Source organism: Tyto alba, unplaced genomic scaffold (genome assembly GCF_018691265.1).
Source record: "Tyto alba isolate M040663 unplaced genomic scaffold, T.alba_DEE_v4.0 Super-Scaffold_32, whole genome shotgun sequence".
Taxonomy (NCBI): Eukaryota; Metazoa; Chordata; class Aves; order Strigiformes; family Tytonidae; genus Tyto; species Tyto alba.
The window spans coordinates 8305615-8574228 of NW_024881307.1; the positions used below are offsets into that span (position 1 = coordinate 8305615).

A 268614-nucleotide genomic window follows, 5' to 3' on the forward strand; every position below is an offset into this window, starting at 1 on the left:
GCACGGCGTCCTGCGTGGGAGTGGGAGCTGAATCCCGGCACGGCCGGCGCTGGAGCCGCGAGGCTGGGTCTGTCGGGCAAAGCCTGGTGCCGAGAATCGCGGCACCTCTGCCCCGCGGGGTGGTGAAGCACCGCCCGGTAAAGGGAGCGCAGCACAGCCCCTCACCTTGATTTGCTCTTAATTTCCCTCTCGCTTTTCGCCACCAGCCGTAACAGCCGACCGCCAAAGAGACGTGGATTCGACCTTCCCCGTTCATCCCTGCCCAGCCGACCGACAGCAAGAGCAGCTAAAGCCGGGGCCGGACCTTCCGGGCCCGTTCTGCCGCACCAGAAAGACAAAACTAGCAAAGGCTGGTAGTAAGAGTTGCTTTACCCAAAGCAGAACTTCACCTTCCCGAGAAGGTGCTGGTGCTATTGGTTTGAGGTCTAACTAACTAACTGCACTTTTGCTTCCTTATTTCCTGTAATTTATAAGCTAATGTTTTCCTCACTTCATCCATGGTTCTACCCACCAGTTCTCCTTCTTTGTTCCTCCAAACAATCAAACAGAGAAGCTTCCTATTTTTCCCTTAAAGTACCAGTTGCAATATCTGTGCACAGGTTTTTACCATTGTCATTTTTCTCCTACGGACAGAAGTGACATTTTTAATACATCAGTTATAATCAAGTGCTACAGAGTTAACCTTTTTAATACCTCTCCTAGTTTGTTTTGGTTTTTTTTTGTTTGTTTGTTTGTGGTTTTTTTTGGGTTTTTTTTTTTTTTGGTTGGTTGCTTGGTTGTTTTTTTGTTTTGTTTTGTTTTGTTTTTTTGCCTTTTTTTTTTTTTTTTTAAAAAAAAAAAAACGAACAACCAAATGGTTTGCAAATAAAGCGACTGATTGGTGTTACTGGTGACACAACCTGCACTTTCCCTTCCCAGCTTGCAGTCCCCTTGCCTGCCCGCGTTGGCACACGGGTCAGCAGATCCTCCTTTGCCACCTGGTTCTTTCTAACGTAACTCTAAAAATCCAGTAGAGCTGAGAGTGCCTTGGCACGAGCCTGGAAGTTGTTCGCTCTTGGGAACTCAAGAAACAAGCTGTTATCATACAAGCACAGACTGGTTTGGGCTGGAAGGGACCTTAAAGCCCCCCCAGTGCCCCCCCCTGCCCCGGGCAGGGCCCCCTTCCCCCAGCCCAGGGGGCTCCCAGCCCCGTCCAACCTGGCCTTGAACCCTTCCAGGGAGGGGGCAGCCACAGCTGCTCTGGGCACCCTGGGCCAGAGCCTCACCATCCTCGTGGTAAAAAATTTCTTCCTTAGATCTAGTCTAAATCTTCCCTCTTTCCATTTAAAACCATCACCCCTCGTCCTACCCCCACCCCCTGATCCAGAGTGTCCCCCCCCCCCCCTTTCCTGTCCCCCCTTTAAGCCCTGGGAGGCCGCTCGAAGGGCTCCCCCGAGCCTTCTCTTCTCCAGGCTGAACCCCCCCAACTCTCTCAGCCCGGCCCCCCAGGGGAGCTGCTCCAGCCCCCCCAGCATCTCCGTGGCTCCTCTGGCCCCGCTCGAGCAGCTCCGTGTCCTTCTGCTGTTGGGGGCCCCCGAGCTGGCCCCAGCACTGCAGGGGGGCCCCACCAAAACCCCCATCAGCACCTTCCTTCCCTGCAAAGCTTTCCTCAGAGACAGACTGGTAAGAGTTTGCTTCTGGCGAACCAAACCCTCCCCGGAGTCTGCATTTCCTCTACCTGACCCTGCCAGTTTCCCGGTTACTGCCCCACACGGGGCTGTGATGCGCTGAGGATTCACGTCAAGAGCAGTCAGCCACCCTCCAAATCCCTGTGTGAAACGGGGTTAAGCTTTCGCCGCAGTGCTCCGCGTTTGGTGGAGAGGGTTTCTTTTTTTCAATGAATCCCAAAGATCTATTCCAAATAGCATTTACTTCTATGCATGCGTTTTCTTATTCATTCAATTTTAACAGGTTTTTGGAGACAAAACCATGGTGCATTTCCAATTTAGCACGCGAGGAACGCATGGATTTTGTACAGCGCTTGTACATGGAACACAAGCAAGGCAATTGACTGCTGACGGTCACACTCCACAGCTCTGACAGAGTCTCTTTGAGCCAGGAGCAGCTTGCGTGGCTGGCCTCAAAGCAAGTCGTCAAGGGAAAATACTGAGGGGCCGGCGGGGCCGGGGGACCTGCAGCAGCCGCTCAGCATGTTGCATCATGCAGGGGAGCCCTGGGAGCCTTCCGGGCAGGCTCACCGTCCTCCACCCCACTCCGGGGGACCCACGGCTCAGCCCACGACTCGTGTGGAAATCAAGCCTGTCTCGCACCGGTTAGCATTGCCCTTCAACCGAGTAAAACCAGTCCTGCCCCTTCCGCCTCTCCCCGAGATCACTGGAAAGCGTCGACGGGCAAACAAGCATGGCTCAAGCGTTTTCCTCAGGATTTCAAAAGCAGTTCAGCGCACACTAGACTTCGAAACCCTTACATGGTACAGGTTTTAAGAGAGAGCCGAGTGCCCACCCCCATCTCAAAGCAGTGTCACAGCTAGAAAACCGTGCAGCACCTCCGAAAGCCCAGACTTTCGACACAGGAGGCAAGAAAAGGCAAGTGTGTTCTCAGCTGTAAGTGTATTAGAAAGATAAAAAGAACAACAGAGCAACACAGGTTAATGCATCTTTATTGTAACTGGCTAGCCCAGGTTCCCTTCTACATCTTTGCAGTAATTCTCCACCTTCTCTTCCCCGACAGTTACAGACCCTGGCCTTGCAGCTCGACGCAGCCCCAATTCGCAGCCCCTCACCACGGCACACAGCAACGAACCAGGAGGTGAAGGAGGACAACCAGCTCCGGCCACGCTAGCCCAACCCTGCCTTCAACAGAAAACGGGCAAAAACCCCCCAGGCTCAGAACTCCGAGGAGCTGGCTCGGGTTTCGGTCTGCTGTACCAGCTGCCCGGCGCAGCGCTCCAGCCAAACCCCGACGCCACGGGCCAGGCAACGCACACCTTCGGGGCGCTGCAGCGCGACGGAGCCAACCGTCAGCAGCCCTGCTCGCCCAGGGCAGCCCCGGAGCCCCGGCCGAGCCCTGCGAGGAGCCAGGCACCAAACCCAGCCCTCCCCAGCTGCAGGTAAGCAGGGGCAGCTGGGGACGGGGCCCGTGCAGGAGGGGCTGAGGACGCCTGCAGCTGGAGGGGATGGAAAGGGCTGCAGGGGCACAGCTCAGCGGCCCCGCACGGAGAGGCGGCGGGGTCCAGCGGCTCCTGCTCCTGCCCGCAGAGCACCCGGCCCAGCACCCGCCTCCTCGGCAGCCCCTCACACCCACCCTGCCCACAGCCAACCTCCTCCTCCTCCTCCGCTGGCCCAGAGCTCTGTCTTTTCCGAGTCTCTCCTTCTCAGCAACTCCCCACCCTCCAAAAGCCAGCACTCCCCAACGGGTGATAAACCCCCGGGCAATCCCGGGCTCCCCCCCCGCCCCCAGACTGGGAGCTGGTCCCTGCTCAGCTCAGCTGGGCCGACAGCCCAGGACCGGGTGGCCGGGTGGCAGCGGGCACTTGCCCAACGGCACTTGGCACAGGGCTGCGTGGGGAAGGAGCCCGGCCGGGCAGAGTGTGGGTTAAGCCCCAGGAGCCAGAGTCCCGCCCCAGCCCTGCTCTGAAAGCAGGGCACCCCGAGCAGTTCCCCCCCAAGGAAAGTAAGATCGGCTCACGGCTCAGCTCCTGCTCCCTTCAGTGACGCCCAGCTCCTGGCGCAGGGGCCCGCGGCAATCCTTCCCCTGCAGCTCACGGGGAAGAATGGAGACGGAGGCGCAGGGGAGGGCTGTTGCCGGGCAAAGCGAGCCCCAGGTGGGCAGCCACAATCGCCATCAGCTGCGCGGGGCTCCGCTCCCCCTCCCACAGCTGCTGCGCGTTAAGCTCGTCAGGGCCCGAGGGCCACCGGCCGACGGCTCCGAAACGCCGCGTCGCTCCCGGGGTGCTGAGCTCCCACCGGGCAGCCCCGCAGCGGAGGCACCCCGGCCCGCAAGGCAGCACTGCTGGGGGGGGGGAGGACAGGACTGACCGGGAAAGAGACCTCGCTCGGAGCCGCGACCCGCTCGAACAGCGGAGTGTCCGCAGCTGCGCCCGTACCAGGAGCCACGTGTCGGGGGGCAGCTTCACGGCCGCCAAGTCTCTGGGGCACCGGACAGACAGAAAGGAGGGACAGCGCAGGGCAGGGGGGGGCCGATGCGGCTACTTCTTCTCCCGCTTCTGCTGCCGGTATCTCCTGAAGTGGGTCTGGATGGTGACGGCCGCCTTCTCGGCATCGCCGAAGAACTTGCTCCCGCTGCTGCTGGCATCGGGGGTCCCGGTGCCTGCGGGGACAGCCGAGCTCAGCCTGGCCTCCGCGCACCCCCGGCTCCCCGCGCAGCACCCGCAGACGGGAGGGCTTCCCTCCGCCACGGAGCAGAAAGAGCCTGTAGAGCCCGCGGCATGAAACCACGACCCCCCCCCGGCCCACGGGGGCACCTCCAGGGCAGAGGGAGCTGGAGCTGGGAACAGGAGGCAGAGAGAAGCCCGGGCAGCGCTAAGCCCTCTGTTTACACAGCTTCGCTCCCCGAAGACCTCCGCTTCCCCACGTTTAATCACCAAGTATGATGCTCACTTACTTTCACACACACAAATAAGATTACAAAAAAAGCCCGGCACTGTACAGCAATAAAGCTCTCACGCTGACAAATGGGAGCCCTCCCCACCTCACGCTTAATGTGGCATTAGGGAAGTATTGTGAAATTCAACAGGAACCGAATCAAAGCCACTCAGCAGTGCTCCTTTAAGCCAGTGTGTCACTGCTAAGCACCCCCCGAGCAGCCATCAGAAATCCTGGTGCCAGATGCTGCTGTATAAACTCACCGCTCTCACCTGAACCCATTTTTATTCACATCCTAAAAGAAATTGCAAAGTAAAAAGACACATAAAAAGAGTCCACACTGGGAACCGGCCCCCTCCCACCCTGCTTAACAAGACCCACCGTCAGCTGTAAATCCTGCCCGCTGCAAAACGCAAGCGCTGGCGCTCAAATCCTCTTTGCGCAGCGCTTGACCTCCGCAGGGGAGGCAGGGTCTGAGAGACGAGAGCGAGGAGGGGGAGAGCGGGGCAAATTCCGGGTGGCTCTGCCAGGCCAAGGGGATGAAGGGGGGGGGCTGCTCGGTGGGGGGGGGGGGGCAGTGCCCCACACGGTTCAGCGAGGCGGGTGTCGGGGGCAGAGGGGGGCAGGGATGTGCACACACATGTGTGCCGCTGCCTCTTCAGCCGTGCACCACTGGGGCCTTCGCTCGCCGATAGCCCGGGTTCTAGCGAACCTCTCGCCATCCTGTCCACCCCCCCGCGCCCTCCCGGGGGTGGCAACAAGGGCACCCCCCCCCACGGAGGAGAAGCGACTGAAAATACAGCACAGGCAGCAGGCCGCGGGCTGCAGAGACAGTTAGCTGAGCAGGCTCCCCTCCCACAGCGCTGACTTCCAAAATACCCCTTAATAATGTCAGGGATGGGTTTGCTTTGGGGTTTGTTTTTTGGTTTTTTTTTTTTGGAAGGAGGAGGCCAAGAAGGGCCCGGGTACTGCTATGCCTGCTATTCCGTTGCATCCCATGGCCGCGACCGTAACTTTGTTCTGCTCCTCGGGCAGGGCTGCGTCCCTGCCTGCTCCGTACTCACCTCTCTCCCCAGAAATCGAGTAGATGCTGCTGTGCCGAGAGCTCCTGCCTTTCTAGAATGGTAGGGAACAAAACCACAACAGTTAGCTGTATCTCGGGCAGAGGCGGCGAGAACAGTCCCTTCCAGGCCAGCTGGGAAGCTCCGACAGGGACAGGGCTAGGCTCCCCAAGCCTCCACTACCCTGTTATCCCTTCGGGAAAACTTAAAAACACCCTTGTTCCCTCGAAGAACACAACAGAGCAGCGAGTAATTCAGTTGCGTTTGTGAGAAGTCCTCCAAGGAGGAGCAGAACAGAGCATTCTATCAAAAATCAGGCGAGAGACACGTGCTGGCAGCACCGTGGGACGTCCACTGGCCTGGGCCAGCCTCGCTAGCTCTGCGCTTCAAACCCGCCTGGGACCAGCCCAGCCGGGCTCCCTCCCTCCCTCCGCCCCGCCAGGAAACCGCAGCCCCGGCGGGCCTGCCAGGGGAGCTTTTCATCCCTAAAAACAAGCGTGAATTTGTCTACAAACACTTTTCCTACATTTTTCAGGTTACCCTGCCTCTTGGCATTACTCTTTTCTCCAGCTTTCAAGGGAAAGAGAAAAATCTCTCCCCCTTGCCCAAGCCTTCTGCTCCGAGCAGCCTGCGTTGGGTAACAGATGCTCCCTCGGCGCGGGCGCTGCCGGCTCCGCAGCAAAGAAGCCAGCCCTACCTCGCTGTCCCGGCTGGCGCGGCGGCTCTGCGTCACACACTGGATCTGCCAGGGCAGGGGCTGGTACACGAGGTACGGCAGGGGCTCTTCATGGGACAGGCTGCTCCCGAGCTGGGCACAAAGGATTTGCGGCAGGTAAGAGGGCAGGAGAGAGGCCGAAGAGCAGGAGGACCTGCTCCTCCACACACATCACCGGTGGCCACAAGCCGCGGTGGTGCCCAGCACGTCCTCCAGCTCACGCCGTGGCACTGGGACGGGTCCCTTCCCCCTGCACCCCACGCCACGCAGCAGGGCCAGGCCACGCTGCTGCCTGCTGCCCCGGGACCCTTGGGCACGGGGCTCTGGAAGCCAGAGGCGTGCTCAGCGGGACCAGGAACGACTGCCCGTCCTCAGGGGCTCCCAAGCCACCAGCACGGGCAGCTCGCCGAGGGCGCGCAGAGCTGCCCACCGCTGCGGGGGCCCGCGGCGCAGCCGCAGCGATGCGGGAGCGGGGCGTCCCCAGCCCGTGTTCCCCACCCCTCACGACCTTCCCCGGTAAGGGACACCCGACGGAAAGCCATGAAGCCGACCTGCTGCCGGGCCAGGCCAGACTCACCTGTCCAAACGCTCTCACGGCGAAGAACAGTGCTGTCATCAGGGTGGCCAGCATGGCTGGGGGGTGCGAGGGGCTCCCTCCGTCCCGGGAAGGCAGAGCTCCGGGAGCAGCGCTCCGTGGTCTCCGAGCAGCCAGGGACTGACGCGTCCCTCCCACCGCGGGCTGAGGCCAAGCCCCTTAATGAGCTTACGGCTCGCGTTCATCCCGACAGAGCAATCGCGCGCTGTCCTTTTGCTCTTCTAATCGCCCAGTTTCTCCGACTTACCCGGTACTGGCACCCCAAGAAAGGTAAATCCCCCCCTCTGCGTACACAGGCAGGCCGGTACGCACGGACCCGCGCGCGCGCTGCGCCCCTCAGGCCCGCGAGCCGGGGCAGCCGCCTCCGCCTGGCACTGCTTCTCAGCAGGGCTGCGGCAGAGCCTGGCCCGCCGAGGGGGCTCCCCCAGCCCAGGCAGGACTTGGGACTTCGCAGGTAGGGGACCTGTCCCCCCGAGCGCCTACCTGCCCGGCCCGCGTTGCCGGCGGTTCTTACCGGCCGGCGAAGGCAGGCGAGCGCAGCTCCTGCACAGCAAGGACTGGGGCGAGTCGAGGCTGGGTGGCGGTTTGTGGCTGGCTTTGAAGGACGTGCCTCCCTCAGCCTCCGTTTCTGCTGATCCACACCTTGTTCCCCCCGTGCCTCGGTGGCCCTCCAGCTCCAACAGCCTCCCTCTCCCCAGCACATACAGCCGCAGTCGCTCTCCTTCCTCCCAGCCCCCCCCCGCCACCCCCCAGGCAGACCACAGCCGTGCACAGTAGCATCCCAGCCCCGCCACGCGTCCACCTGCCTCACGCGTCCTCCGACCACACCTGGCTCTTCTGTAGCTCAAGTCACGTAACCATCGCCAGCGTCCCCACCTCAACCTAGCACTCCCAGCGAGCAAGGCACCGTGCAGAAGAGTCAGAGACGGGGAAGTACAGGCCAGTGTTGAGCCCCCCGGCTCCCCATCACTGCTGCCACCGGCCGTGTCACACACCCGCAGTCTCGGCACCACAGAGTCCCCAGCCAGGACACACGTGAAAAAAATCCCGAGCTGGGGAAGGCTGAGGGGTGTCCCAGGGCTGCTGGAAGGAGCTGAGAGGGGCAAAGGAACAAGCACGTCACTGATCCTCCCTGCTTCCCAGCGAGAGCGTTACGCAGCGATCCCACCGGCAGCACCGCCCAGGAAACGTCCCGGCTGCTCCGGAGCCAACGGGGAAACGGGCAGCGACAGCCCCCTCTCACACACCCCACGCTGCCGGGGAGCAGCCCCGGGGTGCAGCCCTGCGCCCCGCCGTTCCCCCCGGGAGAGCTCCGGGCAGCCCCCGAGCACCTTCGCCCGCGCCGCGGGCAGCCCCCCGGCACACAGCCCGTCCTCCAGCCTCCACCGAGAGCTCCCGAGCCAGACAACCGCTGTAACGAGCCCGGCTGACAGGTTTATGAGAAGGGCAGGATACGAGCCCACGGAAAGCTGTCCTGCTGGCTGAAAGCCCGTGAAGAATGGCTTTTGGAGTTTTGTTTTTTACCTTTCTATCTGCCCCTGCATTTGCTACCCAGGCCAGATACTTAATAGAATAATGGTAATAAAGCCACAGTGAGCCGAAGTGGTCTTGGAAATTGCCAGAAATGACCTTGACAAGACAAAATGTGAAACAGCCCAGAGACGAGCGAGGGGAAGACGTGAAAGGTAAGTACAAGCTGGACATCTGGGGCTACAATAGAACATCTCCAGAAAGAAAAACACCCGTAGAGCTACAAGCGTCACCATCATGTAAAACAGGCTCGCGTTGATTTAATTTGCGTACAAAACCAGATAGAGCTGCTACCACAGGGTTTAACAGGAAAAAGGAACGCGTCTCAGAGCGAGTTATTGCTAAGAAAACAGCCACTTCTCCACACTGCTAATACACGCTCCTCCGAACACCGAGACCGGCCTCCGCGGCGTGGCGTCGGGCACAGCACCCAGACAGCTCCCCCGTGCTACAGCCGGAGCCGCGGGGCCCCTTCCGAAACACCCGGCCGGACAGGCTGCCACGTCCCCCACCGGCAGCCGGGAAACGAAAAAAAGCAAAGTCCCCGCAGACAGGGATTGAGGCGATCCGACAGTAGAGAGGAAACCTGCGTTTTGATCCATCCCCTCCTACCCCGGGGCTCCTCGGGACACCCACCGCTCCCTGCGGGCATCCCAGGCCTCCCCATTCGGGCAGAGCTGGTAAGAGCTTGCGAGGATTTCCTCCGCAAGGACACCAGTGGGACGTGCTGTACTGCCCGGGCCTGCAGAAGGACCGCCCTGTGCTCCGTTAGCAACCAGAGGGTGGGAGAACACAGACCTGACCGGAGCACCACGCTTTGTCCTAGGACAAAGGCCGGCCAAGTAGTTAAAAAATACTCTAAGCAAATCAGCAGAAAAATAGATACAGACGTTCTTACGAGTTTGAAAATGATGGCCATCAAAAATATATTTCTATTTCCATGCAAACCTTCCCCTGCCACCCGCACAGCGTGAGCTGTTGCTGTGTTGTGCCAGTACACAGCACTCGGGAGGCAGAGCAGGAGGGGGTTCTGCTTTACCCGGCCGCCCATCATTGGCCACGCTGAGGCACACAGACAGCACGGGGGGGGGGGGGGCAGAGCAGCAGCCGCACCAGCCCCCCCGCATCAGCCGTCTCTAAGGAGAGCGGCTTTGAAGACGATTCCTCACAGAAGGGATCCCACGAAACGCGGACTTCGCCCTCAGACAAAACGGCAAGTGGTTCAGCATTTCTTTAAAGCATAAAATATTTAGAGTCAGCTTGGAGGAAACGCTGACAAAGCCAACCGAACACCACATCTCCCCGCCAGCCCCACGGCTCCCCGCTGGCCAGGGCGGCACCGCCCGCCCCCTCCCAGCTCCGCGCACCCCGGCTCGGGGTACGGCCTCCCCAGCGCCCTGCTGCCCAGGAGCCCGGCAGAAAGGCGAGGCAGGGAGCACTTCTCCAGATCTGCCACGGAAAGCCCCTCCTGGTTCAGTTCCTATCGCTCGCAGCCCAGGGGAGGAGCGTTTCCCCGGCGTCAGAATGCGCCGTTCCCCAACTCTGTCCCCAGACTCTACAGCCATTTCGCTGTTTGCTCTTCCCTGCTCGCACGCACGCCAGAGGCCAGATGACTTGGCCCACCTGCAATCAAGCATTTGCTGGACATCAGTGCGGGCGCATTTCCTGACGCGTTTCCTCTAGCAGAGTCTCAGCTGGACTCGCATCCTCCCCCTTGACCAGTTACTCAAATTCCTCCGTGATTCACAGCTCTGGCTCACGATCGTTGGAATACTAATGAGAACACTGTTGATTTATTGAAGCCCTGCTATTTCACCGCTGGATTAAAGAGTCTATAAAGTATGTTTGGAGACATTAGGGGATTAGAAGAATCCACCTGGGAAGTTCACTTCCTCCTTCCTCCACTCTCCTGAGGAGAGACTTTATTTCAAGGGCACAGCACAAAGACACAGCAGAGATGGCTGGGCATCACTGAAACCCAATGTATCATTAGGGAGACTGCACGGGCCCCCGTCACCATCGCCCACCGGCTCCAAGTCCCACCTTCTAGTAATGGTACACTTTGATTTGCCTGTTTTCATCCAGTCCTAGCTGAAGTAGGCTGGGGCTGCTGGCGGGGGGCTTCTGTGCACCTGGGAAGAGAGGTCTGGCAGCTGGGTGAAGGAAAAGCCCGGCTTACACGAGGAATTAGCACGCATGAGCACAGCCAGCAGACAGGACAGGTACTGAGGGGCAGGAGCCAGCCTGAGCACACGTGTCGCATTCAGCCCGCTGCCCCCCAGCCCAGGGGAATTAGAGGGGGATTAGGGGATTCAGAGGAGCACCGTGCTCAGGCCAGCACACGCTGTCGGAGGCCCGAGGGATTTGCTGCTAATATCGGTGTGTGCGCAGAGGAGATGCTGACAGCCCCAGCATAATGCTCTTACCGCACCCCCCGCTAATAGCACGGAGAGGTCTCGCTCATTCGATCCGGCCACCCGCTACCACGTGCCTCAAAACTGCGCCGGGGGGAGAGCTGCGCCGGGGAGCCCAGCCCTCCCTGCCCGGCCCCGCGGCCGTCCCCGCGCCACGTCCCCGCGCCACGTCCCCCCGTCTCCGGGCGCCCTCGCCCCGGGCTGCTCAGCGGGGACCGCCCGCCGCGCAGTCCCCGAGGCGGCTGGGGCGGCACCGACGGCACCAAACGCAGCCTATGGGACAAAGCCCCCCGCTCCGTTCTGCACTCTCCGGCTCATTTTTTTAAATTCTCGCCCCACCAGCTCCAACTGCTGCGTATCACGGCAGAGCAGGGGCACAGAAGAGCATCGCAGCACAGCCGGGGAAAACGAAGAGACTTTCTCCGTCAAGTCCAGCTCACAGAAGAGCAGAGGGGTCGCTCATGCTCTAACTGCTAAACACCACACTCCTTTGTGGAACCAGACACTAAAATAGAGGCGAAGGCTTCAAAATTGCTGTTCAGTGCTTTGGTGCTCCCGACTCACTCACCTCCCACTGGCTCCTTCTGTTGCAGGAAGCTGGAGTGTAATTAAAGACCCGACCCAGGCGAAGGATACACTTTTGAGTCCCTCTTGAAGTCTTCTAGCCACTTCTTGTTGGTCTCAATCATGCCTTGAATACTCATCTTGTCTGACTCATGGCTCGGGAACTGGGAGTGCTGGAACAGCCGTATTTGATCCCTGTTGCACATGAGAGAGAAAGAGACAGCGCGAGTCAGGGCGGGGGGGGTGGGGAGGAAATTGAAGAGGCCGAGGCAGAAACAAACCCAGAGATGAGCAAGCGATGGGCTGCTACAGCAAGAGCCCCCGTTCACAGAGGCAACCTCCTCTCGGCTCAAAGTCCTCCGCCCGGCCACATGGCAGAGACAAGCTGGGGCCACCGCGCATGCCCAGGCCGCCCCCCCCCCCATCCGCACGGCAGCGGGGGGCTCGGGCCGCAGTCTGTGCTCGCACCGCCCGGCCCGGCGCCAGCACCCCGGGGCCCCGGTCCTGGAGGGAGCTCATCAGCACCCCTGTGTCGAGAGCTTTCCCGTAGAAGCCACAAGGCAGTGCTGAGCACGTGGCACGGGATAACTAATTGCAGCTGGCTTGTCTGCCTGATATGCAGCTTACGATTTTATAATCTACTTCCTCGATACGTGACCTGTAAACCACGGCAGAGAACAAGCAGCGCAATGGCAAAACAACTCAAGGCACAAGAGCCTTACTCTGCAGGTACGTATCCCAGCTTGCTGTCCAGGGACTTGGAACTTCCACTGAGCAACGGGAACCCACCTGGAAAACAGACGGTAAATACAGGCCCCGCCAAACTACTGAGGCTTTACATCTGGGTGCATTTGCTTTCTTGTACGGTGGATGCACAGTCCCTACAAGCTGAGCCACTCGCCAGGGACATAAGGGGCATTAAGGAAATGGAGATGGTGAACCCTGTCTGCAATTCCCAGGAGACGTCGAGTGAAGCGGGGCTTCTCCTCTTTTGCTCCCCTCTTTAGTAACAAGTGCTTTCTGGGGTGTATATGAAAGGCTGAACTGCTCCCGAAGCAGAATGACAAGATCAGCCACACGCTGAGCATCCTGGAACGAGGATCTCATTCTTTATCTCACTGGCCCCCTTCCCATCAGCAGCACCAGCAGATCTGGCCCGACCAGCACTGGAAGGGCGAGACGGTTAGAACGTGCAGGGCTGTGAGATCAAGCGTCGAGGGCAAGCAAGCAGATGGATTGAGGGCAGGAGCCTTACCTGGGAAATATTTGTGCCACTTCTCTGCCAGGATGCTGTCCACTGACTGTCCCGCCGCGAAAGAGCGACTAGAGCTCAGCCCAGTGCTCCAGGCCCACTGGTCCACCAGAGACAGCCCGGCGGGGGCCCCCGGGGAGCCCCCGCCCTGCAGCCCCGCCAAGGAGGCGTAGGTGGAAAGAGGGATGCCGTCGCAGGGCGTCGAGGTGAAGAGCGGAGACTGGCGGTTGCTCAGAGAGCCCAAGATGCCAAGGACCCCGTTCAGTTCGTTAGTGATACGCTGCAGAGATTCTGTCAAGTACTGGATCTTGTCCAGCTGGGGGCCGGGCTGGAAATCGGTTCTCAAATCGACTGGCAGAAGAGAGGGGGAAAAAAAGGGATCGCCGGGAAGGTGAGGGAGACGCGACCCGCTTTCCAATCAAGCCGAGTCCAATCACGCTGTGCCAAGTGGGATACAGAGGCAAAAACCTGCCTTCGCAGCCAGAGGAGACAGACTGACAGCGAGGGTTTGTGCCTTGGAGGCTGCCTGGGCACGAAGCGGAGCAGAACCACGACAGCAAGGACAAGATCCTCCAACGCTGCAAGGAGGGGGCCCGCGCCAGGGCGTGTGCTTCGCCCCCCTCGCTCGCTGTGCCCCCCGCCACACCGCCAGTAACGTGACAGCGATTCCCGTGCGAATGGCAAACGCTCTCCAGAGCTGCCCCCCTCACACCAAAAGCCCCAGTGCTGGACCCCGCCTCTCGGACAAGACCCCGGCCCGGGAAATCACGCCTCGCTTCAGCAGCCTCACCGCACACAGGCCGGGCGGGAGGCAAAGCTCACCACGCCACCAGCCAGGCTGGAGGGCAGACCGACAGGACTGGGCTCTCATCTCACAGTGAGAGAAAACCCTTCAGCTTCACGCGTGCCCACGGTCAGAGCCCAGCCCAGACCGGACAGCTTGCCCGCTTCTTGCCATGGGAAAGCTTTCTTTAAGCTTGAGCCTTGGCTGCATTTCTGCAAGCCACACAACACCCCTGCCTTCCTGGTTGTTCGCGGGGAGCCCTTCTTCCCACCCGCACAACTCCAGTTGCAGGCAACCGAAGGGAAACAAGAAAGCACCAGCAGCAGACAGAGGAAACTGCAGCAGCCTCTCCTGCCAGAGATGCGAGGAAGAGGAAGCCCAGACGCCTGCAGAAGAGCAATACAGCTCTGCAACAGCAGGGAGGGACGAGCTGAGACCAGATTTTACAATCCACTCGAAAAATTAAGGCGGATCTTTAAAAGGCAAGTTCACACGCAGATTCCATCCCTCTTGGCTGCCTCCACAAATCAGATGTTATATACAGAGCAGCCCCGGTCACGGAGGGCAGCCCTGCCTTGGGCACTAATGAGCCCGGGTGAGAACAACAGCAGGTACACCCAGGGGCGAGAGGGAAAGCCAGAACTGGGTCTCAAGCATTACACAGCGGGCCCCGCATGCCAAGCCAGTCGGGCACTTACATCGGGGCTGCTGTAGATTTACGCTGGATGTGCTGTTGGTGTCCTCAGAGTTGCTGAGATCAAAAGTCACCATCTTCTTGCATGCGGCACTCTTCAGTGTATCTTCATCTGAAAGCTGGTCGAAAGAAGGAAAACAACGCAAATGAAGCCTGCTGTTCTGTTCCTGAAACACAAAAGCCACTGGCACGCTGCCGACAGGTCGTCTACGCAGGCTGGACTGCCCAGAGGGGCGTAGGCTGAGGGAAGGCAGAGCCACCTTCAGTCCCCGACAGCAAAATCTGGAAGTCAAGAGACTCCTTGCTCTCCGGGAGAAGCACACGCACGCACTAGGGGCCAGAACTACCAGCCACGTGAATGGACCCTTCTGAGGAGAAGTCAAAGCGTTTTGTGCTTTAAATAAGCCTCAGAACTCGAGCATGGGCTGGGCTCTCTCTTTGCACCCAGGCCAAGTGTTTGACCAGAGGTCTCGTGCTCTTGCATCTGCTGCTGCCCTGCCTAAGGCTGTGTGGTCCCAGGCAGAGCTGAACAGGTTCCGAGGCTTCTCTGGGTCAGAGACTCAGCCCAGCTCGCATGAGGCAGCCTGCCCTTGTTTTCTCTAGGCTGAAATCACACGGCTTTTCCTGGCTGCTTTCTGCACCCACTCTGCAGCCACGGGCTTAGCAGAGAGCCCCGATGTCAGCAGCAGAGAGAAGGCACTGTGTTTGCCATCTCGAGCAAGATACAGGCAGTTAATAAGACATCTAACCATTCCGATGTGAGGTTTCAGTTTATATTGTAGGGTACTCGAGCATATCAGTGTTAACAGCGACTCTGAGCTAACAACCTTCTCACAAGCCAGCGCGCTCAGGAGGTTTGCTCCACCCAAGTCCACCCTGGCCACCAGCAGCCCTGCCCGGCAAGCTGCCACCGTGGAAGGAAGTCTCCAGCCCAAACGCCAGCCCACGTTTGTCCCGTTGGCTGCAGACCCAGGGAATCACGGGGGCCACAGGCCCAGCAGGTTTGCCCTTCTCTCCACCTTTGTGACTAGCCTTCTCTCCCAGCGTTCTCAGCCAGACACACCGTTCTGCTCTCGGAGAACGTGCTTCTAAAATGCACCTGCGCTGGCAAGCACCGGTCTTTGGCCACCAGCTAAACAGCCCTCACGGGGACCAAAAGCCCTGCGGAGGCTCCAGCCTGGGGGAGGAGGCCACGAGCTGTGGGCAGGCCCAAGCAGCAGTGACGCTGGGGTTACCTCCTCCAGCAGCGAGGACTCCAGCTGGCTTAGCTTCTCCTCCTTCCTCTTCAGCAGCACGTGTCCTTTCCGCATAGCCGACTTCATCTTGTCCAACTGCTTCGCTTCCTGCAGTGGATCAGCCACCAAGGAGGAAAATTAAACAAGAATGACGGGAAATAATTGACGTTACTGGTCAGGGTGACTTTCATTATTCCACTTCTACTCAGCAGAGGAATGCATGCTGCTGGAGTAAAAGTGCTCCCAAGACTTTGAGAGCACTGGAAGCGGAGTGCACATAGGGCAGGGCACACGCCTCAAAGGGAGTTCACCCCAAGGAAAAGGAGGTTTCACTTCCAAACCCTGCATCCAACAGGGTCAGCAGCTCTGGTTCTGCAAGCACAAACGCTCTCTATAATCAGGGAAGGAAGCGATGACCTTCCCCGTCTTTGGCTGGCGCAGCAGCAGAGCTGACGAGTACTGAAGAACCCCTTTCCAAGCGAGAGTGACACCCCTGTAGAACTACACCTATGAAGCTGTACCTACCGACGGGATGGGTGCCTGTCACTTCCTTTACGATGAGGAGAAAATGATTTTTGCGTGACGCAGAAATCCCTTCCTCCCCTACCAAACACCTTCTCGGCTTTTAAGGCCCCAAGAGCTCCGACTACCCATGAAGCTCCTGCGGTCTAGCAAGCTCCCGAGCGCTGGCTGCACTGCAGGGCCTGCTTCGGGGAGCCTGCCTCGCCCGAAGCACACGCAGCGGAACAGAACCGCAACTGCTGTGCCGCGCAGAGCTCCGCGAGCCGTGGGCTACGCATGCACGCACAGGCACCTTCGGTCGCTCGCCCGAGGCGCGGTAAGCCTGCTCCTCAGACACCGGTAGTCCTGAAGAGCGAGCTGCATGGGCCTGAGGGGAAGGACGCCGACCCTGCTGCTGGGGTGACACAAGCAGGGACGAACGCCGCGGGCCTGTGAGAGCCGTGCAGGATCCCATTTCCAGGAGGGCTGAGCGGCCGCAGGCGCCCGGTGCTGCAGCTGCGGAGCCAGGAACGGATCCCAGGGCTGCCCGACACCCGAACGCGGGCAGCGCTCAGGGGCTCACCTCCTCCAGGTTCTTGCGCACGCCCTCCAGCAGCTGGGAGCTGTCGGGATCCTGCACCACCTCCTGGGCTTTCTGCATATCCCGGCGCCACTGCTGCTTTGCAGCTTTCAGGGCTGTGTGCCTCTTCCTCATGGAGCGGGTCTGGCGCACCAGGAACTCCTTGGCGTTCCTGATGGAGAGCCCTTCCGCGGAGATGTAGCTCCTGACACTACACAAGAGACAAGCCCGCTCCTGGCTTTCTGTGCCGAGCGTGCCACCCGGCAAACTTCGCGCAGCACCCTCCCCAAAAACGAGCTGCCAGTGCTACGCACGTAAACCCGAGCAAAAACATTTGCTCGTGAAACCAACGCAAAAACGTTTTCCGGAAACAGCTGGCATACAGATACCCACCGATCAAACTGGAAGTCGCTGTCCTCACGGCTCTGAGAGGGTGGGGAAGCAGGCTCTCTGGACGAGTGCTGGGGAGTTGGAACGTTTCAAAAACCAAGAAATGTGTGCGGGGAACAGAACCCCAGGACCCCCAGAGAATCCAATTCGGAGCAAAAGTTCAGAAAGACATCACCGTGGCATTGCCCCGATGTTCTTTACGGGACATTTGAAAAGGGACAGACATTTCTAGCCCGGACTCAACCCCTGCTTTTGACTCCAAGGGCGCTCAAGAAGCCCCCACGCCTTTCCCCCAGAAAGGCTAGACAGAAATCAACAAATACTCCTAAACATAGGGACGTCCCCTGGCAAAGAAAAATGCATCCTTGCATCTCAAATGAGTTCACACAGAAGGAACAGAAGCTGGGATTTCCCAAGGGAGTTACAGCTCTGCTCTCACAAGGCAGACACCTTTACCGTCTGCTTTACTCACAGCTTCAACAGTTTCTCTCAGGTCTTCAACATGGAGCTCAGCTCTCCTTCCTGGAGACTCCACACCTCCTTCTGCCTCCAGCTCTTTCAGAGTCTCCTGTTTGCTCCTGACAGCTGCCTCCAGCTCACTGCCACAAGAACAGGGAACAGTGGCAGCGCTCGATTAGACTGCGGGTCCGTTTAGCCCAGTAACCTGCCTGCAGTGGTGTCACAGTGACCTCCGGTCCCCGGGAGGCAAAGGGCCACAGATGTGCGAGCCACCCCCAGTGCCAGGTCTGCGGCGTGATGTCAAGCACAACCCCTGGCCGGGCAGGGCAACCCAGCAGCCCAGCTATCTTAGGAAAACCTTCTCTCTGCGTTTCAGTGCCCCTCTCAAGGCATCTTATTGACCTCACAAGACAGACGTCGCGAAGACAAACAAACGAGCCTGCCAAGCAGAGGCGAAGGGACAAATTTACACGGCGAGTTATTGATAGATCTGGAAACAGACCCCGGGACCTCCACGCCCTTGACATGCAGTAAAAACCACCCCTGGGATTCTGAAGGACTACGGCCCAACATACAAGCAGCTCAGAGGTGAGGGAGAGGCCCGGGTTAGGTCAGGGAGGTTTCTGTTGGGAGCATAGCACAAATTTTGGGGGGTGTTAGGGGAGATTTCTCACAAACACACCCGATGCGTTTCTGCAGCCTCTGGCTTCGCGTCTGCAGCAAGTCCACCTGGGCCTCCAGCTCAGCTTTCTGGTCCTGGAGCTCTTCCAGAGACCTACGCAGTTGCCGGATGGACTCAAGGAGGCTGGCATGCTCCCTCCTGTTCTCCTCCAGGCGCAGCTGAGAAGCAAAGGCAGCTTCCTAGAAGAAAACCAAAAAATCCCTCGTGGTAGTTTCCGCGACACCAGAATGAAAGGCACACAACCTGCAAGAGCTTGCTACCTGCACGGTTCACGGGAGACCCCAGAGCTCCAAACGCACACACCACACACCAACCCTGGAAGAACAGGACTGCCTCTTCTTTTGGGGAAACAGCCCAGAGCGAACCAAGCTCCCCGCAGGATGGCACTCCGGAAGCAACAGTCTGCCTTTTTAAAGCCACAGTTCTAGTGCATTGCCCCCACCCCCAAAAGAAAAGCAGCACAGCACCTCGCCAGAGCTAAGGCATACATACATCTCTTTCTAGCTCAGTCCGTCTGTCTTCATCCAGCAGCTGCTGCCTTTTCTTTCTCAGAGACTCCTCCTATACACAGATGAGAAAGTCGGTGAGGGTCAGAGCGAGGAGGCCGCTGAGGCTGAGCAGCACTCGAAGTACAGAGGCCAGGCCTAAGTCTCCAGACCATTTCAAAACACCTGAGGATTGTTGTCACTTTTGTTTCCTGCCCCCCACCTCAAGGTCTCCTCCCTTTATTTGACTCCAAGTGAGAAACTGGGAATGGTTACATTCCCGTGGGAACAACCCCCCCTTCCTGCTCAGCTGCGAGAGTATTCAAGGCACACGGCCATTTCCACAGGATCTTGCTGTCGTGAAGCCTCTGGTTGCCTCCAGCACTTCTCCACCTTGTTACCTCCTCGCTGCGGTGCCGCTTGGAAAGGAAGGGCTGAGAGAAGCAAGGTTACCTACAGCCCTTGGCACAGGCTAGGACTTACGGGATCTGGCAGGCCAGAGCATCAGCCAGAGATTTTTGCCAGCTCCACAGGAGCACTTGGAACGCTTTCCTCTCTCTCTGCTGCCCAGGATCCAGAAACACGCCCTTTTCCTGGCAGCAGGGAGAAGAGGAGGCAAACCAGGAAAGGACTGGCTAAAATCCAAAGTGATGCTGAGCAGGACGTGCCACCTTGAAAGGCTTTTATGATCCCCCTGTCTCTCTTACAGCCACTTACTGTCTCCCAAAGCGCTGGGCAAACCCAGAGCACTGACTTCCACTGCCCACATCAGCCACGAGGCTGTACTGCTAGGAATGCTTAGCCAAAGCCAAAGCCTGGCTGAGCCCTTCTGGAAAGTCCCCCCACGAGGGAGCAGCCAGAGGAGTGGCGCAGGCTGGGAAACCTCTGCGAGCCCAGCAGGCCTGGCTCACCTGGCTCAGGAGCTGCACCGATCTGGCTTTGACGTTCTTTGCACGCGTTTCCAGCTCCTCTTCCGAAGCCTGGAGTTTTCTTTCCTGCACGGAGATGCCAAATTAAAGAGAGAACAGCTCAAGTTCCTCAGCCACCAGCCAGAGCTCTGCCACCAAGAGGAACGACAAAAACCGGGAAAGGGTGACCTGCCACTTGCGTCACGCTGGGCTGCAGAGGGTGGCAGGCGCACCGACGTGTCCCCAAGCAGCCAGGTCACAACGACCTGCCAGGCAAAGCGTTCTCCTCACCTTCTCCCTGTGCCTGTGCTGCGCTGCGGCGAGCCGCCCATCCAGCTCTGCCTGCAGAGCTCTCACCTCCGCTTCATGAAGCTGCCGGAGGCGCGCCATCTCACTGCGCAGCCCTTCGAACAGCTCCGCTCTTTGCTTTCTCTCCTGTTTGTTGCAGAGCACAAACCAGAAAAACGAGTGAAGCTCAGGGCTCTCCGGCGAGCCAACACGACCACACGGAACGCACCCTCCGGAAAGCAGCTCCCCAGCAAACGCCACATTCAGCAGATTAAGACCTCTTGCTTGCAGGAGCAACATTGTTAAGGGAATGGCTCAAGAAAGAAAAAAACAGCCCTGAAACTAACGTGTCATCGCACCCTGCTGACTGCACAGGCAGAAATGGAAGGCAGAAGGCTTTCCAGAATGGGCACCTGCAAAAACGCGAACAATCTTCCCTCATCCCAAAGTCCACAAATGCACGTGCAAGTTTCCTGCACAGAGAGTATTTTGAGAGCTTATCCTTACGAACCCAGGCTAAATTCACTTCACATCATGGCAACGATGCCCAGCTCCCCTGGGAGGAGGGAGACAGTTCTAGGAGTGGCTGCAGGTCTGGCAAGCAGCAGTGGCAGCCCAGGTGCAGCCCAAGTGAGCGAGCCACCGGAGCCACCGCCCAGCTTCTCCGCTCTGCCCAGCAGTACCTCCTCCTCACACTGATCCCGAATCCGCGCCAGGACCTCCCGGTGCTCCTCTTTCATCCTCTCCATCTTCCTCTCGTGGTCTTTTTCCACTTCCTGGCGTTTCTCTCTCATAAGCTCGCTGAGCTGCAGGGATGATGTGGCAAGGTGTTTCTCTGAACTGCAGCGCTGCACCCCAAGGGAGCAGAGGGCCTGGCGTTCAGAGTCCCTCGCGCGTGGGATCAGGCCGTGGGCTGGGTAGCTCGCGGCGAGCACCCCGGTGAGGTGAGGTGCTGCGGGGGTGTCCTTCCCCCCGGGGCACACTGTCGCCCCTGGGCAGGGGACGTGGCCTCTTGGACCTCAGCACAAGTCCAAGGAGAGAGGGTGAGGAACCTTCAGCACTCCGGGGTGAACACTTGCCTCGCATTCGTATTCTGCCGCTTGATACGCTTTTTGCTGCACTTTCTGCTCTGCTCTCTGCAAGTCTTCACGCAGCTGAGCCTCCTCGCTCCTCCGTGTCTCTGCTATCTGGGCTTGCAGGCTGGAAATGACCTGCCGTGAAAGCCACCCACAGAGACTTGTCACCCTTCCGACGAGATCCATTTAGTGCCCTCCTACAGAGAGCGAGCAGCACGGCAAAGACCTGTGTGTGCAGTCTCACCGCCCCCTACTTGGAGCGTGTCCAAACACCGAGACAGACCACAACCACGTTTACGAAGCGGTAAAAAAAGGAATGCCACCCTCCGTGGCCACCTTTGGTGACAGTGTGGGGAAAAAAAAACAATTTACATTCTAAGGACGCCACCTTTTACCTTATGATGCTTCTCTTCTGCCGCAGATTTCAGCTGCTGGAGTTCAATCGCAAACTGTTTCTCTAGCTCTTCTGCTGCCTACAGAAACATGAGCAAGACGGTCTGCTGGAAAACCTCTACGCGTGGGGGCACGTTGCACAAGATGCATTTGCAATTAACATCTATCCATAAGCATCAAAAAAGCACAGCGGTAAACCCCTTCCAAACCAGATTACGTACAAGGTGCCTTTACTCTCTACATGCTTCCCCTCCCAGGAGATCTCAACGGATCTCAGTCATGCTCTGCTGGCAGGACCACGAGCTGCCTCCACTCAGGAACTCCCCAGGCTCTCTGGAGGGCCAAAGCAGCAGCCAAAGAGATATTCTCTTGTGACAAAGCGGCTTGGTTTGGCTTGGCAGAGACACACAGCGATCTTTCTCTTCTCTTCAGATGCAACGTGGCCGTTTATTTAATTGTTATTTAATCACCATCGTACTAAAAATTGGGGGAGTGCTCCTCCCCACCTCGATCACGCCTCTAACAGCATGCCTAGCATCTTCCCCTTATGCTTTAGGTGAGTCATTGTTAAAGTACACGCGGGTGTTGTTTAATCTCAACACTTCATCATTACAATGCAAGCCAGGTCAGCACGAACAGCATGGGTCTGACCCTACTTAGCAATAAAGATCTCACCTTCTTCTTTTCCCTGTCTAATCTCTCCTTGAGCTCACTCAGGAATTGTTTCTTCTCTCGTTCCAGCTCAGCCGTCTCTTTCTGCTGAGCTGCCTTCATTTCCAGCTTCATTTTCTCCAAAACAAGCTGCTGCTTCCTCTCCAGGCTCTCCTTCTCCACTAGCTGCTGGGATTCCCATTCCCCTTTCAGTTTCTGCAGTGTGACCTCTTGCTCTGCCCTGGGTTTGCAGTAAGAACAGACAGAAGCAAGTCAGAATTTGGCACTTCACCACTGGAGTCCATTTAGGAGCCAGAGCCGAGAGAGGACACCGCTGTAGGGTAGGACACACAAGCCAGAAGAAACCGAGAACCACAGCACACAGGTTCACGGGTGTGTCAGCTGAGGCCTTGGGAATAAAGAGCAAAGCGGTCGGGCGGGGACCTACCTGTCAATTAAGTGAAAAAGAAAGAACAAAGTGTAAGTTCTGCAGCGTCTGCCCGCTCTGCCTCTTCCAGCTGTTTTCACAGGCCCTGAGAGCCTCCAGACAGAGACACCCGCTCAAACCAAGCTTCGCTGCCGGGTGGGGCGATCCTTGCAGACGCCGTTCCTTTCCTTTGCACGCCCCCGAGCTGCGCCTGCTCCAGCACCACCCCAGCACCTCTCTCAGGACACTTACGTACTCTATGTCTATCTAGCAAAACGTCCTCAGCTCGGAGGCAGCGTGGGTTCTGCCTTCCCCCAGCACGCCGCTGCCCCCCACGCGCAGCAGGCAGGGTACCAGCCACGGAGGCTCGGGAGGGCCACGAGCCCCACTCCGAGTGGCTGCTGGTGGCGCGCAAGGTGCCTCCCTCCCAAGCCAGCAGAGTTTAAGTCCCCAGGGGTGGCAGCAAAACCTCTCACCTTATCTTCTCCTTCTCTGCCTCAGTCTCCGAGGTGATTTTGGCTCGCAGCTTTGAGAGTCTCTCGCTTTCTTCCTTTCGGACACGCAACTCTTCCTCCTCAGCAAGCTTTGCCAAATCTTCTCTTAGAGACCTGAGAGATGAGCAGCCAGAAAAAAAAAAAAAAAAAAAAAAAAAAGCTTCAGGAGGCTTTAATACTTTCAGATCACCTCCAAGGCTTACAGATCAGCTGCTGCTCCCCTAGCTGTGCCTGCCCGAGCGATGCACCCTCAGGGCTCTGGACCATTAATTCTCCTCCATACTTCCCAAACCTGGCTGCTGGCAGGGGAGACGCGGCCCCCCGCGCATCGCCCTTCTGCAGCACATTTTTAAAATGCGCTAGATCATCACAGGTGGCACTTGTGTTGTGGTTTTTTTTTTTTCCCCCAGGTAAATGAAACCAACGCCTATTAAACAAAAGCAGGCTCCCAGCCAAGGTACCTGGATGCATTAGTACATCTGTAAGCTTCGTATTTTCATATGATGCCCTTTTTACTACTGCTTTACTACCGCAGAGACATTTTTCCCTTCATGTGTGGTTTCCCTGTCTTCCTTTGCACCCAAGACAACACTGCCGTACCATTTCATGTCAAGACACCGTTTCTGGTTGGCTTAGTGTGTTAAGAACATAAGTATCAAGGCCACCTGAAATAAAATACAAGCCTTGAGAGAAAAATCCCCCCGGGGAGAGGACAGGGCTCCCCGTGCTGTTCCAGCCCCTGGACTACTATTAGAGCTTCACGCACTGGCTGGGATTCCCACGGACATCCGTGCCCTACGCCTGGAAGCCCTGTTTGGAAGCCCCTCTGTAAAACATGCAGTACCCGAGTTTCAGATAGCTCCTCTGGGGTAGCCTCGTCTCCTCTCACGCTCCAATTTCCAGTCCCGTTACTACCACTTAGCCCAGGAGCTGAACATCTGCCAGGCGGCAAAGCTCCAAGCACTGAACTGGAAACTCTTCCCAGCTTAACCACCAGAGGCAGGTTCAGAGCTCTGAAAGCTGCCCGTGTACCGAATGCGAGCTCGTCCTGCAGGGGATGGAGATGCTCCCGTGTCTGTAGCGGAGCGCGCTGTCCTGAGGCGCGCTGCTCTCCCCGCGCAGCACCGGCAGCAGACCACTAGCCATTTCACCACGTGCGGATCCTCACGCACCGGACCGGCTGCGCCAGGCGAGGAGTCCCGTGCTCCTCCCCCCCCCCCAAAAGCCTTGTTCTTGCCTCCTTTGCCCACAGCTCTGCAAAGCAGCACCACTGCCAAGGTGGTGGCCTGCACCAGCACAGGCGGGTGGCCGCCGGCAACAAAATGGCAGCTAGGAAAGGCTCGGAGGAGCAGTCGGGGAGGGGTGGAGGAGGGAAAGGAAAGTACCTGAGGGATTTTTCTTTCTGCTGATGAAGCTTCTCAGCTTCCTCTTCTTCCTGCTGCCTCATCTCCTCCTGGAATTGCTGAATTTTCTCCTTTTTCGCTTGCAATAAATGCATTTTCTCTTGCTCAAGCTCCAGCTCCAGCTCCTTGGCTATTCCCTCCAGGGATTCTTCACTAGGCCGGTTCAAGGGCTGCTCGCGCTTGACTTCCTTCTCGGGTCGCCTGCCAAAAAGAGCAAGCTCCTTTGGCAAAAGGGTGACAGAAAGCTGGGCAACACGAAAGGAGCAGCGACCTCTCCCCAAACAGTATCAACCCCACTCCAAAGCTCTCGGAGCCACCTCCTCTAGAGGCGTCGCTGCGGACCAAGGGAGAGGAATCCCCCCTGGACCGGGGCCGCTGGCGGGCTGCCGCGGAGCCCTCGGCTCAGCTCGCGGGCGGCGGCGGTGCGGGTGGCTGGCGGGCACGGAGGCAGCAGCCAAGCTCGCCGCAGGAAAGCGCCCTTGGCAGGGCTGTCGGGGAACGCGCGCCACTCGCTCGGGGCCTTGAGCGGCACGTTATCTCGGGTGACGGCTCGGGGACGCCCCCGCGCACTGCCGCTGGGCCCTCTCGTGGGCTCCCGGCGAAGTTATGAATCGGAATTATTAAACCCGGTCCTAGCAGCACGCAGGCCCCGAATGACTTTCATTCTGGCCCACCGGAGCTCACCCTGCGAGGGCAACACGGCCTCCCTTTGTGGAGGATCCAGCAGCTGTGAAACGCCGGCTGGAGCTGCCAGGCGCACAAGCAGATGCACTCGGTACCCGTTTGCAGCCCGGGGATTGGCAGTGCGCTTCTGATGGACCAGGTATTTGTCTGCAATTGCCATCTAAAGCGTGCTGGGAGTTTGCCAGCTCTAGGCAACAGAAAGCCCTCAGCGCTCCAAAAATTCAAACCCAATCTGTTTCTAATTAAGTTTTTTCCGACAGAGAGCAGCCAAGTTATAAGGTCTGAGAGAGGCTGAAGGGGAAGGAGGGGAAAAATGAAGATGAGCCTAGGAAAAAAAATTCTTAAGTCTTTGCTAGTGAAAGCTGGAGCAGGAAGGTCTCACTGTGCTCTGAAACTGCTAGCGTAAGGCAGAGGGACTCCTCTTTTGCCAGGAACCAGGGAAGTAACAGCCCCAGTAATTTAGCCTCGAGTCGAAAGCAAAAAGGTCACTTATGCAGCCATTAGCAAAAAGAACAAGACAGAGGAAAGAACAGTTGGGTTCTGGAAAACTCCTGCTTCACTAGCGCTCCCCCTCAATGCCACACGCCCTGGGCCAACTGCAGAGATGCCTACAGGAGGTGTCATTTGTCAGCCGGCTCTGCAAAGCAACTCGGCCACTTCCACCTCTCCTACCACGTTCCTCCTTTTGCCCCAGTTCTCACTTAAAAAGAGACCCAGCCAGCACACACACATCCACACAACCCGACGCAACTCCTGAGAAGGGAGATGCTGTGCCGCTCTCCGCATCAAGGATTGCCTCTCCACCACTTTGTCCTGAGAGACGCACCGCCTATTTTTTCCAATTGCATCTGCTGATCTGTCGTTTGACACAGAAAGCAGAGTCAGCACAATCACTTCTACTGAGATCTTCTATCGCAGTGCAACTGTGGGTACCTAGCTGCAAAGGCCATCAATTTAGCACAGCAATAGCCTGGCTTTTGCAGGGAACCTCAGCGCTGCCATCCTGCGCTCTGACCTCATTATCTCAAAGCAACCACTGTTCCCAGCCACTGTAGAAGTGGGGCGATTCGCTGGGTCTCTGTTGTTCCCCCGATCTCTGCAAGTGAACTCGGGCGTCCGCGTGAAAGCGTCTGTCGAGGGAGGGTGAACACCCGCAGCCTTGTTAGCGGCACTGGTGAGCAGGAGGCTCTTCCAAGTACAAAGCAAACAGCTCTTTCTCCATCCCACGGAGTCCTGTGCCACAGACCCCAAGGGCTGAGCTGCTGTTCTCACCCTCCCCAGTACAGACTGTTCACTTGGCACTCTCGCCAGCGAAACAGCTGCTTGCATTTGCATACGGAGAGGTTTGAGCTCCGCTGTGCCCACCAAACCGCATCTCCTACCGTGCTGACTTCACACACCAACTTCAAACACCGCAGAGGGGAACAAAAGGACAAAAGCTGTTATGCTTACAACACCAAGAACCAAAAGGAAGCCCTTACGCTTTCTGCAGGGCGGCAAGCTCCTCCAGACCGATTAGGCTATCCAGCGACCCCTCCTCCGGCTCCCGGGCCACGGCCTCCTCCCGACTGAGATTTTGGAAAGCAAAACTCTTCTCTTCTGGTGTTTCACAAGCACTTCGATCCCTCCCGCTTTGCAGCACAAAAGAGGCAACAGAAGACCAGATCAGCACCGGTCAGAGTCTAGTGGCTGCTGCAGGCAGACAGGACAGGGAGAAGATGGGACGTGCGGCTGAGTTAGGTGGGCACCAAGCCACGCCTGCCAACGGCAACCGTTTGCCCAACACGGGGCCACCAAAGGCGCAGCAAAGCTTCAAACCGTTCCCACCACCTCGAGCCGTGCCAGGCTAACAGGCAGCCGAGGATTTCATGGGTGTCAGCCTCAGAATGCTGAGTCCCTTCCCTGAATTATCCCACCCTCTTTCCAGGTCCTGAGAGAACTTCCCCAAGGTATGTCAGCCCCAGTAGCAATACGCACACCGATGCCCGAATTACAGATGGAAATATCGGCAGGCACGTTTACACCTACAGCCGTACTTCATCTTGGAAGTACAGAGAAGAGAGATGAAGCAAGCACGAGCTAGCTTTACAGGCAGAGAGAGAGAGAGGATGCACAGCTGGGAAGCAGGTACAGAGTGATAAGGAGACAATTCCTGCGGGCAGAGCGTGTTTTCGGGGACCTTCACATGAACAGCTCCTCTAAAAACAAGGCTGCAAATCCCCGGTGCACTCAGACAGTCATTAAGACGGACTGCAGCTTCTTCTGTTCGCAAGTTTTCCTGGCACAGGCAATAGCTTCTTGGCTCCCGGTGCCCCAGAGTATATGTAACTGCGCGGAGGCTAAGAGTTTTGACAAGATTCATCTATAAATGCCACACACTGCAGCTCACAGGGGAGGGGCTCCAGGGAGCACGGAGCTCACTGCTCAGCACAGTATTTCAACTGTTTTAAACAAGTTGCCACAAACAGGCTGGAACTAGCTCCCCTAGACAGTCTTGTCCTCACAGTAGCTGAGGGTCTGGACGCCGGCACTGCTCTGGGGGCAACAGCTGGGGCACTCTAGAGCAAGCTGTCCCCATACCAGGCTACAAAATAGCTTAATGCTTACACCTGGTCCACCAGTGACTTGCTCTAGGCCACCTCTACGGAAGGAAGGGGAAGAGAGCTGCTCGCTCTGCGGCTGGACCCTCCTGCCACCAGTAACAGGCACCGGGCTGGCCCTGGGAGCCTTCAGCGACAGGCTCTGCCCAGTGCAGAGCTGGCAGCCCAGCAGGACCAGCACTCACCGAGACTGGGGGGGGGCTCTCAGAACCAGAAAGGTCTGTCATCGGGTGACGGCCAGTGACTAAGTCTTCCATGGTTAAATGCTACAGGGCACAACACACAACATTAAGAGGTTCAGACCATCTCGGCAAGAACCCGACTGTCACAGCCTTGGAGAAAAGTCAAAGAGCTGTAAGGGAAACAGAAGCCAGCACCACATCTGGGGCAGTCACAAGGAAATGAAAGACAGGCAGATTTGCTGCCTACCCAGCCAGAAGCTGAAACGAAGCTGAAATCTGCTGAGACAGTACTAAGGTGGCAGGAGAAGTGAGAGGTTTTGTGGGAAAGACCCTGAGGGAAGCTGCAGCATCTCAGGATGTTCTACAGGGGACACATGTACAAGTTACAGCGACCAGAGCAGCGCAGGGGCGGACAAGACAGGAAAGTCAGCTGGAGCTAGAGCTGTCCATGCCTCTTTGGTTGCTCTGTTTGTACCATACCTCTCAGCCGCTTTTGTTCTTTTGCTTTGCTCTTCCTCTATACTGGCTTTGCTTTGGTCTTTTTCCTCTTCTCCCAGCTCCTGGGCCTGCAGGTAAAAGCAAACAGCGTGGAGTTTGCTGGCTCCTTCACCATCAAAGCCTCTCAGGACCTCGCAGGGCAGCACCGCCCTGGTGCAGCGCCTCGGCACGGAGCCCAAGGACCGCACAGCACCCAGGGGCTGCTCCAGAACACCCGGGGGAATGTGCCACCCTCCTCTCCTGCAGGTAACCAACGGGCTCAAAACGTCCCGGGAACGCCTTGCAGGAACGCTTCCGGCAGCACAACCGAGAGGCCTGGGGGCTCAGCTCTCCGGGTTGTGTCAGGTTCTGGTCTGGGGGTTGCTTTTTCAGTACAGATGAACTCCCTGCCAGCACTAAGCACTTTGCACGCAGGTTTGGTTTGCTTCCTGAAGATCATCTTACGTGCCCAAGTAACACCAAACTCCCTGAAAAGCGTAGGACAAAAATCTCCCAAAAGAGAACTGTCACACATTCACACGGAAGGAAGACAACGGTGCTGGGGCCAGAGAGCAAATTGAGACACGACCTGTGAGCGAAATCACAACAGGACTGAGTCCTGCCTCGCGTCCTGGTTCTCGGGCCCTATACAGCCAGGGCTTTCCGACACTACTGACTGCAGAGCTCACCAGCTTGGGTGCTGCTAGGGCAGCCAGCCCTCTCCGTAACACGCTCTGAGCAGCTTCGGTTGGCTTATTCGTGACATAGTAAATACCTGAACTACGAAGAGCAAATACCCGAATGTGCAAGAGCCAGCTGCTCCTTCTCCCACCTGCCAGCCCCGGGGCAGCTCTGGCCCCGCAGCGGGCACACGCGAACACGCACGGCGCAGTTCACCTGGGGAGGGCAACGTGAGCAAGCAGCAAGGCCTCATCCTCCCTGCTGAGGCCCCCGGCCCCCAGGAGAGCCGCCCATTCATAAATTCTCGGGGACCACAGGAACAGCAGGTGAGCTCAGCCCTCGCCATGCGGGAGCGTACTGTGGAGCAGGGCCAAAATAACACAGAATTAAAACCGCGGTAATTTATGCAAATGTTCAGTGGAGCAAACAGCAGAAGGATTCCCTGCAAGTGCTGTCACCTTCCATCACATCAGCCCGGCCAGAGCTCTCCCAGGCAGCTCCCCCTCCCAGCCTCCCTCCTGCCCCCGTGTAAATAATTACTTCAATTCCCAAGAACCGAGGAACTCGGCAAATGTTTCCTGGCTCGAACCGGGCTCTGCCACCACTGCCTGCGAAAGGAAAGAAGCCGGCCAGACGGAGAACGAGATCTCCCTGGGAAGAGGGATAACCAGGCACAGGGTAACGCTGCTGAGCCCACGTGTGGGGCCACTGCCGCTCCCCTGCCACCCGACACGCCTTCCCGGGAGGGCAGTCCCAGAAATCACCGGCTGCCGGAATCTCTGGACTCCTTTGAGAAGGCGGAGACGGCACCGGCCCGCAGGGAGCAAGGGCTGATTTTCAGCCTTGTCTCTGAAGTTACCGGAGCGCCTTGCCCGTCCTGTTGCCTCAGGACCCCCGGCAGTGCCAGGACTGCAGGCAGCTTCGTTTTCTGCCCTGCTGAAATGCCAGGCTGCGTCCCACGGGGGACACCTCGCACACCCGCCACACAAAGCCAGTCTTGTGGGCACCGGAAAGCGGGACGACAGGGAAGAGGCCGTCTCCTCCCTCTGCACAGCACAGCTCCCGAGGGCCCTCAGCAGGAGGAGGGTCTCCAGCACACATCAGCTTAGCCCGCATGCCTGCTTCCAGCTCCTCCCCACCGTCGCCCTCGGCGCAGCAGCAGGGCCAAAGCGGGATGCCAGCACTTCAGATGCCTGCTAAGTGAAGGGTGAAAGGAGCAGCCTCCCCGCTGCCAGCAGAGAAGCCAGGGCTAGCAGGAAGCAGCCCACACAGCCTCCACGAGCTACCACAGCTCCCGCCAGAACACGCTAACCAAAAACCTCCAACACCGTGCTGCTCACGTAGCTGACAGAGGCGGTCTTCTTTTCAAAAAACCGAGTGTTTTGCCAACGCATGCAAAGCCAGGCAAGCTCATGACGTGGAAGCAAGCACACTCCTGCAACCAGAGTCATTCCAGACAAGCCTCTGTCTACAGACACAAAGGAGCAGCTGCAGTTCTGCAGGGAGCACCATTTCAAATCCACCTCTCTCCTCAAGTCAGGGTTGTAACAAACTCCAAATGTGGCTGCTCCAGCAGGACATTTGTATGCACAGTGCCTGTGCTGCAGCACGAGGGAGAGGGAGAACACAGCAGGCCCATGTTTTGTTTTCCCTTCACATCTGATTATGCTCATTATTAGGCACAAGAGGACAGGTGTATTCTCCAGACACAACCTTACAAACTGGATTGCTCCTCTCTGCGGGACAGGTGGCGAGTTTGCCACTCAGGGTCTCCTCCAGTGCAGCTGATCAACTCACTTACAATCAGAGCAAGGCTGAGTAACCCCAGCTGGAGCCCGGCCCTGAGCCGCGCGGTGCAGCACGCTCCTCCAGCCGAGATGCTGCGGGAGAGGGCTGGCTGAGAGGGCTCAACAGGCACGCGGGGCTGAGGAGGCCAACGCAGCAACACGCCGAGAAGGCAGGGATAAAACCTCGAGATGCACAGCAACCTTCTTCAGGCAGGAATGCCCGAGCAGAGTTACACCCCAGGCTAAGGTGGTAAAGGAAGCACAGACGCACACGTGCGTACATACATACAGTCCTTCATATGCCACCGCCTCACTGAAAGGAGCCTATTTTTCCCCCTACGTGAAAGCGAGCAAGGCAACCAAACGCTTAAAAATAAGCTTCCCTACACCAAAATCTGTCAGAGGGAGCTAACTCCTTTTCTTCCATTTATGCTATCGTGTTCTGTTACACAAATCCTTTCCATCTGCTTAAGAAAAGGACAAATATACTCACAAAAGAAGCAAGTCAAGCAGTCTCCAGCTCCCACTGTTCCCCAGGAAAGCCTTTTATCTACCCTTGCACTGGGGCAGGGAAAGCATACACGTGAGCTTGCATGCACGCACCCCTCACAAGCCACCTCTGCTCAAAGTTTATGCCCTTTTTGCTGCTACCTGCACCTCATCTCTGCAGAAAAACCAAAGCAGTAGTAGCGCTGCTCTAATCCCTGACACTTCTGCTTGCCTCTGCAAAGCCCTTGTGCGGATAGCGTCGCCCTGTTTTCAGCGCACCACAACACAGTATCCTACCCTGCCTGCTCACAGAGTGGTCCCTGCTCACAGCTGTAGCACTCACCTTGCACATGGGGCTGTCCGAAGCAGGAGACAGAACCCCCACATCCAGCACCTGCTCAGAAAGCCGACTGTGGAAGCCCAAGTCCTAAAGAAGAAAGCAGAAAAGGATCAGCGTCTGAGGAGCACGGGCTGGATTTGCTAGAGAACCTGGGACTGGACCAAAACCCTAACACAGCTTGGAATCCCCACTCACCACCCCACTGACAGCAAGCCTTTTGGAGCACTAGCTTTGGACCCATCAGCAAGGTTTACAGGACACAGGAGATGGCTACACCAAGACTCGGGCCCGCGTCCAGGCACAGGTCGTATCTGTCCTGCAGACAGACAGACGGCTCTCTTAGTGGCTCGACCAGCAGCGAGCTGGGTTTTCGCTCTCCTTCCCAGGGAGCGGAGGCACGGGCAGGCAAGGTGGCTTATGCAGAGCTACCTGCCGGGACGCTGGCAGGCGGGGCGCTCAGGAAGTCGGGGCTCCCCACGGGCCTGGCCACCGCGAGGGGGGAGCGCAGAGGCTCCCTTCACCGGTGGTCCCCAGGGAAACTCCCCCCGTGAGGCCAGGGGGACAGCAGTGCCACGCAGGGCGGGCACCGTGGGACAGCTCTGCCACGCTGCCGGCGCGCGCCTCCACGCCACCGACCGCAGCGGGCACGGTGACACACGGTACACCCAAAGCAGATCCTCCCCCCGCCTCCTCTGCTCTCATTTATGATGCTGCTGCAGGTTTCCTGAGTGTTTTCCCGAAAGTCAGCTCCTGCAAGCTGCCCACGAGCTATTCCCTCTCCGAGACAATCCCCCCTCCCGGCAGAGCCTCCGGGGGTCCTCGCACTTGGCGGCAGACGGGGAGCGTGCGTGCGGGCGCACACGTGCCCGCGGGCGAGCGCTACCAAAGGCATTGTCTGAGGCGGCGCACACGGGCTTGTGCTAACACCGATAAATAATGATATTCTCAGCCATTTGCTGGCCATGCTGCCTCTGCTCCCACTGGCAGATGGCAGTGGCAGTTTCCTGTGGAGATGAAGAGATGCTGATGGGCATCTCCGCCCCCCATCTCAGGGCTACCCACCTGCACCTTCTCCCTCCGGGACCTTCAGGAGCCAGGTCTCCTGGCCATACAGATTCCCCTTAGAGAAAACTGCCGAGTCCCTTAAAGCAGAATTTTTACACTGCTTCTCATCTTCTTTTTTGCAATTATCTGAGTACAGTTCCAGCTCCCAGTGACCTACTTTTCCGGAGATATTACCTCACCCACAGACAGAACCTGCTGAGCGCAGGATGACACGGCTGCCCCGTGCCCCAGCCGTAAGGTCGCTGCTTGGCAGGGAAGGAGCCGGGCAGCTGGACCGCAAGAGGTGGGCCCAGCATTCACTGCCTGCCCGCTCCCAGAGGAATGTGAAGCCCACACCCAAGGGACAAAGAGCTTTTAGTGACTCACCATCGGCCGAATCGGGTCACGGTCCGAGCAGTTGGAGACTGGCAAGCCCTCCCCACAGTCGCTGCTCTCGGACGCCTTTGAAACCTGAGAGGAGATACGCATTACGGCCTGGACGTGTCCTACCCCCGCAGCTTCCCCTCAGCACTTCCAACAAGATGACAACCGACACTGGGAAGACAAATCTGGCCCCTCTAGAACACAGGGACGAAGAGGTGAGCGAACACCACAGGAAAAGCAGTGAGACCCACAAGATGAGCATAAAACACCACTTCACAGGAGAGCAGGGGCAGGAGAAGGGACTGGGGAGGGCAGAGAAGTGCTCTTCAGATACCCCTGATGAAAGGCGCTTGCGTACTGCTCCTGCTGCGAGGATCTCGGCAGCTCTGAGAACTCCCAAACCCCCCACACAAAGGGGTAAAGTCCCAGAACAGCACCATGGTCTGGAAAGGACTTCAGAAAGCACACCTTGTCCCACCTGACTGCAGCAAGGGCTCCGATGGTCCCAGCCGCTGTGAAACAGTACAGAGCTGTTCAGTGTGCACACCCACGTAGCCCTGCTGGCTTCAGCAGAGCTACCCAGGCGCTGAAAGCAAGCATGTGGGGAAGCGTTTGTCAAAGCAAAGCTTTCGACTTCAAGCTCTTCGGAACAGAGCATGTTTTCCAGGCTAAGTTTTAGAGCTTATCGTTAAAGACATCACACCTCAACGGAACTAGAAATACCATCAAAATCAGCAGGAAGAAAGCTTGATTGGAAAGAGATGGTTTATCAGAGCTCATATTCTAACGTTTCTGGAAGACACCACGCAAGAGTGGATGGTGTGTGTCTGCCCCGTACCCCAGCTGCAGGGGCCAGGCCAGGAACCCCTCGGCACCTTGCGACAGCGGTGGTTCTCCTGCCAGAGGCTGCGCAACCAAACTCCCCGACTGCACTCAGCTGTTTGCCAGCTCCCCTCCCAGCAAGGGCCAGAAGAGCAGTGGGCAGACTGGAAGGAACTACGCTCGGCAGACTGGAGCTACAGCTCCGGAGCCAGCCCCGAGGCACCGTCCTTCCCCGCTCTAACCTCGCGCCTCCCTGTCGCTTCGTTCCGCAGAGCAGCCAATATCACAGCTGGCAGCTCACTTTACACTTTTGCCCCATCTCTGCATAAGCTGAGAGAAACAACAGAAGGAGAGAAACAAAGCAGCACGGACAGCTGGGCTTGGTGTGAACTTCATTATAAAACCTGCTTGCTTAGTACAGATGGCAGCACTGAAAGCTGAGACTTATTTCTCCTCCAAGACTCGAAACATGCATCACAGTTCAGGGTTTTTGCCTGTCAGTTGCTTTGGACAGCACTTTGTGTGTGCATAAAAGAATGACTTCCTAGCTCCATCCTAAAGATGCCGATCTGGGCATTCAGAGCACTTGTGCCCCCCCCCGCTGACTAGGAGAGCTCTTACGCTGACTTAACAGAAAACGCGTAAGCGCTCCAAGAGCTTTCCTGAATCAGGGCCTCGCAAAGCATCGGCAACAGCCACAGCAGCTTCCACACCAAACCCGAGCCATGCAGGCAGGTCTCTTACTTTGCCAGCATCCAGCCCGCTGTCTGTTTTCAGATCAGCTGCTGCTTCTTCCCTCATTTCCTTCACTACCTCTTCACCAACAGACACGGTGTCGGCGGCGGCAGCCAGGCTTGCCGGCTGATCTGCCTCAGCAGCTTCAGCAGCTGGAGACGCGGCTCGAGGTTGCCCAGGACCGCTGGGCACATCTGTCCCTGCTGCGCTCCTCTCCCCCAGAGACTGTGGCAGCTCATCAGCTGCAGAGACGTCACCTTCCACCTCAGCGTCTTGCTTGCCCAGCAGCTCATTCCCAGCGGACTCCTCCTTGTTCTGGCCAGACAGGCTACTGTCAGCATCTCCAGGAAGGACTTGAACTGGAGTCGGAGGGCACGCAGCGTCAGAATCCAAGGAAGACTCTTGTCCGTCTTGAGCGTGTCTTGATTTTAAAGACTCCTTCTAGGCAGCAAGTCAAACACAATTACAGCTACAACACTCTTTACCCCGCTCTCTGGGAGGACGCAGGGGTCAGAAAGAGCATGGCTTCCCCTATAGCAAGCGGCAAAACGGCAAAGCTTTGGGTGACTTCAAGACCGGTTTGGTTTCTTTTCATACAGTCCCTTTCAAAGACTAGGAACTTCATTAAGATAAGCACACTAATTTCTTGGGCTCAGACTTTTGGAGGTTCCTTTAATCTGTTGTTTTATTCCCATGGTCTCAGTGGATAAGAGTTAGCAGTGGCTGCTGCAAGGCCCGTCCACCCTGGGAGCCCCCTACATGCTCTGCAGTATGCCCATCCATGCTTCCCCACCGGATCTCTTCAGTGAGAGATGTACATTTGCAAGAGACTATTACTGGACATTTAACTTCTGCCTGACGTTCTAAGCAGAGAAGAGTAGGCAGGATGCAATCTTCCCACCTCCCAGCGGGACAGACCGGAGGGCAGGCACCGCTTTAAGCCACCGCTCTGAGCTCAGAACGAGATCATGGCTCGCTAACCCACGAGACTGAGAAACGGCAGAACTCACTGGCCTCGGGGAAAAACCAATCCCGAATTAAACCGTAGTCACCCAAAGGTTCGACCGCCCCTCCCAGCAGTGGGGAGGCCCACAAAACTCACAACAAAAAGTGCGATAGCCAGGAGGAAGCAGGAAAAGGTTCCCTCATCAGCATGCAAACAAAACTGCTCGCACGTCCTACTTTCTCACTGTTTTATTAATGCTGTGGTGTCTTGTCAAACATTAGCTGCATCCTGTGTACAGCATGTACCATACACAGACCGCATATTTTAACGATGTATTTTTATCAAAGTGCAACTGGAATGCTGTCAGCTTTAAACCCGGAGCTGCAGCAAACTGAAAGAACGTCTCCTAGCATGTTATTTGTCTGAGACACCTTCTCGGGGCTGAGCGAGCCATCCACCAGCCTGGAGAGGAGGGCAGAGAAATCTAATCACCGGGTACTTTCCAAAAACCTGCAGTTCAGAGCCTCACCTGCAATTCACCACGTAATAAAGGAAAGCTTATGGCCCCTTTCCCGCTGGGTGCCTGGTTAGCAAAGGTTCACGAGCACGCCGCAGAACCACTAGCCAGCCACACGAGGCTCTGCAAAGGCCTTGGCGACACCTTTGTTCCAGAACCCAGAAAAACGCCTGCAAGTGGCGTTTCTTTGCTGTTACTCCAGTGACAGAGTCCTCATTGTCCTTCCTTTTATGCAGAGATTCGGGTGTCTGGAAAGCCCTGCTCCCTTTTGGACAGGCCTGCTCTAGAGCCTTCCTGAGGACCTCTCTCCAGGAGAGCTGACAGCGCCCAAGAAAAAATAGGCCAAATGAGACCAGTCAGGATGTTTATGCATGAAAATGGTACACAGATATTTGCCTTTGAGGAGCACACACACCGCAACAGAATATAGCGATGTATCCAATGATGCCGTGCACACAAGAAGATTTCTCTCCGGGCAAGTTACCTCAGTTACTAAAATATCCCAGAATGATTCCGTTAGCCAGCAGAATCCAATTTTAAGGACAAATACAGACCAAACTTTTCTTAACATCACACAATCACAAATGCAACTCTCTGGAAGAAAGAACTACGCCAAGCACACAGGTGGAAGAGGAGGGAGGCGTTCCTCATGCGAAAACAGACTATGGACTGTCTATGGATTTCAGAGCTAGAACAAGCCAGTCAGGTTATAATTGGCTTTAGCTGATCTTTCCACAAGCTGTATCACATTTTACCTGCAGCTGAGTGACACTAACTGATGTGAAATTTCCACCGATCAAATCACCACTTCCAGTGATCAGCATAAGCCTGGAGAACAGCACATCAAAACCAACGGGACCAGGTTTTGGAAAGGCATCTGATCCAGAGATGAACAATCGGGATGAACAGCAGCCACCAAGACTGAATCCTGCTCATCTCAGGCAACAGGATGACTGTGTCACCTCTTTGGACTTTAAGGTGCTGAACGTGAGAGATTAAAAGATCACATTCTACATTTAAAAGGGGAAAAGAAGAAAAAAATGTCATACTGCATACAAAATGCCTTTAGAGGCGACGTGCCCCCCTTGCTCCCTGGCTTCGGGCTGTTCTCGGGCACGGAAGCACAGGGAGGGCCTTCGGTTTGCCAGACCTCACCCGGGCAGCTTTTGCCCTCGGTTTTCACGTTTACATCTCTACGTGCGTGTACTACTCAAACCAGCAAAAGCAGCAAACCGAGCAACTATCAGATCCACAGCACAACACTGGAAGCTGCCTACTGCATGCAAAGCCGCCGTGACATCATGCGAGCAGGACCATGACGTCAGAGAGCCGCTCATCACCTCTCTCGGGCTGCCAGCTTCCTCGGCAGGACTCCTCCGGTGCCGGAGATCAGCTTCAGCAGCATCAGCTAGCCGGCCGCCACAGTCTTCCTCCTCTGCTTTGCTGTTCTCCTAATGGGTGGGTAACACATCCACCAGCACAAGTCCTCGCACCGCCTTCCCAAGCTGGCCGGGCCGCCCGCCTGCGACAGGTCACCGCCCTGCCTATCACCCACTGCAGGCGGCCCCCGAGCAGAAAGCTCTCCGGCCGAACAGCTCTCCAGCCTCTGCCCGGGAGCCCGTGGGCCCAGACCCCCAGACATCACCCCGCTTCTGCCCTGCGTGCCTTAGGGCTGCTGCTTTTCCTGCTGGCCAGCTCGGTGAACTCACTGTTCGACCCCTCTTCCCAGCTGAGGACTCCCCACGAGCCGTGGCTCTCCCAGCACAGTCAAGAGCAAGGCTATGAACGCAGCAGCCATTCCTCCCCTTTCACTAGCCACCCCTGCACTACAGCTCTCCGCTCCCTGGGAACCAGCAGCACTGCTTCCTGCACGCACAGCTCTGCAGCAACACACAAGCTGTATTGCACAATGTTTATTTACGGAGACAGCTCCCTTTCGCACATCTCCATCTGGTAAAGAAGCCTCTCATGGTGATTTCCCACCACGCAAAGGACCCCCTCGATGCCCAGCGTTTACCCAGGGACTGACCCGTACAGAAGGCAGGGTGCTAAACCTCCCGGGCACTGCATCAGGGGATCACTTCTGCTCCCACGGGACCCTCTCCCCAGGCACCCGGAGACACCTCCGGACCTCTCCCTCCTCTTGCCCCTTCCAGCAGCGTCCCCAGAGCCTTTTGGATTTTCGAGCAGAGTCTCACACGTCTGCAGCGGCTGCTCCATCACAGGAATTCAGAGAGCGAGCAAGCTGGGTTCAGGTGAGAGCTACCCCCACGAGTGGCCGAGCGAGCCAAGCTCCCAGCAGAGGCCCTCTTTGCCAGCGTACATTCTACCTACCACACAGAAACCTCACACCTCAAGTTCCCCAGCAGCGGACGCGGGGTTCGTTTTCCATGCCTTCTCCCCAGCTCATGTAGTCCTTGCTCCCGAAGAGCCCACTGAGGGGGGCAGCGCTGCTTCCCATCTCTCCTCCCTCCCTCCCTCCCTCCCTCCCTGACGCTCGTGCTGTCTTAGACGCAGCCTCCACTCTCGCCCAGCATCCCTGTGTCTCAGCGAGTCACTAAAACCACGTGCTTATTTTCTTTGAATATAGCCGGTCAGCCCCGAACCACAGGCTACACGAGGCCAGTTTTTTTCATCATTTCACCCCGTTACTGCTTCGATTTCCCGCCCCGTAGGGCTTGCTGTGACAATCCTTTCCTCCTCTCCGCTTTGTAAGGAAGCTGGAGAAGGGCTCGGCCTGCAGGCTGAGGCTTGCTCGTAGAAATGCTTTTCTACTGCCATCTCATGGAACTACAAAAGAATTATTTTCCACTGGGGCGCTAACATCTTATCAAGACTAAGCTATCCCCCGTCTGGGTTAACAGAGCCTGGCCGCTGGGCAGCAATTCCCCCTTTACAACAGATTCCCAAAGCCCTGTGGCAGCACTGAAATGCTAAGACAGCTCTTTGTTCCCGGACACATTAACATTTCAGTGACCACTGGGCCCCCTCAGCCTGCTTGGCGTTTGGGGATGAGAGAGTCGGGCCTTTCTTTTTCACATCCACTTTAGCACGAGCCTTTGCAGTTTCTGCCCAGCACTGTGAATGGATTCGCCAGCAAAGTACTTCACAGCTCAGTTTTTATATGCTGTGAAAAGGATAAGGGAAATACCGTAAGACGCTTTAAAAAGAAATTAATTTGCCTTTCGGATACTGGAACGGAATTTTCCAAGCGCTGAGAAAGGATTAACATCAGTGCAAGCAGGCGGGCCGAATCACCGGAGCCGCTTGCAACGCATCTCCCATCGCGCCCCTGTCACCTTAAGCCTGATCACTGCTAAGAAAGCGCAGGCAGAGCGCGCGCACCCGCACGGAAAGCAACATGTCTGCACAAGGGCCCGCGTGTGCTCAACTCCTTGCTGGCGCTCGGCCTCTGAGCCATGGAATTCAGCAGCAGTGCAACGAAAAAAGGAAACGGGTTTTAAGCTGCCACAGAGAAGTGGCCACGTGCGGTCCACGTGGAAGCTTCCCAGCCTACCGTGGAAGTGAGGGAGCGCGCAGGGATGGCGTTACCAGAGTACATTCCCCTCTCCTCTCCCCAGTGCCACCGTTGTAACTCCAGCTGACAAGCAGCCTTTTCTCCTACACGCACTGAAATGAGCAGCGCTGAACCAATCTGTGCCTCTTCCTCAGCAAGCCTTCCTCCCACAGCAAGCGCCGTGGCACCTCTCGGATCCGAGACTGTCTCCTTCCTGCCGTTCCTTGGGAAAGCTGACTTCCAGCCTGCCTGTCACACCTACGTGGCTTCAGGTTTCTCTGCTTTAGAACGACTCGAAGCTCTGCCCTGTGCAAAGATGCCAGCTCCCCAAATCTCACCTACCAAACGGCAAGCATTCTCCTTCAAGCACACACTTGCCTCCGATACCCACACCTCTGTCCCCTGCGGACCGCCCCTGGCCCCTCACACGCTCCCCCCAGCCCTGCTGCTGCGCCTTCCTCTCCGTCACTCTGCTCCGGGTTGCTCCTGCTCATAACTGACACACACGGCTCGCCCTCCCTGGTGCCGTTCCTGCGCTCTCACTGCCCGGCCCAGGCGGTGCCGCGGCTCCTCTCCTGCCTGCCTCAGCCCCCACCACCTTACCTCGGAGTCAAAGCCGCCTCCCAGGGCGCTGACATCCACGTGCAGGTTTTTGAACAGTCTTGCTGTCCCACGGAGACTCTAGAGGTATTACAAAAAGGAGATGGCCAACACTGAGTTCCGACCTCTGCAGTCCCAGTGGCCACACAGGAGGAACTGGGGGGTCCTGATCAGGGAAATAAGGCAGAGCCACCGTCATACGCCAAGGCAGTATGTCTACAGCCGATTCCTTCTGGAAATACATCGTGGCAGACATTGATTTATAGGAAGAACAATGAGAAAACTGGATTAGATGCCTCTTGGTGACCGAACACGGAAGAAACTCAACACAAATCAAGGTCCAGAGTCAAATGGAACAACCACGGTCAACAAGCTATTACGAGGGGCACACAAGTTTTTCATTCCTTGAGGCTTCGAGCACTATGGTTACCGACACGCATTAAGAGCCAAGGCACACACACTACCTCATTCTCACTTTCTTCCTCCTCGTTTCTCCCTTTATCTAGGGCCGCCGCATTCAAGGAGCTCTGCTCTTGGCACACCAAGCTCAGCAACTTCTTGGCCTGGCCGGTGGGCTTACAGGTCTCTGCAGGCTGTGAGGTGGGAAGGAGAGGGAAATGAGAGGGCAGCCAAAGAGAAAGGGGAGCCACAAACCCACCGCGATGGCGACCAGCAGCGGGGAAGCGGCTGGATTCCGAGAGGGTGCTCGGGATTACGCTGCTACCCTGGGTCTGCTAGAGCCACGTCCAGCTCGGTCAGGACCACAATAAAACTGTGTTTGAAACAAGCAGTGGCATGACTTAAAGGAAAAGGGAAACCTGCACTGAAGGTGTTGATTTGTATGCTGTTTTGCACATATGTTGTTTTGTTTTCACTTAAAAGATTACTTTGTTACCACTTCCTATGTTTGCTTTGACCCAAAGGTCACATTCTATAAACAATCATTCAGCATGACTGTACACCTTAGATTCATCCTAACGTTTTTATTCTCAACGTTGAGTGAAAGTATCATTTATTATATTGCATTATCTGTACTGTATGGCGTGTTTCATTTGGACACAAATCAAAGTTCGACTAAAGCGAACTGAACAGACCTTTTCGCTCCCCCCCACCCCAGGAACTGAAACAATTCTTTCTTTCAATCTGCGAAACATCGCAGAAGAAAGCTCACCACAAATTTAGCACTGGGCTCCCTAGAAATAGCAAAAGAAAAGACATACAGTGCGAGAGAGTAGGGAAGCGGGGTTTTTAACGGACCAAAGCGTTTCTAAGCTGACGAGAGATCACAAATGCAGCCATTTAAGCTCCTGGGTACCACCATGCCCGGGACCTTTGCAGCGGGCTCTCCCGGGCACGGCTCCGGAGAAGACGGGGCCTCACCTGTGTCTCTCCTTTGGCCCCGAGGCTGGAGTCCGCCGAGCTGCCCACGTCCAAGCTCGGCGAGGCGCGAAGGATGCCGGCCGGAGGCGCCGCGAGGCCACGCAGCGGAGCGAGGTTCCCCAGGGGCGCCTGGACGGGTGCGAGCAGGGTGCCTGGGGGCTGGAGCGTGCAGAAGGGCCTGGCTGACCGGAGGGCAGGGGTGCACCGCTTGCGCTCCTGCTTGCGGGAAGGGAGAAAGCGCTCCCCCGTGCAGCCGCGGGCTGCCGGTCCTAAACCCAGCGCCGCTGAAAAGCTGCCTGTGAGACCCCACACCCGGCCCTCCCCAGCACACGTAAGGAGTAGCAGTTTGATTTACTCACGCGTTTTGCCTTCCAAAGGCCCATGTGAATACGGTGGTTGGCTTTACAGCAGTGAGGCGGTTCGGAAAATAAATGGGCACTACTCCAAAACAGAAGCGGGAGAACAACAGCCACGCCAGCTCACCCGCCTGCACCCCCAGGAGAGGCTCTTGCCCAGCATCGCGCCCCCGAGGCAAAGTGGGCAGCTTTGCCTCTGTGTGCCCTGCTACTCCGCACAGTGTGAAACAAGGGGAGCAGAAAGCGCTCTGGAGGCACAGAGCCTCCTACTCTCCACAAGCGGCAACTGCCACCTCTTTCTAGACCGACATCCAGGCTGCTTCCTCTCCACACGCCAGCGGAAAAGTCACCGGCGGCGGAGAGCAGCTCCGCTGCCGCACGCCCATACGAAGCTCCGTAATACCCCTCTCCCTTCCAGAGCCCCAGGAGCCCCCCGACATCCTCCCCTCCCAGCGCCACCTTCACCCAGCAACGTGGCGATTCTCGCGGAGTTCCCCACCCAGGAGTCTCACCCTGTGCTACCCCGAACAGGTTAAGCTAGAAGCGACCTATGCGAGGATTCTCCCGGTAGCGCGCCGTACAGCTTCAGCAGAGCACAGGTGTACTCAGAAAACACGGCTCCTGCGCTCTGCGTCCGCACAAGATTGCGGACTGAAAACAGAGTTCGTTCACTCGCACGCTGAGGGATGCGGAGAGGGAGAGGAACGCGCCCTGATCCTTCCTTCTCCCGCCAAGTCGTTGCCACAGCCATGGTAACAGCATCAATCACACATCCTGGGCTTAACTGATTATTTTCTGCAGATGGCCATTAACTACATGCACGGAGCAGAGGATTTTAGCTGTCCTTCAGCAAAGGCAAACTCACTTGCATCGGGCTAATTAAAACTTTTGGGATAATCTGCAGTTTAACTGATATTTATAGTCATAGTTCTTAGCAGCTCAGTGAGCACTACCACATGCTGGTAATTAGAAACCTGAGCCAGCGATTTGGCAGAGCCGCAGCTGGGTACCAGCAACAGTAGAGCAAAGCAATTCATTAACATTATACACAGTGACCTTTCAGTCAGTTTGTTTTTGTTTTGTTTTTTTTTTTTTTTTCTTCAGACCAGGAGATTTGGTAAGTTCTTATTTAATTGAGGCAATTACTTACGGACAAAGACAAAACAACCTAGAACGTTCTTCCCAGTGAAGGGCAGGATCCTGCCATAGGCAATGGAGGGAACAAGTTTGGGCAAAATAGAGCAAAATGGTCCAGCTATTCACAGAGGAAGGAGAAAGTCACGCTTACAGGTGGGCACATCACACCTGTAAGCTACCTCAGTGTCCTAAACCCACAGCAACAGCAGTCCAGGGACTAAATTGTGCTCAGATAACTCAGTACTACACCCGCCTGCAAAGCAGGGCTCTGTAACCAGTGGGAATAATCGTCCTCTCGCTTGAAAAAACTAATTCATTCAAACTTTTTCCTGTTTTTCTTTCATTTAAGAGGGAGGAGAGTCCATTTCTCAAGGTACCAGACATGGATGCAGGAGAGCCGGCTGTGACTTACGGATTCTGTGTCACCCTAACCAACTCAATCACCTTGGGACGCGAGACCCAGCAAGCAAAATTAAGCTAGCAATAGCTGAATAAGGTATTGCCCCTCAATTTAGGCTGTGGGATCTCCAGGGAAAAGGCTGACTTTGTAGCATGCTTACTACAAAAAGTCCTAGAGCCAAAATGGAAGGTGATTTTGTATTCGATTTGACCATCATCCCACTTGATTTACTGCCCATCACCTGAACTCGGAAGGCACCTCATGTCCTAGCAAAGCTAAAACAAGGTGGGAACTGGGCAGCGTTAGCCATGCAAGGAAGACCACAAACAAATGCTTTTGCAAGCTACCTCCTAAGCTTTAGGGAAACCACCATAACTAAAGCCACACCTGCCTATGTGACCTCCAACGGGAGGATTTTGCTCCTTTGCTCCCGGAAATTAGCTTAGAAGCAAAAGTTCAGGCTCTCAGTTCTGCAGAAATGTTTACAATGGAAGAGCCATCAGACTGGACTTAACTCCTACCTCGTTCCCACCTGCTTCTTCACCAACATCTATTTTGTGGCAACTCCCTGCAGTTTCTCTGGTTTGGGTCTTCTCCCCTTCCGTGTGCTGACAGAGAATGTTGCTCCCTTGGCACTCCACCTGCAAGTCTGCCGGGAACGTCTCGCCCCAGGCTCCGCAAACGTGATCTGTCCTTCCATTGCCTCCCTTCACTTCTCTCTGCACTCCAGCACCACTGAGCTTCTGGGCAGCGCGTCTCCCACAAAAACACGCTGTAGGACTAACGTGCTCAGGTTCCGGCCCGTGGCACAGTTTCACATGCTCGGAGCTCCACTCCCTCCCCGGCTTCTGGGCAGGACTGGGTGCCAGAGCCGAGCATGACCCCAGGAGGGGACGAGGCAGCGGAGGCTCCTCAGCAACGGCGTGCCCATCCTTCTGTCTCCCGGCCTCGCGGTGTGGAGAGAAGCGAGGGCTCACTCCCAGCACCTGGCGGGCACTGTCGTTACGAGATCTGGCTGAATCGCTGCTATCACACTCTGATATCGAACCCCTGCCTTCGTTGTTTCTCCAGCCACCCTTAGCAGATGAAGAAAGATGTTTTGACATAGGACGCGCTGCAGAATGAAGATCCGCCTCGACCCCTCTCTTTGCAGCTACCCCTCGGAAGCAGGGCAGTCGATCCGCGACCTCCCGAGGCCCTGTGGAATGGCTCTCTAGCACACCTTTGCCACTGTCTACTTCTATATCTGCTCTTACTTCCATCAACTCTTCCTGCTTCAAATCCTTGCTCTCAGGTCTGCTGCTGATGGCATTGTTCTTGTACAGACTGATGGCCTGACCCAAAGCCTCACCCCGGACTTCTCTCTTAACTCTACTCTCGGATACCTCGCTGTGGGATCTCGGCTCTTCTCGAGCATGCCGAACATCAACTGTCTCCTGCAAGCTCCAGTCATCTGTGAGACTGGCACAAAAAAGAGCAATTTCATTGTTTCTGCAGTACAAAATTTCTTTTTCTCTGCCTTGCAGTGTGCCTGGATTTCTATCCGCATGCCCCTGCGGCCCTGTAGCATTCCCTCTGACTGCGAAGTGATCATCAGTCTTACGGACACACTCACCCATCACACCTTTCATCTTCCACTTTTCTTTCTGCTCTTCATCCTCAAAGAACAGGATTTTGTCTTCAAAGGCCTCTAGCAGAGCTCTGACTTTCTTCAAGTCTGGTGAATAGGACTCCTCTGACACACACAAAGGTTGAACTGGTGGCCTAACCTCTAAATCGTCAGACTGCAAGTCAGAGGAGTCAAGACAAAGCTTTTCTTGCATTTCTAAAGGCGTATATTGGTCCTGGGGGATGTCTACATCAAAGCTGCTACAAGAGGGGCCTTCTTCTAAACTTTGCTCCGCATCAGGTGAGGTCTGGCACGGTCTGCTCAACTCTGAAACAAGCAGGGGATGCAGTCTGTTCGGCCACGTGCCTGCAAACAGTCTCCTCGAATCACTCACATCTGATGGCCTCTCTTTGCCTCCGCCAAGGCAGCCTTCATCTCTGACCTGGCTATCTGCATCTGTCTCGGGACTCTCCTGCCCAGGGGGCAGAATGGTAGAGGACATTTGACAAAAGGATGCTGAAGGAAGAGTCCCTGGCTGCATTCCCTAAGTAGATAAATATTAGCAAGTAACTAAAACGTACCACTATATATACCCTTATCTAAAGCAGAGATATATACTTATTTCATACCTGATTTACATATAAATAGGCGTGTACATTTTTAAGCACTTGAAATTACACGCGTACATATGAGAGAAAATGCTCAAATGGAAGGCTGGAGGATTTGTGAGTCTGAGGTCTATGCCTGCCTTGAGCGACAACACAAGGCACCGTCTTTCCCCAAGGAGACCGCTCCCATTACCGGCAAACGGAAGGCAGGGGCGATTTGTATATCCCGCTCGGGCTATAAGGGCAATGTGGTTATGCTTGCAGATATCCACAGCAAAGCAGACTAACCTTGCACCTCTACACCAGTGTTCACTGCCTGTGTCTCATAACACATGCGTGGAGACGGCAGGAACACCACTTGCTGGCCTCTCCGAGGAAGGAAATCTTGCGGTACTCCAAGTACCTGCTGCTAAGAATAGCACCAGCAACCTTGGCTCTGCAACAGCATCACAGGCTGTGGCACCCCTACGCCAGGTGTGTGCCTCTAACCCAAAACTTCCCAGGTTTCGTGGGTTTGTGACCCCACCCCTGCCGAACTGTCACCGAGCTCACAAGCTCCTGAAGATCACAGCGCAGGATCACCCTCCAGGTCACAGCCACTCGTTCGTCCTCTGCCCGGCCCTCCCCAGCAGCGCTGCAAGCAGAACCTACTCACAGTGGGTGGCTTCAGCGACTGCTTCTCTTTCTTGTCTTTCTTCTCTTTCTTTTCTTTCTTCTTCTTCTTCTCTTTCTTTTTCAAGCTGCCGCTTGCCATTAGTTTCTCTCGCTCCTGAACAACAAGTTCTCTGTAGTGATCATCACAGGGGTGGTCCCACGTGGACTGGCCGTTAGCAAAGTTGAAGTAATAGATATCACCGGTGATGTCTTGGCTGCAGGGCAAAAGGAGCATGACAAGATGACAGAGCACACACCAGTACAGCTGCCCGTACCATACTGGATCACCGTAAGCTCAGTGAAAAGGAACGTGACGTCTCCGAGAACCCCCAGACGCATCAGGGTGGGGAAGGAGCTCTCCTAGAGATTGCTCACACCCTTATCCAACCTCCCAAACACTCTGTCCCCTTCTTCCACCACCCCAAATGGACTTGAGCTCCCCCGCCCACAGGAACTGCATCTCTTGTGGCATTACCTGCCTCGCCAGCCAGAGCCCTGCTCTGCCACCAACACGGGCGGCACTCAGCAGGGAAGGGCAGGAGAGGCCAGGGCTCGCCCAGGACTCTGCCGACAGAGCTCTCACCAAGGCTTCCACTCGGGTGGTAACGGAGCCACGATGCCTTCCCTGGCCAGCCACAGCAGCTCTGGCTCCTTCTCAGGGTCAATCCCGATCTCCCGTGCAAAGTCCCGGATTTCTGGGAACACAGAAGAGGGATCTGTGGAGATGCTCTACACCAGGCACTGCACAACAAAGCCAACGTCCTCAGCTACAGCAGTGGGCACACTGGGAAATCCTGATCCTGAAACGAAGCTGCTCAAAGCTGCCAGCACGGTCCCATGCGTCAGTGAGCACGTCCCACCAGGCTGGTAAAGCAGAGAGACAGACTGCAAAATGCCATTTATCTCTGCCACCAAAAAGCTCATTTTTCAGCTCCGTCTTCTATGAAACCCCATTTAATCCACCCTCTCCACCCATGCTCTCCCCAACTCCTGTTTTCTTAATACACCTAGAAGGGACTTGCACGCTCGAATCCCCTATCTCGGGCACCAGTTACCTTGCTCGCTGGGAACGTACGTCTCATCGTAACCTTCTTCCAGGATGAGCTGGTCACCAATGCGCACCAACGCTCCTGCCATGGCTCCCTGCACCCAGCCGCGTGAAGGAAGCAACGCCAAACCACAGTGATCAACTGCACTCCGAAATAAAGCTTCCTCATCACCCGGCGCACGGCAGAGCCCCGCGGGAGACCCCGGCGTCGGGGCTGCGGGGGGGTGGGGAACGAGCTGCGCTGCGGCTGCCAAGCGTGGTGCAGGCGGGCAGGGCAAGAGCAAAGGCAGCCAGAGCGGGCGGATTCTGGTGGAGGCAGGAGGACACGGCTAAAAGCGCCGGGCAGCGGGCTGCGGCTCAAGGTGAGTTAACAGCACAAAGGGAGAGGAAGAAAAAATAGGTGATTTCCCAGCATGTCTCCCCACCTCCCCTACAAAAGGCAGAGGCTGCTGGTGCTTAGTTTTGCTTGTGCACTGCCTGGATATGCCATGCAGGGCACGGCCGGGAGCTCTCCACCTCACAGCTCCACACCAGCCCCCGGGGCCCAGGTGGAAGAAGCCGCCCCAGTCACAACGCCCACAGCCCGAGCCACCCCGAAGAGAGGAAAATGTGCGACCGGGCAGAGCTCCCCGCTCTGCTGACAGTGCCCGTTCACTGCACACAGCGAAACCGAGTCAGAGACCGTCCGTCCCCACTGTGCAAACGGGGAGCAGAGATGCAGCAGCACAGAAGCGATAATCAGACACACACCCCACCCCCCCACCCCCCCAGGCTTTCAAGCTTCTACAGAGATGAGCACTTGCTTCGGGCACTTTTGAAACAGGCAAAAAATAAGCTGAAAAGAGGAAGGGAAGAAAGAGAAAGAACGCCAGCAGATTCCCCAGAGCACAGCGGCCCCTGGGCTGAATCAGCACTGCCCAGGGACAAGGCAGCTTCTCACTGCGCCCAGCTCGCCTTGGCCTCTCTCACCTTCCCAGAGGAGATTTCAGAAGCTGTAAAAGGATTCTCATTTAATGCGTCCCACCTCTGGAGCATCGCTTCGCTATTTAACTCAAAGGCCATAGGCAGAAATTTAGCCCTGCCACGGTGAGCCCTGCCTTTAGGCAGCTGTAAATTCATTTCCCCACGCCGAACCTCCCCAGCTGTGGCTCTGTATGGCCACATTTGGCCAGCATTAGCCTCAGGCAGCCCTGTGGGGAGCCCGGCCAGGCGCTGAGCGGGCTCCTTGCAGCTGCACAAACACCAGCACGAGCACTGGGAAGGCTGGGGCCATCCCAGTCCCACTGCTGGAACACACAGCGGAGTGACGAGGTCAGACTCGAGCTACCCCCAAAACGCTCAAGGCACAAAGCGCACCCCTGCTTTCCTCGGGAGACTGGGGGGCTGCAGTGCCGCCCGGGTGCCTAAGCAAGGATAGGGAGGGTCTGAGCAGCATTAATACACCCGGAGCAGCATCACCGCAGCGGAGCCTTCGCTGCCCTCCTCACCTTCCGCTGCCCTCAGCCCGCTCTGTATTTATAACTCTTATGTAAAGTGAGCCTCAGAAGCAGCAGCAATTAATCCTGGCTGTCTCCGGGCAAAGCTAATCTCAGGATGGGCCAAAGCAAAAGAGCATCGCCGTGCTGCGGCCGCTCCCCCTCCCAAGCGCACCCGGTTAAAGCGCCTGGACGTGGGCAACTCGCTCGGGCCCTCCTGCCCTTGTTCTCCTCTGTCACGGCGTGGTGGGAGCCCCTTCCTCACCCCGGGCACTGCTGCTGGGGGACGAGGTTCCTGCTCGCTCCCTGAGGGGCTGCCAGGGGCACTTGTGCGCGCAACGGCAGCGTGAAGGGGCCGCAAGGCTTGCGGGGAGGAGAGAGAGCTCGGCTTAATAGGCGTCAAACTCAAAAAAAAAAAAAAAAAAAAAAAAAAAAAAAAAAGGTTTTGCCACCCATTTTAGGGCTGCAGAGGCACGACAGGCAGGCAGCCTGTTTTGGGGGAGCGCAGCCCCGAGGAGGAGGAGGGGAAGGAGGAGGAGGACGAGGAGGAGGAAAGGGAGGAAGATGAGGAGGAAAGGGGTGGGGGGAGTATGAGGAGGAAAGACGAGGAAAGACGGGGGAGGAGGGCAGACGGGCCAGCTCCCCGCAGCTCCCCCGCCCCGCATGCTCACCCCGCGCCGCGCCGGGGCCCGACCCCGGGGCACCGTCCCTCGCCCAGCTCATCGGGGGCGCTCACCGGGCCGCGCCCGGAGCCGCGGGGGGACCCGCCGCCCGCCCATCGCTCCCACGGAGGCCCACAGGTCCCGCGGGGCCGCGCCGCCGCCGCCGCCGCCGCCGCCACAACTTCCGGGTCGCCGCTGCCCCTAGCAACGGCACGGCCCACCCAAGGCCGCACGCCATTGGCCGCCGGCGACGGCCGCCCGGCGCCCGATTGGCCGGCGGGAGGGCCGGGCTGCGTGACGCCCCCGCCGCGGCGGGGCCTGCCGGGAGCTGTAGTCCGGGCGGGGCGGCGTTGCCATGGCGACGCGGTGGCCCCGGCCCGGCCCGGCCCGGCCCCACCGCCGCGCCCCGTGGCCGCGGGCAGCGCGGGGGGAGCCGCGCCGGGCCGGGCCCGGCCCCCGCTTCCGCCGGCGGGCGGGCTTTCCGGGGCGGGGAGCGCCGCGCCGCCATGCCCGCCGCCCCGCTCGGCCCCGGCGCGGCCGCCCGGCCGAGGCGCGGGGCGCTGCGGGCCCGTTAGGCGCCGTCCCCCCGCCCGCGGGGAGGGGAGGGCTTTCCGGGGCGGGGAGCCGCCCGGTGCGGCGGAGGGCGCGGGCAGGGCTGCGGCGATGGCGGCCGCCTGGCCCTGGCTGCTGCTGTGGCTGGGGGCGGCCGCCCTGCGCGCCCGCCCGGCCCCGCCGCGCATCCGGCTGCCGCTGCGGGGCGGCGCGGCCCTGCCGCCCGCGCCCCGGGAGCGCCGGGCGCCGGGGGAGCCCGAGGCGGCCGGCGGCAGCTTCCTGGAGATGATCGACAACCTGCGGGGCAAGTCCGGGCAGGGCTACTACGTGGAGATGACGGTGGGCAGCCCCCCGCAGAAGGTACGGGGGGTGTGGGGCTCGGCGGTGCCCCCGGGGAGCCGGCCCGGGGCCCCGAGGCTCGGGGGGCTGCGTTTGGGGAGAAAGCTGGCCGCGAGTGCCCGCCCAAGGTGACTCCCGCCTCGCCCGGGTGACACACGGGTGCTGTGAGCGTGGAGCGGGCTGGGCTGCATCCCTCCATCCCTGCCTGCATCCCTCCATCCCTCCCTGCTTCCTTCCATCCCTCCCTCCCTCCCTCTCTCCCTCCCCTGGCTGCCACGCAGGAGCTGGCGCGGTGCGTGGGTGGCGAGGGGGTTGGGGACGTGGCGTGCCCGCCGGCAGCGGGCATCTGCGGCCACGACGGGAGCCCGCGGCCAAACCGCCCGCCTGGCCCCACACGCCGCTCCCGGCCCCGGGTGGATTCTCCACGGATCGCTTTTCTTGGACGGCCTCGCTGGGAAGGGTGCCCCATGGGGCGGGCAGAGAGGGAGCCGCTGCGTCACCGGGCTTTGCTCCCGCTCTGTCTTTTCGTCAGCATCCCTCGTGTCCTGGGAGCTGCCCGGCTCGCCCGCCTGGCACCGTGCGCTGGGGGCAGGATGGGTGCTGAGGGCCGGGGGACGACCCGCTCCTCCCCTCTCTCACGGGTGACGCGGTGGAGGTCCCCGCCGCTGAGCGTGCCCGGCACCCACGCAGACTCTGAAATGCAGGCTGGCTTTTCCCCACGAGCTGGCCGCGTCCCGGGGGCCCAGCACGGCGCGGCACGCGTGGCGGGAGAGAGCGGCGCAAGCGGGACGTGAGCCGCGGGCGGGGGAGCGATGCCACCCAGACCGGGTCTCCCGCGGCCGTTTCACATTGTCGCTGCACGCCTGGGATTTATTCTCTGCTCTGGCAGGGTACGCCTGGGGGAAAAAAAAGGGAGGAGATTATTTCTAAAAATCTAGTTTTACATGCGATTTCGTCATCTCTTGCCCGGGACCTGCCACGTGTCGCGGCTGCCAGATAATTTCCGTGCGAACCACCTGTTTCCAGGCACTCGTGCATTTCGGAGCCCGTCACCCTTTTGGGCAGCATCTCCCAGCCCTGGACTCCTTCCAAGTGCGAACGTGGTGCGTGTGCATGCGTGCTGGAGCAAAATCCCTCCGGGCGTTGTAATGGGATTAAAAGATTCACGTGAAAGAGGATGGCTGTGCATATGCAGGAAATCGGGCAGCGGGGAGCGTATTTATCTGCGGGGGTGCACGCATCCTTCTCAAGGGCTCGCACGCAGCCTGGGCACCCCGCTCTCCCCAGCTGATCCATCTCCCTCCTCACCTTTCCTGCCGCCTTCCCAGTGCTGGCAAGGAAGTTTCTTTATTCTGTTGCGCTTTAGTTTTGGTTCGGCGCCGTGCTGCACTGCGAAGTCACCGTCAGCAGTTAATTGCTCTCGCGCTCCGTGTCCCTTGGCACGTTGGTTACCGCACGCTCGCGCCAGGCTCCCCGGGACCGGCTGAGCCATAAATACCCGGGGAAGAGGAGGGGGGCCGAGCACGGGGAGCCGGTGCTTCGGGGCAGACGCCGCTGCGAGCAGGTTGGGGCTCGCCGCCCTGGGAGCAGCACGCAGCACTAGGGCCTGCATCACATAGAGCCGCTGCTCCTGCCGAGGAGCCCGGAGGGGCTGTCACCTCCAGGAAGCAGCGGACGGCTTGCAGGCAGCGTCCCCACCCCACGTGTCCTGGCCTCGCCGGTTCACATGTCCCGGCCTGAATCGACGGCCGGGCTGAGGCTCGAGGGTGCAGTTCCTCTGTGCCTGGGTTCTCTGCGTGACCCCCGTTGGTGGGACGGAGCCCGTGGGGTGTGGGTCCCCGCCGCCGCGCCCGCTGTCACTTAGGCACGTAGTCCCCGCCGGCCTGGGGGGGAACGGCCAGGGTTGGGGCTCTCTGGCTGCCGAGGGGTTGCGTGCAGGGCCTGGGTAGCGGCGGCTCACCTCGCCTCCCCAGCACGACTGTGAGAGCAAAACCCTTCCCTGCCGCCCGCGTCATCTCCCTGCAGCATCAGCTCGGCAGGTCTATCGCCGGGGAAACCCATCTCCTCTGGGTGCCCGGGGGATCAGCGGAGATGAGCTGTGTGGAGCAGATGGTCCCTACCGAGCGCCTGTACAGAACCACCCTGGGAAGGGCCCGGGTGCAGTGGCACTGGGTTGCCAGGGGAAGGTCAGGCTGCACCGCGCAGCACGCGCCGTGGGCAGGCAAGGGGCACCCAGGACGTGCTGCCTGCAGCCAGCGCCCATCCACGGGCCACGGAAGAAACCCCAGCAGCTGTAGCCCAGCGCTGTTGCGATTAGCACAAGTGTATTAGCTTCCTTCCTCTCCCCTCTGACTCCACAGGTGAAGGGCCGAAGCCCTGGCATGCTGCTGGCCAAGCAGCCCCCCGGGGCCAGGGGTCGGAGCTCACCCCACAGCTCTGCTGGCCCGCAGGGCCAGGAGCCCCGTGGAACCCCACGGAGCCCCGCTCCCACCCCAGCAATCCCCGTTCCGCTCCTGGCTGGGCAGAGGGGACCCTGGCGGGGCTCAGCGGGGGGCAGGACCCGCCGGCGGGAGGTTTGCCAAACCCTGCCCGTGGGCCGGTAATCCAGGGCCCAGGCAGAAAGGAATGGGGAGCAGAGCTCAGCGTATGGATGGCCGATGAGCACACCCAGCAGTCCGCGGTGTACCGTCAATCCTCCCGAGCAGCTTCGCGGCCAAATCGGGTTTCCCAGCAAGGGGAGCCCGGGCGCCCCGTCTCACTGCTGCTCTCTGCTCGTGGGGAGGCAGGCAGCGGGCGCGGGGGCCGCGGCCAGCCTGCGCAGAGAGGAGAGCTCCTGCTCTGTTTGCACGGTGCCGGACAACGTTTGCTTCTTGTGCAACAACACCCTGATGCCGCCGACTCCTGCTCCGCCAGCGTGTCCTCTCGCACGGCGTCTCTGAGCTGTCCCTGGGCATGGCACAGGAGAGGGCCGCTGCTTGGTTCGGGGCTCTGCACCGCTGCCCGGCGTCCCCCCCCCGGGTTCCCCCAGTGCAGCAGGCACCGGGACAGCCCCCCCGCCCTGTCGCTCTGCTGCTGCCCGGGCGAAGGGCCCCTCGTGCCCACGTAGGGCAGGCTGAGCCCTGCCGGTGCCGGGCAGCAGCACGCAGGGCTGTGCCAGGGAGCCCGGAGTGGCCCCGGCTGCCCCCCGTCACCGGTGGGGCTGGTGAAGAGCCCAGCTGCTGGGCAGGGGTGAGCGGGGCACACCCTGGCCCCGGGTCGGGGGGCAGAGCCGGGTTTGCTGCCCGGGCAGGGACCCAGAGCCACAGCTCCCCGGGAAGCACACGGCCCGGCGGCCGCAACGTGCCAGGCGTGGGGCCGGGGAATGTGTCGCTCACCTGTGGTGCCAGCGCTGGGTGGGTGGTACAGCAGGGTCCCACTGGGGTCACGAGCCTCCCCGTCTCTCTTCCTTCTCCAGCTGAATATCCTGGTGGACACGGGGAGCAGTAACTTTGCCGTGGGAGCTGCGCCTCACCCTTTCCTCCGGAGATACTACCAGCGGCAGCTGTGAGTATGCCGGGGGGACACAGAGAGCCCAGCCCGCGTGCCGCAGCCCCGGCCCCGCGGAGGCATGCTGTCCTTCCCACTGGGGTCCCCCAGAGCCTGGCAGGGAGTGGCAGCCCACGCGGCCCCTCGGCCGCCCAGCCTGGGCCTGCTCCTGCCGTCACCCAGCGCGCAGGCACCCGCTCCTCCTCCACACCAGTCTTACTCGGGCTCTTCGATGCCGTTGCAGGTCCAGCACCTACCGCGACCTGCGGAAGGGCGTGTATGTGCCCTACACCCAGGGCAAGTGGGAAGGGGAACTGGGCACCGACCTTGTCACCATCCCCCACGGCCCCAACGTCACCGTCAGAGCCAACATCGCCGCCATCACCGAGTCGGACAAATTCTTCATCAACGGCTCCAACTGGGAAGGGATCCTGGGGCTGGCGTACGCCGAGATCGCCCGGGTGGGTGCTGGCTCGCGCCCGGCCGGGGCCCCGCTCTGCCTGGCCCTGCCAGCAGCCGTGGGCACCCTGTCCCCACCGGGTTCGGTTGCCTCGGCTCTGCTGAGTCCCCTGGGGCCCGGCTTGCAGCGGTGCTGGTGACCTTGAGCCCTGCTCCGACAGCACGCAGCGCCAGGATCCCCAGGGGCACGGTGAGCCCCTGGAGAAGGGAAGGCACTGACACGTCCCTGTCCTGCCTCTGCTTTCTCCTCCCGCCAGCCCGACGACAGCCTGGAGCCTTTCTTTGACTCGCTGGTGAAGCAGACGCGGGTGCCCAACATCTTCTCCCTCCAGCTCTGCGGCGCAGGCTTCTCGCCCAACGAGACGGAGGCCCTGGCATCGGTGGGAGGCAGCATGGTGAGTGCTCTGCCGGCAGCGGGGGGGCCAGAGCTGGCGGCGCGCGGTGGCAGCGCCTTTCTGTCTGCCTCCGCTGCAGATCATCGGCGGCATCGACCGCTCGCTCTATGTGGGTGACATCTGGTACACACCCATCCGGAAGGAGTGGTACTACGAGGTCATCATCGTCAGGCTGGAGGTCAACGGGCAGGACCTCAACATGGACTGCAAAGAGGTGAGGGGGCGGCGGGGGAAGCTGCCCTACGGGGCGCTGCGCTGTCGCGGCAGGCATCCGCCTGCCACCGCAGGGGAGAAGGGCCGGGGACCCGCGCCTGCCTCACTCCCCTTCCCCCCCAGTACAACTACGACAAGAGTATCGTGGACAGCGGGACCACCAACCTCAGGCTGCCCAAGAAGGTGTTCGAGGCAGCGGTGAAGTCCATTAAAACGGCCTCTTCGGTCAGTGAAAGCCATCCCTCGGCCCGGGGCGCGGGCCCGGCGCCAGCGCGGGGCTGCCCGTCCCCAGCCTGCGGCTCCGCTCACCTCCCCCTTCCCTCTGGCAGACGGAGAAGTTCCCGGACGGCTTCTGGCTGGGGGAGCAGCTGGTTTGCTGGCAGGTCGGCACCACCCCCTGGCACATCTTCCCCGTCCTGTCCCTCTACCTGATGGGGGAGGCCACCAACCAGTCCTTCCGGATCACCATCCTGCCCCAGGTGAGCACCAGCCGGGCCAGGGACCCTGCCGGGAGGGAGCTTGGCCCCAGCCCCTTCCCCGACGGCGCCTCTCTCCCCGCAGCAATACCTGCGCCCGGTGGAGGACGTGGCCACCTCTCAGGACGACTGCTACAAGTTCGCCATCTCCCAGTCCTCCACGGGCACCGTCATGGGCGCCGTGATCATGGAGGGCTTCTACGTGGTCTTCGACCGTGCCCGCAAGCGCATCGGCTTCGCCGTCAGTGCCTGCCACGGTGAGAGCTGGGCCCCGGGGGGAGGAGAGGCGGAGGGGAGGGGAGGGGAGGGGAGGGGAGGGGAGGGGAGGGGAGGGGAGGGGAGGGGAGGGGAGGGGAGGGGGAGGGGGGCAGCAGCCGGACCCCTGCCTCCTCCCGCCCGCAGTGCACGACGAGTTCCGGATGGCCGCGGTGGAGGGACCCTACCTGCACTCCAACATGGAGGACTGCGGCTACAACATCCCGCAGACGGACGAGTCCACCCTGATGACCATCGCCTACGTGATGGCAGCCATCTGCGCCCTCTTCATGCTGCCCCTCTGCCTCATGGTGTTCCAGTGGCGCTGCTTCCACTGCCTGCGGCGGGACCACGACGACTTCGCCGATGACATATCCTTGCTGAAGTGACGGCGGAGCGTGGGGGCAGCCCCGGGGGGGGCCGCAGGTGAGGCAGCAGGGCGGGGAGAGGTAGGTCCTTTCTCCGGGGGCTGGAGCGCGGAGGCAGGGCAGCAGCGTGGGGAGCTCAGGCCCTCGGCCCCGGCCCTGGGGGACTCGGTGCCCAGCAGGGCCGGCGGCCCGGGAGCAGCCGTGGGAGCGCCGGGCCTGGGCCGCGTTCATCCGGCACCTCCAGACAGAGCGTGGCGGCGGGGAGGGGGCTGAGAGCGCAGCAACCCCGTCCCGGGGGCTGAGGGTGGCATCTCTGCTCCGGGGCCGGGCTCTCCCCGGCGCTCCTGCCCGGCCTGCCAGGCTCGGCAGCCACGCCGAGGGGCCAGCCCCTGCCCGGCCCCCGGGGCCCCCCAGCCGCCGGCCCCGGCGCTCAGTGCGGGGAGCCGCGCCGCTGTGCCCGGGCGCTGCCGCCGGCTCTTCCTGGGCCGGGCCCCAGCGGTCGCAACCCAGAGCTTTCCCGTCCCCAGCCCCGGGTTTTCGGAGGCGGCGGCGCGGGGCCAGGCTGGGGCTGCCCAGACGGGAGCAGGCGGAGGCAGGGCTTTCCCTCCCGTCCTCCTGCTCCCCCGTACACCGCTCGCTCCTGCCCTCCTCAGCGGCCCTTCCACTGCCGCCAGCCCCGGGGCTGCCCGCGCCCCCCCTGCCCTCCCGGCTGCCTCCCGGGACAGGCAGGAGCAGGCGCCCATCCTCTCCCCGCCCCGCTTTCGCTCGCCACCTCCTTTCCTGGGACGCGAAGCTGCCTCCCCGCCCGGCCAGCGTCAGCGGCGCCTGCACCGAGAAGCCGGTGGCTGCTGCCCTCCCGCCCCGGGAGGGAAGGAAGCGGCGTCCCCACCACCAGCCCGCTACGCACCGAAACCACGTGCCAGGAGGGAGCGAAGCACCCGAGCCCCGGGCCAGCTGCTCCGCGGCCCACCCGTCCCTTCGAAAGCCATAGGGGAGCCCGGCCCCCGCCCGGCCCCCGGCACCGCCGCCCCGTGCGTCCGCGGGTCCGGGCCCCGGCTCCTCGAGGCACCGCGGGGACAGGCGGCGGCCGCGGGGACTGCAGCTTTGGTTATTTTTTAAACACATGGTTGTATTTATTTCCTTTTTTTTTTTTTTTTTCCTTTTTATAATGCGAGTCACTGGTAGTGCAGCTGCGCAGATCAGAGCGTGTATATAGCAGGTCCCACCCCGCACACGGGTGTACGAATAACGGTCGCTTCTCACCTGTACAATATATACATATATCTCTATTTTTAATTCTAGTGCTGAAAGCCACTGTCCCAAACCCAACACGAGGGGGGTTTGCTCCTGTTTTGTTTCAAGGGTTTTGTTTTTGTTTTGTTTTTTTTTTTAAAAATATTTGTAACCCTCTGCTCAGCGCCAGGGCCCCAGCGCTGGGCTGGTTTGGGAGGAGGTGCCGGTGGGCTGCGGGCGGGCGCACGCGGAGTGCGAGCCACTCTCGTCCTCGTCCTGCTCCTACAGCCGAGGGAGGATTTTTCCGGTGTGGAAGGACACCGGCCCCCCGCCCTGCCCCGGGGAGAGGGGGCACTGCTGGCTCACCGTCCCCTGCCCCAGGGTGGGCGCCCCGGAGCTCGCAGGCGGTTGGTAACGCTGCGCTTCCCCGCTCCTCTGCCTCCAGCTTGGGCGGGGAAGTGCTGAGCTTCAAACGCCACCATCCCCTTGTTAAAAGGCGACGCTCCTCCCCGAGCCGAAGCCGGGGGGGACGTGCGGTGCCGGGGCACCGGGTCGGGTGGGAGCGGGGCGAGGGGCTGGAGCGCTGCCGGTCTGCAGGCATCGCCAAGCATAAAGCTCGTTAACTAAAGCCTGCAGGTAAATATTTCTTTGAAAAAGCAGCGAGGGAGCCAGCACGCGAGGCCGGAGGAGGAAACGCACGCAGTGTAGGAGAGGCTGAGCGCTGGGCACCGCCACAGCACCCCTAAGCCGTCCCCCGCCGCTACCAGTGCGCTTGCAAGTAGCGTCCAGTTCCCCCGCCGTGCTCCAAAACCGCCAGCCCCCAGCGATTCTGCTCGGCCCGAGGGCAACGTTCTGCACCCTCCTGCCTGCCCGGGATCCCAGCGACTCCGTTGTGGACCACTGCCTTAAAGCACGCTGGCCAGCCTCTGCCTCTGCGTGCGCGTGGGAGGATTGGGCCTGTGCCCAGCTTCGGGCGTGCTGCGCCCCGGCAGCGCTTGCACCCACCCAGCAGCCCCGAGGCGGAGGTGCCTCCGGCAGCGAAGAATTTGTGCCGCAGGCTGCAAAAGATGGGGGGGGGGTGGGGGGTGGGGGAACAATCCTACCGCGCCAGCGCAAGATTTTAAGTGGTGCTGAGCACCTCGTAATCCCACCGAAATCCATGGAGAGAGGGTTGGCGCGTCAGCCCGTGCTCAAGGAGGAGGGACAGGAGAGGGGGAAGCAGGAACGGCGAGGGGTTGGCTGTCCCGAGGGGGACGGGGAGCGCCCGCCCTCGCTGTGGACCCCAGTGCTCTGTAACCTATTGTCTCTGTAAGAACAATGAATGTTACCACGGTAAATTATTATTACATTAAAAAAAGACCACAAAAGAAACGCTCTTCACCTGCAACCTGCTCATTGCTAAGAGGGGAGCTGCCGGGCGACGGAGGGGGCAGGGGCCGGCTCCGCGCGGCGGCCCAAGGGGAGGGGCTGCTGGGAGCCCTGGAGCTGCTGGGAGGGAAGCGGGAAGAGCTCGTTCCAGCAGCCGCCGGCCTCCCAGCAAGCGGGTCAGGCCGGAGCACTCCGGCGCAGGGAAGCCAGCGAGGCTGCGAGGTAAGGCCTAAGGAGCAGCACCAAATCACTGCATAATATACACACTTTATTTATGAATTTGTATGTATACAGACTTTCTATACACACATTACCTATATAATAAAAATGTACATGTGTATACATGGTCATATAAATATAGAACTGTAGAAATCTTAGAACTGATCCTGTCTATTCACAGCAACTCCTCCCGCGGGGCCTCTTTGTTCGAGTAGCCGTCATTTGAGACTTGGACAAAAGGGGCAAGTGTCATTTGTGTTGTTTTGTGCCCAGAATTTGATGCACTGGAAGAGAGAGAATTAGTCAAGAGCCCCCGGCCCAACTCAGAGGCGCTGCGAACGCGGCGTGGCGTTGCTTTTCCAGAACAGCACCGGCGAGGGCACTCATTTCAAGGGGCACTTGCTTTTAGGCCTTGGAGACAGCCTCCAGCAAAAGGTCGCCATGCGGAGGGAGCCCTCTTCAACCTAGCAGGACCACCAGCCCCTCCTCAATACACGCTCTTCCGTTCCCTCGGCAGCTGCTGGAGGCCCCAGAGCCAGGGGGACGAGGGGTTTGCCTGTGCAGGCAAACTGCAGCCAGCAGCGCGGCCGAGGAAAGCAACCCTCCTCTTCCCAGGAGCTCCCGTGCACAGACCTGGGCGGCGGCGGCAGCTCTCGCCCTCGCCCTGTGTTCTAGGCCCTTCCAGACTCTGCTGCTCCCCGAAGGCAAAAGGCCGGGATCTAACACTCACGGCAACGAGCCCAGGCTCAGGGGCAGGAGCGAGGGCAGCAGGTTCCTAAAGGCACCCCCGAAACGGCCGCTGGGGGGGCCCAGCTAAGAGTGCGGCGAGGGGGGGCAACAGGATGCAGAGAAACTGCTTCTCGCTCGTTCCCTTCTCCCGGCAAGACCGCGGTACAACAGGGACCCGCGGCAGGGAGCCGGCACTAGCGGCCCTGGCGAGGCGCCTCGGAGCAGCACGCAGCGGGGAAGCACTCACCTCCTTGTGCAGCACGTGCGAGCAGGCCATGGGGTGAAGGTCGCCGGGCTGCACAAACTTCTGGCACATCAGACACAGCTTACAGGCAGCCGGGCTCTGCGGCGAGCAGCGAGGGAACAGGAAGGAGACGGGCACGGCGGTCAGACGCCCCGGCTCGCATCACGTACTCCACCCGCCAGCTCCTCGTCCCGCCGGCTGCAGCCAGCGGCCACGGTTCGCCCCACTCCTGCCGCCGCTGGAGCCTCCGACGCCCCTCTTGCGGCCGCTCCCCTCTTCCCCAAGCACAAAGGACCCGGGCCCCTAGCCCTTCCCTTCCACCCCACCAGCCGTGTGAGGAGAGCGCCCCCCGCTTCAGCCAAACAGCCTTACGTGCGACGCTGTTCCAGGGTAAGCCACCTGGGCCGGGGGCAGGAACATGGGCGTGCTGATCTGAGGCAGCGGAGCAGAGAACATGGGGGCCCTGATTCGTCCCAGAGGCTGCAGCGGGGCGGACGAGACCCACGCGAGAAGCCCAGAAGAAAAGGGGAGCCGAGTCACCCCGGGCGGCCTCGGGGAAAACCGCTCCCCAGGTGCCCTCAGCAGAAAGCAGAGCCCCGGGGACACGCGTGCCGCTGCGCCCAAGCGCCCACCCCGCCCTTGCCAGCCGCTCCCCGCCGCTCGCCCACCTGCGCCCCGGCCGCCACCCGCTCCTGCTGCTCCGCCAGCTTGGCTGCCACCAGCTGGTTCAGCTCCTCCATGGTCAGACCCGCCATCGTCCTCCGAGCAGTCTTGATCTGCTGCAGTATGTTGGTGAGCTGGGCCCTGCGTGGAGAGCGGCGCGCTGAGAGCTGCCAGTGAGCCGGCCGCAGCCCGCAGCGCGTGCTCTCACCCGGCCGCCCTCTGAACGCGGCCTCTCTCCCCGAAATACCGGGAGAAGGGCGGGGAAAGCCCAGCGGGGGCGGGAGACGGCGCCCGCCGCAGAGCAGCTCCGCTTCCCCTTACGCCGGCTCAGGTCCCCCACGCAAGCCTTCGCCCTCCGGGAAGCGCGACGCGAGACACTCACTTGTTGCACTGTGGGAACCGAGTCAGCAGCTTCTCCAGCAGCTTTTCCAGCTTATCGGCCGGCTGCGGCCTGTGGAACTCCGGAGTGACGTTCACTCCTCCCAGGCCTGGCGGAGGAGGGATGGAGGCAGCGGGAGTCATGTGGGGGCTGTGCGTGCCCAGAAGCGATGCCACGACGGGGCTGTTCCTTCCCTGGGAAGCCGGCAGCGGTGGGGAAGGCTGGTTGGGCCTGGAGATCGCAGGGTTGAGGAGAGGAAAGGAAAGCGCCCGAGGATCAGCACTCGGCATGACCATGGGAACGGGAACTGGTCCGATGGGAAACGGGAGCCTGGGAGTAAGGGATGGGTTGGGCTGGAATGCCGTCAGCATGAAATCTGTCTGAGAAAGAAAAACGGGAGGAGGAGAAAGGGCTGGTCAGAAAAGGCCCATGCCGGGGCAGAGCCGAGCGCCTCGCTCCCCTGCCAGGCAGGAGCGGGGCCGGACCGCAGGCACCGGCGGCTTTTCTCCACGCTGCCAGGGAAAGAGCCCCTTCCCCTCCCCGCCGGGCCAGCTGGTAAGCCCAGGCAGACACGGGTCAAGCACAGGACCCCAGAAAACGCCGTCCCGCGCCGCACGGGCAGCGCGCGTTCCGGGCCAGCGGGCAGGCTGCGCCCACGGCCCCACGGCAGCTTCCCCGCAGCCAAAGCCCGCGTTTGTCAGGCTGGAGAGGCACTCACTTCTGAGGGCGGCGGCGGCAGCGTCGGGGTTGGGATCTGGGGGAGGCTGCTCAGCTTCGTTCCGTTCCTCACCATCTGAATGTGGTCGTTGAACTGATCCTAGCAGAGGGGAAAGAGAACAGACGCGCTTGCCAAAGCCTCGGCCCCAGGGAGCTTTGGGCACTGCGTGCCTACAACAGGCAGCTGCCCCTGCCTGGGCAGAGCGCGCTCGGCCCCGCATGGCTGCAGGCCCTGAGGCGGACACAGCTGGGTTCCACGGGAGTCAAGAGACGGAAAAAGGACCCGGCGGGAGAAACAGAGTAACTGCCTCTGCGACGAGCCCGACACGCTGCTTTCACGTCCACGGGGCTCGCCCACGCGCAGCAGCCCGAAGGGGCGGGCAGGTCTCTGCAGCTGCTCGCGAAGGCAGCGCAGCCGTGCCGTGCTTTTGGGCACGCGGCTTCGGAAGGGTCCCGGTCCCCAACCCCGGGAGGGCTGAAACCAAGCGCGTGGAGCAGCCGCGACGCCAAGAGCTGCTCGCCGATCGGCTGGGGGCCGTTCGGCAGGAACTTACGCGGACACTTTCCTTGGTCATTCGTATCCTGTTCAGCCTCATCTCCCACTCCTGCTTTGGCCTCATCGTCTCCAGCGTGGGCGGCGCGGACCTGCAAGCACAACTAAACTTTCCCACTTGCAACCGTGCTCTCACCGGCAGCTAAGTGGGAGCTGCTACCGCCCCACAGCCTCCTGCCTGCCCCTGCCCCCGGCAGGGCTCCCCGCCCGCAGCTGGGCGGCAGGAGGGGCTCCCAGCCAGCCAGGAACCCAGCAGCAGGGGAGCACGTGGTGCCACCCGAGCGCGGACAGAGACGTGGACACCGCGCCAGCGCCGCGCGTCCAGCGCTCGGCCTAGGGCACGGCACACCTTCGGCAGCGGAGCAGGGGATAAGCACAGCCCCACGTACCCTCGCTGTGCCACGTTCACGAAGCCCATTATTTAATAAGAAAGCCACAGGAAACCTTGAACTACACTTCAGCCAAACCTCCAGCGCGAGTGGAGGGAGAGGAGGTGGGCACGGAGGAACACTTAGGTTGCCCGGCCATTTCTGAGACCGCACGGACTTACTTGAGGTAGGTGAGGTGTAGCTCTGCTTCTTTTTCTGCTTCTTCTAGTTTCAACACCAGCAGCTCCTTCCGGCTCTCCAGGGACAGGATCTGGCAGAGAGAGGCCCCACACGAGGAGCGCCTTTTGCACTCCCGATTCTTGCTGCCACACCACGACTGCCATCTCGTCCCTGAGCACCATTCTGAGTGCCCCAGGGCACCAGCCCCGGCTGCTGGGTACTGTGCGACACTTGTTTATCCCCTCCCTTGTCCCACCAAGAGGGGGACGTGGCCCCATCCTCAGCTGCTCCTAATTTCACACGATCGTTCTTTACGGACTGGAATCTTACAAAGACTCTCTTCAACAGCTGCTTTGCAGCTACGGAGTCACCTACTAACCTCTGCTTTCCAGGCCCGTTCTGTCTCCTCGAGAATGTTCCTGTTGATTTCATTGTGCTGGTTCTTCAGCTTGTCCAGCTCCATCTCCCATAGCTGCCTGCAGACGGAAACAGAGTAAGTCTGCTGAGGCTCGGGCACCGGAATGGCGTGGAACACGAGAGCCGACAAAGCCCCACAAAACCAATCGGCCCTTGTAGCTCGGAACGGGGTGCAACGGTGGAAGATCACCAGCTTCCCGAGCACGACACCAGCTGCAGTTCCCAAGGCTGCAGGAGCCAGCGTGCCCAGAGCGAGCTGCTCCGGAGCACACAAACAACCCGGGAGCAAAGAGGCCAGGCAGAACAAGGAGAGGGGAATTCCCAGCGGCAAAATTCAGTCCAGCTCCAGGGAAGGGCGCCCGGGTCCGCAGCAGGAAGCAAGCTGGGGCAGCACACAGGACTAAGCCCTTCCGATCCTGGAGAAGCTTAGCGCTGGCCCTTTCCACCTGCATTGTGTGAGCATCTGCGCCTGGACCCGGAGCCCCTCTGCCCAGCTTCAGAAGACCTGAGCATGCTAGAGGGCAGCTGCGGGGAACAGACAGAGAAGCAGGTTTGCCCTAATCCTGGAAAGCTGAAATTCAGTCAGAGTTACAAGCCGAGGCAATCCACCGAGCAGCAGCTCTGTTCTTACGGGATCCTGATGTCACAAGTGCCTGGGAGCCTGCTTGTGCCCGGGATCGAAGGGGATTTAACCCCGAGGCACCGGCCCGCTGGAAGAGGAGCTGAAAGCTTTCGAGCGCGTCACCAGGAGCAGCGTCAGACCGCTCTCCCCAGCCCACCCCAGCAGCAGCCTCACGCCGAGGCAAGCGACGGGAAGGCACAGGGTGTGCAGCAGCTTCATCTGGTGACAGGTAAGAGGCTTACTTTTCATCGGACTGCTCTGCAATCAGAGAAGCAATCTTGTTCTCCTTCTCCTCCTGCTCTTTCAGTAACCTGCAGAAGAGGAAAAGGACAGATGGGGTCGCGCGCTGCCAGGGCACCAGGAACGCCGCAGCTCCCCAGTTTCGAGGACGGGCTGGCACAGCTCCGCGCCCAGCGCAACGGCACGCTCCGAGCGCTGCACCGTGCCCTAACTGGTGCGAACATCCTGCAGAGCAAAAATTCTGCTGTATCATGAGACTGCACAAAGACTGTGGCACGGAACCAGAATGCGCCGCAGGGAGCGGTGCCACTCCGACAGCACGTGCTTTGCAACTCTTGACTCGGGGGGAAACGGGGGCCGAGTGAGGGCTTGGGACCATGGCGAGAGGGGCTTTATCCTGAAACATCACCGAGCCCTCAGCGTGAAAAAAAAAAAAAAACAAAAAACAAACAGATCTCTACAACGTGACAGAACAGCTCTGTAAAAGCGCAAACCCAGCACCCAAAGGAACCCTCAGATCTCCCCCAACAACTCGCGCCCCGCTCGCGTCAGCCCCCCCCGAATCTCGCGCGGCTCTCTGCGCAGAGCACGCGGCCCGTCTGGCCGCAAAGCCCGACAGCAGCCGTCGGCCTTCCGAGCCACTCTGGGGAGGGCACAGCCACGCAGCCCACGGGAACGGGAAATGCTGAGGGGAACAACCCGGAGCGGCCAGCGGGACGCGAGCCCTCGCTCCGCAGGGGGGCCGCCCCCCCCCCCCCCGTGGAAGGGCTCCGCGTCCCGCGAGGCGGCAGCGCGCGGGGCCGAGCTGCGCAGCACCCTCCCCACCGGCTGCCCGCGCACACGCCCAAGCGGCAAAGCGGAAACCGCTGCCCGAGAACTCACGGCGACATCTTCTGCAAAGAGAAGGAGCCCTGCCTGCGGCACAGCCATTCGGAACGGTACAGGTCTGCCCTAAACCGCTCGCCAAAACACTCGCCGGTTCCAAAGTGTTTAAAGCCATCCTCTTTTGCTTTACCAGGCATGCACCAGGGTCGAGCAATACCGCTTCGCCCCCCAAAATAAACGCTTCCTTTTCCATCCTAATACCTTCTGCCTTTCTCACAGAGTTTCTCAATTTCTGCTTTCAGATCCTGCTCTTTCTGCAAGAATTCTTTCTTCTCCTTCTCCATCTTCTTCTTCGTCTCTTCTCGCTTGATCGTAACATCCTGAATCGCTTTCAGGATCTCCTAGAGTAAAAGGAGAGTCGCACAGTTACAGAGCAAGATTCCCAAGCAGCGGTTTTGCTTTTAAATCCCTTATTATGTTAGATTAATCGAGGAGGGATTAGGAGATTACATGCGTCATCGAGATCTTTCTTTTTAGTAGATTCAGACAAGATACATATCGGCTACAATGAGGAAACCCAGGAGACAGCTAAGACGGCCTAAAGCCCTGGTTCTCCTGCCTCTTTAGTGGGATTTCAAGGGGCAGCGAGTTCTGCTCTGCTTTAGACCCAGCCGATGGGCCACAGACAATTCCTTTTGTCTTAGTGTGAGCCACCCTAGGGCCAGCGGCGATTCGTTCATCTAACCTAGCCAGCCTTGAGCAACAGCCGCAGAGATCTAAGGAACCCCAGGGAGATAATTCTCCTCATTTCACACCGGTTTTCAGTTGGGAAAAGCCGCCGTGCACGCCGAAGAGACACTGCAAGGTGCGGGCAGGAGCGGCTGCCTGCTGTGCCCCTCCGCACGAGCCCACCTCAGTCGGGTGAGCGGCAGCACCAACGGGCACCTAAACCCCGCTCCGACCTCCCCAAATACCTGGTGGTTCTTCATCTCTTCTTCCCTCCGCTGCTGGAGCTGCTTGAGCTGCACCTGCAGCTGATTCTCCACCTGCCTCTGTTTGTCCAGCACCTCCTGGTAACGCTCCTTCAGCAAAGCCCTCTCCGACATCATCTTGTCCTGCAGCGGAGAGCGGAAAGTCAGGGAGAACCTTCCCCGCCGTCCCTCCCACTCAGGAGGGCGCAGACACGGCCACAGAAGCTCTGCGGGTGCCACAGTTCCGCAGCCCTTGCCTCAAATCTCAGGCTTTCCCGAGCAGATAAGGCAAAGGGAGGCACTGCCGGCGGCTGCACCTAGCCCTGCGTTCCCTCCCTTACGGAGGAGGGCTCAGGAACTCCGCAGCAAGAGGGAGAAGACCCCGCGGGAAGGGCCCGATCGCGGGGCTTCGATACCCACCAAGTTCTTCTCGATGTCCTGGTCCGTGTTCGCATCCGCGTCGGCCGTCTTGAAGTCCGTCTGCAAAGGGAGGCGGCGGCAGTCAGGGCCCCGCCGCACCGACCAGGCCCGCAGAAACCCCGCCTGCCGCCGACCAACCCCCGCGGCACCCAAAGGAGGGGAAACCCGACCGGTTTCGCGGTACCCCGACCCGCCGCAAACCGGCCGCCGTCTCCCGCAGCCCCACCTGCACCGCGATGGTCTGCGAGGGCCTGGCGGGGGCCGCCTCCGGGTCGGGCTCCTCCGCCGCCCCGCCGCCGCCGCCGCCAAGCCCCGCCGCCTCCCCGCCGCCCGGCCCGGGCTCCGCCGCCAGCAGCGCCGGGGCCGCGCCGGGCTGCTCCGCCTCTCCGCCGGGGCCGGCCTCGCTGGGGCTCTCCGCGGCGGGGAAGGCGCTGCCGCTGCGGGGGAAACAAACAGCTCGGTCAGCGCCTCCGCTCCGGGCCCCGCTCCCGGCGCGGGCCGCGGCCCGCCGGGCCTAACCCACCTGCCGGGCGGCGCGGCGGGACCGGGCTCGCAGAGGCGCGGCGGGGCCGGGGCGGCGGCGGCGGGGCCGTCAGCCTGCGCCTGCTCCAGCGCCATGGGGGGGTACGGGGGGGGGCGGGGGGGCGCCCCGGGGGGGTGCGGCGGGGCCCGGGCCCGGGCCCGGAGCGGAGCCGAACGGAGCGGAGCGGCCCGCGCCCCCGCCCCGCCCGCGGCGCAGAGCGGCGCCCAGCCGCCCGACAGCGCCGCCTGGCGGGGGGGAGGCCGCGCCGCCGCCGCCGCGCCCGGATGTGACGTTGCTGTCAGCGGCCGCGGATATCCGGCGGCGGCGGCGGCCCGGTGAGTGGCGGCGGCGGGGAGGGAAGAACGGGACGGGACGGGACGGGACGGGACGGGGCTCCCGCTCCCCGCCCCGGGGCTCCCGCAGCTTCGTCCTCCCGCGGCGTGAGGCCCGGGCCACGGTTCAGGCAGCGCGGGGTGTGCCCTGGCCCGGGGCCGCCAGCCCGGCAGCGCCTCGGACGCGGCCCGGCCCGGGCGCAACTCCTTGGCCGGGCTTTCCCCGGGAAGGGGATCACGGCGGTGCTGGGGGGGGTCGCGGGGAAGCCCCGGTGCCGGCGTTGCCTTCTGGGAGCCGCGGGACCCCGAGGCGCGGCCGCGGCCCCGTCCCGCGCCGGGAGAGGTTCTCACTGTTTTTCCTTTCCCCGCTGTTCGCAGCCCGCCTGCCCAATGCCGCTATGGAGCGCGGGGCTGGAGGCCGCGCTCTGCCTCCACGCCTGCCTGTGGCTGAGCGCCGCCGGCGTCCCCCCCGCCTCGCCCCGCGGGCCGGCCTGCGGCGGGGGGCTCAGCTGGGCCGTCAGCCTGGACGGGCCCGACGACGAGCTGGAGCAGCGGGCGGAGGAGCTGGCCCGCAGCGCCGGGCTGGTCAACGCTGGCCGCGTCGGCGAGCTCAAGGGCCACTACCTCTTCACCTACCAGCCCGGCGGCCGGGTGGCCGGCCAGCCCGAGGCCGTCAGGAGGTCGGTGGATGCTTTGCTGGCGCAGCACGGCAGCGTGCGGTGGCACTCGGAGCAGAAGCTGCTGAAGCGCTCCAAGCGCAGCCTGCGCTTTAACGATCCCAAATACCCCCAGCAGTGGCACCTGGTGAGTGGGGGTTGTGCCGGCGGGTGTGGGACGCTTTCCCTCCCTGCACCAGGCCGACAGCTCGCCGTGGTACCGGGAGGAGGTGGCGCCTGCCGGGCTGGGGGGGTTTCAGCCGGAGCACGGTGTCAGTGCTGGGCGCTCCGTTCAGCGGCTGCTCGCCCACCGCCTCCAGCCAGCCTTCTGTGACTCCTCCCTGCGTGCCCCGCACGCTGTAGCCAGCACGCCCCAAAGCTCTGGGACCCCCTTTTCCTCACAGCTGACGCCCCCCTCCGCTTTTCCTCCCCCCCCTCGCCGCCCTTTCCGGCGCTTAGAACAACCGCAAGAGCCCCGGGAAGGACATCAACGTCACAGGCGTCTGGGAGCGGAACGTGACGGGGCGCGGCGTGACGGTGGTGGTGGTGGACGACGGCGTGGAGCACACCATCAAAGACATACAGCCCAACTACGTGAGTGCCGGCGCGGCGGCGGGAGGCTGCGAGGGCAGGGTGGGGGCCGGGCAGGGCCTGTCCTGTGCCGTCACCCCGGGCCCGGCTGGGGTGGGCAGCACCAGCGGCAAAGCTTTCCCTGGCACATCGTGCACCCCAGCGGCAGGGTTAGCAGCCCTGGCGCTGCCTGCGGGAGCTGGCCTCCCCCCTGAGCTGCTAAAGCTGCCTCTGCTGGGCCCGCTCCCACAGCAGCAGGGAGCAGTGTTGAGCTGCAGGCCTGTGGGGAAGCAGCCGCTAAGCTCCCGTGACTCCCACGCTTTGGCCTGTGGCGCACGCTCTTCGCTCCTGCTTTTCCCAAAGGGAGGAGAGCAGAGTTCTGAGCTGTGGCCGTGGCTCTTTCCAGAGCCCGGAAGGCAGCTATGACTTGAACTCCAACGATCCCGACCCTATGCCTCACCCTGACGAGGAGAACGGCAACCACCACGGGACCCGCTGCGCCGGGGAGATCGCTGCCGTGCCCAACAACAGCTTCTGCACGGTGGGAGTTGCCTACGGGAGCCGCATCGCGGGTACGTGCGTGCCGCGGCGCCCCGGCGCGCTGCGCTCCTGCCTGCCTCGGCCCCTCTCTGGTCTGTCCGGTGCCGCGGGAGGGGTGGCCCCGAGGCAGCCGCTGCCTTGCTGGGCCGCCGTGGCCTCCACTGCCTCCGGAGCGCTCACACTCCTTCACGGAGGGAGCTGAGAGCTCTGTGCAGGGCAGGATGTGGTGGCAGCACAGCAGGGTCCCGGGCTCCAGCCAGCCTGGGAGGCTGCGGGCAGAGCTGCTCGCCAAGCCCTGCTGGCAGAAGGAAAGATCCTAACCGCGGCGCGGGGCTGAGGGAGGGTTTCATCCTGGGTCGCTCAGGCAGAACCTGGCACCTCTTCGGGGCTCGGGTCTCCGGAGCAGCACAGCGGGGCAGCCTCAGCTCTGCGGGGGGACAGCGGAGCAGTTCTGTCCCAGCAGCCTGGGGCCGCGGCAGGGACAGCCCACGCAGCCCCGTCGGCTCGGCTGCGACAGCGAAAAGCCGCGCGTGCTGTGCCAGGCGAGAGCTGAGGCGGGTGGGCGGGTGCACTGTTTATAAATAGGCCTCGTTGGGATGCATGCCTGCTTTCCGTTTGTAACATCCTTTGCCAGCCTACACCATGAGGCAGAGCGGTAATTATCAATGGTTTGGGTCACTGAAAACTCACTGTGGAGCCCTTCGTGGGCTTTGATGGACAAGTGGCCTCGGCCTCCTGGTCGGAGCACAGTAGTCGGGGTGTCCCCTGTCCCTTGAGCCCTTCCCTCGGCAGTCCCAAAGCGATGGCTCGCTGTTTGGCAGTGTGGAAGGGGAAGCAATTGGTCCCGACAGGGGACCGGCCCTGAAAAGCAGCGGGTTCGTTGGGGGTGGGATGAGAGGAAGCCCCTGGGGAGCTGCGCTCTGGGTCAGGGGGCTGCGGGGCGCACGGGGGTAAGCCCGGGTGCTGTTTGGTTGCACTGTCACCGTCACCAACTTGGTTCTGGCAGTGGGACAGGAGGCCTTGCTGGGCGGAAAGGCCACGTCCAGCGGAGGACGTGGAGCTGCGCGTGAGGGCGCAGCTACAATCCCTCACACAGATCCAGCCCCTGCGGACTGATCTGCAGGGTTGGAGCTCGAGGGGGTCTGGTTCCGTCAGGCCGGGAGCGTGGGCGTCCCCGCTGCGAACCTGCCAAGGCATTTGTTTGCACTCTTACACAGCTTGCCGCAACCAGCTGCGGTCACCCGCCTTGTCCTTTGTCCTGCAGGCATCCGAGTGCTGGACGGGCCCCTCACCGACAGCATGGAGGCCATCGCCTTCAACAAGCACTATCAGATCAACGACATCTACAGCTGCAGGTGAGCCCCGAGGGGACCCCGCACCGCGCCACGCCACGCCGACACCCAGCGAAGGGCCGCGGGCCCCATGCTGCCTGGGGAGGGCTCACGGCTCGTGGCGGAACGTTCCCACCAGGCCCTCGAGGGGGTCTGCGCCCGGGCCCGGAAGGTGCTGCGCTCTGTTACTGCTGCTAAGAGTAACGTCCGTGTTCCTGTGACTGGAGAGCTGGCTGTGCTCGGCGCCTGCGGTCGCGAGGCCTTTCTGCTGCGGGCTGGCTGAGCTGGAGGGGCGCCGTGCCCCCCGCCGTGGTCAGGGAGCCCCGGCTGAGCCGCGTGACCGGGACTGGAATGCGTGAGAAGCTGGTGCTTAAACAAAAATCAAACGTTTTGTCCGTTGGAATCTGACCCGGGGGCACACTACAAACACAACAGCGATATCCCAGCAGCGAGGGGCCAGCCCGATGGATGGGAAAGTACAGCGCCCTCCGATCCCAGTCGCGGTGCTGGGAGTAGCTGGTGGCTGCTTGTAGCTCCCTGGAAGGGAAGAGTTGCTAACTGCGACTCCTGGGGCGGTCACTTCATGGTGTCTCTCTTTGCAGCTGGGGTCCAGATGACGATGGGAAAACTGTGGATGGCCCCCATCAACTGGGAAAGGTAAAAACCAGTCCCAGCAGCACGGGTCACCCCTGGGCTGGCCCTGCAGTGCTTGTGGCTTCTCGCCTGCCTGCGCAGGCGAGGGGGGACGTGGCTGTGGCGCAGCGCACGTTTGTTCGCTTCCCTCGCTGCCAGCAGAGGTGTTGCATGTCGCCGTGCGGCGGGGAGAGGTGACGCTGCTGCGGGAGGGCAGCGTTCCGGCAGGATTAGACGAGCTTTCCAAGGAGAGAGGCCGGTTCCAGCGGGAAAACGCTCTTTCGCCACCTGCGGTGTTATTCTGACAACTTTGGCAACCCGAGGGGCGCTCTCTGCTCGGGAGACTGAGCACCCCCGGTGCTAAGGGCGGCTCTCAAGGCGGGGAGCGCGCCTTCGAACGCGGGCAGTGAATAAGGGGCTGGGGACCACGGCGGGAGGAAGACTCAGAGCTGAGGCTGCTCCGTCCCGCGCCGTCACGGTGTGCTCGCAGCGCCCGAGCTGCGCCTGGCCGGCCTGGGCCTGGCTCTGGCTCCCGCTAGCCAGGGGTCGCGGAGGGGCCCCCGCAGCTGGCACCGCGTTGCTCCTGGGACGTGGCCCTGCTTTATTCCTCTTTGGCTTGGCAGCCTTTTGCTGTACTTCTCTAACCGCGAGACGGCAGTTACTGTGCTGTTCAGAGCGACGCTGACAACTGAGCTAGCGGTTCACGGTGACAAACGGCTTCCAGTTCTGCCAGTTTCTCTATTCTCTCCCTGCATGCACAGACAGCTGTAACAAGCTCTGGGACCCAGAGCCCAAGCAAAGCTTGCTTTACCACAGCAGAGCATCTGGAGGGCTCTCTGGCCAACACTGTACGCTCCTTCACCTGCTGAAGGGCGGGCAGGGGAGGGGGGTTGCCTTCTTGCTTGTCCCTCGGCCGCGTGCCCATCTGTTCTCTGGGCAGGAGCGATGTCTGTGCCTGGTGGCGGGCTGGAAATGTGCTTCGCAGGTGGGGCTGGTGCAGTTCTGTTTCTCGGCGAAGGCAAAACCCAAGCGTACGTGGGGGTTGGGGCCTTGCAGAAGGGCAGCAGTAGCCTCTGTCGGCAGGAAAGCCTTGATGCTGCAGAAGAGCCGGCTCCGGAGTGAGCCCTGCTGAAGTGGGGAGGGCTGGGCCTGCTGCCTTTCCTCTGGAGCTCAAACGCTGGCCAGTCGATGTGATTGCCTGGAAGGTTGCTTTTCCTTCTTCTCTTCTCATTTTTAACGCAGAATCGGCTTCAAATCACAGTGAGCTATAGGTTGGCTGTTCCCAGGCGTGGGCCGCGTCGCTGCCTTCGTAACGCACTCGCTCTGGGATCGCGGTGTCGGGTTGGGGCTGTAATAGGCACAACTCCCTGTCCCTGCCAGCCGGGTGACACGTGGCCCGGAGGGGTTGTGGCTGGCCCCGCTCTCAGCCGCGTACTGGGCCGGGCTGGCTCTCGCAGCATGGACTTTGGTTGCTGGGGGGGGTGGGGGGTGCTGGGACTCATCTTTCCAGCACACCCCGGAGCAGTCTGCGGGGCAAACGCTTCCCCAGCTCGGGCGAGGCGCACGCATCGGTCTGTGCCCTGCTCCCCCCACGGCCACGCGGGCCCGCCGTGGCGGCTGGCAGAACCCCCCCGGGGCTCAGCGCCGCTTCCCTCTCCGCAGGCCGCCCTGCAGCACGGCGTGATAGCGGGTCGCAGGGGCTTTGGGAGCATTTTCGTCGTGGCCAGCGGCAACGGCGGGCAGCACAGCGACAACTGCAACTACGATGGTTACGCCAACTCCATCTATACTGTCACGATAGGTGAGCGCGTGTGGCTTCTGCCTCGGTCCTTCCCAGCCTGGAAAAATGACATCATCCCAAAAGCGTAAAACCTGCGCAGCTGGCAGCCGGCGGGATAGTGGGAATCTGTGGGAAAGCGTCTGTCCTCTGGGAGCGGGCATGGCGGCATGCGGAGGGCTGCTGGGCTTCAGCCCTCAGGCGTACCGTTTTCTTTTGACCTCCAGAGCAAGAGGAGGCCGAAGAAACTCCTGCCTGCGCTCAGGCCTCCGTGTCTGGGGCTGTGACGGGCACGCTGCCTCGCTGGGGGAGTGACCTGAAATACAGCATTCCCATCGTGTGTGTTAGAAAAGAAGCGTCTAATCCACTTTCTTGAGGGCGGAAGCTACGTGAGGGCTAGAAGATCTGTGTAATACTAAGCACAGTGGAAGGTTATTTAGTGTGGCTGCCTTCCCTGTAGATCTTTGAGCCGTGAAAAATAGAGGCTTGGGTCCGGTTTCCCTGCCTGGCTCCTGGCGAGTGAGGAAGCCCAGCTGGCAAGACAGGTTGTTCGGGGCTCGTCACCTCGCGGTTTCAGCAGTTGAAACCAAACAGGCTTCCTGTGTCAACGCTTTTGCTTTTCCCCAGGTGCGGTGGATGAGACGGGCTCCATGCCGTTCTATGCCGAGGAGTGTGCCTCCATGTTGGCCGTGACCTTCAGCGGCGGGGACAAGATGATGAGGAGCATCGTGAGTACCACGCAAGGCACGCGTCTTCCCCGGCGCTCCGCTGGCCGCGGGGCTGGAACAGCCCGGTGCAGAGAAGGGACGAAGCTCTGTCCCTTCTCATTGCCACCCGTCTGCCTTCGCCTGGCAGTTGGGTTCCTCCGTGAGGCAGGGAACGAACGTGCTTTTTATCTAGGTCCTATAGAAATAGTGCTCCAAGAGGGAATTTGCTGTTTCTAGTTGCTCCCCGTGTTGGGAATGTCTGCCAGCCCGTAACTGGTGGTGCGGTGACCCTCCCTCTGCCAGCCCACGGAGTTCCTGGCCCCCAACGCAGATCCTGCCCGTGTCCCATTTGTCACCCCAAGCGCAGGCAAGATGCCAGACCGACAGGGACGGCGACTGCGCTCCCTCACCTCCCTGCCCGGCACCGCTGGGGACTGCGGGCAGACGTCGGGGGCCGCTTGCCCGGCCCCCAGGACATCCCTCCGCACTGTGCCCCCGGGGCGTGCCGGTCCTGGCTCAGCCTCAGGGACAGCCGGCAGAAGATGAGCTTTACCCCAGCAGCGTGTGCCCCTTTGGCACAGCGGGCGGCCTGGAGCGAGACTCCCGTGCTGCTGTGGGCTTTCCTGAGGAGAAAGGGGCAGGGGCGGCTGCGGCTCAGCCCTGCGGGGGCTGCGGCTCGCCCGGCCCAGCCAGCCCCCCCGGCCTCTGCTCCGAAGGGATGCGGGAGCACGGACGAGCACGGAGGGCTGGGAGCAGCATCAGCCTCTTTCAGCTACTTGGCCCCAGCTCCTTCTCTGTTCTGGCATGTGTGCCTCTCCCAGCTGAACTTCTCAGAATATTTTTATCTGCTTTTCCTTTTTTTGCCAAAAAATGACTTCTTGTCAACAAAATGTCCTTTTTGCCGGAGCCAAGCAGCAGGGCTTGTTTTCACCGGCCCCGGGCCTGACCCGGCGTGTTCCTCCCTTGGTGCTGGTGCGCTCGGGGGGCTGTTGGGCCACCCAGCCCGTGGTCGTGTCCTGCGGTGCCGGTGGGGACTGCAGAGCCCAGCCCGCCCTGGGGCAGCTTGGGGTGACTGTCACGGGCTCCCAGGCCTGGCTCTTTGGGGTTGGGTTGTCCCTGGCCTGCCGGGCACCGGGAGGATCTCCCGTCGGGACGGGCAGTTCCCAAAGGCACTTTCCTGGCAAAGCCAGTGGGGCAGCGAAGGCGCAGCGGCCGCTCGGCACCAGGAGTGGGTGGCGGGGGGGGGGGCGGGTCCGGGGGACCCACGGGCGAGGGACGGTGCCCAGGGTGCCCCTGTGAGCAGGGACGTGCGGCAGTGGCTCTGTGCCTGCCAGAGAGAAGCTGAATCCAGGCCTGTCAAACAGGCTTCCCCGCCTGCTGGGAAAACCGGGGGAACCGGGAGAGCCCCTCAGCCATCTGGCTGGGACTCGGCAAGCTCCCCTCGCAAAGCGGAGCCAGGGCAGGAATCCGTGCCTAACCGTGGCACGGCACAATCTGCCTGGAGCGATGGCTCGGCTCGTGGGGCAGGGAAGGCAAAACCCAGAATGGCGCTAATTTTTCCTTTCAGAAATAACTGCAGTTGTCCCAAGCTGGCTTGGAAAATACTGACGCTGGGAAAAAAGGAAACGGCAGCCAAGCAAGGGCTCTGCTGGGCTATCAGCAGGAGTTACAGAGTTTGGGGTTTATGTCTGGCTTCCCCCAGGCCTGGTGCTAGTGCGTTGAGGGTCTCAAACGCCCCTTCATGCCACGTACTGGCCCTGTGGGACACTAAGGCGGGAGCTGGGATTCCATCAGGGAGCCAGGACGAGATGCCGCGCGTAGCCCAGGCACAGCGTGTGCCGGAGAGCCGTCCTGCTGCTTTGCCATACCGCCTTCGCCCCTCTAGCGAGCCCGTGCCACGTTGAAACTCACCCGCCCCTTCTCCTGGAGGATGGTCTGTTCCTAAATGCCCTTTAACTGAGCTTTGGTGCTGCCAGGAGTTAACTTCTCGGCAGCCATCTGCTGGGTTTTTTTCTTCCACCAGACTATAAACTTTGTGTGGTTTCCTTAATGGGAAGAATTTAACGCGGCTTCTGGCACTAGCTGCATTTCCTACTGAAAGTTTATGCTGCTCAGGGTGTTCTTTGGAGGACGTGCAGCGTCCGGGCGCAGGCTGGAGTTGTTAACAGCTGGCAGAACGTTGGAGTCAAGCGTGGAAGGGAACAAAACCTACAGCTTTGGCAGCGCAGGCTGTCTCCCCCATGGGGAGCACAGGGCGACGGGCACGTTTGGTTTGCGGTCAGGTGGCAGAACTTGGGGACCTCCCGACGCCTCTTCAGAGGCTCCGTGTGCTCCACAGCCCCGCGTGGTCCCTCTGCAGAGGCTGTGCCGGCGTGACGCTGGGGTCGGCAGTGAGGATGAGGAAGGTCCCGAGCCGTAACTGCCTTGTGTTTCCCCCGGAGCTGCTCAGTTCAGGCCCATGCCTCTCTCCCTGAAGGAAGCTATCCGCGTTCGTCGCCTCTCGACTGGGATGCGTTGTCCCTGAAAGGAGGGTCTCCCAGCCCTCTGGTCGGTGCGCGGGAGGTTCCCCGTGAGTGGCGGCTCTCAAGCAGCAGCCGCTCGTTCGGTGGGTGTTTTGGTCCTACGGCAGCACGGCTCTGCGCGCGTGTCCAGAGCACCCCGGAGAACATTGGCGGTGTTGGGCCTGGGGGGTGCGTGCCTCTCCCTGCTGCCTTTCTCGGAGCTGTCACCTCCAAAGGCCCCGGGGGGGGGCGTGGGCTGAAATCAGAAGTTTCTCACCGGAGCTGCTCCAGGCGCTGTGGCCGAGCTGGCTGCGAGCAGGGGCGAGGGGAGCGGTGCCTGCCCGGGACCCTGCCGTGCCCTGGCTCTTGCTCCTGTGGGCCGGCGCGGTGCGGAGCTGCCGTTCCCCGGCCTTGGCGAAGCGCCGTGCGGACGGTGGCTGCACAGCTGCTCCCCTGCCCTCGCCCTGGGCAGCAGCAGCAGCAGCCGGAGCCACTCAGCTCGGGGCGTCCCAGCTCGGGGCTGCGCCTCGGCGGGGGAGCTGCAGCGTTGTCCTTCCCACCGCCTTCTGCTTTTTGCTGGGTACCTGCGTCCCGGCCAGGAGCTGTCGGGGAAACGTTTCCAGGTTTTTCAGCAGCGAATCCCTGCCCCAGTGCCCCGCTCTGGTTGTTGTTCTGGTCTTGGCTGGGGGAGGATGACGGGACGGATCTCTGGCTGCCCCTCCTGTCTCCCAGCCTGATCTCGGCAACCGCAGAGAGAAAGAAAGCTCGTGTGCTGCAAATTCCTCCCTCCTGCCTGGGGGGAAGCTGCCCGTGCTGGCAGACTGGACAGGTCAGACGTGATTCATGCAGGCAGGACCATCTCCCCGTGTCTTCACTCCGGATGGGGGGGTCCTTGGGCACCCAGAGAACTTTCTCATTTAGTCTGAAAGCCTTGAACGATGGGGAGCAGGCTCTGGGTGCCGGCCTCAGTGTGCTGCCCCAGCTCACCTTCCCCCACCCGTGTGTCCCTGCGGTCGCAGAGAGGCAGGAGCGTCCCTGGGCTCAGCCGCAGTCCCTCCTTTGCCTCCCGACAGCACAAACCTCTCGGGACGGGGTGCGCGGGCGCGGCATGAGTCTCTGCGGTGCCCTTTAAAGGCCGCCAGGTGCCCCGGCGCGCTGCGAAGCCCAGCTCTGTGGCGCAGCAGTGCTCTCCCCTGCCAGGGCTGGCGTGCTCCGATTCCTGCCCTGTGCCAAACCTCTCCCGGCCCGGAGGCTTTCCCATCTGTTCACCGGGGGCAGATGGCGCTGGGGCAGGCGCGCCGAGCGGAGAAAGAGCAGGGAAAGGTGCTGCTGGCTGCAGAAAGCACCTTGTCATTGCCAGGGCAGCAGGGCCTGGGTTAGCTCCCCTCTCCCTCAGGACAGTCGCCTCGTCCTGAGGCAGAGAAGGTTTTTACTGTCCTCAGCAAATAATAACCAGGCGCCCCTGAGGGCCCTTGGCGCTGGAGGAGAGGGACCCAGGCTGCCGGGGAGAAGAGACCGAGTCAGCAGCTCTCACTCCCAGCTTTCCAAGCCTCCCCTTCACATGTCTGGCCAGCCCGGGGGGTGGGGATCTTCTCCTTCTCATCAGGCCTGTGGTAGAGCATCAGCAATTAGGTGCGCACTGCTGACGGAAATGTGCGAGCAGATCAGCGCTGCGGGGCTGTCCAGACCCCCCCCCCCCCGCAGGCTGTGCCCCACTCTGCGTGCTGTCGGGGTGCTCTCGCGGTACGTGAGGACCCTGGCCCCCGCGTGGGGCACCCGGGCTGCCCTCGCTCGCCAGCCCCCCGCTCTCTGCCAGGAGCACGGCTGCTGGCCCTGCTCCCACCTGTCGTGCTCACTCGTTTCCTAGCTGTGTCCGGGGTGATGATGGGGGGGAGGCTCAGAGCCCCCGTCTCTCGTGCCCTTTGCATAGCGTGGGGGTCACGCTATCCTGCGTCCCCGGGGTTTTGCTGGTGGTTGTGTCGCAGGCTGAGCGTGGGCTGCCGGGGGAGCTGGCGTGGCGAGGGCACAGCTCGGGGACTGGCTGCTCAGTTGCCCGAGTACCTGTCCCAGCCACCCCGGCACGGCGAAGAGCGGCAGTGACAGGAGGCCTCTCTGCTCTTTCTCGGAAGGTGACAACAGACTGGGATTTGCAGAAGGGCACGGGCTGCACGGAGGGCCACACAGGGACGTCCGCTGCCGCTCCGCTCGCAGCCGGCATGATCGCGCTGATGCTGCAGGTGCGGCCATGTCTCACCTGGCGAGACGTCCAGCACATCATTGTCTTCACCGCCACCAAGGTGCGTGGCCTTCTCTCCTCCCTCCCCTCCTCTCCCCTCCCCTCCCCTCCCTCCCTCCCTCCCTCTCTCCTACAGGGATGCTGCAGGATGGCCGAGGTCCTGCTGTGCGCATCCTTGTTTATGTCTTCCTGCCCTGCAATAAATCTCTTGGTTGTCTGGCTCCCAGCAGAGAGATTGCGTTTTCCCCTCGCCCCTCCTTCCTCCCAGGAATGCGGCTGAGGCGTTTTCCTCTGTCGTGATAATAAATGGGGGATTTGCCTCAGGAATGCCTCCCTCTGCCAGCGTACAGGACTTTCAGGGGCTCACGGTGCCGGGGCATGCATCTCTGCAGTGCCGCCGCGCAGTCCGTGCAGTGGGAAAGCGAGGAGCTCTGCCTCTGGCCTTTCCTCGGGCTCCCCAGAGGGTCGGGCTCTTGGGAACAGATGGAACAGAGAGCTTGGCAGCGAGCGCAGCCCCCTCGCTCGGCCCCGACCCCAGCACAGCTTCGCTGCGGAGAGTGGGAGTGGGAACTGGCTGGAGCTGCCCGATTGGGCTCAGGGACGGGGCTTCTTCCCCACCCCTCTGGGGAGCAGGCGGCCGTGTCCAGCTAACGCTGCACTCGCTTTGGCACAGGGCAGTGTTTCCCACCACTGCAAGCCAGCGCTGCCGGAGCAGCACAGCCCGATAAGTGATGGGACCCAGATCTGTCCTGGCCCAGCTCTTGTTGATTTAAAGGACTTGGTTCCTTCTCCCCAAGGGTTCTGCCGTTCCCCAGGCTGTGGCTTGGGCAGCAGGGAGCAGCTGGGATGTTTCAGAGCGCAGGCATTCGTGCCCTTTTGTGCTGTCTGATTTCCTTTCTGAGGAGCTGGGAAGCCCGTTTGTTCTGGGACTTGCTTCAAACAAAGGTCAACCTGTTTCTTTCTAATAAGGCCACGAGGGTTTGATTCCCCACTGTTGCGGGCAATGTCTGAGTCTCCTTCCCTTCGGGCCCGGGTCGGTTTGCTCTGGGTTTGCAGGGCTGCCCGTGCCGCCCAAGGTAACGAGCCTGTCCTGCGTTTCTTTTCAGTACGAGGATCGTCACGCCAAGTGGGACATCAACCAGGCCGGCTTCAGCCACAGCCACCAGCACGGCTTCGGCTTGCTGAACGCCTGGAGGCTGGTGAACGCTGCCAAGGTAGCTGCCCTCCCCGAGGCAGGCATGCCCGCTGCCGGGACGGGTCCTGTGCCGGCAGCGCTGGGGGGTGACACCCTTTTCGTTCGGGGCCAGCGCTTTGGCCATCGCCCTGCCGGCCCTCGCTGTAAGGCTGCTTTTGGTATGAAGTCATGCGGCTTTCGGCAGTGCCTGAAACCTGCCCCCGAGCTGCTGCGCTCTCAGCACTATATATAGCCATGGGCCAGAGCCTTCGCTGGTGGGGGACGCCAGCTCTGATTCATGGCTCGGGGAGTTTCGTCAGCAGCCCCAGCGCCTTCCTCCCCGCGCAGCCGGCTCCCGGGAGCACAGCATGCCCCGGGGAAGCAGCAACTGCCAGCCGGCAGCTCTGGGCTCTGCTGGGGCTGCCGAGGGCGTGCTGTGGCCGGAGGAGGCAGGGGCATCCCCGTCTCTTCCTCCCTGTGCCTCCAGTCGCACGGAGACCGGCGCGCATCCCTTTGCCACGCGGTCCTCGCTCGGGCGCAGGGCACCGCGCGGTTGTGCCGGGCCGCTGCCGCTCGCCAGCAGCACCCCCAGTCCCACAGGGCTTGGAGGCTGCTCTCTCTCCCTGCGGGGCTTTGGGTTCTGCTGCGTTTCCTGCCCTGCTGCGCCTGGGGTTGGAACGGGGCGGCTTCGAGGAGCCCCTCAAAGCCACCCGGGTGGTGGCAGAGACAAACCCAGAGCTGGGGAGCCCCGAGTCCGGATCGGTGCCTCCAGCCCGCTTCCTTCCGCTCCCGGGCCCGAGGGCACCCCTCCGAGCCCCACGGCGCTCGCTGCAGCCCGTGCCTGCTGCCTGGGTCTGCGTGGCCCCGGGCAGCGTCGGGAGAGGCCCCTTGGCCCGGGGCCATGGCCACACGCAGTGCGGGTGCTACGGGCGGGAGCAGCTTGCAGCGGTGGTGGGAGATCGAGAGATGGACGTGCAGGGAGGGTGCAACCTGGTGCTGAAGCCTCTCGCCTTTCCCCTGGCAGATCTGGGAGTCCGTCCCGTACCTCGCCTCATACGTGAGCCCCGCGCTGAAGGAGGGCAGGAGCATCCCGTTACTCCCGCAGGAGCTGGAGGTCTCCTGGAATGGTAAGAGCAGGCGTGCCACGTGAGAGCACGTGCTCGTACTCGCCGAGGCCGGGGATCCAGCCCGTTCCCACTGGCACGGGGCACGACTGGGCACGCTGACAGCCTGGCAGGGCACGCCCTGGGCTGGCTGAGTCCACAAAGGGGTTAAGCGTTGGGCTGCCTGGGCTTTTCCCTCCCTCTGTCTCCCCAGGGGATCTGTGTGGAGTGGTGCGGTCCCCTCCCCGTACCTCCATCCGCAGATTGATGGCTTTGGGGAGCCAGACAGGCATTACAGAGCGTGGCCAGGCTGGGCAGCGGCCAGACCTGCTCCTCTGGCTTTGACCATTTTAGGGAATGCTCCAGCTCCCGACTTGGCCAGCCTCTGTCCACACAAACAAGGCGCTGCTCCGGCTGCTACCAGCGGGAAGGAGAGCTCTGTCCCAAGCCCCTCAGGCTCTCGGGCTGGGCGCAGCAGCTGGCACCGAGGCTGGGCTGCCGGCCCCCCTCCCTGTCCCACCAGAGACGCTGTCCCGGGGGCCTGGCCCTGCACCCCTCGCTGCCCCAGCTGCAGAGGCGCTGGGGGTTGGCAGCCCCCAGAGGCTGTTCCCCAGGCCAGAGGGCCCCTGGCAAGAGCCTGGAGCTCAGCAGGCCGGCACCCCCTCGCAGGTGGCCATGGCCCTCCCCTCCTTGCTGCGGGGGTGCTGGGCTCGTGCTCTGCCTCGCTCCTGTCCCTGCTTTCCTGGGCTGCTTACCACAGGGGGACAGCGGGGTGACACCCTGCTCCAGGGGCTGGCAGCGGGCTTAGCCCCGCTCTGCCTCTGGGGAGAGGGCCGGGAGTCAGGCAGCTCTTTGTGCCCTAAAAGGCCAGCAGAGTTTGGAAGAGGCAAAAGAGGCACTTTGGAGAAGTGCTCGCAGAGGAATGTGTGTCTGGGAGCAGTACTGTCCCCAGGTGCCACGGGAGCGTGCTGGCCGGCCGCCGCAGGCAGGCTGCTCGGTCCTGGGGTGCGCCTGCCTCCCCTCTTAGGAGAGGTTGGGGAGCACCCACCCGCTGCTCGGCCGGGGCTGCCGGGAGGAGCCCTTTCTCACCATCCTTCCCGGTCCCGGCTGAACGTGGGGCGGGGGCAACGGGCAGAGCTGCGGGCAGAGGGCAGCTGGTACGGGGTGCCGCCCGCACCTCCGGTCCGGGAGGACCTGGGAGCCTCCAGCCCACGTCAGGCAGCCCGAGCACGACGCGGGGTGCCTGGGGGGAGTGTGCCAGAGACGCTTTTCCCTCTGCTAGCCAGGGAGGCGCGTGGGAGGAGGCAGAGACCAGCGTGGGTCCCCCCGGGGGGTGGCACAGCAGCCCCCCCTGAGGCCGCCTGGAAGTGGGGACTCCGTCGGGGCCACCAGCCTCGGCAAACCCCGCCTTCCCTTTCGCAGTCACCGCCGCCGACCTGGAGCTCTCCGGCATGAGAACCCTGGAGCACGTGGCGGTCACCGTCACCATAACCCACCCCCGCCGCGGCAACCTGGAGATCAGGCTCCTCTGCCCCAGCGGCATGATGTCCCTGATAGGGACCACCAGGAGCATGGACTCGTAAGGGCCGGGGGGGACGGGGCGCGGAGGCTCCCGCTGCAGGGCGGGACGCCCAGCCCAGCTGGCCCCGAGCAGGAGGGCCGGGGCCCATGTCCAGCCTCCCGGCTCCGGCTACGTTACCCTCTCACGGGTTGTTTCTCCTCACCCTTTGGCAGGGACCCCAATGGCTTTGCCGACTGGACCTTCTCCACGGTCCGGTGCTGGGGCGAGGAAGCCCAGGGCACGTACAGGCTGGTCGTCAGGGACATTGGTGAGTCCAGGGCTCCCTCACGGGGCGGCGGCGGCAGCGGCGGCAGCTCCGTGCCGCGTCCCGGGGAGCGGCGGCGGGTCCGCTCTGCCCAACGGGAGTTCCCCGCTGCTCCAGCCTGCTTCCTCCCCAGGGGACGAGAGCCTGAGGCCTGGGACCTTGAAGCAGTGGCAGCTGACCCTGTACGGCTCCTCCTGGTCCCCAGCAGAGATGAAGGAGCGGCAGAGGTAGGACACCGCCACCCGGTCTGGGTGGGGAGAGGGGAGCTGGAGGGCATGGGGACGTTGTCCCGCCTCTGTGAGCGGCGCTGCAAGGCGCACGGCGGCGTGAGGCTGCAGCCCGGCCGCTGGCCCTGGGTACCCTCGAGGGGAGCCACCGGCTGTCGAAAACGGCTCTGCTGGCTGGCTCTGGCGTGGGAGGGCAGCCCTCCGCACTGGAAGGGGCACTCGGGAGCCGCTGCGGGCGTTTGGGACCCTCACGGGGTGCCCCTGTCCCCCAGGCTGCTGGAGGAAGCCATGAGCGGGCGGTTCCTGAGCAGCGACTTCGCCCTGCCCTGCCCTCCGGGGCTGGAGATCCCCGAGGAGCAGCGCTACACCATCACGGCCAACACCCTCAAGGTGAGCCTGCCCGTGGGCCGGGGAGCCCCGTCTTCTGCGGGGGCGGGGGGGGGACACCGGAGGGCTGGGAACCTGCCCCGCTGGTCTGCCCCACGCTCTGGGGGGGTGGAGGGCTGTGTTTCCTGAGGGATTTCCTCCTCCGCAGACCCTCCTGCTGTTGGGCTGCTTTGCCGTGTTCTGGACTTTCTACTACATGCTGGAGGTTTGCCTGACCAGGAACAACGTGGGGCTCGACCTGACCTGCAACGGCTCCACCGCCTGCAAGTGGTACCAGCAGGGAGGGAAGCACAGAGCCCTGGAGAGCGGCCTGGAGATGGAGTCCGTGCCGCTCTACCGGGAGAAGGACGATGTCGAGGACGTCGAGACGGAGTGTGAGCACCCGGAGCCTGCCCAGGAGGGCGGGGGGGAGGAGGGGTCCTGGACCCCCACGCACCCCAAACCTTCCAGCGGCGGCAGAGCCGTGAGCTTCGCCGAGGCGGCCGCCGCCGGGGCAGGGTACCTGGGCCGGGAGGCGCCGGCCGAGCTGCTCTCGGAGGCCAGGGAGCAGCAGACGTGCTAGCTGGGGCTGGGGCTTTGGGCTGCGTCCCTTCCGCGGCGCGTCCTCCCCGCGCACGGGCAGCACGGGCTGCCCGCGCCGCCGCGGGCCGTGCCGCTGTGTCCTGCGGGAGGTGGTGTTGGGAGGGGCTCAGAAACGAGGAGAAAGAGTGCTGGTGGTGGAAGGGGAGCCTCCCTTCCCCTCGCTCTGGAAAACAAAGCAAGCCTTAAACGCGTTTCTAGCAGAGCCTGCCCCGCCGTGCCACTCAGGGCTTCCCTCCGTGCGTGGAGCACGGCCCCGCGGCGCCGGCACGGGGCAGCCGCGGCGGAGCCGGGCGCAGAGCCGAGCGGCGCGGGGAAGAAGCGTCGCCTTGTCCCTGGTCTCTGCAGGGCGAGAGCCCGGGGCGTGCGGCGGGGCCCCTGGCAGCCGCCTCTGCAGGCAGGGACCCCCCAGCAGTGTCACTTCCCCCCCGGCCGCGCTGGGAGCTGGCCCCTGCCCACCAGTCCGGCCCAGCTCGGGAGCCGTTCTGCCTGTCTCCAGGCAGCGCTTGCTCCCGGTGCCCCGTGCTGTGACCCCGCCGCCTCCCGTCCCGCGGGCAGGCGACCGCTGCTGCGGCTTCGCAGCACAGGGCAGCCCGGCTTCCTCGGCTTGTGCCCGGGGCCCGGGAGGGCCGAGACCCAGGGTGCTGCCCGCTTGGGGCCGGGAAGGGGAGCTTGAGTTGCTCTGGCAGCGGCTCACCGGCGAGCGGGGCTGGCTTGTTCGTGTGTCTTTGGGTTCGTCGGTTTATTTTTTTAAAGCTGGGGTTTGTTTTTTAATCAGCAACGCCCTTTTGTCTAGCTTTCCAAATAAAGTCTGAAAAAACCCTCCTCTCCCCGCCGCCCCCCGCCCTTCTCCGTCACTCCTCTGCCCTCCCTGCACTTTGGCGCTGTGGAGACGGGAGTCGCCCAGCACCTGCCAGTGGGGTCCCGGGCCGGGGCACTGGGTGTGCCGGTGGCCGCCTGCAGCCCCCCCGTGCCCGGCGCGGGGAGGCGAGGGCTGGGCCGGGGCGCTGGGAAGGAGAGCGGAGGAAGGTCGGTGCTGGGCGTGGGGAGGAGAGGGCAGAGAGCCGGCCGGGCCGGGCAAGCCCGAGCCCCAGGTCTGCCCGTCCCAGCTTTGGAGCTGGAAGAAGGAGCAGAGGTGGCTTAGGTGGCCTGAGCAGCTTTTAGGGGGTGGCTTGGGCCCTCCCGGCACCCCCGGCCCGGGGCGACGGGGCGGGCGGGAGGAAACCGCGTCAGGCCGCGCTAGATGAGTAACCTTTTAATTTTGAGAAGAACGAAGTACAAAACCGAGGCCAATTCTCTTTCCTCCCCGTTCGCAAGGGTCTGTGCAGCGGTGGCGCGGGGCTCGTGCGGGGCTGCGGGCAGGGGGGGTGGCCCCGGGGGCCGGGGCGCGCGCCCTTCCCGCCCGCCGTCCCGGGGGGAGCGGCGGGGCACCCACGGGTGCCGGCGGGAGCGGGGCCGGCTGGCGGCGGGGGCGTGCGAGGCCGGAGGGGAGCGGCTGCCCGGGGCGAGCGCGGCGGGCTGCTTTGCGTCGGCTGGCGTTTCCTTTCCAATAAATACCAATCGGTGCGGGGCGGCTGCGGCGCGCCGGGCCGGGGGGAGCGAGGACGGCGGTCCCGGCCGGGGCGGGGGGCGGCGAGGGGGCTGCCTAGCTGATGATCTGCCGGGGCCGGCCGTAGCTCATCCCCGCCTGTGACGCTCCCTTGTTGCTCCCCATCTGTAAGCCGATGACGTTCTTGCCCTCCTTCAGCTGGCTCTCGGTGAACTCCCGCTTGTGCTCCTGCGCTTTCCTGCGGGGGCGGAGGGAGAGGCCGTGCAGCACCCAACCCCCCCCCCCCCGCAGCCCCTTGCTCCCCGGGGGTGCCCCGGCCACCCTCCCTTCCCAGCCGAAAGCTCGGCGTCCCAGGGCCGCGCCCCCCCCCCCCACTTACTTCATGAACCAGTTGGGGTCCCCGTGGTAGTTCCCGTCGTTCTTGGTGACCGCCAGGCTCCCCAGCGCCATCAGCGTTCTCTGCACCGCCGCCATGTCCTTGGCTGCCGAGGGACGGCGCGGCGTGAGGGCGCGCACGGCACGGCAGCCCCGACCCCCCCGCGCCCGGGTGCCCCCCCACCCGCCCGCCCACCCGCACCTTCGAAGAGGTCGACGGTCTGGAACACGTCCGTCTTGACCACACCGTAGTCCTCGGCCGCCTTGAGGAACTGGGCAATCTGCTCCATCTGCTTGAAGACCATGGTGGGGGGCGTGTCGGGGACCTTGACGGGCTTGGCGCCGTCGGGGTACAGGCTGTTCACCAGCCGGCTGAGGACCTGCCGGCAGAGCAGAGGCCGGGCTCGCCGCGCCGCACCGCGCCGTGCCGTGCCGCACCGCGCCCGCCGCGGGGCTCCCCGCCGGGGCTGGCGGGCGCCCGGCCCCCCACTTACGATGCCGTTCTTCAGCCAGACCTGGAAGCCCAGGCGGCCCCGCTCGGGGCGACCCACCGCCGCCCCGCACTGCGCCACGATCCACTCCACCAGCCGGTCCTCCAGCTCGTCGTCGTACTTCTTCTCGATCTTGGACTGCACGTCCCTGCTCATGCCGTACGCCGGGCCCTTGTTCGCCATCTCTGCGGCGGGTGGGAGACCTGGCAGCAGGACGGGGACCGTCAGGCTGCGGAGCTGCTCTCCCCCGGCTCGGGGACCCCACGGACACCCCGGCACCCCGAGGCGCCCGCCTCCCACCTTGGCGCAGCAAGGACATGCCCTCCTCCCGGCTCTTCCCTTGCCACGCAACGGCCCTTCAGCTCCGTCCAGGCATATTTGGAGGTGAGCGCACCGGCCGTGACCCCCGCAGCCTGCCCGGACTGACTGTCCCCGTCCCGGCAGAGGTGCCTTGGTCCCACGCCCCGGCTCCGGCCATGCAGCCGAGCAGCCTCGTCCCCTTCCCCCGCCTGCTCAGCCACCCGCCAGCTCCTGCTCGGCACGAGCATCCCTGGCATGGCCGTGCCCTCCGGCCGGGGCGGCTGCGCTGCCCCACGGCGTTGCCGAGCAGCGGGGTCCGGGTGGCAGGGTGACCACGGCTGTGGCACGGCATGGTGGCCGCGGTGCCGTGGGGTGGCCTCGGCAGGACAGGTCCCGGTGCCGGGGAGGAGCGCGGTGGCGAGGCGGGAGCCGTGCCCGTGCCCTTGTAAGGCAGAGGCGGCAGGTAGCTGGCCACAGGCAGCGCCGGAGGGTGCCAGGGGGGAGCAGCGCTGCCAGGCGGCCGCCAAGCCCTTGGCAGAGTCGGCCTCGCTCCTCCCCGCACAGCTCCCTGCGTGGCATCGAGCCACTGAGCGCCGGGGCTGTGCCCCCTCCGAGCCGCGTGCCCGGTCCCCGCATCCGCGCCCTGCCGCGGGCTCGCTCCCCGATGCACCCCGGCTCTCGCAGGACGGGCTCAGAGACCCGGCACAGCTCGGTGCGGTGGAGAACGCCGGCCCCGCTTGCTGCCGGTGACGCTGGGGTACCCCACGGGCTCTGGGGGTTATGCTGGGGTACCCCACGGGCCCCCCAGGCAGCCTGTGCCCAGACCCCGAGCACCGCCAGGCACGCCCAGCCCTGCCGCTCCGGGCCCCGGCCCAGGGGGGATTGCCCCCAGACCCCAGCCTCTCCGGGCACGGCTCCCTCGGCCTCACGGCCGTGCCGGTGGCCACCGGTTGCCCCCGGACCCGCCAGCCCCCAGCCCGGCCCCCAGCCCTGCCGAGGCACAGGGCCCAAATGGGGCACGTGGGGGCCGGAGCCGTCCCCCTCCGCGCTGCCCTGAGCCCCCTCTGCAGCCGCGCACCCCCGAGGGCAGCGCGGTCCTGCACCCCGGGGAGCTGCCTCCCCTCCGGGGGACCCCGACCCTCTCACCCGGGCAGCAGCGCCGCAACCCAAGGAGCAGCATCCCCGTCCCGGGGAGCGGCGTCACCATCCCAGGCAGAGGGTCCCCACTCCGGGCAGCAGCACCCCGGTGCCAGGGGCTGGCGTCCCCCACCCTGGGCGCCCACCTTGCTGCCCACCCCCCCCCCCCGCCCCCCGCTCCCGCGGCAGGACTTACGAGCGGCTGCTGAGGGAGGCGCGGGGTGATGCTCTGCGCGGGGGCCAGCACACTGCACGGTGACGAGGCCGACCCTGCGCTAAAAGGCCGGCGCCGGGACAGTGATGTCAGCGCAGCCGGCGGGCCAGCCCCCCCCTGCCCTCCCTCCTGGGGTGCGCCAGCCCCGAGGCGCACCGTGACTCTGGCCCCGGCACCATATTTGGGGAAAGACTCCGAAAATCGGCGACTCAGGCCCGTGCCTGAGCATTCCCCGCGTTCCTCCACCCCAGCGGGTTCGGGGGCAGGCAGGAAGCGGGGCCGGGGGCTGATGGAGTAAGTCCTTTTATAGCCAGGCGCTCGCCCGGCCGCCGAGGGGTTCTGCCCTGACTTCATGGCTGGTTTCCCCGTGCGCTCACCGCCGGGGAGCTGGGGCGGCGAGCGGCCGTTCCTGGGGGGCTGCTGCGGGGGCGCGGCCGCCCCGCCGGGGCTGCCTGGGGCCGAGCGGCGAGGCTGCGGGCACCCAGCGTGCCAGGGCACCCCACCGCCGTCCCCCGGGTCCCCCCTGCGCACCAGCCCGCCCCGGGGGGGGGGGGGGGGGGCCAAGGCTCAGCGAGGCACGAGCACCCTGCGCTGGGGTGCCGTGGGGAGCCCCAGGACCCCCGCCGGCCGCGAAGCGGGACGTCCCCGCGCATCCCTGACCCCGCTGCGGCCGGTGGGATGGAGGAGGCGGCGCTGCCGCAGAGCCCGCTGTCCCCAGGGACCCCCCCCTCCGCCCCTCGGGGACCCCCCCCAGCCCCCAGGCAGGCGGTGGGAGGCGCGGGCAAAGTGCAGACACTTTAATGCGAGTCCCTTCCCAGCAGACCCACTCGCCGAAAGCGCTTGGCAGCCTCGGTGGGGGGGGGGGCACACCACAGCCGGCCCCCCCCTGCCACGGACCCACGCACCCCCACCTCCCACCAGTCTCAGGCACTGAGGAGAGACCCACACCCACGTGCTGGGGGGGCCCCGGGGCTGCTGGCACAGCGCTGGCCCCGGCCCGTGGGGGGACACGGAGCAGCACCAGCACCTTTTCCAGTGTCACTTGTCACCGAGGACGGGTGACCCGGCTGCCACCCCTGCCCCAGTTTTGGCTACGACGGGCACACGGCACCTTTTGGGGGGGGGGGGACGGACCCGGCCAACGGGGAGGAGGCACCCCGGGACCCCCGGGCTGCGCGGGGAGGGGGACGGAGCGGCTGGCAGGACCCGCAGCGCGAGCATCCCTCCCCTGTCCCCAACCCCGGGGGCTGCGGCCGGGCGTTTGGCACAGTCCCAGGGCAGCGGGCGGCCGCGGGGCCCTAGAAAACGTAGATTTTGTCCCGCTGGATGCAGTCCAGGTCATCGTCCAGCGTCAGCAGCACCTGCGGAGCGAGGGGAGCGGGGCTGCGGTGAGCCGGGGGGGGCTGTGGTGGGCTGGGGGGGGGGGGGGGGCGGCCAGCGGCCGCCAGAACCCACCAGGAAGGAACCGAACATGGCGATGGAGGAGAGGAAGTGCCAGATGTCGTGGTCGTCGAAGAAGTCGAGCAGGATGCAGTCGCGGTTGTGCTCCCGGGACTCGGCCGGCGTTTTCTGCGGGGGCCAGGGCCAGCCGTCACCGCGCCGGCCCCTGCCCCCCCCCCCCCCCACGCCCCCCGCCCGCCCGCTCACCTGCCAAGTGCTGAGCCCCTGGAAGAAGAAGAAGAGGGCGAAGCCCCAGACCACCGAGGTGCCGATGATGCAGAGCAAGGGGATGAGCTTGATGCGCTCGCCGCTGCGGAGCTGCGGGAGAGGCCGGGCTCAGCGCGCAGGCAGGAGCCGGCAGGGCTGCCCGAGCCCACCCTGACCCCCCCCCGACCCCCCCCCCGGGCCGGGGGCTTCGCCTCCCACCTTCATGATGATGTAGAAGGCGAAGTAGAGCAGGAGGTTGCAGATGCCGATGGCCAGCAGGTAGGAAGCGAAGTCATTGGGGCGGACGATGAGGCCGTAGGCAGCACTGGGGAGGCAGGACCCGGCAGCGGGGTCAGCACAGCCAGGGGGTGTCTCCCCCCCCAGCCCCCCCCGGGCCACGGGCTGGGGGGGCAGCGGGGACGGGCAGCGCCGGGCGGGCTGGGGTCCGGCGTGTGCGCGGCTCCGCACTTACAGCGACCAGTTGATGATGTTTCCCATGACCAAGAGCACCATTCGGTCCTGCAAAGGGTGCCGGGGGATGGGGGGGCTGTGAGGGGCGCAGAGGGGGTGCGGGGGGGGGGGAAGTGGGGCCAGGCGGGGTGTCCGCAGAGCCAGGGGCCCCCCCCCCCGTGCCGCAGTGCTAGCACTCACCACGTACATGGGCCCGCTGCACTGCCGGACGCAGTCCGTGTACAGCACGTGCAGGATCCTGCGCGGGATGCCCGAGTCTGCGGGGAGAGGGGGAGCTCGTGCCGGGGTGGGGGGGGCTGCCACACCCCCCCCGCCCCCCCCCCAAATCAGCGGTGCCCCCCCTCACCCAGCTTCCAGCGCCCCATGTAGTAGAGCTGGGTGCTGAGCAGCAGCGTGGCCACGATGTGGATGACGGAGAAGACGATCCAGAAAGCCGTGTTCCCTTTGCCAAAGACCTGTGGGGCGAGTGTGTGGGGGGGGGAGGCGGGCAGCGGGGGCCACCGGCTGTGTGTGTGTCCCCCTCCAGACCCCCCCCGGCCCACCCCACTCACCACGCCCACGACGGAGAAGAAGATGACGAGGGCCAGGCAGGCGTAGGCACTGTAGGCGCTGGCGTTGATGTCCGGGTGACGCTTCTGATAGAGCTTCAGCATGCAGAGCCCCGCGATCATGTACATGAAGGAGGTGTCTGGGGGGGGGGGCAGCGGTCAGCGGGGCGGGGGGGCGGCCCCAGCGCGGGCAGCGGGGGCTGGGGGGGGGGGGGGGGGGAGCACCCACCGAACTGGAAGTTGGTGTAGTTGGGGCAGACGTGGTAGCAGGCGCTGAGCAGCCCCTCCATCATGAGCGCGGTGCCCATGGCGTAGAAGAGCCCGAAGTGCTTGGGGATGCCGCACTCCTGGGGGGGAGTGGGGGGGAAGTGGGGGGGTCCCGGGCGGCTGGGAGCCCCCGCAGCCCGGCGGCCGCCCGGCCCTTACCACAGCGTGGGCGTCGTTGCGCAGCAGCGCCCGGTTGTAGTTGATCTCCCGCTGGAGGATGATGAGCAGGAAGAGCAAGCCCAGCAGGACGTAGCCCAGGTTGCTGAGGATGTTGTTGAAGGCGCTGCGAGGGGTCAGGCCGGCCGTGGGTACCCCCCCGCCCCTCCCCGGGGCCCCGCCACGGCCCTGCCCCGGCCACGGGGGACCCCCGGCCGCCCGCCGCTGCCCCCCCCCGGCGCCCACCTGAGGTTCCCCAGCGGGTGGGCGCACAGAAAGTTGTAGTAGCAGATGTCCTGGTTGCCGGTGACGTTCACCACCTGCGCGCGTGGGGTGGTCCAGGGATGTCCCCAAAGCGCCCCGGGGTGCCCCCAAGGTGGGGGGGCACGGCCGGGGACCGCAGCCCCCCAGGCGCCCCACTTACCGTCTGGTAGGTGATGACGAGCTGGATGACGGGGAGGGCGTAGAAGACGGCGATGGTGGCGATGTTCCTGGGAGAGGCGGGGGGGGGGTCAGGGGGTCCCGCCCCACCGCTCTGTGCCCCCCAACCCTGCCGCCCCCCACTCACCAAAAGTAGATCTGGTACTTCTTTCGCAGCACCCGCTTGTCCTTGCGGGCCAGGTCGGCCACGCAGAGGTATTGCTGGAAGGAGAGGCAGGCGGAGGGGCTTGCCCCGGCCGGGGGGGGAGCAGCTGCCGGGGACAGGGGGGCACAGGGGACACCCACACACCCACCCCACCCCCCCCCCCCCACACACCTTGGTGCGGATGACGTTCTTGTCATAGTTGATGTCGGCCAGCGTGTCGTAGTCATCCTCCTCGACGGAGCTGAGCGAGTCCAGGCGCGGCCGCCCGGCCACGTTCTCCAGCGTCCGCTCCCCTGCGGCCGAGCCGGGGCCGTCAGCGCAGCCCCCCGGCTGACCCCCCCTCGGCGCCCACCCCCGGGACCCCAATCGCCCCCAATTAACCGCTCGGCCGCCTCCTCGCCAACTCACGCTGGGGACAGGCTCCGGCTCCACGTGGAGCCCGGCGCTGCCTCTGCCCCGGGGCCAGGCGCGGGCTGTGCCGGCGCGGGCCGGCATCGCCCCGTGCCCTCGGCCCCCGGGGCTCTGCGGGGCTGGGGGCAGCGGGGGGGCCGGGGGGCCGAAGCCCTCGCCCTGCCTTTGCTCGTGGAGAGGGGGGCAGGAGCAGGGGTGCTCAGCACCCCGGGCGCAAGCTCGGGGCAGGGCAGATTTCGGCTTGATTGGCCCGTCCCTGCCCGGTACCAGCATCTACCCATGGCAATGCTGAGCGGCCTCATCGGGGCGGACGGCGTGCGCCGCTTGAACTGCTCCTGCCCTTCAAAGGAAAGCCAGAGTCGTTGGAGCCGGAGCGGGGGCTCCCCGGCGCGCGTCCACCCCGCCGGCGCCGATGGAGACCCTGCCGTGGGGACCCTTCCCGGGGGGACGGAGAGGGGCAGAGCCGGGGCGCTGCCGGCAGCGCGGCGCCGTCGGGGCAGCCCGGGCACGCCGGCTCCGTGGGGCTGCGGCCACGGCAGCCGCCGCCCCGGGACTCACCCACGTAGCCGTAGGGGACTTCGGCCGAGCCCACGCTGTCCGTGAGGCCCTCGGCGCTGCCGGACGAGCCGTTCCCTGCAGGGACGGCCAGAGCGGGTGGGCACGGCCGCCTTGCCGAGCGGCGGGACGGCGCGGGCCGGTGTGTGGCACTCACCGAAGGAGCCGTAACCGTAGCTGTCGTAGGGCGTATGGCCCAGGAAGGAGTCGGGGATGCTGCGGGCGTGACCTGCGAGACCGGAGGGTCCCCCTCAGCCGCCGGCAGCCCCCCGCGGCACCCCTGCGCCGGGGCAGCACGGCCGTTCGGCACAGAGCAGCACCCCGCGCCCCTGCCCCGCCGCGGGAGCGAGCTCGCGGCCCAGGACAGCGCAGACACCGGCACCTACCCAGTAGAGATGCTGGGAGTCCCCGGAAAGCCGTGGAGAGAAAGAGAGAGACTGGGTGAGACGCCCAAGCCCCAGCGCAGCCCTGCCAGCCCCAGAGCGGTGAGGCCCGAGCCCCGGGATGTCCCTGTCCCCCCCGAGATCGGGACGCGTCCCCAGGGAGCCAGGCGGGGCTCTGGGGGACACTGGGGAGCTCCCACAGAACCCAGGGCTTTGCCACCGGCTCGAGCAGGCAAAACAACCGGGACCTGGGCAGGCAGACCCCCCCGGCCACACCGCTGCCACCAGCTGCTGCCCGCGGCCCCTCACCCGTGTCCAGGCTGGGCGAGTCCATGGCTGCCAGGAGCCCCTTCCTCCTCTGCTGCCTGCCGAGGGAAGCGGCCGTGAGCTGCACCGTGCCGTGCCGGCAGCCGGCCCTGAGCGCCCCCCCGGGCCCAGCACCCGCCGGGGGGACCGGGCGGCCCGGGGAACTCACCGGCAGCTCTCCCAGCAGGCGATGAGCAGCGTGAGGACGTAGAAGGAGAGGAAGATGCCCAGGCAGAAGAGCACGCTGCTCACGTAGGCCTCCGCTGCGCAGAGCCGGGACAAGCCCTCAGGGGCGGCGGCAGCCCTGGGGACCTGTGCGGGGTCCCCCGCGGAGCCCAGCACCCCCAGCACCCACCCCCCCACCCCCCCCCCCCCCCGGCTTACAGGTTATGGCGGGCGACACCGTCACCTCCAGCAGCTTCTGCCGGTTGTGCTGATCGACGGGCTCATCTGGAAGACGGCGCGGGGCGGGGGGTCAGCCCGCTGTGGGTGCTGCTCCTCACCCCAGCCCTGGCGTGTTCCCGGCACACAACCCGCGGCGGCAGGTCGGTGCCCCCAGCCCCCCCGGCGTACCTGGTGAGGCATCTTCGGAGAGGGGGTAGTAGGGCAGAGCCCCCCCGCACGCTTCATCCTCCGTCTTCACCACCACCACCACGTAGAAGCTGTGGCTGGGGAAATCCTTCTTCTGCGGCCGCCGTCCCCGGGGGGTGAGAGACGGGGGTCAGCGGGGGGTCTCCCCGGGGGGCCGGGGGCTGCCCCGGAGCGATAACCCCCACGCCCACCTGCACCGTGATGGCCGCCTTCTTCGTCATGGTCTGGTACATCCCGATGAAGGCCACGTTGTTGTCCAAGTCGTAGACGGGGCACTGCGGGGGGCGGAGGGGCCGTCAGCCCGCCGGGCGCCACGCGTCGCCCGGACGGGCCGCCCCGGCACCCAGCCCTACCAGGATGTCCTGGATGGAGATGACGGAGCAGGGGAAGGCCATGGCCGAGGTCACCTTCACGATCACCGAGTCCACTCCCTCGGGGAACTCATACTTGAAATACTGCGGGGGGAAAGGGCCCGTCGGTGCGACGGTGGCCACGTTCTCCCTCACCCCGGGCGCAGGCCCCCTGCCACGCCACGCCACGCCACGCCACGCCAGCTCCTCCTCACCTGTGGCTGGGCGGCCGTGGCGTTGAAGCTGAACCGTTCGTCGGTCCTGCGGAGAGCACGGGAAAGGCGAGGGCTGGCGCGGGGAGCCGGCCGGCGGGGAGGGGGGCGCGGGGGGCGCGGGGCTCCCCTCACCGCAGCACGAAGTTCTCCACGCGGGTGACCCGCAGCTGGTAGGAGGCGTTGAGGGAGAGCGTGGAGACGTCCACGTAGAAGTGCTGGGTCTCCACCTCGGCCTTGGTCTGGGGCTGGCAGAGCGTGCGGCTCACCTCCTGGTACGCGTACTTCCGCTGGTTCCTGGGCAGGCAGAGCGCCCGCCGAGCTGCGCCGTGCCCCCAACCCTGCCCGCTGGGACCACCCCCCCCCCCCGCCGGTACTCACAGGCCCCGGAGGATGAGCGGCACCTGGAAGGAGACCACCGCCTCCTTCTGCCTCACCACGAAGAGGACGGGCAGGTCTTTGTGGTCGGAGAGGACGTTCACCGAGACCCGCACCCCCTCTGTCTGCGGGGAGAGCGGGACGGCGAGGTGTTGGCTGGACTTTGCTCGCCCGCCGTGGCAGCGGACACCTCCCCGCCGCCGGGATGGCGGGGTGCCCCCGGCCCCCCCCCCCGAAATCCCCGTGGGGTGGAAGGGGGAGCCCGCGCCGGGCGGCCTGGCTCACCCGGTTCCGCCGGACGCTGTGGTTGAAGGCGTAGATGTTGAGCAGGTCGGCGTCCACCCAGTCGGCGTAGGTGGTGTTGAACTGGGCCTCCTTCTCGGCCACCCGCCGCCGGCCGCGGGGCTGGGGCTCGGCGGGCGGCAGGGCCACCAGCGCCCCGGCCACCAGCGCCCAGGCCAGCGCGGCCGCCCCGGCGCCCGGCATCCCGCCAGCATCCCCGGCCGGCCAAGGTCCACCGGGGCGGGACGGGACGGGACGGACGGGACGGACGGGGCGGACGGGGCGGACGGGGCGGTCAGCCGGGGTGCGCCGGGGCACCCTGCCCCATGGCCAGCCCCGCTGCCGGAGCCGGGGCCGGGGTCCGCAGCCGGGGCCCGGGGCCGGGGGGTCCCGGCGCCGATCGGTCTGTCGGGGCCGCTGTCGGGACTTGGGCTCGCCCCGATCCGCAGGCGGCTGTAAACACGGGCCGGCGGTGACGTCACGCACCGTCACACGTTAAAGGGCCAGGACGGGGAAGTGACGCGGCGGCGGGCGGCGCCGGGATTGGGGGGGGGGGGGGGGGCCGACGCCGCCCGGAGCCCCCCGCCGTGGGGCACCCAGGCCCCATAGGGGACCCCGGGGGGAACCCCCGTCCCGCAGCGGAGCCCCTGTCCCATATGGGACCCCAGAGGGGAACCCTGCCCCTTATGGAAACCCATAGGGGAAGCCCCGTTCCACGGGGGAGCCGCTGCCCCAGGTGGGACCCCGCAGCGAATCCCCCTTGCTCCAGGGGGGAACCCTGACCCCTGTGGAAACCCACAGGGGAGCCCCTGCCCCGTGCAGGACCCCAGAGGGGAGCCCCCACGCTGCAGGGCAGCATCCAGCCCCAGGCTCTGGGCACGTTCAGCTGCCCCCCACCCCAAACCGCACCGCCCCCCCCAAGGTCGCACAGCCCCCATGACGGGACGAGGGCGCATCCCGCCCGCCGAGCCCCCAGCCTGGCCGGGGGGCCGGAGCGAGCGAGGGCTCCCTGCTGCCAGCGGCCTCGCTCACGGGCTTCTCGGGCACGTGGCAGCGACTACCCACCACCCGCTGCCACCAGCACCCCCCAGCACGGCCGGTGCTCGCCCCGGGCTCGGACGGGGCGCTGCGGCCGTTGGCTCTGGACAGACGGGCTGCCGCCGCGACGGGCAGCACGGGAGCCGTGACCGGTGCTGCAGGAGGACCCCCCGCTCCCGCCTGGGCACGGGAATCCTCCCTGGCCAAACGTCCCTACCAGGCCAGTTACGGCACCTCAACCGCGCCGGCACCTTTCCCCTGCCCGCGCTCCCCTCCCCTCTGCAGCACCCTTCATCGCCAGGGGTTGAAGGAACGCGACGTCATTTGAAGTTTTTCCACAGCCCCGCTGCTCCCCGGGGACACGGGAGTGATGCCACGCAGCGTTTCAGCGTGCCTCTCCCCCCAGCACCCCCGGGCCCGCCTGCCGGCGAGCCTCCCGCTTCCAGGCCATCGCATCGCTTTTTATGTGCGTGTGATTGGGAGTTTTGGTTTTAAATCCCCCCCCCCCCGACACAGCTCAGCCCCGCGTCATCTCACAGAAAGCCATTTTCTAGGCTCGAGCTGACGTCCCAGCCCCCTGCCGCCGGTTCCCCTCTGCTCCCTGGGGGACAAACGGAAAGAGACAAGAGCGCTGCTGCTATTGTGCACTTTATTTCTATAGGTCCTCTCAGCGAGGATCCCAAAGCACTTTTCAGACAGTCTGCACGTTGCTTCCAGGTCACGGGCGGTGACGCCGACAGCGGATGGAACGACTTGCTCGGGGACAGACGGCCGCCCATGCAGGAGCTGGAAGCAGAACTCCAACCGACTGCGAAGCTGCTGCTGGAGCGGGCGCGTCGCCCCCGCCGGGGTGACCGTGAGTGGCGCCGCGCGTTCCCCGCTTGTTTCGGGGCGATTCCAAAGAAATCCCCGAGGAATCAAACACAGGCCGGGGGCCCGTCGGGGGCCAAAATACCAGCTCCCCCCCCGTGCGCCGAACCGCGCTCACGTCTTCGGGCACAGGACCTAAGCAAGCGCTGCGCGGTGCGAGGACAGGAGAAGCGAACGCCGCGCGGCCCGCCGGCAGAGCGGGGAGGAGGACAGGTATGAACTGAGGAGCTGCGAGTGCGGGCGGTGGGTAACCCCCAGCCGCCTCCCCGGCCCCGGCAGAGACGAAGCAGAACGAGTCACCGACACAGAGAGGGAAGGGGAGACGCCGGCGCCTGGGCGCGCACACACACACACACACGCTGCGACACGGTGGGGTGAAACAGTGACATTTATATCGAAACACGCACTAACAGAGCGAGCTCTACCGGCCGATGCATTTTTGCCAAAGCAGAATCACAATTTTTGTGTCCCGGGGAAGGTTCGGGGCGGTGAGGGCAGTGCCTCCAGGCAGGCAGGGAGGGCAGCTCCTTCCACACACGGGGCGTATGGTCAGTCCTCCCGTCCCCCCGGCAAGTTTCCAGAGACTCTTTCCGTCCTTTCACATCTTTTTTGTTTTTCTCTCTGCTGCGGTAGACACCAAAGTGGCAACGCTGACACAGGCAGACGGCGGGCTCGGCCAGCGCTGACAAGCACGCCCAGGCTCTCGACGGAGGGGAGAGGCCCCCGGGTTCCCCCCGGCTGGGCAGGGGCAGCCCAGCCCCAACCCCCCGGGACGTCAGTCGCCCGGAGCCGGGACCGAAGCTTTTCCACCCATCTCGCAACGAGGCGCTGGGTTTTTGGTACTAGGGCAGCAAGGAGGGAGAAACCCTGCCCCAAAACCTCACGGCCGAGAGCGGGTTCTTACTCGGCAGCGACAAGCAGAGCAAAAGCCTGGGCCGAGGGGAAGCTGCGCTCGCTCCCTCTAGGCAGTGCCAGCAGCATCGGAGGTGGCAGAGAAGGGCCGTGAGCGCTGAACCGAGCGGAGCGTGGCACCTTAGCAAGCCAAGCCCAGGCAGAGCCGTCCCCGGTCACGTCGCGGGCGGCTCGGGAGCCGGCCAGACCTCTCAGCCCGCTGCCACGCGGGGCTGACTCACCGCGCGGGCGCCGACCTGGGAAGCCAGAGGGTTTTACTGGAGCGTTCGTTCCCGGTCGGCATCTCCTTAACCAAGCGCAGCGACGGCGGGGAGGGAAGCAGGGATGCATAGCTTAAACCAGCACACTGCCTCTTCACACAAGCCTAGAAGCCTGGGAAGCGCCCAGGGAGCAGAGCGTGTTTTAGCCCGTCTCCCTCGGGGGTGCGCGGGGGCTGGGGGAAGTCCCTTCCCCAGGAATCCTCCACCGCGGTGGTTTTTTAACGTCTGATTTTCCACTCGCCCTTGCCCCAGCTACTGCAGCGAGCGCCGGAGCGGGGGTCCCTCCCAGCCCCTCCTGCGAGGCAGCGCGGCCCCGCTCTGCTCCGGGGGCTAGGGCCGCAAGCCCTCCTCTACCGCGGCCCTCCAGAACTCCCTACTCCTGCTCCTGGCAAGTGGAACGCCTCGTCTTTCCTTCATCTGTGTGTAGATCACATATACTGGAAACAAAACACACACTACGCATGCAATCCAGGCAGAAATCCTGCTATGATCAAATCTACAGGAAGAGGGGAATGCAGTGGGACGAGTAAAGTATTCCTTAATGCTAGGTTATAGACTGCATTAAACACCAGCACCCTTTATTATAAAAAAGGGCAGACAGACTATATACAGTACCTACGTACTTCATTGCAGCAGGGCACAGCAAGCCACCTGGACACCTAAAGGCCCCTCACTGGGAACACGGGATGGAGTGCCCGCTGAGAAGCGATCCGTTCCTCCGCGATTTACCCGCCGGGACGAGCACGAGCCACGGCGCGGTGCGGGCGGCACCGCCGAGCTCCAGCCCCCGCAGGTAAGCCGGGGAGGAACAGACTTTGTTTACAAGTATCTGCGAGTACGGTTAGCTCTTCTTCTAGGGCTCTGCCTTTCGGGTCCCAACCGGTTTCCTTCTGAAAACGAGAAGCTTTTGCTTTTAAAGGCAGGGCTGTTTTCATAGGATCGTTAGTAGGCTACAACCAGCCGTAGTAACAAGAAACCCAAACCAAAATCCCCCCGAACTGCAGCCCCTGTAGGGCACCTGCCCCTTCGGCTCCCTCGCCCCGGGGCAAGGAGCGGTGGCCGGGGCAGGAAAAGCTACAGCTTGGCGTCGCTTGTTACTGTGGGAGGCTGCAGTAGCTCAAGCGAAATGTTTGTACAAGTAAAACAGAAGCGATAAAGAAATATACATCTCGGAATCCGTAAAGCTTCAGACTGATTTAGGCCTCGCGGGCAGGGGCTATTCATATGGGTTTCCTTTAGAAAAAAAACGACGTAACAGTCATACTTTAAAAAAAAAAAAAGAAAAAACCCAGAATGACAAACAGCACTGCAAAGAGCCCTGTGGCACAGGCATCTGGGGGGAACGAACCGTCGGTTCTAGAGGAGCGAGGAAGCCACTGCCTTGTGCGGCGTTTACTGGACAATTAAAATCCTAAACTGAGCAACTGTTAAAAGCCAGCGACACCACACACAGGCAGGAGCAGAGAACAGGACAGCCAGCAGGACCTGAACGAGCCCGCCCCGGGGAAAGCTACCTGGGAGGAGAGGGGCCCCAGCTACAGGCACGGTGAAATGAGCCCAAGAACAGGCACCTGGGAGTGTTAACACGCGTTCGGGTAACCACTTGTTTCTTTACATTTCTGAATTGCAGTTTCGTGCTGCTTCAGCAAGGAGGAGTGAGAAAGCAACACGTGTCAGCCCCCCCGGGAAAAAAACCAAGCGAAAAAACCTGTAAAAGGCGGGACCGAGTTTGGAGAAATGCATCTGCTCTGGCTTTTGCAAGCGGAATGTGATTCTTGTGCAGGGGCTGCTGCCCAGAGCACAATCCCTACAGGCAGGAGCGGGGAGGCGGGAGCTGGGCGCGGGCTGCCAGGCGGGCTACGGGGGTTCTAGGACAACCACAGAGCAACAGGATGGGAGAGGGGCACAGAGCGACAGTCCTGTTCTCGGTTTAAATGAGGAATGGTTTAAAAGTAAAACTCTTCTTCAGCTACTCTCCTCCTGCAATAAAACCAACCGAGGCGGCCCTCCTATGTACAAGACCAGTTAAACGTTAGCCTTCCCCCTCAAAACACTAGGTACGAACATCCGGTAACATTCTACAATGGAAAGTGCTTTAAGAAAGAAGGATTCTGTAGTGCCAGTGACAGAACTGATCTGATGGGCTGCGCGATGCTGGGAGCGCTGGCGACTCAGGCCAGGGCAGCTCGTTTCTCCTCGGGGGTCTCCTCCAGCAGCTGCATGATCAGTTCATGGAGGGGTTTGCAGATCTTGGCGTAGCCCCCTCCCGTCAGGTGCAGGAAATCAAACATGTCGTGGTAGGAGATGGTGCCATCCGAGTGCACGAAGCCGACGTCCACGTCCAGGAGCTGGACGTTGGGCAGTTTGGGGAGCGAGGCTTTTAGCAGATGGTTCACCTTGGCGTTCTTCTGCCGCAGCGGGTTTGGCTTCTCTCCACGAGGTAGCAGGCCCTGGCACAAGAAGGAGGCAAAAAAGAGCTTCGTACGACTTTGATGGCATAACACTGCCTGCCTTCCCTTCCGACTCGGGCTGCCTGTCAAGACTGAAGATGTCTGCGACAAGGGCAACTCGTGCCTTGGGTCGCACCTTGTCCGTTCGGTCCTGGTTTGAAATGCAACCGGAGGAGCCAGATGAGCTACGAGCACACCCAGCAAGGCATCGTGCCTTCTTTTTCCTGTTAAACACAGCGGGTCGCGCCCCTTCTACACGCTTTCAGCCGTGTGCCGAATGCCGTCGCCCAGCTTCTCAGAAAGAGAGGCACCAGCGAAGCTGCCGAGACCAAGAGGCCGACCAGCATTTCCAATCCCAGCCCCGCTCTGGGCACCCCGTTTCCCCCCCACGGGCCTTCTTCAGCCGCACTGCTCAGCGGGGGCAGCGGCACCGCCAACGGGAACGACCGGGCCCGTCTCCGGAGGGGCCGACAGGACGCCTTCTGCAGACAGAGCGCCGCGAGCGCGGGGAGGCACGCCCAGAGCAGAAGATAACCACAGCGACTGCCCTCCCCCGTGACGAGCGGGAACTCCCAGCGTGGCGGGGCCCCGGAGCGGCACCCCCCCCCCCCCCCAAGCGCTTTGTTTTCACGGCGCTGCAAGAGACGTACCAGTACAATAACTTTGGCCTGTGGCTGCTGGGTGTTTATCAGGCGCACGATAGCCTCGATTCCACCTGCTACTTCTTCTGCTGTGTTTTCGTGGTTATTTGTTCCAACCCAAACAACAATGACCTACGGGGAGAAGAGATGTTTGCAGCTTTTTCAGAACAAGCTGTAATAGGCTTGCTGACCCTGAAAACTCTGCGTAAACATCGTCTGCCACCAGCGAGCTACACGGAGTCAGGCTTAAGGCTAAAGTCGGACTGCAAGAGCTCTTAGCTGCCAGTCACGCCGACTTCTGAGGAGCAGCTCAGGAGCTTCTGGTGGGGCCCTCCGTGCAGATGAAGAACTGGTGCTCCTGAAGCCTTACTGGACAGCCCAAGGGATGTCCGAGCCCATTCCATCTCGGAGCCTCTTGGCCAACATACCTGCAGGAGCCCACGGCGCCCAAAAAGAGGGTAACGTGCATTTGTACGGCACTGCATCAGCTCCCGAGGGGCAGGGAGAACCAGGCAGCTCCACTTTTTATTTCAGAAGATTGTAACCCGCTAGGTAGCAGGCTGGAACAGCAGCCCCACCGCCTCCCTACCCGGGGTATGCGCTGCCCACCGCCTTCGGCGAAGACGCTCGCGACAGGACTGCGGCCGTAGGCGCAGACGAGAAAGCTGATCTTCACCACGCATCCCCAACGTTCTCGCTGCCTCTTTATCCCACACCTCACCAGCCCTTCCCAGCGGCCACGAATGCATCTGGGGCCCGAGAGACTCGCTGCCAACTGCACGCTAAGCCTAGCTCTGGTAAATCGCAGGCCTGAGCAACACTTTCGCTAGGACTAGACGGCCGCCTCTATTTACGGATGACATCCTCGGATTTGCATGTTCAGCCTTGTGTAGGAGACATCCCGCTCTGTTCCCAAACACCTCAGCACCTGCCGCGCACGCAGCGCCAGCGGTTGCTCGAACAAAAAGGTCTCTCAAGAGTAACGGCTCGCTCGGGCCTGCACCCCTCCGCCCTGACGCCTCTCCTAAGTCAGCACAGGGCTGCCCGCTCGGTTCTCCGCCTGTACCTTCGGTTTAATGTTCTCCAGTTCACCGTTCTTCAGTCTCCACAGAACGTGTCCTGTGGTGTCTCCACCGATCCCAAAATTCAAAGCATGCAGCGGGGAGAAGAGCTCTCGCCATATCTGCAATCAGAAACCAATTCGCCATTTCAGAGCAGCGTCCTGAGCGGCACAGAAAGACACTGCACAGACAAGCGATGATTTCAAGGGCACTGAAAGCAGACGAAGGACTTCCTCTGGAAACTCAGGCCCAGAAAGGGCATTTAAACACAGGACGAGGCTTTACTCGGAGGGCCAGAAGAGACGGAGCTGCTGCTGTTCCGGCCCTCAGTCCTGGCACAAAGCAAGGGGACGTTCTCTCAGGCAGATCTTTGCCCAACCCGTCAGACACAGGGAGTGCTGGATCTGCCGCAGACCACCGTGTCCCCGGCCTCCCTAAGCACAGGCCTTCCGAAGAAGGTGCCTGTGACCTTTTCGTCAGCAGCTAACAAAACTAGAAAAATGGGAAGCAGCTCGTGCAGAAAAAAGCTGCTGAGCTGCTCACACGGCAGAGTGGCAGCACCGTTCTTTGCCCCAACAGAGTTTTAGAGCCAAGCCAGCGCGCCAATGCCTGTAGCGCTCCAGGTGCTAGAGGGTTAAACCTGCTCTGGCCACGCAAGATGTGCCCACAAAGAGTTTGACGGGACTTTGGAACCCGAGATTCAAGGAACTAGCAAGGCATTGTGTACGTGGGTGGAAACGTAGGCCGTCGGTAACGGCCTCGGAGGAGGACTGCAGGGGGCTTGCAGAGATGAGGCGGCAAGGCCGCGCACAAGCGCTGGGAAGTTAGGGAAGCGGGGCAGAATAAACCCCAGGGCGGGGCAGCGAGATCAGCATACAAGAAATTGTCAGCATTATGCGTGCTCATCAATCGCTGGCTTAGAGAGAGAAAGACTCCGCTGCCTACAACCCCACCATCCTCCTTCCTTTAACAGTACCTCATACTGCTGTAGCAACTGCACCATGGAGTCGCCCACGAAGAGCACGTCGGGCTCCTTGTCTTTGCAGTCCAAGACAAACCTGTTATGCTGTCAAAAGAAAGCAGCAAGATAAGCCCGGGCGGGTAGTTCCTCGTCAGTGTCTCCGCTGCAGGACAGAAAGGGACAGTTGCCCAACCCGTTTCTTTCCCCTGCTGCTGACCCGTGCCGGGCCCCCCGACTCCTCTGCCTCATCCCGTGAGCTGCTGGACGCTCCCCCCGCCACGCAAACCCCAGCAGCAATCCCGGATCTGCAGGAGCCGCACCGCGTCTCCTCCACGCGCTGCGCGTGCGCGAGCCGTCAGCCGCCCATTAGATCCCACAATGACAGAAGGGAGAAATCAACGGCGAGTCACCGCAGCCAGTATCCTCTGCCTATCGCTGCCCGCCCGGGAGGACGCGCGGCAGCGAGGGACGGCCGCAGCAGACACTTCACCTCTCCCGCTCCCGCGCCAGGACGCGCGCTGGAAACCGCCGCTTTGCGCTTAACAAAAGGGCTTGGCGATTTCTCTCCCGGTCACCGGGCCAGCTGGAGAGCTTCCTGACACACTTCCACGGGGCAGCTCGCAGGTCGCGCAGCGATGCTCCCTTTGGCTTGGCTTCGCCATGACGAGGCGGGCGCGTCCCGACAGCCCCGCCGGCTTTGGGGTGGTGGAGCTGTCACCGCCTCACGTCCAGAAGGGTGAGTGGCTGGGGTCCCTGCAGCGTTTGCCCAGCAGCCCCCCAGCCGAGGGGACCCAACCTCCCGCCTCTCCCGGCCTCACCTGTGACATCCACCGGTCGTCTCCCTGAACGTCCTCAGCGGCGTGGGGCACTGCTGCCGGGTTTCGGTCCCCCCGGCTCATGCTGTTCCTGCGGAAAGAACGTTTCAGACGAGCTGCCCGGCGGGGGGAAAGGCAGGCCGGCTGGAAAGCGCCGCGCTTCCTGACATTCACGATGGGCGACTCGCGCCTATTCCTACGCGTGCGGGGTTTTCGGCCGGCAACAAAGCCAGGTTTTGCCCTGCGCGCGGCCGCCAGGCTGGCTCTGCAGCGATCGCACCGACAGGCCGGGCGGCGGGGCACGGGAAAGGCGAGGGAAAGCGCATTTCCGAGTGCGTTCGGCGTCACTAACACAATAATCGATGCTCGGAGCCCGCGGATGAGCCCCTGCTAGTCCCAGGACGTCCAGTTTAGGAGGGATGAGCCCCGCGGGTGCGGGGGGGGGGGGCTGCGCCGCGCAGCGGGCCCGATCCCGAGCGATCACCCCCGGGGGGGGGGGCGGCCGGGACCCTCCCACCCCGGGAATCCCCGCCCACCCGCAGGTGCCGACCCTGGGGGCCGGGTTTATAAGGACGGGCGGCTTCCCGCCGCCGCCCCGCTCCCGGGGGAGCCCCTCCTCCTCTTCCGCCGCCGCCGCCACGACGGCGGGCGGGTCTCGGCGCGGCCCCCGCCGCCTCCCCCCCCCGCCTCGGGCGGGCACGGCGGCCGCCCCGGCCCCCGGCCCCGCGCACTCACGGCGGCTGCGGTTCCCCCCGCGACTCCATGGCGCTGTCGGGCGGGCGCCTCCCTCCCCTCGGCCCCGGGCTCCCACCGCGCCTGCGCCGCCGCCGCTTCCGCTTCCGCCGCGGGGCCGCCCACCAACCGCGCCGCGCCGCCGCCGGAAGTCCCGCCCCGCCGCCGCTCGGCCCCCTAGGCGGCGCCCGGCCGTGACGTCACCCTCCCCTCCGTGACGTCCGCGGCGTCATTCTCCCGCCGGCGAGGCGCCCCGCCTTCCCCGCGGCGGCCGGAGCGCGCGGCTGCGCTCAGCCGTGACGCCGCCCGCTCCCTCCCGCGTGCGCGCGCCCGCGCCGCTCCGGCCGCGGGAGCGCCCCGCCTCCCCGCCAATGAGGAGCGCCGGCGGGAGGTGACGCGTCACGGCGGCGCTGCCGTCAGCGGGCCTGCCCCGCCCACCCCCCCCGCGGTTGCTATGGCAGCCGCTCCCCCCCTCCCTCCTCCTCCCCCCCCCCCCCGCGGATGAGCTCACGCGGTGCCGCAGCCCCGAGGGGGGGGGGGGGGGGGTTTGCTCCTCGCAACAAGATGGCGGCGGCGGCTGCAGCGGCGGCGGCGAGCGGCGCGGGGGGGCCCCCTCCGGCCCCGCGGCTGCCCCCGGCCCCGCCGCCCCCGCGGCCCCCCGGGCCCGCCCGCATCGGCTACTACGAGATCGAGCGGACCATCGGCAAGGGCAACTTCGCCGTGGTGAAGCTGGCCACGCACCTGGTGACCCGCGCCAAGGTGAGGGGCCCGCCGTGCGTGTGTGTGTGTGGGGGGGTGTGGGTGTTGTTTCCCCCCCTTCCCACGCACCCAGCCGCGGCGGGCGCGGAGCGCTGCCCGTGGGGCCGGGCCCGCGGCGGGGCCGGCGGCGCGGCAGGCCACGGGCGGCTTTCCTCGCGTGGCCGTGGGTCGCGGCGCGGGGGGACGGCGCTGCCGCGGGCGGGCCGGCGGGCAAGGCGCTGCCCGTTCGCCCGGTGCCCACCCTGGGGGAGGAGGCGCGGGGTGGAAGAACCGCGTTCCGGGGACGTGGGGGATGCCGCCCCCACGCGCGGGGCAGCTTCCAAGGGGTGGGGGGGGCTCCGGGGAATTGCTCCGCTCGAGTCTTGCAGGGCCACGCAGCCAACGGCGAGGAATAGCGCGAGGAACGCTGAGGGGAGCGGTTCTGGCGCCCGGGTGCCGCCAGGTACGGGGCTGCGCGCCCGGCGCCGCGCCGCTGCCCCACGGAACGCGGGACCGGCGGGGGGCCGCGGCCGTGTCGCGCCGTGCTCTGGCCCCGTGGAGCTGTCGCGGGGCGACAGTCGCGACGGGAGGGGAGCGGACGGGCCGCGGCTCCGTCCCGCCCGGCCGGCGCCCTGGAAGCGCTGCCCAGGGGCGGCTGCGGAGGCGGCTTTGGCCTCGTCCTCCTGCGCGCTTCGGGAGTTACGCGGTATTGAAACGCTAGTAGAAATCCACCGTCGCTTTCATTTGTTGAAACCCTGGCTTTTTGCCCAGATAACTAAGTAAAATTAGTTTCAGGGGCTATTTAAAAACCAGTTACTTAACACCTCCTGGACAGTTCCTTTCAGAATTGGGTTATATCTGCCTATCTTGCATAAACCCATGTCTCTTTCTGTGCCTTCAAGTGCTAGGTGCTGCAGTTTAGCCTGAACGTCGGCTGCCGCTGTTTTCCGCAGCGCTTGGCTGCAGTTTTCCCCATTATAAATCTGAACTGGGAGAAGCCGGGGCGGTAAGTTCAGATGCTCCGAGCCCAGGAGGCCGCTCGTCTTGAGCGGAGGTCGCTCCCGCAGCCGTGAGCTGCGTTCCTGCTCTCAGTCTCCCTCGTTGGGCCGAGGTTTCTTTTGAGTGGTGCTGACTCCGAGGCTTGCAAAATACCGAAGCGGAGACCACCTTCTGCGTGGGAAGAGTTGATTTTGGTGAGGGACGGCAAAAGGCAGGCACGTTTTGTCTGGAGATGCTGTTCGGCGTTGGCAGGGCCGGGGCTGGATTTTACGCTTCAGTGGTGGACGATGGAAGAGGACACCAAGCTTGAAAAAACTCGGGCTTTGCTAAGCAGCAGTTGACCCTTGTTTCTGCTGCCGTGAAGTGACCGAGGGTAGCTCGCTGGCTTTAGGAAGCAGCATGGCTCTTTCCCGCCGGGATGGCAGCCTTGCTAGTTGCCTCGGCCACTGAGCCCAGTGGAGTGTGCCAGCCACTGCAGTGGCAGGCTGGGCGTGCTTGCGCGCTTCCCTGCGCGGCTGCGAGGAGGAGATGCAGTCCCTCCGAACTCCGAGCGCTCGCTGAGACCGGGGAAATACCTGCGCTGGAAGAACCGCCATCTGTTCGGCTGCGCCGGTGCCTGCCAGGCTGAGCTGGAGTAGCTTGGAGCTGAAACTTGACCTGGAAGCTCGCTCCGCTCTGAGGTCAGGTTTCCTTTCAAATCCCTGCCCGTGAAGAGGAGCGCGAGCAAACGGATTGTTTTTTGCCTGCGAACCCTCAGCACTGTTGTTTCGGTGCTTTTCTTCGCTGATGGGGCCGTCGCTGCTGGCTCTGGCAGAGGATTGGGGAAGGGAAGAGGAGCTACTTGCTTTAAGCTCTGGGACTCCGGAGGTCAGAGGAGAGGTATCCCCGTAAAATGGGTTGGAAAGGGCGAATCTGTGTGGGAAGGCTCCTTGGCATGGCAGCAGGAATACAAAATAGCGCTACCGAGAGCTTGCTTCCAGCACGGTAATAGTTTTAGCAATTTGACTTAGTGGAAGTGACTTAGAAGGAAGTAAAGCCTTGGCAAGGTTGTCCCATCGTCTGGGGATCTGAAAGAATTCTTTGATCATGGAAGGCAAGTGTAGCCCGATCGCCGAGTGAGCTGGTGGCCCCTTCCAGAGGTGATCTCCTCCAGTAGTGGCTGCAGAGAGGAATCGGGCAGCGTTCAAATATAGCCACCGGATCCCTGCACAAACTTGACCCCGTGTTACGTTCTCTTGGAGAAAAGCTGGTTTGCTCATCACGGCCCCTCCTTGGGAACCGCGTTCGTCCGATGTCTCTGAGGGAGTTCGGGCGCGGACGTCTGCGGAAGCTTGAAAATACACGGCGCCCGTCTCTTTTAGACCTTTCCCAGAAGGTGATAGTAATAACTGTGTAGGCTCGTGTTCCTTGCTGCGCGTGGCTTTACAGGTGGTCCACTGATGGGGCACCGGAGTCCGTTTCCCTGCCCTACGGACGCTTACCGGCTCAAGCGGACTTTGACGTGACATCTGGAGATAACGGTGTGAGCCTTCCTGGCTTGCGTCCCCTTTTCCCTCAAGAGGAAAAGCAGGGAACGGCTTGGTGCCTGCTGTCGTGCTGAAGGGCCGGGATTTTTCTGGCCGTTTTGAAATTGAGGCCTGGGTTTATTTGCAGAGGGGAGGAGAGTGTGTGCTGTGTGCGCCTGGCGCTAATGGTCCGGCACATACTGCTGACACAGAACCTTGCAGTTTACATATAAGTGAATTTCGCAAGTCCAATGTGGGTCAGCAGTGTTGGGGACACGAACGGAAGGGAATGTTAATCATCCTAAAGGGCAGGAGGCCTGTATTCATAATTGTCTCTGCTGGAACTGATGAAATAGAAGGGAACAGTCGACAATTTGCGTTTTTACCAAGCCAGCAATTTACATTCAGTCCCTGGTTATGCAAAGTTGGGATCTTGTGCTCTGTAAGAGAGAGCTGTTCTGACGGCTGGGCAGGAACTGGAGCCGCTTCCCTGACTGGGATTAATTGGGCACCTGCAGGATATCTTGCTGCATCTCTCCTTTTCTGTTTCCTGCCTTCTGTCCCCCTTCCCTTTGTCTCTTCTCCTCTTTCACAAGAAACCCTTTCTTGCTTCTGGTCTCAAAATCTTCTGAGTGACCTACTGAATGAATTGTTTTCCACACAATTTCCATTTATAAATCGCCCGAGCGACTTCATTAGAATTCCAGCTCTGTTCAGACACTGGAGTTGTTTTTAATGCCGCGTTTTTTCGTAAGGGTTGATCGGTGAACGTTACCAGAGAGGGCTTCACCAATGCACTGCGGAGCAGCGTCCCCTGTGTTCCCGTGCTCTTTGGACGTTGCATTTCCGTCCTCAGGAGCTGTTGGGGGTGAGGAGGGAGGCGAGGGACCGCTGTGGCTGCTCTGCAATGCTGAAAGCTCGCTGCTGTTCTTCCTTCCCTCGTGGCTGCAGCATGACCGGGGACCCGGCTGGCCTGAGAAGCCCCCGCCGGGCTGGAACTGCCCCTCTGCTGTTGTAGCAAGTAATAAGTTATTGTAAGTGTTTGGCCTTCCCTTATTCTGGGGGTTCAAGCCACTGCACTGCGTGTGTTGAGTGTTTCCTTGGGAGATAAGTATTAATTCTCACCTCTGTTTTTTTGTCCTGAGGGGGAGCTACGAATTCGCAGCCCTGGGAGAACATGACTACCTCGCAGGTCCAGCGATCTTCCCCCTGTGCTGTCTGAACTTCTTCCAGGCTGATTGTCCACTTCTCTTGGGGCTCCTCAGCATTTCTAGCGATAGCTAGGGAACGGGCCAAGCTAGGAGCAAGTTTGACTAGTTGTGCATTATGGCATCCTGTTTAAGGGGCTACCTGGAGTTGATTTGTTGGCTAGTAACCCAAAAGGGTGATGCTTTCATCTTTGGCAGAACGTAGCCCTTTTGCTACCATCACAACCGCAACTGGAGAAAGGCTAGAATTAAGCTGATTATTTTTTTTTTCCTAGGTTTTTAAGGAGCTGAGCCTTTTCTGGAGAGCAGGCGGCATCTCTGCTTTTGCTTGGAGAGGATGTGCCTGTCCATGAGAGAACCAGCTTAGTTTTTAGGGTTTGTCCTTGGGTGAGTTGGGGGTCATCAGCAGAGCAACGTTTGCCCTGGAATTCTCGTAGGTGGGCACTGTGGCACTTAAGACGTTGCTAAAAACCCCGCTGGTAGACTGTTAATAATTAGGCTTTGCTGCTCTGGAAGGAACGGGGCTTGATTTGGCACACTTTGGTCGCTGAATGCGGGAGGCTCAAGAAGCGATGCCACCTTGCCTGGGTTTCTCTCTCCTCCAATGCGAAGCGCGCTCAGCCTAGAGGGTGGAAAAGTCTTGGTGGGTGCTCTGCCCTGCTCTTCCCTGCCTCCGATGTGCAGCCGTGGGGCACGTGGCAGTGGGGTGACCACAGATCGCTTCCTCCCGCCAGCGTGCCGAGCGCCATAATCTCGGCGTAGGCTGCGTGCCGGTGTGCCACGATTCACCGTCGCCGTGTCTAATGGAAGTTGTTCAGTACTGGTGGCTGCGTGTTTCGTACTGAGCCGTGTGAGGGCCTCGCCCGGTCACCTTTCTGGATCGGTTTCCTTTTCTTTTCCAGCATTGTTTGGTGCTTCACCTGTCCCGCTTCTTACTTCTCTTGGCCGTAAGAAAGGCTGATGGTTGTGGGTCGCTAATTCCTCGGGCGTCTGTTACGCTGCTGCTCACGTGGCCTCTGTCCTCATCATCTGTGTGCTGCGGAAGAGCTGTATTTTAGCTCCCTCTTGGTGGGGGGGGATTCAGTAAAGCCTAAAAGCTAGAAATGGGCTTTGGCTGAGCATCGCTGCCACAGTGGGGCTACGAGGGAATATTTCCTAAAACCTCACAGGGGTGTTTACCTGTATCAGCCGCAGGCTGAAGTACTGACGTCACGTTTCATTGCAACCTTTCCCTTGCTGTAGCAAGGAACGTATGATTACCGAGAGATTAATGCAGGAGCATGATTCAGTTTGAGACCAGGCTCCTCCTTGATGAGTCTAACAGAGCTAGCGTGGGGAGAGGGGGCGCGGAGAGCCAGCTGCAGGGCAGGGGTGATGAAGGGGGCTGCGGCACCTGTCCTGCCTTCAGCCCGGTTGGGGCAGGGGGAGCAGTCTAAAGGAGCCAAGATAAGTAGTACCTACTTCTCAGCTGAGTTGCTGTTAGCTCACTTGGGGGGGCGGGGTGGGTACATCTTTTGTGCCGCTTCAGCCTGGCTGCCTCCCACCTCCTGCCCTGGGTCTCTTCCTCCCAAATGTTTGCTGTGCTTTGGGCTGCAGCTTTGGGGCTGCTATGGGAGACGAGACAGAGCTGTGGGAGCGGAACAAACGCTGGTCAACAGGGCGGTGGTGTCTTTGGGCCAGGCCAGAAGTTGCCCCTGTGAGGAAGAGTGGTCGCTGCTGACGGGAATGGGAAGAGGAATGGCTGCCACGTAGGAAGGGGTCGGCGTCTTTTTTCATTGTAGATATCTTGCAAAGGTTTTGTGAATGCTGTGGAGGCCTAATTAGGGCTTCTAAAGCCTCGTTTGTGTTCGAAGGAGGAATCGTGGTGGAAGGAAATAAGGAAATAGCAGTATGTTGCTGGGAGACTGGGTTCCTTGGGTATTAGGTATTTTTGCAGAGAAGCAGCAGCTCAACTCCTTTTTCCCCACATGCTCTCCTTGGGTCATGTATCAGCCTTGTGTGATGGCTGCAGAAATCCGCTACCCTGAGCAGCTTGCCCCTTCTTGCTCTTGTCAAGGCAATTGCGTAACGACTGTATGTTTTTTCCCGTGGCCGTAGAGCTTTAGGAAGTTGCTCCGGTGTTGCCGGCAGAGCAGAAGTTACAGTCTGTAGTGACAGTTCTCCCTGGTTGAGGAGTGTCTCGTGTGAATTGTGACTTCCCATTGTGAGCGCGATGGGTGCTGTTGTCTGTCAGTCCCGCTGTTGTCTGCGTGGCGCCAGCAAGACGCTGCCTTCAGCGGGACGTATGCGAGCAAGGGTTAAACTGACTCGGGGGTCCCCCATCGGAGCCTGCGCCGGGTTTAAGTAGAGCAGTTTGGAAAGTCTCTAGTTAAGCCGTCGTACTCGTTTATGACAGACAGGGCCTTGCTGCTGATCCCAGTCCAGGGGCTTAATATGATGCATTAACACTTAAATGAAGAAACCACTGAAGGCTGATTCATTATTAGTCATTATGTGTCTTTTCCTAGTAACTCTGACCCCAAGTCTCTATAGTTGAGGCTAAACCTCGCCCTCTCTGTTAAATGGCCATCAAAGGGGTTCCATAAAAAGGGAATTATGTGGCTTCAGCCAAGTTTCAAAGTAGTCGAATCATACTAACCCACGCAAACAAACTCCCACACCCGGTGGAACTGACACGTTGTGCTCAAAAATAGCGCAGCGCTTGCCTGCGTGTGCGGGGGGAGCCGAGCCGCGCTTTGCTCGGCAGCGGCGTGTGCCGAGGGTGGGCAGGGGATCCTGGGGCAGCCCGCTCGGCTGCCGCCGCCCTGCCCGGCACGCTGGGTGCCGTACCTCACTGGGAGCTAGCCACAGGCCTTTCATTCTGGCCGAGCACGGGTCCGGAGTACGCCGAAAGGCCGCTGCTGCTTTGGGGTGCCCCGGCGGCCTCTGCGCCCAGTGCTGGGGACAGTTTCCAGCCTGGGCAGCTGCCGTTTGGGTGCGGGGTTCTCGCAACGTTGCCGAACTGTGGAAAAGACCTGGTCCTCCCATAGCACCGGTGCGTCCGGGGTGACTCTGGCATCCCTCCGAGAGAGGTGCGGAGTTTCACTACGGCGAAGCGGGCTGAAGCGCGTAGTTTGGGGCCGCGGTAGCATTGCGTCTTGGTGCAACCGGGTGGTCGCATGCAGGCGGCGGGAGTGCAGATGCTCTTCCCGAAAGCGTTTCAGCCACGGAAGGTTTGAAGCGGAACGGAAGGTACAAGTCGAAGCGTGGGTTTGGTGCCCCCCGGCTGGGGTGCGTGGCGGTGCTCACGCCGCGTCGCGCGGGGCGGCTCTCGCGCGGGCAGGGTTTGTGAAGGCTGTCGGAGGGGAACGACTCGCTGGGATAACCTCCCAGGGGAGTTGGGAAGCTGGAGCTGCCCGGGATCCGTGAGGAGGAGCTGGTGGGTGGAAGAAAGCGGGGAGGCCGATGCCCGTACAGAACGCGGTTCTGGCGCAGCGGGAGGGGCAGCTGAGGCTGTCTGACCTGGCTTTGGATGCGGAAGCCTGGGGTCCGCTGGTGGGAGAAGGTGGCCTGTCTGGAGGGTGACGCAGCACACCCTAAAACAGGCCAGCTGAGCCCCGGAGTCAAACTGCCCGTTTCTTTGCAGTGAGTGGAGCGGGAGCCCGGCGTGACCAGCTGCCCAAGGCCGAATCCTGCTGCGGCCCTCTAAATAGGGCCTGCTGCTCACACAGGAGAGCGATCTGTGAGCACTGAGTTCTTGTTGTCGTTTGCAGATGGATGAGGTGACCGGCCCCGACTTTGGTATTGTGTAGTGGAGAAGATGACTGTTATCGACAGTCCAATTTAAGGCTTTTGTTGTAGTTCAGCGTCTCCTCGACGCTTGCTACTTTCATGTCTGTTTCGGCAGTCGGAAGCTCTGCCTTCAACGTCTTAAAGTATCCGATGCAGTTATAGTACATTAATTATCGAGTTTTGAAGAACTTTTCGAAGAAAAGGCGTCTCTGTAGGGTATCAGCATGCGACTGCGGGCCCGGAGCTGGAGGCTGGAGTGGTTTGACGGCGCGCCAGGCGCAGGGCGACTGTCAGGACTCCATTAGGAGCGCGCACGCCTTGGAGCTCCTGGGAATAAGAGAGAATGGGGGGCTGCGGCAGCAGATTAAAGTATTGCAATTAAAGTCTGGATCTGGAGGCTGCGTACGTCTGCTGCCTTTCAGCAAACAGATGGATGTTTCACGTCTCGTTCCAATAACTTTTAAAATATGGTTAGGCCCATTGGAAGTCGTTTTGAATGAGACGGACCCCGTGAAGCGTTTTCAAGACTGGGAGAGTGCACGTGGATTTCTGCAACAGAAGGGAAGACACTTTTTTTTTTCTTTTTCTTTTTTTTTTTTTTTTTAAGGTTTTTCCTAACCTGAACAAGTCTTTCTCAGCTCATGCTGGTTCTTTGGCAGGCTGGGACTTTCAGCTGTATTCACTTCCTGGAGAGCCTCTTCTCGCGCATGGAATGTACGTGTGAAAATACGTAACGTGTATAGAGGCCAAACAGCAAGGGGCACGTGAAAGAACCGTGACCATCGCAGTGTGGGCGCAGGGTTTTTTTTTCGGGCTCAGGGATCTACTGTTGTTTAGCCTGGGGTGCTTCTGATTTTTTACCCGTTTTCAGGCTCATTGGGTAGTTCCAGGTGTGTTTCTGGTCCCTCTCGGGGGACAGCGTCATCGAGCCCAAAGGCTTCTTGCTGACGGGCAAAGGCAGCTGAATGGAGGCTGATGAGGCTTCACCTAAAAACTAATTGGCGTGTTTTACGACATCTAAGTCCTTTTAATGGAAGGAGTAAGGTGACGAGCTGTACGTAACTGTGTGTGAAGTCTGCTCAGCCGACGGGCTGAACGGCAGCGGTGGTGCTCGTTTGCAGCCAGGTCCCATCGCCGGGAGGGACGCCTGCAGTCCAGTCGGCCGTCGTGCTGCTGTGGAGGGCGCGCAGGAGCCCGGAGCAGTGCTGGTGACCCTCGTTAGGGCAGCGTCTGGGCGGGCACCCAAGGCACAGCTGTTCTGATCTTCTGAGCAACGGACTGCATTACGATGAAGGTGAGGAGGTAGGTGAAAAAAAGCCTGTCACCGTCTGCACCTAAATTCTTACCAAGATGTTGCTCCGTGCCTCCCTTGCGCTGGCAGTGCCACTGTTCATTGCGCGTCCGCTTCCCCTCTCTGCTCTCTCTTCGGGAGAGGCTTTGTGCTTACCTTTGCCTTGGGGCCTGGGGTTGCTGCTGCCTCGTAGGTGAAACGGTCCGGGCAGCTGCCCCCTAAACTGCTGGGCTGCATTACCAGCCGGCCTGTCGGCTGTGTAAGTCTTGAAATGTCCGCGCTCTGGGTTTGTGCCCTACCGTGATAGGAAGAGGCGCTGATCTCTAACCTCCCCCGTCGTTACCTTTGCACTGAAGTAATTCCTGCTTTAGAAGGATGTTTGCCTTCCGGCCAGATACTGTGACAGCACGACTCCGTATCTGCGCTTCCTAAATTTTAGCTCAAGCTCCGGAGCACTGGCAGCAGCTGAGGGTGAGAAGTATTAGTCTTTGTATGTAGTCTTTCCTCTCTGGCTGTGCTTGTAGGAGACCCTTGGGCTGTAATCTCACAAGTGGCTGTCGAGGTTATCAGCTAGGCTGGAGTGCCCCGGCGGCTGGGGCTCTGGGCTGCTGCAGGGGACTGTCCTGGCCTCGCCCCTGCCCAGGAGCAGGGAAAGGATCGGGCACCGCTTCATTTTTGGAAGGATTTCTCCTTACCCAGGTGGCCAGAAGACAATGGTGGTGTTCTGCGGACAGCTGCTTTTGTGTCTGGTATCTTCTGCATCCCCGAGGCTGGTAACAGCTGGAGCTGGTTTCAGCAGTTTTTGAGGTCGTAGGGCTTCCCCCCCCCCCCCCCTCCCCCGTTAAACTAATTACTGTATAGCTTAGCTTGTGCTACTGGTTTTTTGCACATGTAAATGTACCATTAAACAAATACAGTCGTTACCCAGTAGCCATTAAGGGATATATTCTTAGCTGTACAAAGCCCATCTATGTTCTTGCATCTCAGGCGTTTTGACACAGTGAGATGGTTGTCAGTTATACAGCAACTGTTTGTTTTCAAGCACAATCTCATTGAACACCAATAAAAATCATTCTGATTCATTCGCTGCACGAGGATTTTAATGTTTGGCTTCTGTGGAGGTGGCTTTTCACCTGAGCTGCTTTGGGAAGTGCAAGATTCAAAAACCCCAAAGACTCTTCCTTTCTTCTGGTTATTTCAGCTGTTTTATATTGGAAACAAAACACAGAGCTGGTGGAGGAGGAGGAAATCACGGTAGCTACCTCCACGAGCTTGCTGCAGCGTGGGTGTTGTGTGCCCACTGCCCTGGCAGAGTTGCAGGGGACGTGCGTTTCCCACAGCAGCTGAGGTACACGGTGAAACCCTATGCTTAGTCAGAACAAAATACTAATATTTTTTCAGCCAAGTTGAGACTCCTGTGACACAGTAAAAAGACAAGTGAAGACTGACTATAGGTATTTTCCCACTTCAGCGCTTCTGCAGTTTGAGTCATTTGCTAGGCAATGTGGGCCTTAACCTCTACTTTCCGTTGTTTGTGTGTGTGCACTGCTGGTCCCAGTTTGGTACCACAGACAAAACAGGATTGTTGTCTCCGCTTGCTGTTGACCGTTGAGACAGCTGGGTATGAAGTTAGCTCCTTCGTGCGAGTTCAAAGGAAAATACGGTGGTTCAGGAATGGCAGTATGGGATTGGAAACGCTGCCGCCTTTTCTTAAGACAAGGGTGGGATGCAGCCTTTAATTACGAGGATCACTAAATTGCCTGGTTCCTTTTGGTAAACTCCCGGAGACAGGGAAAACCCGTGTGTTGACCTGCAGTGGAGAGTTTTCTGGAGAAACGCACCCTTTAGTCCCTCTTTTTTGGTGGCAGTGGTCACTCCTGCGTGCTGTGCCCCGAACCTGACGACAGCAAGACAAGCAGCTCTGCAGAAAATGTTTCAGAAGATATGTGGGTAGGGCCCGTGAAACAACATCAGGTTCGTACCAAGCATTGTCTTCGGGAAAACGTCAGCTGAGAATTTTGGAGCTGCCTGAGGAAGTGTGGAAACTAACCGTCCTTTGTGTGCAAATACTGTTTGTTTTTTCTCAGGACGCGAGGTTGGTGGGTGACTCTTGCAAGAGCCTGTAGAAGTGTAAGGGCTTTGCTGACTGCTTCAGCGTCTCCAGGAGGATAGGGAAGCAGCTGTTAGTATTTCTTCCCAAAACAGGTTGTGGGAAATGGCAGGCCTCAAATTCATGTTTGGTTTGAGGATGGCAATGCGCTTGGCTCTGGGAGCCGACTCGCGTACTCTGTGTTGCAGGTCAAGGTTTACAGAAATCCTGCGTGGTTCCAGCGATCAGAGAGCCCTTGCATCTTGGCAGTCAGTGCAGGAGTGGAGGTTGATGTGAGAGCCTGTGTGACAGCAGGGGCTCGGTGCTCCCAGTTTGGCTGTCGGGTTGCCCCAAGATGGGGATTATCAGTTGCTGCGATCAGAATCTGGACAGGCAATGCATATTTGTCTAGAGCAGGATTTTTGCTTGATGATCAAATTTCTTTTGCAGGGCTTCATTTGAAGGCGGACGGCTTTAGGATGCAAGAGAAACTCTTCAAAAGTATATCCCATCTTGCGTGTCCTGAGAAGACACAGATGGAGTACCTGAGCCATCCTGGTAGCGATGAGGCAAGAGGGCTTCTGCTTAATAGAGGCGTAACTAAAGTTGCCTTAGAATGCTGTTGGCAGAGTGAGCAGGCAAAGAGAGGGCCTGGCCAAATCCGGATTCATTCGTGTGGGCGGTGGTGGGGTTCCTTGTCACCCTACTGATAAGCAGTGAGGTGCAAAGCAGCGGTAGCTTGTAGTGCAGCAGGAAATTAGTGGGAAAACTGAATGTGTCAGAGCTTTCACCATGGCAACAAAGCCCAGCTCGCAGCGTGGCGAGACAAAAGCAGGTCAGGGCTGCGCAGAGCAAGGTGGGAGCCTTCTCGAGGCTGTGTGCCTGCGCGTCTCCAAATCCTGCCCCTTAATGCCTGGGCGAGAAAAGCTGCCTTCCGCGGGGAGGGCTGGTAAGGTGACAGTGAGCTTCAGGATTTGGCGTCAGGGGTTGGAAGTCAGTTCTGATCTCATTCTTGCTTCAGCAAAGCATCTGACTTGCTTTTGAAAGGCTATAGTGGATGGGAATGTTTTCTGAGCTCCAGTCATTCAGATTGTTTACCTTTCCTTGATAATTGTTTGGAAATAAGAGAGCAGTTGTAAGACTGCTTCGTAGGAGAGTGCCCGATTTAGTTGCTTAGTTCCTGGGCTCTTTCTCTTGTGTTTGTAAACAGCCCAGAGGCTGCATTACCACCAAGTCACGTTCTGAGGGGACGCCATCAGTTGATTCATCTGTTTTCTCCTTCCGTGTGTTCCAGCATTTTCAACTCCTCAGTGGGGTCGGCAAGAAAGGGGTCGAGCAGCACCGACAGCGTCGGCGACACGCGCAAGAGCCATCTCTGCTTCTGTCCCCCCGAGAGTCTTTCTCAACACAACCTCTCCCCGCGTGCATTGGCCATCCCTAGCCAGGCCCCAGGTCGGGCTCCGAACGATGCTGCCACGCTGCTGCTGCTGCTGCTCAGAAGTTGTTTTCTTCATAATTGAGTGGGATATTAAAAGGTTTCTGGTTTACAGTTACAGGCGTTGCTCTGGCCGGAGGAGCGTCGAAATTGATACGGCAATTACTGCTGGGCTCGTCACGGGTTGTGACTCTCACATGCTTCGGGAGACACAAGTGGAAGTGGCTGGAGGAGTGCCACCGGCGGGGCGAGCGGGCGGCCGCGGGCTGGCGGCTCCGCAGGAGCAGGGCACGAGGCGCTGGGCCCGCCGGTCCCGAGCGGGCAGAGGGCGCACAGAGAGACTGCGGTTGGGCTGTCCGTTTTGCAGAGCACGCATATTCAAAGGGGAAAAAAAAAAAAAAAAAAAAAGGGGCAACTTTAGAAGTGCAATGAGAGCAAGAATACCGTACAAAATTTGCTTATTCCTGTCGTCTCCTCCTTCAGTTTGTCCTCAAGGCAAGAACTGCAGCTGAAGTAGGGATTTTTCTTTTTAGAGCGCTGCGTTTTACCAGTCTGCTTTACATTTTCGACTTTCTAGCCTCACAGCGTTAGAACTGGCTTAACGGTTTCACTGTAGATACCGGTCTTTCCCCAAACATCGCTTACAGTCGCGTTTAAGAAGCATGTACCCCAGCACTGGGGGGGAAGCCGCTCTTCTGGCAGCGGCCGGGGGCTGCACGAGGAGCAGCCTGGCTGCAGTGGCATGTCCTGTTGCGAGGGACGCGCAGCAGTGACCAGGTCTGGGCGTCTCGGCCCTCGGCGGGGAAACGCCGCTTCCTGGCGGATTTGCATCCCAAGCCCTAAGTCAGCACTTTGGGGGTTTGTGTGGTAGGGTGCCCTGGCTTGTTCGAGCGAGTGAGTCATCATTCAAATAGTCACCAGAGCAAACGTGCTTGTCCAAACACGAGGAGCTCTGCAGAGACACCCAACCAGGCTGTTTGAAAGCAAGTTCCGTGTCTCTGAGGTAAACAGCAAAACGCTTTTGGTTTGACTGCGTGTAGGTCTCCAAGGTTGAAAACCTTTTGCGTTGGTCCCTGTGATAAGACCGCCTTTCTTGCTGCCTGAAACAAAGCTCGCTTCCCGTCCTCCCAATTGAGATCCTGTCGGCCTGGAGGGAGAAGCCGTTTGGGCTGAGCAGATGTGTTTTCTTTGCTGGGTCCCTGAACAAAGGCTGCTCTGCAGAGTCTCCCGTGGTGCCGCCGCCTCCTCGCAGGTGGAAACCTCAGCGGTGCGTCTGAGTTTAGTGGTGAAATTCAGTGCCTGGGATGCTCCAGTAGTTTGTTAGACGTGGGAGATCAACTCTCAGTTAAGATTAAGATCGCTTTTTATTTTTTGCGAGGCTTTTTTTTCTTCTGTTAAATGCGTTTCAAGATCTTGAATGCCAGTTCCAGTCTTTGCTTTGTTTTGATGCTTTGGCTTCAGTTGGCTTTGCACAGGAAAGGGCGCAAGTGGCCCTGCGAGGATGGCATGTGTTGGTAGGAGGCTTCTTTGTGCGGAGCTCTGTCTTCAGTTCAGAGTTCCCAGGCTCTCCTGCGCTTCTAGTTCCCGGCTTGAGTCAGAGCAGTTGATGATGCGTGACCTCGGTGAGTCACCTTCTCCGAAGCCAGAGGCAGCTGCCGGCCACATGGGCTGGTGCAAACCAGTGTGCGAGACACCTGGGTGAGGTTATCCCCAGCAAGGGCACCTCGTCAGCCGCCTGCCCGGGGCTCCAGTCTGGGAGCAGGCTTGCTGGCGCATGGGAAGCCCTTAAACCTGGGCAGGAAAAGCGCTGGCATCGCAGCTGCGCTCTGCCTCCTGCCACAGTCTTACCCCGCCGTCTTTGACAGGATCCCTCCCGAAAATGCTCTCCCGGCTGCAGGGGAGCTGGCCGACGACCGGACCGCTGCTTTTTTTCATTCTCTTGCTGTTGTTTCTGTGTCGAGTGAGCAAGCGTTAACAAGGCGCCTGTGCGGGCTCCACCGCCGAGCGGAAGGCATCGCGGTGACACTGTTTTGGCTTTGGGTGATGTTTGCCTGCGTACGGGGCTCCTCCGTCCTTGGGCTTCGTGCGTTTGTGTCCGGCTGCCGGCGCGTTCACCTTGGCGGTCGAGGGCAGACGCAGCGCCCGGGCAGGTGCAGCCTGGGCGCGGGGCTGCCGTGCTCGTCGGGGCTGCCCAGACCCGCTCCGCAAGCTCAGGGTCGAGCGGGCTGCAGCTGCATCGCTGGTCACACACCTCTGGCACGGTGACGTCGGGGTCCCGGTGCTGCCGGGGGGGTCCCTGCCTGCGGGGGCTGGGTGGTTGCGCGGCTGATGGGAGATCAGAGAGCTGGTGAGCGGCGGGGCAGAGGCTCCTGCCCCGCTCTTCGGCAAAGGGGTGAACGGGCTCTTGCTGGCACGGTGCTGCTGCCCGGGCCCTGGCGGGAGAGCCTGGGTGTTGGTGGCCGCCTGGCCCTCGGCACCGGCCACTCCAGATGCTCGTGGCCCGTCGGCAGGAGCCCGCTCCGTGCTGCGCTGAACCGTGCTGCTGGCAAGTCGGAGCAAGTGCGTCCGGACGCAGGCTGGGCCGCCGCGGTAAAAACTACCCCTGCTGCAGTGCAGCACCCGTTTCAGGGGTGGTCCCCTTTGAATTTGCAGTGTGACCTCTCCAGTTCTGACCCTGAGCTCCTGGTGTGGGTATCCTCCTGTGGAGTCCGTTTTCCTCGTTGTTGGCAAATTGCGAGCCAAATGTGTACACAGTTTAGTGCAACAACTTCCTATTGACAGTGCTTTCAGAGCAGCTGTTTACAAAGCGAGGGGTTTCCCATTCTGTTTTTCTTCTTTCCAGTGCAGAGTCAATTCTTGGAACTGAATTTCTCATTTTCCAACTGCTTGTTAATAGTTGTTGCATTCTGTTGCTGGTGGTTCGAACCCACAGGCCAAAGGGGAGACTGAGCTCTGTGTATTTTACATGTTTCTAAAGCCATATGCGGTGCAAGCCCTCTGAGGGTGGATGGAATCTGGGTGACAAAAGGTGAACGAATGGGAAACACTGAGATCTCAAGCGGAATGCTTACAGCTTGGCTCTGTGTGCGATACTGGTGATAGTCAAGGTCTTGACACGGACAGAGTGCTCGTATTCTAGCTGGAAGAGAAAATTAGGTGATGTGGCAACAGGAGGAAGAAAGGAGCAAAAATAAGCATATCCTTGCTGTTTGGTCTGTGCGTGTCGTAACGCCGACTGTGCGGCGTGAACGGCGCGTGCGGTGCCGTACTGCTGCCCCGTGTGCTCGGACTTACGTCTCGGTTTCTTAATTCAGATGCTGCGAGAGCATTGGAAAAAGCTTTTTGGGGACTGGGATCCATTTAGCTCCTATCAAGCTGACGTGTACAAAGTACCTTTTCATGGCATTGCCAAGCCAGTTCTGTCTGGGTGAATGACTGAGAGGGCCTCTCTTCGCACGGCTGGGCTTCGTTCCAAAGTATTCCAGTCTCACGCGTGTGTGTGAGAATGTTTTTAAAAAAATAAATCCCTAAGCCTCTTCTGGTGATATTACTGTCATTACTCTGCTGGTAGTTTTTAGAAGTTGCCGTTTAAGTCGTTTCCTAATTCTTTCCTCCCCTGCCATGTGTCTAAAAACGCCCCTAGAATTAACGTCAGACGCGATGGTTGGAAGTCAGGTTGACTGACGCCTCGAGCAACCCGCTCGAGATCGGCAGGAGTAGATACAAGATACTCGGTTGCTGTTCAAGCTGATGGTGCCGGAGAAATATTTAGCACATAGGTGACACTTCTAATCTTTAAAGCACTTCATAAACATTGGCTAATCCCGCAGTGCAGTTCTTGGTTGGCAACCTATCCGTCTTCCCTGGAGAGAACAAATGGCTGAAGGACTATGTGAAGTTGCAGCACACGGCTGTGGTAGAGCTTGAATTTCAGTTTGATTTTTTTTTTTTTTTTTTTTTTTTTTTTAAGTTTAATTCAAGCTACTAGGTCTGCTGCTTCTGTAACAGGAAGCACGTGAACTGCGTGCGCTTCTTGTACCTGGAATGGGGGGGATTCCCTCTCCTTGTTCCTGGGACGCTGGACCGAGCTGCGCAGCGGGGCGAGGGAGGATCAGGATAGTTATTTTTCATTCTGTGGCCACGCTTGCCCTCCGCTCTTTGTTCACTCTTCCTCTGCCTTTCCCGAGGGCCCTCGGCTTGGCTCCGGGGCCTTGCCAGCTGCAAGGCTGGCGTTTGTTGCCCTGCTGCTCCTGGGCAGCGCATCTCTCCCCTGCGGCGTGACCGGCAGATGCGGGTAAGGTGCTGTGTGTGCACCAGCCGCGCAGAAGGGCCACGAGCAGCGGGAGTGGGAGTCCTGAAAAGAAAACTAGCCGTGGCAAGCTAAACCGGCTGTCTTCCCGAGAGCGTAGAAAGCTCCCCCATCTGTGTGCCAGAGCCACTTCTGTTTCCTCTTCGCTTACAGCTTTCTTAGTGGACCGCAGAGGGTTCAGTGGGATCGTCCCCCGTATTTTCTGGCTTGGCTGAGCTTGCAGGGAGGGGTGTGCTTCAGTCCCTTCGCGGGCTGCAGGCCTGTCAGCACAGGCTCCCGATTAATGCGGCACGAACAAGGCGGGAGGAAGGGTTTGTTCATAGAGACCACGGCAATCAAGGCGTGGGAATAATGGAAGTGACCCAGGAATTGCAAGATCAGCCTAACTTTTCCAGTTTTCTGGAGTTTGAGGTGTGTGAAGATGAAGAAAAGCAAACCGCTGAAGACAACTCGGCCCCTGGAAACGTGACTGGAACGGGCGGAGCTGTGCACGTGAATCTGCAGCTGTGCAGCCTCTGTTGCTGGCTGACGGGGTAGAAGAAAACTGGAGCAGTGCAGAAGGTTGTAGGCTCTCCTGGTGTTAGCGTGAGTACAAACGACCAACGAGATAAACTTCAGACGTCAGCAGTTTGTTTTCTAGGAGGCGGTTCGCTGCCAGCTTTTGAGTAACTCCTTGGGAGAAGGTGCCTAATGTAAGGGCGAGCTTGTTTGTTGGCGGGGACACAAGTCAGCCTTTGACTCGCTGACTCCATGGCGGCTGCTTTCTAGGGCCTTTGGAGCCAGACTGCCCACATGTCCCTTCCTTCTCAACCTCGGAAGGTTTCTGGTTGCCGGGGCTGCGTGTGTGACCACAGGACACGTTGGGAGTCTCGGCCCGAGATTTCATTTTAGCAAGACTTACAGCCAAAGCTCCTGTAAGCTCTTGCTCGCTCTGCAGCCCTGATAAGTGTGCTTTTCAATTCATGTAGGTTGGGATTTCATCTTTCGGCAAGCTGCCCTGTGCACCTGTGATGCACTTTAGATCCACATTCGATAAAAAGCAAATTAGAAGTCAGAAGTCTAATTAGAAGTCATTGAGGAAATACTCTGAAGCCACTAACGTAGCTTTGGAAAACTTGTCCTTCATTTCACGTGTCTGTGGAACGTATTTTCTCCAGTGAATTGTCACTGTATGCAACGCACAGGTTGGCTCAGTGGCTGAGATTACAGGACGTGTCTTTTTACAGAGGTGGCAGCTACGAGCCGGGCTTGGCCAGGGCAGTGTCCTCTGCTGTAGCTCTTGGAACGGCTGCAGAGGATTGCTGGTCTGGGGGTACTTTGGATCGTGGCAGTGAGTTTTGATCGAATTACCAACTGGCCAGGCCCGCTAATTGCTTGGAAGTGTTACGTTACTGCTTCTTTAAGATGAACTTCGTGCAGAAAACAATGTCTTCCTTTTTCATCACCTTGCTTTCCTTCCCCGGATTTGGCAGTAAGGTATAGTAGTAAAAATGCTAAAACCTGAATTAATTCCAAGCCTCAAACTTATGTATTTTGGGGCTTAAAGCTAACCTATCCTTACAGCACTGCTTCATCTTCCTTTGCAAAAGGCAGGATTCCTCGTGTGGTGCCAAACTTGCTCTTGTTTCAGAGGACTTGAACGACAGGAGTTACGTTTTTGCTGAGATCTGGTGTCAAGAATGCGTGGTGTAAGTGGAAACAATTTTGAGTGTGTAGCTCCTAAGCAGACTTGGAGCGAGACGAGTTCAGTGTAACAGTTTGACTTCTGCCTACAGTTTATGAATTTTTTCATGGATGGAACGTGTAGGTGAGGAGAGCCCTAGGGCAGCGATGTCAAAGCTGGTTAGCGTTCAGGTCTGGGAACCGCTGCGAACTTCTGTTCTGCGAAGGGCGTTTGGTAAGCTCTCAGTGGAAGCTGATCATTTCCAGTAACAGGCGACCTTGTTGTACCCGTGCCGCGCTCCGTTCGCGTGCTCCGTGCCACCTGTGCGCTTCTGAGGAAGGTGTTGATGGGTGACTCGCTGGTGATCCCTGTAACGTAGCAATGCTGCACCCCATACCAGGCTGTGCGGCGGCCACGGCGCAGATGATTCAGAAGGATGGCTGGGAAGATGCTTATTGCAGTGATAAATATTTTATAAAGGCAGTGGCCCATAGCAGTAGGTGTCTGAGCTGACAAGCCTAGTGCTTGATTTTTTTTTTTTTTTCCGCGAGAGCCTCAGATGATCCCAGGAACCTACCGTTGCGTGAGAAATGATGTGCTTGTATAGCTGCTGTGCCTGAGGAGCCCAGCCATCGTGGCTGCCCAGGGAGACAGACGCGGTTAGTGCGGCGGGAGCGGGGGGACAGAAGGGACCCGCACAGAGACGGTCTCTGCATCTGTTGGGTTCCTTCTGGTCCCGCCCAAATAGGAGGGTGTGTGGAGTTGCTGTTGATCTGCCATTTCTCACTGTGGCTTGGTAATGGCTTGTTTGCAGGTAGGGTTCTTTGCTCTCTAATGTATTAAGTTTTCCATAGGTCGTGGAGCCACAGGCTTGAAAACTTTGAGAACTACTTATGTTTAGTAACCTCTGAAGTCCCCAAGCTTTTTTATTGTATTCATCTTGCTGGTTTTGTGTTATCTTCATTTCCTGCCTTTTAAGCTGGACTGAAGGCAAAGTGCTGACGAAGTATTTCATCCCGATGGAAAGAACAAGTCGGGTGGCCAGCTTGGCAGGTAATTTCATTGAAGTAGTAGCCACGGGGAAATTTGCTTAGCGGTAGCTTTGAGTGCCGACAGCACGCTGCACAGTTAACTCCGAGATTAGAGGCTTGCTCCGAAGTGAACGGAGGCCTGCGTAATTCCAAATTTTGTCAGCCACTGAAATGGTCTCCTGTAGCTCGTGAAGCTGCTGTGTCATATTACCTCATTTTTGGGTGGTCACTGGGGAGATGCTCTGGGACCCCAGGTTACTGCCTGGGCTGCAGCTGCGGAGGCAGCGCCCCTGGGTTCATTGGGCTTGGATTGAAAAAGCGGTGAAACCTTCTGCCGTGCTGTGGGGGAAACAGGAGAGCAGCCGCGCAGGATCTCAGAGTATAGGAGTGTTGTTAGCTCAGGGCGGAAAAAGTAAAGGATTCCTTTGACTTCCAGATTTTTAGAGAGCAAAGCCAGTATTTCAGAAGCTATTTGAAACTCTGAAGATAGGACACTTGCCTTCAAAGTAGCGGAACGGCTGACTTTTTGCCAAATGGCTGAGCTGCAGGACGCGTGGAGGAAGTAGGCGTTCGGCAGCAGAAACTTGGGCAGCACCTGTGTGGTTGCTGGACACAGATCTCTGGTTCCTGTTGAGCTGTGTGTATTGGAGAGAGATGATTGAACTGGTGGTGCTAGGCGGATGGAGTTTCACCTTGCTCCAAATATTTTGGCTTAAACCTTAAAACTTCACACCTAAGACAGTACTTCTCAATGTGTCTCTCTTTTCTCTTGCTTGTTTACGTAAAAGCTGGCTTTTAAGGGTTTCCTCTCCTTTCTGAAGTCTCCTTAGGCAAAATGCTGTTGTATGGCTTTGATTTGCTACGAGGAGAAACTGAATTGCTTCTGCTCTTAAACAGCTTGGCATCCTGCTCTCATGGGAAGAGCAAATCTCTGCGCAGGGCAGGTGAGCGTGCTTTTGGAGCGTCTTCCAGCTTGGAGCTTGCACGTGGTTCACTAGCTGCACCCGAGGTCATCCGTCACGGGCCAGCACCGGTACCCCGCGGGTGGCTGAAAGGGAGATGGGAAATCGCATCTGCTGCCGTACCAGGGATGAGCCATCTCCTTGAGCCTCGGGGCAAGCGTGACTCTGGCTTCTGAGAGTGCCCTAATCGCTAAGCTACAGGCTAATAAGGGAGGGGATGCTCTGCCTCTCATGTTGAAACCGGGGTACTGTGTAGGCAGGAACGTAAGATTTGTATCATCAAAGGCTGAAAGCAAGAGGGAACATGACTTCGTAGCCTGGTGATGAGGGAACTCCCCTGGGAGGGGGTAGGCATCAGGTTCCATCTGTGCTCCGGGGACTGTTTATGTATTTTGTGTTGAGAATTGCTGGATAAAGCACATCTAGAGCTGCCGTCTCACTGGAAGCCAGCGAGTTTCTGAGGGATAATTGGAGGACGTGCCAGGGTGGCTAACTGTATTTCACCGCTGTTGTGGCTTGCTGCGCTTGACTCGTGTCTCTAGACTATCACTTTTAGGACAGAGCCTTTGGTTATTTGCAGCTGACTACAAGCTGCTGAGTTACTATAGCTTAGTGAATTAATACCTCTCCACTGCAAGTATTAACCCACCACCGGTCTTCTGCAAGGAGAGTACATCGTGTTTGTTTGGCCTCGTTCAGACAACTGAAAGTGTAAAGATAACGTAATGTGTTCAACAGCTTTTACTAGAAGATGGGGTAGTTATCAGGAGCTATGAGCCGACGAGGGACCAGTTTTGTTTAGATTTCATGACTAAGAACTTTCCTTTCACTTCCAACTTACTGCTTGGGTATCTAAATTGCTTAATGAGAGAGAGAAATATGAAAAACTAGCAAGGTAGGAAGCATGGTTTCCAGTAAAGCTTAAACCACAAGGAGTTTATCAGAATCTTGGGGGGGGGGGGGGCTAGATCCTGCTATGTATATTAGTAAAGAAACCACAGAGGGGGGAGGCACAGCTCAGAAGACAGAATATCTTTTCATTTTCTTGGGCATCCGTTTTTAAAGGGTGGAAAAACATGAGCCAGTTGATCACTCAGTGAGGTGTAGAGAAGTAACTGCTTGCTCGCTATCAGGAGCAGAAGCTACCAGGGCGTTGTTGCATAAAACAAGCCTAGTCCTGTAACGTTTTGTTTAGATAAAAGATACAAAGAACATTGAGCAGTAACCTGCAGTTATTTGAAAGAGCTCGGTGACTTAATGAACCTTTTCTGTTCGCCTGCCTGGTCAGCCTGTTCCTTCGGCAGGGTATGCCTCAGCAAGGAGGGATGCGCGGCGCTGATGGCAGAAGGGTGTATCGCAGGGAGGGAACATGCCTACGGGTTTATGGCGAATGAGCTTGGTCTCTGAAATGCTCTTTTGCTGGCTCGCTTTGAGGCGCAGGCTCCGTCTGGAAGTGGGGTGCAGCAGACTTCCCGGTGCAGAACCTCGGTCCCTGGTGCCGGCTGCTTGCCGGGCCGGTTGGTCCTTGCTTTTCACAGCAAAACCTCTTCTGAGGGAGGCTCTTTGGCAGATACTCCATCACTGGGCATTAAAGGGCAACGCCAGCTTTGGCTAGACGGCCAGCAGACTGTTGGGCAGGGAAGGTGTTTTGATTAGATGCATAATCGTCATCTGTGGAGGGATGAATGTTTTACTAGGAAACACCAGTCACCCATCGAGAAGACTATCAGCTCCTGTGAAAGAGAAGGGGCCTGAGCTTTATATAACGAGATCTGTTGCCTCAAAGACTTTCCAGAAACAAATTTTGCAACAGAGCTAGAGCCTAATGACAGCAATATGTCTGCTGGCATTCAGTAAGGAATCAGAATATCTTTGGATCTGTCCATATGCTCTCTCCGTTGCGTTACTTTTCGCCAGACCTGCACGCGGTTGAGGAGGGGCCTTTGGGGGGCGTGTGGCATGGGGGAGACGGCAGCGTACCTCCTGTCGCGGTGACCCTGCTGCCTGCCTTCCAGGCTCCCTGCAGAACGGCGCTGCGGAGCCTGGCCTGCGTGAGGAAGTCCTCTGCTTGCGTGCTGTTACTTTTTAGATCGTAAAATGTCGAGGCATGGTAAAACCAAGTTGCGGTGGGTAACTCAAGTTCGTATGTGACCCCTAGTAAAAAAATGGGCTGTATGTAGGATTGTTGTGGTGCTTAATCTTTGCAAATTAATTCCCTTAAACGGCCACTGCAGAAGCTCAGATCTGTAACTGTGTATCTGCACTTCTGGAGTGTTGCTTTAGAAGCCTAGGAAAGCACGCGTGTAATGCAGAATTCATGCTATATTCAGCCAAGACTTGCACTGTATGTTCTTTTTTTCTCCTTAAGTAAATAGCTACAGCACTTCAAGAAACCCTCTGTTGGCTCTCTGAGACAGGGAATTTCTCGTAAAGCTCACAAAAGTGTGGAAGTACCACAGTTATGTGCATGTCTTCAGATACAGTAAGAGTGGGATAGAGCTGAAAATCTGCCTCAGATGTCATCCACTTCAAGAGTCAGCGACTAGGAGGTGGGCCTACCGCACAAAGACTTCTTACATTTGGGGTGGTTTTAGGTCTTGCTTTATGCTTTTTATGACTCTTACCTGGTTGTTTTGTACCGCAGCTGATAACTTATTGATGCTGTTCACCCTCCTTTCTCCACACCTCTGCAGTGATGTGCTGCTGAAGCAGGGATGAGTAATGCTTTTTAAAGAAGTGTTACTCTAACCGTTTATGCTGGATGCGTAGATTGAACATTTTAATCTCTAGATTTTCCATTGCATTGGGATGACTGTACATTCCTATCAAATGATTCATTTGATTAACATAACTTTTCTATGAACCAAAATATCTCTTCAGACCCTCAGAGCAAAAGGGATCTTAAGCACAAGCCCAGATGCGTTCCTGAACGCTCTGTTTTCCACAGCTGGGTGCTGTGTACAAACAGGTTGGAGCGTAAGGCTGTCCTTTTTCTCCCCCTACCAAGTGCACTTAGTTCCCTCACATTCCATTTCAGTGACGTTGGCAGGCTTTTTTCTTTCTTTTTTCCCCAGAGGGACCGAGCAGAACTATTTACCCTCAGCTAGCCAGCCTCCCCTCAGAGGGACGAAGGCAGGACCTCTCGAGTGCAGTGAGATGAATGTGAGGGGGAAGGAGCGGAGAGCAGGACCAGGGGGACCCCGAGTGGGAGCTGTGAGCACCTCGCGCGGTGCTGTGCTGCTGCTGGCTTTGCTGCTGGCAGTTCTCTGGGTTTCTGGGCTGTGCTAAGCTCATGGGCCGGTTTGGCATTTAGCGGTGGGACTGCTTGAGCCTGTAACTGCCTGTGCGAGTTTGTGATGGAGCACCCTTTCCTTGCAGCTTGGTGCTGTGCCTTGGGAGCTGCTCTTTGGGCAGTGTGGCAGCTTGCAAAGCTCGCCACCCAGAAATGAGGCAGGCACAGCTCAGCCTTATGGCTGCCAGTGTCAGAGCCTGCGTGGCAGTGCTACGACCGTGAGAGATGACTGTATCCCGGAAGGTTTGCTGGAAGGGAATTCCAGGCTGTTCCTCAAGTCTTGCTAATGTGGGGCTTTTTTTCCCCTCGTTTGTTGTGAAACTGCCCTTGATGTTCACCGTACCTTCTTGAGGAGTTGCTTGCGTGTCTTGTTAGCGGCTGTGTCTCCCGACGCGTGGAGCCCCGTGCGAGCTCACCGCCTGGTCTGCAGCGGCTCTTACCCGCACGCGTTGTCTCCCGCCGTCGTGACCTGCGCGCTGGTAAGCCGCGGTCCGTGGACTAGTTGCTCCGGAACACTCGGCTGGGAAGTGAGTTCAGCTTGGCAGCGTGGAGGCATTCGGTGCCCGTGGGTAGTTCTGAGGTGCCCAGCCCGTGGCGGGTGTTGGCGAGCACAGCTCGTGCTCTGCTCCTCGGAGGACATCTGATGCCCTTACCTCCCCAGCTCCACTTGCTGCCGGGGCTGTAGCGGCTGAACACTCTTTGGCTGCGTCACTCACTCCCAACAGCTGACCCTGAAGCTGTATTCACCTCTGTCGGGGTGTGAAACTCTTATTTACCTCTTCTTAACGTGACTTTTTTTTTTTATTATTATTTTTAAGCGTTTCCAAGTCGCTAATCCTGCTGGAGTGATAGGTCGTTCTTTTGCGACTCCCTGGGATACACAGGCCGTTTGTGTGATACGATGGTGCAGCTCACTACTTACACTTTGACCCTTGAGCCTGACAGACGTGTCAGGGTATGGCAAGAGGAATGTGATGCGTAACGAGTGGAAGCTGTAGCTTGTGAGAAACACGTTTTCATGGAGACCTGCTGATGGGAGCGACTTACTCCCTAGCAGGCTTGTGGTTTCTTTAGGAGGTGCACGCACTGGCCCTAGCCCATTAGAATTATCTCAGATGTCACTGTTATTTATTCTCTAAGACTCTACCACATTCCATAACCAGGGAAAAGTTCTTGTTTTCCCTGAGGCAGCTGTTACATTTAAGGAATTTTTGGTACGTGCTAGAATAGAAACTCCTTTTCATTTTGAACCCGAATCACAGAAGAAAGGTGCAGGCTGCAGCGACGAAAACTCGTTTCTGGAGACACAGACAAAGTTCTCCTGCACCCCACGAATCGCTGTGGCTGTGGCAGCTCCCTTCACTACCCCAAGCCTTGCAAAGCTGTGACTGGCTGACAGGGAAAGCCCCTCTGATCCAGGCGCCCTTCTGGGGGGCTTGGCTTTCTCCTCACCCCGTGCAGGGGGGCAAGTGTGAGGCTTTCTGCCTCCTCTCGGCAAGCGCTGCCGGGTGCCTTTCACGCAGGACAGCGGCCTCGGTGCTTTGCTGGCTGGTTTGGAAGCGGTTAGCTTATGCTTAGGGATCTGGTTTACGTGCTCTGAACTGGAAGCCACGTGGATGGCTAGCTGCCTACTGCCCGCCTGCGCTTGGACTCGAGAGCAGGAGCGTTGGGTGGCTTTGCTTGGGAAGAGGTTTCTTGAGTGTTTCACGGCCGCTTCTGAGTCCCACTGGCCTTGGTGGAGATGGAATGATTCTTGGTAGGGAAAGTAGATGTCACTTCTCATGCTCTTAGCTCTTTTCAGAGTGCGAGTAAAGTGACATATCGTCGAAAGTGACATATCTAAACGCTGGGCCTTTGGAAGAAAGCAAAGTGTGGTTGACTTGGTGGTGAAGGGGAAGTTGTATTTCTGGTGAATGTCACGGTTTGAAATACCCGGGAGCTTTGCGTGCTCTTCCATCCATGAGGCAGATACTGGGGAAACACGGCTGTGTTGAACGAGACTTTCCTGGAAAGACGATGGCAGGAGCTGTGGTTGCAGGAGCAGCACCCCCTCACTCCCGCTCGGCCTGAGCAGACACAAGACTCCCTGTCTTTGATGCAAGCCTGCATGACTGCGGCTGCCGAGAGCAGGCCGGCTTCCTGGCCTCTCTGTTCCTGTCGCGTCCTCTGAGACGAGGTAAAAAGTCATATTGAGGCATTCACGGTGTTCTCCTTTTTTTTTTTTTTTTTTTTTTTTCTCCCCAGTGGCTGGCATCTTCCTGCATCCTGCTGCTGGGCTAAGTGGGGCTGGGACTGAACTGAAATAAGCCCAAGGTCCACGTTAGCTGGTTAGGATTTTGATGTGTGGTTTTAAATCTACTTGGACATGCCTGGAGGAGAAGAGACTAACTAGTTCGCGTGGAAATAAATTTGTGTGGATCTGTGGAGGTAGGGGGCAGGGGGGGAAGATTTCGGGCTGGTGGGAGGAATAGCATGTTGCCTTGGAGGCTTCTTCCTGAGAAACATCCAGGATAGTGATGTTCTCTCTCTTCCCAGAAGAGAGATTGTGGCTGAAATGCAAACTGTCTGGGTTATCTGGTTTCTAGCATTGAGGGCAGCAATGGTTGTTAGTGTTACCAGTCTTCCAGTTGGTAAATAAGCTTTTCTTCATCTCCATTTAAAGAGAGAAAAAATCATAAGCGGCTTCGTGAGACAGTGCCTTTATTTTCTTGCTGGTATAGTTTAAGTTGTTAGAAATCTCATTTATCTCCTTTTGGTAATAGATGTCCCTGGAGAGCAAGGTCATCACAAATGAGACGAATGAATAGGGGAGATGGGAAATGTGATCTGAAATTCCTGCAGGCTCGCTCATCTTACACCCTCCGTGTGTCAAGGGAGGCTGTATTTACGTCACTGTGCCTTACATAAGGATCTATAATGTGATAGCTCCTGAGGTTGTGTGGGTCTTCTGAGGCTCCTGTGTAATTGGTTCAGTATGTGCTCAGCAGAGAGCTACGCAGCACTAATGTACGACTCTGCAGCCGCGTGGAAGGATTTTGTGTTATGGAACCTCCATGCAGCTCCAGTTTCCTTCTCCTTTTCCTTTCTCACTGTTTTCTCTGGTGTTACAGCTGCTTTCGGGCATCTTGGGCTTTTAGTGCACGCTAGGTTAAAAATGCTAAAGAGTGGAAGAACGCAGTTAACGTGTGAATTGGCTACCTAGGGCCAAGTAGTCAATATTTGGGTAAAATGTTGTTATCAGGCGTGAATAAGCAAGATACTGTGTTTGGACTGCTACGCTTCTTCCAGGCTTTCTTGTACGGCTGCCATAAATATCTCGCCCAATACTGGTAGATTGCTTGGTAAGTCAGCTTCCTGCCTTTTTTGATCGTGCGCTTCAGAAACGGTGATGCGTTTGGGAAATGCTTTGACCGGTGTGCGCATTGCCAAATCAGCGGGATCACAAAGCGAAGAGACTCGATGCAGAAGAACGTTGCGTAGCTGCAGAATACGGCCTTATAAATAAGATCTGACTCTCGTCGTGTGAAGTAAAAGTTTCTTAAAGCCAGACCCGGTATTTGCTCACAGTTTTTGGTGACTGAGCCAAAGCTTTCCGAGCTGGAAGAAGAGAATTTCAGGGCCTCTTTCCGGAAGGAGCTGCTCCGCAGTGATCCCGCTTGCTGCTCCGACCAGGGAGCGCTGACGGTCTGTGCTCGACTAGCTGCCGGCCTTACGGCGTGTTCTGGGGCCGGGTTACCCGAGTGACGGCGCGGTGCCTCGCCGTCAGTAAGCGGGGTGCTGTGCACCTTTTGCTGCAGACGCAGTTGTTTGGCGGTTGTGTCCGAACGCCAGCCAGCGAGCAAGGAGCGAGCTTGCGGCCGTTCAGCGGGCGCTGCTGTTCTTGACATTTACGTAGTGGTCTTGTGATACTCCAGGTTTAGAAGGCAAGCAGCTTGTTTTACTGCACGTGTCATTCGATATCCATACAGTATGAGCTCCTCACTGAAATCCTCTCTGACTGTACGGCGCAAAGGGGATGAGTACTTCAAAGTGGTCGAGCTCAGGGGCTAAGTAGCGTGTAAAACACTGCCAGCACGCTGACACTGCTTCTGGTAAGGATGGAGTAGGCTTGCTCCAGAATGGGGATCCTGCCCTCCAGCTGGGACTCTGGTAGTCCTTAGGACAGGAAAGACTCACTTCAAAGCTTGCATCTCTACTCTTAATTTTCCTGTGCTTTATGGGTGTGCAGAAATATGAAAAAACGGCTTTCTAGGTGGCATAGTGATGAATAAAGAACTTGGACAGAACTGGCCTGTATAGGAAAAGTTTTCTTCCACACAAGCTAGCTGACGGAGCTGGGCCCACGTAGGCTTGCCCCAGTCTTCTGCAACGTTCCCAGCTCCGGGAGATGCTTGTCCTGCAGTTTACATCGCTCACCCCAAAGTTTCGGGGTGTGATGCTGAACGTTTGTCCTTTCTAGATCCCCAGTACATGTGCAACGTAGAAGATAATTGCTCTTGTTGTGGGGATGCTGTTACCCATCCCGTCACTGCAGGATCCCTGTGGCTGACCTGCGGTCTCAGGCGGTGGCATCTTACGTGCAGAAATGCCCGCAAGCCGCTCCGGCGCGCTTAGCATCGCCAGTGGCTGCACTCTGAAACTGCCTCATCGTGAGCTAATCTCTAATCTGCTTCCTGCCTGGGGTCGTTAGTAGGCAAAGGCCAGTCCAAAACGTCGGAGTACTTCTGTGTACGGCGTTTGGTACCTTAGAGCGAGGCTTCGCTCCCCTCAGCGCTCTCTGAAATTACTCATAAATGGACTTTAGCGACCTGACGTCGTCTCCCTTCCTGGCTGTGGCCGGGACTGGGGTACCCTAGTTCCACGCCTGTGCTAGAAGTGACCACGGAAAGCTCGGGTGTCTTTCCCGGGGGCTGGCATGTAGGAGGGGTACGGAGACGTGGCCGCCTCACAGATGAAGTGCAAAAGCATATTTTTTTTTTTTTTTTTTTTCTTTCTTTCTTTCCTCCTGCCTGCCCTCAGAATAATGCCCGTGTGGGCACGATGCATAAAATGTGAAACTGCATTCCTGAGCCTGCTCTTTCTGCAGGCTGCGGAGGGAGGGATTTCATTCTTTCTCCTGGGTTCCAGGCGGCGTGGGCTACGGGGGTGCGTTGTGAGAGGGACACACAGGGCGTGCTCTGTTCAGTGGTCTTTGCTTGCAGCAGGGCAGACTGAGACCTTTATTTGAACGAGGCGAGGGTGATGGTGATCTGTTCCTGTTCCACAGAAACTACCTTTCTGTGCTGCCATGTTCAGTTAAGAGTTGGGTTTGTTATTTTTTTTTTTTTTTAAAAAAAAAAAAAGTCTTGTGAGGAAAATCAAATCCTGACTTGGCAGCCTATCTGTCTAATCTTTGGTAAATGCAGATGTGCATCTTGGAACAATTTACTCCCGGTTGTGTTTAGGGCTACCAGAGCGACTGTTTATTCCCACATATGGAGCATGGTTTCAGAAGGTAATTTAAACAAATGGAGTGCCACTTCCAATTTTTCAGGCTTCTAGTTTAGGAGCCAAAACTGTTCTCCTGGCTCCAGCTTGCCCACCCTGCCTGTATCGGTTCCCACATGATCTGCCAAGTTCGCGGAGAACTCCCTGTGGTCCCCTTCGCCTCCGAGGAGGCAAAAATCCCCTGGCCCCAGGAGTGGCTCTTGCTTCGCGGGGCCGTGGAGCGAGGGCAGGGCCGTGCCGGCAGCGTGGCCCCGGGCAGCCCCGGTCGGCGGGGAGAGCCCTGGCTGGGCCGCCTGCGCTCCCGCAGCTGCGGGGATGGTGCGGGCTCCCGGCCGGGCTTTCTGCTTCTGCCGGGGCTCGCCGAGTTTGTTGGGAGGTGGTAGGTCGGCAGTGGGAGGGTGTTGACAAATGCCGTTACGCGCTAGGATGCGTTCCGCGGGGGGGGAGCCTGGCGCTTCTGGTTGGCGCGGGGTGGTGGTGGCGCACAGAGCGATGCTTCCGGAGGGGCAGTTTGGCAGCAGAAAATGCCTGTGTGCTGGATGGCCAGCAAGAACGCGTGGAAAATGCACATGCCTCTGTTCTGTGGCTGGCTGTACTGGGAAGAGCTTCCTCGGTGTACAGCTCTCTTGCTTCTCTGTGCATCTTGTACTGTAAGATCTAGGATGAGCAAAGTAATTCAACAGCTACATCAGTTTGTTCTTGTGAAAGTAAATATTTTCATTCTGTTGAAAGGAAAAGTCAAAACGTGCTGTCGATTTCGGAGTCCTGACCTGGTTGGAAGAGATGGGCCGTGCTGTGAAATGGGCGAGCTGCCACCTTGCGAGCCCGTGGCCCGTGCGGAAGGGAGGGGTACTCGCTCCCCAGGGAGGCGCAGCGGAGCCCCGGGCAGCGGCAGCCACCGCCGCCCCGTTCCGCTCGGGGGCTCGGCGGCCCGACCGCCCCGCTCTGCCCCGGGGAGCCAGCTCGGGCACGGAGACCGCGGGCACCCGAGGTTGGGTATCGCGGGCGTGTTTTAAGACCCCCAACCGGATTTGCAGATTGGCTTTATTTGTTTGGGTTTTGTTTTCTTGCACTTTCTGCACGTATAAAAGAGGCTTTGTCCTCTGTCGGGCCCTGAATTTCACAGGTACAAGGAGAGGCATTGAGTGAATTCCAGGCTGCGGCTTTGCTTCCACGTGCCCCTGCTGCATTTACCTGTATTTAGTGCATGGCTCTGACTCAGTGTTTACTCTTCGGTATTTAAACATTCCCTAGAAATTAAATCTTTTAAGAACATTATTCTTCACACCAAGTGCTTGTAGAAGCCCAGTTGTGCAATGCCTACGCTCATGTATTGGCTGCTGTCTTACTCCCTCAGAACAGGATTTACTGTGGCAAAGCAAAGCAGCAGCCACAATTAGAATTCTGGTACTACAGCACTGAAGTCTGCTTTCAAAACAGCAGTGTCTCCGCGGTCCAAAAATACTCCGTTGTCCCTTACTTTAGGCTTTGGAGCTGGGCTGCCGCGACGGTAATTTGTCACACGTGCGAGGACTGTGTGGTGCCGGGGGCAGAAACCCCCTCTCAAAACTCTCCAGGCACCTGAGCCCTTGCTTGCTGCCGGTCTCCCCCTTTCCCAGTCGAAGCTGCTGCCTTGCTGGACTATAGTGTGTCATCTGCATAGATGGTAGTGGCAGTGCTAAGACTGTGACGCCCGTTGCTGTTTGATTTTTGGCCCTTTGCCGCATACTGTCGCCAGCCTGGGGTTAAGGGCCGTGTGTGCTGCTGTGGGTTGCTCGGGTGTCTAGTGCGAAACTGTGGAATTGTCCTGTCCTTACCTGAATTGCCTCCTCCCCGGAGCTTGTGCTGTGCTTCAGCTTGCACAGAAGGGTGAATCATGGACACGGGATCTGACTTCCCGGTGGCTGGGGCGGTTTGCTTCTCTCTTGCAAGAGAACGGGTGATGTTGCCCCTGGTGTGCCGGTAAAGCTGGAAATAAAATCTCCCCTCCGTCCCTTACGAGAACGCTTGAGCAGGGCTCTCCCCCTTGCAGACGAAGGCTTACCTGCTTTGCTGCTTGTGCTGCTGGGAGGACTCCTCGGCTTACCCGCCTTCCCAGGGGGAAAATGTGCATCTCGAGGGCTCCCGCTTGCTGCGTGCGCGGTGTGAAGAGGGCTTGCGTGTTGTAGGACTGTGGGTCCTCGAGGACGGGAGCTTTGCAGCAGCGCCCGTCATCTTCAGGGCTCTTTCCTGGGCGACGAAGTAGCGATGGACCTCTGGCAGGGGTGGAAGCATGCTGACCTGGGTGGGAGCAAGTTTCCTCGGTGGCTTCGGCAGCCTGTTCTCGTCGCACAGCGGGTCGCCGTCCGGGTGCCCTTTTGCTCGGACCATGCTGTACCACGCTTCCCCAACAGGTCGTTGCTGTGTCACGTTTTGGCTCTGAAGTAGTTTTTCAACTCCTGAGTGTGTTATCTGTGGGTTTAAGCTATTTCTACTGATAAGGGAAATCAGATACTATTGTTGGAAGTGGCTTGCAGGCTTCTCTAGTGTTGTAATTCAGTCCTACACCGAAGTGAAGGGCAAGTCTTGAAGAAGTTGGTCTGTGCAGTTACTGCTGTGGAAGGATCTTCTGTCAGGCTTGCTTTGTTACGAACCAAATTTAATCTTTAAGCCAATCTTTTTTTGTTTATGATCTCTGGGGGAGAAGCCAGCTTTCTGAAGCTGCAGGCGGCAGGCACTGTGTTCTGACATCGCTGATGACTCTGTGGAATTAACTGCAAGGGTGGCTGTGTCCTCAGCAGGCTGCGAGCTGCTCACTTGCTAAGAGTAAGGAAATTTCTGACTTTACTTAGATTGCCAACCCTGAATCTTCCTTTGTTCTTCTATAAACTCTGCTGAGAGCAGCAGGCTGGAGGCAGCCAGTGGTTGTCCCACCTAACGGGGGGTGCGGAGGAGTCCAGGGAAGAGCAGTAGGTTGCAATCGTTGGACAAGTTGAGCTGAATGGCCTCTGCTGCTCCTGTGGTGCCCTCTCGCTCTCAGCAGCGCCCCGAGCAGGTCCCCCGCGGGCAGGGGGACCGGTGGGGACGGTGGGGTGAGGGCCCGGCCGGAGGGGGGGTTCGCGGGCTGTGCGGGCTGCGGACAAGCCGTACACCGCGCTGCCGGCTCGCCTTCCGCCGGAGCCGCTCCTCTGAGCGGGATGAGGGTTCAGGGTCACTGGTCCTAATACACAACCTGAATAAACGTCTTTCTGAGCCAGCGCAGGCAACGAGAAATGGGCGAGGGCATGGGGGAAGCAGCTTTCCTGAAATTGGTGGTGCTAACACTGGCACGACTGGCTTTGCTTCTCCTGCAGAGAATTAGGGCGAGGAGGGGGCTCTCCATTGCTTGGACTTTCTTATCTTGGTTGTTGAGGGTTAATGTGCTGAAGGCTACATTCCTTACAGTTTCACTTTTGGCTTCTCCTCCTAAAAATTTCCACCTCGTTTCATAACGGTTTTGGAGTGAGGGGTGGTGATACTGTGGAACCTTTGCGGAGGCTGAAAACTGTTCTTTTGTGTCATCAGAGGGGGATGGAGGTGGCCGCGGTTGCGTTCCGGCCCAGGGGAGCACGGAACGGGTCTTCCTGACAGTAACATTAACCCTCCCTAAAGCAGCTAATTGGGGGGTTTTTAATTAACCTAAGGGGTGGAGGTAGTAAATAGAGGCAATGGTTTTGAGAAGAAAATTGCTTCCTTCGGTAATCTTGCAACTGCAATGAAAGTTCTGACGTTTTAGGGCTAAAAATTTGTGTTCCGTTGGTTCGATCACTTCTATTCTTCTCTTGAGCCAAATGGGGACCGAAGTCACTGGGCTTCACCGGCGTGCAGGAACCGTGTTATTGATGGAGACAGCTGAGAGGTAAACTACGGCCTTTCAAAAGCTGTTCCGAGCGGGCAGCAGGTGACTCTGCAGCAGAGATGCTGTGCTTGCCCACCCCTCGCTGCCGGCTCCAGGCCCGATTCATGGGCTCGCGCTGCCCAAGCCGACGCTGTCGCTTGGGTCTCCCCTCTGGAGCTGGGCAGATCTGGCACCTCCTGGAGATTTGAAACCAGTGCTCATTGTTTGATACCGTACGTATGGTATTTGTGCGCGCGCAGGGCGCTAGACTCTTGAGCAAAACGACTGCGTTGGCTTCGTACTGAAGATGTTTTGGTTGTACCCGTTACAATTTTGCCTCATGAGCTAAGAACCTGATCTGGAGCATCTTTGCCAGGCTACATTGCAACATAAGAAACTTTTCTGAGATTCAGGCTTTAACCGGCTCAGATGCTTCATCGGTTGTTAAAGTTCAGCCTGCAGGTGTTTGCGGATGTTGTTTTCGGGGGGAAGAGGTTGAGTGGCTCAGAGAAAAGATGAGATCTGACACCTAGCATAGCAGGTAAGAAATGCTTAGCCTCCACGGTGCTTTTTATCCTCAGACTGCTGTACCCTTCGCAGAGGTGGGCATCTTCTCTCAGCTGGCCTGTGCTGCTTTGGTCGTGGCACTGGCACTCCACTGCTGCTTGCCTCTCTCACAAAGAAAAGGACCGCTCTGAACGTTCGTGCGGGAGGAGAAGCTGCCCAAGGTAAAGCAGGTGTCGAATGGGTTGGCTGCCGCTGAGAATACAGTGATGCTGACGGCCGGCACGGCCCTGCGGCGCAGTGGATGTTCAGCGCAAATGCCCACGAATGCTGCCCTCAGCACGTCAAACGCTGTCAAGCCGAGGGGCCCGGGAGCCTGCACCTCCAGGCGCGCCGAGAGGGTGCTGCGCTTCGCGCTAGGCCGTAAGAAAGTGCCGCTTACGAGACATCTTGTGGCGGGGCCACCGCTTATTTGTTCCCATAGAAACTGCCACCTAATCATGGCAAACTGTAGAAAGGCTGTTGCTGGAAACGCAGTGTCTGAAAAATTCGAACTGCATCGGCTAGAGCTGGCATTTTGCTTTATCCTTGGCTTTCCTGTCAAAATCTCGGTCCCCTCCTGCTCTGTACACGCCAGATCCCGCAGAATTAACGCATTTGGCACCTTTAAAACCGATCCCAGAAACAAAGGCAGTGCTACCACCTTCTCGTCGGGCTCTTAGCCAAACTGCGTGTCTGCTTCAGAGACCGAATGGGGAAGGGGCCCATCACCCTGCCCGTGGCAGCAGCTCCCTGCTGGCAGCCCGGAACACTTTCTGCATCTGAAATCCCGAACTCCTGTGGATCCCACGCAAACCCTTCATGTGCCGATAGCTCACGGCTGCCTCGGGACTACCCTGGGGACGAGGTCGTAGCGTTCGTCGGTCACCGAGCCGTAGCACTACTACGGCATAACTGCCTTTTCTGCAAGTGGGGGCTGTTGCTTGTGGTTTCTTTTGAATATCCTGGTAGATTCACTTTGGTATAGAAAAGACCTAATGCTCGCAGGCTTGGGGAAATATCTGTACAAGTTTGCATTTCAGAGCCCGGAATACCATATCGCCAAATGGACTTGGTGGCACGTGAAGGGGAATAGCGATTCGTTCCGTCCTCTCTATGGCTTTAGGTTTTCGCTGATGCTGTTGTGATCCCAATGTGGTATTTAACGCTCTTGCAGCCTTCTTTTTCGACCAGGAGCTATTACGCCTCCGAAGAGGGGACTGCGCGTAATATAACTCCATATTAAAAACATGGTGTGTGCTGGTGTTGCTGCAGAACCTGGCCTCCTCCCTGGAATGCGGGCATAATTCGGTGTAATAGCTCAGCACGGAGCCACCGCCGCTTTGGCTGTGGCGAGGCAAAGGGAACAGGCTGCTGAGGCTGAGTGAAAGGGATTGTTATATGGGATGACAGATTCCTCTGGAGGTTGTTGCTGTTTGCAGAAGGGAAGCCAAGACATCAGTGCTTAATATCTTCCAGAAGTCCTCCGCTTTAACCCTTACGGGGCCTTGGGAAGTAAACTGGAGGCTGGTGCAGAGGCTCCCTGTGGCTCTGCTGCGCAGCCTGGGACGGTGCCAGTTATTTTTCCTGATTGCAACTTACGGCCGTAGCATTCCTTGTGTTGTATGGAAGATCAGTGAGCCAAACCAGAGGTGCTCTTGCTGCGTGCACGTTGCTCTCGCCGTTAGAAAACAGCCACCTACTCCTTACTTGCCGAGAGGCCCGCTGCAGCGCACCGGTGCTGGCTGCTCGGTACGTGTTTCTGACGTGAGTGAGGTTGCGGGGTTCCCTCTGCTCGTTGGAGACCTCTCGATCCGAGTAGCGATCTTCGCATTATAGGTGTCACTTAAAAACAGTCAGACCCAAAAGTCCGGGATGCTTCTTAACACTTCTCCTCATGGACACCATCTACTAGTTTTCCTTACTTCTCAGCTTTTGGTTTTTAATAATCCAATCACTCGCATTCAAACCTGAGTTTGATTTGGAGCTGTGGACCTGCGGCGTGCTGTTTTGCCTCCATCGCTTGCATTTTTAGGCCGGGCCTTTTTAGAGCAGAGTGACAATCCGGGGGGACCCTTTGGTAACACTTTTAAAACCTACCTGCTCCAATATCCTAGCAGTTTAGGGAGGACTTCCCATTGATGCTTGGGACGGGTCTTCCCGAAAAACCTGGAAGGTGGGCTGTGTCTCGTGCCCCGTCTGCTCCCAGGCGCGGGCTCTGCCTTGCAGCAAGTACAGCTTAGTTTTGCGGCAGGCGGACCCGCGGCCGCTGCCGTACAGCATTCTTGACGCGCAGCCTGCTGTGACAGATTTCTTCCTGCATGCGACTACATTTCCAAAACCCTGCTGCTAAGCAACTCCGTCCAGGAGCCTAGTGTTGCTGTAACGCAGCACCAGGGAGTAACAGGCTCTTACGATTTCCCGCGGCTCTGCTGGCTGCAGGCAGGAGCATCGGCAGCGTAAGGAGCAGGCTCCTTGGAGTACGGGTGATCTTGCAAGCGGGTCTTGGCTCCGCTGAAATGAGCGCGGCACATTAGTTGGTGTGCTTGCTGCTCCAACTGTCGCTGGGTTCTGGGCAGAGCAACAACAAATCAGTGGCCGCTTCAGAGGTTGCATTTGGCCGTTTGCATCGTACTCGGGTGATACGTGTTAAGAAAGCTTGGCTGGCTGGGCACTGATGGGCTTTTCAGTTTTTAGCAACACCGGCTCTGCCGGCCGCTTTAAAGCGTAAGCTGGCAACCTGCAGCGCTGGTGGGAGCCACGAGTCTGAGCGGTGGTCGGTCGCGATGCACGACCACCGTCCCCTGTCCTAACGCTGACAGACGGGTGTGGAAGGTGCTGGTAAGGGGAACCTTGTTCCCGCTGCGTGCGTAGGCTGCAGCACGGCCCTGGCGCCCGCGGGTGCCCTGCTCCCTCCTCACCCGCCGGTGGGGAGCGGGGAGGGGTGGCCCGGGGAGGGGGTCACGCGTGCACCTGCCCCAAGGGAAGGGTCGATGGCTTTAGTCGCGGGTGACCCAACACGCCTCTCCCTACAGATTTTATGTTCTTGCTCCTTCGCTGGGCTTTTCAGACAGGTTGTGAGAGGGGGACAAAGGAAACAACTCCGCGTTTGGAAAAAGACTGTAGCGGCGTTGAGCGAAGTCGCGTCTTTGACCCCGTGGCAGCCGGCATCGTTCTGGGTGTGATTCCTGCAAGTCAGGGAGACCCTGGTGCTTAATAACAGCAAGCTTTTCTCAGAAGCGCTCTAATTTTCCTGCTGTTGTTACGGCCTGCTGCATTGTGCTGGGTAGCCCTGGGGGTGTTGCACAAATGTGTCAGACTGATACTGTAAATGAATTCACTGTAGTCTCCGCCCCCCTCCTGTCTCGGCAGATAAAAGAACTGTGGTAAACCTGGGGCGTAACTGTCCTCTGAGGTTCAGTGACACGGCTTTGGTCCCACCTGGTTACAGTCAGGCATTTCATGGTGGTCCGGGGGACTCTGCCGTGTGCCGAGCTGAAATGCACCACCAGGATTTGTTTAAGTCGTTACAAAGCGTGACATATGGGGAGGGGGGAAATGTAACGTATGTTTGAGTTCTCGGAGACCTCCACGTTAAATACAGATGACCACATGAACCGCGTTGGCAGAGTCATGAGCGCAGTTTTAGGAAGAAGCCTGGAAGCACGGCGGCAGTGTTGGATGACGAGCTCCTTCCTGATCGAGCTCCCCTGGGTGACCGTGTGCCGGGACCGAGCTCCGCTCCTGAAAGACGCTTCGACTTTCTTCTCAGCAGTGGCTTTTCCTCCTCTTCTTGCGGCTGTCCCCAGGCACCCGGGGTCCGGGGGGCTCTTCCCATCACCGCTGAGGGCGCGGGAGCTGCTTTGTGCTTCCCCTCCTACGTGCAGTGCGATGTGCACTGGCTGCGCACGTGGGAAATGGGGCACGTAAGGCCGAGAAGATCCTGTGGTGTCATTCCCGTTTTCCCAGACCTTCCCTCCATTCTCCTTGATTGGAAAGGAGGTCGGCGCCGTGTCCCGATGGCCAGCATTGCGCAGGCGTGGCCTGACCCTGCTGCTTCTGTGCTTTTGGGCAAAAGTTCAGCTGCTTAATGATTTTATGGGCAGAGAGTGATGAGGAAAACGGTTTGAATGTGGTGCCTTGAGATGGAGGGTAACCTGTAATGAAGGGGGACCAAGGTGGGCAAGCGTCCTGCCAGACTTGGATTCACGTTGTGGCTTCGCTCGTGTGCAGGTTGCTGGGAGGCCGAGCTGTAGCATCAGTGAGAGGCGGGTCAGGCCGGAGCAGAAACGCTGCGCTCGCATCTGCTGGCCGCAGTGGCTGGATCTGAGCGTCCTCGACAGAAGAGCCCAGCTTACGTGACCAGGATCGGCTTTTTCACACTGCATTTGACTGGTTAACCAGTTTGCATCAATTTAAATGTACCTCCGTAGGGTTCTGTGCGCTAGTTTAAGCTCATTCAAAAACCGGTTTTAATTAGCAAGTGCAGTCTTTGTGTAGTAAGTGCCAAGATTGCTTTTAATTTGCATAGAACCCATGGAGGTAGCGCTGCAGACTGTCAGCAGATCGTATGGCTGAACCACAGCAGTGTTCATTGCTGAATTTTCATTCCTTTCACTCCAGCAAACCCACACAGTACTTGCATTGCCTCGGCAGGTCCCCCCTATAATTACAGAAGGGCCACTGCGAATGCTGCAAGCAAAAGCTGCTTTCCCATTAAACGTCTATGTGATGTGTTTTACACCTGCAACTCAGGTTGGATTCGGCCAGACAGCGGCCTAATTTGCAACTTGGGTTTTACGAACTGATTATGCCATGCTCTGGTTTGGGACATCTCGATCTCAGCCCTAGAAAGACGGTCGTTAGACCAGAGATCCTGAGGCAGAAATGAGACGTAAAGAGGTCAAGAAGGAGCTGTGCTGGGGGGCCCAGGATTGGTGGAGAGAGGGGCATTTACCTGGCTTTTAGCTGAGATGCTTCCCTCAGCCTTAAGCTAACTTTTAATGCTGGTTCTTAGGTATTCTGCATTTATAGTCAGGGTATGAAGGAGTTCAGTTCAGTCACATAGCCAGGCGTGCAGTTTTTTGTGCCTACCTGGGAATGGCTGTGAGGACGTATTTAAAATGCAGTAGTACAGGCCATCACGGTAGGCTGGCAGTTGGGGGTGTGGTTTGGGGTTTTTTTGCTTGAGGAAGATAAATAATTTTCCATACTGTCTCCGATTCATGGTTCTGACTCCCGTGAATTCTTTCGGCTTGCATCTGTTGAGCGTTACGGTAATTTTATGAGGCTTCTGAACTAGAAACAAATTACTGGCACAAATGCCAGCCGAAGCCATGGAGCTGGAGGATTTTTCTCCTCTTCCGACAGAGTGCTGAATGAAAAGATGGAGAGGTCATTTGTAAGGTAAACACGGTACAGCGTGAACCTGCTGGAGTTTAGAGGGAGGAGACAGCAGTGGTGTGGATATACCGTACTTCTGTGTGAGCTGGTTAGGCGTGGCTAGCTGCGATCTGGTTTCTTTGGCTCCATCCAGTGCGGTCTCTTGCTGTGGCTGAGGAAGAAAAGGCAGTAGTGGCTGGCGCCAGGACATTCAGCATCTGACCAGGACTTAGGAAGGGTGCTGGAAATCTTGCTTTAAGGATAAAGACTGGAGGTCGACGCGGTGTAGCTGAGCGGGGGGGGGTGGCTGACCTCCCCGGTCGGCGCGGCCCGCTGCAGTTCTGGTCAGCCTGAGGCCCGGGTACGGAGCAGCCCTCGGGTTTTGTCGTGTTGCGTGGGAACACCGTGCAGCCTAGACAGGCTCTTCACAGCACAGCAGCAGCGCCGGCGCGCGCGCTCCCTCCCCACGTCTCGTGTTCGCGGGCCGAGGCCGTGCTCCTGCCGCACGCCGGCGGACGCGCGCTCGCGGCACCTCCGATTGGCGGCAGGAGGTTCTTCCCGCGCTGAAATGGTTTGTTTATCGAACTGGCACCTCCAGTTCGTTTCCCCTGCCCTCCTCTGCAGTCTTAACGCCCTTAATGCCGTTCGGCAAGCCTGGGATGTCGCTTACGCTAGCGTGTTCGGCAGCCAGCGAAGGTAGCTCCACACCCCTCTGTAGTTTCCTGCTGTTACCCCAGGTGATGAAATAATTAGGAGAAGCTCTACAGAAGGGCAGCGTTGCTGACCTGTGATGCAAGGTAACTGTGCCAAGCAGAGGAGAATAATACGCTTCCAGGAAGCCAGTTTTAGCAATGCGATCAAGCTCGCTCGTTGCTTGCTGAACATCTCACTTGCTGTGGCCGAACGTGCACGAGTATACCTGGCATCTTTCAGAATAGGGAAAGAGAGAATTTGCATTTGGGATTAAGTCCCCGTTTGACACTGAAGCTCCTACTTACGGGCCAGTGTGTTTCAGGGAGGGGGCATTCATCTCTTAAATGTGTTTGATAGCTTCTTTTTGAAAAGAGAAGCTGCAGCTCCTAGTGTAGTGTTAGCATGAGACTGGGAAATGAAGAATTGGTACTTTGGTTGTCAGCACGGGTAAAGGCCGGGCTGCTAGAGGGTGTTGTAGATGAGTCTCCTCTGATTGCGACGGTTCCAACCACGTTCGTAGGCTGCTGTACATGCACTGCAATGATGAGATTTTCTTAGCTGCGTTTAGCTGCTATGCTGAGCCGTAGATGTGAATGTGGGTTTTGTGCTTCTGTCATTGAAATCCCAGTTCTGGTCCCCTGGGGACAAGGAAAGGTCAGAGCAGAGTACAGCGTTCGCACAAGCAGGGTATTAACAGTGCAGCAGGCCAAGAGGATTTGGACGTATTGACTTTTCTCAAAGCTCCATCAGTATTTTCTTCACCTTGTGCAAGACACAAGTCACTGCATTGATTCTGAAGAGGGATGTGGACAAGGTGATAACTTCCTTCCTGAGCAAATGCAACTTTTCTATATGTGTCTTGGTCCACAGTTTCCTGCCTTCAGTTGCTGCCAATATTTGTGTTTGTACCTCCTCCAAAAGCCGCCGACTTTGCTGCAGAATGGCCTCGTTTTATCTGCTACATCGCTTTTCGTTAGGTAGATTCTGGTAGTTAGTTCATTCTGAGGAGGAGATGCCTCTCTCTTGCCTGTGAGCTTGTCAGGAGAAGTCTTGCCGGTTCAGTAACAAGCTGGGTATCTAGAATGTCAGTGCGAGCGCATCTTTTTTGTTGAGCATTTTCTTATGACTAAAAATTGTACAAATTGCCTGTTTGCGTCTCGAGAGATTGCTTCTAGTGACCCTAAACACAGAAGCAAACTTGTGATGACAGCTTGCCTGAAAAACATGTGCCTCTGCCATCCGCCTGTCCCTACGGAAGCGCGGCGTTGCTGTAGAGTGACATCCGTCAAGCTGAGCTCCCGAAAAGGGGCACGACCCACAGTAGCCTAGAGTTCAGGCTCTGTTTTTATCGCAGCCGTGCGTCCATATGCCGGTGCAGTGCCTCTACATGTAGCTAATACTCATATCACCCTCTGTATATACTCGTGCGCTGATCTGGGCCGCGGAGCCCTTCTGCCTAGGCGGCAGCACCGCGGGGAGGAGGCAGCGGCCGAGCCGGAGCTGGGGCAGGGGACGGGTGCGGGCATGGGGCGCGTGCTGTGGGTCAGCTGGGGGGCGCGAACCGCCGGGCTTCGGCCCCTCGGGGGCCGCGCTGCAGCGACTCGGTGCTCCCCCCCCCCCCGGCACCCTCTGTACCTGCTCTTTGCTGCCTTCAGCATCTCGGTACGGCCGTACCGGAGGCGTTTCCCGAGGGGCGTTGTGCTGTCAGCGCTGGGCTGGCACTGCCGTGCTTTGCAGTTTCCATCCGCCGCTGCTGCTGTCGGATTTTTCTCTTGATTTTTTTTTTTCTCTTCTCTCCCCCTTCCCCCCCGCCCCCGTCTTAACTCTGGTCTCTGCTACCGGAGTTCTCCTGAAGGGCCCGTGCAGGTTCAGGATCTGCTTGCGGGAGTGATTTTTACCCCTCCAGCAGCTGCTTAATCCAAACAGGCCACGTTCCCGAGCTTCCCAAGAGTTTCTGGCAGGCAGGGGCAATTGGAAAGAGATCTCCTCTGTCCGTCCCCCTGACAGCTCCTGTTGCCAGCCTCGGAGGGCGGTAGCTCTCGTGGGTGGACAGGAGAGGGCTGCTTCACTGCTGTAACTTGCAAATGGAGGAGGAGTGCAGGTGTCTGTCCTTGCACTTGGATTGCCCTTCTGCAGGCTCGCTCATTCAGTGATCCAGAGACCCGCGCCGGCGGCACCTTTTCCTTCCGCTGTGCCCTGCCACGTGGCCTCCCGGAGCGCCCCGGGACCAGAATGGTGCAGACACCTGCACCTGCAGCTTGAGACATCCCGGGAGTGTTTACTGAGGGGTTTCCAGGAGGAATTCAGAGCGGGAGGGCTCCTCGGAACAATTCTGGGAAATGTTTCTCCTAAATAAACATGTTGATTTTTTCCAATGCAGTCAATTTGTCAGTGCCATCTGTTGGCTCTTGTTACGTTGAGGAGATCAATTGCCGACTTATGGGAACGCTTAGTGGCATAATTATACTTCCGTAACGATTACTGATTAGACTGATCACACGCTCACATTCCAAAAGTGGTTTTTTTCCTGATGTTCAGCTGGGGCTGCTATAGAAACAACCGAACTGAAATGGAAAAGGTGGTTTCTTTATGGGATGATCATCCATGCAGGAAATTTTAATTATAGTTTAGATTGGACATAAGCAAATGTGTGGCGTGATCTAGGAGATGTTAGCCCAGGACAGGGCCTTTAGCTTTTTCCTTTGTTCACTGCGCAGAAGGAAAAGGAAATGTTCACCGTTTCGTGGCTTCTTTCCACTGAAGACAGGCTGTTTGCTCCTACCTTTTTTTTTTTTTCCTCCCTTAAGTACTTTCCAAGAAGTTGGAGTGGTCAAGAGCACGGTGGCGGTCCCCTCCCTGTCCCCGAGCTGCCCCCGTCCTCCTCCTGCCCGTTGGCCGGGGCACCCAGCGATTTGGTTCCCTTCTTGTTGGCACGGCAGTATTGATGCGAGGAAGTCTGCATGAGTATTAGCCACGCCTGGCTGATAACCAGGATGTCTGTATAAATTTTAATTCCTGCAAGCAGGTATTCTCTCCAGACCAGGACTTGTGCCTTCTTTCGGAGACTTGCGCCCTTGGCATGATCCTCCAGCTCGGGTGGCTACCAGACTTTAAAATGGGATGTCTCGGTGCAAAATAGGAACTTGCCATTTCGGGGTGCAGGGAAGGCAACTCGCTGGTTTGGCTTGCAGTGTAGTTTCTGTCCCTCTCGACTTCCCGTGTGATGCAGGGGGACGTGTCAATATGGGTCATAACTGCTTGTGCCCTTTTGGCCTTCCAGAGCTTCCCTACCTCTCCTAGTTCCTCAGCGGCCCCTTTTGCTGTCAGGCTAATCTGTGGTTGAACCTTCCACTGCTTCTCGCAGGGCTTTTGCCGGGCATGCACTGCATACAGCACAGCTTTGGAATCAAAAAAAAAAAAAGAGCAGCGTTCAGCTGAAGTTGCAGCCGGAGGAAAAAAATCTGGAAATAGAGTGGACGAGGCTTTTGGCCCTGAAGAGCAAGACCTCCGCAGTGACTTGTGGGCGTCAGGTTGAACGCCTTACCTTCTCTCCACCGACCGTTGGTTTTAGCAGCTTAACAGTTCTTCCAAATAACAATTTCTTCCTCAAATTGCTAGCGTAAGTTTTGCTTGGATGCAGGAAGGAAAAAACGAAAGGTTTAGAAATGGAGGGAACATGTTGTTAATTGGTAGCAGCATGTATGCTCCAGATTTGGCATATATCCTACTGCCTGTAAGCTTCATTAACTTCTGACAAAAGAATAGTTAATTTTTCAGACTCCTTTTTTATAGTATTGCATTGTTTAAGAGATTAGATCACGGTTTTCTTCCACTTCTACTTGCAGCCGAATCTGTGCTTTATTTAATGACGTTTAGTCTTGCTGTCTCCTATTTTATGTGGTATTTGTAAGCATGAGGGAACACACTCGATTTGGGATTTTTTAGTGTTTTATGAGTCTACCTGCAAGCGATTCTTTTTGCATACATAATACTACGGAGCGCTGATTCTAGTGGCGCTGCAAATGTCAGCGTTCCCTTCCGCTGGAGCAGGAAGCCGACTTGCCTGTACTCTCTTGGTGCTTTCTGCTGGGGCGAGATGGTTTTGTGGCAGCAGCAGCAGCAGCAGGCTGCTGCTAGCAGGAAGAACTGCAACCAAAAACTGCCAACTTGTGCGCGTAACCTGCACCGACAGCTCGGCGGACGGAGCAAAGCCCGGGAGGAGGACGGAGCAAAGCCCGGGAGGAGGAGGGCATGCGGTTGCGGGGGCTCTTTCCTGGTGGGGAGGCTTAGGCAGGGCGGGCTCTCCCGGAGGAAGGAAAGCGTGCGCGTCGCAGGGCTGAATCCATTGTGGCTGTTTCCCTGCGACCGGGTTTTCGGTGAAGTCGGTCTGGCTGATGTGACCAGAGGATTTCAGCCAGTCGTCTTTCTGTTGAAATCCTGAATCATCTTTCAAGGGAAGGGAGAATATTAGCCAGCTGGGAAATGCAGGAATGGAGAAACCAACTCGGTCTGTTCTGGAAAGCCTTTAAACCACTCCTTCCCTCTGGAAAAAAAAAAAAAAAAAAAAAAAAAAAAGAAAAAAAGTCAATCCTCTGAAACAAACCAAATAAAGTACCTCTGCAAAGCCCCAGGTGAAACGCAGTCCCCCGCCAAAATTCCCTGCGCTTCCCCTTCTGCGCTGAGCATGGAGGGGATTTCCTACTTCCACCCTCTCACATTCGTGAGGAAGCTCTGAATTTCCTGAAACCAGAGCACAGCGTGGTTTCCCCAGGCTTCTTTGGGAGACTTTTACCTTTTAGGTTACATTGGTTGCTGGAGGCATTTGAATGGAATGAAAACGTTTTGAAGAAACCCCTTCAGAAACGCCAGGTCTTTCCTCCTCGTAACTTTTGAGGGTGGGCTTAGCTTTGCCCAAGGGCCACCCATTTGGCCGAACTCCTAATAATATCCTTCACACAAAGACAGCTTCTGGCTGGCCTCTGTGTTCCTTTGCTCCCGACTCAGGTATTGTGTGTCTTGTGGGTGTGGAGTTTCAGGGCACCACGTGCGAAGCCCACGGCAAGGTGACACGTGTGGGGCAGGCAAGCTGGGGAGATGGCAGCCTGGTTCTCCCTGCCCGTGCTCTCAGGGAGAAAAACAGAGTAACTGAGTTCTTCTGCTTAGTCTGGCTCTACTGACCAAGTTGTATTCAATCAGATGCTCCACATACCTTGGACTTGGCCAAGAGTGTCAACTCCAGTCATATAATTAAGCTGGGAAATGAGATTTCCTCAGAGCAAATATAGAGCTGGAAAATGAGTAAGGAGCTTCGGAATACTCCAGATCTGTGGATTTTCATTTACGTATTTGTGCCTGAAAATGACTCATGTCTCTTGGTAGACATCTTGGCTTCACTTTTTGAGGAAGCTTCTCTTAGCTTTTTATATATATATATATATATTGGTTTAAGCTTTACAAAAGCTCGTTCTTGCTGGGAAGGTCCTCGGTGAAAAGCACGTAGCGAGTGCTTTCCGGGCCCCCTCTGGCTCTCCTAACTTTCCCAGTTCACCCCTGCGTGTTGTCCTCGAAACGATGCGGCGCGGATCCACCAGACCCGGCGCTGACGCCGCGCGCCTCCCGCCTGCCTGCTGCTGGGCAGAGGCTGGGCTGCAGCCCCGAAGGCTGCCAGCGCAGGGCAGGGCAGGGCAGCAGCGGCTCCTCACCCCGTTAATCACGGCCGGTTACTGCTTGGCAGCCTGACGGAGCGGGGCCCGATGCTGCCGTTTCACCTTGCGCCTTGCCTCCAGCCCCGCTGCTGCCAGCGGCGTCTGGTGCTGCGTGCCAGGCCTGGCCGCCTTTCAGCTCCTGCTCTTGCTGTAGGAAGCATGCTCGGTGACTTAGAAGTCTGGAATCGTTCCTGTACTCTGAATTAAAGGTTTCAAATGAAAGAAACAGCTTATTGTACTCGATGCCTTTTCGGCATTCTGCTGCGTTCTGCTTACGTGCAGGGCACTTACTCCCCTGGCAGGGATCTTATCGTAAAATGTGAAGCTTAATTTTCATGTGCTTCAGATTGTTCCCTTAAAGATCCTTTCTCGTGTGCGTTTGTTTCTCTCCAAACAGCGGCATGCCTGTTAGAGCATCGTTCCGCATTGCACTTGGGGTTTGGCACCAGAGGAGAACTACATGTGTTTTGGATCATGTGCCACTGTGGGTTTTTTTGTCCGTGGACATGGCACGCCTCTGTGTGCAGAGCACTTGTCCTCGTCCCGAGCGAATGCTGGAGCCTGTCACAAGCTGAAGCATTTATGTAATTGGGCTTCGGGCTCCTCTGTCAAATCTTTCTGGTTGTGCCTCATCAGCAATTTTTACCGCAGCGCTGCTTTGCATGCCCTTCCCCATGTCTTTGCATGCTTCTGCAGCCTTCCTTGACAGAAGTTTCGTAAATTATGCGTTAGCAAAGCAACCAGGAGAAGATCTGTAAAAGCGGTTCTTTTCCCAGAGAGCGTGCCATCTCCAAGCGAGAAAACCTGCTGGTGGATGTTAATTCAGCTCACAAATCTCGAACTAGGCTGGCATGCTGTAGCTGCTCGCTCGCACTGAGGTTTCTGGGTGGGGAGGAAGGCACTTATTAACTCCAGGCTGAAATCGGGTTTAGAAGAAATGCTGCGAACGTTCCTCTGCCAGGAAGAGCAGCCTTTTCTCTCAGCTGTTTGCTCCAGCAACGTCTCACACCGGCTGTGAGAGTCCTGCCTTTTCTCCCCTGCTCAATCAGGCCTTCCGGAAAAGATTCCGTATCATCCGTGCGTGTTGGACGAAACAAATTGCTTTCCAGCAGTGGTCTTGAGGGGAAGTACTTTTTTAGCAGAGAAGTGTCTCCCTGTTCGGGGCCTGATGGCTTTGCTGCCTGTGCCTGAAAGAGCCAGGAGCTGCCAGCGCCGGGGAAGGTGGAGGGCGGAGGAGCGAGGAGGTCTTCGAGGCTGGAGAGCAGCTGACTGGAAGCACTTCGACTTGTTTAAACTGTGTTAGAGTGGTGTTCTGGAACACTTCTGGTTTAAAATAGATAAATAAATACCTGGACTGTTGGAAGCCTGAGCCCTCCTTTCCACCCCGGCTGGCATCCACCGGCCCCGCTGCAGCGGGACGTTGGGCGGACAGTGCAGTAGAGCCCGTCCGGGTGCCGACCCCGCGCGCTGTCCCCCTCTGGGTGCCCAGCTGGCCACTTCGCCGCCGGTCGAGACGCCCAAGCGCTGCAGCTCCCCGGCTGCTCTTTGGGCACATCCTCCCGCAGCAAGTGAGCGCGAGGGCGGCGAGGCTGAAGAGCCGAGCTGGGTGGGGAGGACTAGGACGCCCGTTCCCGCGAGCAGGCGGAAGAAACGTTTGGGCTCGCCTGAAGTACGTGCAGCAGTTGAGAAGTAACTTGCCTTTCGGCACGGTATCGGGTGCCTCTCTGAACGTGCTGTGCTGTGCTGACCGGCAAGAGCCTAAAAACCCCGCTGCCTTCTGCAGCAGCGCTCTCTTAGCGAGGTACCCTCGGGAGGGAAAATGCGCGGAGAAGTAGGAAGCAAAGCTCCTTCCTCCCCCCTTTACGGCAAGCTGGCTGGACTCTGGGAGGCTGCTCGCAGATCTCGGGCTTTCTGAGGCAGGGACAGTGTACTCTGGTTTTGTACGGTGTTCGGCCCAGCAGGGTCCTGCGTGCGGTGTTGGTTTTTAAAAATGCTTTTCCTAATACGCAGTTGGGTCAATAACCTCTCTTTTGTTTTCCCCTTCTGCTAGGTTGCTATCAAGATAATTGATAAGACACAGCTGGATGAAGAGAACCTGAAGAAGATATTTAGAGAAGTTCAGATCATGAAGATGCTTTGCCACCCACATATCATCCGGTTATACCAGGTAGGAGCACTCTGCAGGGGGCTTCCCATTCCTCTGCACTATAGCTTTACGCTGCACAGCAGTGCTTTCCCTCGGGTTATCCCTTCGTTTCTCCTACGTGACATACTGGGCAGGTCCTTCATGTTTTCAAGGTCTCGGCGTACTTTGATTAGAGGGGGCGGGGGGGAAAAGTGCGGCAAATCCTTCTCTTTTCTGAGAGATGACGCTTCCGCTGTGGGCTGGCCTCTTGCCATTTGTTTATGGCTATTGTGTGCTTTTCAGCTTCCCAGTTAAAACCGGATGCGGGCTCCCCTTCTCCGTTTAAGGGAGAGAGTAAGTTTCACCCGCTAGCAGGACTGGAAGCGCGCGGGTCCCCGGCTCTCCCCTCCTCCCTGCCCGGTTGCCCCGTGGCGCCGAGGACTTGCCGATCCGCTCAGAGCTCTCCTGGAAGGCGACAGGCAGCAGCAGCAGATCTGCTTTTGAATATCGTTTGCAGACTTTTCCTTCAGGTTGTTTGGCATTTTTACTCTGCAGACAAAACCGCCAGAGACGGAATCGGTGTGTGCTGGCTTTTGCGCGTGTATTCGGTGGTGCCCCTCGGACTGCACGAGCAGACTGAGCAGCGAGGAGGTTGAAAGAGCCCAGAGCCAAGCGGAGGGCAGAGCGATGGGCGCAGAGGAATAAAGGGGGGCCAACACCTTAGGTGAAATGTCAGCTGCTGTTTTGCAAGCTTTTGGGCGGATGAAAGCCTCCCTTCCCCGGGCCTTTCTGACACAAGGGCTCAAGCAGTGACTTAGAAGCAGAGAGCGCCAAAAAGCTCTGTGCAAACCCCGCTCTGCTGCTCGCCGTCCCGGCCCTGGGAAGCGGCTGGCCAAAGGCTCCTTCCCAGGGCTGGCCCCGAGCTGGCCGCTGCCTGCCGCGCTCCGGCAGCGGGCGTGCCGGGGGGCTCGCGGGCACGGGCCGTTTTGGGAACAGAGGGGGCTTCCGTCCAAGCTGCGGCCGGGAAGTCAGCTCTCCTCTGGGCTGGCGCACGAACCCTTGCTCCGGGGCAGTGTTCAGGCGCAGGAGACCGACTGAGCTGGGTGATCTCCTGCTTGTGGCTGCCTGGCTCGGCTCGAAAGGGCTTGAAATCCCGCAGGAAACGCGCTGGGGTCATTTCCTTTTGTAAGGTAATGTTCGCGTGTGCGTGTTTTAAGGGAGAAGTTGTGGTAACCCGCAACAGAAGTCGCCGGTCCCTGAAACCAGCTCTTGTCTGTTCAAGCCCAGTCTGCTTCTCGTCCGTCTCTGATAGATAGGAGGATTTATTTGGACTCTGAAGGGTTAAAGCTGAGCAGCAGTGACAGAGGTTAATGTTTAGCTGTTTTGGCCAAACCGCCCAGTGAGAGATGCTTACAGCAGACACTGCAGGATTGCAGCATTTTTAAGGAACTTAAGAAACGCTTCTTTGCAAACTGAATCCCTAAAGCTTTTTTTTTTTTTTCTTTGAAGCCAAAAAACCCTTTTTCAACCTGTTTTATTCCATCTAAAGCTTTTGATACGATACTGAATGGGTGACACTTGTGGCTCAGCTCCATAAAGGTGAGGAAAGAGTACCCACCGTGGAGTGTGTTTCGTGTGACCGTTCTTTCTGGGGGCTTTCAGTGGCAGGTTTTTTGGTTTTGGTTTCTTTTTTTTTTTTTTTTTAGATTAAAACTACTGAAAACTGGAGTTGGGGGGTTCAGAGCTTTCGTGCTTTTCATCAGGAATCTGAGTTTTAAAATCACCTTTCCTTGAGCTTATAAAGCTCACAAGGTGTGAGTGAGAAGGAGGAAGTGTCTATGATGGTAGTAGTTTACAATAGGAGAGATTCTATCTGGAAACAGAACTGTGCTTAAAAGTATCTCCCTAAGGGCGTTCTGGACACGTAGGATCACCGTGAAGTGGGAGCTGCATATCTTGCCCTGTGACAGTTGAGCAAAACTGAGGTTCGTCTCTGTTACAGTCTGGTTTTAGCATTCAGGAAGATAGCGGTCCGGCTGTTTTAGCAGCTGCTGTTGTCTGGTTTTGGCGTGTATTTTTTAAAACGCAAAGTCCAGGGGTTCAGGTCCTAATTCTTCGTCAGAACGAGCAGTGTGGGGCTCCACGCACCCCGCCTCTCTGTTGGGGTAATAGTCCCTTTCGTGTCAAAGAGTGAACTTTCACTTGTCTTTGAAAGGGAGAAAAGCCAACACAAACTCAAACTGCTTCGAGGCCCTTTCTGAACCCCCCGGAGTATCGAAAAGGCCCTGGCACCCGCGGTTTGGTGCTGCGGTCGGGGACGCCAGGCACGGTGTGTTTTGCCACTGACGAAGCTGCGAAGCCTGCTGCACAAACAGCACCGAGGGCCGGAGAACACCCCAGGCGTGTGCTTGCCCGAAGGCGGGTCACAAGGCATAATCCAGCCACAGAACAGTTGTTGGAGCCACCCTTAGCTAATCTGTAGGCAGGCAGGCACGATTTGCTGCTTTTCGTGTGCTCAGCGTCTTCGTACACCCTCACCCACTGTGTACTGAGCACTAAAACCCGGTTGAGGCCTGTCTTCAGCGTATAGTGCCTCGCCCTGCGCTGTGCTTCTCTTCTGCATCCCGACAGGGCCTTGCCTGGACGCTGCTCGGGACTCCGAGCTCGTTCTGGAGCGCAGGTTTCTGTGAGAAAGCAGAGCCGCGCTCCAAAATCGGCCGCGCGCTTCCGAGAGCCCCGTGCAGTGCCCGGCTGCTGTGCCGAGCCTGGCGCTGCCCTGGTCTGCACCCTGCCTGGCCCTCTGAAGGAATCCCATCTGATCAGCGGCCGGCCTCAGCGCCTTGGCCTGCTGCAGCCTCAGAACAGACTCGCAAAAATGCGTGTGAAAAACTGGTAGAAATGTGGTGTTACCTGGCTGAACCGCGCAGGCTCCCTGCAGCAAAGCCCGAGCTCCGGGTTATTTCTAATAGGCCTTGACTCATCGGGAAGTCACCGATTCGGTGAATATCCTCCCCTTTGGCAAAATCGTGGTGGTTATTTTAGCGCCTGCAGCGGAGTGACTAACGAGAAAGGTGAACTAGTTTGGCTGTAGCAGCCCTGAGAAGTCTCCCAGGCTGCTGGGGCAGGACGAGACCCCAGGGAGCAAACGCCCAAGGGAGGGGAGATGGGAGAGGAGGAAGGTGCGGGCGAAGGGCTGTGTTTAGTTACAGACTGAGCGTTTAAAACTTGCTGTTTGTCTTTCCCCAGTTCCTGTCCGTTCCTTTGCACAGCTCGATGAAGCAGGGGAAGGTGATATTTTTGATTTGATGAAAGCAGTTACACATGTTACAGAAGGAATAAATCTTTTTTTGTTCTGTTTCTTTTTGCACACGGCAGTCTCCTTACATGTCACTTTTCTGTCCTTGCGTCCAGGTTATGGAGACGGAGAGGATGATTTATCTCGTGACAGAGTATGCTAGTGGAGGGGAAATATTTGGTAAGTACATTTATTGCATTCTTTAATCAGATAATGCACTCGGTCAACTACAGTAAACTGAAAATAGCTGCCACGCTCTCTTGTTTCAGTTGAGAGATGCCCTTCAGCCTGAAAACTTTCCATTGACAAGGGGAGTAACAAAATAGATGATACCAGCTCGATGGAAAAATAACTTCCATAACCTCTGCTTCTTCTTTGGGTTTCATTGACAGGTGGTGCTTGCTCCGCTTTTATGCTGACTTTGGGGTTAAGGATGTTGGAAATAGTCATCCGGTCGGACTTTAAAGTGTGGCTGAATGCTTTGCTTCCCAGCTGGTTCTGTGAAACTTGTTGACAATAGTGGAAATGTTGGTGTTTGTTAGTAGCTTTCAAAGAAACAGTCAGTCCTGTGGTACTGTAGTATTTTGTTCTTGAAACCGTGTGTCGTCTTATCATTTTGGCATCCGATGTTATCTTAGCCTGCATTAGTTAGTTACATCCATTTTAAACTCCACTGTCTGCTAACAATGTTTTGGCTGAGCATTCCTGACCACAGAAGCTATTCTTTAAAGGAAAAAAAAGTATCTCTGCAGCACAGTTGCAAGAACCGTTGACTGATTTTTTTTTGTTTGTTTTATTGCCATGACCGATGAGAGACTTGTAGAAATAGAGATTTACTGACACCCTACAATTTTGCGCCAGGTGACGGAGTCAGAATGTTGCAAGATTGGTCTTTACTAGCTTAGCCAACGTGAGCCTCGGAGAAAGGGGGAAATCCTTTGTGCTTGAGGCGACCTGGCTTAAACCTGCTTGCAGGCAGTGTCCTTGTGAGCACAGTCACATACGGCCTCTCGGCTAAGTGGCAGCAGTCTCCGTTTTGTCCTCTTCGGTCACTGCAGTAGATGCACTTTTGGATGTCAGAGCACCTCCCTCTGCCAGTTGTAACAAAAGATGAAGCTCCCAGGGAAAGAAGAAAAGCCCCAAGTTAAGGAAGATAAGACAACCTGAAGTGAAAAATGCTGTTTTCCAGTCACCGTAATCTAATCCCAGTTCCTCAGTACCTTTGTAGGTGGTGGTCACGCCGCCTTCTCAACATCGTCCGTGTCCTTCGGATTTCTTCTCCGAGAAGGTGACGGCCGAAGGAAGAAGCAGGTAGCAGCTGGTGTTTGGAAAGTGGGAATCGCCTGGTGAAAGAGCTGGCTTCCTCCACCCCAGTCCTCGGGTTGTTTCCTCGAACGTGGGTCACGGTGCTAGACCCCCAGCAGTTGTGGAGGCGTGTGAAATTCATCTTCCCTTGTGCAGCAAGCCGTAACTGCAGGAGAATCACCTGAGCGTGCGCTGGAGTTTGCTCGTGCGTGGATCACCGCAGAAGAGTATAAACCGCTTTTTAGTTCGTGTCCCTCTTCTGTTGAATTTGGCAGAGAGGGGCTCATCTTTTTTAAATCCAGAACTATGCGCAAGCTCGTATACAAACTTGGAATGAATTCCCTTGCTGACAAAAATAGCCTTCCACATGAGTCGAAGTGAAAATCTAACTGCTCTCTGAAATACTTCATGCTGTAGTAAACTCAGCTCATTAGCATGGCTAATTTCCATTCTGTTGCCCGGCAGTTTCCCCTCGTTGGCAGCGGGGAGCAGCCAGTTATGTCATAGCTGTGACGCTTCTCCAGACCGCAGCCGGGAGGTTGTGCCCCCGCTAGCCGGTTTCGAGCATCGTCAGGCACCGCACGAGGCCCCGCCGCGCCCTCGCTGTTAGAGCAGGGAGGGGGAAACTAAAGTCTCAGCTTTTTGTAATCGGAGTTTCCTGAGGAGCCGTTACGACTTTGTTCTAACAGCGGAAGCAATTTACAGGGAGGGGACGGCGACCCGTTTTGGGAAGGTTTCCCTGCCGCCGTTAGCATCTCCAGCACTGACGAATCTCACGTCCCCGCGGTGTGGAGAGAAAGTCTGCCGCAGCGTGGGCTGGCTTCGCACCCGCTCCGGCTCTTCCCAGGAGGAAGCTGGGGCTTACCCAGGGCTCTGCTGGGGGGAAGACGTTGCCTGCGTGCTGCTTCAGGTCGGTGCCCGTCCCGCCGGGGGCCGGCTTGTTGGAAACGGCGGGAGGTGCGTGCGGACGGGGCAGTCACCGTCACCGCGTCTGGCACCGGGGAGGCCTCTGCATCAGACGTGCCTGTGCTCAGGCTTTCATCTCCTCCCATCTGCGTGGCCTCGGGTTTAAGGTGTAGTGCTGAGCTGCAGAAGGGGCGAGGGGCTGGCAGCCGTGGTTTCCTGGGCGCTAAGCGCTCCCTGTAAGCCCCGGCGCCTCGTATAACCCGAGTTACAGTGTTGTGAGCTGCACGGTTTTTAGAAGCAAATCGAAGTTGTTTCCCTTAACGCTTTAAAAAGACTTTCAAAGGCCGGAACTGTACCATGCAACTGTAAATGTTACGTAGGCAGTAATGCAGGTAGGAATTTTTAGCTGCAGGAATGGTAGTTTCTCTAACTGGGCACGGTTTAAGGCAGTCAGGCGGCGTTGGACGCCGGTCCGTCTTGGCCCTTGTCAGTCTGAGCCCCGCAGGCTTTCCTGCGTTAGCACCTGGGAGCACTTCACAACCTGTTCGTCTGAATTTCCAGTAAAAGGGACGATAGCTCCGTCGGTGGCCAAACTGTGCTGTAAGTGTCTTTGCTTCATCCGTTACTGGAAACTTTCTGATCATTGACTTTGTTTCGCATAGCGGTGCATGGGGATCAGGGAGAAGACTTGCTTTTGCTGTGGGCTTAAGCAGCAACGTGTAAATGGTTATTTTTTTTTTTTTAGGCCCTGTGCATGTTTCGCGGGCGGTTGGGTTGCTGGTTGGACATTAGGAACAAATGAATGTCTCCTTTTAAAGATAGGGTGCTCTTTGTTCCAGGTCCCTCTAGCGTCCTTCTTTTGAGGTCAGACAGAATACAGTCTGGAGGTCTGTTTTGATTTCGGCTGTTTGCTATGAATACTGTAAATAAGCTGCAGTCCTCGTGGGCCAGAACATGGGTGCTTGGTTGATTCACAAAAACTCTCAGGAAACTCGACAAGATTACCCTCTGGTTAACGTGGTTAGCACGGCTGCTGTCTCTGCCCTGCCTCCCCATCCGCCGCCTGCTCGTCCTGAGCTTGCCCAGCACGAACTGGACAGACGAAGTGAACCGACGTGGTGCCAGCCTCTAGAAGGTCAGGCTGCTTCTGAGACCGCAAGGTCGCCCGACGCGCTGGAAACGTGGCTTAATCCACCACGCAGAGGAGAAGGGAAGCTTGAGCAGCGTTTGCTTTCCGGACAGAAAGCACCTCAACAGCACAAGGCGTCTGCCCAGGGGCGAAAAGTGGGAGCCTGGGTGTCAGTCCTGTCTCTGAACCTGCAGGTGCTTTTTCTTCAGCGTAGGATTTTACCGGCTTTTTAACGCAGGGAGCAGCATCAGCAGCTCTGTGTCAGTACAGAGAACAGCGACCCATGTTTTTCAGGGCTGCTGTGGAATGAAATGACGCGTTCCTTCCTCCCCGGAGGACGCTGAGGAGCAGCGCCGTGCGTACGACCCGGCGGCGAGTCTGTGCGTGCTGGCTCCCGGCTGAGCGTTCAGGTCATCTCTGTAACCCCCCCCTTGCATGAGAGGTTTATGCAGACTAAGCTCGCACTGGTTAATTTTGGCATACAGTTGCCCTTGGTGGTATGTGAAGTATTCTGTAGCTTCATTGTTTCTGTCCTTCCTCTGGAGCTTGTGCAGAAATGTCAGCGGTCGCCGAGCGCTGTGCCTACGTGCAGAGCTCGGGGACCGGTCTCCCCTCGCAGCTCTTCACGACAAGCGAAATTTCACGCCTGACCTGAAGAGGTTTTTTTCACAGCCTAGGCAGGACTGACGGATAAAAGGGGCAGCAGGAGTTGGCTGTGTGAGCGGAGGCCTGGCGCGGCAGCTGCCGGGAGCAAGCTCTGAAGCGCGCAGGCCTGAGCGCGCGTGTCACCGTCCGTGCGCGGGGACACGTGAACCTGCTCGGGGCAAAAATACGCTTAGGGGAGAGCCTGGAGAAAGACGCCTGCTGCAGGAGCTGGATTTGACTTCTTGCCCGAGGGAGAATATTTTCAAAACCGTTGAGATTGAAGCCTTGCGCTTTGTTTTAAGAGCGCTTGCTGCGTTGGCGGGCTGCGCTCCCAAATTCGAGCAGAGTGAGAGATGGGGATGGCCTTGACTCGTTTAGGAGCTGAGCTACTACCTGCTGGTCGGTGGTAATGCTTAAGCTGGAGCAGGTCCTTGCTTAACTCTGCTTGTCAGTCTCCCAGCTCTTCAGAGTAAAAAATTTATGGCCGTGCAAATGACTTAATGAAATATGACGGGGCTATCTGAGGCAGTAAATTTTGCTTTTCCGAGCGAGTGACTTGAGGGTCACGCTGGAGTCGGTGATGCAGTTCCTCCCCCAGCCCTGGTTCAGATCTGCTCGTGGAATAAGCTTATCCGATGAATAAAACTTAATTGACAAGTTATTTGAAAAACAACTTCGCTGTGTTGCACAACATGAGTAGTCAAATGTAGAGAAGTAGGTTGCTGTGCAGTCAGAAGCCAGCAGAACTGCTTTGATGGATCTTGGTAATTAGTATTTACTGCAAGTCAATTATGTCGCAGGTATTTTAATTAATGGGTGACTGGGAAAAATGCAACCACCTGATGAGAAACGTTCAGAAGTAATTTATTTTTATTATTTTGAAGAACAGATATCTCTATCGAGCCCTCCAGCTTAACAGAGTTTGTGGAGGGAAATGAACCACTTCAGCCTATTTTTCCAGAAGTCTTCTGAGGCCGGCTCGGTGGCCCAGCTGAGAGGTAACGGCCTCTTCAAGCGGGCGAGGAGATAAGCCCCCGGGCTTTGGCTTGCTAGTGCCTCTGCTGACCCGCTCCGGGGCCCACGCTGCCGGGGAGAGGGCTCGCGCGAGCCTCTCCGAAGCTCTTCCCACGAGCTGGGGGAACTCGGGAACCCTCCCGGTCCCGCGTGTGGTTGCGGGGGGCTCTCCAGGACCCTTCTCGGGTTTCTGTAGCGCTCTCCTCAACTCCGTAATCTTGCAAACCGCTGTTCCTACCTGTGCCTCTTGCCACGCTACATCGGGTTTAGCTAGGTTGGCATCTAGGCTGGAGAGATCCCAGGCGAGGCTAGGAACGGCAGCTTGCTGCGACTTTCACGCTTTTCCTGGCAGAGCTTTGTTGCCAGTTCTGCTGGACGCTTCAGGGGAGGCGGGGGGAGGCTTTTGCTCCTTTCTCTGCCATTTCTGCTGCCTGACTCCTGTCGTCGGTCCATCCCCGTTTGCAGGACAGATGAGTGTCTTCTGTGAGTCTGATGCTTTCAGGTTGCGAGTGGGTTGGTTTGGGTGGGCTGGTTGGTTGGGTTGCTGCCTCGGTGACCTTAGGGAGACTTTGCCTGTCAAAAACCGGAGGGAAGGCGGGGGGATGGCAGGTGGCCACGAGCCTGCACCTCTCACTGCCGAGGTAATGTGGTATGAGGCTTGGTATTTGACTGAAGGGAAACGTTGACAAGGTTTTATTTCTATTTTGTCGTAGAGAAAGAGTTTCCAAACTTTACGCTTTTCACAAAACAGGTCTGATTCTTCCCGCCAGCCCCGTCGGCTCTCCTCTGCATAGAGGAAGGTTTGCGAGCTCAGAGCCTTTCACCTGGGGACGGCCCGGTGAGGGCTGGTGTGCCGGCGCTGGGCCGGTGACCCCATCCGGCTCGGAACGCGGGGAGCACACGGGCGCCCGCGTCGCTCCCGTCTCCACCCTCGGCCCCGCTCGCCGCTGCCGTGCGAGAAGCCCCTGTCTGGGTCGCTCTCCCCCCTGTGAGTAACCACTTTGCTCTTCGCTTCGTCCCCTACAGATCACTTGGTGGCCCATGGGCGTATGGCGGAGAAGGAAGCCCGGAGAAAGTTCAAGCAAATCGTGGCTGCTGTCAACTTCTGCCACTGTCGTAATATAGTCCACAGAGATCTGAAGGCAGAAAATCTACTTCTGGATGCTAACCTTAACATCAAAATAGCAGGTGAGCTAAGACCAGCAGCGTGGGAGGAAGGCAGCTGCTTTCAGAAGTCAGTAAACGCAGGCACTGGCTGCTTCCAGGTATTCAGAAAGAAGGAAACGCAGTGCAGCTAAAGGAAGCTTTGGATTTCTGTGTGGCCTGCTGCCCAGAGCTGAAACTGCCAGGTTGTAGCCAGGAGATTTACGGCTCCCTTCAAGTCGCGCAAAATAAAAGAAGGAGGAAAAAGCAGCCGTTTGGGCTTCCCAGGCAGATCGGCAGCTATAGGTACTGCGGTGTTGCAGTACACTGGATAATGGGCAACACTAATACTGAAAAATTGACCCTGTTTTGAGTCCCGTTGCTGGTTTAGGACTTCTTGGAGGCAGGTCAGACTAGGTGAGGGGGAAAGAATGGAAAAATAGGGATGAGGGCGTTTATGGTAGAGCACTGAAGGGGGAAGTGGCGCGCTGGGAATCACTTCGCTGTGCCGCCTGTCAGAGCAGGAGAATAGCCCCAGTGCTTTGGGGATGTTACTCCTTGCAGGGAGAGAGGCTGAAGGTACTGAGTCAGGCCCTGACAGGCTGCTCCCAGTGTTTGGGTGGGCCGTGGGGCGGTTTTGGTCGCCAGGGCCCTTCCAGGCAGCTGGCACCTTGCGCAGGTTCTAGGCTGACCTGACACAGGCCTGCCCGTCTGCGATCCTCTGGTACCTGAGATCGAGCCTTGGCTGCTGAGCTCTGTGATGCGCTGCCCAGACCCGGCTTTATGCACCTCTGTGGGATTATATAGCAACCGACCGAAACAAGAGGGCTTAACAGTGCCCCGGTCGTCTCATTTCATGGGCTTTTGAAGTGGAAGAGCTCATCCTTACCTTTCAATTCTTCTGGAGCCTAACGCACAGCAGAGCATTTTTGGAAAGCACTTTGTTGTCGCCTCTCTTCATATTGTTCCCTGGGGAGCTTGATTGGCTTTTACAGGGGTTTTTTAACTTGGTTTAAAAAAACAAACAAACAAACAAACAAAAACAAACCCAACAGAAACAAGTGCTTAGGGCTACAAAACTTTGCAGTCTGAGCAATTTTAATACTGGGAGTTGGGGAATACTCTTCTAGCTTGATACCATCTTGGAGAAAGAAAACAGTCCTGTTCGTCGTGTTACTGTTCTCTTAGGTACCCTCCGCAGGTGTTAGATTAGAGTTGAACCTTTGATTTGTAGTAAAATGATGGGTAATTCCTTGGGTTTTCCTCCTCCGCGCTTTGTGGGGAGGGAATGGGGAAGGAGTAGAAGGGAGCGTGGAGGACTGCATTTGGACGCTTAATAGTATGAGCCACGTGCTCCTTGGCAGGAGGACGACAACCCGCTCGCCGCCGTTCCGGGAGCAGAAGCTGAGCAAGGGAATGGGCGCTGACGGGGCGCCAGGGGCTCGCGGCGTTCCCTGGGCGCTGGGCGCGGGCACGGAGCGCAGCGCCCTGGCAGCGCGGGGCAGGGGGGCTGCTTGGGCAGGGGGGCTGCTTGGGCAGGGGGGCAGCTCCCGCGAGCGGCTCCTGGGGAGGCGTGTGTAAGCTGCAAAACCTTCCCCGTGTCTGTTGGCGGGGCGGGGGGGTGTCCAGCAAACCAAGGAGGAAGCTAAAACCTAACTCAGGTAGAGACCGGGATGTACAGCTGGATCCCCTAAAGAAATGTCCACGTGAGCGTGCTGAGAAGCTCTCTGAATGTCTGAGAACTGTGGAAACTTTTTTTTTAATCTGAGGGAGTCGGAAACTGTTTTTTTCTTCCAAATCTCTGCTCCCAGAATGGACTCTAGAAGATAGTTCCCACCCTGGTGGTGGTAGTGTTTTGCTTGGCAGGAAGATGGAGTAGCGATTTGAAAAGTAGCCTGGAAAAGCTGATTTATGGTATAGGGTTTTCCAAGTATTAATTTTTATCCCTATAACTCATCAATTACAGCTTGACACCAGCTCTTCCATTGTTCCAAGAGCAAAAAAAGAAGCGATAGCAACTGATCTCTTTCACACCAGACCTCCCAGGATAAACACTCCAGAAACGCACAAAGCCCCCTTCCACGGGGGGGAGGATCGGCTGAGCCTTCACCGCCAAACCCCTTAACCGCGTCTAACGCCAGCCTCTTCGGTAGTGCACGAACGGTCAGCTGCTGGAGGCTGCAGATAAATCCGGAGTGTCTTCGAAGGCTCTGCCTGGTCGGCCTGCTCACTCTCTGCCTGCCGGGTAGCGGCGACAGGGACAGCCTGAAGGACGCGGTGAGCCAGCGTGTCATCTCGACCAGCCAGAGCTGAGGCTCGCTCTGCGGAGCCCCGCCCGTGCGGCCCTCGGCGGCGTGCGTCATTCCGCCAGCGTCGGGGGGTTTTTCCGGACTCTGGCAGGTGCAGACTCTCCAGCGCGTTACGACCGAGCTCCCTTTGCAGCCCCGCGTCCCTCGCTCGGCATTAGTTACGTACCAGACGCTCGGCGAGGTGGCGTGGCAGCCTGGAAGCGGGTGAACGCTGCTGTTCACCCGGTGGTGACTACAAGTGTACTTTTGGGGTTTGGTTGGGGTTGTTGTGGTTTTGTTGTTTTTTTTTTTTTTTTTTTTTTTTTCTTTGATTGATGGCAACTATACCATTTTTCCGTAAACAGTAAGATACAAACAGTTACCCTCGTTCTCATTTTTCCCATGGATGCTTTTTCTCCCGTGTACCTTCTCAAAGTCTGAGTCAGTAGCTTCTGGCACTGTGTTCCCTTGTGCTCCCAGTCAGAGAGTTCAGCCAGGAGTTGAGATTATTGCTAAATACCCAGGCCTTCCTGGGGTATGGTTTCAGAGAGGAATGTGATCTATGCATCGCTTTGCATTCGTTTGCAAGAGCCCGCTCCCTCTTTCACCTTCCGAGGATAAAAGTCCCTGTTGTGCAGACACTGACGCCAGCTCCCTGAAGCTGTGCCCCGAGGAACCGTGAGGGACTGGGCCCGCTTTTTTGTAGCCCGGAGATGTTTCTGTTAAATGTTCCCCCCACGTCTCACATCATCGTGACTTTTACCTTGCTCTTTCAAAACGCCCTTTTCCCTCTGCATTTGGTTGTGGAATGAGGCTTAGTTGCTCCCCGGGGATCTGGATTTATACAACTCCTCGGACTGGGGTGACTTGTCATACTTTTGAAAGTTTATTTAAGCTGTACTTCGGTTCTTGTTTGGTTTAGATTTTACTTTGTTGCTTCGGGCTTTTCCAGTTCTGCCCCTTAACTCCTGGGGCCCTCTAAGAACCCCGCTCTTCCCACCAGCCTTGACCTGGGTTCACGCAGCCTCGGAGCGGCGCCGCGTGTTCGGCGGGGCCGGCTGGCTCCAGCGCCGGCGGAGACGAGCAGCGTGCCTCACCCGGAGCCCGGACGGTGCCGGCGGGAGCCGCGGCTCTCCCCGGGGAGAGGCTTCTCCTGCCCGAATGCGGGGCAGCCGGCGGGGCGGGGGGGGGACACACGGCAGGAGCTCTGGGACCTGCTTGCGGCATCCCGGCCCTTCGAGCGGGGACTCGGCGGGGCAGCCCACCGCCCGCCGGAGCGAGCTGGGGTCCCGCGGGCTAATTCCAGCCCCGGGTGAAAGCGGGGTGAGGCTCCCGAGCCGGGCGGGCCCCTGTGGCTGGTGGGAAGCAGAGGGGGGGCGGCTGTGGGGTGTCGGCGGCAGCCGGCGCGGCCCAGCTCTGCCCTCGCGCGCGACGCGACGCGGCTTGCTTGCCGTGCCTCTCTCCTGGGCCGAGCTGGGGCCGGGGGGCCGGGCTGCACAGGGCAATGCTCGCCGCTGCGAAAATACGCTCGGTTCCCCAAGTGCTGCAAAGCCCACTCTGATATGTACGAGGATCAACAACTATAGCAGAATAATTCAGTCAAAATACGTGAGGTCCCGAAATCCCAGCGTGTTTTTGCACGGTTAGAAAGAGTTTACGTCTCAACCCCGGTACAAATGCTTTGTTGTGAGGAGATGGGGGCACATTTAGTGCCGTCGTCCTTATTGCTGGCGCCGGTGGCCATAATTCAGGCACCCGTTACACATCCGACTTCAAATGTGAGGCAGGGCAGCCCATAAGCTTGCAGAGGTGGAAAAGACAATTGTGCAGCTGTGTACTGTTTCCCTGAAATAGTCCTCCAAAGGCTGGCTGCTCTTGCTCTGGAAGTTTAGATGACTTTGTTTCCGACAGTAAAAACCCAAAGGGTGTTTAAGTGCCTCATTTTGATACTGTGATGCTTTTACAGATCGCTTGCCGTCTCCGTGCTCTGCTCTGAGCAGCGCTGCCTGTACTCCAGGTGCTTCCACAGGATCACGCCGCTCTGGGTCGCCTTCACGAGCGTAAACCACCTCTGCGCCGAGGGTTTTGGCCCCGCGAGGAGGAGGGAGGGTGGCTGCACCCTCCCGGAGCTGAGCTAGCAGGAGCTGTGCCGAGCTGCGCTGGCGGTCGGCTGAGTTTTCCAGAAGCTCTTTGGAGGAGGAGAGCAGAGGCACCTGAAATGAGGTCATGGAAAATCCTCTAAGGAAAGCGGCGACCGCACGCGGGAGCACGGACACCCCACGCCCCCCCCCCCCCCCCCCCAGTTAGCGCGTTGTCGCAGGGTGCCCGTGGGGTTTTCTGGGCCTCCCGTGGGGTGTTGGCCAGCGCTGGCCTCGCTGCTGGCCCGCTCGGGGAGCTTGGGGTGACCCCCTGGGCGCTGCTCTAAAGGGGCTTTTGTCTGGAGGACGACAACCGTTTTCCTTGTGGCAGGGTAATACTGAATGGGTTAGGATAAACCTGTCGTTTTGTATGGTTTAGGAAAACAGACTTTTCTTGTCGGCTAAAGAGTGCGTGCCAAAGTCCTTACCTTTTAAAGCATGGATGAAAGACCGCAAGCAGATAAAAATGGAGATGGGTCTTCGGGATTAGTGTGTATTTACCTCAAGAAATGGGGAGAAAAAAGTCTGCCGCTTTTGCATCTCGGATATCCTTTAGCATTTGTGTACCTGTATTAAGATAGGCGTTTTCAGTGACTTCTCCTTTGCGCAGCATTGGGATCTTGTGCTTCGCCGGCAGGTGGGCAGTCAGCTGTGCATTATCCCAGATACGGCGCAGTTCTGACCGGTGACGGAGTCAAAGTGAGCCTTAAGCTCTTCCTGAGAGATTGTCACTTTCGGCAGCCGTACTGAGCGTTTTTGCCACGATGCTCTTGGGTTTAATCAGTTAGAAATTGCAAACTGAGTATTTCTGGCCCTCCTTGGGTTTCTTGCCGGCATTTCTCACACAAGCCTGCCGTGAGGCTCTGCCGCTGCTGGTTGCAAATGCCATGAAAAACACCCTTGTTGCTGTGGGTCCCCGTCCGCGCGCATTAATGTCACTCACCCTCCTGCCGGCGCGGTTCTGGCAGAAGCACCGGCGCAGCAGTTCGCAGATAACCCCTGTGGCACCGCTCCTTCTGGTAGAGCTTCCTTCTAAGGACACCGCCTTCTCGGGACGTGGGGACGCCTCTCTGTGACCCTCTATTTGCTGTGATTCAATTGAGGCGAAAGAGAAAGAAATCGTTAGTGAAGATTTTCTTTTTATAAGGAAGAGCTCGGTTCTCTTGAATCCGGACTTTGGCTCCTTTACACTTCCCAGTGCAAGTCCCAGCTGGGTGCCAGGGGGTGGCAGGTTAATTAGCAGGGAATGCCATCGGTGCCCACGTCAGCTGATGGTTGACTGCCTGTAAGGTTAAGCCCTTTCTTTTAAGTTCTCTTCCAGGATTTATTATTTGCTGTTGGTGAGCGATTTGACTTGGTTTGTAGAGCTGCCCGCCATAACTGAAGTTTGCAGTTCATGTCGTGCTTTGTGGAAAATCAAAATTTCCCGCTGTTTTTCCCTTTGTCCCCGTTCTGCCCTTGCGGGTGGCTGCCCTGGCCCTGATGAAGTTGTGAAACTTGACGCTGGAGAAGCTGAAGGTTGGAAACAAACGCACAGGATTTACGTGGGATTTCTTGAATACGAGGTAGAAGCCTCCTTCCAAACCTTCCAGCAGCTCAAGTCGATCCACTTGCTGGAAATCACGTGCGTGAAGAGTTTCCAAACTTTGGGACTGATCTCTGTGTTCCGCTGGGCAGGAGCAGCGTGGTTACCGTACGCGAGGCAGGCCGTGCCGCGCGCTGGCCAGGTGCCTTCAGCGCTGCTCGTCTCGCCCCTTTGGCACTCCTCATTCCCTGGTGTCTGCGCAGCAGTTGTCCGTTACGGGGCTGTACGTGACGCTGCGAGGCTCGGCGACTGACTCGAATGCCATTTCCTTAGGACAGCTGGAGTGGATCGTATTCCTCTAATCGCTTCTCTTTTATCCTTTCAGATTTTGGGTTCAGCAACATCTTCACACCTGGTCAGCTGCTTAAAACCTGGTGTGGGAGTCCCCCCTACGCTGCTCCCGAGCTCTTCGAAGGAAAGGAGTACGATGGGCCAAAGGTTGACATTTGGGTAGGCGATGAACCACTTTCTCTCTTACACTCATCTAATTTTGTTGCTCTGGTTGGCTTTGCTTCCCGAATACTTAGCGCACGTCCTGGAGAAAAGCCCCTGATACGGCAAAAAATGTTTTGGTTTGGTTTGGGTTTTTTTTTTTTAAGAAATGCATGTAACCTCTTATTCTGGCCGCTATGTCACGTTTCCCTTACTGGGAGGCATGGTGCCAAAATTGCTAGTTGCCCAGAAACGCGTTTTAATTAAGCTCCCCCAAATAGGGTTCACTTTGCCGCTCCTGGGTGGCAGGGAATTTACTGCGGTAGGGCTTGGCCTGGCAGAGCTGGAAGGGTTTGCTCTAGAAGGTTTGTGCAGGGAGCACGTTGGCGCAGGCTCGGGACGGGCTCCTCCGTGGCACGAGCCGTGCAGCACAAATCCTGCTTGGCCCGGCGGTGCTCGCCGGCCCGCGCTCCGGCTCCCGAGGCTCCAGAGACAGCCTGAACCGGGCTGGAAGTTTGCCGGAGGAGTTAAGCTGGCCCGGGACTGAGATATCAGCGAGGCCCGTCCCGAGGAGATTAGCGTTTTCCCCTTTGTTATCACTTTATTCTCTTTAAACCCCGTTGGCTGCAGTTAGCTGCAGTCTCCCGGTCTCTCCCGCGATCGCTGCTGACGTGACCTTTGTTTTGGACGCAGAGTCTCGGCGTGGTGCTCTACGTGCTGGTCTGCGGCGCTCTGCCCTTCGACGGGAGCACGCTGCAGAACCTGCGGGCGAGGGTGCTCAGTGGGAAATTTCGCATTCCATTTTTCATGTCCACAGGTACGGGGCGCGCGCACCGCGGCGCCGGCAGCCCTGAGCAGGCGCTGGCCGCGTCTCTGTTTGCAGATGCTTGGGAGCACTTAAATCATAGTATCCCCGTTGATTTATGTGCCAGTGAAGTGGTGTGCCAGGAAGCTTATCCGCTGGATGGTGGTTGGTAGCGTAAGCTAAAATGAGTTCTGAGTCTAGAATTTAGAAACCGAAATACTCTTCCGTCAAACCTCAGCTCTCGTGTATATAGCTACGGAAACTACAGCAAAACGTTAGCAAAGATACACTCTTCCTAAATTCTGGGAAATGTGAAAGCTAAAAATGGAGTAGTGACTTAGGAATGTAGAGGCTTTCACTATACCTGTTTTAGGCAGGAAGCTTTTTACGGCATCGTGGCGCACGAATTTCCAGCAGTAGCCTCGTCAGAGACGAACGTCTGTGTCCTCCTTCTGCAAAAAGGCTTCCGAAAGCTTTAGTAGTAAATCTTGGGTTTGACAAGCGTCATTAATTTTCAGAGAAAACCAACTTCACTTGAGAACGAGTCACATGTAGGTTCTCGGTTGCCTGCTCTCAGCCTGAGCAACAATTTTGCATGGGCTGCGTGGAGTTTCCCTGCCGAGAGCTTCCTTGCCTGCCACCTTACCGGGGGCAGGGGTTCTGCTTCTGCAGAAAACGCTGGATAAAACCTGCGAAGGCAGCTCGGGTCCGGCCCCGAGCTGGGGGAGAGCCTCGGCAGTGCCCCCCGGCGACCGCACACGCGCCCCATGATGGAGCAGCCCCACGCAGTGAGCTCCTGCCGAGCGGGGAGCGTGCGGGGGATGCTTCTGCCCTTCCACACCGCCGCAGTGCCGGTCGTGTGCCCTGGCCTGGCCGGTGCCGGCGAGGGACAGCGTGCCAGCGTGCCACCTAGGGGCTCCGGCAAACAGCACAGGGGCCGGCGGCCCGGTGCCTGCCTGCCTCCCATCCTTCCCTTCCTTCCCAGCACGGGGGAAGCAAAGTCCTGCAGCCAGGTGGCACGCCGGGGACTGTGCGAGTGCGAAGCGCAGAAGGAGGGGCAATATTGTGGCTGTGTGCGGCTTCCTGCGGAGAAGCGCCTTGCGCTGCAAGGGAAAAAAAAATCGCTTTCACCCTTGCTGGGCGAGGCCGGCTCCCGCGGAAGCCGGGTCCCCCCCCCCGCGGGTTGCTCAGCCCCTCTCTTCCCTCGCAGAATGTGAACACCTGATCCGCCACATGCTGGTCCTGGACCCAAGCAAGCGGCTCTCCATGGAGCAGATCTGCAAACACAAGTGGATGAAGCTCGGGGAGGCCGACGCGGAGTTTGACAGGGTGAGGAGCAGAAGCGAGCCGGTGTGTGCGCGAGCACCCTTCTGGCCGTTTGCGAAGGCTCGTCCCCGGTGGGTTGCCTTCCCGCTTCCCGTGACTCCTGGTCTGGCTTTCCACATCACTCCTCATCCAAATCTCTGTTTGTGCCTCTCCCCTTGGCGTTGAGAGCCTGAGGCACTGGATTTGGACTTGGCGTGCCTTCCGAGCTCGTGCCAGCTTGCAGCCGGGGCCCGGTGCGCCGGTTCTTCGGAGGGCTGTGACTCAGCCGTGTGGAACGTCGGCACTGAGGTCTGTGTCTGTGCTCTTGCAGCTGATCGCAGAGTGTCAGCACCTGAAGACCGAGAGGCAGATGGAGCCGCTGAACGAGGACGTGTTGCTGGCAATGGCCGACATGGGGCTGGACAAGGAGCGCACAATTCAGGTAAGACTCCGCCGCCGGCTGTCGTGGCCCGCCCGTTCCCGCTGGAGAGCCAACGGCCACGCTTGTCGCCTCTGGCAGCTGAGCAGCCTCAGCACAGGGCGCAGCGGGTTTTGCTGCCTGGCCAAAACCGACCTCTCTTTCCTTTTCCTCTTCCAGTCTTTAAGAGCCGATGCTTACGATCACTACAGTGCAATCTACAGCCTGCTCTGCGACCGTCTGAAGAGGCACAAGAACCTGCGCATTGCAGCATCGCCCAGTATACCCCGGGCCGTGACGTTCCCCACCTCTGCGAACATCCAGGTAGCTCCCGCTGGCGCAGTGTTCTTCCAGCCCTGGAAGGCCAGCCCGCCCCTTACCTGCTAAACTCAGGCTTGCGTGTGGGTGTCCTCGTCCCGGCAGGAGAGCCAGGATGCTCCTCGCCCGAGGACTTTGTGTGTCGTGAGGGTGCCGTAATCCTGAGATTAGCAACGGCTCGTGCGGTGGCTTCGCGGATGCCCTGCGGGCCACGCCTTGTCGGCTCAGTGGCAGAGGACAAGGCCACGGGAGCGAGGGTCGCGGGCTGGCAGTTGGGGTTTGCAGAGCAGGACTGCTGCGTGATGCTTCTTCCTCAGTTTGTGAAGCTGTGCGAGAACTGAGTGTTTGCTTTAAGAGAGGCCGGGTTGTAGGGGAGGCAGAAAAGGTGCTGACCCTGCCTGAGCAGAAGGGAGGAGGGGAAATGAGGCGGCCCCTTGAGAATTAAGAACGAACCGATCTCCACTGGCTCCGGGGTAACCTCCCTGTTCGCAGGTGCCCCCGGGTCTGTGCCCTGGTGTTACCCCAGCAGTGGCGTAAAGGGGCCTGTAAGAGAGGCTAGCTTCGGGTCTTCTCATTTCGATCTCTCTGCTCAGCAGACAGAGCAGACGGGCAACACCATGAGCATCAACGTGCCGCAAGTCCAGCTCATCAACCCTGAGAACCAGATTGTGGAGGTGAGGTACACCCCTTGAGGACCCCTGCAGGTTCTTTTCCCACGCTCGCGTTGAAGCCTCGTGCTCGATCCTCACACGGTATTTCCACATCTCCGCTGTTTTGCCTGCCCAGACTGACGGAACGATGAACTTGGACAGTGACGAAGGGGAAGAGCCGTCACCCGAAGCTCTGGTCCGCTACCTCTCCATGCGAAGGCACACGGTTGGAGTAGCTGACCCACGGTTAGTGTCGGACTCTTCGCTCCCTGATAGAGGATTAAGGGAGCCTGGAGATTTACTCCTAGCACATGACTCTGGTCCTTCTGAGGTCTCGCAGATCTATTCATGTGCTACGCCGGCAGATGAGGGGCTAATGCCCGGAGGGGAGGTGCACAGGACTCGATGCCTGTTGGAGTGGCGGTGGTATATGGTTTTCCGGGCTGGCAAACGCACAGCGTGCCGCTCGGTGCCCGGCCTCTGCCTCGCTGCAGCCAGACCGGGTGGTGATGAGCATCTGCGGCACAGCAGGCGCCAGACCGTTGGTCTCCTGCTGCGAGTGGCGTGGGCTTGCTTCTGCAGGCTTGATTTTTGCTAGATGGAGAAAGAAACCGAGGGCGTCTCTTTAGCAGGAGTGGTTTTTAAAATGTCCCGGCCCCAGTGCACAACTTGGTTGGGACTTCAGCTGAGGATGAGATGCTTTCCTCCTCCTTCCCCATTAGCCCTGTCCGAGCTGCAGCGCTCGCTGGTGTGCAAGCCAGTTCCTCACCTAAGGCGCGCTGCTGTCGAGTCCTAGGCGAAGGTTTTGTGATAAATGCATCCGAGGTGAGCGTAGAGAGCTAGTTCTGGCAAATCGCACCTTGGAGGGGAAGACGGGACAAACAAAACCCAAGGAGTCGCTTGGCTACTCTCTCTGACCGCTTCCCCGAGCAGTAAGAAGCGTCTGTGCACGGGGAGGGCAAGTGCACTGGGCTGGTGGGCGGCTCTCCTCACGTCGTTGCTAATTCACCCGTCCGTGAATGTGGTTGCGCAGGACGGAGGTCATGGAGGATCTGCAGAAGCTGCTGCCTGGCTTCCCCCGTGTCGCCCCTCAGGCGCCGTTCCTGCAGGTGACCCCGAATGTGAACTTCATGCACAGCGTGCTGCCGAGGCAGAACCTGCAGCCCACGGGTCAGCTGGAGTACAAGGTACTGCCCTTGGCACGGGCTCCCTGGCGCAGGCTGTGCCGCGCCAGTGGCGGCGGGGGGGTTGGGGGGGGGGGGGAGTGTGTGTGCTCACGCTCGCTCGCTCTGGGTGCCAGTTCCTGGGACGCCGTGAGCCTCAAGATTTACCCTCTTGCTGCCTCTTTAGGTATGATTCTAGACGGTTCCTCAAAAAGCTGAAGGATGAAGGGACACCCCTGGATGAGATTAGCTAATGGGCTGGCGCGGGGGGGATTAGGGCTGCGCTGCCCGGCTTTGGAGCTGCAGTTGCAGCCTTCCTGGCAACTGAAGCAGAGGGCGGGGATGAGGGGAGTGAAACGCTGCTCCTCCACCGGCAGCGCCTGCCTCTGCCCCGCGTCAGCTCGGAGATGCCGGCGACGCTCCTTCACCTCCCCCGGAGCCCAGGAGGCTCGCCCGCTCTCGTGCCGGGGCGCGGGCGCTGGCCGGATCCGCCGCGGGGTTGCTGAGCGTGCTGTCTGTGCTTCGCAGGAGCAGTCCCTGCTGCAGCCCCCCACCCTGCAGCTGCTGAACGGCATGGGCCCTCTGGGGCGGCGCGCCTCCGACGGCGGGGCGAACATCCAGCTGCACGCCCAGCAACTGCTGAAGCGTCCGCGAGGCCCTTCGCCGCTCGTCACCATGACGCCAGTGAGTAGCAGAGGGAAAGGAGAGACGCGGTGGCGTGCTTGTCAGTACCCTCTCCCGCGGGCAGAGGGGAGTGCCGCCAGGGCGCAGCGCGCCCGCTTGCGAGGAGCCCGGCAGCCGAGGGGCTGCTCCCCTCGGGAGTCGGCAAAGCGCCTGTGAACTTTTTTTCACGGTTGCTTTTATTCTCCTTTTTGCCGATCTAACAGAGGAAACTAAAACGTCCAGCCCGGGCATCGACGCGCATTTCTTCTTCCTTGGCGCGTCGGTACCGATGTGTTTTCCCAGCAGCCGCCTCGCACAGGCCGTTCTGACTGGGGAGGGGATGTTGGGAGGGGCTCGGGGCCGCGTGTCCTCGGCGCTGCAGAGGAGCTGGCCTGCGTCCCCGTGGCAGCCTGCCTGGGAAGGTCGGGCGTCGGCTGCGCGGAGGGGAGCACGCCGGCCGCTCTCAGGAGCCCGCGTCTCTTCTCTCTGCAGGCTGTCCCCGCTGTCACCCCTGTGGACGAGGAGAGCTCCGACGGGGAGCCGGATCAGGAAGCCGTGCAGAGGTAACTCCCAGTCTGTTCACGTTTGCCCTTACTACCTCCACGAGGCTCGCCGCGGCCGAAATAGAACAGGAGCAACCTTATCGCAGGCAACAAAGCTGACGACAGCGAAGGCTTGACGCTTCTTTGGTTCTCGTGGGCGTTGATTACTGCGGGCGGTTCCTCCTCTGACACTGCTGGGTGCTTACAAAGCTGGATCCCCCCCGCCCCGCAACGGTTAGCGAGTGGGGCAGTAGGTCCGCCAGAAACTCTGAAATGCTGAATTCCTTTGCTTAGTGTGCACCAGCATGCCATCCACACTAACCTGCAAAATGAGCGCGAAGTGATTCACCCCTCCCTGCTGCGCGATGGAGGCAGAGGATCTCATCTGTGGCCTTGGGTGTCAGTGCAGCTTTTGGATCAAGACATGCAGTAAACATCCAACTCTGATGCCTTTTAAACAAAGCGAGCCTGCGGGAAATACGGGTACCTCCAGCTTCTAGTGTGAGCAGTAGGGCCTAAAATAGTCCGCTCCAGTAAGGACGGGATGATTAGATCTCAGGCTGGAAACTTCCGTTCTTTTTGTCTGCTCCAAACACATGGTAGGAAGCGGGTAGAATGCGCTTGTACTCTCTCAGTCCCTGGAAACACTAACCATGCCCTTGCTAACATTGCCTTAGGAGCTTTTGCCTAGTTTGTTCTCTGCTGACCGGCTGGTGCACTGTGCGTAGTGGGTGTGGTTACGGAGGGCTCCTCTTCTCCCCCCGAACTCTGACAGTTTTCTGGGTTCCCCGCCAGTCTGTGCAGGCCACCGCCTCCTCCGGGGCTGCGCTCAGGAGAGACAGTCAAACTGGGGGGCTGGTTGCAGGCAGAGAAACGCCGGGGTGGGTGGAGGTCGTGCTCCCGAGCCTGTGGCAGCTCCTCCCGGTGCTCCGGAGCGCTGGGGTGGGGGGTTTGAAGGGTGGGTGTGTGCAGTGACAGATTGTGCAGAGTGTGCGCTGAGGCTCCTTTTGCCTCTCTGAGCTTAGAGGAAAGTCGGAGCGGGAACACCCGGAAGAACTCGCTTCCAGCCCTGCCTTAGACTTGACACAGAGCGCACCTTAGGTTTGCTGAGTAGCCTTCCGCTCTAGTTCTTCACCACCCTCATCTTTGTGCTCGCTCTCCCAGTGATCTCCGGCTTCACGAGCTGCTGTCCGCCCCCCGAGCCAGGGACGTGCTCGTGTCCCTGCCCCAGCGGCGAGGCAGCAGGGTGTGAAAGAAAAGAGGCCAGGCCGCAGTGCTGAGCGGAGGAAGAGCGCGCACCTCCAGGCAGGGGGGGCCGCGCTCAGCCCCGGCTCAGCTGCTGCACCCTGCCCGTGGGGAGCTGTGATTTAGGGCCCGCACTGTCCACTGACAACCCCTCAGGTGGTAGGCAGCCCTTCCGACTGCGCGAGTCAGATAGAGAGCCCTCTGATTCTTGCCAGGCGCTTGCCTGGGCGTCTTACCTGGGCAGATTTCCCCCTCTCCTCTGCTAAGCCCAAAGGTTTTCAGTTGAACCCTGAAGTTAAAGCATAAGCTGGGCTGGGAACCTTTGGAAGCTCCCCAGGCAGCGTTCTGTAGGTTGCAAGCTGCTGAAAGGTTGGGATCCCGCTGAAGGGCGTCTCCTCGCTGCTCTCGGCAGGGCTGCCCTTAGTCCTTTCGTGCCACGTGTTCTTCTTCCACCAGATGGCCAAGAAAAAGCCCCATCCAGGCTGTGTGTTAACTTGCTCTCCACCCGGCTATGTTGCAACATGGCAGTAGCCATCAGAGCAGGGTAAATAGCATCAGCATCAGGGACAGATGCAAATATTTAGCTTCTCCGAACGCTCTGTATGCAGCCACCAGCGAGCAGTTTTTGTCCTTCTTAAGCTGACCTTGAAAACGGAGCGCAGTCTTTGCTCCAGGGAGCAGTCACGTCTCCTCTGAGCTTTGGGAAACTGTCTTCCACCCGAGACGCTCTTATAGCTCATGATTGGATTGTTCCCCGGAGGTCTGAAATAAAATGATCTTAGCGAGCCACAACTGTAAAGCTCTTTGGGAAACTTTCTCCATCTGCATCAAGCGATTCTTAAACAGCTAATGGCACAGACTTTGGCAAGTTACCACAGCGCTGAGCACTCTTCATTCTGTTAACTTGCTGTCTTCTGCTTAAGTGGCTTCGGTAGCTCGCGAGGAGAGGCTGGGCTTGGGGAGGGCAACAGCCGCACCGCTTGCTGCTCCTCTGTGCTTCACGGGTTGAAGTTGCAGGGCGCCTTAGGAGGGGAAGAGAGCGAGGGTGAGCACTCCCCACCAGCAGCCCTGCTGTCGCAGGCCCAGGGCTCTTTGTCGCAGTTGCCGCGGCTGCCTCGCTGCTGCCGGTTGACGAGAGTAGAACTAGCCGGGTTCGTACGCGGGCGCTCGTCCCGCCTGGCCGCCCGTGGGCAGGCTGCTCGCCCCCACGCTCCTCCCAAGCCCTGGCGTCCCGGCTAGGAGCTCTGCTGGTTATCTTTTGGGGTGCTGTGCCCGCCGCTGCTCTGAGCAGCGCTGCGGCCGGTACCTGGCAGTGCAGGTTCAGGGCAGCGGCTGTCGGAGCTGTGCAGCGCGTCCTTGCCGAAGCAGAGGCTCCTCGCTCCGCACCGCGCGCTGCCCCAGTCTTGGAGGGTTTGCAAAGGAGCGGCAGGCTCTCGCCTCCAGTGCAGAGGGTGCTTTAGTTTCAGCTGCCGCCCCGGTGTAAGAGCCGAGCCCCGCCGTAGCGCTGGTGGCTCTGGCTCCAGAGGAGGGGACCCTCTCCCTGCTCCGTTGCCCTTGCTGGTTTGGCCCTGTGTGTCGCTGGGCCATTTCCAGCTCCCCAGAGATGGAGCAGGGACTAGATGGCGCAGCCGGACCGGCCTGGACGCCGGCCCAGCGCTCTTCCTCATGCTCCTCAAACAGCCGGAGGCCCTACTCTTCCCCCCCCCCCCTCCCCGTAATCCGGGGTGGGGTGGCCCCGGCATGCCCTTCCCCTGCTCTGACAAGCTGGCCGCTGCTCCCGGCCGGGCCCAGGGTGTCGCACGGTGGGGCCGAAGTGCAAAGGCTGCCCCGCAGGGGAGCAGCCGCTCCGCTCGGCGCCTGCTCGCTGCCCAGCTCTTGCCAGGATCACCGGTGACTCGTCTCTTGGCTCTGTGCGTGCAGCAGACTTCCCCGTGGCTCAGCGGGGCCTCGGCAGAGGGCGGCAGCCCTGCTGGAGCGGAGGGAATCCACCTCGAGGGCAGGCAGTCACCTGGGTATTCCCAAAGGGATATACCGGCGTTCCCCTCCTCGAGATAAAACCCGGCTTTCCCGCTGGGGAGAGCAAAGGGCTACTCTTTCCTTCTGAGGCTGGCAGTAGCACACAGGCAGCTGAAACCACCCTTGTCCCCCCTAAGCACCGAAGACCCGGTGGTGTGGCGGGCACGGGCAGCGTGCCCCGTGGCCTGCTTCTCCCCAGCTGGTCCTGAGCACTGCAGCAAGCGTTCTTCCTTCCCGTTTACTCTGGATTATCTAACGCTCCCTGTTTTTGGAGTAGTCCCCATCAGTCTCTTATAAAATGTGCTCCTGCTTGTTGCAGATACTTGGCAAATAGGTCAAAAAGGCACACTCTGGCAATGACCAACCCTACAGCTGAAATCCCTCCAGACTTGCAGAGGCAGCTAGGACAGCAGTCCTTCCGACCCCGGGCTTGGGCTCCACACCTGGTACCCGATCAGCACCGGTGAGTAATGGCACCGGCCGTTCGGGCAGCTTTGCGCCAGGAAACCTGCTCCGATGTCGCCTGGAACGGAGCGCTGAGGACATCCCGCTTGGCAGGGAGGGGTGAGGAGGAGGAGGAGGAGGAGGAACGAGTACGAAGAGCAGAGCCCCCGAGCAGAGGGTGTCCGACCGCCCTGGGGACAGCGGAGTTCTGCGCTGGCACGGGCTCCGTGCCTGCGAGTGCAGGCGCCGCAGGGGCAGGGATCAGCTGGCTCTTCCCCGCCAGCCCCGTTCTTGTGGCTGGAGGTGATTTGTGAGAACGGCTGCCGGCACCGGAAGGGTTGGGAATCAGCCACTCGGTTTAGAGAGGAGCTTTTCTCTGTTGTGACGGTAGGTGTCGAGCTAGCAGTAGATAGCAGCTTTTCTGCAGCACGTTTTTGGAGGCAGATGCACGCCAAAGTCATCTACACCAGAGCCTAAAAAAACCTCACTGTTCCGCACCAGAGTTGCGTGTTCTGACTGCACGGTCTCTTTGCAAAGCTCCTCGAGTGCCCTCTCTGATCTGAACCCCCGATGGGAACGCTGTGGCGCAGGGAAGCTGGGGAGGGAAGAAAGGCACAGTGTCTGGGAGGGAGGGAGCGGATGCGGATTGGATCTCAGCCCGCCAGAAGTGGCTGGGTGGGGCGCTGGCTCCCGCTGGCGAGCGCTGGTAGGGTGACCCGGGGCCCTTGGCGCAGCGGGCGGGCTGGGGGCGCTGAGGCCACAGGGCGGGCGGGCGTAAAGCCTGTGCTCCCAGCCTCGGCGCGGGGCGTGCGGAGCAGCCGCGGGCGGCGGAGTCTGCAGCCCGCGGGGCTCGCCTGCTGCGAGGGCAGGCGCCTGCCCGGCGCGGCTGGGGCTCCTGTCCAGTCATCCAGCCAGCTCACCCCGGCGAGCTCGCCAAAGCGCTTTTTATCGTGGCCAGATACCTGCTGAGCTGAGCACTGATGTAATCAGCAGAGGCAGGTGAACTCTGAGCAGACTGAGGCAGTGCTAGTGCCACGCTGGAACTCCGGAAAACCTGAGATAAGCACCTCTCTGCCCCGAAGTTACTCCCTCACAGAGGTGCTTGGGGGATGGGAAGAGCAGGAGGGGAGAGATGTCTAGGGTCACAGCTTGATAGGAGGAGGAGTGCAGCTTGCAAAACAACCAGAATGTGCTGGGTCCTGCTTTAAGGACTGCTTCAAACCACGAAGGTAAGCTGGGTCGCTCACGCCCCGCAGGAATCGGTTTTTGACAAGAATGTTAAAACACGCCTGCCCCGTAAATACGTGGCTGTCACCTCCGGCTCTTGGCTTCGGAGTCGCGAGGCTGTTGTGTGGCATCGCGACCCGGGTGGGATCTGCTCCTTCCACCCCCGGTGTGGTAACGCGCTGTGAGCGTGGCCTAAACGGGCTGCCCCGTGTTGTGTCCCAGACGCATACGGCACAGCAAACCGTTAGCCCATAAACAGACCCCAGCTACTGAGTGGCAGGTGGGTTTTATTTTACCACTTAGCACATTTTAAGCCATCTTCCTACGCAGCACCCGGTTTGGGGCACGATAGCTTAGTATCTGAAGGCAAAATGGAAGTACCGCAGTTGTGCAGGGCGGTGCAATTGTTCTGCCTCGGCCACGTGGGTTTGGGAACCTCAGCGTAATTTCATCTGTAGCTTCTGCTTTCCATCAGTGCGACAGGAGCTCAGGTGGGCCAGGGCAGTGCATTGGGATGGCAGCAGGAGGCAGGGGCGCAGCTCTGTCCTTGGAAAAAATCGCGTGTCGCCTGTAGCAACGGAAGTACATCCTGCTGAGGCAGGGCAGGCGGCGGGAGCTGAACCCAGCGTGCCGGAGAGGGTCCAGCGTCTGTCGCCTCCTGACGAGGGGGAGCCTCCCCGGGAGGAATTGTTGCCCTTTGTGGAACAGGCTTCGGAAAGGAGCCGCGTTCGGAGCAGCCGCGGCAGCAAAGGCGGGCCGGGAGCGCCCCGAGGGGCACCTGTTTGTCAGTACCAGCAGGGCAGAGGTGCCGGAAAGCCCCCGGCCCCGGGAGCTTCTCGCAGGCAAGGGCTGCTGGGGGAGCCCGTGCCGCGCAGCGTTGGCTGCTGGGCTCTGCAGATTGCATTTGCACGGAAAGCGTTAGGGCAGGCAGAGAAACCCCCTGCCCCTCACCGGTGTGCGTACGGCAAGTCAGCTTTGCTGGTGACAACGCGGGCCGTGCCCGCTGGCAGGGCAGGAGCCGGGTGCGCTTGGCTGGGAGAACGGGGAAAAATCTGGCTCCCTCTGACGCTCAGGAAGAAGAAACCTCACAGTGAAGGGAAGGCGGCGGTGGGGCCTCCCTCGGGCACGCTCGCCCCCCACGCGCCCCCGTTCTGGCCACCCAGTGCCCAGTCCAGGCAACGGGGAGGCTCTGCACGCGGGGCAGCAGCTCGGTTCGTGCCTTAGAAAGACTTCCCCGGCTGCGAGGAGTTACCATCCCGCCCTCTTTCCAGTTCAGCGCATCTCTAGGCATGGATGCCAGTCCCCTTCCTCCTCCGAGGCCGCAGAACATGCCAGGCTTTTTTCTCCAAGTGCCCCCTCCTGTGTTCCACAGGCATCAGGTGTAGTCAGGGGCCCCGGGGGGCTGGAAATCTCCAGAAGTGGCCACTCGAAGAGGTGAATTGTAGATTTTTTTTTTAGGAGGCTGAATGGCTTCCGTAAACCTTTTCCATCTGAGGGATTAGATGCCTCCGTACGGATGGACGGTGTGTTGCTGCTGTCTGGAAGCTGGTTGGAGGCTGAGTCATCCCCAACCTTAAAGCACGTTTACCTGCACAGGCACTGAGGGTACCCGGTAATCCCGATTCCCGTTCACGGTGGTGATGGTGATGGCACTTTTATTTCTTGATCTAAAACATGGTTTATTCCGGGTGAGTGGGCAGGTGGAACTTGGCATGGCTGGTGTGACTTAAACGTCTGCGTGCCAGAGTTTGTTTTGAAGCTGGCGTCGCTAACCCACTTCCCCTTGTGTTCAGTTCTATTTACAAGGACTCAAACACTCTGCACCTCCCCACCGAACGCTTCTCCCCGGTTCGGCGCTTCTCTGACGGTGCTGCCAGCATCCAGGCTTTCAAAGCCCACCTGGAGAAGATGGGCAATAACAGCAGCATCAAACAGCTTCAGCAGGTAAAAGGGCGGGGGGCGGGTTGGGGGGTGGGCGTCCTCAAAAGAGCCTCTGCAAGGCCTTTTCGTGGTCCCGGCCTTGCTGCTTCGGGAAGCAAGAAGCGAAAACGTTGCCGCTCCCGGCTGAGGAGACGCGGTGGGGGCTTCCCAGCCGAGGAGCTGTTCCCCCTCTGTACGGGGGGCGGCGACCCTGCCGAGCGTCCTCGAAAGATACGTGCTGCTGGCCTGCAGGCTGGGCCCCCGGGGGGCTCGCACCCCCCTTTTCCTGGGGAGCAGAGCGGCGGGCTCTGCCCCGCGGGTCCCGCCACCACGGTCCGGCTGCGGCGGCTCCTCTCCCGCCTTCTCCGGGGCAGCGGTTTTGGGGCTGTGCCAGGGTGTCCTGGGAAAAGGGCAGTTCCTGCCCCCGCGGTTCGGGGCGTGTTGGACGCTTTTCCCTACGCAGCCAGCGGACGCCTTATCGGTGGCTCGAGCGGGATTTGGCCCCCGGACAGGACTTTCACCTTGCAGCGCACTGGCGACACGAGGTGCTCTTTTCGCCTCGGCGTTACCGTCGCTCGAGCCTCGCGCTTGCGTTCTGAGGGGAGCGGGATGGAGCCAGCTTGGCGTCACGTGCACCCCTTTCTTCTCCGTTGTCTCAGGCTTGGGCTAGCCACCTCGTTGCGCGCCCGGTTCTGTCAAATTTAGTGGATCGGGCTTTTTTTTTTTTTTTAACGCTTCTCCAGGCAGGTTGGCTGCAGAGCGTGCCTTTTCGCGCAGCGACTGCGCTGTGCGCAGAAAGGTCACTGGGAGGGTGTGTTGGGCTCGTTCCAGGAGTGCGAGCAGCTTCAGAAGATGTATGGCGGGCACATGGACGAGAGGACGCTGGAGAAGACGCAGCAGCAGCACATGTTGTACCAGCAGGAGCAGCACCATCAGATTCTTCATCAGCAGATCCAGGTAGCGGAGCCTGGGCCGGAGCTCCCGCAGCCTTCGCTGTGTTCCCCGGCGCCGCGGGGCAGGGCCCGGCGGGGCTCAGCGGGGCGGGCTGGGGAGGCAAGCCCGGGGGCCGTGAGCAGGGATGCTTGCACAGCTGCTGCGAGAGGCAGAGCTGCGGGCCCTGTCCGAGTAGTTGGCGACGCTGGCCGTGTCCCTCCTCGGCAGTCAGTGTTCTCTGAACGTACTGGTTGAGACGTTACCGACTGCAAACGCTTCTTGTTTCCTTCTGGTGCCTGCTTCAGGACTGCATCCGGCCACCCCAGCCATCTCCGCCCTTGCAAGCTCCGTGTGAAAACCAGCCAGCTCTGCTCACTCACCAGCTTCAGAGGTAAAGCGGTGGTGTCGGGACAGCTCTGGGGGACGGGCTTTGCGCTTCCTCGAGGTCGGGGGGTGAGCAGAGGCCCTCAGAGTCCCAGGCAGGGTTGGAAGCGTGGGAAGTCGGAACGGCGGAGCCAGCTCCCCGGGGGAGTGTGCCCGGCCCTTCCAGCCAGATCCTGTCTGAAGGGCTCGCAGGGGCAGGGACACACGATTCAAAGGCACGGCTCTGCTTTGAGCGGGCGACTGGCAGTTCTGCCTTTCGCCCAGCTCGCGCACGCGTTACCGGCGGTAGCCGCTTGCTCTCAGGCTTCCAACTCGGAGCTGCGGCACGTCTCGCACCTTTCCAGGCTGGCGGGTGGGTGAGCGGCCCCGGGCTCAGCCCTGGCTTGCAGGCCAGGCGGGCTGAGTCGCGGGAGAGGAGAGAGGAAGGCTTCTGAGCGGGCACAGTGCGTCAGGAGGGCGAGCCTGTGGCCTCCGCGCCCCCGGGTTTCCCTCGCAGCCACCGGCTTTTGCTCGCTACGTGGGCAAGCCTCAGAAGAGAAGCCAGCCTGGAAAGAGCTCGGGATCCCGACCCAGGGCTTCACGGTGCTCGTTTAAAACAAGAGGAGCGCAGCAGTTGGCATCGGCTCGCGCAGTTGAAAAGGCATCTTAATGAGGAGCAGGCGTGATGAAGAGGTGCTTGTTTCCCCGCGTAGGTTACGGATTCAGCCGTCCAGCCCGCCCCCGAACCACCCGAACAACCATCTCTTCAGGCAGCCGAACAGCAGCCCACCTCCTGTGAGCAGCGGCGTGCTCCAGCCCCACGGTAAGCGCTGACGGCGCGGCAGCACCGTGTGGTCCCCCAGGACCTGCGGGGAAGGCGGGGCGGGGGGTGCCGGGGGCTCGGGCCCCCGCCGCGGCCTCGGCCTCGCGCGGTTTGCTGCTGGCGGAAGAAGATTCTCCATCTGGCCGCGAGGGCTGGTGTTGTCGAGAGCTCGGGAGGAGCTGCCAGCTGGAACGTGCTGCTGGGTTTCTGCTCATGAGGTCCTCGCTCGCTGGGCCCGGGGGCGGGGAGGAGGAAGGGCTGGTCTTCTCGGGCTTACGCGAATCGCTGTCACCTCGGCTTTGTTGTTTCCCTATCCATGCGAGGGGCTCCCGGCGTGGCCCGAGCCTGGCCGCAGGCTGGTGCGGGTGCTGAGGATCTTTGTTCCCCGTAGGTGCCGCCTCCCAGCCCCAGTTCCAAGGGATGCCGTCCCACAGCACCATCTTCCCGCAGTCCGGTAACTGTTCCCCTCCCCCGAGCATGGGGCTGCCGTGCCTGGGCCTGCCGCAGCAGTCGCAGCCTCAGCAGGTCACTATCCAAGTGCAGGAGCCCGGCGACATGGTCGGCACCAACCTGCTGCCAGGGGCCTCGGTGGCCGGGCAGGGGCTGTCCCCCCACGCGCGGGGCATGCCGCTCAGCCCCGGCGCCGGCCAGATGCAGCTGCAGCACCGCGCCAGCCTCATGGCCTCCCTCACCTACGGGCACCGGCAGTTGTCCAAGCAGCTCAGCGCCGACAGCGCCGAGTCGCACAGGTGAGGAGGAGGAGGAGGAGGAGGAGGGGGCGGGCGCCTGCCTCCTGGCCGCGGCAGGCAGGCTGGGGCCGGGGCCGGAGCCCCCGCGGCGCGCTCACGCCTGGCGCTCTGTTCCTTGCAGCCTGACCGTGAGCAGCCGGTATCCCCCCGCCACCTACGACCAGGTGCACTTACACCCCCACCTGTTCCCGGAGCAGCCCCGCGTGTCCCCCAGCGGCTACAGCCCGGCGGGAGGAGTCGCCTTTCCTCCAGCTCAGCAGGCTCTGAAGGTCCCGCAGCTCGACCAGTACCCCAGTTTCCCTCCGAACGCACATCAGCAACAGCAGCACTACACCGCATCGGCGCTACAGCAAGCGCTGTTGTCCCCGACGCCTCCCGACTACAGCCGACACCAGCAGGTACCGCACATCCTCCAGGGACTGCTTTCTCCCCGGCACTCGCTCACGGGGCACACGGACATGCGGCTGCCCCAGGCAGAATTTGCACAGCTCATCAAGCGGCGGCAGCAGCAGCAGCAGCAGCAGCAGCAGCAGCAGCAAGAATTTCAAGAGTTGTTCAGGCACATGAGCCAAGGGGATGCCGGGAACATGGGCGCCAGCGTGGGACAGAGCCTCTCGGAGCGCCAGTCCTTGTCTTTGCCTTATCAGAGCGCTGACACGTACCACCCCCAGAGCAGCCCCCAGCATCTCCTAAAAATCAGGGCGCAAGAATGTATCCAGCAGGTACCTGCGCCAGTGCCGCCACACGGGTACGGGCACCAGCCCGCCCTGTTCCACTCGGAGAGCATGGAGGAGGACTGCGCGTGCGAGGGGGCCAGGGACAGCTTTCCGGACAGTAAGAGTTCAAACACGTTGACCAAAGGTTGCCACGAGACCCCTCTGCTGGTAAACGCGGGAGGGCACGGGGACCCAGAACCTTTGCTAGGAACTGCTAATCACGCCCAGGAGCTGGGGACGCACCAGTACAGACACCACCCGCCCGCTGCTGGATTCAGCAGGAATAAGGTGCCCAGCAGAGGTAAGGCTCCCTGCCGCTCGCGTGGCCGCCGCGCGCTCGGCGCGGGCAGCGCGCCGCCCGCCCCGCTGTCCCTGCCCAGCCCGCCAGGGCTCCCGTCGCGTACTTTGCATAGCGCGGAACTGCCCGCGTTCCTGCTGGCTTCCGTGGCCTGGAGGAAACCGCAGGCAGAGTCTCTCTAATTAATAAACAGCGTTGAATAAGAAGGGAGCCCCGTCGGCTGCTTCTCTTGGGGATTTGACCTGCTTGGGCAGGCAGGTAAAGAGCGGGCCCCGGAGCGCTGCCGTCCTTCCGGGGCTGCCGCGCGCTCTTGGCATCCTTATTCTCGTTGGCCGTGTCCCCCATCCTGCCTGAGCGAGGGGCTGGGAGCAGTGAGGTCACTGCCCTACCCCCAGCTCCTCCCGAGGACAGACCCCCCCCGAGTCCCGGCAGCGCTCGGCCTTTCAGGGACGGGCGCGGGGGGGGGCACGGCGCAGCAGCTCCCCCCGCGCTTTGGGAGGCAGCGGCCCGACTCTAGCCTCTGCCTGAGCTAGAGGGGATGGCTTTGGAGAGAGCGAGCGGAGACTCGCGCCGGAAAACCTTTCCCGCTAGCTCGAAGCGGTTGCGCCTTTGCTCCTCGGCGGCTGCGCTGGGCGAGAGAAATTCCCGCCCGAGCTGCGATTACAGGCCTGCCTCGGCGTGAAAAGCACCCCCCGGGCCCCTCGCGAGGAGGGGTGAGATCCGCCCGGCTGGGCGGATCAGTATTCAGTGCGGCGCGGAGCTGCCCTGGGCCGCAGCCACCGGCCTGCCCTTGGCACGGAGGAGCGGTGTCCTGGGCACGGGAGGCACGGCTTTGTTTGGGGACACAGCGCGGGTTTCTTGGGAAAGTACGGAGCTGGAACAGGTCGGCTCGGGGGGGGCAGAGCGGGCGCGCCAGGCCCTGGTGCCCCGGAGCGCGGGCGCGGGGGGAAGGGGCGAGGCACGGCCTCGCTGAACTTCCCTCGAACTCAGGGTCACCGGCGCGTTTGCTCCCCCATCTCCGTTTCCCTGCCGCGCTTGGCGCACGAAAGGGAAGAATCGCCCCACGCCAGGCAGAGCCTGGGGACTCTGGGGGTGCGTTTGGCACCAAGCCAAGAGCCTGACCGTCGTAGAGCCTTCGATGAACAGCGAGGTTACCTGAAGTCAGAAGCTAACCTTCTGCCCGTGCCCTGATGGTGCTAGAAGCGGTTACACAAGGGAAGAGAACTTTAGACTACAAGACTTCGTAAATGAGTAAAAGCAAGTAAATGTTTACAAATAGCGTTGTGTAAGCTCTTCTGGCAGCGCTCTTCGGAGGGCTCACGTAGTAAACTATGTGCTGAGATGCAGCTGCTCGCTCTGCTTTCCTCCCGGCTTCGATAACCCACTTGGAATGGGGCCGGCGCTGCTCCGGTTCCCGGCGGGCTCGGCCCCCGCGCGGCCCGGGTACCCTTCCCTCCACAGAAACCCCCCAGAACCTCCGCGTCGGTGCCGCGAGCGTGCTGGCGTTCCCGAGCGCCGGGGGGTGACGCCCGCCCCGGCCAGGCCTGGCTCCTCTCCCCCAGCGATGGGGCCGACAGCCGCATCCCTGGCTTTGCCCGCGGCTTTCCCCACCCTGCGTTCCGAGGCCGCAGCCTCTCTGGAGAGGGGAGATACCGCCTCCCCCGCCCCAGCAGCTCGCCCCGTGTGTTTTCCCTAGAGCGGGGTGTAACTTTGCAGCGGCGCGGGAGTGTTTGTGCCCGCCGAGGGAGCGTGGGGACCCCCGAGCACGAAGCCCGGGCTGGTCCGGCGAGCGCCTGCCGGAGGCCGTGACAGCGTCGACCAGCTCTGTGTTTGGGAGGTGGCTAAACCGCCTTTGAGCGGCTCTGCTCCAGTTTTGCTCCAGCCCAGCCGTCACGGGGCTGGGAATGCTGCCCATGGGAAATGTGCCTCACCTCGGCACCGAAGGAGCCGAGCTGGCGGCCGCGGCCGTGCCCGCGGTGCCAGCATCACATGCTGCTCCCACACAAAGGCCGCCTGGCGCCGGAGCCCTCGGGACGCGGGGATGGAGGGCTCGCGGGCTGCGGGGGGGCGAGGAAAGGGGCCCCAGTTCGGGCCGTCCTGCCCCTTGCCCCGAGCTGCCGGGGAAGCGTGCCGTCGTCTTTCGGGTCCGGGCTTTTCCAGGCCGAGGGGGCTCATCCCACCGTCCCCCGCAGCACAGCACAGCAGAGGGGCTGGGGCCGGGGCTCGCTGCGGGAGCCCACCGTGGAGCCGGAGCGGCAGGCTGCCGGCCCGAGCAACTGTTCCCGCAGCTGGAGCGGCCTCCCGAGCCGCGTGTGGGTGGCACTGCTCCACTGACATCTGTTACCTCATGTTTTCCTTCGTGCCTTTCCGGGAAAGCTGACTGTTAACCGCGCGTAACCCCGCGGTTGTGCAAAGAAAGGGGGGAGGCCGGCCGCGTCTCCAGCTGCCCCGGGCCGGGGTTGCTGCAGGGCTGCGGTGTCTCGGGGGGAGGGAGGGCACGGGGAGCCCTGTGCTGGGCAGCGGCGGGGGCTGTGCTCGGGACGGGGCCCCCTCCGGAGCCTGGCGGCCTGGCGGGCAGGTCGCCTTGGGGAGCATCCTTCAGCTGCAGCCCCGGCGGGAGCCGGGGTCCCGCTGGCCGCGGACCCGTCGCTCTGGGCCGGGGGGGGATCTACCTGCAGCTGCGTCATTTCAGGGCAGCTCCCTCCTGCTCCTGGCCACGTCGGCATGTTTGGGCTCCGCAGGACCGCTTGCTGACAGAGAGCTGTTTACGTCCATCAGGCCCTGTGATAGGCTTCTCCATACCTCAGGACTTTATTCAAAACACTGTGTACTTGATGACGAGCGGTTTCGCTTGATAGGAATGTAGCCTTTACCCTCGGTCATAAGAGCTTGCGGTGCAGATGGACTTTGCCAGGCAGAACATTCGTGTAGTCCTGCAGCCAGATTGTAGGAGGGCAGGGAGAAGTCATCTGATAAAAGCGAACATCCTGGCCAACTCTTCCAGCGAGGCTATGTTGCTTGCAATTGCCAAGAGGCCCTGCTGGAATGTCCCGTGTTGGAGGCTGGGGAGATGCTTCTCCCCCCCGCTCTTGTGTAATGACTTGGGCAATGGAGGGAGGAGGGCGAGCTGGGGCTCGGAGGCCGGGCGGCAGTCACAAAGGGCCCGCTGCCCGGGCCGTGCTCGCCTGGCCCTCTCTCGCCCGCTTTTGCAGACCCGATCGGAGGCAGCCAGCCTTGAGATCTTTGGGGATCTCGGAGGTGGCGGGGGAAGCCTGCCCCAGTGCCGTCCGGCAGGGCCCCGGCGCTGCCCCACTGCGACAAGAGCAGCCAGGGGTCCCTCTGCACCCGGGCAGCAGCACCCCGCTCCGGCGGCGCCGAGCGCTCCTCCGAGGCCTCGGCGGCGCGGGGAGCTGCAGGTTCCTGGTACTAATCTGTCGCTCCTCTCTCTTGTCTGCTTTCCAAGAGTCCATCGTAGGGAACTGCATGGAGAGGAGCTCCCCCGGCCAAGCGATGCAGGGGCCCGACCACAACGGGCTGGGCTACCCGGCGCGTCCCACCTCCAGCGAGCACCCGCGGCCCCGGACCCTGCAGAGACATCACACCATTCAGAACAGTGATGATGCCTACGTAGGTTTGCCGCAGCCCGTGCCCGGCCGGGCTCACGCCACCGCCCAGCGTCCTTGGCGCGTGGGTTCTGTACCAGTGTCCTTTAGGCAGGGCAGCGCCCCGCCCCACGGGGCTGCTGGGGGCGAAAAGCCCTGCGGGCGCTTCCGTTCGTCCGTCCGTCCCCTTCGCTTCGCAGCCAAGTTGGAGCGGAGATCTGCACGGAAGCGCCCCTCCTTCGCTCGTGCTTCGCCCCAGGGCTGGCTGCTGCGGCCAGGGCGGCGCTTCTCCTTCCTCCGCGCTCCTTCCACTGGAATGTTCCGGGCTGCCCCGGGCCTGGCTCTGCCTGCGGGGGCTCGGGGCAGCCCCGAGCCCTGACCGAGAGCAGAGCGCGGCCGCTCCGCTTCCCCGCTGCTTTGGGCCGCTGGGAGCCGTCCCGCCCAAACCTGGCTGCCTTCTGTGCCGCCGCTGCTCCCTTCTGCTGTACGTGAGGAGGGAGGGCTCTGCCCTGCCTGCTCGGGGCAGGTCTGGGGGGGGGTCCGGCCTGGCCAGCCCCTTCTTCCCTCGACGGGACAGCGGCTGCGCGGTTTTTCCCTGCGCTGGGACGGCCTCTCCGAAGGCTCGCAGGAGCTCCCCGGGCAGCCTGTCAGAGCGGGGGGGTAGCGGGGTGCCTCGTCCCGAGCCCCTCCTGACCCGTGTCCCGCTGTCTCCGCAGGTGCAGTTAGATAACTTGCCTGGAATGAGCTTAATGGCAGGAAAAGCACTAAGCTCTGCTCGGATGTCCGATGCCGTCCTCAGCCAGTCCTCGCTGATGGCCAGCCAGCAGCTGCGCGACAGGGAGGGCGAGGGTGAGGACCCGGCCGCGGGGGCTCAGCGGGGGGCGCGGGGGGGCCCCGGGGGTGCCGCTGGCGGGGGCGGGGGTCCGGCCTTCCCGGGGAGCCGCGGGCCAGCTCCGCCGGCGCCACGGCAGCCTCCTGGCCCGGCCCCCACCCTGGAGCTGCGGCTCCCCAGCGCCGACGTTGCTCCTCCGCCTTGCAGAGTGCGGGGAGAGTTTGGAAGGTCAAGAGCATCCCAACCTAGGTGATGGCAACCAGCATCTAAACACCTCCTGTTACCCGTCGACGTGTATTACAGACGTCCTGCTGAGCTACAAGCACCCCGAGGTGCCCTTCGGGATGGAGCAGGCGGGGGTGTAACCAGGAGGAAGTGAGTATTCCGGCATCCTCCTCCTCCCAGCCGCTCGCCGACGGCAGGCCCAGGGCCTGGTGGCCTGGCTCGCAGCCCTGGCCCCTTCCCTGGCCCCTGGCTGTGGGGACAGGGGCCCAGAGCCTGCGCGCGGGGGGCTGGCTGCTGTCCCCCCTTCGCTGGGGACGGGGTGGGGGGGGGGGTGTGTGTCCCCTCCCCGGGCTGGGAACGCGGCGGAGGGCTGCGGAAGCACGAGTGCTCGTTGCTCTCCGGGGTCTCCTAACACCTCTGCTTCTTCTCTTTCTTGCAGGTTTTATGTACAGCTTTGAAACGAAAAGGTCCATTTTAAACCAACAGTATCTAGCAGCATTGCGCCAAATTGCCGTAGTATTTCTGACTAACTGGAATACCATGGCCCCTTTCCTCATAGTCAGCTCATCCCGTGTGTCGTTCCTTTTGGTTTCTTTACGTTTTGCCATGTTTCCCTGTAACTCCAGCTACCAGAGAAATGAGCGGAGACCCCGCGTCCTGCACGTCGGCAGAGGATTCACGGAGCCCGAGCGCTGAGGCTGGTTGGGAGGGCTGTTAGGGGCCGGGGCCGCCCCGGCGAGCGCGGCACGGCACGGCGCGGCGCGGCGGAGCCCTCCCCGAGGCCGCGCTGTCCTTCCACTCGTCCCCCCTTTGCACTGGGGAGGGGCCCAGCGTGACGGAGCCGGGGGGCGAGGACGCTGCGGCCCCGGCCGTGCCCCGGCGGGGAGCACCCGCCCCGGTGCGATACGCTTCTGGTCTCATCTGTGTCCGCTTCTGTTCCTTCTCTCCGTCGGTCAGCGTGCCCAAGGGATCGCCTCCCCCCCGCCCCCTCCAACCTTTTCTTTCCAAATCCGCATACGACTTGGGTTTGCTTTTTTTTCCTCCCTTTTCCTGGCTTCATGTAGGGAAGGCAGATTTTTTTTTTTTTTCTTTGTTTTCTTAGCTTCTCCTCCCAATCACGTAGGAGTTGTTTTTTGGTAAATGTTGTTTTATTATTATTGTTATTAATAAAAGGCAAAAGGACTTTCTGTTTGAGAGAAATTTTTAACTAGATTCTGTTCTATATGAATTGTGACTTGCACCTTCTGTTCAAAGTATTTTATTTCTTTTGATGACATTGTACTTGTGACTGGTTTTCTCTCTCGTGCCAGTGGCGACAGTGGTATTCTCCTTTATCCAGTTCAGACGTGCATAGAGCTCTTCTTCTTTGTCCTTCTTTCCATCCTTTCCTTGACGGATAGAGCGTGAAGCCCTCCCCGAGCCGGGGCTCGGGAGCACTTGGTGTCCTCGTTGCCTTTTGGGACTCTACAAGTGACAGCTCCCATCCTTCTCATCGACACTTTTCTGGAACATTTTTTAACAAGAGGAAAAACCGACCCAGCCCTCCTCGATTTGCACAGAAGGAAGTGTGAAACCAGCACGGCAGAGGTGACTTTGCTGTCCTTAACCCGCGCCTCTCCCCTGCCCCGGGGCAGTGACGCCACCGGCCCCCCGGGACGCGCGGGGAGGGACCCGCGGCCGGGCCCCCCCCCCCGGGGGGGGCGAGCGGGGCGAGCCGGGGACACGCTGAAAGCCTTTCGCTCCGTACCTTTGGTTTGTTTTCCTTTCGTTTACATGACACTGTACTTCTGGGAGAGCCGGCGGCCACCCTCCAGCAAGCATCCGAAACAGCAGGGACTCGCTTACCCGTGCCATTTCGCAGTATCACACTTTTTTTATCATCGCTTTGTATTGTAGTAATCAATACGCGCAGTATATGTTGAATGTATATTAATATACTTTGCTATTATTTCTGTTTTTTGGAAATGTCAGAAGTATTTTTTTCTTCCTCATTTACGTTGGACTAAACCCAAGAAGTTTCAGTAAACCTTCAGTCCGATTTTTTGTGGGTCACTTGCAACTAGTCAGTTAGTTGGACAGTGGGATCATGACAAATAAAACCATGATTATGATCTTCCCCCCACCCCCGTCTCCTGTTTGCCTTGTTGCCCAACGCCCCGCGGAGGTGGAGCAGCCCCGGGGGCGAAAGCTCAAGGTGCGGCAGCGCGGCCGCCCTCGCTCCTCTGCCGGGGGGGGGGGGGAGAGGGTCCTCGCCCCCCGCGAGTCAGCGCCCTTCTCCCGCTGTGCCCCCCCCCCAGCTTCACCCACCGGGGCGTCGGTACCTCGAGCCGGCTCGCCCCACTCCTGCGGGGCCGGGGTCGCGGCCGCTGCCCTCCCTGCCCCGGCTTGTCCCCCCAAAAGCCCGGACCGCGGAGGGGGGGGGGGGGGGGGGCGCGGACCCCTGCAGCGGGGCTGCGCCGGGAAAAGGGGGTGGGGGGAGCGGCGTGGGTCCGAGCGGCCCGCGGAAGGACGGGGGGGGGCAGGGCCCCGCGGCGGGGGCGAGGGGCTGGGGTACGGCAGGCTAAATCCCCGCGGGTACAGACCCGCTCCCCGGGCTGGCGGCCAGTCCCCGGGGGCTGCCGAGAGGCCGCGGCGGCGAGCGGGAATCTGGGTCACCGGGAGCGTAAACAGGCTCCTTGGCCGGCCACCCGCGTCCCGCCGGGAGCTCCTGTTTGCTCGCCGCCCCTGCCAAGCCGGCGCTCCACGGCGCTGGCCCACGCGCGCGATCCTTGAACTCTACGCGCCACATCGCCCGCGCCGGGGAGCGATTTCTTGGGCTGCAGCGCTGGCTTATCTCCGGCGGGAACTGCCCCCCTCCTGCATAAATAGCGGCGGCCGGGAAGCGGCCGGCTCAGACGGGGACGACCGGCGGGACGGAGCTGGTAAGCGCCCGAGCCGCTCCCGAGCCCCCGCGGGTCCCGCCAGCCCGGGGGTGCGGGGCCACGGGGCCGGGAGGCAGCGCGGTGCCCGACGTGCCGGGGCGGGGGGGGGGGGGGCTCGGTTCCCGCCGGGGCTGGCTTTGCCCCAACTCTCTCTTGCTCTGCCCCCCAGGTTCGGCGCGAAGATGAGAGCCGTGGTGGTGGCCCTCGCCCTGCTCTGCCTGACGGGTAGGTCCGACCGGCGCTGGGGGGGCCGCAGACCCCCGGCGGGACGGAGCGGGACGGGGCAGCCGAGCGGCCCCCTGGGACCCTCCCGGGCCGGGCCGGTCCCCGGGCAGGGCTGGAGCCCCCCCCGCCGCCGCCCCCGCCGCCCAGTCCGTCCTGACTGCGGGCTCTCCCCGCAGGCACCCAGGCCCGCTACTTCTGGCAGCATGACGAACCCCAGGCGCCCCTGGAGCGCCTCAAGGACATGGTGGACGTGTACCTGGAGACGGTGAAGGCCAGCGGCAAGGATGCCATCGCCCAGTTCGAGTCCTCCGCCGTGGGCAAACAGCTGGAGTAAGTGGGGAGGGGGGGGGCGGAGCGGGGACAACGGGTGTGCGTGGAGGGGGCTGGCGGGGGGTCCCTGGGCGCCGGGTGTGACACCCACACCCCACACCCCCCCCCCCCGCTCCCCGCAGCCTGAAGCTGGCCGACAACCTGGACACGCTGGGCGCAGCCGTCGCCAAGCTGCGGGAGGACATGGCCCCCTACTACAAGGAGGTGCGGGAGATGTGGCTGAAGGACACGGAGGCCCTGCGCCAGGAGCTGACCAAGGACCTGGAGGAGGTGAAGGAGAAGATCCGGCCCTTCCTGGACCAGTTCTCCGCGAAGTGGACGGAGGAGCTGGAGCAGTACCGGCAGCGCCTGGCGCCCGTGGCCCAGGAGCTGAAGGAGCTCACCAAGCAGAAGGTGGAGCTGATGCAGGAGAAGCTGACCCCGGTCGCCGAGGAGGCGCGGGACCGCCTGCGCGGGCACGTGGAGGAGCTGCGCAAGAACCTGGCGCCCTACAGCGACGAGCTGCGGCAGAAGCTGAGCCAGAAGCTGGAGGAGATCCGGGAGAAGGGCATCCCCCAGGCCGCCGAGTACCAGGCCAAGGTGGTGGAGCACCTCAGCAACCTGCGCGAGAAGGTGACGCCGCTGGTGCAGGACTTCAAGGAGCGCCTCACCCCCTACGCCGAGAACCTCAAGAGCCGCTTCCTCAACTTCCTGGACGAGCTCCAGAAGAGCGTGGCCTGAGCCGCCGGCCGGCGCGGCCAGGGACTGACCCCGGCCCTGCTCCCGCGGCCGCCCCCGGGGCTGCTGCCCGGGCTGCTTCCCCCCGGGGGGGGCTCGGCCGCGGGAGCCCCGGGGCGTCCCCCCCGGGGACCCTCCTCCTCCCCTCCCGCCACCTCCCCGCCCCGAACCAGCGTTGGCCTCCGCTTTGCCTTCCTTTTGTCAAATAAACACGACTTAAGTTATTGGAGCTCGCTCAGTCTTTGCAGTGGATGCTGGAGGCGGGGGGGGGTTGGGGGGGGGGGGGGCTGGGGCCCCCCGCACAGCTCGCACGCAGCACTGGGGCCGAGGGGTGCTCCGGGCAGGGGGTGTCGGGGGGACCCAGCGGCCGTGGGGGGACAGGGCAGGGGCAGGGTGGGTGCCCCAGGCTCCTCGGGGTGCAGCCGGGCTTGTCCCCGTGCGTGGCTTCCCTGCACGAAGCGCTGGCACGGCGGGGGGCTGCTTTTCCAGAAGCTGGACCCCCCCCCCCCCCCAGCTTGCCGGAGCAGCCCCCCAGCTCCTGCCGCCCTGGGCACCCACGCGCGGGTGCTCGCCCCATGGCGAGGGGTCCCGGCACCCCGGCACGGGCGTCTCCCCCAGCCCTTCCTCCGCGCACACTCCTCCTCGCTGCACACCCCACCCCACCCCCCGCAGCCCCCCCCACCCCCAGTGACACCACCACAACCTTCCGCTTCAGCGCCGCTTTATTGCAGGAACTGCGACAGCGGGTGGGGGGGCCGGGGGGAGCCCAGCCCGGCCGGCCCCCCGCCAGCCCCCGGGGGGAGCTACGCGCCGGGCGGCCCCTTCCAGAGCTCGACCAGCTGCTCCTTCAGCCAGGCCAGCCGCTGCTTCGCCAGGGCGGCGTTGTCCTCCAGCCAGCGCCTGCAAGGGGAGAGGGCTCAGAGCGGGGCGCCGGCCAGGGTCCCCCCCAGGGCCGTGGGGGTGCCGGGGAGGGGTGTTTGGGCCGCGGGGGTGGGGGGGGGCTGCGGGGGCACCTGGCCTGCTGAGCCGCCTCCGACTCCTGCACCGTGCTGATGGCGGTCTTGGCCATGGCCGCGGCTTTCTGGGCGTACTCCTCCACCTTCCTCACCAGCGCCTCCGGCTCCTCGGGCTCATCGGCCCCTGCAAGCACAAGGCTGGTGGGAGCGGGGGGACGGGGCCACGGGGCCGTGCCCCCCCGCCCCGGCACCCCGAGCCCCGTACCCCTCCTCCTGCCGCGGCCCTTGCCCAGCCCTTACTTGCTCCCACTGCCAGGATGGCCGTGCAGCCCAGCAGGAGCAGGAGCGATGCCTTCATGGCTGGGGAGAGAGCAGAGCACACGGTGTGGGGCAGCAGCGGGGTCCCAGCCCCGGCTCCAGCCCCCTCCCTGCACAACCCTCACCAGGGGCTTCCCCACTCACCTGCTCCGGGCTCTGCTCCGCGGGGGCAGCCCCGAGCTCCCCCTTTATACCATCCCCCGGCTGCCCCCGGGGGTAATTGTGCAAAGGTCAGGGGCAGCGGGGCTGGGGGGGGGCGGGGGTGGGGGGGGGCGTCCGCAGGGGCCGGTCGCGCTGCCAGGGCCCAGGGAGTTGGGAAATCCCGCAGGGAGCGAGGCCGCCGGGGGCCGCGCACGCGTGTCCCCGCGCGTGGGCAGGCGTGTGCCGTGGGCGCAGCCGGCCCGGCGCGATGCTGCGGGGTGCTGCGGCCGTGGGGCACCTCACCGCCCTGCCACGCCGCGCCGGGCCACGCGCCGAGCGCCCGGTGCCCGCGGCCGGGGCCATGCAGGGCTCCCCGGGGAGGGGGGAGCGGTGCCATCCTGCACCCCGCGCCGCAGCATCCCAGCACCACGGGGGCCGTCACTGCACCCCACGGAGCTGCGGAAGGGGGGGCTGCCCCCCGCCACGGGCTGTCCCCTCTGCCCCAAGGGTCCCCGGCCCGGCGAGGGGCTCGGCCCCCGAGGTGCCCCCATCCCCTCTCCGCCCTGTCCACGGGCACCCCGCCGGCAGCGGGCAGGGCTGTGGGTGATGTCAGGGTGCTGCGCGCACGTCAGCCGCTTCCACGTCGTGACCTTGCTAAAGTCCAAGCGCGGGGGCCCCGTCACAGGCCTGCGTGGAAGCCGCCGAGGCCGCTCGGGCTGCATAAATAGGGGCCAGGTGCTCCCCGGCACAGCAGGTACCAGCACAGGTGAGCAGCTGTGTGCGGGGCTGGGGAGGCCCGGCAGTGCGTGGCGGGAGGCGGCGAGGGGCTGGGGGGCTGCCGGGGCTCCCCTCAGCTCCGCTCTGCGCTCCCGCAGGTCATCCCCCGGCGCTCAGGATGTCTCCGAGGGCGGCCGCTCTTCTCCTGGCGCTTCTGGTGGTCTCAGGTGAGGCGGCGTGGGGGTCCCCGGTGCTGGGAAGGTGGCTGAGCCCCGGCGCAGCGGTGGGGACACGGGGGAGCTGCCGAGGGGGACCGTGCCGGTGCTGACCCCCTCACCCGCTGGCAGGGGCACGGGCTGATGTCAACCCGGACGAGGTGGCCGGCGTCCTCTGGAAGTACTTCACCGAGCTGGGCAGCCACGCCAAGGAGACGGTGGACCAGCTGCAGCAAGCTGAGATCAGCAAGCAGCTCAAGTGAGTGGAGTTGCGGGGCTGGGGAGGGGGCTGCGGGCACGGCGGGCGCTGACGTGTCCCCCCGCCCTCCCCTCTCCCCTTCAGCACGCTGCTGAAGAGCAACCTGAAGAGCGTCACCTCGTACGCCGAGGAGCTGCAGCAGCGCCTGGTGCCCTTCGCCACGGAGCTGCAGGCGCGGCTGGCGCAGGACTCGCGGCGGCTGAAGGAGCAGATCCGGCAGGAGCTGGATGAGCTGCGGGCCAAGCTGGCGCCCTACGCCGACGAGGTGCACCAGCAGATCGGCACCAACATCCGCCAGCTGCAAGCCAAGATGAGCCCCTATGCTGAGGAGCTGCGCTCGCAGGTGGACCACGGCGCCGGGGAGCTGCGGCGAGCACTGGAGCCCTACGCCGCGGAGCTGCGGGACCGGCTGCAGGGCAACGCCGAGAGCGTCCAGGCCGCCCTCGGCCCCTACGCCGACCGGCTGCAGCAGCAGATCGACGGCGGGGTGGACGGCCTGAGGCAGCGGCTGGCCCCGCTGAGCGAGGAGCTGAAGGCGCAGGTGGGGCAGAGCATGGCGGAGCTGCGGCAGGGGCTCGACCCCTATGCCCAGCATGTGCGGGACGGCCTGGAGCGGCAGCTCGAGAGCCTGACGGCGCAGATGGAGCAGGCGGCCGAGGAGCTGCGCGCCCGCCTGGCCACCAGATCGGAGGAGCTGCATGCCCAGCTGAGCGAGCTGGCCCAGGAGCTGCGGCAAGCGGCCAGCGGCGACGCCGAGGGCCTGCCGCAGCGCCTGGCCCCGCTGGCCCAGCAGCTGGACGAGCGCGTGGGGCAGACGCTGGCGGCTTTCCGGCAGCAGGCAGCCCCCTTCGGCGAGACTGTGGGGCGGCAGCTGGTGGAGCGGCTGGAGGCCATGCGGGGCAAGCTGGACTCGGGCACCGCCGGCGTGGAGGAGCACCTGGAGCTGCTGGAGAAGGAGGTGCGGGACAAGGTGGCCGCCTTCCTCAGCACCACCCAGCCGGCGGAGAACTAAGAGCCCCCCTCGCCCCCAAAGCAGAAATAAACCTCCGCTTTGTGACGCACGTGTGCTGGTCTGTGTCCCTCCCGCGCAGCATCGCGCCCTCCTGCCCCCCGGCGGGAGCACCTGCTCCGAGGGGACGGCGTCCCCCCTGAATTGGGGTCCCGGGGCACCCCCGAGGGGGAGCAGCGCTGGGGCCGGGCGGGTGGAGGTCTCTGCAGGCGCAGGGGTGGTTGCAGCCGAGTGAGCCCACCAGCCAGCGCGGGGCTGGGGCCCAGGGTGTCCCCGCAGCAACTGGGGGGCACTGGGGAGGCTGGAGAGGGGCCGCAGCCCCAGCAGCCCCACCGCAGCGGGGTCCGGCTGCTGCCCCAGTGGGGCAGGGACAGCTCAACCCCCCCACCCCACAGCTCCGGGGGGACCGTGGCGGGACGCGGGGGGCTGGGACAGGCAGGGAGCAGGACCCGGTCCCCGGGAGCTCAGGGAGGAGGAACGGGACTGGGCCTGATGACGGTGGGATTTCCTGTGGGGTGGGGGTGCAGAGCGGACTTTGGTGCCGGAGGGGCGTTGGCGGCGGCTCAGAGCGTCACCCCTGCGGTGCGCTGGACTTCGCCCCCCGCCGCAGGGAGCCCCCACCCCGGCCCCGCACCCCGGCCCACCGGGGGACACGTCGCTGCCCCGCGGGTCCCCGTTTGCCTCAGCGCAAACATCGCGGCGCTCTCCCGAGTTAAAGGCCCGGGTGCCAGCAGCCGGCTCCCTCGCGGGGGGGCAGACCCGAGCCCGAAGCGTTGCCATTTCCCCCCCGCGGGGGGGAAAAGGCAGCTTGGGAGGGAAACGCAAGGGAGGCGACGGCTCAGCGCTGGGGGGGGAGCGGGCCCGCCGGCGGGGCGTGGCCGGGGCGTGGCCGGGGCGTGTCAGGGCGTGGCCGGGGCGTGGCCGGGGCGGCCCCCGCCTCGCTCAAGCGGCGCCTCCATAAAGGCGCTGCCATGGCGGGCCGCCTGCCCCACGTGAGGCGCTTCCCCCCCTCACGTGACTCTCCCCCGCCCCACGTGGCCGCGGCGCGCAGGCGCGGTTGGGCGGCGGGGGCAAGATGTCGGCGCTGGGGGCGGCGGAGGCGGGCGGCGGGTCCTTGTTCCGGCCCCTCGGCGGCGAGGAGGGCGAGCAGCGGCCAGCCGAGATCGAGTCCCTCTGCATGAACTGCTTCCGCAGCGTGAGGCGGGCGGGGGGGGCGGCGGGGAGGGGGGGGGGGGGGCGTTTTGGGGACCCGCAGGCCTCGGGTTCCCACCGGGCCCCTCGCTGCCGCAGGGGGTGACGCGGCTGCTGCTCACCCGGATCCCCTTCTTCAAAGAGATCATCGTCAGCTCCTTCAGCTGCGGCAGCTGCGCCTGGTCCGACGCCGAGATCCAGTCGGCGGGGCGCATCCAGGAGCTGGGGGTGCGCTACGCCCTGGCCGTCACCTCCCGCCGGGTGAGCGCCTCGCACCCCCCCCCCCCCCCCGGACCCCCCCAGGCTGCTCCGCCTCCCGCAGCAGAAGCAGCGCGGGGGGAGCGCCTGCCCCCCACCCCCTCCTCGGGGACCCCCTCCTAACGCTCCTCGCCCGCAGGACATGGACAGGGAAGTGGTGAAGATGGACTGTGCCACGGCTCGAATTCCGGAGCTGGACTTCGAGATCCCCGCTTTCACCCAGAAGGGAGGTGGGTGCCCCTCCGCTTCGGGACCCTCCTGCCCAGGGGCTTGCGAGAGCCCCCTGTGCCGGGCTGCCGTGGCCGGGACCAGCTGGCAGGGTGGGTGGCACTGTGGCAGAGCACTTCACGGCGCCGCTGATTCTGTTTCCTTCCCTCCTCAAGTTCTGACCACCGTCGAAGGGATAATTGACAGAGCCATCATGGGCCTGGAGCAGGACCAGCCCGTGCGCAGGGTAAGCTGCTGTGGCAGGGGCTGCCTTTGGGGGGACGCCCGCCTGGCAGATAATTGTTTTGCTCCTCCTCTGCCGGCTGCTCAGCGTGGCGCCGGCTCTCGGGGTTGTGCTGCTGTCGGCATTGGGCTCAGCTCTGGCCAGCCCCGCTCTCAAACCTCTTGCAGGCGACAGACCGAGAGGTGGCTGCAAAAATAGACGAGTTCATTGGGAAACTGAGGCAGCTGAAGGAAGTGCGCTCCTCCTTCACCTTTGTGAGTGCGTGGGGGAGCATGGCCCCTCGCTCCGAGGAGGGGGGGATGCAGGACGGGCCCCCTGAGGCTCCCTTCCCCCCAGGTCCTAGACGATCCCTCGGGGAACAGCTTCGTGGAGAACCCGCGGGCGCCGCTGAGGGACGATGCTCTCGTGGTCAGCCGCTACCGCAGGACTCCCCAGCAGGCTGCCATGCTGGGACTGGAGGTAACGGGGAGCCGTGGCCGGGCGCTCCCGGCCCGGGGGAGCGGGGCGGATCAGCCCCCTCGCTCTCCGGGGCACCCTCAATGCGGGAGCAGAGCTTAATGCCGCTTCTGGTGTCCCCCCTCGCAGGGGGAGGACTCGGATGAGCACCCAGCGGAATCTGCAGAGGATCTGAGGAACGAGGTGGGTGGTTCTGCGACGGCGGCCGTGCCCGGGTGGGGGGCACCTGGGTCAGGCTTTCTGGGCTGGCCGGGACTTGCCGGTTCTCCTTTCCCTCCCCGCGCCCCAGGTGCTGCAGTTCAACACCAACTGCCCCGAGTGCAACGCGCCAGCCAACACCAACATGAAGTTAGTGCGTATCCTTTGCGTGGGGGTGCGGGTCGGCGCTGGCTGCGCGGGGGCCCAGTCACTCTGGGTGCCGACGCACGTCTCGTCCTGCTGTGCCCATAAAACATCAATAAATCATTCCTAGTAGAGCCTGGCAGGGTGCAAGTCTCTCTCGGAGCCGCTTGCATCTTGCCAGCGAGCTCCTGCAGTACCCTGGGAAGGACCGGGGCCACGAGGAGGGGGCAGGCTGCTGCTTTGAGACTTTACTTTTGTTGAGTTTTCCTTGACTGTCCGCTCCAGAAATCCCCCACTTCAAGGAAGTGATTATCATGGCCACAAACTGCGACTCCTGCGGGCACAGGACAAATGAGGTGAGCTGGGAAACTTCTGGGCCTTTTGGGGGGGGGGGGGGGGGGGGGGGGGAAGTACAGAGGGGAGCGGCATGCTGTGCCTGCGTGGGTTTCTCGGGGTCCCTGGGCTCTACCTGACAGCGTGGCTGTTTGGGGAGGGGGGCTGGGGGTAGGGGGGGTGTCGCAGAGCTGCTGTGCCTCTGCGTAGGGGCTGGATCGTACCTGAACTGCACGGAGGCTGGGTGCGTGCTGAGGTTGGGCTGGGCCTCACGTGCCTCCCTCAGCAAGCAAAGAGGAGAATTTGCTCTCCAAGAGCGCCATGGGGTGCGAGTCCCCTGCGTGTGGGCACTGTCCCTGGGTTTGGAGCGGGCTCTGCGCCGCCGGGGTAAAACCTCTTAAAGCATGGTGGTGCCATTTTTAAGGATAAAAGTCCGTGAGGCTGACTGCCGGGTGTTCCCAGGTGAAGTCGGGAGGAGCGATCGAAGCGCAGGGCACCAGGATCACCCTGCGGATTACAGACCCTTCCGACATGACGAGGGATGTCCTAAAGGTGGGGTCCCCTCGGATACCTGCCCCATCCCCTTGCGGGGGGCCCGGCCGTCCCTCCGCGGGGACTCATGGGGTGCTCGCCCTCACAGTCGGAGACGTGCAGCGTGGAGATCCCCGAGCTGGAGTTCGAGCTGGGGATGGGAGCGCTGGGCGGGAAGTTCACCACGCTGGAGGGGCTGCTGAAGGACATCAGGGAGCTGGTGAGCGTCCCGGGGAACTGGGGGCCCTCCGTGGTAACGCTCAGCCCGGCGGCGGGGCTGGGGCTGAGCGAGCGGGTCCACACTTCCAGGTGGAGAGGAACCCCTTCACCCTGGGGGACAGCTCTACGCCCAGACAAACGGGGAAGCTGCAGGAGTTCCTTGGGAAACTGCAACAGGTGAGCGCGCTCCGAGTTTTCTGTGCTCTGCCGGGTGGTTTTGGCCGCTGTCGCTGTGCTGTGAGGTGCGTTTATCTGAACTCCTCGCCAAGCGTCACCTTACCTTTTCTTCCACGCTTGCTTGTTTATTTGAGCAAGCTGTTAGTGCTTTTTAACTGCGGAAAGTGTTAGAGCTGTCTCAGGCATGCTGCAAGTGTCTCCGTCCCAGGAGTGCAGAAGGATTACAGAGAGCCTTCGCTCTGCTCGTGCTCTCTCTGCAGGTCATAGAGGGAAAGACAAAGGCTCACTTCATCATGGATGACCCTGCAGGCAACAGCTATCTTCAGGTACAGTGTTGTGCACGGGAAACACGAACTCCTTGAAGTATTCTGAGCAGTTTGGGTGGGTTTTCTTCTGTATTTCCCTGCGGAGTGCTGGAAGGCAGCGTTCCCTTTGGGGCTCTGGGCTTGAGCGAGTTGCTGCCGGCTCTGTGCAGCACAGGGCACCCGCTGGTGGCTTTGTGGGAAGGGAGACGGGAGCCGTGCCGGCTCCCCACGATTAGGCACTGGGAGGGTGGGGGTCCGGTCTGCCCCCAGTCACACTCTCTCTGCAGTGGTGGGCAACTCTGGCCCCGGGTGGGGGGTGGATCTTGTCCAAAAGCCCCTGGCCATTGCTGGGGTGCTGGTGCCCAACCCGCGCAGAAGAGGGGTGTGAAGGAGGGCTTGCTCTCCCCCCGCCCCCCGCAGAACGTGTACGCCCCTGAGGACGACCCGGAGCTGAAGGTGGAGCGCTACGAGCGTACGTTTGAGCAGAACGAAGACCTGGGCCTGAACGACATGAAGACGGAGGGCTACGAGTCAGAGGGAGCCTCGGGCCGGTAGCCGGGCGCAACAGGACCCCTCCGGCCTCTTCCCCTGCCGGCTCTGGGGGGGCACCGGGGCTTGTGGGGGGCCGGGGCCGCCCGGGGAGGTGCCCGGCCGAGCTGTGGGGGCGGGGGGAGGCCGGTTTGGGCTGCGACCCCCCCAATAAAACCTGTTCCTGGAGTGCTGGTGTGTGCTGGTGCTGCCGGTGCCCCTCGCCCCGCCCACCGCCTCGCCCTCGCCCCGCCCACCGCCCCGCCCCGCCCACCGCCGCTCGGCCCCGCCCCCGCGTGGCGCCGCGCGCTCGCCGTCCCTTCCGGTGGCGCCAAGATGGCGGCGCAGGGCCTGTCCAAGGCCGAGTACCTGCGGCGGTACCTCAGCGGCCCGGCCGCCGCCGAGCCCGCCCGGCCCCGCCGCCGCCGCAGGAAGAAGCCGCCGGCCGGCGCCGCCAGAGGCGGGTGAGTTGCGGGGAAAGGGAGAGGCGGCGGCCCGGCCCTCGGCGTGGGGGCCGGGGCGCTCCGCGGGGCCCCCCCCGGGGCTGACGGCGGGGCCCCTCTCCGCGCTCGCAGGATGCGGATCGTGGACGACGACGTGGGCTGGAGCAGCATCGCTGCGGTGCAGGAGAAGGAGGAAGAGGAGGAGGACGAAGGGGACCTGCCCGTGGTGAGCGGGGGGGGGGGGGGGTAAAGTCAAACACGGTTTCAACGACTAAATCCCTTCTCCTCGCGGCTGGTCGCTCTGTGGGGGAGCAGCTCCCAAACCCTCCCTCGCCGCCCCCTCTTCGGGTGGGGCCGGGGGCGGGGGCGGGGGAGCTTTCCCGCTCTGGGCGCCGGGGCTTGGGGTAACTCCCTGCGGGCAGGAGGAGCCTCCTCTGTGGGTGTTTGCGGTCCCAGAGGCGCAGGGTGGGCAGCGGTAAAGCAGCCGCTGGAGGCCGGGCGGGGGGTGGCCGAGCCTGCCAACCGCTGGGGCAAGTGGGACGGGGGGGACAAACACTGCAGGCTGGGGAAGGAGCTTTGGAAATCCGCCTGTGGGAGGGCAGCTTGGGTTGGAGAGCAGAAATCCTCCCTTTCCTTTACTTTCAAGCCGTGTTGGTTACTTGTGTTTGTGGTTTTTTGTTTTGTTTTGTTTTGTTTTTTCAGGTGGCGGAATTTATTGATGAGCGTCCGGATGAAGTGAAGCTCATGGAAGAGTTCCGAACAAATGCCAAATGGAAGCTTTTAGGAGGTGAGGCCACAGCTTTCCGCCCTCCCTCCCTGAGCATTTAACCGTTCTAAACATTTGCGAGTTAAGAATAATAGTAGGTTAAAAAAAACAAAACAAAAAAAAAAAGTAATTCTTGAAACGCCAGAGAGATCGTGAACTCTGGAGAACCTGATCGATGGTGACTTTCTGATTGTTTGTCTTCAGACCAGAATGAAGACTCACAAGGTTCGGATATTTCAGTACCTGCCAGATCTACCACGAGGTACGGGGCTCTAACTGGAAATTCTTCTGCTGGTGAACTCTTCTTTTCTGCGACTCACTCTGCAGTTTCTAAGCGCTTCCCTGCCAGACACAAGAAGGGGCACAGGCAGGGGTCCCCCCTCCACCGCTGAGTAGCCTCTGTGGGTGGGGGGAGTTGCCGGGCAGCGTGCTGGAATGTGACGGCGCCAGGGAGATGGCTGTGACTCACTGTAGGTCTGGGGAGCGGTGAGGATGGTGGCGGTCCAACATGCCCCTTCTCTGAAACTCTCTGTGGGCGCGCAGTGTCCAGGCTCTCGGAGGCCGTGGTGGGGCATTTCCCTGTGAGAAGTTGATTATACAAGGACACAAAGCGGGTTTTGTGGTTCGAGCGTCACCAGGGTGCCTAGAGACTTTAGAATTACAGTGTTCCGGTGATCCAGGTTACCCCGGAGGGTTTCTGGGATCTACTTTGGGAGGCCTGTGGCTCTGTGGGGATGCAGATTCACGTATAAACTCGCGTTCAGAAAGTTGTGTTCATCGGTGACCGCTACTGCTAGCTTACAGGTCCTTCTCAGATGTGTTGTTTCTAGTCTGGAGGCAGCCAAACAAACAGAACTGTACTTTGCATTTTCACCTTCTCCTCCCAGGCGACAGCGCCACGACTCCCCAGACAACTCTCCACCGAGGAGGCTGCGGCACGACTCCCCCGACAAATCGCCTCTGGGGCGGCAGCGCCTTGACTCCCCAGACCTGGCCCCGCCAAGAAGGAAGCGCCACGACTCCCCAGACCTGTCACCTCCCCGGCGAGAGAGAAACCCTTCCCCCGACCTCCTGCCACCCAGGCGACAGCGCCACGACTCCCCGGACCTCTCGCCACCCAGATGGAAGCAAAATGGCTCCCCAGATCTCTCTCCCCTGAGGCGGCAGCGTCACGACTCCCCTGATCTCTCTCCCCCAAGAAGGAAGCGTCACGACTCCCCTGACCCGTCGCCTCCCCGGCGGCAGCGTCACGACTCCCCCGACGTCTCCCCAAAGAGGGTCGGTTCAGTGACGGGGAAAAGGGGCTGCAAAACCACAGACAAGTTGCTGTCAGGGGGAGGCCGAGAAGAGCACTCCCAGCTCAGGCACGGCGTCTCCGACAAGTCCTCGTCACGCCAGAAGCGTCAGGCTACTCCGGATCTCTCCCCTCCACGGAAGAAGAGGTACGATTCTGACGCTGATTTGTCGCCGCCTCGGAGACAGAGGACGGGGTCACCTTCTCTGAAAAAGCAGAGCAGAACAAGAGGTGAGTGGCAGGAAAGGAGCTTGTTCCGTCTGTCCTGTGCTTTGCTGGCTGCCCTCTCTGAGCAGCTGTGCGTGCTCCGTGGAGGAGAGTGGTGTGGAATTGGTAGTCTGCAGTCGTGGAATAGTAACAGAAAGGTTGCCGTTTCCTTTGGTAAAACTAGTTTTGGTAATCCGGGTTTTTTTTTTTCATCAGCTCAACTACAATTACCCGAATAGTTAGCTGGTTAAGGCTCACACCTGTCTGAAAGGAAAACAGGGTTTAAACCCTGTCTCAATGCCATACGCGTTCAGAAGGAAGATAATTCAGACTCTTGACACAGACTTGTCTTTTCCCTGCAGCTTGTCATCTCCTAAGGTCTCGATTTCTCTAGGAGTTAACCTCACGCACGGTGGTGTTTTTGTGGGGCTAAATCTGTCCGAATCTCTGATTTTCAGTCAGTGTATGTCCTCGCTGCAGGTGCTTCTCCAGCCCCGAAAAAGCTTAGGCCGGTGCCCTCGCCTCAGCGGTGCCCTCGGCACGGCTCCGAGTCCCCGTCTCCCCAGAGGGGCACCCGGGACACCCCCGACGCAGAGCGCAGGTGCAGCCGCGTACGCAGCGATTCCTCGCAGCGTGGGCCTCTCCACCGGAGTCACGGCAGATCCTCCGACTCGGATTTATCCCCTCCGCGGCGCGCTCTGCCAGCCGGAAGGGACCGGCACGCTTCCAGGAGCCCCCCCGACCTCTCGCCACGTCGCCACCGTGACGCCAAGGGATCTCCCAAGAAGGTAAACGCGTCGTCTTCCCGTTAGGCTGTAGATGACCTCCATGCCGATAGAAGACTGCAAGAGTCCCAACGACTTACGAATTGCAGTGTCCGAATTTCATCTTCCTCATGTATGCAGCTGTGCCAGACCCTCTGCCTCCAGTAGAGGCACGAGGAAGGCGTGAGAGAGGAGCTCTGCCTTGGTCCACTCTGTTTCCAGGGGTCGGGGCAAGCGGTTCACGAGGCTGCCAGCAAAGTGGCTTTGTAACGTGGCCGTCTCTGCTGACGCGTCTCATGATTTTGGGCTGTCCCCTGGTCACGCCTCTGGACGGCCGGCTGGCCCTCAGCTAGCAGTAAATGTGATGGTTGGTTGGTTTGCAGGCCAGTGTGATGTCGTCGGGGGTCAAAGCTGGCTTGGTGTCGGCTGACGTGCTGCGCCGGGAGCAGCAGGAGCTCAGGAGGCATGAGAGAAGTAACCAGCACTTGGAAGGTAGGGGTGCGAAAACACGGCGTGAGCGCCAGCGCGCTTCCTCCCTCCCGCCTCCGGCTGTCCCCCGGTGCTGCCCCCGGCCCTGGCGTCGCGGTGCTGAGCCTCCCTGGGCAGCAGCGTCTGCCCCTGCTGCTGGGTTCCTTGGGTCGGGCCACGGAGCCTCTGAAATCAAGAGACTTCTAAGAGGCCTTTAAACGGTGATTTCAAAGCAACGCCAGTGGGATCGCAGGGAGGGCGGGAGGGTTTTTCGCGGCCCGGCCCGGCTGCAAGTCTGAAGCAGCAGCAGGCTGGCACTCGGAGCTCAGGGTACGAGCTGTGCGGGGCAGCAGCTAAAGGCGAGAGCTGTGCTCCTGCCCGCTGCGGGGTGAGAAGCTCTTTCAGAGGCTAGAAGAACTGAAAGGGAAAAAATTGCTGGAAGGAGGCGCGGTTAGCCAACGAGCTGGCTGGAGATGCTGAAATGTTCCAAAACACGTGACTTGAGGCATCTGCCCCCTCCAGAGGAGTCCCGACGCTCCGAGACCGTCTTCCGAGACAAGTCAGGCCGGAAGCGAGACCTGGCGCAGGAGCGGCTGGAGCAGAGGCAGAAAGCTGAGGCGCAGTCTGAGAGAGACGAGCAGTACGCCAAGTGGGGGAAGGGGTAAGGCTACCCCTCCCTCCCCGCTGCTTAGCCCACTTCTGGTGCCGCTGCTGGTGGTGGTGGTGGCGGCACGCCGCTTCCTTCCACCTTTGGGGCCAGGAGGGTGCGTGCTCCGCGTGTTCCAGGGACCCCCTCGACGATCCCCTCCGCCGCCGGGCGTGCGTTGGGAACGCTGCGTGCGCGGTGGGAGGTCAGGGCTGCGATCCCTCCGGCGGGTTGCGCGAGTCGCAGGAAAGGGCTTGCGTGGTTTTGGGGTGAAACTCTGTCTGTTTGCAGGCTAGCGCAGGGGAGGCAACAGCAGCAAAACGTGGAAGATGCGATAAAGGAGATGCAGAAGCCCTTGGCCCGTTACATCGATGACCAGGATCTGGATCGAATGCTGCGGGAACAGGAGAGAGAAGGAGACCCCATGGCTGACTTCATCAAGAAAAGGAAGGCCAAAGAGAACAAAGAAAAGAAAGGTTTGGCTGCGGAGTTGCACCGGTGTTTAAGTGTTTCAGTGTTGAAGTGTTTAGGGCTCTGGCAGAGCGGAAATGCGGGTTCTGTTAAAGCTGCCAGAGCAGCTTGCTCCTAAGGGGCTCCTTGTCCGCAGCTGGTGCGGTAGCAGTGTTTGCTGTTATTGGCTGGGTACGCGTAACGGTGACGGTGCTTTGTTAGCTTGGAGAGCGGGGGCCAGTGAGTTAAAATCCGCAGAGTGCAGTTTGGTTGAGCGCAGCGATGGGAGCCCCCTCTGCGAGCTGTGGGTGGCTGTGAAGCCACCCGTGGGCTGTGCCTGCGCGTTCCCCTCGGGCTGGTGGCGACGTGAGCGCCGGATTGTGCTGCGGGATTGAACGGCTGTATCGCTCTTTGTGTTTCTAGAAAAACCGAGGTACAAGGGACCAGCACCTCCCCTCAACAGGTTTAATATATGGCCCGGGCATCGCTGGGATGGCGTGGACAGGTACATGTTCCCGATACGACGGCGTGTTAGGGTCATAGTGAAAACAAACGAGCTTTTGCTTCAGGGTTCAGAGTGTAAAGACTCCCCTCCCTCGTGTCAGAGGAAGGACGTAGCAGCAGCGAGGCCGAACACATTAAGTTAGATGGGGCGATGAACACGTGCTTGTCGGGACGGAAGGGAGCGAGGCCGGCGCTGCCGGCAGGGGAGCGAGCAGCTCCAGAGACCTTGGCTGCTGCGAGCTGCAGGCCAGGGGGGGAAACGGAGCTCAAGCAGTGGGCGAGCTCGTAATGTCTCTAAAGCGTTTTGCGGCTCGTGAGGAGCCTCTGCGCAGCAGCCCACGGGCTTCTCGGTATCACTTTGTAGGTCCAACGGCTTCGAGCAGCAGCGCTTTGCCAGGATAGCCAACAAGAAGGCGGTTCAGGAGCTCGCCTACAAGTGGAGCGTTGAGGACATGTAGGCGAGCTGAGGAACCCCGCAGCAGCGATGCCTCGCGCCGTCCCCGCGGACCATCTTCCCAGAGGCTCAGCTTGGAGGAGAGCTGCCAAAAGGGGGATTTGCCGTCGGCCAGAGAGGACGAGGGCAGAGAACTGCAGCAGCGTGGCGGAGAGGCTGCTGCCCGCGGGGCGGCCGCGGCGCTCCGGTGCTTCCTCATGATGCGCTGCACACACCGGTGTCTGGGCCATCTATTTGTCTTCTAACAAACCGCAGGCACTGTATGCTTCGTTGTTTTATGCCAAACGCTTTCTTCTCTGAGGGCTGCTCGCAAGTCTTCAGGTGTTCTAAATCTCAGGTTTTTCTTCACGGTGAAAGTGCGCGGAACGCTCGCTCGCGGGACGATTAACCTCATCCAGCAGGTCAGCCCGTCCCAGAGCTCAGTTGTAGTTTCAGTGGTGGTGGAGCTGTTCCGGGCAGCAGCTGTACCCTCAAACTACTTCATACCGCGAGCTGATTTGGCTCTGGGCTGAGGTCAGGTCCACCCTGGGCCCTTCCCACGCCACCCAAAGGGCTTCCGTTAGGTTTGCGTGTGTAGTTCTGGTGCCCTCGAGTTCCCCGAGTCACCGGCTCGCCGTGAAGCTGAGAAAGCTCGGCCGCTGCTGGCCCTCGTGGCGCGGCGCTGCGGCTCTGCCCGCGGGAGAGATTCAGAGACCAGCCCGCAGCGCTGCGTGCGGCAGCGCGGGCCTCGGGAGCCCCTGCAGCTCTTTGCGGGGCAGATCCCGCTGGAAAGAAGCGGGGAGAGGGTGTTTACACGGCTTCCCCCGGTGGTTATGTCGGAAGTAATGTTGGTGGGTGGGCCCCCGGGGCGCTTGCCTGCCCTGCTGCCGGGGGCTCGCTGCAGCCCCGCGTCGCCCCTTGCCTCTGATCAGATTTGTCGGCCTTGGGGCTGGAGGCCAGGCAGAGAGCTTCCCTTAATCCCTGCTTGCGAGAAAGCACTTGTGGAAATAAATACAGTCGTTCTCGTCGGCGTCGCAGGGAGCGGGTATTCAAGGCAGGCAGGAGTTGCCATGGAGATGCCTTGGTCAGTCGCCGGAGCCGCTCTTTGCGGCACTTGCCAAGCGGGCTGGGGGCGAGAGGCGAGGGCAGAGAATCTTCTCTGGGGCGGGAGAGTCTGGGGGCTTCCTTCCGCCTTTTTGTTCACCGTGTTACGTTGCCAGCGGTCCGGCAACCCCCGCATCCTCTTGTAAATAACAGCTTCCTTTTTCTACTCGCTGCGGCGTGGTGGTGGTCTTTCCCCGGCAAGGGCGAGGGGATGGAGCCGTCGGCCTGCCAGCAGGAGGACGGGGTGTAAGGTCGGCCGCCGCCAGCGCTCACACCCGGTGCCTCACTGACGCCTTTCCCCCAGCCCGGGGCCTGGGCGCACCCCGGCTGGCGCGGAGCGGCGGGTGAAGCTTCACCGCGTCCTCCGGGGACTGGGGCTGGAAGGGCGAGCTGGCTGCTGGGGCCTGGGGAGCGAGCGGCGGCGCTTGGCCGCGGGAAGCCGCCCTGGGCAGCTCGTTTCTGCGGCGGCGGGGGGAAGGGGATGCTCGTGGGGGCCCTGCGGCAGCCCCCCAGGTGGGAAAACGGCTGCGGGGCGCGAGGGAGCCGTGAGGCGGCGGCGCGAGTCCAGGGCGTGCTGCAAGCCTGCTCTTCAGCCGGGTGTATTTTCCAGTTTCCCCCTTCTGGCACCAAGCTCCTGTTTTGTGTTTTTTTTTTTTTTTTTTGTTTTGTTTTGTTTTTTTTTTCCTGTGACTTGAGGCGGCCGCAGCCTTGAGCGGAGGAGTTACGTTTGACACACGCTCCTTTCTGCTCGCCCCTATCCGAGTGGGACTTGTGGAGATGTAAAGAAGACGGGGTGGAATTACTGAAATCACCTCAGCGTGGAGAGTGGCTGCCCTGGTTAGGCACTTCCACCCCCCCACGCTCGGTGGGGGCTGGCTTTGGGCAGAGCAGCGGAAGGCGGCAGCTGGCTGGCTCGCGTGGCAGCTGGGATTATAAGCTGCCGCTTAGGAAGGCAAAGCCACCCTACTGCTGCTGCGAGGCACGGTGGGTTTGTAGTACCGGGGAACAGCATAGATTTCTGCTCTCGCAACTTCTGTGGAAGGTTGTGGTGTTGAGACTTGAGAGGCAGGCACCACCCTAGGGACCTCGTATCAGGGTTCATTACAATACTGAATTTATATAACAGTGAGTTGATACAATACCTTTCTTAAGTTTTTTTTTTTTTTTAGCAGATATATCTTAAGAAGAAAATATCTCTCTGCAGTGAGGGTATGGCGGAGCTTGGACGGGGCGGTTTTAACGTTTTACCTTCCGTCCTTCTACATTGTTGCCTTGGTGCGAATTGGCAAGTGTTAGCTGGCCGACCTGGAAGCAGCTGGGGTGATAGAGCCCGGGATGGAAAATGGCCCTGATGCCCCGGGGGGGGTGAGGGGGGGATGCAGGTAAAGCAACTGCCACGGCGAAGCGGATCTCGTCAGTAGTGCTTCTGGAAGGGCAGCAGCCCCGGCCTTGGCAGCGAGCGGCACCTTTGATTAGCCTTAACCCCAAAAAAATGAATATTAAAATCTTAATTTAATTTAAAACACTGTCATTCACAGTCATGGCAAACACTGAGCGGAGTAATTATTATGCAAATTAGGCAGATAGAAAAATGATTAATAATTGTGCAAATTAAAAATTATTGTAAACATCCTGTGACTAGTGATAAGTCCGGGCGGAGTGCGTGCGCGGGAGGCAGGGAGCGTTGCTCAGCCGGCTCCTGCATCCTGATTTTCTCATTAATGGCATTTAATTAGCGAAGGACGCGCAGGAGCCGAGCGGAGCTGGGGGCCGGGGGGCCGGGGCTCGCTTGGGGGGAGCGGGGCTGCCCGGCCCGGGGCTGGGGGCCGGATTCCTCCCTCCCTCCCTCCCGCGGCCGCTGCCCACCCCCGAAAGGGCCCCGTGCTGCTGACTGGTGGCGCTCGCTCCCTCCAACAATTAATGAGCTTATTTGTCTGGCGGTTTGCTGCTAATTGCACAACATTATTTTTTTCCCCCCCGTTCGACTGTTTTACTTTTATACTTTTGACAGTGAGCACGATAATAATAATAATAGGCTTACACTGGCTAATAGGCTTACGTGGTGCATTATTCGTGTCAAGGACAAGCAATTAAGCCTGGCCTCACACATCATAATTAGATTTCGGTTGACGAGCTCACCGGTAATGTGTTTAGTTAAGATTAAGAGCTTAATTCCCGGTGTGTGACACCGGTGGCCCCCTGGACCCCTGCCCGCGGGGCGGCGGGTGCTGGCGGAGAGGCCACCCCCGGGGGGGGGGGGGGGGGGGGGGGGGGGGCGAAGGGGCCTGTCTGTCTGTCTGTCCGGCCTCACCCGCTCTGTCCCGCGGGGGGAGAGCGCGGCTCCTCCCGCCTACCTGCCTCTCGCTTCGGTTTCTTTATCAGCTCCCGCAAAGCAGGTTCTGGCGCGGGACGTGGTACCGCACCGCTTTCCCGCTGCCGCCTACCTGGTATTTTTTAATGAGAAAGTGCCTGAGATTTGTCACATTTTCATTTTTCGCGAGCCGGCAGCAGCTCCGAGGGGCGGGCGCCCGGCAGAGCCCGAGGGCGGCGCAGCTCGGGGGGGGCAAAGCGCTTTCCCGGGGGCCCCCGTCCCGCAGCGGGGCCGGCAACGACAGCCCCCGAGCCTGACCGGTTAGCGATCATATATGCATATGGGCGCTTTCCCTAATTATTCCATAATTAGGGACATGCAGAGATAAAAATTACTAATAATATTTACTCTAGACTCTATTTTTTTAAATAACCTCTCTCTCTCTCTTGCTCATTCCCCGAGTCTGGGTGGAAATAACTTTGCAGATCCCAGTTAATGAATATTTGTAAATGCAAGAACATTCGGCGGCGGAATATCCAGAGGGCATCCTCTCTCTGCCTTGTAATTTTTTTCACAAGATATTTAATATTTATGGTTCCACAGCCTCGTGAATGAAGAGCCACCCGCAAACCCCCAGGAGCTCAGGGGCTGGGGATATTTATGGCGCTTCCTCTTTTCCTTTTCAATTACAAAGACACCTCACATAATTAAGCGCTAATAACCTTGTTAATCTAAAATTGATACTCTTTCTCCTGGCCATCCCTTAATAGAATTAAAAACAGATTAATAATCAAGGCTAGGAGACATTGCCCCCAATTACGGAGGAGGGGGCCGCGCTCGGGCCCCGGCCAGGGCGGATGCGGGAGCCGGGCTGGGACGGGGGCTCCCAGGGTCGGGGCTCCCCAGCCGCCCCGCCGGGGAGATGCGCTCCCCCCGCGCTCTTTACACAGCTTAAATTTTTAAGACAAACAGCAACGTAACACCACCTCCTAATGAAACTGTTTTATGTTAATTAATTATGTATCAAGGCTCATTTTCATGCGCAGCCCAGCTCGGCTTCCCCTCCGCCGAGCCTTTGATCTGTCAAAGGCTAAACGGGAGATAAATAATCAAATTAAAAAGCAGCCTGGATGGAAATAAACACGTTTTAGATGTGTTATCTGGCGGTTGGCGCAAGGTACCGCCTGATCGGGCTCGGGGTTTGGGCGCTGCTCTGCAGCACATATGGGGCAGGGGCAGTTTCCCGTGACTCAGTTTCCCCGTGTTCCCCCCAGCCCTGCTGCCACCCTGGGGGACAGCACCGTGTCCCCATGCTCGGAGAGGGGGTCGCGGGGGGTGGCCCCTGCCTCTGCCCGAGAGCGGCTGCTCGTCCCCTCCAGGAGGAGGCCGTGGAGGACTTCATCTGCGCCAGACTGATGAAAAATCAAGTCTGTAGCATTTCTTCCCTCCAGGCGCTGGGAGAGCCCGTGGCAGCTCCAGGCCCCACCTCGTCCGTGCCCGGGGTGGTTGTGAGGTCAGTGGCGGATGCGGTTCTGGGATAATTTAGCAGAATCTCTTAACGATTTGTTGCCCCTAAGTGGAGGCAGGTACGCATCCACGTTCATTCTGGAGCAACCTCGGGAACTGTAGCTTCGGCCAAGCGTGCCCGCTGCCGCAGCCCCCCGGGGGTTCCCGTTTGCACGCAGAGCCCCTCCAGCTCTTGCCGGGGGGCTGCATGGCCCCCCCCGCCACCAGTGCGCGCTTTGGGACCCCCACCCTGGCTCCTGGGCTGCAATCCCAGCGCAGTGTGAGCCCCACCGCCACGTCCCAGGTGGGCTCGGCTGCTCTGGGGGCTGCCGGCAGCCGCGCGCGGGCAGGACCCTCTGCCTGCTTGGCCCCTGGGGCCGGGCTGGTTCCGTGCTGGAAATCAGGTGTTGCTTTATCAGTAAACACCCCAGAGCAGAAATTACAGATTATAATTGTGGAGTGCTTTATAGCTGTAATAAAATCGTAGTGTTCCAGCCCGCGTGTAATTACCAGCTAATAGATTTCTTCTTAAAGGGCTTAATGCAGAGGGGGGCCCCAGCTGCCGGGCGCTGCGGGCACTCGGGGCTCTGCCCACCCACCGTGTCTGTGGGGCTCCCGGCCCCGGGGGACCCCGTTCCTGTGAGGATGTGGGCCAGGGGCTGTGGAGAGCCCCGTGGAGCTCCTGGCGTGCCCGGGGGCTGCCGGGGAGCACGGGGCCAGGAGGTTACTACACGGCTGCCGGGCTCCTCTTTGGGGCGGTTGGGTGGCAATGGTGGGGTTTTCTCTCCAGGCTCGAGCGCGGTGGGCCGGGACGTTGGCCAAATCCGGCCCCGCTCAAGCGCCGCGAGGTCTCCAGCCTCGAGGGACGCCGAGGACGGGGGGACGCTGCATCCCCTGCGCAGCAGGTGAGCACCCGCGACCTGCGCCGGTGCTGCGGTCGGGTGGGAAGGAGGAGGAGGGAGCCGGCCGCCAGCGGGGAGGAAGCAGGGGCCGAGTCCAGCTCGGGGTCCCGCCGCTCCCCAAGTCCTGCCTCTCGCAAGGATGTTGGATTTGCGTGGGCTGACGTGCTGGGGGGCTTTGGCAAAGCCGAAGCCGGCGCCCAGCCAGGGCTCTCAGCGAGGCCGCGGCACCCTCTGCAGCCAACCAGCCCCGAGCAACCTCATTTTCTCCGCCACCAGCCCGCCAAGCCGTGTCACCCCGCTGCCAGGAGGCGAAGCTGAGCGCGGCGCAATCAAAGGCAGCATCGTCCCCTCCAGTCTTGCCCCGGGCCCTGCCTTTGGGCTTCTGAAGGCTTCGCTCCAGCGGTGTCGGTTCTCATTAATCCCCACATCAAAGCCGGCGCTGCCAAACATCCCGCGGAGATGGTGCCGGCTTCCGAGGCGGCGTGGCGGGGGGGAGCAGCCGCGCGGGGGGCTGGGGGCGCAGGCTGTGCCGGCAGCGCCAGCCTGGCCCCCGGGGTGGGCAGCAGCGGGGCTCCGGCCCTTCGGCGTTTGCACCCGGAGCCGCGGAGGGAAGGGGCGCGACGTCCCCTGGGCAAGGGGTGCGGCCTGCCGCGCACGCGTGAGTAGGGAGACGAGTTTGCAAGAAAACCCCTAAAGAGAAGGGAAGGCGCTCCTGCTCGCTGGAGTGTTTCATTTGCCCGTCCGAGGTCCCCTCTGCTCCGCTGTCACCGCGAGGCCGGGTTTCCCTGCTCTGCTCTGCCGTGGCTCAGCAGCTCCCCAGCGAGCTAATCAGGTCAATGCATTTTTAACACGGCACAGGAAATCTTTATATTTTTTGTCAGACTCATTCTTCTCCCCGGTCTCTCTGTAGGGGGCTGAATTATTTAATGCTGAATATCAAGCAGGGATGTTTTCCCTTCGCTGGGCTGCTGACGGTGCACTTCAGGGCTGGGAAGATTGGCAGATGGCTGCTCTCCGAGGTGGGTGGAAGGGGAACCCGTCACACCGAGCAAATTACCCACTTACCGCCAGATTTACGGAACAAGCCGGGTCCCGCTTCCAGGCGTCGAAATAAATGGGCCGGATCTGCTGAAGGGGCGAGCGCCCAGCGCAGCCCCTGGGGCCTTTGCCCCTCTCGGTGGGTGCCGAGAGAAGCCGCGGGACGTTTCCGTCCCGGCAAAGGGCTGGGGGGTGCCGGGGCAGTGGTCCCGGGGGGCTGCGGGGGCTGGGGTGGCCGTAGGCGGGTGCCAGCAAAGGGACGGTGGCGGGGCGCAGGTCGCGGGCGGCGAGTGTCACGCGCCGGGTGAACAAACACAAAGGGCCGGTTTGTGTATCGGGGTTTATCTTTTCCATTAGCGCCTCTCTAAATTGGTGGCAGTGGAGCAAAAAAACCCAATCTGAACTCGGAGCATGCATGATTACTATTGTAATAACCTCGGCTAATAAGAATATGATGTGGTGTTAGTCTGGGAAAGAAAACACATTTCTCATTAGCTTTTTGATTAATTACTCCACATAATTTCCTAGGGGGACAGGCCTGGGACCGATTGCCTTTGCTTTTGACACGTGCAAGTGGTTTACCTTAACTTAATAATTTTCTCGGTGACGTTTTAATGGCAGTCCTCAATTAATCTGCAGTCGGCCGGAGGCGGAGGGCAGGCCCTCGCCCTCCCCTCGCTCTCCTGGGGCTGCAGCCCCTCCCCTTCGCCCACCCTTGCGCGGGTCCGGGCAGAGGCAGCTCCTGCGGCGGGTGCTGGGTGGGAGCATCGCCGTGTCGCGGAGCTGAGCCCCTGGTCCTCCCCCTCCCTGCCCTTCCCCGCTGCTGCTCGGCTGCCAAGCGTTTGGGATACCGGGGCGTGCGAGAGCTGCGCAGCCGCTCCCGCGCCCGGCGAGCGCTGCCGGGGATCCAGCTGTTAGAAGGCAGATGTTTACACGGCTTGGAAGCGCCCGATTTCCTTCCTGGCGTTATCATATAAATATTTTACGGGAGCTAAAATATTCAAAGACTGTTTGCTGGTGCCACGTGGAGCGGTATTGAGGGAGGGGGGGAAGGAGGGGGGAAAAAAAAAAATTGAGGAGAGCAAGCAGCCCGGCCCCGGCCCTGTGCTGCTGGCGTCTCCGCCTGAGCGCTGCCAAAGCAGCTCTGCAGCCGAGCCCGCGCTCTGAGCCCAGAATGAGAACAGGGGCAGGTCTGTCCCCATTTCCCCTAAAGGCAGCGTGAGGGTCGCCCCGCTGTGCGTCCCCCCCGCTGCCCCGACGTTTCTGGGCGCAGTGCCGGGGTGCTGGGTGCCTGCTGCTGCGAGGTATTTGCCTCTGCCCTTCGCTGCCGCCGCTCTTGCCCTGGTGATGCCCAGGACCTTCGTCCCGCCGATCCCCCCCGCTCCGGGGGCTTCGACCCCTCCAAACCATGCCCGGCGCTCGCTGCCGCTCCTCGCCGGAGCCAGTGTGCTGCCTGGAGCCAAACGGAGCCGTTTTTCCAGCAAAAGGGGCAAAGAGGCGGGGAAGGGCTCGCAAGGGGAGCAGCCACCCAGGGGGGAACGGGAGGTCACAGAGGAAGCGGGGACGTTCTCGGAGGGATGCGGCGTGGGTTATGTTTCCATCCAAATGTGCTGATCAAAGCCGACGCTTTAATCCACCCGACAACATCGCGAGGATTAAAAAGTTGCAGGCAAACCACGGGCCTAAATTTGTAAGAGGGGCCGTGGTGTAACCAGGGACCCTCCGTTGGCAAAGAGGCACCGAGGGAGGGGACACTGTGGGGACGGGGCTCCCTCTGGCCCCACCGGGTGACGGCCCTTCTCGCCAGAGACGCAGCCCCTGCCTTCGCCCCGTGCCTGCTCAGCGCCTTGCCGTGACTTTTATTTACCGGCGTGTTTATCTTGCAATCAAAGTAATGACTAATTAATTGGTGAGGAGCTTTATTTCTAATCCCTCCGCTGGCGGGAGGGAAATCTGGCCGTTTCTGCGGGCGCACGCGCGTTGGCGGCGAGCGCCTCGTGGCTGCACCATCTGGCCGCCTGCAGGTGCCTGGCGCGGGACGCGGCCGACGGCCGGGGCCGCATCCTGACGGCCGGGGCTGTGTCCTGCCGCCCAGCCCAGCATGCACTGGCGGGGTCGTGGCATTTGCTAAAGCCGCTCTGGCCCCAGGTTTGCCTAAACGCGGCGGCACGGCCGTGCCCCGCTGCGCCCGCGCCTTCACCCGTCCCGGGGCCCCGCTACCGGCCGGTGCCGGGCGAAGGGAGCGCCCGCCCTCTGCACCCCTAAACCCGGCGGAGCGGGCGGGGGGTCCCTGCCAGCGGGACGCGGCGCGCTGTGCCAAGGGGGTTTTCTGCCTTGGCGTCTTTTTATTGCGATTCTTTTTCTCTTCTCTCTCTTCTGGCCAGTGCCAGGCAAGTTGATGAATGATCCCAATATATATTCTGTCTGGAAAGAAAACACATATCATATATATCTTTGACAAGTTATTATTCTTCCTTATCAGAATATGTGTGCATCCAGCCACACCATAACTCACCCTTTGCGTTGCTGGCGTAACCAGACAGCAGGAGTGCAGCATCTTCTTCCCGCTCCTGCATCCCCGGCGTGGTCCCGGCGGGGGGGAGCCCCAGGCTGGGGTGCGATGGAGCTGGGGTGCCGGGCAGGGGGGGCACCCGCCTCCGCTGCCTGCCAGCTGGGGAGGGGGTCTGGCAGGAGGCGAGAGCATCACGTCGAGTTAATTCGGCGCCTGCCTCACCTCCAGCCGATTGCCGCAAATGAAATTTCACGCCGATGAGCTGGAGGAGCTGGCGTGCAGCACGGCGAGGGGGGAAGAGGGCTGGGTGGCGGAGGCGATCTGCAGCCTCCCCGCCCGGGCTCGGGGGGCTCGTGCGGTGCTTGGATGTGCCCACGGGCTTCCCCCGCTCTGGCCCTGCACTCCACAGCCGGGCGCGGGTGCTGCCCCTCTGCCCCGCACCCCCGTCCTGCCCCGGGCGCCGCAGCCTTGGAGGAAGAGGATCGGTGCACAGACGAGCGAGCAAACACTCCCGGTTGTTTTTTTCTCCCCAAAATAACAGCCCTGGACTCTGAAATGATGCCCAGAGGGGGACCGGCTCTGCCTGGGCTTCAGGAGCGAGGGGAGACATGCGCTGCGGCACGGAGCCGGGCCGGGGGGTGCTTGGGGTGGGACCCCCACGGCGAGGGCTGCGGGGCTCCCCACCACGCTGTCCTGGGGCGTGCGCACGCGTGGCCGCGAGCAGCGGGAGCGCTGCCCGGCCTCGCCATAGCGCCTTTAGCGTTTAACTTATTAAGATAATAGCTGTGCCACCTCCGTCGGTTTGAAACGCGATCTAATAGGAATCTTATAACAAAAGTTGCTAAGCAGCTGGGACACGATTTACTAATAGAGCCTGAATGTGCTGTAACTGAGATGGAAATTAATTTAGTGATTAGGAGATTAATATATGGAGTATAGCATATCCTTGCCTTTAAAGGCCAGGAGGGAGCGGTGGGATGAGCGCTCTGGCGATGCTTTCGTGGAGGGTGTTTTGTCTCGGCGCCCCCTTCCAGGCTCTGAGGCTGCCTAATTTCCCGTTAAATACTCTACCCTTCCAAATGCGTTTGTTAGCATTCTTTTGTTTCCGCAGACGCATGAGCCTGGCATTTGGGAAAAAATTCCCGATCCACCTGCCACCTCCAACTTGCCGGAACCCGTGACAGAGGCAGCGCTGGGACTGCGCACGGGGAGGGGAGTGCGCGGGGCTCGCAGCCTGCCCCTTTTTGTTGAGCCTTTTTAGCAGCAGCTGCGCATCCATATTTATTGAAGGGAAGAGAAGAAAAACTGTCAGTAATCCCAGGAAAGCGGAACATCTTGTAATTACCCGGGTAGCTCGGCCGGCTCCCGAGAGCGCGGGCCGACCAGGAGCGCGGCTCTGCCTTCCCGGCTGCGGGTCACCGGGGCGGGCGGAGGGGAGCGGTGGGATGCTCAACGTGCTGCCAACATCGCCGGCAGCAAAGGAGCTGCCGCACAAGCGTCCCTCCCGCTGAAAGGAGCGGAGCAGGGTGCTGCTGGCCTGCTCGGCCGCTCCGTGGGCGAGAGCCGCCTGCTCCCCCCCTCGGCCCGCTCCCCGGGCCGGCGGGACAGCAGAGCGGGGCACACGGGGCGATGTGCGCCCCGAAACCAGCGCAGGGGGAGCTGAGGGCCTCGCGGCAGCAGCGGGCAGCGCTTCCCACTGCCATGGAGACCGGCGTGGGGATGCAGGCAGGAGCGCGGTCCATCCGCCGAAGGATGCTGCCGTGCCCTGGGCCGGCGTGGCCTCCCCCCCTGCAATGGTGGTGGGACAAAAAACTGGGGGGGGACGCAGGGAGCTGAGGGAAATAGTATTAAAAAGCCGGATCTGGCAGCACATGGAGCAGCAGGGGAGAGCAGGGCCCGGCGCAAGGGGCCCTGAGCACCGGGGAGCGTGTGGGCGCGGGGTCCCCCTGCACCCCATGTGCCCCAGGGCCGGGGGCTGGGACCCAAGACAGCGCCTGGGCCGGCAGCTCCTCTGCACCTTCACTCGGCGAGGGAGGTGGCGTTTGCAGACGGCAAAACGTGATCTCTTAAAGATGCTGATAAGATTTCTGACAGAGGGCAGGCATGCAAGATGTAGAGGAGCGTGCGCTCGTGTTTCTTCTCCCTTTTTTTTTTTTTTTTTTTTTTTTTTTTTTTCCTCCCCTAGCTATCTCCAGCGCAGCCTCTCAAGAAGAAAAGCTTGTGGGCATCTGTGCTTCGCTTCTGCCTTCCCCCGGGGGCCATCAGTATGCAGAGCCCGTTACCTGGGCACGGGCCCCTCGCTGCCGCCGAACCGTCAAGGTTACCGCAGGAGCAACTTTCTGCAGAGGACGGTGCTCGAGTGGAGCTGGCGGCAGCAGGGATGCTTGGGCGGGATGCGCTGCCTGGGGTGAGGAGGAGGAGGAGGAGGAGGAGGATGGGTTGCTCTTTGGCCGGGCTTGATGCTGGTGGCATTAGGAGGTGCAGCCGGGCTCCAGGAGCTGCTCCCAAATCCGGGGTGCGGTTGTTCCTGGCAGGAAATCCGGCACCCTGCCCTCAAGGGGTGGGAGGGGGGGCAGGGGGAGAGGCGGTGCTGGGGGGGGACACGCCGCGGGAGGGGCTGTACGTCCCCGCTCCCTGCCCCTCCTGCTCCTGGCACCGGGATGAAGGCAAATATTTGGAGAATGGCAAAGCCCAGCTTGCGCGGCGTTTCAGTCGGAGTCAGGAGCCTTTTGGAGGCTGGGATTAATTTGGAGGAATTTACTGGTGGAGTTTGTGGCAAATAGAACAGTTTGCTTATTTCACACTTGTATGGCCACCTGCTACGAACTGTTTGTTCAGTTTCAAATTCTTTAATTAAAATCAACATAAAACAGATTGAAAACATCCCAAGAAGGGGATGCTTGATTTGCTGGAGGATATTGCAGCAGACGAGCCAAAGCACTTAAAAGACGCCGTCTCTCCGGGAAGCGCTGCAGGCCGGTGCGTGCCCTGGCTGCGGGCAGGGTTCCCCGAGGAGGGGGTGCCCCGAGGGCAGGGTGCCCCATGGCCATCGGCCCGTCGCCCTTCATCGCCGCAGCGGTGTTTCCGTGCGCCTTCGGTCCTTTCTTTGGGTGCCTCTCCCGGCGCGGGTGGGTGCAGGCGCGGCGCAGTGTCCCAGCCCTTTGCCGAGCTGATTAGAGGCCTCCTCCAACAAACATCAAGCTTCAATTAACAGGGTCTGCTCGCGACCCTCGTGCAGAGCCCAGATAAGAATAGAAATTTCCCTTGGAAAATGGATTTGTGTTTAGCTGCGTGTGCCGGGCGGTAAATGACCTGCTCTGTACGGTGCCGGAGAGGGGCCGGGGACAATTAGGGTGCTCATTGGGAACCGGTTATCTGAAGGAAACAGGCGCGCTGGTATTTAGCTGTCTATTATCCCAGTGGGAGGGGAAGCAGAATTAAAAAACGTCTCTTTTCAGAGCCATTTCAATCTGAAGGAGGATTCTGCCTTTGTGTGGTGGCTTTTCATTTGAAGGGGCTTCTTCCTCTCTCCCAGCCCCTTATTTGCGTGTGGCTGCCTGTAACTGAGAAGGACGGGGAGGGGAAGGAGGGCTGGCGGGGTGAGGGAGGCTGGAGGGGTGAGGGAGGCTGGCTGGGTCCACACGCCGACACGGAGCCCCGCCACCGGGCAGCAGCATCTCCGCCAAGGATGATGCTCGGAGAAGGGCCAGCAGCTTCTCTGTGTCTTCATCACGGCGCCGGCATGCCCCACTCCAATGCAGGCAAAGCAATAAGAGCCACGCGGTGCAGAAAGTTAATATTTAGCCAGACGAGTGTTTTAATAACTGGAAAGGTTAAAAAAAAAAACCCCTCTCAGGCTGCACGCGGGCTCCTGCCAGCTCGTGCTCCTGCGAGCCTGGGAGACCCAGAGTACCATGACTGTATTGATTCAATTATTCTCTACAATGTAATACTCTGCATTTGTGTGATAGCAACAAACAGAGTTGAAAGACATACAAAAATAAATGATCTGAAAGTTAATATGGCTGAATGAGCAGCTCTGAATAAGAGGAGAGCGCGCTTTGGTTTTACATTGTAAAATCAATAGCGTGCAGAACAATGTCCTAACTTCCTCCAGGGACCCGGAGAGGACCCGCCTGAATCAATCACTATGCAAATTAATTGAATTCATGAAACCCACATCGCTGGGTAATTGATGCTTCTTATAATTACCTCCGAGTTATGAGCTTTTAGGGGATTTCATTGATCCCTGCTCGGGGCGAGGGCAGGTTGCTGGAAGCGCTGACTCGGGGCGGGGGGGGCTCCCCGGGACCCTCGGGTCTGACGGCCGCCGGTATTTCCAGAGCCCAGCCGCTGCCTTGCGGACGGCGGGGAAGGTGGCGGGGGTCTGGGCCCTGCCCGGCCCCCCGGCTGCGGGCTGGGGATGTTCAGCGGGGAGGCAGCCCGGCCCCCCCGAGCCCCGCGTCCCGTTGCAGCCCCTCGGGAAGGCAGCGGCCCCGGGGACGCGGGGTGCCGGTGGCGGGGCCGGCCGTGCCAGGCGGTGCTTGCTGCGCCCGGCGACAAATCGTGTCAGCCAACGGGTTTTATCAAAAGGGATAATAGGCTTAAATAGCACATTATTTCAGAAAAAGGGGCAGGCAGTTGAGCTCTGCAGACTAATTAGATTAAGTTGATGAGCTCATCAGTAATGTGTGTAATTAAGATCAAGAGCTAATTGCGGGCTGTCTGATGCCCTACATTAACCGAGTTGTCCCTTGCAGAGCGTGGCGTGGTCGGGCTGCTGGGGAAGCGCCCAGGCTCCCGCTCCCTGCAGCGCTGAGGAGGGGACACGTGCCTGTCCCCAAACCCACCCACGGGCACGGGGCGGGAGGGGACACCGCCCCCGGAGCCAGTCCCAGTGCTGTCACCTGCCTGGGACGAGGCGTCTTCTCCTCGCTCTGCCTCGCCGCTGAGGCTTCGGAAGGTAGAACCAGCTCTGCCTCCACGCGCTGCCTTAATTAGGCCGGGCTGGCAAGGCCACCGTTTGCACCCAAGGTGTTCCAGATCTCACCGATTTTATTTATTTTTTTAAAAAAACACATTCTCTTTAGAAATCCCCACGTCGAATGAGTGCGATGGGAGCGTCTGACTGGGCGCCTGCTGCTCCCGAGCCCACTCCACGCTCAGGCTGGGGCGCGGCACGCGGCTGGGGCACCGTGGCCGGGGTCCCCAGGGATTTCTTGGTGAGAGGCTGAGCTGGTGCCCACGCAGGAGAGAACCTGGAGGTTTGTGCGAAGGGGTTCGTGCCGGGCGGGAGGAGCCACGAGCGGGCGGGATGGGGCGGACGGGAAGCAAGACGAGAAGAAGTCAGGCCAAGTTCTGAGGGAGCTGCGGAAGTTGCTTGCTCTGGAGAAACGGCGTGCGGTGACGGTTAGGATTTATCAAAACAGATATAGCTCTTAACGAGACAGACAATTGTGGCTGCGTCACGGCGGCTGGAGCACCGGTGTAGCCTCTTTATGGCTTTTATCCTTGCTCTCCCGTTTTTCATATCTGATCTTTTTTCTCTTCTCCTGCATCAACATCTCCTCTCTGCTTCGCTCCCTTTATTCTCCCACCTCGCTGCTTTCCTCTTCCCCTATCTCATCTGCCCAACCCTCCCGCTCCCTCTCCTCCCAGTGGCCTCTCCGCAGAGCCGCTCCGTGCTCCTCCCGATGCTCCGTGGGTCCGTCCCTGCGCTGTCTGTCCGGCTCTCCCTCCTCGAGGGGCAGCTTTGGGAAGGGGCTCGCCCCTCCTCGCCGAGCCCCGGTGCTCCTGGCACTGCTCTCCCCCCGCTTTGGGCTCTTCCCTCCGTCTCCAAGGTGACACCAGCTGCTTCCCTCTCCTCTCCTCGGCTCCCGGCGGGATTTCCCGGCACTGTTCACCGCTTGGCTTGCCCCTTCCAGGCCAGGCTTCAGGGTCGTTACCCGCGAGCAGTGACAGGGAGGCTTACCGCTCCCATCCCTTCCATGGGGCCTTCCCGTTGTTACAGCCCGGAAAGCGATTGCCGGGGGGGAAAAAAGGAGCAAAACAAACCCGAAAACCCTTCCCGGATGTACAAGAAGCCTGAAATATCTTTGGCTTCTCTCTCTGCAATAACCAGAGGGGAGCATGAGCAGATGTTTATAGGTCACACTCTGCATTTTTTTCTTTTTTTTTTTTTCTTTTTCTTTTTTTTTTTCCCTTTCCTTTTGACGGAGAGTTTATTTTTCTCTGGTTTATTTTGCTAATTGAGGGCTGCGTTGCACTTCCCCCTCTCCGCGCTGGCCGGGCAACCCCTCGCTGGTGCTGGGGTGCCGGCAGCCCCCCACCCTCGAGGGGTCCCGCCTGGCAGCCGGACACGGGGTGCAGCACGCACCAGGGAGCAGCAAACCCCAGGCAGGAGCTGGCGGCGCAGGGGCACTGTCGGGGACCCCCTCGCCGGAGGGGCTGCCACGGGTGGGTGTGGGCGAGCCCCGGGCCGTCCCCACGGCAGCGTGGACGGGAGATGGCAGTGCTGCACCGGCGCAGGGCCCCGCGTCCCCAGTCGCGGCCGCTCGCCCTGCGCTGGGCTGGCTGCACTGGTCAGCTCGCAGGGCGCCGCGATTTGGAATTGGCTTTAATTTTTTATTTTCAGTAAGCGTCCCCGCCCCGGCTGCTGGGCGCCCCGCGGCCGCAGCCGGGCTCCCGCCGGGTTGGGGCTGACGGCACCTCCCGCTCCCAGCGCAGCGCTGCAGCGAGGTGCAGGTCCCACAGCTCCGGGGGTGCTGCGGCCCCCCACTCCCTGCGGCGGGGCACCGGGAGCACTGGACGCGTGGCCCGGGGCCCTGCGGGTCCCCTGGGAGCTGCAGGAGCGGGAGACGTCCCTCCGGCTCCGCTCCCGGGGGTGCCGGAGACGGGCAGAAGGGCTGGTCCTCAGCAGGCACGTTCCCGAAGGAAAGGTCTGCGAGCAGGAGGGATTTCTCTCTCAAGGCTTTTGGTTTTCTCAAGGCTCTTTCGAAGGGGGGAGTTTGGAGTAGAGGAGAGTTTAGACAGATCTGATTCCCCTATCTCAGGCAAACACACTCGCCTTTCCCCGACTGCAAATCAACAGGACATGTTCCAGGGAAAGATCATCTCGAAAGAAATGGATTTTCCCCCTACTGCTTTGCCATTTTTGCTTGTATTGCTGAAAGCCGGAGTGACGGGTTGTGAACTTTAAGGAGCGATTTCTGTTCTTCTCTCTTGTCTGACGTGTGGGCAGAGGGACTGCGAGGCTCCGTAACGAGACAGGACCGAAGCACCTCGGGGGAGGATGCTGGCACCGAGGCAGCAGCTTTTAGCAAAGAGGGGCCTTGTCTGCTAATTGCACCGAGCAATAAACGCAAAGCAATCCCAGCAGTCTAATGGTGGCGTTTAATTAATACCGAAGGACTCTGGAGCTCGTCTGGATTTCTGCATTAGATCCGCATTAACGTGAGATTGGCTGATCACGGGTAACATGACGGCAGCAAACGCTCCAGGATTAGCGCGGGCGGGCGGCTCCGCGTCCTGTGCCGGCCCTTCCCGTCGCCGGGGCTGGGCACGTCCCCGTAAGCGTGTTGGGCGCCGCGTCCTTCCCCTGCGCGGGGGATGCCTGGGTGGGTTTCTGGCCCTCTCCCCCGTCGGCTGTCCCAGTGTGGTTCATGGGTGCGGGGTTTTTCCGGCGGGTCCAGCCCGGCTGCGCTGGCCGCGGCCGCAAACAGAAGCCTGGAGAAGCGGAGCTGAACTTTCCGAGCTCCACCCAAACGCGGCGCCCTCCGCGTAAGTAGAGGCCCCCCCCCAGCCCCACCGTCTTTTGCATTTTGTATTAAACGCTCATTATACCTTTGGTGTGACAAATGATTGAAAAGCGTAATTTGAAAGCTAAGCTCCCCACCACACTCTTCCCTATTGTTTATTTGCCAGCTCCGAATGGGTTGGCTGCCAAGGAAAGTAATCAGAAGGTAATAGCCTGATATCGGATGAATCCCCAGAGCTGCCAGCAAGCTGGAAAACTACAATCTCGGCGCTGCCTGCAGTATCGATGCGCTGCAAATAATTGTGTAAAGCAGCGGAGCTGGGATCAAACTTGGGGTGACGTTTTGCGTCGTAAGGCCGGTGTTGGGCGCAGCCTGATGCGGTTATTAGTGACTTGCTCGGGGGCAAGACCGCCAAAAGCGTCTCGGGGAGGGCAGTGGCCATCCGTTTGCCCCTGCAGAGGGGCCGGCATGTTCCCACAGCAAGGCGCGCCGGCTTCCTCGCCGGCCCCTCCCTCCCTGCGCTGCCTCTTGCCTCCCCCTCTTGCCGCGATCCTTGCGAGGCGCTGATTTTATTGAGTGTGGCAAGTGGCAGTTCATTAAAAAGTGGGAGCAGATGGGGAAGGGATTGTAGAAGAAGATTAATGATGTGCACCGACAACTAAATCGGCCCAGGTTTTGGAGTAAACACAATCACGCTGGCTTCGTGGGAGCGGGTAATCCTCCTCTGTCAGCTCCGGTCTAGTTAGCCGGGCGTGCGGGGCCGGGGAGAGCTAACGAGAAGGGAGGCCACGGCCGCTGCCTTCGCCGGGGATGCTCGTGGCGGGGCCCTGGGTGCCGGTGCCGGCGGGGGCCGCTCGCCCCCCGACCTGCTTCGCTCCGGCGACCCGGCTGGCGATCGCGGCCCCGCGGGTGGGACGGCGGAGATGTCGGTGCCGAGGAGCGGGGCTGCCCGTTAGGCACGCTGGGTTCCCGTCAGCAGCCTCTTTTCCCCGCCGTGACAAAGTTCACCTTTCCCTACCTGCTTGGCTTGTCCCGGCCTCGCGTCGCCTTTCATTTTCTGACAGCGCTGACCTATCCGCCCGGCTTCGCCGCGCGCTGATAGAAAGGCCGTTCACCGGCGAGCAGCTCTGCCGCCGGATTTAAATACAGGGTACATTTGTCTTTCAGCAGGACAGCTGGTTCCTGCCAGCCTCCCCTCGGGAGGACAAGCCTTTCATTATTGACGGGACTGTAATTTTGCCGCAATTTACAGCAGAGCGCCCGCCACCTTGTTTAAGCGCCAGCGGGGAGGGGAGCGCGATGGGGCTCGTCTCAGCGGCGGCAGGGGGGCTCTCGGGGGGCTGCCTCCCCCCCCCCGATGCCCCGGGGGCTGCGGGGCGGGAGGCGGGCGGGACGGCGCGGAGCCCGCGGGACACGGCGGCTCGGCCGAGGTTGTCACCGCTGCCGTCCCCACCTCACCCACCGCTGCCGCGGCCAGCCGGCACGGGGGGATGCTACCGGGGGGGGCTGCTGCCCAGCCCAGCTGCCACCAAGGGCATAAATAATTTAAGAAAGGAATTTTTGAAATTATATCGGCCTAAATAATATAATAAACCCTCATTTACTCACATTTATCTCCCGGAGTTTTTCCTGAAAGCGGTAATCTTGCATCTTCTACAGTGATGGATTAGCAGGAAGGAAACTCCACTGGGGAATAAAAACCCACATCGTGTAGTTTTTGACACGTTATTATTCAGTTTTATCTTGGGTTGCTCATTCCTGGGCCATTACTCATGTTCACGGGGATTTTTCTCCACACATACACCCCCCCCACACACACACACCCCCCTTGTTTATTTTTATTTTTCTCATGACCGCTGGCAAAGGTGCTGAAGCCCCGTCCCGCCTCCCCCTCCTCCGCGCGGTGGGAACGGGGGGCTGTCGCTGGCGCGGGCATCGCTCCCCTCCTCTGCCGCGCCGGGCGGCTGCACTCACAGCGCTGAGGACGGGGGGAGCCCGCCGTCGGGAGCTTTAATTACTGCTAAAACTCTGTCCTGATGCCTTATTAGCCGTTGCGCATGGCGGTAGCCGGGATGCGGTGCCCTGTCGCTTTCCCCTCGGAGGGCAGGAGTTTTGGGGGCCTTGCTTAGAGTCACAAAGAGGTGATGAAATATCTGCCAGGGGCAGGAGTAACGCCCCGGGGTGGTGCCTCGCTGATGTGTGACCGCTGCCTGCTCTGCTCCCCAGCTTGAGCGAAACTGTGGGCATCCCGCCGGCAGCCGGGGCTCACCCCGAGCCCCAGCCGGGGGTGCGCAGCGCGTCGGGCCAGCCCTTCCCACCAGGTAAACCAGTTCAACCCCGGCTGCCCCCAGCTCCGCTCTCATCACCCCCCGCCCGAGCTCCCGCCCCATCGGGCAAAGCACAGACAGGCAGAAAGCGCTTCCTCTGCGCGCAGAACGTGGAGCAGCTTTGTGTTTGTTTATGTTTACTCTAAAGCAGGCCTGCTGCACGTATCTATACACGTCTCCATGCAGACACACAGCCCCGGGGGGCGGGCTGGGAACTGCGCAGCTCTCGCTGCCGAGAGCACGAATCCCCGGAAGGCGCCCGAAATACGGGAGTGATGGTGAAACCCGGCCGGCGGGCGCTGGGAGGAGGCAGGGCTGCTCTCATCGCCCCCCCGGCCGCGCCTCAGCGGCCAAAGCCAAGAGCCCTGTAACGCCGAGGGAGGGGGCTCAGCGTGGGGCTGAGCTCCGAGCCCGGGGCTCGCTGCTGGGAGCGCAGCGAGCCGGGCCACCAGACCCCCCCGGTCTGGCTAGCCAAAATCTGCTCAGCTCGAGCCGGGACCTGCGGCGAGCGACCGCCGTTCTGTTTACGCCTGGCGCTAACGAAGAGGCAGCGAGTGCTGCCCGTTAATGACGTGGAAGGCGCTGGTGTTTGCAGTGACAGCGGGCAGCGCCTGCCCAGCCACCCACTTCCCCGTGAGCTCGGGCTTTTCGGTGGCGCCGGCACTGGTCTCCTTCTGGCCGGGCAGGCGAGGCCACCCCACACGCTGTGGGGTCAGTCCCGGAGGATGGGGGGCTCGGGGAGCCCCGCTCTGTCCCAGCCCCGGGTGGGGCTTCTCCTGCGCCGGGTCGCTCCGCCGCTGCCAGAAACCTCCGGCCGGGCCGATTTCCCCCACATGGTTCCTGGCCACCGGCCCTTGCGGGGAGCTCGAGGAGATCGTGGGTGTTTGCAAATAGGGATGTTATTGAGCCAAATGAGGGAGATTATTAGGGGCTCCCGGAATCGGCAGCGAAGGGTGTTTAATTAGAGCTCGGCCGTAACGCTCATCTCTGATCTCGGGCTCCGTGCCCGCAGGCTCCCCCGCAGAAGGAGCGCGGCGAGGCCGGCTCGCTCCCCAGCTCCCTCGGCAAATACCTGCTCAAGACTCTCAAGGTTAGCGCGGTGGGGGTCAGCCGCGTTCAAACGTTGATTACAGAGCCGGCAGGAGCTGCTAAGATTTCTAATTAAGATTAAAGAATGCACACAGCTTACAAATGCTTCTTAGGAATGTATAATTTGATTAGCTTGTTTTCTCGCATCTCGGTGGCTCTCGAGGTGGCTCCGGCAGCCCCTCGCCCCGCCGCCAGCCCCAGGGACGCGCAGGAGGGTCCCGGTGCCGCTGCCTCTCCCACAGCATCCCGGGCAGGAGCTGCCTCCCGGGGACGGTTTGGCACGGCGGGCAGCACAGGCAGGGTCCCGTGGCCGGGTGACACGTCCCTTCAGCGACCGGGTGACACGATGAGCGCACACCCCTGGCCTGGGGTCGACGGGGACCTCGGACTCGGTTCCTGCGCCAGGAGGGCCACCGGTGGGACCAGTGTCCCCCGCCCGCCGCCATCCCAGTGCCAACCCGCCGACTGGCTCAAGGCGTGCCCGGAGTCGGCAAAGAGCTCCCCGCCGTACGTACCTGGGCGGGGAGGGGGGGGACAGCTGTGCATCAATATTTATTCAAAACTCCCAGGAAAGCTGGGTGAAGCGTAATTATCTCAGCTCAATCAGCCTGGATTAGCATAACGTCAAGTCACCCATCCGACGGGGGGGTTTGGTCTCTGGGATCAAAGCGGCACGCGGTAGCCACTGAGGAGGCGGGTGCAGGGGAGCAGGGGGAGCGAGCCGCCTCCTCGCCCGCTTTCCTATTCCCGTTGTTGCCAAGTTAACTTTTTCCTCGCCAACTTCCCAGGCGCGTCACGCGACGCAGGTCCCCCGACCCGCCGAGGGCCCGCCACGTACTCCTCCCCGCGCAGCATCTAACCCTCGGCTCCACTCCCCTTAATTAAGAGCTAAATATAGATCTTAATTAAGGTGCTGATGAATTTAATTTAGAGTGGCATTACTGCCTTAACTTCCAGAGCTCGACGCCTTGTTTGTATAATGTATAATATAAGCTAAATGAGTGCTTACTTGTTACCACCATAAATAATTCCCTTGCAAATCCCTTCAGATACATCTCAGACACTAATCCATCTCCTCCTACGGAATATTCATGGGCACCGAGCCTCTTTCTTCCCACCCTGAGGATTTTAACATAAAACCGCCAAACACCTTGCAAACTGCCCCCCCTCCAAATCAGCTCCCGGCGGGGAGGGAAGAGTGAGAGGCTCTGCAGTTTGGGCTAGTGCGGGGCTGTGGCCTCGGCCGGGAGCTGTGGCTCGGCGACATCCGAGGTGCCGGACCTCCTCCTGCCTAGTCGGGGAAGCGGAGGCGCAGAACGCTGAGCTGGGCCACGAGCTGCGGGTGGGAGCCGGCCCTCTGGCCCCCGGCACGGCCCTGGTCCCCGGCACGGCGCTGGTGGGAGCGTGGCCGGGGGGTGTGGGTGGTCCAGGGACCAGTGCAGGGAGGGCCTGGCCGGGTGGTCAGAGCCGGGTTAGAGCCGGAGGGCGGTCGGCTATCCGATGCAGCGGGAGGGCGGGTGGTCGGGAATCAGCTCCTGCCTTTGATTAAATAACATCCGACAATCAATTTTCTCTGCGGAGCAAGCACGGGAGAGCAGGGCTGGGGGGAGCAGGGCAAAAAGCCTGCGTTTGCTTTGTGCTCAGCCACGAGCCACAGTTGCGCCTCGCTTGCTCAGAGGATTTCTCTTCAAGCTCCAGCACTTCTATTCCTTAAACATATAGCAAAATAATCAATGGATTTCTTGATACAGCCTAAGCCGCCTGAACCTGTTCATGGGAAGCAATGGTGAGTGGATAGAGCTGGCATTAAGGTCTAAAAAGCAACAGGCTCAGAAAAAGCCACGGCTAAAATTCCCAGTGATCGGGGACGGAAGGGACAGCCGGGTACCTCTGCTTTCCCAGCTCCCGTGCCTGCAGTTTTCTCACGCCTCTAACACCACCGGTCACAACGCTTTGCAATGAATTTAGCCGCCGCTCCGCCTCTTATTAGCGTAAGTGCCTGAGAAACAGATCTGAGATTCCTCTAATTTTCTCATTACTAAAAGGAAATTAGCCGTTTGAGATCCCGCCTAATAAAATTAGCCTGCTGACCAGCACTTTGTTGCCGCGTGGGTGAGACGGCCGCCCCAGAGGCAGCCCCTGCCGTGGGGCCGACCTCCGTGAAGGGACCCTGGGGTGGCGGGACGAGGTGATGCTCGGCACTCGGGTGCGTGGTGGGGGCTCGCCGGCACGGGCTCAGCTGGGCTCGGCTCGGCTTGGCTCGGCTCCTGCCCAGCTCTGCCTGTCTGCTCCGCTTTCCTGCTCCCTTCTGTCCTGGTACAAATCATCCGCTCAGATAACAGCTGACGTGTTTATCCCAAGGGATACAAACCTGAATATTAGGATGTCAAAACTGGCCGCATTAGCAATACGTTACTGTCAAATGGAAAATAAAAAGGGAGTTGCAGTTATTTAATTTGGTGCCAGTGCAGGAGAGCGTGAGCAGGGAGGCCATGGCTGCCGGCCGGGCAGCGGCGGGGTTGGGGTCCGGACCCTCGGCCCCCAGCACAAGCTGCCAGGGGGCAGGGGAGGGCGAGGGATGGGGGGGTCACTGCCGGGAGCGACGCTGCATCGCCACGTTCCTCCTCCTCCTCCTCCTCCCACCGGGAGAAGCAGCCTCGGCTGCGGGCAGGTCGCATGGGGCACGTGGCAGCTCACTCATCTGTGCCGGGAAAACTTATACTTTAAAAAATTTGTTGGGCAAAAAAAAAAAAGCTTTTTGAAGACAAACATCCTAGCTCCTTAGGGAAGGCTCTGAGTTTGCAGAATACCAATTAAAAATATAAAAGTACTTTTGAAAGAAAAATCTATAAAGCCAGGTTCTGAGAGCGGGAGAGGGGGCTGTGTGGTTGTGGGGGAGATGGCGCGTCGTGTCCTTTGGCAATAACAAGTCGAGGGGAGGGAGGAGGAGAGCCAAAGCCGTACGGCAGTGCCTGCTGGAAGTCAACAGCCCGTTATTCATCCTGGTGTCTCAGCCCTTTGGCTTGCACGAGACGGGTGTGTTTCTCCCGGATGGAAAAATTTCTGCCCCGCTCCCAGAAATCAGTACTCGGCCCAGGAAGGGAAGGAGCGATTTGCAAGGACAGCCCAGCACGGTGCTTATCAAATAACACACGGCCCGATGGCTGGAGCAGCACGGCCCCCCGCTCAGGGACGAGGAGAAGGCACCGAGCTGGGCAGGACTCCTCCTTCCCCGCGGAGAAGTGCTGGTTACGCTGCTCCAGCGACCCCTTCGCAGGCGTTTGCGGTGTGAAAAGCCATTTCTGCAAGTACTCCTTGGAGTCTGGCCTTACACCGCCCTGGGGCTGCGGTGGGACGGGAGGAGGGAGGCTGGATCTCAGCATGTGCACGCAGGGTATAGAACCCATAAATCCACCGGTGTCCGTGAAGCTGGCTTCCGAACGTGGGATTTTCCCGCAGGAGCATCCCCAGCCGAAGGCTTTGCAGTGCCTTCCCCCCCCCGAGCGGACCCCCAGGGCTGGTTCCGATGGTCCCTCCTGCCCAGCACAACCATCCTCCCGCCTCGGCACCTGCGTGGCTGCGGGTTGGGTCCGGGGGGGGGGCTGCACCCCCTGCCCGCGCCGGGCTCTGGGAGAGCAATTCCGCAGGTGCTTTGTCCCCTCCAAGTGACCTTCACGCCGGGTGGCCGTGGGGCCGCGCCAGCTCCTTCGGCGTGGGGCGCGGGGAGCGACAGCCTGCCCGTGGCAGGGACCGGAGCCTCCCCGCTGATGCCGAGATAATGCGCTGGGTAATAGTTTTCGACATATTTCATTGAAATATAACAAAATATTTGCATAGCATTATTAGATAAATGGGAGCTGACTGGAGGCAGAGCTCGTTTGGAAATACGATGTGAAAATTCATTTAAAATGAAAGAATATGGAAGCTTAAGTTTATGGTAATAGATTGATCGCAGAGAGTAGCTAATGACTCCCAACAAATATATCTCAGGCGCTGCATCCTTTCTCCCTGCTCGGCTGCTGCCCTGTGCACACGTGCGTGCGCCGGCTCCCGCACAGAGGACGGGGATGCACACACCCCCCCGGCCCGGTGCTGCCGCTGTCAGCAAACCCCGAATCATGGGGGGAACCGGAGCCGCGGTGCCAGCCCCGACCCGGCCCGGGAACACCCCGCAGGGACCGGGCGCGATGGAGCGGGAGGAGGAGGAGGGAAGGGGCTGCGTGACTCCGGGATAAATGCTTGGGTTTAATTTCCATCTCCCGATGCTAAAGCAGATTGAAATGAAGCGACAGAAAAGCTGCAGATGAGAGGTGGGGAAATTAATAATGTCATAGTAATAATAGTAATGAGTGGCTGTGCATGTGCTAATTAGTTTGGAGCCCTCTCTCCAACTTAGGTGCGCCTGTGCGTGCCGGTTTAATCAGCTCGCCCACGAGCCCAGCAGCCGGGAGAAGCTCTCAGGTGAGAGCCAGCCCGGCTGCCCACCTGAGCCGGGTTCTGCTCATTAGCACCCAGGGCCAATTGGGCCAAGCAGGAGCCTTCAAATAGGGGCGGCCCCCCACCCCCTGCCCCAGCTCTGGGCTGCAGGACCCCGGCCAGGTGGGACCGGCTCACGGGGCTGCTGGCGATGGGAGGAGATGCTCTCCGGCCACGGGAACCCCAGGCAAGTTGCGTCCCGGCACTCGGGGGCTTTGTAGAAAAAGAGAAATGAGTATTTTGGCAGCGGGATAGCGGAGCTCAGAGCGTGGGCTGCTGTTCGCTGTGCTGCCAAGTGTCTCTGTGAGCTCCAGGCTGAGCAATACCGTGTGCTCGTACCCCTGTGCTCCAGCAGCCTCGGGGGTGAAGAGGCTGCGCCGGTTCTGGCTTGTGTTGGTGCATCAGGGGCTGGAGCAGTGGGGCCCACGGGTGGGTCTTGGCTCCCCGGGGGCCCAGGCTGCTGTCCCCAGCAGAGTCCGGCCACCCTGGGGTGCTGGCGAGCAGTGCGGTGCTGGGAAACTTCCCCAAAGCCCAGCAGGGTCGGGAGATGGATGGGGCGAGAGGTTTGCAGGGAGCGTGGGAGGATAAAGAAAGGCTGTGGTGCGTGGGAGCGAGGACAATGCAAAAAGGTCTCTTGAGCCACCTGTGCCACGGGTGACGACACACTGAATTTCTGGATTTCAACACTTGTCGCTGAGCTTCTTTTGAGCTGTGGGTAGGTGTGGGAGGTGAAGCAGTAGGGAAGACGGAAGGTAGAGCAGACAAAAGCGGGGAGAACATATGCCAAGCAAATAGGCAATGGCTCCCTCCGCCCGTCTTTCCAGTCGCTTGCCTGTCATTGCTCTCCAGGGTTTGGCGTGAGAAAGCCCTGTCTCCGGGGTGCGGGGGGACGCTGGGCACTGGCTCACGAGCAGCGTTTGGGAAGGTGGGGGCCAGTCCTACACTGGGGCGGGCCGCTGCAGGGCTCTGTGGCTGATGGAAAACCAGCGGGTTAGGGACGTTGTGCCGGGTCCCAGCCGGTGCTGGGCGGCTCCTGCTCGGCTGCCCGCTGGGTCTCGGCGGAGGGCGAGGGACCCCGGCGGGACCAGGTGGTCCTGGGGGCACCCTGGGGTTTCGGCACCTTCCCCAGCTCTGCGCCGGCGCTTTGGGCACCCCGGGGCGGGCTGGAGGGGGTCACGCAACTCGGTGTGTCTCCTCATTGTTAAAAACAAAGGCAGTCTGTCTCTAAACTGCATGAAGAGTTGAGGAGCAGCCTTTGTTTCGAGCTTCCCTCTGAAACCGGCTGGCTGTGGGCTTCTGTGGGCAGTCGATATTGAAATCTTGGTATTTCCCTAGCAGGGGTGGTACTCCGGAGGCTAAAGAAGGAAAAGGGCTGCTCACAAGGCAGGAAGGTAGAGGCTTCTTCCCCCCAAATCATGCGTGAGAATAGTGGAAAGGGGGACCTCGCCGGCTCGTGTGACACAGCAGGCTCTGTCCCTCGCCCGCCCGCCGGTGCCGGGTCCATTAGTATTCGGGGCTGGTTGGAGAAGGCACTTAGGCCTGGAGACAGCTTCACCCAGACACAATTGAAATGTTTTTATAAATGACCAGCCGGGTTTGAGTGACATGTCCTTCTTAAGCTAAATAAAATTAAAGATAAACCTCCTAAAAAATACATGAGCTAAACATCTCTTCTACACTTCATTATGCAAATGCCTCTGCCCATCCTGGCGGCAATTAGCTGCTTCCCTCAAGGCGCTGGGCAGCTGGGGGTGGTGGGATGGTGGTGAGGAAACCGGCCCTTTCGCCTCCTCTTCCTCGCTGGGGAAGGGAGGTCAGCGAAACCCGGGCGGTGCTGGGGGTGAGGACGGACGTGGGGACACGCGGTGGCATTGCACGTGGGAGCCGGGCAGGAGGAGCTGCCTCCCCGCCATCCCGGGGGGGCCCTGGGGAGGAAAGGTTGGCGATTTGCGAATCCAGAGCGTTCGAGTGACGTTTGGGAAGGCCCCGGCCGCGGGGTCTCGGTGCTTTTCTCGGCGGCCCCTGCCTGGGGAGCAGCGGGGGGTCCGGGGTGCGCCCTGCCATCGCCCGCGGGCCGCCGGCGCTTCCGCCGCCATTTCTTCTCTAATTGCCTCTGTCCTTGTTAACACGCTCTCCCCTTCTTCCCGCTCCCCCTAATGAGTAACTCCTACTTGATGTACAAGATGTAAGTATACAAGTTATTAATCTTCTGCTGAAGCAATTACATCAGCACACGATCCCTCCCTGACGGTGAGCTTGTTCTGCCATTGCCCCTTATCAGGTTAGCAATTTTGGATCTGCATTAAGTGTTCAGAAATCAATTTTCAGCTTATTTTGTGCTACAAAATTTGCCATGCCTGGATCTCTGATACTAATTGAACAAGAGCAATTGATGTTTTAGTAGTAATTAAAGATGGTAATTATTACCAAATCTCCCCGTGGCCCTGTGTGTTTGCTTTGGACTTGTCAAAACTGGAGGCAGGCGGAATCAATCTTAATAAAGTTGGTACTTCAAAGCGTCTTCCTGGTAATGGTTTCCCACAAGGTTGGTGATGGAGCCAGAGGGGAAGACGGGGAGAAATTATCAAGCCTTGTAGAGGGCAGGGACGTTAATGGATGCTTCCTAATTAAAACAAAATTTTAAAAAAATCTTTATCCAAAATGAAAACTTCTCATTTCTTTTTAATTGCCGAATCCCTGTGAGGGGGTTTGGAGATCGCGGGGCTGAGATGCTCCTGGTGCCACCCCACCGTGGGGTTCCTGCCCAGGCTCCGCAAGGCAAACCCAGCGCCGCCGAGATGGCTCCTGGCTGGTATTGCTGCCAGCGAAAGCAGGATCCGGCCTGCTGCCTCGCTGTCCCCATGGAAACGGATGCGGGATGCTGCAGAACAGAGCTCCTGGCAGCTCCGACTCGGGAAGCCGGTCCTCAGCCCCGGTCCCCTGGCAGAAGAGCCCTTGAGCAGGAGGCGGGGTGGGGGGGGGGAGCCCGAGCTCCATTTTGTCTTGGGAGAGCGAGACCCTTCTCTTCAGGGGGAAAAAATGGAAATGTAATCAGATCAGCTTGTATAGTGCAAATAGAAAATCAGTTTTAATAAAGCCAGAAGAAATGCAAAGCAGGCGCTTGTGATGGAAATTGTGTTAAATAGGCACCTCTTTAAGGAAAAGCGGCTCCGGGGCTGTTTATCGGGGAGGCACGCAGCCCTGGGCTCCCTCCGGCTCTTCGCCAGGATGTTGGGCCGTGGTGGGAGCAGCCTTGGCAGCCGGGAGCAGCTTCGGGGCTTGGCGTTTGGGCTGCAGCATCTGCCGAGGCGGGGCAGGGCCCGAGAGGCCCCGGCCCCCCCGCACCCCTCCCCGGGCAGCCCCTGCTGCTGCAGCCCCTGCGGTGGGGGAACGGCTCCCACTGGTGCTGTGCTGCTTAATTAGAGCTCAGGGGAGGCACTTGGGCTTTATTGCTTTCATTTATTACAAAAAGACCAGTGCCTGTTTTCTGAAGCAGCTATCTGGTCAAATCGTGGCTGATAAGCAATGCTGGTCTGTCTTCTTAAGACAGCCAAAATTTATCACTTTTCGCTTATTTATTTATTTTGCGAGGCTCCGGTGGTGGCATGTATTTTTCTTCAAGTGCTGTTTGTGCAAAAGGCTATATTTTCCCGTTCAGCCTTACGAAGAAAAGAGGAAGGCAGCTCTGTGATGAACCCCACCGGAGGGTCCGGGGGAGATTTGTGTCTGGTTCCGGGCGTGCATACGCTGGCCGCACTGCTGCAGTTGTCAGCCACTGCCCGTTTGTGTTTTCTGAGGTAGCTGTTGCGTCGCACCAAGGTTTTTGCGACGTGGGATGGGGGGGAGCGTTTTGCTCCCACTGAGAGGGCTGAGTCTGCCCAGCTTGATGTGGGGGTGCTGGAGTGGGGGTGCTGGGGCTGCCCAGCAGCAGGTGGTGGCTCCCGAGCAGACCAGGGAGTGTGGGAGACCTGCGAGTCTGGAAGTCTCTCCCTCTCCTCGCAGGTGAAGCTCCACTTAGAGAAAATTCCTCGCAGCAAATGAAACAAAACAAGGAGGAATTTAATGCAGGAAACCTTTATTAGAGCCCTGAGGAACAGGCTCCCTTCAAGCCGTCCTTAACGAGGTTACAGGAGTGACGTACCTGTGTCTGCTGGGCTGTCGGGCGCCTTTGGGGCCTGTGCGGAGCCGGGCGAGGATGCCCGGCCCCGGGAGCTCTCGTTGCTCTCGGGTGCTGGCTGTGATTCCCCAACCTCTGCCTGTGACAGCCCCCCGAAGGGCCGTTCACAAGGTCCTGTGGGGACCGGACCCAGGTGTCCGTTGTTCCTGCTCTTGAGCTGCCTCTGGGATGCAGATGTCTCTGGGATGCTGAGCTGCGCTCAGGACCCCCAGTTGCAGCTGGGGACCAAGATGTTGAAGGCCCCAGCCCTCCTTTTTTCCTTTCTGTTGCCTCTCTCCTATGGGTGGAAGGTGTTCTGGGGATTATAAAGGACACTGCCTCCCCTTTTCCACCAACCCTTCAGTCAAAGGCAAGAGCCGGGTGTTTGGAGGGGGCAGGAACTGAAAGGCACACAAAGCAAAGGCAAGATCTATAATTGGCCAGCCGTAATTTCATAATTCATCTCTGTGAAACACAATGAAATTAAAAGAGTTTAGATTCCAAAGTGTAATGATCATCAATTAAGTTCTGCCGGGGCTGAGCTTCCCTCTCATTTGAATTTTATTTTATTATTATTACTTTGCTGTGATTGCGAGAGGATGAAAACAAAAGCTGCTGCTGGAGGTTGCGGTGGGGGGAGCGACTGGGGAGAATTAGAGATGGCAATTGCTGCTTGGTGACAGAGAAAACCGAGGGAAAGGAGGCTTTTCCTCTGCCGTACACCAGTCGCAGGCAGGGGAATCCATCATCCTGAGCCTAATCAGTTAATGCTGATAAACTGCCAGCAATAACTGACAATTGAGCTGGGGGTTTTGGGCTCGGAGTTCATTCATTTTGAAAGTGCCATAACTAACCCATTAAAAACAGAAAAGCACAAAAGCAAAGCCCTGGCCCCTGCCTGGGTGCCCTAATGAAGGCTGCTGTTGATTCTTTTAAGTGTGGATGATGAGGTGTTTAGCGGCTATTGATGCCAGGGGTTTAGCCCAGGCTGGAAAAGCCGCTTGGTGCTTTGAAGAAAGGAGTTGGTGCTTGTGCCTGGCAGCTTTTGCCCCGGGTGCCGGCTCCCGAGATAATCCCGGCGGGAGATGGGGCATGGCAGGGCCCCAGCAGGTCGAGGGCTGGCTCTGCGTGTGGCTCCCCTGGGACTGGGCTTACTGGGCTATGCGGTGGGCGCCTATAGGAGCCGGCTCTTAAAATACGGTGCGATGGCAGTGTACAAAACACTGCTGCTACGGTTCCCTCGGGGGAATTGCCTCCCGGGGGTTGGATCACTTATCGTCTCTCCCTTAAATTACAGATGCAGATGGAGCTGGGCTGTGCTGGCTCTTCTCGCAAGCTGCCTCCTGAAAGGCAAAGCCTGGTGCGGGCTGCACGGCCTCACCGCCGTCCCGCACCGCTCTTCGGCCTCGCTCAGCTCCCGGCACAGCCCGCGGCCAACGCGCTGACCCGCGGGAGGACGAATGGGAGGAACTGGTCTGCGCAAAGGCTGCGGAGCCCAGGGACTCGCGGGGGCTGTCGGGGCTGATTCATTGCCTCGGGACCCGGGGTCACTTCCCAGCCACGCGGCCCCTCGGTCTGGCCCGGCTAGCTCAGCTTTTAGCGTGGCTTCCATCATCGTTTGCAGCTCTGTGGACAGAGGTCTCCAGATTTATTTACCCAGGGGATCCAGTCAGCCAGCTTCCCTTACTTGAGAAGGAATAACTCTCCCCATAAATTATACAGCCGGGGAGCGCCTGCTCTGGCTGTCCGTCCCGCGTAGCGGGGCTGGCGGAGCTCCCTGACCGGCTTTGCCTTTGGCAGGGGAGGCTTCTCGCCCGAGCACCCCGCTGGGGCTGCGGCTTTCCGGGGGCCGAGGCTCCTCTTGCAGAGTTCCCCGTGTTTAATTACCCTCGCCGTAAAGCCCGTGCCTGATGTCTGCTCTGCGTTTGTCTGGCTCTTGCTTCCAGCCACTGGGGTTTTTTTCCACCTTTGTTGTTAGACTGAAGAGCCCTCTATTATCAATTTTTTTTTTGTTCTCTGTGTAGGTATTTAAAGACTTTGATCAAGTCACCTCATCACCTTCTCTTTGTTAATCTGGAGAGACTGAACTCCTTGAGACTTTTGCAATGAGGCAGGAATTGTGCCTCGGTGTCCCTCAGCTGCTTTGAAAATCCCAGCCAGAGAGTCGAAGGTTGGGCACCTGAAAATGAGAGGGTATCTGGAGAGCTCACCCCATTACGTCTCTCTGCTTCCCCTGCCTTTTGCAGAGGCTTTGACATTGCAGAGGGATAGTGCTGGTGACTGTCGGAAAGTTTCTGTGCGTGTTTTTCCCTTTTTCCACATGCAAGGGATAACAACTCCCTCTCAAAGCAGATTTCCCAGGGGAACGCCGGCTCTTCTCCCAGTTCCCCCCCTGCTCTCCCCGCCCCACACCGGCGTCCCCGTGCCTGGGGGCTGTGGGGTGCACGGCGTCACGTTCTGCTGCTGTCCCTTCCCTCTCGGTGGTGGCAGAAGCCCCGGGGTCCGTGGTCGAGGAGGTGGGGAGAGCGGTGGTGGTGTGCTCTTCTCCTGCAGAGCCTAAAAACCACGGTGCACTCAGCTTTGAACGCTTTCCCGGATCAGTCCAGGAGGATTAACTTTAATCTAGACCTGGAAGACCCTTCTGCACAACATCCTTGGGAGGTTGCATGAGCTAGCTCCCGGAAAGCCTCCGGGGAGCCCGCTAAAGCCTATCATCAAAAGCATTTAGTCTTGACGGGAAACGGGATTGTGGAAAGACTAAATGATCCGGAAAGGATGTCTCACCTCCAAGGGGCCTGTTTTCCAGCTTGGCCCTGAATTTCCAACCCCTCGCCGTGCTAGGGGCCCAGCTCTGTCTCCGAAGGGCCGTGCTGGTTGGTTTTCCAGGCCGGGATTGCCTGGGTGCGTGGCTGGGCACGCCAGGCAGCAGCGCGGCCGGGTGCTGGGCTGTGCTGCCGCCTCCCATTGCCAATTCCCTGAGCCCCCCTCCCTTGGCAAAGGTGCCCCAAGGGGGAAGCTGGAATATCTCTCCGGGCGAGTGCCGACAGCCCCTGCAGAGCCGGGCCCACCCTCTCCACAGCCCTCGGCTCCGGCACGTGGGGAGGAAGGCTTCCTCCCCTCCTCCTCCTCCTCTCCCCCAGCTGCCCCAGCGTAATGAGTTGTCAGGACTGTGAGGATGGACAGGGCGCACCGGGTCCTGATGAGATGATACAGCAACGATTCCATTTCATCTTGAATTTGACATTAAACTTTAATAGTCTCAAGGACAAGAAGCCAAGAGATATCAGATGTAATGAGATAAAGCAAAGTTTCTCTGACAGCAAATTTGATCACAAATGGGCTCTGAGATTGCTTCTTTGATATAAATGAAACATAATTCATCTTCCAGTGCCTTGAATGGGCTTTGAGGCCATGTATAATAACAGTGTCGCCATTGCCTAGCTCTGACAAGGGCCTGCGTGGCACCGGGAGAAGGGGCCCCGAGCCCGCGCTCGGCTGCGGCCCTGGGTGGGATGTCGGAGGTGGCAACAGGCTGCTGGCAGCTACTGTGAGGCCCGTGGTGGGGAGCTGCGGCCGGGCAGCACCGCTCGGCTCCGTGGCACGGCCGGGGAGAGGCTCCCAGCCCCGGGCTGCTCGGGCAGGACCGGGCTCTGTGCATCCCTGCCGGCTCGGGCGGCCGAAGCCCCGCTCCCTGCCGAAGGGTTTGCTTCGTGCCCGGCTTTCCCCTCGCAGCGGAGGGGATGCAGCTCCTCCTGCCGTGGCCAGACCCTGCTGCCGGCGGGTCTCTGGCTCTGCCCTCCTCCGCTGGCGTTTGCAGGCAGGGAAATAGTTAAATCACAGCACTGACGGCTGGGTTTTGTGCTCTAGGGGTTTGTGTAAGTTTTTTCCCACCTGTAAAAAGTTGATGGGCAAAGCCCTGGCTCCCGTGAGCGTGGCACGGTGCGGTTGCCAGCTGCCTCTCCGTCCGGAGGCTGCTGTATTTCACCCGTGCAAGCAGCAAGGCCAAGTGCAGCTGCCTGTCTGGAGGGCCCAACCCTTGGGCCGTTAGTGAGGCATAGCGAAGGACGGCAGGAATGAAGCAAATGCCTCTGAACAGTCCGAGCACCGCAGTAAGATCACTTAAAGGTTCACTGAGGGATTGTGATGAACAAAGCGATTCACTAAAATCTACCGGATTGTGGTTAGCTGAGCAAAGAGAAGAGCCGAGCGCGTCAGGTGAATCATTTACAGCAGAGTTGGCCAAGTTCTAGTTTCGAAGAGTAATTAGTTAGCGTTTGTAGAGACGGGAAGGAGGTGAAAGCCTGCCCAACGCTGTCAATTAGTGATTTGGAAAGCAGCCCCGGTGAGGCAGGCGTGGTGTGCCCAGCTCTGCAGCTCACCGCGGGCACGTGCTCCGGTGCTGCGGACCCCGTGGGGAGCTGGGGTCGGAAACGCCGACGGCGACCCTGAAACTCTGCGCTGGTTTGGGCTGGGCTGTACCCCAGCGTCGGCGGGGTTGGGGTCCGGCGTGTGCACCGCAGCCGTGCGGGGAGGCTTCGGGCAGGGAGGTCGGGCACGTACAGGCGATGGCAAAGCAGATGATGCGCTGGGTGCTGTACAGGCCTCTCTGAGGAGAACAGACGTGTCGCTGGCTGACGGAGGAGGGGTCTTCTGCTGACCAAGAGAGTTTGTGCTGGCAGCATTTTGGGCTGCAGAGATGGTCCCCCAGTGCACCCAGCACCCGCCGCACCAGCGCGATGCTCGCTCAGCTTCCCGCAGCCCCGAGGAAGACCCCGCGGCCGCCAGTGCTGCCTCTGTAATTATAACGGATCCATTTTGCGCCGTTACCTGATCTTGTTATTATCTTTGTCATCAGGATTAATTTAGCTCTGTGTTTTCCCTTCCTCTTTCTGGTTACGAGTGTCTGGGAGGGGACATGACAGCAGCCTCGTGCCCAGCGCCTTCGGTGAGACGCTGCCCCGGCTTCGTCCTGTCCCTCGTGGGGCTCGCGGTGTCTCCATGCCGTGGGGGGGGATTTTAGGGGTCTGCGGGGGTCTCCCTGGGTTTTGCCCGCTGCTGTCTCTGGGGGGAAGCTCTGGGGTGCCCGTGCCGAGGCAGAGGGGACGATGACAGTGGTGGCGGCGGCTGCAGCCCATCCTCTGCACATGCAGCACATCTGGTGACAAACGCCATCAATCTGCTGGAGTGGGGGAAAGGCATCCTGCGAGGAGCCTGACACTTGCTACCTCTTCTTAATTGGCAAGACGGGCTTGATTTATTTGTTAATTAACAGACACACATGCGTGTGATGATGCGTTTTGTTGTAGGTGCGTTTTAAAGTGATGGTTCCCCCTGGGGAGCCCGGGGGAAAGGCAGAGGTGTGTGAAATGGTGGTGTGGGGGGTCGGGAGGTGGATGGAGAGCCAGGAGTTTGGGGTTTCCCGGGCTCCTCCCTGGGCAGTGGGACAGAGGGAAAAACTGTCCCTCCTCTTGCTGCCAGAGCAGAGATGGGAGCCCGGCAGCGTCGGGGCGTGGGGCAGGCCGGGAGCCCCTGCGACCGTTCCCCTGGCACCGCTGGGGCTGCATCCTGCTCCCTCGGGTCCTTGTCCCCGCGTCTGCCAGGGCAGGCTGCAGGGGAGGATGAGGAGGGCTTTTTGTTGCAGTTGCAGATATGTTAATTGTCCGTTGGGGAATGAACAGGAGTTTTTTTGCATGATAAAGAAGCCTGAAAATTGAGGATGGCAGCTGCTTCATTTCCTGTTTTTTTTTCTTAAATTTTTATTATCGTTAAATTGCTTCCAGTGACCTGTAATATTTTTGTACGGTGGCAATTACAGCTCTCGCAGGATGAATCTGCGCACACACGGCCCCTTCCTCTTGCCTGGAGGGCAGAGCCCGAGCCCCTGGGGTGCGGGAATGCTGGTGCCTCTCCCCCCTCGCCGGGTGACCTGGATGCGCCTTTGCTGGCATCGATCGCAGGGAGAGGCTTTGGGGTGCGGGGGGCAAACCTGGGCTCGGGGCGGGCCGGCCCCTTCCCTCGCAATCGAGGTGCCACGCCGCTGCCGTCTCGGCTGCTGGCCTGCCGCTTGTGCTTGCCAGAGAAGGGATTGGGGACATTTCTGTGACTTCTTTCCTGTTTTAAAAAAATACTCTATGTTTTCAGTGAGCAACATGCCGTTTGGTGGGCTGGGACGTGTAGCTTAGCTGCTCCAGGAAATCAGCCCATCTTCCAGCTGCAATTCCCTGGAGTCGCCCCAGCAGAGCTCGGGTGATGGGGGCGTGGGGCCAGCACACCCAGGGTGCCCTGTCCTTGTCACCTTTCCTGGGCCAGGAGGGCAGCACCCGTGCTCACCAGTGGGGCTGTGCAGCGAGAGGTTTTTCCTTCCCTTCGTCCCCGCCGTGCGCCTCATCGAGCTGCAGCGCGAGGGGTTGAGTGCAGGCTGCTGATGGGGTCCTTCCTGCCTGAAACTCCCGGTGAATATGAAAAGTCGAATTGATTCCCTCTAATAAATGAAGCAGTTGGATGTCTCATTTGTAACTTGACATCCACGCCAGCGCTTCAGCTGCTGCTTCTCACCCCTGGCTGGGAGATGCACTTATTAAGATGGCATTCTGCAAAGCTATTGCCATTTACCAGGAGCCAATCTATCTGCAATTCGCTTCGGGTCGGGCAGGAGCTGCTGGCGGGGGCAGAGCAGGCTGGGGGTGGGCGTGGGCTCCGGGCTGGCTTTGGATGCCTGCTTTCTGCCAGTGGATCACTGTCTTGTTCACGGCCCGTCGCCGGAGGAGGCTGGTGGTGCGGCGCGGGCTGCGCGCCTCGGGGCCGGCGGGCGCTGGGCTCGGGGGCTTGGCGAGCCTCTGCGGCTGCTGTCCGCACTGCAGGGGCTGTTTGTCAGGCGCTCCCTTGGTGCCCATCGCTGATGGGCTCTTTGTTCCCTGCGAAGCCACTGATGGAGGTCACAAATTCCGCCCTTCGGAGGGGAGCGGGGGACGCGGCGGGGATGGTGCCCTGGTTCTGCGAGGGCCTGGTGATGGAAACGCTTTTGCCCGCTTCCCCCCTCCCCTCCGCTTTCTGCTGCGGTTCCTCCACAGGGCTAAAACCAATCACGATAAATCAGAAACCCTCCCTTGGTCTCGGCGAGGTGCCGAGAACTCGGGATAAGAGTTTATCCATCCTAAATAATAATGCACTGGAGCTGCCAGCTCCCCGCTGCCTCGATTTGCATGACGCTAAAAATCAATGACCCAGGCGACTCTTTGGTGCGCGGAGAAGAGTCCAGAGGACTCGGTGCCGGACTATCCAGGGACGTGCAGGATGCTGGAAGCTATTAACAGTGAGGATGTTGTCACGGGCTAGCCATGCCCTGGATTTCACACCAATCTAACAAAGGGAGCTAGTTGCTGCGAGCCCAGAGCCTGGGCTGATTAAATCTTTGTTTAAGAGCTTCAGAGCTCCATTACCTACATCAGGAGGGAGTTAATTAAACAAGGAAGGTGGGAGGTGGCAGATGATGTGGCTGAGGGCACCTCCACAGAGGCACGGCTCCTGCCTGGCGCCAGCGGCCGCTCGCACGTCGGCAGCGTGCCGGGCGAGAGCGAGCCCCCGCAGAGCCCGTCCGCTCCGCTCGCCGGGGGGGGCAGCTGGAAAAGCCCCACTGGGGCTCCGCTGCCTCCTCCCCAGCCCCTGTTTTGTCTTTTTGAATCTCCAGAAAACAGCATTTTCCCGGGGGCTTGGGGGGGTTCCTTGCTCTGCCCCTGGACCCCACTGGAGCTGTCGCAGCCGCTCCCCACAGTCAGTGCGATCGCTCCTGGGACGGCCCCAGCGCACGGGGCTGGGAACCGGGCACGGAGCTGCCCTTGTCCCGGCACGCCGCGGCCGACACCGGCACCGCGGCGTTCGCAGCCGAGCTGCCCGGTGCCGCGGCTGGCGAGCGGGATTTCGCATTTTTGTGGGCGCCTCGTGGGGTGAGGGCAGCGGGCGGGAAAAGCGGCGGAGTTCCCCTCCGGCGCCTCCCCGGGCCCCCGATTCGTTAGTTGGATATCAGGCTGCCCGTAATCGGTTTCCACTTCCATTAGGCGCATCCCTGTCAGGAGCTGGAGGCGCGGTGGCAGCCACCCCGCTGCTTCCATTTGGCTGTACGAGGCAATAGATTAGATTCCTGTTTGCTTCATGGAAGATCCCTAGTGATATCAATTAGATATGTCAGAGGGACCCGGGGGAATATTTCTTCCTTTATTTATTTATTGGAGTCAAAGACATCGCAGGCTATCACAGTGAGACACATAATGTCTCTTTCCTTTCTTCACTCACACTCACTCTCTTTCTTTTTATGGCTTGTAATAAAGCACAGCAAAGGTTATTTGCGGGGGAGAGCGGCTGTTGCTGGGCCGAGACCCAGCTGTGCTGGATGGAGGAGCGCGGCTCACGGACCCAGGCACGTGCTCGCCCCGTCTGAGCCGGCACACAGGGGAACTATCCCGGCCCCTTCGCTCACGTCGGACCTTTCGAGATCCCAGTTTGTGCCAGCCCGCCCGGCGCTGGCTCCCCAGCGCGGCCCGCCCGGCCCCGCTCCGCACCCCCCAGCCCCTCCGGCCGGCCCCCAGCGCTGCCGGCTCCTGCCGCCGGTGCCACCGAGAGGCACCGGAGCACAACTAATGAGATACGCAAGAAAGTGGTGCAAATAATTTAAATCTGTCAGTGCTGGAGACAGCGAGAGGTGGGGATAATGAAAGAAGCCCCGATGATGCCTGACGTCTTAGATATATCAGCTGGAGCTGGCGGTTCGTTACAGGGCGGCGGGCCCCGGCCAGGCGCAGGGAAGGGGAGATGTCACTTAATGATCTCGGATTCCTGGTGGCACAGCGGAGCAGCCTGGCCGCGTCCCCGCTCCCGGAGGGAGCCCGGGCATCAGCGAGATGGGGATTGGTGTAAGAGAAGAGCCCACCTGAAACTTGCCCCTTGTCCTTGCGGGGCCCCCCGGGTCTGGGGGGATGCTGGTCCCCGGGGGAGGCACCGCGGCGTGGGGACGAGGGCGGTGCGGGGCATCGCTCCGTGCCCGCCGGGGCTGCCTGCAGGGCTGGTGCCTGCGCGCCCAAAGCCCGCGAGATCCCGCAGAAGACGCGGTCCTCTCCTCCCGGTTTCCACGAGGCCGCTGAATTTCGCTTTGCGTTAGCTGTGTGTTCCTCCCAGTTAAGACGGGCTCCGTCCATCCCGCGTTGCTTTACGGGGCCTGTTAATCTGGTTTGTATAAAATACTGCGGGCTCCCGTCATCAACTGTCTCCTGTTCCCACCGAGGTCAAGTGCGGACCTCCCATCCATTTCAATGAGAAGGGCAGGCCATAAAACACGCTTTATGAGCATTAGCTAATGAATCCCTCCCATGAGGCATGTGCTACGCAGCGCCATGGTTGGGAATAGATCCTTTCTCTTCCCCTTGAGAGGATTTCCTGGGTATTTTGGGGGGTTTATTGCAGAGCCCCGAGGTTTTTTAAAGGGGACTAAGCGGGTGTGTGGATCACCGCTTTAATTACCATCTACCTCGGGCAGGGGTGCCCCCGCTGCGTTGCCCCCCGAGCCGTGGTGGCCCTGCCCCTTGCCGCCCCCCCGGGGCTGGCTCCCGGCTCGCTGGGGGGGTTTGCGTGGAACTAACCCGCGCGTGCCTCGCTGCACGCCGCACTCGGGACCGGCGCGCTGCCCGGCTCGCAGGCGCCCGTTATTAATGCGCCGGCTCCCCCCAGATCGGCGCTTTACTCCGGCTCAGTCTCTGGGAGTGACTCCCATTTGAATGTTAATGCCGCTAAGATGAAACCTGGCTGATTAAATTTTAGACTTGCAAATGGATTTGGTAAATAGATGTTAGGAAAGGCGGGACAGAGACTGCCTGCCTTGATAGCAGATACAGTAAATAGCAGCACTTTGTGATTAGGTGAGAGATTCACTCTCGGAAAATGGGAGTCTCGAGGGGCTGTTTTCTGGTGAGAAATCCTTTAAGTAAATAAATTTATGGCACTTTTTTTCTTTTCCCAAACAACAAAAAAAAAGCCCCTCTGCCGCTACTCCCAGGCTGTCTGCAGGCAGCTGAAGGGGAAATAAAGAAATAAGCAGCCAGCCGGCACAGGAGCCTCCCCGCTCGGGTGCCGGGGCGAGGGTGGGCGCTGGTGTGCCGGGGGGGAGCAGGGCTTGGGGGGAAATGCCGCCGAGACGGGGTCCCGGCGCTGCCCCTGCGGATGCTGCCGGGAATAACGGGGAGGGCTGGAGCCTCGCTGCTCCCGGGGAAGCGCTCCAGCGTGGACAGTGCCCGTCTGTGGGCGGGGGGGCAGGCGTGCAGCCTGCGAGACAGACCCTTCCCTCCTGCCGGCCCTGGCAGCAGCCTCCCGCTCAGTTGCGGATGAAGATGGATGATTCCTGCTTGGCACACAGGTTTATTTTATTGTCGTGGCGAAAAAGAAAAGCCTCTATTTGAAATACCTTCAAAAATGCAGATAGCAGGGCAAACCGCATCGACCTCTGCGTATAATATGGAGGAGTAACAGTATTGCATTCATTCTTATCCGGAGCGGTACGCGATACTGAGAAGAAAGAAGAAAAAAGTCAGTGTTGAAGCTGGAGCCTGGATTTTAGCTCATATTAAACCATTTGCATGTTGGTCCCCGGCTGGGCTTGAGCATATGAGGCTGCTCCAGCCCTAAAATCTGGGGTGAAACCTGGCGCAGGCGGGCAACATCCAGGGGAAAGGGCTGCTGAGCTGATTTTCCAGGACCGTTTGGCTTTCCTAGCCCCGGCTCGGCGGGATGCTGCTCTTGGAGGGTCTTTGCCCAGTGTCCCTGCCCCGTGGCCCATCTGGCCGTCGGCTCTCGAGCGCATCCCAACCCATCGTGGTGCTGAGCGTGTCCCAGGATCGGGGACCGGGCCCTTGCGCCCTGCTGCCGGGGAGGCTGGGGCTAGGGAATGTCCAGCGAGAGCGGTGCTGCCTGCTTACCCGCCCGAAATCCCCACTGCTTTTTGGTTCTGTATATTGAAACATACATCATCTGTTCATTAAAGCTTAATCTCCAAATTATACCAGCCCTGAGCAAACAAGGTTACGCTGGCTGCTCGCGTTAGCTGGGATCAATATCGCGCCGTGCCCGCTGCAGCGAGCTGGGAGGAGCTGGTGCTGAATCCTCGTTTCTGCGGGGCGGGCAGCACTGGGAGCACTGGGTGTTCTCGCGGTGGACGAGGCAGAAGCAGTTTGGGGGACGGGGCTGGTTCGGCTGCTGCTGTGGCTGAGCATATATAATCCATGTGGATGTCACTTGATGTGCCGGTTACTGTACAGGCAGGTGAAGGGAGAAGTGGGCATGTGAAGAACGTGGGTTTTTATGAGGTCTGTGGTGTTTCGGGAAGCTTTCAAGACTTTGGAGAGTTTCAAACCCACCATCGTTCTCCAAAGGAGGGACTTGAATCAGTAGAAGTAATCTCTCGGGGGAGAAAGTAAATTTGCCCCAAGCAAACCAACCAGTCGAGGTTTCCCACGGTGCTGTTGGGTGCTGGGTTTCGCAGCCCAGCACCCCTGTCCCCGGGGATGACTCCACGTCATGCACTTGCCATCCCCCGTGAGGCACCTCGGACTCATGAGACGTCCCCGGGGGGCTCGGGGTGTCCCCGGGGTGCCGGCTCTCCCGGCCGGGGTGGGCCACGGGGCTCGGTGCCCGCCGGTGGCAGCGCAGCAGGCATTCTCACGGAGAGACATCGCCGCAGTACCCCGACCACGATCCTCATGGGCACGGTAGCTGGTTTAGATTTGACAGGATTCATGGGAAAGTATTTTAAATAATACATGAAGTTTCCGTGCAGTTCAAGGCTTGCGCGCTCGTTTAACAGCAGCTGCGATGTGTTATCGTCTGATAAACATGCTTGTTATATATTATGTATATCGCATCCTGATGCCAGATTCGCAGGGAGGTTTCGCCGGTCATACAGCCGGGCTGTTTGCTGTGCATGTGGATGAGGTTGCGTTCGCATCCCTGATGTAAACACTGCTGGTATCTCCGCTCAAAGCCGCCCTGGAAAGGAGAGTCTAATCGCTACATCTAATTACTGACAAGGGGAAATCGATACGGAAGGTTTCCAAGTGTCTTAAAATAGCCGAATTTCCCTCCCTTTCACGGCGCTGCCTGCAAGCTTCGGTGCAGCCCCGCGGCCTGATGTCCCTCGCGTCAAGGAGCTCCGTGGGCTAACTGGGGCTGGGGGGCTCCCGGACCTCTGCTTCCCGGGGACAAAACTTCCAGCCCGGTGCCCTGGCTCCTTCGGCCGGGGGTCTCGGGGCTCCTGGCTGGTGGGGACGCGGCCTTGGGGCCCCGTGGAGCCCTGTCGGTCCTTGCTAACCAGGAGGGTGCGACTCGGCTGCGCGGGAGCTGCTGCCCAAGCCCTGGAAAGGGCTCTGCCGCCTGCGTTCTCCTGGTGTTTCAGAGGCGCCGAGAAACTTAGGTTACAGGCAGGTGGAAAAAAGGGAACTAATTAAAAATAAACAAGCCTGCGAGTTTGTCCATTGTTTTAAAGGTTATATGTATTCTGCGAATCACACCTGCCAGCTCAGGCGGGGGTCTTGGGGGGTTTTGGATGGAAAATAGCAGGGCTGTGCTCAGACCCGGCTTCCCACGGCTGCAGGGGCCGGAGCACGGGGCCGGTCCCGGGGGATGGGGAATGGAAAGTCTCCCTGACCTTTGGGGGGATCAGCTCGCAGCCCGAAGCATGAAATCTGCTTATCGCGGGGGCTGGCCGACTGCTCCGTGCTGCCCGAAGCCCCGCGCTGGGGACCACAGGGCACCCATCCAGCGGCCCCCGGCATGGGGGCAAGGAGGAGGAAAGTGTTTCGGGTTCGTTTTCCTCTCCGGCTTTTCAGAACGCGGGAGCAAACATTTCCTACATCCGCGGTGAACGCCCCGATTTAATCTCCCTTTTATTCACATGCTGATGAAGTCTTCAGCAGCCCTTTCCAGGAGCTGTTTGAGCTTCCCCAACCCCTTCCTCAGCTGGGAAAACCCTTGTAAAGGTGAAAGGGGCCTTGGCTGCCTCCCTGCCCAGCCACCAAGTAGGGGGGACGGAGAGCAGGGGGTCGGTGCCCCCCGCCCGCCGATCCCCATCGCTCCAGACTTCGGTGCTTTCCCTGTGCAGGGCATTTCTGTGCTTTGGGGGAGCAAGGCAGCTCCTTAATGAGAGGCAACCGCTGGCTCTCGCCTTGCTAGGCAGCTAATTGAGGTGTGCTGGCTGCTCTCCTGGTAGGCAATCACCCGGAGTTTGTCTGAAGCAATCGCTGAGCACCCGCCGGATCAAAGGGCCGGGGCTCTTCAGCCTGCCAGTGCCCTCGCCTTCCTCCCGCTTCCCTGAGTGACTGGTTGACAAAATAAATCTGTGGGAGAAGGAGGCATTTCTGATCTGCTGTCATCCTCCCCAAATGCTCCTGATGCATTTTCTTTCCTCATTACATGCGAGATGTCAAGTCCTCACCTGCGCGAGCGCGACTCGACATCTCTCTGGCACGCCAGCCACCCCTGAAAGGCTTCAATCTCCCGCCGCAGCCGGCTGACAGGGTCCTGGCAGAGGTGGCTGCCTCGGGCAGCTGCCACCCACTGCCCCGGGGGCTCTGCCCCCAGCCTGGCACCCCTCGGGGCACTTTCCATCCCAGGCCCTGCACCCCTGCCTTCCGCCCCACCGCCTCGCTGGCGAGGGATGGCGTTTGGTCTGACAGGGACGTCTCTTTGGCCAGAATTAGGGTTGTCACCTTGCTCATCCCTCTCCGAGGCTGGGCTTTTCCGGGCCCTGCACCTCTCTGGCGGCTCCTTTGGGGGTCCTGAGCAGCCCCCCATCCCTGGGGACGCTCCCCCAGCGCCGTGAGCTGTGGGGCCACGGGCCCAGACCTATGGGGAGGGAGTCGGGGCTCGGGGAAGGGCGGCTGAGCTGATTCACCTCCAGCACGCCTTTGTGGAGGAGAAGGAGCAATTAGCAGTCTGATAGCAAGATTAATAGCAGATGCTCATAATTAACTCACTATGCATGTAAGCAGCTATTGTCTCCATTTTATCCTGCGTAGATTGATATTCAGGAGTGACTCATTTTATAGACAGAACCTATTTTGCCTGCAGAGCGCAGCCACCAGAATGGAAATTGCAATTAGAGTTGGCTGTGTCCCTGCCAAAAGATGTGAGAGGAGAAGGCGCTGGGGTGGGACAGGCACCCCTTGCCTGCCGGGGCGGGGGGGCTGCCGCTGCTCCCCCCCCCCGAGCTCAGGGCCGGGTTTATCACTGCAGAGCTGCTGCTGGAAAGGGAGAGGTGAAAAATGGCTGGGGAAACTGGAGAGTGGCCAAAACCCACGGAGAGTTGCAAAGAGCAGCAGAACAGCGTGAGGTCAGGCGCTGCAGCCGGAAAAGCCTTGTTGCTTGCCTAGAAGTGCCGCCTGGGCCGGCCCTTCCCGTGCTGGGGGGACCCCGCTCTGATTTGGGGTGCCGGGGCTGTGCTGGCAGCCCCCACAGAGGTGACTCCGCCGCAGCCGGGTCCCCCCCCGGGGCCCTGCAGCCCATCTCTCGCGGATCGTGGCAGACCGTGCGGGTGTGGATCCGAGCAGACCCGCGTCGCGGTGGGAGCCGGGGCGGCGGGTGCTCCGGCAGCAGCACCCCGGCCCTTTGGCTGCGCATCTCCGTTTCGGTGGTGGCTGCTCGCGGGTGCTGAGCTCCAGGGGCTCAGCAGACCCGGCTGCTTTGCACATCCCTGTAATTGCCTGTGTCAATTCGCTTTCCTGGAACAGCTTCTCTAAGGATGACCCTCCCTGGGGAGAGGTGTAAAGCTGCTGCTGCAGTCTATCTTTTTTTATTTTTTTTTCCTCCCTGCTCACCATCACCTCTTAAAAGCCCTTCACTCGAGATTGACTCAGGCAAGGTTTATTTGTGTAACCCAGTAAGTGATTTCTACTGGTGGCACCGGCAGGAAGGGCTGCGGGTTCTGCGTGCAGGACCCACGGGTCCGTCCCAAGAGCGCAAGCGCTCCAAAGGCTTTTGGAGAAATTCCAGCCTCTCTTAAAAACCTGGTTGCTTGTATCTAAGAGCGATTGCGCGTTGCTGGAGAGGTGCAGCAGAGCCAGGGGGCTGGGTCCGGACCCTCGGCCGGCGCGGTGCCCGTCACCCCGGATGCAGGGCTGCGTGGTGCCCGGGAAGCACGCTGCGCTTCGGGGGCCGGTGGTCCCTCCTCGCAGCTCCCCTGCCCCCAGCCTGATTTGGGGATGGGCCCAGCTCCGGCGAGCGGCCTCGCGGGGAAGAGGAACCCCGCTTCCCGGCTGTGCCGGAGCGCTGCTGCCCAGCCCACGGGCTGCACTTTGCATTTTGGGGTACTTGCTGTCTTCTTAACGCTTCACAGCAAATAGCACCTAAACGGGAAGGGAGCCGTCGTGGCAGAACAGCTGACGAGGGGCCTCTGGAGAAAACCCCTGGCCAACAGTCAGTGGGAAAACATGAAATGTGGCAGTTTCGCAGCCCCTGTAAGGCCGTGCTGGGACAACATTGTCCCTTTTTTCTACTCTTTGCTGAATTTCTTTGCTCTGAATTGCTAAGTGGCAGGATTCAACGGAATCGGCCTGGAGTAGGAACTCTCTGAAGAAAACATGTGAATAAGGACAAAAGCCCAGCAGAGGCAGCTCCGTGGCATCCCCGACGAGCGCAGCTTGGCCAGGCTGCAGCCCTCCTGCATGGGCAAACGCTGCCCGGCTGCGCACCGCGGCCCCGCCAAGTATTTAAGTGCATGTTTAACTTTTATAAACCCGTGTTTAATATACTTCCAATTAACCAGAGCACTTGAAAATGTGCCGGAATTTAAGCAAGCGGATAATTGCGTGCCAGGGCCCGGGTGCCTGTGTTGCAGCGCGGGGTGGATCTGGGGGAGCGGCTGTCCTTTCCCGCGCTTTGAATCACACCGGCTCGGTGAGCAGCCCCCCAACCCGAGGGGAAGGGGCCGCTTCTGCCGCAGAAGCCTTTTGGGGGGGGGTTGGTGCCGGTGCTCGGGTGGCCCCGGCAGCGGTTCCGCGAGCCACGAGCAGGTGCTGGGCTTTGTTGGCGTGGGGCAGCTGGTGAAGGAGGGTTTGGGATTTCCTGGGTTCCGCTTGGGTGCTTTTCTCCTTTTTAAACGGGATGGTGGGTGCCCAGGCCCCTGCGCTGCTCTCCCGCTGTTTGGAAAGCGGGGTTGTGCGGGGCGACGGCGGCGTGCGATGCAGGACTGGCTGCTTTTGTAGGGAGAGGAGGAACGTCCTTCCCTCCAGACGGACCCTTCTCTCCTCCGGGAGCAAAGCAGCTCTTGAGTCTCCCTCCGGAGCCGCCTCCCTCCCGCCAAAGCCCGCAGGGAGCGGGGCCAAGCCGTGTCCTGGCGACTGGGTGCGGATGCAAATCCCTGCTGGGGTGAGACAGAGGCAGTGGGACCCGGCGCAAGGCCAAGGATGGAATTGGGCAGCAGCACCAGCCAACAAACGATCCCATTCGCGCAATCCCTGAGCAGCCTCGCTGTCTGATCTCCTCGGAAACTCCAGCAAGAATCAAATATTTTTGGCTAATATTGTCTGCACGTGTAATGAGACATTGCCATCTGGGCTCTGTGTTTGTGCGGACTTGTGCCCAGGTTGGGGGGGGGGGGAATCGCAGCCCTCCCCGGGGAGGGGGATCGCTGTCACAGCCACCTGCGCATTGGGGGGGTGGGGAAGTGCCTCCCCCCGCTTCCTGCAGGAAGGGATTCTCTCGCTGGGGGGGCTGCAGGTCCTCTGCGCCCGTAGCTTTGGGTGGGCGCAGAAGCGCTGCCGCCCCCTCCTCTGCCTCACACCCCGAGAGCCGGGGGGGGGGGTTCCATCCTGGCCCCGAGGCTGCAGGCTCGGCAGCGGGCTGCCCTGGCTGGGGGTGGGCAGGAGCAGGCCCCCCGCCGCCGCTGTGCACCAGCAGTGGCCGGGGCTGGCAGGGAAGCAGCGGGCTCTGCAGAGCCTCCAGCTCTTCGCTCCAGCATCTTCCCCCTGGCTCGTGTTGCCTCCTAACAGACCGCGAAGGCGCAGGCATATGGTAATGCATATTTAACCGATATTTACATTCAACATTGTCTCTCTGTAGCTCTGTTTTCCTTCCCAAATGCTCTAATTCCTCCCGGCTCCCGGCTGGGGAGGCGTGGGGAAGGCGGGCGGCCTCGGCGGGGGCCACGCCGGGGCGATGGTCCCGCTCAGCATCCCCCCTGCTCAGCATCCCCCTCGCTCGCAGGACCTGAAACGAGCCACATTCAGGAAAACGAGCCACGCGTGGAGCTGCTCTGCGGCTTTTGGGGGTGCGGTGGGGTCTGCGAAGAGCTGGCGGGGGGTGAGGTGTCCCGGCGTGCTGCCGCAGGCTTTCCCCAGGGCTCTCCCGTCCCCGCTCTCCTGCACCCCAAAAAGCGCTCCCCTTCCCCTTCAGCCGGCCGTCCCCTGCGCCGGAGCGCGGATCGCACAGGGAAGGGCTTCCACCGGGGCTGGGCCTGGCACCGTGGCTCTTGACGGTGGCTGAGAAATGTAAAAACCAATTAAGAACAGAGGGGAACTGTTAAGGCAAAAAAATAAATAGTTCCCGTTCCAATTGACTCAGCTCCTTAATCCTGGTGCTCGGGGGCTATCGTTATTCCAAACATACCGGCATAATAATTAAACATAATTACTCGTATGTTCTGGGCCGGTGACTATCTATACCTAACGCTGCTAATGAAATTTCTATTAAGAAACACACCGGCTGTTTGGTAAATAATGGCAGCACCTCCGTGTCCAGCCGCGGGAAGGGCCCCGGCGCGGTCGGGGCGGTGGTGGGAGGGAGCTGGGCGCGGGGGCTGCACGCTCCCCCGGAGCGCTGCCGGGGGGTAGGAGCCTCCACCTTCTCGGCTGATCCCGGTCCCGGGGTCCCCACCCGCCCCTGGCCCCCCGCCATCCCTAAAACAACCCTGGGTGACCCGGGAAAGGTGCTTCGGGGCCTTCGGTCGGTCTCTCCACAGCAGTGTCAAAAAGCAAAGGATTATTTCCGTAATGAGGATGTCGCTGGAGCTCACCTGTTTAGCTCAGAACCTTTTCCTTGAGAATTAATCCTAATTTAAGATCTAATTATAAACATGGAGGGTGATACAATGACCTGAAACATTAGTCAAGGCAAATTCCATAATTGATGACTGCTAATTTGAAACAGTTTGAAAACGAGGATGCATTTTGTTTTTAAATCCTACCTCCTCCCCCTCCTCTGAGAAATCTGCCGGCTTCGGGAGCACTTCAAGAGAACAAAGACCCTTTGAAAGCTCCTTTTTTTTCCCCCCTTTCAATGCTTATCTGAAAGGACATCTTTTTCCCCTTAGTTGCTGTAATCATAAAAGCACAGGTGACAAACTGCTTCATACCAGGCATCATCAATTCCAGGTTGGGGTTTTTATAAATATATATGTGTGTGTGGACATACATATATATAGAAAAGGCAGCAGCGGCATTGAGGCTCTGCCAGCAGATGATTCCTCTCGGCTCACTGGGGGGAAAAAGGCAAGCCAGCCAGCAAACTTAAGGGACCACTTTAATGTGGGTGTCCCCGTGGGGGGCTGCCGGGGCCGTGGGGGGCTCGGTGGTGCAGGGTGGCCCGGGGGGCACCGCTGTGATCCTCTTAGCGGGGGCCGGGCCGCCGGCTTTAAGGGATGTGTTATTACCTCCTCGGCCGCCAGCAACGCTTTGCACATCCACCACAGGCGACTTTTCCTGGGCTTGTAAATACTTTCATCTCTGTTGCGCTTGCTGTTACTGCGGGGAAGATAACTTCTGATGTTGCGGCTCACAGTTGCCCCGCCATAATGTCGTTGGGCAGCTGAGGGAAATGTCTCTGAGCTTTCATTAGCGATACGTTGATTTTTCACCCGGCCCGGTTCGCTCGGATGTAGCTGGCGGGCTGCGGCGCGGTTGCACTGGGCGTTTGCTCGGCTCGGGGGGGTTTGCTGACCCCCCGGCCCGTGACTGCAGGTACAGGAGGGCTGCGAAACCCCGCTTGCGACCTTGCTCGGAGCTCCCAGCTCGTGCCCACCGCGGCCGCGTCAGCACTGAAGCAAAATCCCCGTGCAGGGCATTTGGCTCATGGAGCTGGATGATGGATCGGCCACCCGCGTGTTCGGGGGAGGAGGAGGGGGGGCAGCGGGGGTGCACGCGGGGCCCGCTGCCCGCCTTGGGAAGCCCTTCCCTGCTGCCACCGGGCATGGGGAGCTGCTTCGCAGCGGCCAGGCGAGGCTGGCGACCCGGGGAGAAGCTGCCCTCCTCCTGCCCTGTCCCTGCCCGCGGTTCGGTGGGCCGCTCGGGTGTCACCGCGCCGGGCGAGTGGCCGGCATCCCCGCGGGCCCCGGGCAGCACCAGCTCTCGGCGGTGTCTCGGCACCGCTCCGGTTTCCAAGGTGACTATCTCCTTCCCCAGCCTTTGAACTCCGAGGTGATTTCTTGTCTCTGAACGCCGCGGCGGGTCCGCCGGCGTTTCTCCACGCCGTGCCGAGATGGCTCTGCTGCCCGGGATGCATTTCTCAGCCTGATCAACAAAGTGTTTTGGTCAGATAAGGCTGACTCGGGTTGTCACACGCTTAAATAAATAAATATCTGTCTCTGTAACAAACGTGCTCAGCGGCATTGAGGAAGCTCCTTGCTTTTCTTTCCGCTCGGCGTTTTCTTCCTCCAGCTCAGCCCCGGGTGGGCAGAGCTAAGAGTGAAATCAAATAAAGCCCCTCGGTGAGTCGGGGGCTTGGGAAGGGGATGGCGAGGCCTTGGCAGGGACAGGTGGGTCACAGAGGCGAGGGTCTTACCGGCATTATCAACAGCGGGGTGGGGGAGCTATGGCAGGCCCGGGGGGGTGCAGAGTCACAGCTCTGCTTCCCCTGGCTGCGGCTCACCGTCCCCTCCCCTCAGAGATGGTCCCCTGCCACCTTTTGTGAACGGTAGAAAGCCAAAGGGAAAGGAAACAAAGAAAACTCTGAGGAGGTTGGAAGTGGCCCTTTGAGGACAACTTCATTGTCGTGGGCTTTGCAATCCGGGTGGCTGAATCTGCTCACGACCCAGCGCCAAGCGGATACCCAAACCGGGGGAGCTCCTGCAGCTTTGTGCCCGAACCGGGGGATCCGCTCGGCACGCAGAACCACCACGTGTGCTCGGCCCGCTGTCTCGGGTGTCCCCAGGGCTGTTTCCGCAGCCCTTGGATATTTTGCTTTCCTATTTCGGGGTTGTTCGCTGCCGCACCTCTCCTGGGTGCTGCTGCTGGTGCAGGTGGGTGCCCCGGGGGTGCAGGGGGGTGCTGTGGGGCTGCTGGGCCCCGCAGCCACACCTGGGACAACAGCAACTTGCGCCGCGTTTTCATGGTCTCTTCCACCTCAGCGCTCATGGTTCCGCCCCGGGGCTGATAATGAAGTGGGGCTCCCAGCTGGTCCCACCCTGCCTGGGGTGGAGCGGGTGTTAGCACAGGGAATTCACCAGCCTCTGACCTGGGGAGGTGGCTTTTTGTTCCAGGACGGGTCTTCCAGTTCTTCTAGCTTGTTTGTCTCTCCGGACTGCAGTAGTTGCTCCCAGGGCACGTGAGTGCTGGCAGGGAGTACCTGCCTGCACCATCAGTGACTGTCCTCTCTCGGGCTGCTGCGCGCGGGATGTCTCCCCACAAGGTCCACGGGAGAAGCTCCGTCCGCCTCGCGGGACCCACGGGAGTGCCGCTGGGTGGGAAGGGGCCGGGGAAACTCCTTGCTGTGGCCCCCTCCGTCCCCCACTGTGAAACCCCCCTCCCGGAGGTTAATTCAGCCTTAATCTCGGGCTCAGCGAGTCAGGGGTCGGCGCTCCCCTGTGAGGCAGGACAAGATAATCTGCTTATCTTCGAGTCCATCACGCTGTTTCAGCCCTTTCTGCCTGTGGAGAATTAGTGGATGCTATTAGGGATTACGCCCTCCCTTCCCCCCCAGCCCCGACCTCCCATAAATCTCCGGAGCTTTGGCGCCTGAGCGATGTGCTGCAGAGAAGCCGTGCCAAATGCTAATAGCGCCGGACCGTAAATCCCTCTTCCTGCACTTAAAAGCCTGTAATTTCTGTTCCCCCCGGGGCCCATCGTGCCATCACCGGGATGTTTGTCAATACCGACGGTGCAGGCAGAGGTGAGGTGCTGCCCGGCCTGGGGCTGGACCTGCCGCCAGCCCTTCAGCTGGGTGCCCCGTGCGCTGGGAGGACATGGATGAGGATGCCCACCGCGGCACAGGCACCATCCGGCACGGGCCAGGTCCGGGCACGGCTGCGGCTGGGGGCTCGGGGTCCAGCATCACACTGGAGGGGGTGCCCCGGTCTGGTCCCCCACCCGGCGCGAGGCGCAGCCCCCTCCCCGCAGTGTCATGGCACGTTGGCCTGGCAGCTCCCAGCGCCCGAGCGTGCCACATGCCGAGGGGAGCTTTTGGCTCAGGCTCTGCAGCACCCCGGGGCTGCAGCTAATCCAGCGAAGCGCCCAGAGACATTGCCTGAGGCGCCAGCCGGCACCGTGCTGCGGATCCGCGGTTTAATCTTCGTGCTGCTGAGATTTCCAGCCTCAGTAAAGCACGTGCTGAAGGAGTGGCTTTGGGCGAGGGCGCTCAGAAAACCCCACGGTGCAGCTGCGTGGGGCTTGGGGTGGGAAAACGGCTACGAGTGGGGGGGACAGGGCGCAGGCAGCGCTGCCAGAGCAGGGCACCGCGCGGGCAGGGGATGCGAAGCCTTGCAGCGCGGCGGTGAGGGCTGCACACATCAAAGTTTCTCCTTCTCCCCCCGTGACATCCCTTTGTAAGCAGGTTCCGAAGGCAGCTCTCCCCCTTCCCCTCCTTTAGGAAGGTTTATATGAAACTTTAATTACAGTAGCACTGTTTAAAAAGGATCATTACACCTCCTGAACAAACAGCAGTCACAAGTGCGACACAAGCACACGGTGAAATACCAGGGTGACAAAATACTCCCAGCGCTATCTGCGGTGTGTCAGCTCGCCTAGTGCCGCGTAACGCCTCAATTTGTAAGGGAGATCGCGTGCCGTGCCCTATGATAAATGTTTAAATGAGGCGTTCAGACGAGTCGGATGTTGAGGAAGGAACTGACTGATCCTCTGGTAGCAAAACATCCCGGCGCAGCTGCTAATAATCCTGCAGATGATGAGCCCTGCTCCCGCTCCCGCGGGGTGGGGCCGCCGGCGCGGGGCTTCAGCTCCCAGTTCAGGACAAGCGAACGCTCCCCGGGACTGGTGGGGCTGGCACCGGGTGCGGGGCGGCCAGCGGCTCTCCGGGACAATGCGGCAAGTAATTGCCGAGCAGAGGAGAATAAATCTCCAGCCTTAGGGGTGGATGTACGGTGCCGTAAAGCAAAGAACCAATATAACAGTCTACATAACACCATTAGTCTGGGACCGAGGCATCTGGTGTAGAACGAGAGATGGCATGAGCCAACAGGTCTCTACTTTATTTTTTTTTCCTCGCGTTTAATACAGTGTTCTGAATGCCGCCTTCTATGCTCAGTGTATTTTATTGTTTTGCTCGCCCTGAAAGAGGAACTGCTGGGGCTGTGATAAATGGATGGGAGCCCCGGTTCTCCTTCTTTGGTGTTGGTGGTCTGGGCTGGATCCGTCGAGGTTCCCACGGCCCCAGTAGCGACTTGCCTCTCCGAAAGCTGCATGGTGTGTGCTGCTGGAAGCCAAAAGGGTGGCGAGTGGCCCTGGGGTGTCCCCGGGCTCCCCTCTCACCCTGCTTGAGGAGGGGGGGTCTGGTCCCCAGGCTGCTTCCGCGCTTGGCCAGGGGTTTGGTGCCACCGTAGCACGGGGCCAGCAGGAACGGGCAGGTTTGCAGAAGCAGCTGAAGAAACCCCATGAGAAGGAGCTGGGGAAGGAGCTACCGACTGAGAAAGCAATTTTGGAAGACAAATGTAATCTGTGGATCTGAATATCCACCAGTGAAATAGGGGGGAAGATAAAAGGAGCAAAAAGTCAGGGAATCCAAGCAGCGCTGGTTGCACTTCAAAGGGGAAGGGAGCTGGCTTAGAGATTTACCGCCAGTTGCGGCTGTGCCGGCGCAGAGCAGGGAGCCAGCACGGGAGAGAGCCGGGGATGCAGAGGAAAGGGAATTTTAAAAGCAGAATTTCAGACGCCTGTTTCCCCCTGGGTGAAATTACACAGAGAAATATTCTGGCAAAATACAAAAGGGACCGAGATGAAAGCACAGCCCAGAATATACATTGCAAACGACATCTGTCCAGGAGGGACGGCGGAGCTCGCTCCGAAATGGGGGTGTCTGCGAGCTGGGGGCTCGCAGCCCAGTTTTCCAGGGCCGGTTTGTTGGCTGGAGGTGCAGGGGGACGGGCTGGGTGTCACCTACGTGCAGATACTGCGGGGGGCCGGTAACGGCCCGTCAGACCCCCGGCTTCTCTGGGCGCTCCGACTGAGAGGTGTGGATTAGAGCTGGGCAAACAGCACGGAACCGAGCTGGGGTGCTGCCCTCAACTCGCGGGTGCAGGAGGACTGGCGAGCTAGAGCTGGCTGGGAAATGGCAGGAGCCTCCGGGGGGGTGGGTGCCCGGCACCCGGCGGCGAGGGGCAGGTGCTGCTCAGGGTGGAGGCAGGAGAGCGGGGCCAGGGACCGGCCGCTCAGCAGCTTTTTGTGCAGAAAACCCAGGGGCGGGCGGAGAGGGGAAACAAAGGCACCCCCGTGGCTCGGGAAAGGTTGCCTGTGCGGGTGGTTGAAAGCGCTGGGCAATAATAATCAAGATTTATCGCTTGGCAATCACCATAGCAACATCAAAACACAAGTGGGAGAGAGGTGCTTTCCTGTAAAGCCAGGAGGGCGGTCGCCCGCCTGGGGGGCTTCCTGCATCTCCTCCCTGCAGTCGCCCAGCCCAGGGGAAGGCAGAGCCTGGTGGGAAGGAAAACTGGGCTTAAACGGAGAGGGAAGGAGCTGTTCCGGCCTCCATTGAGCTGCGTCTCGCTGCAAAAATATCGGAGACAAAGGTGCCTCCCCGCATGGCCACATCCATGGCACTGGCTGCCCTCCCCATCGGCGGGTGCTGGCCACCCCTGGGGACGCCGCTGGCCCTCGCCGCCTCCCTTCCGGGCGGTGGCCAATGGGTGCGTGCAAACGGTGCGTGCGAAGGAGAAAATGCTGGATTTTCTGCCCTGGCTCAAGCCGCAGGTCACCGGCACTGGTGGTTCCTTGCGCGGCTCCGAAGAGACGTGGGCTCAGGACTTGCTTTGCTGGCAGTAGCTCCGGCCGTGTCCCTCCTACTCGAGCTGCTAAGCCTCCATAAATATGCCTTTAATAATCAAGCAGTGTTTGTTTAGCATAAACCAACTCCCCTGCTAAACCGATGCGGAAGCAGCGCGTGGTTCAGAGCCGTTGCGCGGGGGCTGGGGAGGGCATCCCCCTCCGCCCCCCCCCGCCATCCCCCTCCGGAGCCCGGGGCAGGGCTGGCACCGTCCCCGCCGCTCCCTTCGGCTGGGGCTGGGGCGTAGGGCTGGGACAGGCTGCCGGGGGCTGCCCCCCGAGCCCCGGGGGGATGCACCGGGAGCGGGATGCACGTCCTGAGCGCATCCCTGCTAGTGCGAAGGTGGTGAGTGACCCCCCCCAAAACCAGCAGGGACCACTGGGGATGCTGACCCGGCACAGATGGAAAATCTCGTGCCCTCCGTAGGGCCTGGTTACGTGGCAAACAGTCAGGGCTGTTTCCATGCCCGCATTCTGGGACGCATCTCGCTGTGCAGCCCTGGCAGGAGCGAGCTGGGGGGGGTCTCAGCCTCCCGGGGGGCTGCCTGGTGAGAGTGGCTCTGCCCCGCAGAGCCTGATGGGCTCTGCCAGCGCATTTATAGTGGCTATTAAGGCCCAAGTTTCCGCTCACTTGTTTTGGTGTTTGTGTCTCGCTGTCAGTGCGCTGACCCCAGTCCAAGCTGGCGCAGGGCAGCCGCCAGCCCGGCCCTTCGCCCGCCCGTGTTCCGGGGGGGGGTGCGGGGACAGATGCTCTTGCTGGAGGGAGGGTGTCTGCTGTGACTCGGTGGTGGGAGGAATTACAGCCTCGTGTTTCGGCGGTGCGTACGGGAGAGTCGGTGAAAGCGGGCAAAGCTCTCCATCCGTCTGTCAAAGCGCCGCGGTTCAAGGAGCAGAGCGAGCGTGGAAAGAGCAGGGGGGTGATCGGTTGCCAGAGCTCGTTAAGTACAGAGATGGGGAGGGGGTGGAATGACAGGGGGAGAATCGTCCTTGCGATTGATGGAGCCGGAGGGTGAGGGATGAAAGGCGGCATCGTCCGGGGGGGGGGGGGGGGGGGAGGGATGGCACATGCCTGGGGGCTGTGGGGCTGCCGGCGCTGGGGCTCAGCTCTGCAGCAGGAAAGTTGAAGGAGGCCGTCTCTGTCGGATGTGCCCGCCGCAAGGAACGGTGGCTGTGTGGAGATGGCCGGGTTTGCCACTGGCCCGGCGCGCTGGGCTGTGCTGCCGAGGGGTGTCTGCCAGGAGATGCTCGGGGGCCGGGGCTGGCACCCCGTCCTGGCCCCGAAGGGCTCCGGCTGCCGGACAGAGCCTGAGCGCGGGGGCTGCCCCTGCTCAGGACGGAGCAGCCCCGCGCTGGGTCCCCCTCCACGGGGAGGAGAGACCCTCCGCAGGAGCCGTTCCTATTGCCCCGTGGAGGGGCTGATGCGGAGCCGGGAGGAGCTTTTCACGAGCAAAAATTGCAAAAGCAGCTCCTGCCTTTGAAGGGGCAGACGAGGTTTTATCATCTGGAGAGGAGCTGCGGGCTGCCAGCTCCTCTGCTTGCTGATCCAGCGCCAGGTTGCAGGGGCCGGAGCAGCCTGTGGAGTTAGCAAAATCCTTTATTTTACATTTGATATCTTGTTCAGATCAATATGGATTCCTTGAGCAATTTGGGGGCTTGTAGTCTCCTGATTAGCTGTCCCTTTATCCAGTTAGATTTTTTTTCTTACATAGAGTAATTGTTGTTCCCGGGTACCTCTATGGCTGCAACATGACCTTACCAGCAAGGGTACGCTGAGCCGGTGCTGGGAGCTGCTCCCTGAGAAATACAGCTCCCCGTGCCTGACCCCTCCCTGCCAGCCCCTCCGCATTATCTCCCTATAAATTGTTTCTGAAAGCTTTTGTTGCCTTCCCAAGGTGAGACAGGGCAATCCAGAAGGCAAATATATAAATCTAAACCGCTCAAAGGCCCCAGCGGTGGCCACGGGGAGGAGGAGGAGGGCTGTTTACTGCGGCCGCTGACGTGCCTTGGTGGCCTGCAGTCTCCCTCCGGGAGCCCTCACCCGATGCACTTTGATGGGAGTTTCTGTTAACCGCTGTGCCTCGTCAGCCTAGTCACAGCCCCGGCGGGTTTGCGAGATGCTCCAGCCCAAAGTTAGTCAGATTGTCAATAAATCGGTGGCGAAAATCCGCCCCCCCTCCAGCCGTGGCCCACGGCGGTGGGTGAGGCAGGCGAAGGGGATGCGGGGAGGTTGCTGCTTTCTGGAGGATGCCCCGGCTCTGGCCTCGCTGCCCGCCCGGCATCGCCGTTTGCCAGAGCAGGAACGCGGCGTCTCGGGCTGCCGGCAGCTGCACTGCCCGCTCCCGCCCGGACCGCTCCTTTCCCTTAATTAGTCCATGGAAACAGCTCCGGGGCTGACAAGAAAGGAGAGCTTTGCTGGGTCAGGCTCAACACCGGTCCCTCAAATGCCGCCTGACACTGGCACAGGCTGTACCTGGAAAACAAACAGCTCTATTAAATTCAATGCATGTGTGAACTGCTGCGGAGAGGCTGTCTCCATGGAGCACCTGCCTGCTCCTCCTCTTTGTCTTTACTGCAAAAAATCAGAGCCACAGGTTTTTTTTTTTTTGCTGTGGGATGCCCAACTCCAACTTACTGTCCTTCTGCAAAAATCACACCGAGAAGCAGCTGGGCAGCTTTTCCCAGAATAAATGAGAAACCAGGGACAGGGACGAGGTGTACTCTTCAAAGCAGCTGGTGACTAAAGCTAGGAGACGGGGTGTTTTTCCCGACACCTGGCAAATTAGCTCCCCACTGACATTGGGAAGGACCAGCGCTGCTAAGCAGTTGAGACTGAATTTGGCAAATAGCTTTGGCCAAGATGGTGTGGAGGAAAAAAATTTCAAAACCACCAAATACTTTACGTTTTCCAAAATAATCCTAATTGCCTTTCGGTTCTGACACTGCTCCAGCGTGATCCTGCAGTCCCAACACCTTGGGTGGGAGGGATCAGAGAATGGTTTGGGTTGGAAGGGACCTTACAGCCCCCCCAGTGCCACCCCCTGCCCCGGGCAGGGCCCCCTTCCCCCAGCCCAGGGGGATCCCAGCCCCGTCCAACCTGGCCTGGAACCCTTCCAGGGAGGGGGCAGCCACAGCTGCTCTGGGCACCCTGGGCCAGCGCCTCACCATCCTCGTGGTAAAAAATTTCTTCCTTAGATCTAGTCTAAACCTTCCCTCTTTCCATTTAAAACCATCACCCCTCGTCCCATCCCCACCCCCTGACCCAGAGTCCCTCCCCACCTCTCCTGTCCCCCCTTTAAGCCCTGGGAGGCCGCTCGAAGGGCCCCCCGGAGCCTTCTCTTCTCCAGGCTGAACCCCCCCAACTCTCTCAGCCCGGCCTCCCAGGGGAGCTGCTCCAGCCCCCCCAGCATCTCCGTGGCCTCCTCTGGCCCCGCTCGAGCAGCTCCGTGTCCTTCTGCTGTTGGGGGCCCCCGAGCTGGCCCCAGCACTGCAGGGGGGTCTCCCCAGAGCGGAGCAGAGGGGGAGAATCCCCTCCCTGGCCCTGCTGCCCCCCCTGCTCTGGCTGCAGCCCAGGGCACGGGTGGGTTCTGGGCTGCGAGCGCACGGGGCTGCCTCACGGGCAGTTTTCCCCCCACCAACCCCCCCAGTCCCTCTCCTTGGGGCTGCTCTCCAGCCACCCCTCTCCCAGCCTGGGTTTGTGCTGGGATTGCCCCGACACACGAGCAGGACCTTGCCCTTGGCCTTGTTGAACATCATGAGGTTTGTTTGGGCCCCCCTGTCCATCCTGCCCAGGTCCCTCTGGATGCCACCCCTTTGCTCCGGGGTGTCCCCGCACCGCGCAGTGCCCAGGGGGGACGGGGTGCTCGTGGCTGGCTGGGCCGAGCGGCTCCCGGGGGCCGGCACTGCTGCCACGGAGCCATGAGAGGGAGCTCAGCCATTGCTTCTCCTCAGCTCTGACGAGCCAGCGCAGGGGGGGCACCAGCAGAGACCCCTCCTTGGTTGGCCTCTCCGAGGTTTTCCCATCCTCTCCGGGGCCGCCGGCTCCCCGTGTCGTGCCCAGCGCAGCTGTGGCATCGGTGGGATGGCGGGAGCCGCCTGCTTCCCAGCGCCTGGGGGGGCTCGGCGGCGGGCACCCGTGTCACGGCTGTGGGGTGGGAGCTGAGGGGGGCACGGCTGGCGGCGCGGGGACGAGGAGCCGCTCGGGGCCTCACCCCGGCGGGAGAGGAAGGTCCCCGTCTTGCAGGGAGGCTGAACCTTCTCCCTGGATGCTCCTGGCCACCCTCTGGCTTGCGGCAGGGAGAGAGCAGAAAGGGCAGAAAATACATGTGCTTTTCTGTAGCACAGTGTTCTGAAAAACAGACAAATTCCGTCCTATGTCTACAATTATTTTTATTATGCAGCAGTAATGAAAAATACACTCGAACATCTACAACAGGCCTATGGTAAAGAAGTTATTAATGAAATACATCACTTCAAATTAAGCAATTATCACCTTGTTATTTTTTTTTTTTTTTTTTTTTTTTCTCTAAACCCCAACTGCCTAAATGTGCTTCAGCTGAACGTTGAGTAGCTGCTGTGTGGGTGCAGCGAGCGGCGCGGCTCCCCGTGCCGGCAGCAGAGGTTCTTCCTCCAAATCACGGCTGGGCTTGCCGGGAGCCGCGCGTGACGCTGAGGGGGGGAACGCCGCCTCTTACCCTGCTCCAGGCACTTCGGGAGCTGTGATTGTTCAGAGATCTTCCGCGGGAGTGACAGAGATGGCCCTTACGTGGGGAAACCGGGCAGCACAGGGAGGCGAGCGCCCAGCGAGCAAACCGTGCACTTTAGCATCTCTGACAGATGCGCGGGCAAAGGGAGGGGGACGCGTTGTCCCCGCCGCAGCCCCCCGGGGAAAGGCAAAGCCCAGGCAGCGATGGCTTGAGCGGCCGGGCGAGACGCGGCCACGTCAGCCCCCAACTGAGGGGCGCGAGGGGCTTGCAGGGGAAGGCAAATCCCCCGAGCTCATTCCGCTGGTTTCCCAAGAGCAGCGAGTGGCTCTCGCCCTGCCGTGGCACTGGCGGGGGACTCACGGCGTGGCACCCTGCCACTCCGGCTAAGGGGGGGACAGGGGACAGGCCACAGTGTCCACCCACGGCCACGGTCCTTGTGCCGAAGCGGCAGCCCGCGGAGCCTCTTCCCACCGTGGTGTACAATGCTGATGCAAGCGAGGAAGGAGGGGGAGAAGCGATAAATAAATTAACTAAATAAATAGCTGGGCTCTTCAAGGGGGAAACCAAGGCTGTAAATTAGGGAAAGATTATCTTCTGATCCCGGGAACTCAGCTTCATAAATATTAACAGGCTAACACGCCCCGGGGCGAGGGAACAGCGCCGCAGAGGATGCTGATGGGCAAGGCGGGGATGCGGATGATGCAGGACAGGCTACTTTTTGGTCTCACCTGTTCCTCCTCCTCCTCCTCGCTCCCTGCTCCCGCTCTCCTCTAACCGCTCTGTTTTCAGGCAGGAAACCCAAACTTTCCCCTGCAGCGGCCTGAGCGGCTCCTGCACAGTCCCGTTTCCCACAGGTCGGGGCAGACGTTTGTTCCCGCTGTCCCTGTGTCCCCCGGGGCTGCAGCGGCAGGATGGCCGTGCCCCGCTCCTTCGCAGCGCAGCTAGCAGGAGCCCTCCGAGAGGTCCCCCCTCGTCCCTCTCCAGGACCTGACACTGTGCCTGGGATGGGGGTCCCCGTGCCCCCCGGCATCCCATCCCAGCCCTCCCAGCAGCACAAACCCCAGGAAGGCAGCACCCACGCCCGTCCCCCCGCCCATTCCACCCTCCTCTGGCTTATTTGTTAAATATCCTGTAATTATCTAGAAATAAAAGGCTCCTACAGATTAGTGGGTAATTATACTTAATAGGAACAAAATGAATATTCCTGGTTACCCATTTGGGTTTGGGGAGACAGATGGCATATAACCCCGCGGTTACCTCCTGACGGCGCAGTAATTAACCAGTTGCGATCTGGCTCGCCGCCGAGGGCAGGACTTGGTTACCCATCCCCGCGTGCCGGCGGCTTTGCCGATGACCGCGGTGGCCTCGTCCTCGAGGCGCAGGGGGGGGGCCGGGCGGTTTGGGGGCCTCGGCCGGCGGGTGCGACCTGTGGGCACCGGCCCCCCGGCCACGGCCCCCCCGTGCTGGCCGCAGCCGACGCCTCTGGCATTAGCCATTCTGGAAATGCAGGCGCCGGGGCGATTGAAGAAGGCGGCTGCTGATGGCAGCATGACAAGCAATATCCATAACTGCTTGTAATCTTCCGCAGACATTCAATTGCTCCCATCCAGCTCCATTGAAGATGAAGAGGCTCCTATTATCTTGAGATCCTTCTGCCACCGGTATTGCAAAGCGATGCTGACACGCGGCCTGGGCACGCTTAGAGCGACGCGCTTATTGCAATACGTGTTTTGTCATCTCTGGCAGGACAGCGAGACCGGGGGAGACAAACGCTTGGGGTGAGGGTGGTGGCACCGAGGGTCTCCCGGCCGAGGCAGGGCTTGGACGAGAATTGTCCCTCAGCCCGTGGCCAGGGGTGGAAGCCCTCGGGGCTTCAGCAGCCTCTTCTGAGAGGACAAGACTTATTGCTGCTGTTGGCAGCCCCTTGGAACGCAGGCAACATGATGCCTTCAAATAATATTAAAATACAGCAGCGGCCACAGGGAGAGCTTGCTATTTACTGTAAATTCAGCGTCCAAACAGAGGCATCATTTTGTCTCCTACAATTTAACACCATTCATAATTTTGTGTTTTAACAGCCTTCCCCCGGGGCCCCGAGATGCCTTTTTGATTTGAGGCTATTCCCCATTACCCGCGGTGCCTCTCAAGAGCTGCCTCCTGGTTAAGCACATGCAGGACTGACTTGTCTGAAACAACACAAGCTGCCGCGACACGCGCCCCGTCGGCTCCCCTGGCCCCGTCCTCCCGTTTCCCGAACGAGACCCGTGCACCCCCGCGCCAGCGGGAATTCACCGCTGACGCCCAGGCCCCTGCGCGGGGCTCTCCTGTCTCTCTCTCTCTATGTATAATTCATCACAGCGGCCGCGGAGCCTCTCTTCGCCTTTGAGGGGCTTGGCAAAGCGGCACGCTCGCTGTCCCCTCGGCTCGGGGCTGCCCCTGAGTTACTGCATCGCTTGGGGTCGCTTGCCCCCCAAAATCTTTGTGAAAGGTGAATTTAGGCAGGAATAATGAAATGGCGTTGGGCAGCCGCTGCCATTGAGTCCCCGCAGGGCGTGTTCTCCAGCGTTGCTCCAGAAAGGGTGAATATAAACCTGGGAATAAG

At 60.1% G+C, this 268614-nt stretch overlaps 13 protein-coding genes across 38 annotated transcripts; 7 read left to right on the forward strand and 6 right to left on the reverse strand.

The window, feature by feature from the left end:
- Window positions 1-10270: 10270 nt before the first annotated feature.
- On the reverse strand, window positions 10271-49671 carry CEP164 (centrosomal protein 164). Of its 14 annotated transcripts, none has more exons than XM_042800372.1 (32): window positions 49394-49671; window positions 47190-47277; window positions 46718-46829; window positions 46136-46349; window positions 41371-41529; window positions 40455-40583; window positions 39994-40071; window positions 37211-37324; window positions 34420-34851; window positions 32857-32940; window positions 31429-31512; window positions 28132-28217; window positions 26351-26500; window positions 24168-24386; window positions 22765-22896; window positions 21886-22102; window positions 21213-21290; window positions 20821-20952; window positions 20425-20547; window positions 19745-19888; window positions 19457-19540; window positions 18553-18621; window positions 18061-18239; window positions 17392-17518; window positions 16923-16990; window positions 16533-16740; window positions 15449-15556; window positions 14218-14332; window positions 12739-13086; window positions 12206-12272; window positions 11556-11678; window positions 10271-10651 (listed from the first exon to the last, which is right to left on the reverse strand). In XM_042800372.1, the coding sequence occupies exons 2-32, from the start codon at window positions 47269-47271 to the stop codon at window positions 10552-10554; spliced, it is 4365 nt and encodes a 1454-aa protein (XP_042656306.1). In that variant the 5' UTR covers window positions 47272-47277; window positions 49394-49671; the 3' UTR covers window positions 10271-10551. The 14 variants fall into 14 exon arrangements, with proteins under 14 accessions (XP_042656306.1, XP_042656302.1, XP_042656300.1 ...); XM_042800368.1 differs by having other exon boundaries at window positions 34420-34848; window positions 37214-37324; window positions 49329-49512; XM_042800366.1 differs by having other exon boundaries at window positions 37214-37324; window positions 49329-49512.
- Window positions 49672-49832: 161 nt separating this feature from the next.
- On the forward strand, window positions 49833-58505 carry BACE1 (beta-secretase 1). Of its 2 annotated transcripts, XM_042800532.1 has the most exons (10): window positions 49833-50231; window positions 53665-53753; window positions 53980-54196; window positions 54452-54589; window positions 54669-54803; window positions 54926-55027; window positions 55132-55281; window positions 55364-55535; window positions 55681-55959; window positions 57795-58505. In XM_042800532.1, the coding sequence occupies exons 1-9, from the start codon at window positions 49983-49985 to the stop codon at window positions 55920-55922; spliced, it is 1494 nt and encodes a 497-aa protein (XP_042656466.1). In that variant the 5' UTR covers window positions 49833-49982; the 3' UTR covers window positions 55923-55959; window positions 57795-58505. The 2 variants fall into 2 exon arrangements, with proteins under 2 accessions (XP_042656466.1, XP_042656465.1); XM_042800531.1 differs by having other exon boundaries at window positions 55681-58505.
- RNF214 (ring finger protein 214) lies at window positions 57295-66744 on the reverse strand. Its single transcript, XM_042800530.1, has 15 exons — window positions 66573-66744; window positions 66276-66486; window positions 66050-66109; window positions 65633-65773; window positions 64920-65059; window positions 63836-63904; window positions 62934-63030; window positions 62557-62645; window positions 62008-62098; window positions 61455-61553; window positions 60740-61116; window positions 60363-60498; window positions 60067-60174; window positions 59698-59793; window positions 57295-59005 (listed from the first exon to the last, which is right to left on the reverse strand). The coding sequence occupies exons 1-15, from the start codon at window positions 66665-66667 to the stop codon at window positions 58940-58942; spliced, it is 1875 nt and encodes a 624-aa protein (XP_042656464.1). The 5' UTR covers window positions 66668-66744; the 3' UTR covers window positions 57295-58939.
- A 130-nt stretch (window positions 66745-66874) lies between these two features.
- PCSK7 (proprotein convertase subtilisin/kexin type 7) lies at window positions 66875-83979 on the forward strand. The gene is made up of 16 exons (XM_042800430.1): window positions 66875-66907; window positions 67283-67708; window positions 68020-68154; window positions 68537-68702; window positions 69935-70025; window positions 70604-70658; window positions 72297-72435; window positions 73039-73139; window positions 77749-77916; window positions 78962-79069; window positions 80054-80156; window positions 81555-81711; window positions 81867-81961; window positions 82092-82185; window positions 82458-82575; window positions 82721-83979. The coding sequence occupies exons 2-16, from the start codon at window positions 67295-67297 to the stop codon at window positions 83132-83134; spliced, it is 2358 nt and encodes a 785-aa protein (XP_042656364.1). The 5' UTR covers window positions 66875-66907; window positions 67283-67294; the 3' UTR covers window positions 83135-83979.
- A 412-nt stretch (window positions 83980-84391) lies between these two features.
- Window positions 84392-87329, reverse strand: TAGLN (transgelin). The gene is made up of 5 exons (XM_042800431.1): window positions 87200-87329; window positions 85570-85769; window positions 85278-85455; window positions 85080-85182; window positions 84392-84938 (listed from the first exon to the last, which is right to left on the reverse strand). Exons 2-5 carry the CDS (start codon window positions 85747-85749, stop codon window positions 84797-84799), a joined length of 603 nt encoding a protein of 200 aa, XP_042656365.1. The 5' UTR covers window positions 85750-85769; window positions 87200-87329; the 3' UTR covers window positions 84392-84796.
- Window positions 87330-87999: 670 nt separating this feature from the next.
- On the reverse strand, window positions 88000-94855 carry SIDT2 (SID1 transmembrane family member 2). Of its 5 annotated transcripts, XM_042800424.1 has the most exons (28): window positions 94364-94854; window positions 94082-94203; window positions 93836-93997; window positions 93704-93749; window positions 93492-93593; window positions 93330-93413; window positions 93121-93232; window positions 92932-92997; window positions 92717-92810; window positions 92551-92606; window positions 92245-92256; window positions 92016-92087; window positions 91862-91936; window positions 91581-91643; window positions 91064-91185; window positions 90875-90948; window positions 90731-90797; window positions 90553-90626; window positions 90310-90433; window positions 90113-90230; window positions 89887-90023; window positions 89682-89790; window positions 89516-89592; window positions 89337-89383; window positions 89084-89189; window positions 88865-88975; window positions 88673-88786; window positions 88000-88578 (listed from the first exon to the last, which is right to left on the reverse strand). In XM_042800424.1, exons 1-28 carry the CDS (start codon window positions 94562-94564, stop codon window positions 88516-88518), a joined length of 2610 nt encoding a protein of 869 aa, XP_042656358.1. In that variant the 5' UTR covers window positions 94565-94854; the 3' UTR covers window positions 88000-88515. The 5 variants fall into 5 exon arrangements, with proteins under 5 accessions (XP_042656358.1, XP_042656359.1, XP_042656360.1 ...); XM_042800425.1 differs by lacking the exon at window positions 92245-92256 and having other exon boundaries at window positions 94364-94855; XM_042800426.1 differs by lacking the exon at window positions 91581-91643.
- Window positions 94856-96030: 1175 nt separating this feature from the next.
- Window positions 96031-104456, reverse strand: PAFAH1B2 (platelet activating factor acetylhydrolase 1b catalytic subunit 2). 2 transcript variants are annotated; one of them, XM_042800363.1, is made up of 6 exons: window positions 104231-104456; window positions 103372-103459; window positions 102569-102658; window positions 101598-101714; window positions 100541-100663; window positions 96031-99890 (listed from the first exon to the last, which is right to left on the reverse strand). In XM_042800363.1, the coding sequence occupies exons 2-6, from the start codon at window positions 103450-103452 to the stop codon at window positions 99612-99614; spliced, it is 690 nt and encodes a 229-aa protein (XP_042656297.1). In that variant the 5' UTR covers window positions 103453-103459; window positions 104231-104456; the 3' UTR covers window positions 96031-99611. The 2 variants fall into 2 exon arrangements, with proteins under 2 accessions (XP_042656297.1, XP_042656296.1); XM_042800362.1 differs by lacking the exon at window positions 104231-104456 and adding an exon at window positions 104104-104224.
- Window positions 103244-191443, forward strand: SIK3 (SIK family kinase 3). Of its 5 annotated transcripts, none has more exons than XM_042800360.1 (25): window positions 103244-103289; window positions 152110-152226; window positions 155596-155659; window positions 161505-161666; window positions 167958-168082; window positions 168758-168881; window positions 170080-170198; window positions 170506-170616; window positions 170773-170916; window positions 171504-171584; window positions 171697-171806; window positions 172594-172747; window positions 173252-173407; window positions 173879-173949; window positions 177509-177652; window positions 180654-180804; window positions 181612-181737; window positions 182019-182104; window positions 182790-182899; window positions 183291-183648; window positions 183770-184665; window positions 188126-188289; window positions 188981-189113; window positions 189304-189471; window positions 189761-191443. In XM_042800360.1, the coding sequence occupies exons 2-24, from the start codon at window positions 152185-152187 to the stop codon at window positions 189459-189461; spliced, it is 3789 nt and encodes a 1262-aa protein (XP_042656294.1). In that variant the 5' UTR covers window positions 103244-103289; window positions 152110-152184; the 3' UTR covers window positions 189462-189471; window positions 189761-191443. The 5 variants fall into 5 exon arrangements, with proteins under 5 accessions (XP_042656294.1, XP_042656291.1, XP_042656293.1 ...); XM_042800357.1 differs by lacking the exon at window positions 103244-103289 and adding an exon at window positions 104685-104859; XM_042800359.1 differs by lacking the exon at window positions 103244-103289 and adding an exon at window positions 104692-104859 and having other exon boundaries at window positions 171507-171584.
- A 683-nt stretch (window positions 191444-192126) lies between these two features.
- Window positions 192127-193738, forward strand: APOA1 (apolipoprotein A1). Its single transcript, XM_042800408.1, has 4 exons — window positions 192127-192242; window positions 192412-192467; window positions 192644-192797; window positions 192920-193738. The coding sequence occupies exons 2-4, from the start codon at window positions 192425-192427 to the stop codon at window positions 193515-193517; spliced, it is 795 nt and encodes a 264-aa protein (XP_042656342.1). The 5' UTR covers window positions 192127-192242; window positions 192412-192424; the 3' UTR covers window positions 193518-193738.
- A 480-nt stretch (window positions 193739-194218) lies between these two features.
- APOC3 (apolipoprotein C3) lies at window positions 194219-194939 on the reverse strand. Its single transcript, XM_042800410.1, has 4 exons — window positions 194933-194939; window positions 194771-194830; window positions 194528-194654; window positions 194219-194414 (listed from the first exon to the last, which is right to left on the reverse strand). The coding sequence occupies exons 2-4, from the start codon at window positions 194826-194828 to the stop codon at window positions 194318-194320; spliced, it is 282 nt and encodes a 93-aa protein (XP_042656344.1). The 5' UTR covers window positions 194829-194830; window positions 194933-194939; the 3' UTR covers window positions 194219-194317.
- An 885-nt stretch (window positions 194940-195824) lies between these two features.
- Window positions 195825-197177, forward strand: APOA4 (apolipoprotein A4). The gene is made up of 3 exons (XM_042800411.1): window positions 195825-195873; window positions 195994-196120; window positions 196205-197177. The coding sequence occupies exons 1-3, from the start codon at window positions 195825-195827 to the stop codon at window positions 197130-197132; spliced, it is 1104 nt and encodes a 367-aa protein (XP_042656345.1). The 3' UTR covers window positions 197133-197177.
- A 999-nt stretch (window positions 197178-198176) lies between these two features.
- Window positions 198177-202109, forward strand: ZPR1 (ZPR1 zinc finger). 2 transcript variants are annotated; one of them, XM_042800414.1, is made up of 14 exons: window positions 198177-198324; window positions 198420-198581; window positions 198718-198808; window positions 198962-199032; window positions 199197-199283; window positions 199366-199488; window positions 199615-199668; window positions 199775-199841; window positions 200113-200183; window positions 200623-200712; window positions 200801-200911; window positions 201001-201087; window positions 201348-201413; window positions 201813-202109. In XM_042800414.1, the coding sequence occupies exons 1-14, from the start codon at window positions 198205-198207 to the stop codon at window positions 201945-201947; spliced, it is 1335 nt and encodes a 444-aa protein (XP_042656348.1). In that variant the 5' UTR covers window positions 198177-198204; the 3' UTR covers window positions 201948-202109. The 2 variants fall into 2 exon arrangements, with proteins under 2 accessions (XP_042656348.1, XP_042656349.1); XM_042800415.1 differs by having other exon boundaries at window positions 198216-198324; window positions 198463-198581.
- A 63-nt stretch (window positions 202110-202172) lies between these two features.
- Window positions 202173-210629, forward strand: BUD13 (BUD13 homolog). Of its 2 annotated transcripts, XM_042800413.1 has the most exons (12): window positions 202173-202384; window positions 202496-202589; window positions 203066-203150; window positions 203334-203391; window positions 204017-204211; window positions 204251-204654; window positions 205111-205418; window positions 205778-205886; window positions 206385-206523; window positions 206800-206984; window positions 207382-207463; window positions 207827-210629. In XM_042800413.1, the coding sequence occupies exons 1-12, from the start codon at window positions 202257-202259 to the stop codon at window positions 207918-207920; spliced, it is 1881 nt and encodes a 626-aa protein (XP_042656347.1). In that variant the 5' UTR covers window positions 202173-202256; the 3' UTR covers window positions 207921-210629. The 2 variants fall into 2 exon arrangements, with proteins under 2 accessions (XP_042656347.1, XP_042656346.1); XM_042800412.1 differs by having other exon boundaries at window positions 204017-204654.
- The last annotated feature ends 57985 nt before the right edge of the window (window positions 210630-268614 follow it).

Coding starts and splice junctions, on each gene's coding strand:
- CEP164 (XM_042800372.1), bottom strand. CDS start 47,271: ATGGCAGGAGCGTTGGTGCGCATTGGTGACCAGCTCATCCTGGAAGAA. Junction 18,622..19,456: donor CGGTGCAGCTCCTGAGCCAG/GTGAGCCAGGCC, acceptor ATCTGTGTATAG/GAGGAGTCTCTGAGAAAGAA. Junction 13,087..14,217: donor AAATCTACAGCAGCCCCGAT/GTAAGTGCCCGA, acceptor CTCTTCTGCCAG/TCGATTTGAGAACCGATTTC.
- BACE1 (XM_042800531.1), top strand. CDS start 49,983: ATGGCGGCCGCCTGGCCCTGGCTGCTGCTGTGGCTGGGGGCGGCCGCC. Junction 50,232..53,664: donor TGGGCAGCCCCCCGCAGAAG/GTACGGGGGGTG, acceptor TTCCTTCTCCAG/CTGAATATCCTGGTGGACAC. Junction 53,754..53,979: donor AGATACTACCAGCGGCAGCT/GTGAGTATGCCG, acceptor ATGCCGTTGCAG/GTCCAGCACCTACCGCGACC.
- RNF214 (XM_042800530.1), bottom strand. CDS start 66,667: ATGGCGCTGGAGCAGGCGCAGGCTGACGGCCCCGCCGCCGCCGCCCCG. Junction 61,117..61,454: donor TGCCGCCGCCGCCCTCAGAA/GTGAGTGCCTCT, acceptor TTTCTTTCTCAG/ACAGATTTCATGCTGACGGC. Junction 60,499..60,739: donor CGGTTCCCACAGTGCAACAA/GTGAGTGTCTCG, acceptor CTCTCCACGCAG/GGCCCAGCTCACCAACATAC.
- PCSK7 (XM_042800430.1), top strand. CDS start 67,295: ATGCCGCTATGGAGCGCGGGGCTGGAGGCCGCGCTCTGCCTCCACGCC. Junction 70,026..70,603: donor AACGACATCTACAGCTGCAG/GTGAGCCCCGAG, acceptor CTCTCTTTGCAG/CTGGGGTCCAGATGACGATG. Junction 81,962..82,091: donor GCTGGTCGTCAGGGACATTG/GTGAGTCCAGGG, acceptor CTTCCTCCCCAG/GGGACGAGAGCCTGAGGCCT.
- TAGLN (XM_042800431.1), bottom strand. CDS start 85,749: ATGGCGAACAAGGGCCCGGCGTACGGCATGAGCAGGGACGTGCAGTCC. Junction 85,456..85,569: donor TCTGGCTGAAGAACGGCATC/GTAAGTGGGGGG, acceptor CTCTGCCGGCAG/GTCCTCAGCCGGCTGGTGAA. Junction 85,183..85,277: donor GACCGTCGACCTCTTCGAAG/GTGCGGGTGGGC, acceptor GTCCCTCGGCAG/CCAAGGACATGGCGGCGGTG.
- SIDT2 (XM_042800424.1), bottom strand. CDS start 94,564: ATGCCGGGCGCCGGGGCGGCCGCGCTGGCCTGGGCGCTGGTGGCCGGG. Junction 94,204..94,363: donor ACAGCGTCCGGCGGAACCGG/GTGAGCCAGGCC, acceptor CTCTCCCCGCAG/ACAGAGGGGGTGCGGGTCTC. Junction 92,811..92,931: donor GGTGTCGCCCGCCATAACCT/GTAAGCCGGGGG, acceptor GGCTCTGCGCAG/CGGAGGCCTACGTGAGCAGC.
- PAFAH1B2 (XM_042800362.1), bottom strand. CDS start 104,132: ATGGAGTCGCGGGGGGAACCGCAGCCGCC. Junction 102,659..103,371: donor ACGACCGGTGGATGTCACAG/GTGAGGCCGGGA, acceptor TTCTTTTGACAG/CATAACAGGTTTGTCTTGGA. Junction 101,715..102,568: donor AGTTGCTACAGCAGTATGAG/GTACTGTTAAAG, acceptor TTCTGATTGCAG/ATATGGCGAGAGCTCTTCTC.
- SIK3 (XM_042800360.1), top strand. CDS start 152,185: ATGAAGATGCTTTGCCACCCACATATCATCCGGTTATACCAG. Junction 168,882..170,079: donor TCCATTTTTCATGTCCACAG/GTACGGGGCGCG, acceptor CTTCCCTCGCAG/AATGTGAACACCTGATCCGC. Junction 170,199..170,505: donor CCGACGCGGAGTTTGACAGG/GTGAGGAGCAGA, acceptor GTGCTCTTGCAG/CTGATCGCAGAGTGTCAGCA.
- APOA1 (XM_042800408.1), top strand. CDS start 192,425: ATGAGAGCCGTGGTGGTGGCCCTCGCCCTGCTCTGCCTGACGG. Junction 192,468..192,643: donor CGCCCTGCTCTGCCTGACGG/GTAGGTCCGACC, acceptor CTCTCCCCGCAG/GCACCCAGGCCCGCTACTTC. Junction 192,798..192,919: donor GCCGTGGGCAAACAGCTGGA/GTAAGTGGGGAG, acceptor CGCTCCCCGCAG/CCTGAAGCTGGCCGACAACC.
- APOC3 (XM_042800410.1), bottom strand. CDS start 194,828: ATGAAGGCATCGCTCCTGCTCCTGCTGGGCTGCACGGCCATCCTGGCA. Junction 194,655..194,770: donor CATCCTGGCAGTGGGAGCAA/GTAAGGGCTGGG, acceptor TTGTGCTTGCAG/GGGCCGATGAGCCCGAGGAG. Junction 194,415..194,527: donor GAGGCGGCTCAGCAGGCCAG/GTGCCCCCGCAG, acceptor CTCCCCTTGCAG/GCGCTGGCTGGAGGACAACG.
- APOA4 (XM_042800411.1), top strand. CDS start 195,825: ATGTCTCCGAGGGCGGCCGCTCTTCTCCTGGCGCTTCTGGTGGTCTCA. Junction 195,874..195,993: donor GGCGCTTCTGGTGGTCTCAG/GTGAGGCGGCGT, acceptor ACCCGCTGGCAG/GGGCACGGGCTGATGTCAAC. Junction 196,121..196,204: donor GAGATCAGCAAGCAGCTCAA/GTGAGTGGAGTT, acceptor TCTCCCCTTCAG/CACGCTGCTGAAGAGCAACC.
- ZPR1 (XM_042800414.1), top strand. CDS start 198,205: ATGTCGGCGCTGGGGGCGGCGGAGGCGGGCGGCGGGTCCTTGTTCCGG. Junction 199,033..199,196: donor AGGACCAGCCCGTGCGCAGG/GTAAGCTGCTGT, acceptor AACCTCTTGCAG/GCGACAGACCGAGAGGTGGC. Junction 201,414..201,812: donor CAGGCAACAGCTATCTTCAG/GTACAGTGTTGT, acceptor CGCCCCCCGCAG/AACGTGTACGCCCCTGAGGA.
- BUD13 (XM_042800412.1), top strand. CDS start 202,257: ATGGCGGCGCAGGGCCTGTCCAAGGCCGAGTACCTGCGGCGGTACCTC. Junction 202,385..202,495: donor GCCGGCGCCGCCAGAGGCGG/GTGAGTTGCGGG, acceptor CCGCGCTCGCAG/GATGCGGATCGTGGACGACG. Junction 206,524..206,799: donor TACGCCAAGTGGGGGAAGGG/GTAAGGCTACCC, acceptor GTCTGTTTGCAG/GCTAGCGCAGGGGAGGCAAC.